The following is a 288,358-nucleotide window of genomic DNA, read 5'->3' on the forward strand; positions in this document are numbered from 1 at the left end:
GGCCAACTAATCATTCAATTTATTAATATTTCGATGCACGGGCTTAGCATAAAAAAGACTAATATTATTATTTCAAATTTATAAAAAATAAAAATAGATAAATAAAGACCCGGTGAAAGATAATAAGAGATAAATTTTGCTAGATAGTGAAAAAGATAAATAAACTTAGGAAAAAATAATAAGAGAAAAAGATATTTTCCGAGACACCGAACAAATTCCCTAGGACTGCTATAACTCGCGGCGAAGGGGGGCTGGGGAAGAAGGCCGACGACTACTCCAGTACCCGGGGATAGTTTTACCCATTATAAACTAAAGCGAAGTTTTTGGAAAGACCGATTCCGAGCCAACTTTTGACCGTGCTGCATCTTTGGCCGACCCATTCCGTGGCGCAAAATCCGTCATTGGCGAAGCCTCCTACGCTTACCACTTACCTACGCTCTTTCAGCATCCCCTCATTTTCCGGGGAAGAACGGTAGGCCCCGGCCTTTAAAAGGGACATCTCTTCTGATGCATAAATGGAAATATTATCCCGTTTAAAAAATAAAATAAAATTACAAATTTTATCAAATCGGTCATATGATAAGTTATGTATTGGGATTAAAAGGTTACACATATTTAACATATTTTCATATAAATTCGTCAAATACTAATATTTTTATTTCAAATTTATATAAAATAAAAATAGATAAATAAAGACCGTTGAAAGATAATAAGAGATGATTTTTTCTATAAGTAAAAAAGATAAATAAAACTCAGTAAAAGATAATAAGAGAAAAAAGATACTTATCCTGTATAAAAAAAAAGAAAAGAATTACAAATGTTATCAAATCGATCATATGATAAGTTATGTATTGTGATTAAAAGATTACACATATTTAATACATTTTCATATAAACTCATCTGAGTATAATCAACCTATTTGCAAAAATTAATATCGTTCGTATATCTTCTTCATGTTAAAACAATTCTCACGTTTTTAGCTTTTTTTCCCTCCTCCTTTCAGTTCCTAAAGTTGTAACTTTTTGAATTTTTAGTGGTTAATCTATTTTAGAATTGTTCTGCTCCTAACATATATTTTGTATATGAAAACATGTTGTGTTCTTGGGTGAGAACTCAAAACATCAAATCTTTAATATATACTCCCTATAGGGATAATCTTTGAACTTTTATACAGCCATTGGCTTAGGTACATAATGAATGGTAGTCATTGTAGACTCGCACTGCGGCACTGTCATCCTCATTGTCATTGATTATAAAAAAAAACAATATAATAATTATTCTATTTATTGCTTAAAGTTGAAAAATAATCTCATAAAAAAATTTGAATTTAATCCGTGCATTGCTTGGGCTTTAAATCTAGTTCTAAAAACGAGGGACATGTAAAATTGATTTTTGGGAGTCAACAACCACTATAACACGAACACCACTTTAAACTCATGATCTCCTAACTTTTATTAGCCCTCTTAATTGATTGATTGACTCTTGTCCTAATTAAAGATCATTATCATTAATTAAAAAAAATGAGAGACGAGGATCTCATAAACAAGATTGAGGAGACAACCATAGATGCCAATCGTTGTCAACAAGAAACGCTAGCCACCATCCTTAATACAAATGGTAAAGTTGGATACCTCCGGCGCTACCTCGGAGATCAGATAGACGCCGACACTTTTCGTCGAGTCGTGCCGTTGTCTACTTATGATGATTACGCCGATCATATTGATCGGATGGCCGATGGAATGCCGGATCACGGCGATGAGGATGGTTGTCATTTTCTCTCAGTTGATCCACTAATATGTTTTTTTCTCAGGTTAATCCAATCTCTTTTAATACCGTGCTTTTTTTATATTTTGTTTCAAGAATAATAGAGTGTACGCTTCTGTTTTACTTCATTTTATTCTACTCTCTCCGTTTTTAAATGATATTCCTATTTGTTGAAAAACATGGGTATTAAGAAATTGTACACGTGTGTAAGAATATATAATACAATAGTTGTTGTGTATTTCTACGAGAAGGTAAAGGATTAATGAAAATGTAGGGGACAAAATACGGAGGGCGTGCAAGAGAAAATTATCATATTTTATGAAAAAATGAGAAAAGTTTATGATTTAAAATAAAAACAGAAAATAATTTTTGAATGCGGATAACAAGAATATCATTTAGAAATGAGAGGAGTATTGCCTTGTTTATATTGTATTTTATACTATACTTGGACATGAGAATTTACTATTTCACCCCTTTTATGTTACGTAGTACGATATTTATCCATTTACATTCAATTTCTTTAATTTTATCCATTTTTATCTTATAATGAGTTACTTCCCCGTTTCTTTTTGTTTGTTACGTATTTCTTTTAGGGTATTTCATAATGTTTGTTACGTGGGATAATCTTTCCTTTTATAAACTTATTATATATAATGTCATTTTTTGTGCCAACTTTTAATTTTAATTGGTCCAATTTTTTCAACTCACTAAATTTCTTTACAATTTCCCAAGTATGTTAAGTTAGCAATCTGTGTGCTTTTCCATTACTGATTCATTTTGATAAATAAAACAATCTTATTGGTTGTTGTAATGATTAGTGGATTGAAGTTTTACTTGGGTTTATTTTTTTAATAAAAAAAAACTTTATTATACGTTAATAAACGTGCAAAAGTCCAAACGTAACAAAAAACCCGGAGGGAGTACCTTTTATTACACTTTGTCTCTTACATTTGCATATTTTATTACATTCACTTATCTTTTCAGTCGTAAAGTCTATCTATTACGATGCATTAAAATGTCAGGACCGGGCATGTGTGTAAATATTAACATAAACATGATTATGAAATGAGTTAGTAGTTGGCTAACGGCCTGACCAAATGGTTTGGCGAATTCAGCTCAGGGACGAGTGGTATAAAGTCAAAGATGATACCATATTATGATTCAGCATCGTCTAAGGCCGCCTCCTTCTTGGCTCATTATGGCAGCTCAGCCATCCAACGCAGGTAAACCGGCCTATTAATATTGCAACTTACATCATTTTCTTTCTTTCTTATTAATTGGTTGTTTATGTCTTTTTCATGGCAGAGTCATATGACACTCATAGTTCTTTATTAAATAAAAATAGTCTTAATTTTATAGTACTGTGATTTAATTTTGAGCATATATATACAGGTTGTTCCCTCAGAAGGCATCAGTGAATAAGAGCCTGTGGTTTATATATGCTAGCAATGTCACTGTTACAAAAAGTGGGTTCAAGGCAATGGCTGCATCAACACTACCTTTATCAGGCAACAAAGAAACCCAGTCTCAGTTCCTTTCTACATGTATCGCTCCTGCACAAGTCGTTAAAGGTTCGAATTTACAGCAGCAGATGTACTGTCATCTTCTATGTGGCCTTAGAAAGTTTGAGATTATAGATTCTATACGAGCGCCGTATGCTATAGCTTTGATCAAGGCATTCTCTGTTCTACAAACCAAGTGGGAGCAGCTTTGTACGGATCTTGAATTCGGGTGTGTGACTTCAGAAATCACAGATACTGCAATGCGAGACTCAGTCAATGAACTTCTCGGTGGGCCTCAGGAAGAAATCGCTCACAGGGTTCGATCAATTTGTCAAGAAAAGGATTGGGGAGGGATTATTGGTAAGCTATGGCCAAATGCTAGATTTGTCAGGTGTATTACTACAGGGAGTATGCAACAGTATTACAAGAAACTGAAGCACTATGCAGGTGATATACAGTTGTTAGGTGGTGAGTATTTTGCTTCAGAATGTTGTGTGGGTATCAACATGGATAGTATACAACCTCCTGAAACGACCCGTTTTGTCATGCTCCCAACTGCGGCTTACTTTGAATTTCTTCCATTCGATTTAAACGATAATGATAATGGTTTTCCATCTGAAGAAACAGTTGATTTTTCTGAGGTGGAAGTGGGGAAGATGTATGAGGTTGTTGTGACTACTTACAGAGGATTGTATCGCTATCGTTTAGGTGATATAGTAAAAGTGGTAGGCTTCTATAACTCATCACTTGAACTGGAGTTTGTCATGAGAGCTCCTAAAAATGCTAATGAAGTTTTGACTGAGAGAGACTTGTTCAGAGCTGTTGAGAACTTGGAGCTTGCAGGGGGAAGTCTGTTACATGGGCAGATAGTAGAGTTTTCCGCTTTTATGGACTTAGATTCAGCAACTAAACGCGTAAAGATCTTTCTTGAGTTTTCTGACGGATGTATGCTTCTAAGTAAAGAGAAGAAAGACGAGTTGATTTTGGTTCTTGAAAGCTGCCAGTCTACTATTGAAGATGGATTGGGAGCCATGTATAATCTGAAGAGAGGGAACGGAGAAATCGGGACTTTAGTGTTATCAGTTGTGCAGTCTGGCACCTTTGATTTGTTACTCCACAAGGCTGTTGAAAATGGTGCTCCTGCTAGTCAGTATAAGCCACCCAAAATCATTAGAAAACAGGAAATGTGTTCTTTTATGGATGCTAATTCAGCTTTGACAATATGTTTCAATTGATCTTGAAGATAACCATACAGTAAATGCGAGTTTATTTATTCCATAACTCATTAACTTAACAGTTTTTGCATGTATTTTGTTAGTCTGTATCTAAATGTAGTCTACATGTTCTTAGTGTTGTTCTGCTTTTAGCACAAGACCTGATAAAGAAACTCCTTGACCAGCACTGGTCTGCATCACCAAATGAATTGAAGAATTTGAACAAAGAACATAAAATTGATAATAAATGAAATATTTTTTTCGAAAAATTTATAATGCGTTTGTTGATTCTCTTGAAATAAATTTTACTTGTGCGTCTGATTCACTGGAAAATGATGTGTGGTTCTACTGTTTCTTTCCTCTGTAGACTATGCGACTAAGCATTAATATCTGCTTGGATCTGTTCTAGAGTTCTTCCTTTTGTTTCGGGTACAACCATAACAATGAAAACAATCGCTGCTGCATTGATTGCCGCATACAGAATGAAGGTACCTGACGAAAAGCAGGATGGCACGTATAAGAAAAAATACAAAAAAACAAGACCTGATAAAGAAACAGAATGGCGCGTATAAGAAGAAAACCAACAAGACCCTTAAAACTAAATATTCAAGTAATATGAACTAGAATCAGGCATAATGATATACCCCAGGAACTCCATTCCATCAGAAAATTGAATGTGTAAGAAATGGACCATGCACCGAACCAGTTAACCAGTGTTGCCAGGCTTCCGGCCACCCCTTTTACATTTATAGGGAAAATCTGCCAGAAAAACAAAATATCAGATATACTGAAACTGAAACTAGCATTTGAGTAGTAGTAGCTTATGTGGTATGCTATCACCTCTGACATTACAACCCACGGAACTGCTCCCATTCCTGCTGAAAACGCCGATATGTATACCTAATTGCAGATTAAGACAATATATACAGCTTTAACTTCCATTCATCCATAATTCCACACTATTTGGAAATTATACAAAAGTTTTCGAAGCCAATAAATACTCTACCAGTATGCCTGTGACTGCAAGAATTGCCGCTGCCTTCTCTGATAGCTCATGAGCCTGGTTCATGGAGAAAACATGTGATTTAACACATTCTGAATATTTGACACTCAAATTTTATACTGTATGAGTTTTCCCATAGTTTACCTTGAGGTAGAACGCAATAGCAGTCAATAAACAACCTACAACTAATCCAGCCGCAGAAACCTGTAACAAGAAGTCTAATATCCTAGTTAATCGAAGAGGGTAGCAGATTATTTGGTACAAGAATGGGAAGTATATTTACCAAGAGCATTGGCTTTCTTCCTACTCTGTCAATTAAAGTTGCTCCAATAAGTGTAATCACAACCTGTGGAGATATGTTCTTTAAAGTTGGAACACAGACACACGATAACTTATCCTTCTAACAACAGGAAGTATGGGTTCCGAACCTGAAGCAAAGCATATATTATAGTACCAATGCTTGGAGAAAATCCTGTAAATATGAATAAAATTTTAGAAGACAGTGGTTTTGCGCATTTAGTAAAATCATACGAGTATTTTCCTTCTTCTACGCAGAGTTTTACAAATAGAGTATTTACCAGCCGTCTCAAAAATATTGCTGACATAGAAGCAGATACCATTAATTCCCCCAAACTGTTGGCAAACCATCAATCCAACTCCTATCTGACATCAGAAAATTTCAATTATTTTGTTTGAAAACTTAAGGATTCACAAATTTAACACAATCAGCTGGTAAACTATAACAAGGATAGCAGTCTTACCGTGACAGAACGTAGATACCTCTTTTGAAACAAGTCAAACATATTAGCTTTGGGCAGCTTTTCGAGTTCTTCTATGTAATCCTGTCAATTCAAAGTCATAATGTGCAAATATGAGTAGGCCACTTCATTAGTATTAATTATAGTCAAATTGAAAGAACAACTAGTACTTGAATCTCAGCAGCCTCATGAGTTATATCTGCGTCCTTGCCACGAAGTTTCTGAAGTGCAGCTTCAAACTCCTTTTGAGATCCTATTTTCGCCTGTATTTACTTCGATTTGATATGATTGTTTCAATTGAATTGTTTACCTAATTTTGAAATGATTCTGTATGCTTACCAGCCATCTTGGAGATTCTGGAATGAAAAATAAACCCAAAAGTAGAACAGCACACGGGATAAGTCCTGCATTATACACCTAGTAAGTCTCTTTCTGCAGTGTCCAAGATATATACAGTAGAGTTTTTCCTTAACTCTTTACCAGTTAATGCTAAAGTCCTCCATGATAATACAATCCCTATTATAAAAGCCACTGAGACGCCAGTACAGATCATGACCTGCAAGGGGAGAATATAGTGTAAGTCGATGCAAAAACTGTATTAAAATTTGATAAGGTACTGACTGTAAGAATTTAAGTAAAACATACAAAACTTAAATGATCAGAAACAAGAAAACTTCAGTGTCTCACTTCCTAAGGTACAAAAATACCTGATTTAATGTTGTAAGTGCTCCTCGGAGATTTACAGGTGCTATTTCCGCAATGTAAACAGGTACCTATTGAATTACCACATCATGTTGGCTAACATTTCAATGTAAAGCTGCAAAAATGTGGCCATTGAACAGATTTTTTTTCTCTAGAAAGATGGCATATAACTCCAAAGCATACATACCACATAGGAGAAGGCACCCATTCCATATCCTCCTGCTAGTCTTCCTATATCCAATGCTAAAGAACCCTGGTTAATTAACGAGAAATTCATAGATAATTTATTTCTCTGAAACAGAAGTTTAGTAAGGATTAAAGAGGTTAATAATTTTGAAGCTGAACCTTGGCAAAATATATGGAAAACCACCCGCCCACACAGAAAGCAGAATACACTCTCATTGCCTGCAAAACATTTAACCATTCAGAAGAATTCAAAAGACTAAGCTAGGTGAAAGTTATTAGTTCATAATGTCAAACTTCACTTTGATTCCATACCCATTTCCTCCCAATAAAATCTGCAATAGGTCCACTAGTGATAGCTCCAATCATTGCACCAAAAGTAAGTATAGAACCGAAAAGTGAAAACTGCAAGAAAATGAAGAGAGAAAATTGGAAATGGAGATTGAATGAAAACATGTAAATAGAATGTTTCAAGAACAGCTAGGTGTCCACTACACACATAGTTGGCCTTTGGTGTGGTTTCTTACTGATGTGCACAGTTGCAGACCAATTATGGTGACCAGTTATAATCCAAATTATTATTGATTCACTGGCTTTTGGAGTCACGTTTTACTCATTTACATGGTTGAAATGTGATTATGGTGTACACTAAGATGCAAAATATCATTCACCTTTGGCTGTGTGGCGTCTTACTCCTGTGCACGGTTTCAGTATTATTATGGTGAGTTGTTGATTCAAATTAAATATAACTTATTAGCACTTATTTAGTTGCAAAATGAACTTGGGAGCCCTTGTTTGAACTGTTTGGAACTTGTTTACAAGAAATGGGTTTGTGGAACGTGAACGAATAAGACCATAATGTCTCAAATCAAATAAATTTACAGTTTTTGTTCTCGCTCAACTCAGAAACAATTGTCAGAATCCTCTTTTTCAACTCAACTCTTTGAATTCCACAACCGAGCAAGAAGGTACTACAACCACTATCATTTTAATTGAGGTGTCAAAAACTGACCTGACCCAAGTTTGCCCCAGAAAATTCGATTATAACTAATGAGCTGATTGATCAAAGATCACTCCATTCAGCATGACCTGAACCAATGTTTACCCAGAAAACATGACATAACTAACGAGCTAATTGATCAAACATGACTCAGAAGTCAGAACTAGCATGACCTTACCTACCCCAATCCACAACTACGGCTGTAGATTCTTGTCAATCATGTAAAAACCCACAATTCAACTCTAACGTGTAATGACTAATACTCACAAAATAGATGAAAATTCCCAAAATTGAAGTTCTAAATATAACATAGAAGAAGCAGAAAGTGATCAGCAAACCTGAGCAGTAGAGAGACCAAGTTCTGCAGTAATTGCAGACTGAGTAGGAGATGAATAGCCTGCCTGAAAACCAACTCATTATATCTGTCACTGTCAGTATAAATTTAAACAACATCAACAACAACAACAACAACAACAACAACAACAACAACATTGTCAAAGCCTTAATCCCAATAAAGCCGGCGCCGACTGCATAAACCAAGATGTTATCTCCGATGATGGTCGTCTAATATAAAACTACACAAATAGAAGATGTATTCAGTTAAAAAAAGGCACATACACAAGCTCCAAATTCATAGGAACCACAGACAACAACAAAGGTGCTAAGGTAAACCATCCATGGATGACCTCTGCCCTTATTTCCGCCATGAGAGGTGGTTCCCTTAGCCTCAATTAATGGCTGCTCGATCTCTTGGTGGATAATCTCCACATCTTCCTCTCCATAACCCATTTATTTTTCTGACAGATTTCTGTGTGTTTGACTCTTACAGTGACTTGTTATGACACACTTGCACATACGTACAAAATTTATTATTAGAGCCGTGCTGTCTTTTAACTTTTAAGTACTAAGATATTTAGTTTAAGATATTTGTACTGTTCAGATTTGTCAAAAACTAATCCGATCTGATCAATTGATCATAATCCCATAATAATTAAAGTGACAAAGTGTTTTTCCCGCATTTTATTCATATGGACACATTTACCCCACATACATCATCTATGTAAAATTTCTTCCTAATACGTCAAGGACATTCGACTCTATTTTTAATTTTTTTTGTTGCAAATGAGCCACAAGGGTGGGGATGAGAATCGATCCCAAGATCATCTGGAACCGGGATGGAAGCTCTAACCAACTGAACTATCCATCACTCGCATTCGACTATGTTTGTTAGCTCTAAACTTAAACCCAATAAATTAAGTTTACCAAACTAGCCCAAACTATACTCAAAAGTCGATTTTCTAATTTAGATCCAATCAAGAATACTGTGAATAAAATTTAGGAAATTTTGTTAGAAATTATATGGTCATTTTTGCGAGAAAAATGGGACCTTAATCTACTTTTGTCCCCATTTCCGAAAGGGAAGGTTCGATGATGAGAACATAAATCTCCACTCGGCAACGCATCTCCTATAAAATAACGAATCTCAATCACCCTTTTCATTTCACCCGAAACCTGCTATTTATAGAAACCTGCTATTTATGGAAACCTGCTAAAAATAGTAACTACCGTAATGGGTAGTTGTTAAAAGTGGCAAGTCATAAAAGATAGAAACCTGTCAGAATTAGGTGTTGCACTCCAACATAAATCCTAAATGAGATAGAAGTTGCGAGAGAATCCTATTCCTAATACGATTCGAAAATAAGAGTTACGTATTAAATTAAAATCCTAACGAGCCTAGAGTTCGTAACGGGCCCAGACGCATCCCGTCATAAAATTAATACGCACTAAAAGACTCGATTAAGTCTCATACACTCCGGATTCTAAGAGTCCGAATCTGACAAAGAACTCGGCCCAAACATCATTTTCAACGCCCAGCCCTGGGCGCTGAAATTGCCTGGATCCTATTTTCACCGCCCAGAGCTGGGCGCCGAAATCTTTGACGCCCAGCCCTGGTCGCTGAAAATACCCGGGACGAGTTCTTTCCTAATTCTTCGTGGATTAGAGTTCTACAATTCTATCATTCCACGAACTCTTTTCTATAAATATAGCCCCAAGTTCGACGTGAAAAAGAACACACACAATTCATATTCTGAGTATTGACTCCAACCCCTAAGCCTAAGCCTCACACTGCGAAATTGATCCACGCGTTCTGTCGCAATCGATCCAAAAATCGAACAGAACGTATCCTGTCCCGTAACTTGAGATTCGTTAAATAAAAGGAGAAATAGCAAAGTCAAAGTGGTTAGTTTTCTGAGAACCGTGACACACCTCTCAAGGGTGCGTCGTAATGTGCCCCTTCGCATGATTTAATTGCTTTCCTCGCCCTTTTATGAACTGTTAAACTAATCAAATCTGATTGTTCTATCACGCCTAATAAAGATAATATGTTGGGAAATTGGATTATCATGCTAGGTCCCTTAAAACAATCTAAATCAGATAATCGCGATCGATCTAGTATTATATGTTGCATATTGTTAAAATCAACTCAGATTAGTTTAATAAGTTAACGCATGTCCCTTCAATTATTTATGCTGAGCTAGTAAGGATATCCTGCCTCTGGAGTTATGGAAGAGCGAGTACTCCTCTCGGTAGTTACAGTCCCCCGAACCCTCAATCTCTACCTTGAGGGTGTATGTTGAGAGATCCCCACACCAGGGATCACAAGGGACCCTACGGCCGTCGTGGTCAAACATGATTGCACTCCCTTTATGTCACGATAACCGGGTTTTGTCAGTTTTTCTCATTGTCGTTAAAAACTGAATGGCGACTCCTATATTACTAGTCAATTGGGTGTAAACTCACAGGAAATCCAATTACACTTGATTTGACAAAAAGAAACGTCACGCCCACGAGGGACGAGGTCACGCATTAGCCTCGTGCTTTTTCGACCCCCTCACAGTGGCGACTCCACTGGGGATAGTGAAGGAAATACTCATGCTTGTAGGTAATTAAAATAGCCGAAGGGTGAAACGATCCTACCCCGCGTTTATTTCCCCATCAAGTTGGGACGACCTGAAAATCAACATATTAATGTGAACGGACAGAACCGCATAACGAATCTTGGCTCCCTTAGGGAGTTAGGACTAAGGATACCCATCGCCAACCGGGGGGTGCATACGCTTCGAATGTTGTCCACTCGGCACTTTCGCTAGTAGTACACCCGTCCCAAACCCAATCACTCGCCCATTAGGTCCCTCTCATTGGTGCATGCCCCCTTGGCTTACATCGTGATTGGCCTCTTGGGCGAAATTCGTCTGTTGAAGGCACTACCTCGACCGGGGCATGTGTTGGATCTGCGATAGAAGCGGTACCAAGCCAGGCGCAAATACTACCCATAGAAGCCTATCATAAACTACATGACATATTATTATTGCCTCATGATGTAATGTTGGTTATGTGTAGCGAAATATGTGATTGTGTGTGACAAACAACGTTAGAAAACCAACGACCTTAAAAATTGCCCAAACATTCATAAACCAATTGGCCAAAGAGTTATACCAAAATACGTGTTCCGCAAACCCGAACGATCGCCACAAAAATAAGCGACGCTCGGGATGGCCCGTAACGAATCCCACGAACGCTGCACAACGCGTAAAGGACGTTATTAGGCAAGCACGCAAAATCAAAGTCGCATAAACAAAAAAGTAGACGCAAACAGAAAACGAGAACCAGCCAGGGACGCATTTTCATCGCCCCTGGCTGGGCGCCGATATTTCTCACGCCCTTCGCTGGGCGCTGAAGTTGTTGCCTGGCCTTTTGGTCAGGCACAGCAGCCTCGGTGCCCACGCATGAAGAAAATACGTAGCAAAAAAAAAAAAAAACTTTTCGTGATTTTTTTTTGCTACGAGGGCGTATGAAAAAGCACTCGATTCTAAAAGCGACTTATAAAAAAATAAATAACTCTTTGTGTCGTTGTTAGGCCTCCTACGACGACGATGTTCGGCACCAAAACCGAGCATGCTAATTAAACCTTGAATGTCACATGGGCAAAGAATTCGAAAAATAATAAAGTTTTCAAGGAAAAATAATGTTCGAATAAAAAATAAATAAATCCGAGTCTAGACTAGGCTATGCCAAAGTACAATCTAAATCCTAAGTCTTAGTTGTCTTATCCATAGAATCGGTCCTAATGCTTGGTGTCGTTCTTCAAGTTAAAAGGTTAAACCATATTGAGTCTCCCTTCCTAACATTTAAATCAATAAGCACCCATATGTAATTGTCATCCCTTGCTAAGAATCTACGGCCCCAATACTCTCTCTCACCAATAAAAATAATATATTATAGTATTTGCAAAATGGAAACAGTCACATTCTGAAAATCATTCTCCCATAGTCGCACAACCCCCAAAGTGAACCTAAGGTGTCAATACCATTAGAAAAAATTAATGGCCTCAAGGCTTATGATCACATTGGGTCACGACTATCATAGTCCTCTCGAGCCACTCGCTCCTTCAAATACTCCTAAGTACGGACTAAAAGATTTTCCATGAATGCATTATGACGAACCATGAAAATACCCAAATCGGCATGCCATAAGGCTACCATCGGGGTAAAGCAATACACACTAAGAGGGAACCGCACTAATGATTCTAGTCTTACAAAAATGAAAATTCGATCTCCCCAACTAACTACCTTGCCAACATTAAGAAAAATGGCGCATGACAAATGAACACCCAAGGGTTAAAATCTAAAGTGTCAACCAACGAAAGTTGTGGTCCAATTACCCTGAGTCTGAAAGTTGCTTGGTCAAGTATTATAAGCTCACGCCACGTCATTATTTTGAGTCTAGGCCACCTCCTTGTATTCATACACGGGTTATAATCAGAAAAATTAATGAAAGTTCGAGTCTAAATCACAACTTCCAGTTTAATCCCGGAAACTGGAATCTGAAAAGAAGCACAAAAAAATTATTTTCGATGTAATTCTTTCGTTAAATTTCAATAAGGTAAAAATAACATTTTGAATCTATGCTATTTGCACATTTTAAGAAACGACTAAATACGCTTGCAAAGTAAGACAATTAAAAGGTCCACCCTAGGCCTATTAAAGCTAAAGGTCCACCCTAGGCCTACTAAAATTAAAGGTCAACTGTAGGCCTACCAAACGAGGCTCACTCAGTCTCACCTCGTGACTCAAAGACCACAACCATCTACCTTTTAGCCCAAATAAAAAAAATTGAAGGATTTATGTTGGGGAGAAACCCCAAGCAAAAAGAAAAAAAAGAGAAAGAGAAAAGGGAGAGCGAAAAGAGCGAGCCATGAAGTACTTAGCCCGTACCTCCCAAAGTGCGAAATTTACCCAAGTAAACGAAGGAAAAGAATTGAGTCAACCAATCCAAATCATGCCACAAAAACTACATAAAGTTCTACGATGTCTACCCTTTCCAATCCTTATGTTCTTAGACGCCTTCGCTCTGGGGCCCCTGTTCAGCTCATTTAACCCATCCATGTTCTCATTGCCATAACCCAAGAAAATGTTACCTCGCCTCTTATTCTTGAACTTGTTGTCAACTGCAAACCACGTACGACCATTGACACATGCGTCATACCCATTATTTCCAAAACCTGCTCTTACATCACCATTAGTATAATGACCATATAACTTGTTTGAATACATCCTGTTGATATACCCTTGAGCCGTCTGTAAGGGGGTCGAAAAAGCGCGAGGCTAATGCGTGACCTGTCCCTCGTGGGTGTGACGATTCTTTTATTCAATCAAGTGTAATTGGATTTCCTGTGAGTATACACCCAATTGACTAGTAATATAGGAGTCGCCATTCAGTTTTTAACGACAATGAGAAAAACTGACAAAACCCGGTTATCGTGACAAAAAGGGAGTGCAATTATGTTTGACCACGACGGCCGTAGGTTCCCTTGTGATCCCTGGTGTGGGGATCTCGCAATATACACCCGTAAGGTAGAGATTGAGGGTTCGGGGGACTGTAACTACCGAGAGGAGTAATTCGCTCGTCGATAACTCCAGATGCAGGATATCCTTACTAGCTCAGCATAAATAATTGAAGGGACATGCGTTAACTATTAAACTAATCTGAATTGATTTTAGCAACATGCAGCATATAATACTAATTCGATCGTGATTATCTGATTTAAATAGCATTAAGGGACCTAGCATGATAATCCGATTTCCCAAAAAGATTATATTTATTAGGCGTGATAGAACAATCATATTAGGTTAGTTTAACAGTTCATAAAAAGGGCGAGGAAAGCAGTTAAATCATCGAAAAGGGACACATTACGACGCACCCTTGAGAGGTGCGTCAGGGTTCTCAGAAAACTAACCACTTTGACTTTGCTATTTCTCCTTTTTATTTAACGAATCTCGATTTATGGGACAGGATACGTTCTGTTCAATTTATGGATCGATTGCGACAGAACGCGTGAACAGTTTCGCAGCGAGAGGCTTGGGCTAAGGGGTTTTGAGTCAATACTCAGAATATATTATGTGTTGTTGTGTGTTCTTTTCACGTCGAACTTAGGGGTCTATTTATAGGAAAAAGTGGCGTAGAAAGATAGTTTTTCAGGATTTTGAATACGAAACGGATTAGGAAAAGAATCCGTCTCAGGTACTTTCGGCGCCCAGCTCTGGGAGCTGGAATTTTCGGCGCCCAGGGCTGGGCGTTGAAAATAGGGTCTGGCAGTTTTGTTTAGTCAGATTCGGATTCCTAAAATCCGTAGAGTTTGAGATTAATTCGAGTCTTTTAGCGCGTATCAATTTTATGACGGAATGCGTCTGGGCCCGTTACGAACTCTAGGCTCGTTAGGATTTTAATTAATACGTAACTCTTATTTCCGAATCCTATTAGGAATAGGATTCTCGCAGTTTTTCTATCTCATTTAGGATTTATGTTGGAATGCAACACCTAATTATGACAGGTTTCTATCTTTTATGATTTGCCACTTTTAGAAGCTACTTTTTACAGCAGTTACTATTTTTAGCAGGTTTCCATAAATAGCAGGTTTCGGGTGAAATGAAATGGGAAATCGAGATTCGTTTATTTTATAGGAGATGCGTTGTCAAGTGGAGTTTTTATGCTTTCATCATCGAACCTTTCCCTTGCGGGAATGGGGACAAAAGTAGGTGTCTACAGTTAGCCCCCACTTTGACTGAGTCTTGGAGTAAGACGATGGTCAAAGTATTAGACGGAGTGCGTCACACAAGCCATGGTGTATGTGACCTGTTTTGCGAGGGTCTCACGAGCCCCCGAGTGATAACATTTGACTTAATGGTCATCACTTGAAGTGTCGACATATCCCTCACGTGTCATTTGGGATTTGTCAACTGATAGTATAGAAACTTCCTCACTTTGTCATTGGAAGGATCTAAAGATGCGTAGAAACTCCCTCACTTTGTCATTGGGAGTAACTACAGATGTTTTCGAAATTAAAGCTGTAAAGTGTAATTGGGCCTGGCCAAGCCCAATCACGAGGTAAAACGTTTTTAAAGATTCTCATTTTCAGGGCTGGCTAAACGAGAAAACCCCCTTGTTTTTATAGGATGTAAAACGAAGGAAAATCCAGTACCCTTGTTTTTATAGGAAGTAAAACGAAGGAAAATCCAGTAAAAGTTATCGCTGCAGCGACTAAGGACCTGCGCTGTTAGTGACGCAGACCCCGCCCGCTGAAGGTGGGTGAGCCTGTCCTCTGAGGGGGACCCCCCGTCCAATAGAAGTGGACGAATCTGTTTGATGTTTTTTTGAAAATAAGGACCTACGCGGTTTGTGACGCAGACCCCGCCCACTGAAGGTGGCGAACCTTGTCCGCTGAGGGTGGACACCCCGTCCGATAGAAGTGGACGAATCTGTTTAAATTTTTTTGAAAATAAGGACCTAAGCGGTTTGTGACGTAGACCCCGCCCGCTGAAGGTGGCGAACCTTGTCCGCTGAGGGTGGACACCCCGTCCGATAGAAGTGGACGAATCTGTTTTGAAATTTTATTTTGTTTTGTTTTTTTTGAAAATAAGGACCTACGTGTTTTGCGCTGTAGACCCCGCCGGCTGAAGATGGCGAGCCTATTTTAAATTTGAAGACTTTATTCTTCGAAAAGCTGAGGACCTGCGCGGCTAGTGACGCAGACCCCGCCCGCTGAGGGTGGGCGAGCCCATTTTGAATTTCTTATTTTGCCTATGTAGAAGAGCTTTTGGTGATTACAACCTGTTGGTGGGTCGTAATATTTCTTGATTAGATGTGTCCTATAAGTGGGTCCACACTGTGTATATTTAACAATATATTTTTTGAGATATCCAAACATGATATGGTGCGTGGCGCAGTCTGGGAATGTGATTTTGATTGCGCGCTTGGAGTCCACTTTTCGCGAGCCCCCAAGTGTTGGGGCTCGTCGGTTGTTTTTCGCGTCTTGTAATCATGTTCGGGGTCACGCTCGTATGTGCGAGCGACCTCCTATAGTAGTGTGCTATTTTTAACAAAGCCGTGAGGTGCGACTTTCAGTGAAGAAATCGGCAATTTTCAAGCCGAATGAATATGGCAGGGCCCAATAGAAGTTAGGGCTTTTTGAGCCTGGATTCATTTTCAGCGCCAAGGCCTGGGCGTTGAAATAATTCACGGCCAGGTGGGGCGTTGAAAGTGTTGTTTGGGCTGGTCTTTTGATGACACAGTTGGCCTCTTGTTCATTCGTTTATTTCACTTGGAAGTTCTATGTATTCTCTTTTTCTTTTGTTTTTTCTTTGTTTTTAGAACGTGATGATTTTCTTTGAGAAGCCGTAGCCGATTGGTGGACTACGGTGCTTGTCGCTTCGGGGCGATTATTTTAAGGAACTGTTGCTCTTAAGGCGTACAGTTATTGCAATAGTCGGGCGAGTCTATATGGCCCGAGGAACATACCTTGAGGTGTAAGACTTTGATCGCTCTTATATTTTTTGAACGTGTTCGTGAATGATGATATGTATGTGCGAACGAGCGTTCATAGAATGGCCGTTGTGTGCGGTCCATTAATCAGTTTGCTTGAATCATTTTTTTGAGCGATGACTGATTTTGAATAGTTTGCTTAGAAGCTTGATAGGGGTCAGGTCCATTCATGAAGTGGGCTCAAACATCGTGCCCTTTCCATTGTTCAAACATTTGCTTCGAGATTTTTTTTATTTTGTTATGGTTGTTTCGTAGCTTGGAGCCCCCAAGTATGCGTGTTGGGACGCTTCCTTTTGGCGTACGATTTTGTAGGTTCTTTCGAGAAAGATGCCTTGGGGTTTCGCTCGTGTAGGTGCGAGCTATCCCTTCCGTGGTAGGTAATGTTTTGCTACCTTTAATCCTTAATGTAGATGTCGTGTGGCTTGCATTTTGAATTTGGGCGATAAGTAATTTTTTTTTTTGCCTCTTTTACACATGCTCTTTGGCCTTGCTCGCATTAGTGCGATATACCTTACTCTTTTTCGACTTGTACCGTGGGACGGTTGAACTTATGGTGCAACGTAGGCTTGTGTGGCCTAACGACGTGTCTTAGAACATTCCTCCAGGCGTTGGGATATCATTATCATTTTTGCATTGGAGTACTTTATCACGCCTTGTTCAGGTCCTCGAACAAGGGTAGCACCTTCTGCGTGGGTTTGCACGGTTTATTACTTCGTTCGATGCGAGGATTCATAGATGTTTCTTTCTCATTTTTATATCTGAGCAAAACATGGCTAGCAGAAAGATTCAGCGCCCAGGCTGGGGCGTTAAAGATATCGGCGCCCAGCTCTGGGCGTTGAAATTGATTTCTGGGTATATTTTGATGATTTTTTTTTTGCTTTTGCTTTGGAACGAGGTAGACTGTGTAACGGGCGCTTGTAGGGCGAGCGTTATGTGCAGTAGCTTGATCGGAGTTTTGGTGACTCGCGATTTTCAGTTACCCTTGTTAGTGGGGTGACTTTATATATTCCAAGTAGTGCTTTAGAATTTGGGAGGGGTTGTAGCCATTCTAAGGTTCGTTTTGCACGATTAAAGCTTAGGATTGAGCCCCTATGACATATGTACAGCATTAGCGTCGAGAATTTGCGATAAAATCGTCATTTCGAGCATTTTTAGAGTGTTTTTCTCAAGCCCCCAATTGTAGCTACGGGATTGGCTTGGTGCTATAATGCTTTGCATACGTTTTTATGCATTCATGGTGACACGGATCATGAATAGTTTGAACCAGACTCGTTTAGTGCGAGGTATGTTCGAGCAGTGATTTGCTACTTCTCTTGTAAATGTCGTATTGTGTGACATTGCCATGGTCAAGGTAATCACATGTTGAAGTGTGCCTTGACCAAAAGCTAGGTGCCTTTCTTTACCCATAATCGTATTTAGAAATCTTTTGACTCATTTGCAAAATTGAGATAAACGCATACTTAGCTTAAACCAACGACACTTTTGAAGAAGTCTTTTAAAAATCATTTGAAAATCATTTAAAATCCGAGTCCTACTGTGTACAATCCGAGGTGTCCTAAGTAGGTTGACTTATAGAAGGGTTCGTACAGGATTACATGAGTGAATCAAAATACTGTTACGATTTTTGGAATGCTGTCTAAGGATTCGCTGGAAGCCAGGGTGCAGGCGTCAAGATATACTTGTGCCCGTTTGGCATATGCTTTAGGCTTTTAGGGCCATCTTTTCCAAAATTGCGGGAATATAAACCGTTTTCAAATTGACTTAGATTTACTTGGTGTATGTCTGTATAAAAGGTCGAGGTATACTTAGTTCCTTCCCTATCTTTTCATTTCAATTTTTAGCCCCCAGTTATTGTTATGTCTTCCCATTAATAATGTTTTCAGATTTCGATTTTAGATGCCCGTGTCATATGCCTGAGTAGGGTGAGCCTTGGTTAAGTGCCAAGTCCTATTGACAATGTCTGATTTTTTCCGAAGGAGATTAGCAAGCATTTGAATTACCATGAACGGGTGCCCTGAGTTCGAAGGAACGATGGGGCAATGCCGTAGAACAATTCTCTTTATTGCAAGCTTACTGCCTTTACTACTTGTTGGCGATTATGACTGTGTCTAGTGGTGAAAGAAGGTCTTGAAGTGAACGATTATGTCTAGTGGTGAAAGAAAGTCTTTAAGTGAGTTAGTTCGCTTTAGGGAGGGTCAAGTCGAGTACTTTAGAGGTCATGGACGCTTGCGCTAGCCCCCATTCAATCGAGGCAAAGCGATCTTTTTGAGTCTTGGCTAAGTGCCTAGGAGTGTGAGTGCTCCTTCTTGCAAGGTACGTGCCTTTATTATTTTTCGATGTGTGCTCATTAATTTTGGCATCTTGGTGACTTGGATTCTTCCTTTGACTTAAGTTTTTCTTTCGACTTGGGTTGCAAGTAATTAAATTTCAATAAGGGACTTCTATTCTTTATTCTTGTTATTCTATAGGATTTTAATATTTTTGCAAATTGGTTGGACCGAATCATGGATTGCCTACGTATCCGCTTTAAATAATTTTAATTTGGAATCAGGTCTTGCGTAGTTCTTAGCCTAGAAAATGGTTTCTTAGAATGCCGATTTTAAACAAGTACGTTCCGAGGTGGAAACATATTATTTGAAATGGTAGAATAAGTGAAGTTTATTATTATTTTAATCTGTTGCCTTGCCGTAAGCCAAAAATTTGTTTTATATATTTTTTGAGGTACATGTGTTTTTTTTGGTGGTACGTATGTCTGGTACATGTGTTTTTTTTGGTGGTACGTATGTCTGAATACGTGTTGTACCCCCCCCAAGTGTTCGTTATTTTTCCGTGTATGTGCGGATAAAATGACGAGCACTTCTGGACAATATTTGGCGAGCAGAGAGAATCAGCGCCCAGGCTGGGGCGTTAAAGATTTCGGCGCCCAGCTGTGGGCGCTGAAAATTATTTCTGGGCGGATCTTTTTGGTGCGCTAAATGCTTCTTTTCTTTTTAGACTAACTTTAGGGGCGCTTTGCAAAGTTTCTTTTTTATTATTCACATTTTTTTATTTTTACGTTGAGCGTAGAATGTATTCTTCATTTGTCTCTTTTTTATTTGTGACTCAAGACGGCTTGAAAGATGGGTTGAATGAGATAGGATAAGTTGTATAGGTATTAGTCGAGCATGAGGATTACATCAACCAAGGCCAATGAGTAGCATGGGGACGGCTCAAGGGTATATCAACAGGACGTATCCAAACAAGTTATATAGTCATTATGCTAATGGTGGTGTAAGAGCAGGTTTGGACTTTGGAAATGATGGGCATGACGCACGTGTCAATGGCCGTGTGTGGTTTGCGGTTGATAACAAGTTCAAAACAAGAGTTGAGGTAATGGTTTCTTGGGTTATGGCAATGAGAGCATGTATGGGTTAAGTGAGCTGAACAGGGACCCCAGAGCGAAGGCGTCTAAGAGCATAAGGATTGGAAAGGGTAGACATTGTAGAATTTTATGATTTGGATTGGTTGACTCAATTCTTTTCCTTCGTTTACTTAGGTAAATGTTGCACTACGGGATAAGTATTTCATGGCTTGCTCTTTTCGCTCTCTCTTTTCTCTTTCTATTTTTTTCTTTTTGCTTGGGATTTCTCCCCAACATAAATCCTTCAAAAAAAATTTATTTGGGCTAAGAGGTAGATGGTTGTGGTCTTTGAGTCACGAGGCGAGACTGAGTGAGCCTCGTTTGGTAGGCCTATAGTGGACCTTTTAATTTTAGTAGGCCTAGGGTGGACCTTTAAATTGTCTTACTTTGCAAGCGTACTTAGTCGTTTCTAAAAATATGCAAATAGCGTAGATTCAAAATGTTGTTTTTACCTTATTGAATTTTAACGAAAGAATTACATCGAAAGTAATTTTTTGTTTTTTTGAGATTCCAGTTTCTGGGATTTAATTGGAAGTTGTGATTTAGACTCAAACTTTCATTAATCTTTCTGATTATAACCCGTGTATGAATACAAGGAGGTGGCCTAGACTCAAAATAATGACGTGGCGTAAGCCTATAATACTTGACCAAGCAACTCTCAGACTTAGGCTAATTGGACCATAACTTTCGTTGGTTGACACTTTAGATTTTAACCCTTGGGTGTTCATTTGTCATGCGCCATTTTGTTTAATGTTGGCAAGGTAGTTAATTGGGGAGATCGAATTTTTATTTTTGCAAGACTAGAATCATTAGTGCGGCTTCTCTCTTAGTGTGTATTGCTTTACCCCAATGGTAGCCCTATTGGTATGCCGATTTGGGTATTTTCATGGTTGGTCATGTTGCATTCATGGAAAATCTTTTAGTCCGTACTTAATAGTATTTCAAGGAGTGAGTGACTCGAGAGGACTATGATAGTCGTGACCCAATGTGATTATAAGCGTTGAGGCCATTAATTTTTTCTTTGCCAATGGTATTGACACCTTAGGTTCACTTTGGGGGTTGTGCGACTATGGGGGAATGATTTCCAGAATGTGACCGTTTCCATTTTGCAAATACTATAATATATTCTTTTTATTGGTGAGAGAGAGTATTGAGGCCGTAGACTCTTAGCAAGGGATGACAATTACATATGGGTGCTTATTGATTTAAATGTTAGGAAGGGAGACTCAATATGTTTTAACCTTTTATTTGCAGAACGACACCAAGCATTAGGACCGATTCTATGGATAAGACAACTAAGACTTAGGATTTAGATTGTACTTCGGCATAGCCTAGTCTAGACTCGGATTTATTTTTTTCGAACATTATTTTTCTTGAAAACTTCGTTTGAACGTTATTTTTTGAATACTTTGCCCATGTGACATTCAAGGTCGTTTAATTAGCATGCTCGGTTTTGGTGCCGAGCATTGTCGTCGTAGGAGGCCTAACAACGACACAAAGAGTTATTTATTTTTATTTTTTAGTCGCTTTTAGAGTCGAGAGCCTTCTCATACGCCTTTGCAGCAATTTTTACGAAAAGTTTTTTTTTTGCTACGTGTTTTTTTTGCGCGGGCACCGAGGCTGCTGTGCTTGACCAAAAGGCCAAGCAGCAACTTCAGCGCCCAGCGTCGGGCGTGAGAAATTTCGGCGCCCAGCCAGGGGCGTTGAAAATGCGTCCCTGGCTGGTTCTCGCTTTCTGTTTGCGTCTACTTTTGTTTATGCGACTTCGATTTTGCGTGCTTGCCTAATAACGTCCTTTACGCGTAACAGCGTTTGTGGGATTCGTTACAGGCCATCCCGAGCGTCGCTTATTTTGTGGCGATCATTCGGGTTTGCGGAACACGTGTTTTGGTATAACTCTTTGGCAAATTAGTCTATGAATGTTTGGGCAATTTTTAAGGTCGTTGGTTTTCTAGGATAGTTTGTCACACATAATCACATATTTCGCTACACATAACTACATTACAAACATGGATTTGAAAATTAAATATGCCACGTAGTTTATGATAAGCTTCTATGGGAAGTTTATTTGCGCCTGGCTTGGTACCGCTTCTATCGTAGATCCAACACATGCCCCGGCCGAGGTAGTTTCTTCAACAGACGAATTTCGCTCAAGAGGCCAACCCGCAAGTGCAAGCCAAGGGGGCATGCAGGCGAGAGGGACCTAATGGGCGAGCGATTGGGTTCGGGATAGGTGTACTACCTGCACAAGTACCGAGTGGGAAACATGCGCGGCGTATGCACCCCCCTATTGGCGAAAAATAGGTATCCTTAGTCCCAACTCCCGAGGGAGCCGAGATTCGTTATGATGTTCTGCCCGTTCACATTAATATGCTGATTTTCAGGTCGTCCCAACTTGATGGGGAAATAAACGCGGGGTAGGATCGTTTCACCCTTCGGCTATTTTGATTACCTACAAGCACGAGTATTTCCTTCACTATCCCCAGTGGAGTCGCCACTGTGAGGGGGTCGAAAAAGCGCGAGGCTAATGCGTGACCTGTCCCTCGTGGGTGTGACGATTCTTTTATTCAATCAAGTGTAATTGGATTTCCTGTGAGTATACACCCAATTGACTAGTAATATAGGAGTCGCCATTCAGTTTTTAACGACAATGAGAAAAACTGACAAAACCCGGTTATCGTGACATAAAGGGAGTGCAATTATGTTTGACCACGACGGCCGTAGGTTCCCTTGTGATCCCTGGTGTGGGGATCTCTCAATATACACCCGCAAGGTAGAGATTGAGGGTTCGGGGGACTGTAACTACCGAGAGGAGTAATTCGCTCGTCGATAACTCCAGAGGCAGGATATCCTTACTAGCTCAGCATAAATAATTGAAGGGACATGCGTTAACTATTAAACTAATCTGAATTGATTTTAGCAACATGCAGCATATAATACTAATTCGATCGTGATTATCTGATTTAAATAGCATTAAGGGACCTAGCATGATAATCCGATTTCCCAAAAAGATTATATTTATTAGGCGTGATAGAACAATCATATTAGGTTAGTTTAACAGTTCATAAAAAGGGCGAGGAAAGCAGTTAAATCATCGAAAAGGGACACATTACGACGCACCCTTGAGAGGTGCGTCAGGGTTCTCAGAAAACTAACCACTTTGACTTTGCTATTTCTCCTTTTTATTTAACGAATCTCGATTTATGGGACAGGATACGTTCTGTTCGATTTATGGATCGATTGCGACAGAACGCGTGAACAGTTTCGCAGCGAGAGGCTTGGGCTAAGGGGTTTTGAGTCAATACTCAGAATATATTATGTGTTGTTGTGTGTTCTTTTCACGTCGAACTTAGGGGTCTATTTATAGGAAAAAGTGGCGTAGAAAGATAGTTTTTCAGGATTTTGAATACGAAACGGATTAGGAAAAGAATCCGTCTCAGGTACTTTCGGCGCCCAGCTCTGGGAGCTGGAATTTTCGGCGCCCAGGGCTGGGCGTTGAAAATAGGGTCTGGCAGTTTTGTTTAGTCAGATTCGGATTCCTAAAATCCGTAGAGTTTGAGATTAATTCGAGTCTTTTAGCGCGTATCAATTTTATGACGGAATGCGTCTGGGCCCGTTACGAACTCTAGGCTCGTTAGGATTTTAATTAATACGTAACTCTTATTTCCGAATCCTTTTAGGAATAGGATTCTCGCAGTTTTTCTATCTCATTTAGGATTTATGTTGGAATGCAACACCTAATTCTGACAGGTTTCTATCTTTTATGATTTGCCACTTTTAGAAGCTACTTTTTACAGCAGTTACTATTTTTAGCAGGTTTCCATAAATAGCAGGTTTCGGGTGAAATGAAATGGGGAATCGAGATTCGTTTATTTTATAGGAGATTCGTTGTCAAGTGGAGTTTTTATGCTTTCATCATCGAACCTTTCCCTTGCGGGAATGGGGACAAAAGTAGGTGTCTACACCGTCCCCATGCTACTCATTGGCCTTGGTTGATGTAAACCCATGACACTAGCTTGAGGCTGCAAATTGTGAGTCCTAGAAGATGTAATCCTTATGCTTGACCAATACCTATACAACTTATCCTATCTCATTCAACCCGTCTTTCAAGCCGTCTTGAGTCACAAATAAAAAAGAGACAAATGAAAATTACAGTCTACGCTCAACGTAAAAAAAAAAAAAAAAAAAATGTGAATAATAAAAAAGAAACTTTGCAAAGCGCCTCTAAAGTTAGTCTAAAAAGAAAAAGAAGCATTTAGCGCGCCAAAAAAGATCCGCCCAAAAGTTATTTTCAGCGCCCACAGCTGGGCGCCGAAATCTTTAACGCCCCAGCCTGGGCGCTGAATCTCTCTGCTTGCCAAATTTTGTCCAGAAGTGCTCGTCATTTTATCCGCACATGCACGGAAAAATAACGAACACTTTGAAGGGTACAACACGTATTCAGATATACGTACCACCAAAAAAATATACATGTACTCAAAAAATAAAACATGAATTTGCCTCAATTGAATGGGGGCTAGCGCAAGCGTCCATGACCTCTAAAGTACTCGACTTGACCCTCCCTAAAGCGAACTAACTCACTTAAAGACCTTCTTTCACCACTAGACATAGTCGTTCGCTTAAAGACCTTCTTTCACCACTAGACATAGTCGTTCGCTTAAAGACCTTCTTTCACCACTAGACACAGTCATAATCGCCAATAAGTAGTAAAGGCAGTAAACTTGCAATAAAGAGGATTGTTCTACGGCATCGCCCCATCGTTCCTGCAAACTCAGGGCACTCGTTCATGGTAATTCAAATGCTTGAGAATCTCCTTTGAAAAAATCAGACATTGTCAATAGGACTTGGCACTTAACCTCACCATACTCAGACATATGACACGGGCATCTAAAATCGAAATCTAAAAGCATCATTAATGGGAAGACATAATAGCAATTGGGGGCTAAAAATTGAAATGAAAGAGCTAGGGAAAGAACTAAGTATACCTTGACCTTTTTTGCAGACATACACCAAGTAAATCTAAGTCAATTTGAAAACGGTTTATATTCCCGCAATTCTGGAAAAGATGGCCCTAAAAGCCTAAAGCATGTGCCACACGGGCACAAGTAATACCTTGACGCCTGCACCCTGGCTTCCAGCAAATCCTTAGACAGCATTCGAAAAATCGTAACAGTATTTTGATTCACTCATGTAATCCTGTACGAACCCTTCTATAAGTCAACTTACTTAGGACACCTCGGATTGTACACAGTAGGACTCGGATTTCAAATAATTTTCAAAGACTTCTTCGAACATAATAAAGTGTCGTTGGTTTAAGCTAAGTATGCGTTTATCTCGATGTTGCAAGTGAGTCAAAAAGATTTCTAAATATGATTATGGGTAAAAAAAGGCACCTAGCTTTTGGCCAAGGCACACTTCAACATGTGACTACCTTGACCATGGCAATGTCGCACAATACGACATTTACAAGAGAAGTAGCAAATCACTACTCGAACGTACCTCGCACTAAACGAGTCTGGTTCACACTATTCATGATCCATGTCACCATGAATGCATAAAAACGTATGCAAAGCATTATAGCACCAAGCCAATCCCGAAGCTACAGTTGGAGGCTTGAGAAAAACACTCTAAAAATGCTCGAAATGACGATTTTATCGCAAATTCTCGACGCTAATGCTATACACACGTCATAGGGGCACAATCCTAAGGTTTAATTGTGTAAAACGAACCTTAGAATGGCTACAAACCCTCCCAAATTCTAAGCACTACTTAGAATATATAAAGTCACCCCACTAACAAGGGTAACTGAAAATCGCGAGTCACCAAAACTCCGATCAACCTACTGCACATAACGCCCGCCCTACAAGCGCCCGTTACACAGTCTACGTCGTTCCAAAGCAAAAGCGAAAGAAAAATCAAGGATAAAAACAAGAAAGAAACATCTATGAATCCTCGCATCGAACGAAGTAATAAGCCGTGCACACCCACGCAGACTTGTTCGAGCACCTGAACAAGGCGTGATGAAGTACTCCAATGCAAAAAATAATAATGATATCCCAACACCTGGAGAAATGTTCTAATACATGTTGTTAGGCCACACAAGCCTACGTCGCACCATAAGTTCAACCATCCCACGGTACAAGTCTAAAAAAAAAGAGAGTAAGGCATATTGCACTAATGCGGGCTCGACCAAAGAGCATGTGTAAAAGAGGCAAAGAATACTTACCCCCCAAATTCAAAATGCAAGCCACACGACTTCTACATTAAGGATTAAAGGTAGCAAAATATTACTTACCACAAAAGGGATAGCTCGCACCTACACGAGCGGAACCCCAAGGCATCTTTCTCGAAAAAACCTACAAAAATCGTACGCCAAAAGGAAGCATCCCAACAGGCGTACTTGGGGGCTCCAAGCTACGAAACGACCATAGCAAAATAAAAAAATCTCAAAGCAAATGTTTGAACAATGGAAAGGGCACGATGTTTGAGCCCACTTCATGAATGGGCCTGAACCCTATCAAGCTTCTAAGCAAACTATTCAAAATCAGTCATTGCTAAAAAAAAATGATTCAAGCAAACTGATTAATGGACCGCACACAACGGCCATTCTATGAACGCTCGTTCGCACATACATATCATCATCGAACATTCACGAACGCGTTCAAAAGGAAAAAAAATATACAACAACAAGAGCGATCAAAGTCTTACGCCTCAAGGTATGTTCCTCGGGCCATATAGACTCGCCCAACTATTGCAATAACTGTACGCCTTAAGAGCCACGGTTCCTTTAAATAATCGCCCCAAAGCAACAAACACCGTAGTCCACCAATCGGCTACGGCTTCTCGAGAAAATCATCACATTCTAAAAATAAAGAAAAACAAAAAGCAAATACGTAGAATTTCCAAGTGAAATAAACGAGCGAACAAGAGGCCAACTATGACATCAAAAGACCAGCCCAAACAACATTTTCAACACCCCACCTGGGCGTGAATGATTTCTGACGCCCAGGCCTGGGCGCCGAAAATGATCCCAGACCCAAAAAAGGGCCCCTGACTTCTATAGGGCCCTGCCGTATCCATTCGACTCAAAAATTGCCGATTTCTTTACTGAAAAACGCACCTCACGGCTTTGTTAAGAGTAGCACACCACTACAAAGATCGCTCGCACTTACGAGCACGATCCCAAACATGGTCAAGGACATTACAGAATGCGTATCCCCAAGGAAACCTCTTTGACAAGAAATGACCGTCAAGCACGAATGCTTGGGGGCTCGAAAGAAAATATATATTTCAAAAGATAGTATGCAAAGTTAAAACAATATTCCCAGACTACACTGTACGAAGTCCCGTGTTTTGATGTCTCAAAAGATAAAACCAGATTACGACCTCAAGACAAAGGTCGCCGTTGATACTTATACATGGTCCCCTGATCAAAGACCCAAGTAGTGGCAAAATTGAGCCGTAAAGACTAGCTCAAAACCATGAAAGAAGATGACCACAAGACAATGGTCCGTCTAAGCACGTTGTCAACCCACATTTAGGTTACAACTAAATCCGAGCATCCCTCGAAAGAATTCGCTCCTACAAGAATGAATAAAAAGAAATTCTCAAAAGAAACCACAAGAACAAATGAAATAGGGACTTCCCCACCTCAATCAGTCAAGAACGCGGCACGCGAGTCCCAAATCGAAAAGACGAATTCAGGTTCGCTCACCTCCAGCGAGCGGGGCGTCCACCCTTAGCGGACAGGGCCCGCCCACCTTCAGCGGGGCGTCCACCCTTAGCGGACAGGGCTCGCCCACCTAACAATATTTAATATTTCCGATTCCGGAATTAATTTCCGTTTCGAACAAATATTTAATATTTCCGTTTCCGGAATTATTTTCCGATTCCGATAATATTTCCGATTCTGACAATATTTCCGTTTCTGGCAATATTTCTGATTCCGGCAATATTTCCATTTCCATCAATATTTTCCGATACGTACCATGTTTCCGTTTCCGGCAACATCTACGACTTGGATAATATTTATATTTCCGATACGATCCATATTTCCGTTTCCGGCAATATCATCGTTTCCGGAGTATTCATTTCTTGCTTGTGATGATCTCAGCTCCCACTGAAACCAAGATCCGTCGATTCCGAATATCCATAGATGGAGTATTTAATGCCATTAAATACTTGATCCGTTTACGTACTATTTGTGTGACCCTACGGGTTCAGTCAAGAGTAAGCTGTGGATTAATGTCATTAATTCCACTTGAACTGAAGCGGCCTCTAGCTAGGCATTCAGCTCACTTGATCTCACTGAATTACTAACTTGTTAATTAATACTGAACCGCATTTATTAGACTTAACATTGAATGCATACTTGGACCAAGGAAATTATTTCCTTCAGTCTCCCACTTGTCCTTAGGGACAAGTGTGCATTTCCTAATTCCTTTGTCGCTCGATGCTTGCTCTTGAACATAAGGTAAGAGTTGTCATCCTTATTATGTCCAGAGGTGTTTCTCGGTTTCAGAGTTCAACTGATCAAATAAACAGATAATCATAGCCTATGATTCATCTGAGCACGGCCATGCATTTTACAGTTTCTAGCTCTCCGAGTGGCCTTGTACAACTTTTAAGCATCTCATCCCGATTTATGGGAGGACAATCCCAATCTTGCGATCTTGAGATTAGACTTCGTTTGATAGGTGATTACCTGAGCGTTGCCTTTATAGCCTCCTTTTACGATGCGACGGTTGGTCAACGTCAAAGCAACCAGTTCTCAAACAAGTATTCTCAAATCACTCAGGTATTGAGGATTTAGTGTCTAATAATTTTAATGAAATTTACTTATGACAGATTTTCATCTCTTACAGTAAAGTTTCATAGGTCTGTCCGACACTAGTCTTCCCAAAGTAAGTATCTATGCAAATGATTATGACATTGCCATGTCCACATAGTTCAAGAAACAGAACTACTAGTCATCTTGCATTCTAGTCGTCTAATGTTTTCTATGCATCCATCTTTATAGAAAACTCCGACCAGGGACCATTTTCAACTTTTGACATTCAAGTTCACTTGATAGACATTTCTTAGTCACAGGACTGGTCCTGACAGTCTATCTTGAATATTTCGTCAAATTGAAGGGACTCATCATTTAATAAACCACAAATTAAATGGAATATGAAAATACATTTCATATATGATAAATGTACAACCGTAATGTTTTACAACCATGGGCCTCGAACCCATCTTTAAAACAATTCATGGAATTCAAAGCTATGCTTGATTTCCAGTGCTACACTGTGAGTGTTGCTTCTCACTTGTTGCATAGGTTTAGTTATCATGCTTTGCCAATCTTGATATCCTTTTCTCGAATGTTCTTCGAGATATGATGATAAGATCTTCTGAGTATGTTTATTTTGTGATCTAGTCTGTCCAGCTACAAGAGTGGTTCTACGCATTTTTCAATGAAGAATCATCAAGTCAGCAGACATGTGATCTACCTAAGTTCAATGAAGAACCCATTAATACAAACAACTCTGTTTTATTGCTTCTTAGGCAATAAGTACTTCTACTTCAACTATTTAGGTTGCTAGTGATGCTTTGGTTGGATTTACTTATCCAAGCAGTTCACAGATATGTGGAAGACTTTCCAACTGTATCTTAGAACATAGAAATTATTATTTTTAATTTCCCATGCAACAACTCATGGTCTCCAATCCATGTTGTCATTTCAAAATACGATGCTCTTTAGCTCGTCCTTGTCAATGGTTAACTCCAAAGGAATCTTTCTTGATCCTTTGCCAGTGTTTATGCGTGTAGCATCAATATTCAGCATATCTTTATTTCCTTGAATCAAGAACTACTCTTATGTACCTTTTCAAGTACCATAAGTTTTTCTTGATCTCAATCTAGTTGATCTTCACTTAGATCAATAGAGATTGGTATATGTTCGTCATGCCTAAAGTCATACGATACGTTTTTGGCGATCCTCATATTATATCATACATGATAAATTCTTTTGCAGAATGATTCCCAATTGAATTCTATTCATGTAACTTTAGCTCATATAGTTTCAGTAGATACTAAATCCAGCTAAATTCTTTGACATATAATATAGGTTTAAGAATCTTACTTAGATCCCTTGATGTTTAACTTAGTAAATGCTTATACATAGTTCAAACATCTTTTACTTAGATTTATTCATATGGGTCGAATATCTCCAATGGAGTCTTTCGTGTTTGATTTAGTAAATGCCATTACTTAATCCAGAACAATATTATAATATCTTTGTGAATGGATCTTAATACCCATTATGCACTAAGTTTCGCCTTGGTCCATCATTGATGAATAATTTCAAATATAATTCATTAGCATTTGAATGTTATTTCATAATAGAGAGATATGTGTGTGATACACATATGACCAATTAAGTTTTTATGTACTCCCACTAAACTTCTTATATATCTATAAGAGTCATGTACATTTTATGAAACTAAAATACTTATTAGCTTCACCAAAATACATTTCTAATTCCCAATTGCTTGCTTAAATCTGTACTTAGATTTCATAAGCTAGCTTTCCTTTTCAAGCATTTATTTGGATCCACAAATCCTATGACATACCATGTACATAGTTTATTCCAACATTTGATTGAGGAATTGTTTTGTCATCCAATTGACATATGTACCAATATGCTGTTAGGTTATGATACATATGACATTACATAGATCATGCGGAAACAACCATTAACCCAGGACAACATATTATTTACACATAATCATATAGCATAATTTAGATGCATACTCTTTGTTGCGTGCCCTCCCTAGCTGCGCCCGAACCGAACAAGAACAAGTCTTTAGGACTCCAAGTGTCGTCCCTCCGTAGATAGTCCACAGCACGTCCGGATCCGCCTTAAGATTGACAACCAATAAATCGCCCTTAAGGTACTAGAAAATTTCGGCACTTTTATGAGCAAGATGTGTGTTTTAATTTTCTCTCAAAAAACTCACTTTTGAATACTTTGAAACTTGTTATAAATTGTGAGCCCTAGCCTCATATTTATAGGGGTATGGAAAGGGAATCGAAATCCTATTCAGATACAAATTAATTAAACCTAGAATCCTACAAGAACTCTAATTTAATTAATTTATCAAATAGAATTAGGAATTTAATCATTAACCGAACTCTGCATATTTTAGGAAACGTGCACGAACACAAACACTTGCACACACACGCACGGCAGCCACGATGGGCCCCCATGCGTGCGCGCGAGCAGCAGCCCACGCAGCGCCCGCGCGCGCTGCGCGCTGCGCGTGCTGCGCGTGCTGTGCGCGCTGTGCGCGCTGCGCAGCCTGCTGGGCCTGGCCTTGCGCTGGGCCTGGCGTGGCTGTTTGTGCGGCGCGCTTGGCTTGCTGGGCGATGGCCTGGCTTCGTGCTGGGCCTCGTCCGGCAGGCCTCGTCCGATGCTTATTCGTACGATGCGCTTCCGATTAAATTTTCCGATTCCGGAATTCATTTCCGATACGAACAATATTTAATATTTCCGATTCCGAAATTAATTTCCGTTTCGAACAAATATTTAATATTTCCGTTTCCGGAATTATTTTCCGATTCCGGCAATATTTCTGATTCTGACAATATTTCCGTTTCCGGCAATATTTCCGATTCTGGCAATATTTCCATTTCCGATAATATTTTCCGATACGTACCATGTTTCCGTTTCCGGCAACATCTACGACTTGGATAATATTTATATTTCCGATACGATCCATATTTCCGTTTCCGGCAATATCATCGTTTCCGGAGTATTAATTTCTTGCCTGTGACGATCTTAGCTCCCACTGAAACCAAGATCCGTCGGTTCCGAATATTCATAGATGGAGTATTTAATGCCATTAAATACTTGATCCGTTTACGTACTATTTGTGTGACCCTACGGGTTCAGTCAAGAGTAAGCTGTGGATTAATATCATTAATTCCACTTGAACTGAAGCGGCCTCTAGCTAGGCATTCAGCTCACTTGATCTCACTGAATTATTAACTTGTTAATTAATACTGAACCGCATTTTTTAGACTTAACATAGAATGCATACTTGGACCAAGGGCATTATTTCCTTCAGTCTCCCACTTGTCCTTAGGGACAAGTGTGCATTTCCTAATTCCTTTGTCGCTCGATGCTTGCTCTTGAACATAAGGTAAGAGTTGTCATCCTTATTACGTCCAGAGGTGTTCCTCGGTTTCAGAGTTCAACTGATCAAATAAACAGATAATCATAGCCTATGATTCATCCGAGCACGGCCATGCATTTCACAGTTTCTAGCTCTCCGAGTGGCCTTGTACAACTTTTAAGCATCTCATCCCGATTTATGGGAGGACAATCCCAATCTTGCGATCTTGAGATTAGACTTCGTTTGATAGGTGATTACCTGAGCGTTGCCTTTATAGCCTCCTTTTACGGTGCGACGGTTGGTCAACGTCAAAGCAACCAGTTCTCAAACAAGTAATCTCAAATCACTCAGGTATTGAGGATTTAGTGTCTAATAATTTAATGAAATTTACTCATGACAGATTTTCATCTCTTACAGTAAAGTTTCATAGGTCTTGTCCGATACTAGTCTTCCCAAAGTAAGTATCTATGCAAATGATTATGACATTGCCATGTCCACATAGTTTAAGAAACAGAACTACTAGTCATCTTGCATTCTAATCGTCTAACGTTTTCAATGCGTCCAATTTTATAGAAAACTCCGATTAGGGACCATTTTCAACCTTTGACATTCAAGTTCACTTGATAGACATTTCTTAGTCACATCGTCAAATTGAAGGGACTCATCATTTAATAAACCACAAATTAAATGGAAAAATGAATTCATTCCATTTATTGTGAATGATTAACCAATAATGTTTTACAAAGATTTAAACTCTAAAACTTTAAAACATTAAACAGAGACATCAAAGCCATTCTCCAATATGCTTGATTCCCATAGCTGCAGTGTGCGAGTTGTGCTTTGCCTGCGGCAGAGGTTTAGTTAATGGATCTGATATGTTGTCATCAGTTCCAATTTTGCTTATCTCGACTTCTTTTCTTTCAACGAACTCTCGTAGAAGGTGAAATCTACGAAGTACATGCTTGACTCTCTGGTGGTGTCTAGGCTCTTTTGCCTGTGCAATAGCTCCGTTATTATCACAATACAGGGCTATTGGTCCTTTAATGGAGGGGACTACACCAAGTTCACCTATGAACTTCCTTAGCCATATAGCTTCCTTTGCTGCTTCATGTGCAGCAATGTACTCCGCTTCAGTTGTAGAATCCGCAATGGTGCTTTGCTTAGCACTTTTCCAGCTTACTGCTCCTCCGTTGAGGCAGAAGACAAACCCAGACTGTGATCTAAAATCATCTTTGTCGGTTTGGAAACTTGCGTCCGTATAGCCTTTAACAATTAATTCATCATCTCCACCATAGACCAGGAAGTCATCTTTGTGCCTTTTCAGGTACTTCAGAATATTCTTGGCAGCAGTCCAATGCGCCTCTCCTGGGTCTGACTGGTATCTGCTCGTAGCACTGAGTGCGTACGCAACATCCGGGCGTGTACATATCATAGCATACATTATTGAACCAATCAATGATGCATATGGAATCCCATTCATTCGTCTACGCTCATCAAGTGTTTTTGGGCACTGAGTCTTGCTTAGAGTCATTCCATGAGACATGGGTAGGTAGCCTCGCTTGGAGTCCGCCATCTTGAACCTATCAAGCACCTTATTGATATAAGTGCTTTGACTAAGTCCAATCATCTTTTTAGATCTATCTCTGTAAATCTTGATGCCCAATATGTACTGTGCTTCTCCTAGATCCTTCATCGAAAAACATTTCCCAAGCCAAATCTTGACAGAGTTCAACATAGGAATGTCATTTCCGATAAGCAATATGTCGTCGACATATAATACTAGGAAAGCAATTTTGCTCCCACTGACCTTCTTGTATACACAAGATTCGTCCGCGTTCTTGATGAAACCAAAGTCACTGACTGCTTCATCAAAACGTATATTCCAGCTCCTGGATGCCTGCTTCAATCCGTAGATTGACTTCTTTAGCTTGCATACCTTTTTAGCATTCTTTGGATCCTCAAAACCTTCAGGCTGTGTCATAAACACAGTTTCTGTTAAAACGCCGTTTAAGAAAGCAGTTTTGACATCCATCTGCCATATTTCATAATCGTAATATGCAGCGATTGCTAACATTATTCGAATAGACTTTAGCATTGCAACTGGTGAAAAGGTTTCATCGTAATCCACACCGTGGACTTGCCTGTAACCTTTTGCGACCAATCTAGCTTTGAAAACTTCAAGTTTCCCATCCTTGTCCTTTTTCAGTTTGAAAACCCATTTGCTTCCAATGGCCTGGTAGCCATCTGGCAAATCGATCAAATCCCATACTTGGTTTTCAGACATGGAGTCTAATTCAGATTGCATGGCTTCTTGCCATTGCTTGGAGCTAGGGCTCGTCATAGCTTGTTTGTAAGTCGCAGGTTCATCACTTTCAAGTAATAGAACGTCATAGCTCTCGTTCGTCAAAATACCTAAGTACCTTTCCGGTTGAGATCTATATCTTTGCGATCTACGCGGGGTAACATTTCTAGATTGACCATGATTCTCACCAGATTCTTCTAAAGATCTCTGAGTTTCATCCTGAATGTCATCTTGAGCATTCTCTAGAGTTTGTTGTTCGACTCGAATTTCTTCGAGGTCTACTTTTCTCCCACTTGTCATTTTGGAAATGTGATCCTTCTCCAAAAAGACACCATCTCGAGCAACAAACACTTTGTTCTCAGATGTATTGTAGAAGTAATACCCCTTTGTTTCCTTTGGATAGCCCACAAGGATACATTTGTCAGATTTTGGATGAAGTTTGTCTGAAATTAATCGTTTGACGTATACTTCACATCCCCAAATCTTAAGAAAAGACACATTTGGAGGCTTTCCAAACCATAATTCGTATGGAGTCTTTTCGACAGCTTTAGACGGAGCTCTATTTATAGTGAGTGCAGCTGTATTTAGTGCATGTCCCCAAAATTCTAATGGAAGTTCGGCCTGACCCATCATTGACCTGACCATGTCTAGCAAGGTTCTGTTCCTCCGTTCTGACACACCGTTCCATTGTGGTGTTCCACGAGGAGTCAATTCTGATAGAATTCCACATTCTTTCAGATGGTCATCAAATTCATAGCTCAGATATTCACCGCCTCTATCAGACCGCAGTGCCTTAATCTTCTTGCCTAATTGATTCTCTACTTCACTCTGAAATTCCTTGAATTTGTCAAAGGATTCAGACTTATGCTTCATTAGGTAGACATAACCATACCTACTGAAGTCATCAGTGAAAGTGATAAAGTAGCTGAAACCACCTCTAGCATTTGTACTCATTGGTCCACATACATCTGTATGGATTAAACCCAATAGTTCATTTGCTCTTTCTCCAACTTTAGAGAAAGGTTGCTTTATCATTTTGCCAAGTAAACATGATTCGCATTTACCATAATCCTCTAAGTCAAATGGTTCTAGAATTCCTTCCTTTTGAAGTCTTTCTAAGCGTTTCAAGTTTATATGGCCTAATCGACAATGCCACAGATAGGTGAGATCTGAATCATTCTTTTTGGCCTTTTTGGTATTTATGTTATATACTTGTTTGTCGTGATCTAATAAATAAAGTCCATTGACTAATCTAGCAGATCCATAAAACATCTCTTTAAAATAAAACGAACAACTATTGTCTTTTATTAAAAAGGAAAATCCCTTAGCATCTAAGCAAGAAACTGAAATGATGTTTTTAGTAAGACTTGGAACATGGAAACATTCTTCCAGTTCCAAAACTAGCCCGGAGGGCAACGACAAATAGTAAGTTCCTACGGCTAATGCAGCAATCCGTGCTCCATTTCCCACTCGTAGGTCGACTTCACCCTTGCTTAAATTTCTACTTCTTCTTAGTCCCTGTGGATTGGAACATAAGTGTGAGCCACAACCTGTATCTAATACCCAAGAAGTTGAATTAGCAAGTATACAGTCTATAACGAAAATACCTGAAGATGGAACGACTGTTCCGTTCTTCTGATCTTCCTTTAGCTTCAAGCAATCTCTCTTCCAATGCCCCTTCTTCTTGCAGTAGAAGCATTCGGATTCAGAAGTGGGTTGACTGACCTTCCTCTTTGCAGATTTGGCGCCAGTTTGCTTAGTTGGGCTGGCCTTGGTTCCACCTTTCTTAGCATTCCTCTTCTTTCCAGATTTCTTGAACTTGCCCCCACGCACCATAAGCACATCCTGCTTATCACTTTTGAGCGTCTTTTCAGCGGTCTTCAGCATACCGTGAAGCTCAGTGAGCGTTTTGTCCAGACTATTCATACTGTAGTTCAGTTTGAACTGATCATACCCGCTATGAAGAGAATGTAGGATGGTGTCTATAGCCATTTCCTGAAAAAATTGCTGATCCAGCCGACTCATATTCTCAATGAGTCCAATCATTTTGAGAACATGTGGACTTACGGGCTCGCCTTTCTTAAGCTTGGTCTCAAGAATTTGCCTATGAGTCTCGAATCTTTCGACTCGAGCCAGATCTTGGAACATGTTCTTCAACTCACTGATGATTGTGAAAGCATCTGAGTTGATGAACGTTTTCTGCAGATCCGCACTCATGGTGGCGAGCATTAGACATTTCATATCCTTGTTGGCATCAATCCAACGATTGAGGGCTGCCTGAGTGACCCCGTCGCCTGCAGCTTCGGGCATCGCCTCATCCAGGACATACTCCTTTTCTTCCTGCATAAGAACTATTTGCAAGTTCCTTTGCCAGTCAAGGAAGTTTTTCCCGTTCAACTTCTCCTTTTCGAGAATTGATCGAATGTTGAATGAATTGTTGTTTGCCATATTAAAAACTACAATTGAAAAGAATAAAAAAATAAATAACCATTCACAGTTTCTCTTAATAAACTTAAATTCTAGCATACATGCATAATTCAATGTTTATTAAGCATTTTATTCAAGTTATGTGTTCCGGCAGGTGTGAATAAAATGATTCCAAGATCCTAAAATCATTGAAGAACTAAGCACAGTTTGTCGACTTAATCCTAGAACATCTTAGGTAAGCAAAAGCCTTTTGCTAATAGTCTAGAAACTATTCTTGGTTGATAGGTACGTCTAAGAACTTATTAGGTAAACCTATCGAATTTGCCACGACATAAAAGGACTCCTTACTTATATCGTTGAGTTTCACCAAAACTAACATGTACTCACAATTATTTGTGTACCTTGCCCCTTTAGGACCAATAAGTAACACCTCGCTGAGCGAAAACTATTACTAGATTGATGTAAAGGATATCCAAGCAAGTGTATATTTTGGCATGGCACCTTTTAACTCAATTTTTAAGTTTGGAACTTAAGGCTCTTACTATGTTGGTTAGATTTTAAGTGAACTAAAATCCTTAATCATGCAACATAATCAAGCTTTTGATCTCATGCATTTTAAGACATATTTAAAACAATAAATAACTTAAAGCATGCATAAGATAAATGTGATCTAGTATGGCCCGACTTCATCTTGAAGCTTCGACTTCAAAGTCCGTCTTGAAAATCTCCGTGGGAGGCACCATTTTCTTCAAATAGGATAAGCTATAACTAATTACAACTATTTGATGGTTCGCAGACCATATTTGAATTGAAAAATAACTTTGGTACTTTAGACCAATTACATTCAAATTAATGGTACGCAGACCATATTTTCTATCCTATTTGGCCATACTAGTCACTTCATAACCTGCAAAACAGTACATATACAATATATATACCATTCACCCATTCATTATCATGAATGGCCCACATAGCTGGTTAGTAAAACACATTATGCATCACGTAAACATTTGCAGCAATTAATCAAGGGCACCAATAATCTACCAATTATTCAGTCCTTATTAATTCTAATCAAGTTGTTTTAACCTTAAGGATTTGTAGACCTAATCAAGAGTTTATGACTAAAAAGCGCTCCCACTTAAACCAATAAATTTATATGCTTTACTAATTTTAAACATAAAAATGTATTTCTAGTCCAACCGGAAACATACAAATTTAATTAAAATTTAAAGCTCATATCAATTTATAATTGAATCCAAAAGTTTAATTTAATTTCAGTCGTATTTAAATTAATTCATGATTTTAATTTTAGTAAAATAATTAGAATAAATAAAATTTATTATAATTACAATATTCAAAATTAAAATCCAAGAAAATAATTTAAATTTTTAATTTTAAAATTAATTAAAATTACGTGAACTGAAATTTTCAAATTAAACATTCAAAACGATCTTTAATCGTAACGCAAACACCCTACGCGTTGCACGCCCATGGGCCGCACGCACACAGCCATTGCTGGCCATGTGCGCGCAGCCCATGCGCTTGTCGCATAGCTGCTGCATCCCCATCGCAAGCCTCCGCACGCATTGGTGCTCGCTGCGCGCGCCAGCGCTCATCGCACGCGAGCTATCGCTCGCAGTGCGCGCGCGACATCGCTCGCTGGGCGCGCGAGCCATCGCTCGCTGGGCGCGCGACATCACTCGCTGGGCGGGCGACATCGCTCGCTGTGCGCGCGAGCAATGCTGGCTGTGCGCGCGAGTCCTCGCTCGTTGTGCGCGCGAGCAATGCTGGGCGCAGCGCTCGTGGCACGCGAGCTTGCGCTCGCTGCGCGCGAGGCTACGCGCTCTTGTGCGAGGCAGCGCACGTTGTGGCGCAGCTCGCTTGCTGCCCACACGCGACTGCCTTGGCTCGCCCTTCGCCCATGCCCATTCGTCCATTGCTCGTGGCACACGACACAAGGCAGGGCTGCTGCCTTGTGCTCGTGCACTACGCCCTTGCTCATTGCATTCGTGCCGCACGGGCGACGAGCTCCCTTGCTCGTCGTCGCATGCCCGCATTATACAACACCCCTTAAGGGTAACACGAAGCGTCCATTGCTTCGTGCGTGCAAGTTTTATGAACGAATCGCATAAAAATTTAAAATTTATATTTAAAATTAATGACAAATTAATAAATAATATTAATTTCATAATTTTACGGCGAAAAAATCGAAAATTTATTATCCAATTGATTTCCGATTGTTATGGATTCAAGTCTAGGTCATAAAAATTTAAAATTTATCATAAATTTACAATTTTTATGGTGGTTTTTAATCATAGGTTTCTAATTAAATTACAATTAATTATGAAAATCAAATTAATTCTAAATTATTCTAATTTTCAACAAATTAATCATAATTACAAATTAGATTGCATAATTAACAAGACTAGGCATTCAAACTTGTTAAACATATGCAGTAGGTCAATCAAAAATTCAAGATTTATCAACAAGAATCGCAAATATTTAATTTAACATCTTAAATTTACGAAATTTTGCATTCGAAAAACTAAAACCTTCGAAAAGTCATAGTTAGGCTTCGAATTTGAGAATTCTGGGTTCGGCAGAAAAATATTATTTTTGTCAAAATTTTAGAATGCCTTTTACATGCGAAATTGACACAAAAATCACTCAATTCGGATGAGTAACGAAGAAACTGCCGAAAAACTGCGTACGTATAATTAAATAAACGCAATTTGCAATTAATTAACAATTACGAAAATTAATCACCCCTTTTAATTCTTGCAAATTTGTAATATTTAACCATGTTCATGCAATTTAGATTATGAAAATAATAAGGGGCTCGTGATACCACTGTTAGGTTATGATACATATGACATTACATAGATCATGCGGAAACAACCATTAACCCAGGACAACATATTATTTACACATAATCATATAGCATAATTTAGATGCATACTCTTTGTTGCGTGCCCTCCCTAGCTGCGCCCGAACCGAACAAGAACAAGTCTTTAGGACTCCAAGTGTCGTCCCTCCGTAGATAGTCCACAGCACGTCCGGATCCGCCTTAAGATTGACCAACTAGAATCGCCCTTAAGGTACTAGAAAATTTCGACACTTTTATGAGCAAGATGTGTGTTTTAATTTTCTCTCAAAAAACTCACTTTTGAATACTTTGAAACTTGTTATAAATTGTGAGCCCTAGCCTCATATTTATAGGGGTATGGAAAGGGAATCGAAATCCTATTCAGATACAAATTAATTAAACCTAGAATCCTACAAGAACTCTAATTTAATTAATTTATCAAATAGAATTAGGAATTTAATCATTAACCGAACTCTGCATGTTTTAGGAAACGTGCACGAACACAAACACTTGCACACACACGCACGGCAGCCACGATGGGCCCCCATGCGTGCGCGCGAGCAGCAGCCCACGCAGCGCCCGCGCGCGCTGCGCGCTGCGCGCTGCGCGTGCTGTGCGCGCTGTGCGCGCTGCGCAGCCTGCTGGGCCTGGCCTTGCGCTGGGCCTGGCGTGGCTGTTTGTGCGGCGCGCTTGGCTTGCTGGGCGATGGCCTGGCTTCGTGCTGGGCCTCGTCCGGCAGGCCTCGTCCGATGCTTATTCGTACGATGCGCTTCCGATTAAATTTTCCGATTCCGGAATTCATTTCCGATACGAACAATATTTAATATTTCCGATTCCGGAATTAATTTCCGTTTCGAACAAATATTTAATATTTCCGTTTCCGGAATTATTTTCCGATTCCGGCAATATTTCCGATTCTGACAATATTTCCGTTTCCGGCAATATTTCCGATTCTGGCAATATTTCCATTTCCGATAATATTTTCCGATACGTACCATGTTTCCGTTTCCGGCATCATCTACGACTTGGATAATATTTATATTTCCGATACGATCCATATTTCCGTTTCCGGCAATATCATCGTTTCCGGAGTATTCATTTCTTGCCTGTGACGATCTTAGCTCCCACTGAAACCAAGATCCGTCGGTTCCGAATATTCATAGATGGAGTATTTAATGCCATTAAATACTTGATCCGTTTACGTACTATTTGTGTGACCCTACGGGTTCAGTCAAGAGTAAGCTGTGGATTAATATCATTAATTCCACTTGAACTGAAGCGGCCTCTAGCTAGGCATTCAGCTCACTTGATCTCACTGAATTATTAACTTGTTAATTAATACTGAACCGCATTTATTAGACTTAACATAGAATGCATACTTGGACCAAGGGCATTATTTCCTTCATATGCAATCATTGCTTGATTTATAGACTTGAGCATTACGATTATGCATGAGGTTTCAACACAATCCACGCCGTGAATTTGCTTGTAACCTTTAGCAACTAATCTAGCTTTGTGTGTGAACACAATTTCATGTTTGATGATTTTTATCCTTAAAACAACCTTGCAACCAATAGGTGTGAAACTATTCTTGCAAATCAACAAAATTTCAATTTTGTCATCAAAAAATTGAGTATGTTTTTATGGCCTTTAACCAATTAAACATTAAGTCTATATATGGCCTCTAACCATTTTAGGGAATCTAGGTTTCGTCATAGCTTTCTTACAAGTCACAAACTCATTATTCTACATGATAATAGTTTGACTGCAAGTTGTAGGTTTCTTCACTATCTAATAGAAGAATCGCATAGTTTCATTGACCTGATCTCTATGTTTCTTCACTATCTAATAGAAGAATCTCATAGTTTCAGTGATTTGAACTCTATGCCTACTTGGGTATAGAACATCAAACAATAGAATATCAATAGCCACTTGAAAGTCCTTTGAATATTCCGTTCTCCTTGAAGCACTTGTAAAGTCTTCTAAGAGATGTCTATTCTTTAAAGCCACTTCTAAAGTCCTTAAAGAATAAGTGTTCGGATTTTCTAAAGAACTTTGAAAAGCCTCCGGAATGTCCGTTTTGTGTTTGTTGTTCGCCTCGAAGACTTTCGAGGTCTATTTTCTCCCACTTGTCATTTTGGAAACGAATCTCCAAAAGGACATTATTTCGAGCAAACAAACATTATGTTCTCAAAAATTCGTGGTAGGAACAATACCCTTGTGTCTCATTTGAATAAATCATAATGAAACGTATATCTATACTTGGGCCTTAGTTTGTTGAATAACAAACACTAAGCTCCCACTGAGTTTAGGAACTCTTTAGATATATGATATAAAGATATTCTGAAATTACTTTTCAATAGCTTTGACGAATTTTGGTTTAGTTTGGTGGTAGTTGAGCATTTTGTTTTAGAAATTATAGGAAAAGTCTTTATGATCCATCATTGATCGAATCAAGTACTAATCGACTTCGATCATTCCAACTTAGATATGCCATATCTTAAGGAGTTAGATTGTGAATTTTACTACACACAATCATTGATGATCATCCTTGACTTATGTAATCATCAACATGATCTAACCTAGATCTTTATGATTTCTTGCCAAGTGGGATTTATACTTCTGAATCTTTGAACTAGCCAAACAGATTCAAACTTATATCACATTGAGTAAATAAACCTATATTCACTCAAATCCATGTGAAGTAATAAAGTCATAAAATATTTCTTTAGCTTTGAACTCTATTGTCTAGGCGTTCTAACAATAGTTCATATCTTTTGTTACTTTCAACAAGTAAGACTAGCTTGTCTTAAATTGATCTAGAAATCAATCAACTTTAAAAAGTCCATGAGAATAGAGATTTTTAATGTTAATTTGTTGATATGGTCCAAGCAACAATGCCAAAGATTAGTGGAACTCAAATCAAGGGGTTGATTTGAACCTAGTAAAGTTTTTATTGTTAAAGATTTGTTTGTTTTAATCAAGCATATTGACTCAACCCGTAAATGACCATTTCATTCAAATAAACAAACAAACATTGTTTTTGTGTTTCTTGAATGCGAGTCTTTCTGTGTTTGAAGCAGAAATTTAGGTATGCTGATTATGGAACAAAATAGTCATTAAGTTCCAGCCTTTGAAAGGACTTAAAACAAACTAGATGACCCTACAACTAATGTAGCATTGCCATGCTTCATTTCCACTTGTAGGCCATTAGTGTAGCCTAGCTTCCATTATTTGAGTTATTACCGAAGTAAGAACCTCAAGTGGTATATGATACCAAGGAAGTTTGATTGCTAGGTTACTTCTCTTTAAACATAAACTTTTAGGTAGAAACGGAATTGTAAATTCCTTTCGCTTGTACCTTGTTTTTCCTTTTTCTTGTACCCTTTCTTATAGACTTAAGAATTGAATTCTCTAGTGTTGACTTTTATACTTTGTTAGACATGTCCAATGTCACTCCAACAAGGTTCTTACCATTTAATTTATGTTGAATATTCTGTTTCAACTAGATGATCTTACCAGAAGCTTCTAAAGTTTTCTAAGCATCGATCTATTCGAATGTCTAGGGACTAGACTCATTCGAGAATTAAATGGACAAAGATATTAGGTTGTTAACCATTGGTAAGGCTGAGCGTTTAAACTCAATGCTTTATGATCTCAAAACTACATTATATTTTGAATCTACAAGCACCAATTGGTTCGCCATTCGACTTTGATACTCGAAAACAACCATAAAAGTTGCTAAAAGAAACGTACATTTTAAATTGCTCATTTTCTCTCATTTCCGTGAATCGTTCTTGGATTCACTACCAATCGAGGAAATTTACTATTACCTTTCTAAAAGGATTTATTGCAGTGCAAGATATTTAATTATAAACAATAATTAAAACATACATTGAAGCATGCAAAGTCTAAACATTTATCATGAGTAATAACTTGAAAATTAAAGCAATCATGCAATTTAAACAAGTTATTGGCATTTTATTCGAATTTATTGTTCCGGCAGGTGTGAATAAAATGATTCCAAGACCCTAAAACCATTGAAGAATTAAGCACATTATGTATTTTGACTCAATTCTAAAACATTTTAGGTAAGCAAAAGCCTTTTGCTAATAGTCTAGAAACTACTCTTGGTTGATAGGTACGTCTAAGAACTTATTAGGTAAACCTGTCGATTTTGCCACGACATAAAAGGACTCCTTACTTATATCGTTGAGTTTCACCAAAACTAACATGTACTCACAATTATTTGTGTACCTTACCCCTTTAGTATCGACAAGTAACACCTCGCTATGGCGGAAAACTATTACTAAGATCGATGTAAAGGATATCCAAGTAAGTGTTATTTTGGCATGGCACCTTTTAACTCAATTTTTAAGTTTGGAACTTAAGGCTCTTACTATGTTGGTTAGATTTTAAGTGAACTAAAATCCTTAATCATGCAACATAATCAAGCCACAATCTCATGCATAATTAAGACATATTTAAAGCAATAAATAACTTAAAGCATGCATAAGATAAATGTGATCTAGTATGGCCCGACTTCATCTTGAAGCTTCAACTTCAAAGTCCGTCTCGAAAATGGAAACTTCGTCTTGAATTTCACCGTGGGAGGCGCCATTTTCTCCAAATAGGATAAGCTATAATTAAAACTAATTACAACTATTTGATGGTACGCAGACCATATTTAAATTGAAAAACAAATTTGGTGCTTTAGACCAATTACATTCAAATTAATGGTACGCAGACCATATTTTCTATCCTATTTGGGCCATACTAGTCACTTCATAACCTGCAAAACAGTACATATACAATATATACCATTCATCCATTCATTATCATGAATGACCCACATAATTGGTTAGTTAAAACACATTGTATGCATCATATAAACATTTGCAGCAATTAATCAAGGGCACCAATAATCTACCAATTATTCAGTCCTTATTAATTCTAATCAAGTTGTTTAACCTTAAAGGATTTGTAAACCTAATCAAGAGTTTATGACTAAAAAGGGCTCCCACTTAAACCAATAAATTCATATGCTTTACTAATTTTAAACATAAAAATGTATTTCTAGTCTAACCGGAAACATACAAATTTAATTAAAATTTAAAGCTCATATAAATTTATAATTGAATCCATTTATTTAATTTATTTTTCAGTCGAATTTTAAATTAATTCAAGGTTTTTAATTTTAGTAAAATAATTAGAATAAATAAAATTTATAATAATTATAATATTCAAAATTAAAATCCAAGAAAACAATTTAAATTATTAATTTTAAAATTAATTAAAATTACATGAACTGAAAATTTCAAATTAAAATTTAGAACTCGACAATCGTAACATGACGAGAACTTGGGCTTGCGCCCAAGCCCCATCGATTGCACGACCATCGCTGGCCCATGGCACATCATCGCAGCAGCCACGCGCAAACGCAGCAAGCCAAGCTACGCTTGCGCGCAGCCTGCCTGCCCATAGCATCGCAGCAACTGCGATGGTGCTCGCTCGCTCGCGCAAGCAAGCGCTCGAGGCCACGCGTGTTGGTGCGCTGAGCTGCGATCGCTGGGCGACCAGCTCTCGCCCTCGTGCGCGCGCTTCTGCTCGTGCCATGCCATCGCTGCTCGCCCATCGCCCACATACGCGCAACACTCGACACAAGGCAGGGTTGCTGCCTTGTGCTCGCGCGCCACTCGCCTTGCTTGCTGCATTCGTACCGCATGGGCGACGAGCTCCCTTGCTCGTCGTCGCATGCCCGCACTATACAACACCCCTTAAGGGTAATACGTAGCGTCCATTGATTTGTGCGTGCAAGTTTTATGAGCGAATTGCATAAAAATTTAAAATTTTTAATTCAAAATTAATGACAAATTAATAAAACATATTAATTTCATAATTTTAGGGCGAAAAATCGAAAATTTATTAATCAATTAATTTCCGATTAACATGGATTCAAATCTAGGTCATAAAAATTTAAAATTTAACATAAATTAACAATTTTTATGGTGGTTTTTAATCATGGGCATCTAATTAAATTATTAATTAATTATGAAAAACAAATCAATTCTAAATTATTCGAATTTCAACAAATTAATCATAATTACAAATTAGATTGTATAATTAACAAGGCTAGGCATTCAAACTTGTTAAACATATACAGTAGGTCAATCAAAAATTCACGATTTATCAACAAGAATCGCAAATATTTAATTTAACATCTTAAATTTACAAACTTTTGCATTCGAAAAACTAAAACCTCCGAAAAGTCATAGTTAGGCTTCGAATTTGGGAATTCTGGGTTCGGCCGAAAATTACTATTTTTGTCAAAATTTTAGAATGCCTTTTACATGCGGGATTGACACAAAAATCACTCGATTTGGATGAGTAACGAAGAAACTACCGAAAAACTGCGTACATATAATTAAATAAATGCAATTTGCAATTAATTAACAATTACGAAAATTAATCACCCCTTTTAATTCCTTGAAAATTTGTAATATTTAACCATGTTTATGCAATTTAGATTATTAAAATAATAAGAGGCTCTGATACCACTGATAGGTTATGATTCATATGACAAAACATAAATCATGCGGAAAAACCATAAAGCCAGGAAAATATATTATTTACACATAATCATTTAGCATAGTTTAGATGCATACACTTTGTTGCGTGCCCTCCCTAGCTGCGCCCGAACCAAACAAGAACAAGTTTTTAGGACTCCAAGTGTCGTCCCTCCGTAGATAGTCCACAGCACGTCCGGATCCGCCTTAAGCTTGACCAACTAGAATCGCCCTTAAGGTAGTATAGATTTTCGGCTGGTTAGGGGCAAGAGAGTGGCTGATTTTTTTCTTCAAAATCTTACCTTTAGAATACTTCAATTGTGTCTATAAATTATGACCCTAGGCACCTATTTATAGAGGTATGGAAAAAGGAACTGGAATCCTATTAGGATATGAATTAATTTAATTAGAATCCTGCTAGGACTCTATTAAATAAACTTTATCTAATAGGTTTAGGATTTAATCTTTTATCGAATCCCGATAGCTTTAGGATTCGCACACGAGCATCGCACGAGCACCGTACACCCGCGCAGGCCTTGCGGCCCACGCTGAGCGCACAGCGCCTCGGCCCCATGCCCGCTGCCTGTGTCCGCGCGCGCGCCCAAGGCCTTGGCTGGGCCTGGCTTGCGCTGGGCCTGGTCGAGGCTTGGCGTGTGTTGGTGATGCGTGTGGCTGGCTGGGCGATGGCCTGGCTTCGTGCTGGGCCTTCCTCTAGCGAGCCTCGTCCGATGCTAATTCGTATGATACGCTTCCGATTAAATTCCCGATTCCGAAATTCATTTCCGATACGAACAATATTTAATATTTCCGATTTCGGAATTAATTTCCGTTTCGAACAAATATTTAATATTTCCGTTTCCGGAATTACTTTCCGATTCCGATAATATTTCCGATTCTGACAATATTTCCGTTTCCGGCAATATTTCCGATTCCGGCAATATTTCCATTTCCGATAATATTTTCCGATACGTACCATGTTTCCGTTTCCGGTAACATCTACGACTTGGATAATATTTATATTTCCGATACGATCCATATTTCCGTTTTCGGTAATATCATCGTTTCCGGAGTATTCATTTCTTGCTTGTGACGATCTCAGCTCCCACTGAAACCAAGATCCGTCTATTCCGGATATCCATAGATGGAGCATTTAATGCCATTAAATACTTGATCCGTTTACGTACTATTTGTGTGACCCTACGGGTTCAGTCAAGAGTAAGCTGTGGATTAATATCATTAATTCCACTTGAACTGAAGCGGCCTCTAGCTAGGCATTCAGCTCACTTGATCTCACTGAATTATTAACTTGTTAATTAATACTGAACCGCATTTATTAGACTTAACATTGAATGCATACTTGGACCAAGGGCACTATTTCCTTCAGTCTGCGCCACTAACCGCACAGGTCCTCAGTTTTCGAAAATGAAAAGAAAATAGAATCTTCAAAACAAAACAAAAAACAGGCTCGCCATCTTCAGCCGGCGGGGTCTACGTCACTAACCGCGTAGATCCTTATTTTCAAAACTTCAAAACATATTCGTCCACTTCTATCGGACGGGGTGTCCACCCTTAGCGGACAGGCTCACCATCTTTCGCCGGCGGGGTCTACGTCACAAACCGCGTAGGTCCTTATTTTCAAAAAAAACAAACAAACTTCAAGTTTCGTCCACTTCTTTCGGACGGGGCGTCCACCCTTAGCGGACAGGCTCGCCATCTTTAGCCGGCGGGGTCTGCGCCACTAACCGCGCAGGTCCTTAGTCGCTGCAGCGATAACTTTTTCTGGTTTTCCCTTTTCCAAAAATTAAAGGATTGGTTTTCCGTTTTTTTCCAAAAAAGAGCGATGTGCTGGATTTTCCTTCGTTTTACGTCCTATAAAAACAAGGGGATTTTCTGTTGTTTCTTCGTGGTCGTAACAATCACTTTAAGCAGTGGAGCCGCCGACGACTTATTTGGAAAAAGGAAGAAAATCTCGTTTAGTTAACCCTGAAAATGAGAATCTTTAAAAACATTTTTACCTCGTGATTGGGCTTGGCCAGGCCCAATTACACTTTATAGCTTTGATTTCGAAAACATCTGTAGCTACTTCCAATGACAAAGTGAGGGAGTTTCTACGCCTCTTTAGATACTTCCAATGACAAAGTGAGGGAGTTTCTATACTATCCGTTGACAAATCCCAATGACACGTGAGGGATATGTCGACACTTCAAGTGATGACCCTTAAGTCAAATGTTATCACTCGGGGGCTCGTGAGACCCTCGCAAAAAACAGGTCATCATGACTTGTGTGACGCACTCCGTCTAATACTTTGACCATCGTCTTACTCCAAGACTCGGTCAAAGTGGAAGCTAACTGTAGACACCTACTTTTGTCCCCATTTCCGAAAGGGAAGGTTCGATGATGAGAACATAAATCTCCACTCGGCAACGCATCTCCTATAAAATAACGAATCTCAATCACCCTTTTCATTTCACCCGAAACCTGCTATTTATAGAAACCTGCTATTTATGGAAACCTGCTAAAAATAGTAACTACCGTAATGGGTAGTTGTTAAAAGTGGCAAGTCATAAAAGATAGAAACCTGTCAGAATTAGGTGTTGCACTCCAACATAAATCCTAAATGAGATAGAAGTTGCGAGAGAATCCTATTCCTAATACGATTCGAAAATAAGAGTTACGTATTAAATTAAAATCCTAACGAGCCTAGAGTTCGTAACGGGCCCAGACGCATCCCGTCATAAAATTAATACGCACTAAAAGACTCGATTAAGTCTCATACACTCCGGATTCTAAGAGTCCGAATCTGACAAAGAACTCGGCCCAAACATCATTTTCAACGCCCAGCCCTGGGCGCTGAAATTGCCTGGATCCTATTTTCAACGCCCAGAGCTGGGCGCCGAAATCTTTGCCGCCCAGCCCTGGGCGCTGAAAATACCTGGGACGAGTTCTTTCCTAATTCTTCGTGGATTAGAGTTCTACAATTCTATCTTTCCCCAAACTCTTTTCTATAAATATAGCCCCAAGTTCGACGTGAAAAAGAACACACACACAATTCATATTCTGAGTATTGACTCCAACCCCTAAGCCTAAGCCTCACGCTGCGAAATTGATCCACGCGATCTGTCGCAATCGATCCAAAAATCGAATAGAACGTATCCTGTCCCGTAACTTGAGATTCGTTAAATAAAAGGAGAAATAGCAAAGACAAAGTGGTTAGTTGTAACACCCCGACAATTCTGTATTTTCTAAAATAACCTTTTAATATAAAACGTAGAGAATTATCAAGGCATTATCGCCCGTGTGAAAACGTAACGGCTTATTCAGAATTTTGCAGCGGAAAACATAAAACTAAATTGTAGGTTCATAAATAATCTTATTACATATTAGGTCCAAAACCAATTAACTGAAATAAGGAAATACGAATAGTACGACAGTTTCAATTTTAAGTTAACAAACCGAACCACTTAATAAAGCAATTATAACTATAAGCTCTCTAATCCCGATCCCAATGATGCATCATCTTCAAACCTGTAGATGGGCAACGCTCATTGATCCTTAGAGACTGCTCACCAAAGTTGGGTCATCACAGGATCAATAGGGCATAGCCATGATCAACACACACAAACAAAGCACGTAATCAGCAAAGCTGAGTACTACATACTAAAACAATAATAATCCTAACATGATACTATTAACGAACAACCCTAACATGATACTAATGAACAAAAACAAGGGCAGACAAAACATGATAGTTTGACGACCATTCTTGACCAGACTAGACTAGGCTAGACTTTTTGCAATAATATTATTTTAGTTGAAATAGACAATGGACCGAGTTGTCCGTCCAGCAGTTTTCACTAAGGAAGACGAGGTACGGGCGCGACTCCGTAACCTCATAGACCTGCGATATCGAGGAACATTTGAATAAAAATAGAACACGGTGATCAATCCGGTCCCAGAAAAGGCCATGGGCTACCACCATGAACCCCAACTCCTGTTTGTCCGTCACTTTAGACGTGCACGGTCTAAAGCTATTGCTACTCAGTTTCACTTTACATGATTTACAAATTGAGATTCCGTTATGACTCAACAATCACATAAGGCATGCAATCCACATTTGTTCACAACTGTTTTTATCTTGGAATTAAGTAAGTGATCACAAAGGCATCAATCAAGACTCATTCCAATTTATCCAACCTTTCCTTTAACCATGATCAACCCCTGTATATGGGTGTAAAGTTTCAACTTACTAAACAAGGTCCACCGCCCTCATAAAGTAGTGAAAAGCTAAAAAGGGAACAACAACCAACATATATAGAATAATCTAGCGTTCCCAACCAACATGTTTGTATCAATCATCCATACTAACATGTTACAATTCTCATAATGCCATATAAGTTCAATATGTTCGTCCAACAGTATTAAACATGTAATTTCAACACAACCAAGTTCGTCAATAATATCAACATAACCAAGTTCAACAACAATCTCAACACAACCAAGTTCACCAACAAATTCAACATGAATTCAACAATTAGCACACATTCCAAGCACACAGGTATGTACGTACCTTGTGTAAACAAACTGATAGGCCACTTTAACACTTTCAAAAGTCGCCTAAAGAAAATTCTCCGCCTAACAACAACCAATAAAAATTCCCAATCAATATCCAACAATTTACAGCAATACTAAAGTACTCTAAATAGACCCTAAACATATTTCGAACCATCCCAAATATCGAAATTTAACTAAATATCCTCCAATCATAATAACTATTAAACTAATGATCCCAAATCGTTCCAAACTCCAATAAAACATCCCTTTTAAAATTCCAGCAATATAAAATAGTTTAAAACTTCGCCAAACCATAATTAATATGCTTAAAATCGTAAAAACAATAACCTTAATAATTCATAAACATCATACTATTATTTTAAAACTATTAAAACCTTAAAAATTCATGCTTTAATAATTAAAAATCATTATTTCAATGCAATCGCATAATCTAAAAATTAAATTTACTATTTAAACATAATATATAATCTGAAATATAATTTAATCATAATAACTTATAATTTAAATTCAATAAACATGAATTAAATCACTAAACTAATTTAAACCCTAACTTATATATTAATCAACCAAAACTGAAAATAATTAATTAATAACATCAACACCAAATCTGAAAATTATAATTTAACTATAAAGATTAATAATTTAATTTCAAGAAACATAAATTCAAATTAATAAACTTAATTAAAAGATTTAAATAACTTAGGGTTTAATAAATAACCAAAAGGAGAAAGAGAGAGGAGTTGGCCGGCGGTGTGAGGCACGGTTGGAGGTGGCGGCGTCGCGCAGTGGGAGCAAGGTGGTGGTGGTTGGTTGCGGGAACCTTGAGCGAGAGAAGAGGGGCAATTAAACCACATGAAAATAAATTAAAAGAAAAGCTTTAACCAACAAAAAAGAAAGAAAGAAGGGGGAGGCTACCGTGCGGTGGCTGGCGGCGGTAGGGCTGGCGGCGAGGACAGACTCGCGGAGTTCTGTGTTGCGCGAAAATCAACAATGGGAGTACGATTAAGGAAGGACGAAAAGAGAACGAAAGAGAAGGAGAATGAAGAAGAAGATCGAAGAAGTTACCGGTGTTAGGGATCGCCGGTGACTGTGGCGGCTGGGACGGCGACGTGGAGAGCAAGGCAGAGGCACCACCGTGAGAGAGAACTGAGGGAAGGAGGCTTGGTGTTTCACGTGAAATAGAAAGGGAGGGTTTTGGTTGCTTTGGGTTTTACGTGAATTAGAGTAAGGGAAGGAATGGATTTTTATTTTGGGCTTTTCCCATGTGGGCTAGGATTAGGATTTGGATTTTAGTGTTTGAGTCAAACCGAATAGGATTGTTTTTCCGAATTCAAGTATTTTCCTAATTCGAATTCTTTTTAACATAAAATTCTAAAATTATTTTTGATTGCACAATCGCTAAAATGTTTAGAATATATTTAAATAAAATTAAATATACATTAAATATATAAATATAATAAAGTTCAAAATCTTTAAATATTTAGAATGTACTTAAAATAAAATAAATATACGTTAATTATATATTTATTACTTAAAATTTATAGATTATATTTAAATATAAATAATATGCGTTAAAATATATTAATAAAATTTATAAATTTACGGGGGATTACAATCTACCCCTCTTAAAAGAAGTTTCGTCCCGAAACTTGACACGAAATTTCCCACATTTTCCGAAAAGCTTTTAACTTATTCTTACTAGAGAAGTACTTGTGCCACCTATATGCACTCTTTTGCCAACTCAAAGCTATTTGTGTTACTCATGAACACCTTTTCTTATGCGGAGAATCTATTTGCTTTGCATCAACTTGTAAAATTTGCTAAAATAAGCAATAAAATGCATAAAAAAATCCATAAAATAGGTAAAAAGCGCGAATTTCTATCGCATTCTACCCCCCTTAAAGAAAACGAGTTACGCCCTCGTAACTCACCTCAGGGAATAGCTAATCAAAATTCTCTTTCGACGAATTCTATCCTCAAAATTCCTATTTCACTAAAACTACCACTTTAGACTTTTCACAACATATGACGAAACAAAAGAACAAGTTACCACGAATTAAATAATGCTTAACTTGCGCGGAGTTAATAGAAAAGTACCAGAATCTATATCGGTAGATCGTTCATCCTCATTCTGATTCATCATGTACAACTTTTTTGGAGCCTTATTCGGGTTGTTGTTATCATTTGCAGGCTTATTATAGTTCTCTTGATTGTTTTGTGCCCCTTCAGGCTTTGAATTTTGACCTCCAGACTGGTTAAACCTCACTTGGTTTCCACCTCCATTACTATTTTGTTCCTTTTTGTGCTTAGTGAAGCACTCATACTCCCTATGCCCCCTTTTCTGACAATAGTTGCAGGTCACTAGTTCTCCTTTGCAGTTCTTACCAGGGTAATTGCTACCGCACATCTTGCAATGATGCACTCTCTTAGATTGGTTCGAGTTGTTGTGGTGCCCCTGATTGCTTCTTCCTTGAAAATTTCCATTTCCACTCTCATTCCTATTCACGTTTCTATTCTTCTTGAAATTCCCTCGTTTTTCCCAGAATCTAACTCTTTTCTTTTCTCCCCAACAACATTTTTCTTGTCCCTTCTAGACTGTAAGCCATGAATATGGGCGGTTCTCTCATACACATTCTCTAAAGGTGTAAAGGTTTCTCCACCTAATCCCAACTTGATCTCATTGGTCAACCCTTGCTCAAACATCTGAGCCTTTATCTCCTCTGTGGCTACAACCTCAAGTGCAAACTTCGACAGCGCTATAAATTTGCTATAATATTCAGCGATGGTCATACTCCCCATCCCAAGGTTTATGAATTCCTGTGCTTTTCGTTCTGTTATAAAAGGAGGATAAAACTTTTCCCTCAATGCAACAACAAATGAGTCCCAATTAAATCCCTCGGCAGTACTTAGCCTAGTTTCATTCTCTCTCCACCACAGATCGGCTTCATCTTTTAGGTAAAGGACAGCTTGACCTACTCTCATACTCCTAGGGCAACTCACAGCCTCAAACAGTTTCTCAAACTCCCTAATCCAATTTTCTAAGAAGGTAGGGTCTGATTGCCCCTTGAAATATGGTGGTTTAACCCTTGCAAGTCTTTTAAACATTTCCCCTGCAGAATTAGGGCGCTCAGTTCTTTCCTGAGTCAGCTTTTCCGCCAAGAGGCGAATAGCAACGGCTAGATCATTGTTGTTGGCCATTCTAGAACGCGACCTGTAATTAGTATACTCTACTTTAGGTTCGAACATCACCTATACGTCATCCCATACAATTTAATACTTGAATTGACCATAAAGATCGCCTCAACCAACAATGTTCACATTAATACACATCATTTATGAAGGCACGAAAATCGTTTACGAAGGTGCAACGATCGTCTACAAGATGCAATAATCATTGAACAATAATCATCCTCAATAATTTACGAAAGACATTCACACACTGCACATAAGGCATAATATTTTGAATCATATTGGTCATGAGGGTCTAGATTGGCCCTCACTTCCTTTATGTACTCAAATCATTTAATATTATTGTGGAAATTAAATTGATCCACAATTCACACTGAGTATGCAACCAATAGGAAAATTAATCCATGACGTGTTACCTAAAGGTTGGGGTATTATGGAATCCTCAAAATAGAATAAAGAACAATTCCTTGAAAACTTTAACTTTTATTGCTAACTCCATGAAGGTTTATTACATCCTTCAAAATAATAAAGAACATTTCAAACTTCAATAAACTTTAACCTTAAACTGTTGTAGCTTTGCTACTTATTCTTTAAAACATAAAAGAGCTAATTAACTATTTATGACTTCAAAATATTTGTGGCCTCTTGCCTATCCATTGCTCCTGAAAGCTTTCGGAGTGAAATTTAGATCTCAAGATCATCGAACTCTTCTTCAGGGTCTTCATCGGGGTCTTCCTCAGGGTTTGCATCTTCTCCCATGTCTTCATCTTGATTAGGCTCACTTGTCATCTCCTGTTCACTTTCGAGCTCTTCATCTGAATCACTAGAAATCTCAATTGTTGGCTCATGGGCCGCTGGGTTAGGATTCTCTGTCTCAACATCTACATTCTCATTCTCCACAGCTACATCATTTTCCTCTAGGTCATTATTTACACTTACTCCCATAGGTTCTTCTGTAACTGCATCTCCAACATGACTTCCTACGATCTAAACCCACTTTTTGCCGCCTCAATAATGGTGGTCAGAATTTCTGAATCATATTTCCATCTACCATCCCAAGTCCCATACTTAGCCAAGTTTGGAGTTCCATTATCAGAATGCATGTCTTTAAACTTTTCCTTGAGTTCTAGGTATGGAAATTTGTTAGGTAAGCAATTAATGATAGTGGCTGCTATGGTATCCTTTCTCATTAAGATAGGTTGCCCTTGAACTTTAGCATGATATTCACATCCAAACACAATTTTCTTCACGTAAATGTCAGGGGTTTCTATATCAAGTTTCTCGAAGGATCCTATGTTGGTATACTTGGAAAGAAACATTTTATTCCTGATATAAACAATTTCATGTCTCACTAACGATTTTCCAACCAAATCATAAACAAAGTTCAATAATGCAATAAGTTTGGTGGAATCAAACAATTCTTTATGCACATTTAAATGTAACATTAAACAATTAGCACACGCACGTACATAACAATCAATTTCTTATGCTAGCATTGACTAGCTACTAATGCACATATAATTCTATCATATATGCCCTTCTTATACTACCCATCTCTCATAAACTAAATCATTGAAATAATTTAAATGACGAAGTAAAAGAACGATAATATAAGAAAATTATAACATAAAATAATAACATTAATATAAATATGAAATAAATAAAGTAAAATAAATTAAGGAAATGCGTAGCGAATAAATTCGAAAATAAAGTTTTTAATTCGAAAAAGATTTATATTTCCTAAATAACGAATTCTAACTCTTGGAACAACTTTTTTTTAAAAAAAAATTGAACTTCTAAAGATTTGTACTCATTTTTTTTTTTTTAATAATAAATAATAAGAAAAAGAATAAAAATTTCGAAAGTCACTTTAATTCGAATAAATAATTTGATTTCTAACTTAAATAAGAAATATTATATACTTTCAAACAAGATAAAAGGAAATCGGCCCCCCCAAAAAAAGTACCAATTTTTGAACACTATAATACGTAGAATCTCGATTTTTAAGAAATTTATTTTAAATAACTAGATAGTTAGGCGCCTAAAAATTTATTAAAGTAAAACCTTAGCTTCTAGATACCACTTTGTAACACCCCGACAATTCTCTATTTTCTAAAATAACCTTTTAATATAAAACGTAGAGAATTATCAAGGCATTATCGCCCGTGTGAAAACGTAACGGCTTATTCAGAATTTTGCAGCGGAAAACATAAAACTAAATTGTAGGTTCATAAATAATCTTATTACATATTAGGTCCAAAACCAATTAACTGAAATAAGGAAATACGAATAGTACGACAGTTTCAATTTTAAGTTAACAAACCGAACCACTTAATAAAGCAATTATAACTACAAGCTCTCTAATCCCGATCCCAATGATGCATCATCTTCAAACCTGTAGATGGGCAACGCTCATTGATCCTTAGAGACTGCTCACCAAAGTTGGGTCATCACAGGATCAATAGGGCATAGCCATGATCAACACACACAAACAAAGCACGTAATCAGCAAAGCTGAGTACTACATACTAAAAAAATAATAATCCTAACATGATACTATTAACGAACAACCCTAACATGATACTAATGAACATAAACAAGGGCAGACAAAACATGATAGTTTGACGACCATACTTGACCAGACTAGACTAGGCTAGACTTTTTGCAATAATATTATTTTAGTTGAAATAGACAATGGACCGAGTGGGCGCGACTCCATAACCTCAGAGACCTGCGATATCGAGGAAAATTTGAATAAAAATAGAACACGGTGATCAATCCGGTCCCAGAAAAGGCCATGGGCTACCACCATGAACCCCAACTCCTATTTGTCCGTCACTTTAGACGTGCACGGTCTAAAGCTATTGCTACTCAGTTTCACTTTACATGATTTACAAATTGAGATTCCGTTATGACTCAACAATCACATAAGGCATGCAATCCACATTTGTTCACAACTGTTTTTATCTTGGAATTAAGTAAGTGATCACAAAGGCATCAATCAAGACTCATTCCAATTTATCCAACCTTTCCTTTAACCATGATCAACCCCTGTATATGGGTGTAAAGTTTCAACTTACTAAACAAGGTCCACCGCCCTCATAAAGTAGTAAAAAGCTAAAAAGGGAACAACAACCAACATATATAGAATAATCTAGCGTTCCCAACCAACATGTTTGTATCAATCATCCATACTAACATGTTACAATTCTCATAATGCCATATAAGTTCAATATGTTCGTCCAACAGTATTAAACATGTAATTTCAACACAACCAAGTTCGTCAATAATATCAACATAACCAAGTTCAACAACAATCTCAACACAACCAAGTTCACCAACAAATTCAACATGAATTCAACAATTAGCACACACTCCAAGCACACAGGTATGTACGTACCTTGTGTAAACAAACTGATAGGCCACTTTAACACTTTCAAAAGTCGCCTAAAGAAAATTCTCCGCCTAACAACAACCAATAAAATTCCCAATCAATATCCAACAATTTACAGCAATACTAAAGTATTCTAAATAGACCCTAAACATATTTTGAACCATCCCAAATATCGAAATTTAACTAAATATCCTCCAAGCATAATAACTATTAAACTAATGATCCCAAATCGTTCCAAACTCCAATAAAACATCCCTTTTAAAATTCCAGCAATATAAAATAGTTTAAAACTTCGCCAAACCATAATTAATATGCTTAAAATCGTAAAAACAATAACCTTAATAATTCATAAACATCATACTATGATTTTAAAACTATTAAAACCTTAAAAATTCATGCTTTAATAATTAAAAATCATTATTTCAATGCAATCGCATAATCTGAAAATTAAATTTACTATTTAAACATAATATATAATCTGAAAATATAATTTAATCATAATAACTTATAATTTAAATTCAATAAACATGAATTAAATCACTAAACTAACTTAAACCCTAACTTATATATTAATCAACCAAAACTGAAAATAATTAATTAATAACATCAACACCAAATCTGAAAATTATAATTTAACTATAAAGATTAATAATTTAATTTCAAGAAACATAAATTCAAATTAATAAACTTAATTAAAAGATTTAAATAACTTAGGGTTTAAGAAATAACCAAAAGGAGAAAGAGAGAGGAGTTGGCCGGCGGTGTGAGGCACGGTTGGAGGTGGCGGCGTCGCGCAGTGGGAGCAAGGTGGTGGTGGTTGGTTGCGGGAACCTTGAGCGAGAGAAGAGGGGCAATTAAACCACATGAAAATAAATTAAAAGAAAAGCTTTAACCAACAAAAAAGAAAGAAAGAAGGGGGAGGCTACCGTGCGGTGGCTGGCGGCGGTAGGGCTGGCGGCGAGGACAGACTCGCGGAGTTCTGTGCTGCGCGAAAATCAACAATGGGAGTACGATTAAGGAAGGACGAAAAGAGAACGAAAGAGAAGGAGAATGAAGAAGAAGATCGAAGAAGTTACCGGTGTTAGGGATCGCCGGTGACTGTGGCGGCTGGGACGACGACGTGGAGAGCAAGGCAGAGGCACCACCGTGAGAGAGAACTGAGGGAAGGAGGCTTGGTGTTTCACGTGAAATAGAAAGGGAGGGTTTTGGTTGCTTTGGGTTTTACGTGAATTAGAGTAAGGGAAGGAATGGATTTTTATTTTGGGCTTTTCCCATGTGGGCTAGGATTAGGATTTGGATTTTAGTGTTTGAGTCAAACCGAATAGGATTATTTTTCCGAATTCAAGTGTTTTCCTAATTCGAATTCTTTTTAACATAAAATTCTAAAATTATTTTTGATTGCACAATCGCTAAAATGTTTAGAATATATTTAAATAAAATTAAATATACATTAAATATATAAATATAATAAAGTTCAAAATCGTTAAATATTTAGAATGTACTTAAAATAAAATAAATATACGTTAATTATATATTTATTACTTAAAATTTATAGATTATATTTAAATATAAATAATATGCGTTAAAATATATTAATAAAATTTATAAATTTACGGGGGATTACATTAGTTTTCTGAGAACCGTGACGCACCTCTCAAGGGTGCGTCGTAATGTGCCCCTTCGCATGATTTAATTGCTTTCCTCGCCCTTTTATGAACTGTTAAACTAATCAAATCTGATTGTTCTATCACGCCTAATAAAGATAATATGTTGGGAAATTGGATTATCATGCTAGGTCCCTTAAAACAATCTAAATCAGATAATCGCGATCGATCTAGTATTATATGTTGCATATTGTTAAAATCAACTCAGATTAGTTTAATAAGTTAACGCATGTCCCTTCAATTATTTATGCTGAGCTAGTAAGGATATCCTGCCTCTGGAGTTATCGAAGAGCGAGTACTCCTCTCGGTAGTTACAGTCCCCCGAACCCTCAATCTCTACCTTGGGGTGTATGTTGAGAGATCCCCACACCAGGGATCACAAGGGAACCTACGGCCGTCGTGGTCAAACATAATTGCACTCCCTTTATGTCACGATAACCGGATTTTGTCAGTTTTTCTCATTGTCGTTAAAAACTGAATGGCGACTCCTATATTACTAGTCAATTGGGTGTAAACTCACAGGAAATCCAATTACACTTGATTTGACAAAAAGAAACGTCACGCCCACGAGGGACGAGGTCACGCATTAGCCTCGTGCTTTTTCAACCCCCTCACACTGGCCCTGTTAGGTTTGAAACATAGTACGGAGTATTTTATACCTCTAATAGGCTAATTCTCCATGTGACCATGTCCTTAATAAGAATCAAACCCTTATTCTGTTTGAAGAAATTACTCCTCCACTTGTCATGTTATCAAATCAATTCAATTACGGCTCCGTCCCATAATTATCTTCCTGTTTGACCAAAAATACGGATTTTAAGAAAAGTGGAATATAATACATGAAAAAGTGGAATAAAGTACAAATGATGATTGAGTTGTATGGAAAAGTGGAATAAAGTACATGTGAAAGAGAATATAGTACATGAGAAAGTGGAACATAGTACATGGGTGGGGTTTTCAATTCAATTTTAATTAATATAGTACATGAGAAAGTGGGGACCTTAGTAGCCAAAATTAGAAACAAGAAGATAATTTTGGGACGCTCGTTTAGAAAAGCAGAAAGATAATTTTGGGACGGATGGAGTATTAGTGGTAAACTAAACAAACAAAAGGAATTATCAAGTAAAAGGAAGAAAGTCAACAAAAGTACAAAAGGAAGACGACAAGATGACAATGTAGTCAACATAACATTAACGGATAGTTTTATTTGGCATTACCAACATCTACACTTAACTTTTTCATCAAGGAAAACACAATAACAAAATTAACTATTTTAAGTAACACAATTAGACAATGAAGAAGTATGAGTATTTTTATTGACTCAAGTCCTTCCACCTCTCAAATTCCAAGACTATTTGTCGACTTTTCATACTTTTCTTGTACGTGTTATTTAAAAATGATATACTACAAGTCTGCAACCCATAAATAATGATAGTGCTCCGTATCTATCTATACTAACTACTCCCTCCGTCTCTTTTTGTTCTTTACGTTTTTTTTTTGGTGTTCCAAAATGTTCTTTACATTTCCTTTTATATTATGCATAAATAATTTAATATTCTATTAAAATTTGTGTACAATTATTATTTTAACCAATTAAATCCATTAGGTCATTTAATGTCTCACACTTTTCCATTAGGACATTAAATTTTTCTCATTTTCCCAATATAAGAATTTTGATAAGAGTAAAAACATTATAAATAAACGTAATTTTTCTCGTTTTCATGAAAACTTAGAAGAATCTCAATGCACATTAATTAATCGTTAAAACGCGTGCAAAATACCAAACGTAAAAAACAAAAAGAGACGGAGAGAGTATATATTAAAGACGTTTACAAGAAAGTACACGTGACATGTGGCGCTCAGTGTATGGGTCGTTCGCTCGATGTAACTTTATATACCATTAAAAAAATGTCAAACATGGTTTGCGTAAAGTTTGAACCCCTGACCTTTAGTTTAAACAATAAAGTTTTACCACGTACTAACCTATTACATGCTTCATGTTACCATTGCAAAAAAAAAAAAATATAAGTAAATGTGAATATTATTAATGTAGTAACCCGAGACATCGCCCGAGCCTAAAAACTAGTTTAACTAAATTAATCGTTAATTGTAGTGATCGATGTAATGAAATATGCTTCCTGTTAAACTCTTATTTTTAGCGCTAAGAGCTGTATATATTAGGATATCACTACCTTAATTTTATATTTCCTCAGGTTCGTTTTTACTCGCGCAACTTTAATTATTTTCACGTATGTCAATGTACACATTAATATATCTTTAAATAATTAATTCTCAGTAAAACAATATTAAATTTTATATTTTGAAAATACGTACACATTGAGATGAATTTAACAAGATCAAACGTGAGTACGTGACTATGTTTTATTTTACATATAAATCACAAATAATAATCAAAATAGAATATGTGAATTGTGTAAAAAGTTCAAACGTTACGAGTATTTTACGGGAAAAAATATTATATTTTGTTGGGGAGTTGGACGTGTTAGTATTTCTTACAAGATCGAAACACTTGAGAGCAATTTGTCTTGAAAAATACACAAATCGAAAATGTAATGATATCCCACACAATTTTAACGTAAGATTTGAGTTTTTCTATAAGATTTACGTGGGTCCCACCTCTATTTCTCCTATTATTGATGTAATCGATTACTTGACACCACATTAACTTAGAAACCCAGTTTCATTTATGCTTCACTAACCGTTACCTTAATCATCATACTATAATAGAGTACAATATACTTGTATAATATACTTCATTATATAAAACCAACCATTCATTTTCCCTTAATTGGAAGGTTATCTATAATCAACCTTGATTTTCCTGCTATGTTGTTTGAATTTCCTTTCATGGTTATTTCATGTTAGTGTCCACTGAATTCGATCCCATGTCATAGGTACTACTCGCCCCTCGGCTTTTAATTTGCTTATAAATAGTTAGTATTTTCTCTTGCTAATTCATTTCTAGCTTGTTTTCTTTCAATTTCTGATTCTTCATTATGGGTTGTTTTTACGTCTGTTTCTTACCTTGCAAAACTCACTAGATTATGCAAAATTACAGATTACGTTATCAGATATTTTTTCATTTTATTTTTGTTATATGCACAAGATTTTTATGTTTAAATGTCAGAAAATTTACTCAACCAATATTCTTGATTTTTCATAAATTTGCAGAACCCCACCACATTGAATATTACATCAGTCTGTTTGATTGTTCTCTTCTCTGCTCTGCTTCAATTTAAGGTAAACCTTTCTGTATTCTTGATAATTTATATTTTTCCCAACTCAATAATACTGAAAAACTTGTACAATAACATTGGTTTCAGTTAAAACAGCAATGCAAAAACCAGGACAGGATTCAAATTCTCCTGTTGGTGTCCTAGAGGACTACTTTCGAACCGTAGAATCCGATACAAACTCATCCAATGATGCAAATGAAGCTCAGAAAAACCCAAGAACAAGTTCTGGTTTTCGCGGTTTTATGGGTTTATTAAGGTCTAAATCAAAGAAGCAGTTCCCTGCATTGGCTTCTATGAATATTCCTAAGCTATCAGGGTTGAGAAGTAGTAGTATGAGGGAGGAATCCCCGTTTTCGTTAACCGGAAAATGTTATTTTGGCAATGCTGGATTGCACAATGCTGATTCACCTAGCAGGAGTTTCACCCTCTATGAACTCCAACTGGCAACCAAAAACTTCAGCCAAGGTTTTAACAACTGACACATGAATTAGTTAATTAGATTGTATGTTTGTTGTTACATGTTTTTGAAGTCTGTTTAGTTGTAAATGTGTAGAGAATTTCATTGGGAAGGGTGGATATGCTGAAGTGTATAGAGGAAGGTTGCAGGATGGGAAAGTTATCGCAGTGAAACGACTTGCTCGTGGCACGCCTGAAGAAAGGATTGCGGATTTCTTAACCGAGCTAGGGATAATGGCTCATGTTAACCATCCCAACACGACCAAATTGATTGGTTATTGTGTTGAAGGAGGAATGCATCTTGTTCTTGAATACTCGCATCTTGGTAGCTTAGCTTCATTGTTACATGGTAATTAGTTTTATTCATCGACATTTCTTTTAAGTTTTAAGTCTATGTATCTTCCTTATGTTTTTCTCAAATAACAACTGATATATGATAGGTTCAAAGGGGAAATTGAGTTGGAGTATTAGGTATAAGATTGCATTAGGGATTGCTGAGGGACTAATGTATCTCCATTACGGTTGTCAAAGGCGAATTATTCATCGAGATATTAAAGCTGCAAACATTTTGCTGACTAAAGACTTTGAACCCCAGGTATATCTATGATCTATTGATCTATCTCATTAGTTTCACAATTTTGTGTTAGGCTAATCTTGCATTTGGGTAATGTTAGTCTGATTGTTGCAGATTTGTGATTTCGGGCTTGCAAAATGGCTACCAGATAAATGGACTCATCACATTGTTGTAAAATTTGAAGGAACATTTGGGTATATAACTATATACTGACACATCTCTTCATGTTTTCTTGATCATATTTTGTTTGTATGTCAAGACTTTTCTAGTTTACTTCATGGGACATGTATTTATGCAGCTATCTTGCACCTGAATTCATGATGCATGGCATAGTAGATGAGAAAACCGATGTTTTTGCGTTCGGTGTGCTTCTGTTGGAGCTGATTACAGGTCGACGTGCTCTTGATTGCTCACAGCAAAGCCTTGTTTTGTGGGTACGCGAATTGCAGTTACAACTAAAGTAATTGAATTATTCAGAGTCTAAATTTGTTGTTGTTGTTGTTGTTGTTGTTGGTTGTAGGCGAAACCATTACTAAGAAAGAACAACATGAGAGAGCTGATTGATCCTGATCTTGAAAACAACTTCAACTCAAAACAGATGAAGCTTATGCTTTTAGCTGCTGCCTTGTGTGTGCAGCGCTCTTCAATTCGACGCCCTCAGATGAATCAGGTACTTTTACTTTCACTAACTTCATTAATTTAAAGTGTGCAACTTTCCTGACATAGTAATGTACTAGAAAACGGAATCAGATCTTTAAAAAGTGGCAAAAGCAAAGTTATACAATTATAGGGAACTTGATGTGTAAGGCAATATTTGGTTTGATCTTGTGTTTTCAGGTTTTACAGCTTCTAAAAGGCAATCTTAGCAGCTTTGATTCCATAAAGAAACATAAGAAGCCATCATTTTGGAAGATGTACTATGACGATATTACTGATGCATAAAATTTACAGCTTCAGATGAAATCCATCCATCAAGGCTTAAACAGCAACCAAAAAGTTTTGCTAAAATGTACATACACTGCCAGAGTTTACGTCAGAAAGTATCTCCAGGGAAGCCTTTTGTTTTTCCGATAAACTCTGATCATCAATGTCGTACAAGTGCCTCAATGTTTACATCTGCTCGCCTGCAGATCGAATTTTGTAACCAATATTTTCCACTACTGTTACTGCTGCAATACTAGTGCAACAATAGGATTTTGTGTACAGTTTCTGTAATATCAAATAAAGGTTACAATTAGTTGTGAGTCGTAGATATTTTCATGTTCCAAAATACTAAATACCACACCTACCAAATAACCAACTAGTACGCAATACCCCTCCTACCCTTCACTAGACGAATCGCTAGACGAATCTAGAGGGGCTTGCTGCTTATTGCAAGGGAAAGAACCACTAAACTGGTTGAACATCTGTTTGAACATCTGTTTGAACATCAGAGCATGGGTGGTCATTGCCTCTCTCATCTCGGCAACATACTCAACAGTCCATCTTCTATCTTCTTCTCTCTCCCTTTGCATTTGACGTTCTTCTCTTTCTATCTGAAGCCTTTGTTTCACCAACTCCAATTGTAAACTTTTAAACTCCAATTGTAAACTTTTAAACTCGAGGGATTGTTGAAACATTTGTAGTTGACATTCTTCTAACTGTGTGGAAATTTGAGAAAGAATACAAGGTGTGATATAAGGGCTAGATGAACTGCCACCCCATCTCGAAGACCTTTTGTAATAGAGATCTCCATCACTTCCCAGACAAGGATTTTTTCTCTTCTTTCTCCCACCTACCGTCTCATAATAGCATTTATCAATGTCTTTCTCATAGCATTCAACATCATTTTTCTCGTACGTATCCTACAATAATTGAAATTATTAGCAAACCTGCATAACAAATCTAGGTAAAATTCGGCAGTCTTTTTGGTATTTTAAACATAAAATTACTAAACATCAACCTGCAAACATAGCTAATTCCACTCAAACACACAAGATCACATCCAAACAAATTTAATGTGAAAGAAACTTGTACATTAAACGATTTCCAACCAAATTATTTCGTTCTTACATTCAACTAATGAATCTAAATAAGTAACTTAAACTCTATTCATGTTTAATAACCTTAGGTTTATGATTTTAAGACTCATTGTCACCTACTTTAGTTTAGTTATGCACATTTAATGCTCATTTGATCAATATAAGTCATATTTTATCAAAAAGGACTTCTTTCGCTTCTAACTTTCACTAATGAACCTAAATAATTAACTTAAACTCTATTCATGTTTAATAACCTTAATTTATGATTCTAAGACTCATTATCACCTACTTTGGTCTAGTTATAAACATCTAAAGCTCATTTGACCAATATAGGTCATATTTTCTAAAATCTTATTTCCCTCGTAACTTTCAACTTATGAACCTAAATAATAAACTATGACCTACTCATGTTTTATTAACCTTAGTTTTATGATTCTAAGACTCATTTTCACCTACTTTGGTTTAGTAATGCATATTTAAGGCTCATTTGATCAATATAGGTCATATTTTGTCTAAAATGGCTTTTTATGCTTCTAACACTATAATTTTATGATTCTAGGACTCATTTTTACCTACTTTGTTTCTAGATGAGCCTTTTTCTGCGCCATTTTCAAAATCTTTAAACTATTTCATTCCAAAACAAAATCAATTACCTTGATCTGTTTCGATTTACCATTACAAGGTACTTTTTCTTTACCCGGTATTCCATTCTTGCGGATCGTCGAATATAAATCACCAGCGGTAGGCAACACACCTCCATTTTCGGGAGCCTTGATGTAAAATGCATTTTTGTTAGCATTAGAAGTAGTTAAAAAAGGAAATAAATTAAGTTGTCTACTTATTATTGAACTTACCATCTCCAACACAGATATCTTGCTCCCTTTATATAATGGAACCCCGCCTGCCTTTAGAAGGTCAAAAAGTTTCTTAGCTTCATCGGTTGGTTCTTCTTTAACTGAATTTGTCTCTTCATACGACAAATGTTCTTGATTATTACCAAGAGCATCAACAACCATATCCTGACATGGATTGGATTGAACAGGCAAGGACTCTCCTAAAATTTCCCCGTGACATATCCAATCAAAGTAATTACGAACAAACCCCTTCTTGTACAAATGTACTTTAACTGTTTCGACATCATGGAAATGTCTGTTGTCACACCCGGAGCATGGGCATCTTATTTCGCCGTGGTCATTGAAAGTTGGATGCTCTTTGCAAAACTCAATGAAGTCTCCAACCCCGTTGACAAACTCGGGCTTAAGGTGGTGCCCATCAAGTCTATCATACATCCAACTACGCTCCCTCCTTTTCATGATACCAAATTCTACACATCTCACAATAATCATGTTGCTATAATCAAATACGAAGTACTACACATTTAAATAAATCCATTCTTCAAAGTACTTTCTACAGAAATTCATTCTTTAAAGTACTCGTTTACAATTCAACAAAATTACCTACTATATACTCCGTAAACAAATTAACACTTAAATTAATTCTTAAACTACTCAAATTAGTTTAACAATTCAATTTTACAAAACATTAAACATACAAGGGTTTTACAATATACATTAATCAATAAAATTAGAAGAGAAGAGATTACTTACCGCAAGAGACAAAAAGTTTGCGGAGCCGGAAAACTCCAGTGAATAAACTACATTTGATATATAACAAAAAAAAAGAGTTAGGGTTTGGAAATTGAAGCATTATCAAGTGAATAAATTAAGAACAAAGGGTTACCTGGGTTGCTTGAGGCAGCGAAGCGTAACTCCGGCGGTGGAGGTGGCGTCAGCGACTGCGACTGCGACTGCGACTGCGACTGCGTTAGTCTAGTTGAAGGTTGTGAAATCGCCTTCGTTGCGGCGTTCTTCTCTCCCCTTTAGGTTTTTTTTTTTTCAATTCTGTCTTTGGATTCGACTAACGAAAGAAAAATAAGTTCTTTAAACAAAATATTAACAACCGCGAAAATGGTCGAATTTATTCACAGGTGGTCGGTAATATTTGTAAAAAAAATTGGGAGCAGAGCCTTTACCGACTGCAAAGGCAGTCTTTCCTTAAAGTTGCTCAACTTGTTCATGAAATTAAGCTCGATTTCAGTGTCTGGTTTGCCCGTCCCTGTTTGATTGTATTGGCGGAACGCCGGAACATGATGGAGTGAACCCCCCAACCAGATCCTTAGTTGAGAGGTTGATTTTCTTAAAAAAAGTTTATCAAGGAGCTGGGCATTGGCAAAATGGCAATAACAAACTTAAAGTTCCTTCGTTCATTTTGATTGATCCATAAAGTCAAACCTGGAAAGTATTTCGTGAAAAAATCGAATTTTATATTCAAGTTTCTTATGTTTTAAAATTACATTGGAAGATTTCAAATGCAATAGGTCCGAGTTTAGGAAAAAAAAGTCTATAGATCGTATTATTTAAAGAGTCTCAAGAAACCATTAAAAAGGTTACACACTCAATTGATTACATACCACAAACTGAAACTAGAGTCAAGCATATTCATTGGTAGTTTTGTTGATCATTCGATCACTTTTGCTCATTTTAAATTTTCAAACACGTATAAGTGTTTAAATATAATAATAACCTATGAATGCACATAAATTTAGATTTAAATATATCTAAGAATAAGATGAAGCGGGCTTGTGTCCAAGGTTATCAAAATTGGAATTATACTTTTAATCGGAAGGACAATTTAAATCGAATCGTAATATCTTATGAATAAGTATAATCAAGATTTTATTCTCAAATTTCATTTAAAATGCTTATATTATAGGTGAAAAACTTAATATTTGAAATATATAGTTGTTTAATAGCTAAATAAGCAATAATTAACAATATACTTCGTATCTATTAATAACTTAATTTTTAGCATGATTCAAACTACGAGGTTAGGTCAGTTCCAACCTTCTCTCTAAAAACACGAGAGCCTAAAATCAAAACCAAAACACCTAAATTTTTTTCCTTTTACCTCTTTGCCACACAAATATCCATGGATGAATACAACAACCAATCCTCTTTATCTAGAATGGGAATGGTAATTCACCGCACTGAACATGACTCTCCTCCTGACTCAGCCAAGTATTATCTCTCGGTGGTCGGAAAAATCATGGACTACCGAGTCTTCTCAGAAACACAAATACAAGGTTGGGTCAACCAAAAATGGAAATCCAATGGCCCAATTCAAGTCCAGAAAATCCACAATGCAAAGAATATGTTCTTCTTCTTTTGTAACAATATCGATGACCGGGATAATCTACTATCAATTGGAACTGCTTCCTTCAAAGGAGCGCTCACCATTTTTAAGGGATGGCACCGTGGAGCATCTACTGATAATCTTGAATTTGGGGAAGCTTACTTTTGGGTGAAAATTGAAGGAATACCGACTCCGGAAAACAACCCTCACGTGGCTTATAGAGCTTTGGAAAAAATTGGTAGGGTACTGAAATTTGATGCAGAGTCATGCAAAGAAGGACCAAAGGCATTTCTAAGAGCTAAGATCATAGCTCCAACTGAAAGAGCTCTTGTTCCGGGGTACTACTATGAGTTCAGTCCTGGCAACATCAAATGGATCCACATCAGATACGAGAGCATCTTCAATTTCTGTCACAACTGTGGGAAAATTGGACATCGTCGGCCACTCTGTAGAGTACCAGTGGAATCGGCGAAGAACGAAATCAACCATAGATTAAGAAGAGCTTGTGGTGCCAATTTTGACTTCATGCAATCAAGGCCAGCGCCACCTCTTTACTCTAAAAGGCTAATGGGCCTTGAGGATATAGAGAGGTTCAGGACCTCAAGAATTGACCTACGCAGAATCCCGAATGCAGGTAATGGTAGTGACTCCCCTCACTCTTCTGACAGTGAATCATCAAACTCGCCAAACCCCCCACCGCCTCCGGAAATTAGAAGTCACCACACACCACCAAATCAACCGAGCAAGCCACCGGAGCATGGAAGTAGAAGCAACAGTGGAAGCAAGAGAAAAGGGCCGGAACATAATCACTGCGACCAGCCCAACTCTAAGAAAGTTTGCCTATTTCAACCAGAACACTCAATTCCGGCGATGGGGACCATCCGGTCCAGAAGAGGGCTATCAGTTCTGAACCACATCAAAATACCTACCAAACCAACCGAATTGTGGCTTTCCCAAAGTGAGGTGAACTCGCCGGCGATTCACCGGAGCTCAGTATATGAGAAACCAGCTAGAAGTCTGTTAGCTCCGTCAACTCCTGGTCAACGATCGACTCCTGGTAAAGTACTTCCACCTCACTGGATCAATTACTCCCAACCCCCTAATTCAAAGTTGAGCAGAAAGCTCCCTCGAGAACCAAAATGTGCCTGCTCTTCCATTAATTGCATCTGTAAGCTAGAGCAGTCTATCCGTTTGACTGTGGATCCCTTTGCTGACTTATCATTTATGCATGCTTCCGAGTATTTTCCCTGTGTTATGCATATTTTTTCTATTAATTGGAAAACAACCCATCCTCTCATAAATGTATTAACTCCAACCACATTTCCCCCCCTAATTTTGGGGACAGACTTGCCTGCACAAGCCCAGTATGTGTACTCCACTTCAACCTCACCCATTTTGGAAGTCCTATGGAAATTAACTCCACTCTCATCAATGACCTCACCTACATGTACTATCTTTGGACCACTCTCATCTCATGGAGACTTCTATTTATATGCAAAATCCTGGTTCCATCACTATCCCACACCCCACCATAACAACATCCACCAATTATTCCCTAATTATCCCAACAAGATAGTTATGAAAACTCCAGTTACCCTTGCCCTACCACAAATGGAAACACTTGACTCTGTGTTAGACACAATGGTCCTCACCTCTTCCAAAACCGTCCATCTCAAGGACACAGATAGAATTTTCAGCCAAAAAAATCCTCTTCTTGATCCCTTCATGCCAAAAATAACAAACACCTGCCACTGGGAACATTTCATGAATCTTCAATTTGGAACTATTCCCAAACACCTAGTGTCTGAGGAATTTCTCAAAAACCCTTACAATTGTGTAGCCCAATCATCCTCAGCAACCACTCTTGGCAATCATGTAACCCCACATCTCGCTATGGAAAACATAGAAATAGACAACCCACCATCTCCAGTCTCGGCCAGTTCTTTTGCCACGGCACCATCTTCCCTAGACTCGGAGGAACTCGACCATATGATGAACTTTGACAGTCTAGCTCTTGACTCTATTTCTTCATCTGTCAACTCTTCGGAAATAGAAACTGAATTTTACTCTCATGAGGTGAAAAAGTCAATTTATAAGAAAAGAGCAGCAATGCGTATGCATGATGAAGGCCCCAGGAGGAAGAAATGGTGCTCTACAGTAGAAAGGGAGCTGCAAGTTGCAAGGGAAGAGGAGCATGGGGCTACCAAGAGGGTAATGCTTGGTCAGGGTATGGTGGACACTCGCCTAATGGGCTCGAACTTAGCTCAATCTCCATGGAAGAAACTAAAATTTCAGCTGAAGTATGAAGGCAAGGGAAAACTCAGATATGGTCTTAGTAAAGAGGATGACTTATGGGAGAAATTTTGGGCTGAAGAAGAGGAAGTGGAAAGCAAGTTATCACCAATCACCATCAACATCATGAAACCTGGTGGCGCGGCTGGCCCAGGACAGCCTCCAGTTGTCAAATGAGTATAATCAGTTGGAACTGCAGGGGAGCTCTCAAAGCAGAAACCCCAATTTTCCCTTTCTTGGGTAACTTAGCGGCTAAGTGTAATGTAGACTTCATATTCCTCTCGGAAACTAAAACTGTAGTAAGTAGTATAGAGCCCTATTTTCAAAAGATGGGCTTTCCTAATTGTACGGGTAGGGATGCAGTTGGTAGCAGCGGGGGTTTATTTCTAGGTTGGTCTAGCAGGGTTAAAATCAGTATTATTAATGTATCCTCGAATGTAATAGTTTGTAATGTTTTATCGGAACAAAGTTTAGCCTACTATATTGTGTTTGTTTATGGTTGCCCTTATCAACAAGGTCGATCGCAAGTATGGGACGAAATAAGCCTAATTACCTCAGCAAGTTGTGATAAAGTGGTAATTATAGGGGACTTTAACCAGCTAGAATATGCTCACCAAAAACTCGGGGGAAGGAGGTACATCCAAGGTGCAAAGGACTTCTTGTTAGGTTATGATTCATATGACAGTTCATAAATCATGCGGAAAAACCATAAAGCCAGGAAACATATTATTTACACATAATCATTTAGCATAGTTTAGATGCATACTCTTTGTTGCGTGCCTTCCCTAGCTGCGCCCGAACCGAACAAGAACAAGTCTTTAGGACTCCAAGTGTCGTCCCTCCGTAGATAGTCCACAGCACGTCCGGATCCGCCTTAAGATTGACCAACTAGAATCGCCCTTAAGGTTCTAATATTTTCGGTTAGGTAGGCAAGAATATTGGCTGATTTTTCTGCTTAAAAATCTTAGTTTTGAATACTTAAAACTTGTTATATAAATAATGACCCCTAGGCCTTTATTTATAGAGTTTATGGAAAAGGAATCGTAATCCTAGTAGGATACGAATTAATTGAAATTAGAATCCTACATGAATTCTATTTAATTAATTTATCCAATTAGGAATAGAAATTTAATCATACACTGACTCTTGTAGATTTAGGAATCACGCATGAGCACAAACTCACACACACACGGCAGCCACAAGGGCTGCCCATGCGCGTGCGAGCAGCAGCCCACGCAGCGCGGCCCACGCATCCGTGGCCTTGGCGCGCGCTGGGCCTGCCTTGCGGTAGGCCTGGGCGCTGCCTTGGCTGGGCTTGTGGCGTGCGTGCTTGCTGGGCGATGGCCCGGCTTCGTGCTGGGCCTTCGTCCGGCAGGCCTCGTCCGATGCTAATTCGTACGATACGCTTCCGATTAAATTTCCAGTTCCGGAATTTATTTCCGATACGAACAATATTTAATATTTCCGATTCCGGAATTAATTTCCGTTTCGAACAAATATTTAATATTTCCGTTTCCGGAATTATTTTCCGATTCCGGTAATATTTCCGATTCTGACAATATTTCCGTTTCCGGCAATATTTCCGATTCTGGTAATATTTCCATTTCCAATAATATTTTCCGATACGTACCATGTTTCCGTTTCCGGCAACATCTACGACTTGGATAATATTCATATTTCCGATACGATCCATATTTCCGTTTCCGGCAATATCATCGTTTCCGGAGTATTCATTTCTTGCCTGTGACGATCTTAGCTCCCACTGAAACCAAGATCCGTCGGTTCCGAATATTCATAGATGGAATATTTAATACCATTAAATACTTGATCCGTTTACGTACTATTTGTGTGACCCTACGGGTTCAGTCAAGAGTAAGCTGTGGATTAATATCATTAATTCCACTTGAACTGAAGCGGCCTCTAGCTAGGCATTCAGCTCACTTGATCTCACTGAATTATTAACTTGTTAATTAATACTGAACCGCATTTATTAGACTTAACATAGAATGCATACTTGGACCAAGGGCATTATTTCCTTCAGTCTCCCACTTGTCCTTAGGGACAAGTGTGCATTTCCTAATTTCTTTGTCGCTCGATGCTTGCTCTTGAACATAAGGTAAGAGTTGTCATCCTTATTATGTCCAGAGGTGTTCCTCGGTTTCAGAGTTCAACTGATCAAATAAACAGATGATCATAGCCTATGATTCATCCGAGCACGGCCATGCATTTCACAGTTTCTAGCTCTCCGAGTGGCCTTGTACAACTTTTAAGCATCTCATCCCGATTTATGGGAGGACAATCCCAATCTTGCGATCTTGAGATTAGACTTCGTTTGATAGGTGATTACCTGAGCGTTGCCTTTATAGCCTCCTTTTACGGTGCGACGGTTGGTCAACGTCAAAGCAACCAGTTCTCAAACAAGTAATCTCAAATCACTCAGGTATTGAGGATTTAGTGTCTAATAATTTAATGAAATTTACTCATGACAGATTTTCATCTCTTACAGTAAAGTTTCATAGGTCTTGTCCGATACTAGTCTTCCCAAAGTAAGTATCTATGCAAATGATTATGACATTGCCATGTCCACATAGTTCAAGAAACAGAACTACTAGTCATCTTGCATTCTAATCGTCTAACGTTTTCTATGCGTCCAACTTTATAGAAAAATCCGATTAGGGACCATTTTCAATCTTTGACATTCAAGTTCACTTGACAGACATTTCTTAGTCACAGGACTGGTCCTGACAGTCTATCTTGAATATATCGTCAAATTGAAGGGACTCATCATTTAATACTAAACCAAGATTAAATGGAATATGAAAATACATTTCATATATGATAAATGTTCAACCCCAATGTTTTATAACCATGGGCCTCAAACCCATTTTCTAAAACAATTCATGGAATTCAAAGCTATGCTTGATTTCCAGTGCTACAATGTAAGTGTTGCTTCTCACTTGTTGCATAGGTTTAGTTATCATGCTTTGCCAATCTTAATATCCTTTTCATCGAATGTTCTTCGAGATAGATGATAAGATCTTTTGAGTATGTTTATTTTGTGATCTAGTCTTTCTCGCTACAATGGTGGTTCTACGCATTTCTCAATGAAGAACCATCAAGTTAGCAGACCTTTTTCTTGCTTCAAGAGTGGTTCTACGCATTTTTCAATGAAGAACCATCAAGCCAGCAGATAGGTGATCTTCCCAAGTTCAGTGAAGAACTCTTTAAACAACCCTGTTTTATTGCTTCTTAGGCAATAATTACTTTTACTTCAACTGTATAGGTTGCTAGTGATGCTTTGTTTGGATTTACCTATCCAAGCAGTTCATAGATATGTGGAAGACTCTCCAACTATATCATAGAAATTATTATTTTAATTTCCCACGCAACAACTCATGGTCTCCAATCCATGTTGCCATTTCAAAACACGATGCTCTATAGCTCGTCCTTATCAATGGTTAACTCCAAAGGGTCTTGCTTGATCCTTTGCCAGTGTTTATGCGTGTAGCATCAATATTTAGCATATCTTTATTTCCTTGAATCAAGAACTATTCCTATGTACCTTTTCAAGTACCATAAGTATTCTTGATCTCAATCTAGTTGATCTTTACTTAGATCAATAGAGATTGGTATATGTTCGTCATGGCTAAAGTCATACGATACGTTTTTGGCGATCCTCATATTATATCATACATGATAAATTCTTTTGCAGAATAGTTCCCAATTGAATTCTATTCATGTAACTTTAGCTCATTCAATTTTAGTAGATACTGAATCCAGCTAAATTCTTTGACATATAATATAGGTTAAGAATCTTATTTAGACTCTTTGATGTTTAACTTAGTAAATGCTTATACATAGTTCAAACATTCTTTACTTAGATTTATTCACATGGGTCGAATATTTCCAATGGAGACTTTCGTGTTTGATTTAGTAAATGCCATTACTTAATCCAAAACAATATCATAAGATCTTTGTAAATAGATCTTAATACCCAGTATGTACTAAGTTTCGCCATGGTCCATCATTGATGAATAATTTCAAATCTAAGTAATTAGCATTTGAATGTTATTTCACAATAGAGAGATATGTGTGTGATACACATAGGACCAAATAAGTTTTTATGTACTCCCACTAAACTTCTTATACATCTATAAGAATCATGTATATTTTATGAAACTAAAATGCTTATTAGCTTCACTTAAAATACAGTTCCAATTCCCAATTGCTTGCTTAAATCTGTACTTAGATTTTATAAGCTAGCTTTCCTTTTCAAGCATTTATTTGGATCCACAAATTCTATGACATGCCATGTACATATTATATTCCAACATTTGATTGAGGAATACGTTTTGTCATCCAATTGCCATATGTACCAATATGCAATTATTGCTTGAATTATAGACTTAAGCATTACGATTTTGCATGAGGTTTCAACACAATCCACGTCATGAATTTGCTTGTAACCTTTAGCAACTAATCTAGCTTTGCGTGTGAACACAATTTCATGTTTGATGGTTTTTATCTTTAAAACAAACCTTGCAACCAATAGGTGTGAAACTATTCTTGCAAATCAACAAAATTTCAATTTTGTCATCAAAACATTGAGTATGTTTTATGGCCTCTAACCATTTAAAACATTTAGTCTATATATGGCCTCTAACCATTTTAGGGAATCTGGGTTTTGTCATAGCTTTCTTACAAGTCACAAACTCATTAATCTACATGATAACAGTTTGACTGCAAGTTGTAGGTTTCTTCACTATTTAATAGAAGAATCTCATAGTTTCAGTGACTTGAATTCTATGCCTACTTGGGTATAGAACATCAAACATTAGAATATCAATAGCCACTTAAAGTCCTTTGAATATTCTGTTCTCCTTGAAGCACTTGTAAAGTCTTCTAAGAGATGTCTATTCTTTAAAGCCACTTCTAAAGTCTTAAAGAATAAGTTCGGATTTTCTGAAGCACTTCGAAAAGCCTCCGGAATGTCCGTTTTATGTTTGTTGTTCGCCTCGAAAACTTTCGAGGTCTATTTTCTCCCACTTGTCATTTTGGAAACGAATCTCCAAAAGGACATTATTTCGAGCAAACAAACATTATGTTCTCAAAAATTTGTGGTAGAAACAATACCCTTGTGTCTCATTTGAATAAATCACAATGAAACATATATCTATACTTGGGCCTTAGTTTGTTGAATAACAAACACTAAGCTCCCACTGAGTTTAGGAACTCTTTAGATATATTATGAAAAGATATTCTGAAATTACTTTTCAATAGCTTTGACGAAATTGGTTTAGTTTGGTGGTAGTTGAGCATTTTGTTTTAGAAATTATAGGAAAAGTCTTTATGATCCGTCATTGATCGAATCAAGTACTAATTGACTTCGATTATTCCAACTAAGATATGCCATATCTTATGGACCTAGATTGTGAAATTACAACACACAATCATTGATGATCATATTTGGTCTCAAGTAATCATCAACATGATCTAACCTAGATCTTTATGATTTCTTGCCAAGTGGATTTTATACTTTTGAATCTTTGAACTAGCCAAACAGATTCAACTTATATCACATTTGAGTAAATAAACCTATATTCACTCAAATCCATGTGAAATAATAAAGTCATAAAACCTTTCTTTAGCTTTGAACTCTATCGTCTAGGCGTTCTAACAATAGTTCATATTCTTTGTTACTTTCAACAAGTAAGACTAGCTTGTCTTAAGTTGATCTAGAAATCAACCAACTTTCAAAAGTCCATCAAAATAGAGCTTATGAATGTTAATTTGTTGATATGGTCTAAGCAACAATGCCAAAGATTTAATGGAACTCAAATCAAGGGTTTGATTTGAACCTAGTAAAGTTCTTTAAAGAGTTGTTTGTTTTAATCAAGCATATTGACTCAACCAGTAATTGACTATTTCATTCAAATAAACAAACAAACAAGCATTGTTTTTGTTCTTCTGAATGTGAGTCTTTCTGTGTTTGAAGCAGAAATTTAGGTATGCTGATTATGGAACAAAATAGCCATTAAGTTCCAGCCTTTGAAAGGACTTAAAACAAACTAGATGACCCTACAACTAATGTAGCATTGCCATGCTTCATTTCCCACTTGTAGGTCATTAGTGTATCCTAGCTTCCATTATTTGAGTTATTACCGAAGTAAGAACCTCAAGCGGTATATGATACCAAGGAAGTTTGATTGCTAGGTCACTTCTCTTTAAATATAAATTTATAGGTAGAAACGGAATCGTAAATTCCTTTCATTTGTTCCTCGTTTTTCCTATTTCTTGTACCCTTTCTTATAGTCTTAAGAATTGAATTCTTTAGTGTTGACTTTTATACTTTGTTAGACATGTCCAATGTCACCAACAAGGTTCTTTACCATTTTAATTTATGTTGAATATTCTGTTTCAACTAGATGATCTTACCAGAAGCTTCTAAAGTTCTCTAAGCATCGATCTATTCGAATGTCTAGGAACTAGACTCATTCGAGAATTAAATGGAAAAAGGATTTTAGGTTGTTAACCATTGGTAAAGCTGAGCGTTTAAACTCAATGCTTTATGATCTCAAAACCACATTGTATTTTGAATTCACAAGTACCAATCGGTTTGCCATTCGACTTTGATACTCGAAAACAACCATAAAAGTCGATATAAGAAACGTACATTTTAAATTGCTCACTTTCTCTCATTTCCGTGAATCGTTCTTGGATTCACTACCAATCGAGGAAATTTACTGTTACCTTTCTAAAAGGATTTATTGCAGTGCAAGATATTTAATTATAAACAATAATTAAAACATACATTGAAGCATGCAAAGTCTAAACATTTATCATGAATAATAACTTGAAATTAAAGCAACCATGCAATTCAAACAAGTTATTAGCATTTTATTCGATTTTATTGTTCCGGCAGGTGTGAATAAAATGATTCCAAGATCCTAAAATCATTGAAGAACTAAGCACAGTTTGTCGACTTAATCCTAAAACATCTTAGGTAAGCAAAAGCCTTTTGCTAATAGTCTAGAAACTATTCTTGGTTGATAGGTACGTCTAAAAACTTATTAGGTAAACCTATCGAATTTGCCACGACATAAAAGGACTCCTTACTTATATCGTTGAGTTTCACCAAAACTAACATGTACTCACAATTATTTGTGTACCTTGCCCCTTTAGGACCAATAAGTAACACCTCGCTGAGCGAAAACTATTACTAGATTGATGTAAAGGATATCCAAGCAAGTGTATATTTTGGCATGGCACCTTTTAACTCAATTTTTTTAAGTTTGGAACTTAAGGCTCTTACTATGTTGGTTAGATTTTAAGTGAACTAAAATCCTTAATCATGCAACATAATCAAGCTTTTGATCTCATGCATTTTAAGACATATTTAAAGCAATAAATAACTTAAAACATGCATAAGATATTTGTGATCTAGTATGGCCCGACTTCATCTTGAAGCTTTGACTTCAAAGTCCGTCTTGAAAATCTCCGTGGGAGGCACCATTTTCTTCAAATAGGATAAGCTATAACTAATTACAACTATTTGATGGTTCGCAGACCATATTTGAATTGAAAAATAACTTTGGTACTTTAGACCAATTACATTCAAATTAATGGTACGCAGACCATATTTTCTATCCTATTTGGGCCATACTAGTCACTTCATAACCTGCAAAACAGTACATATACAATATATACCATTCACCCATTCATTATCATGAATGGCCCACATAGCTGGTTAGTAAAACACATTATGCATCACGTAAACATTTGCAGCAATTAATCAAGGGCACCAATAATCTACCAATTATTCAGTCCTTATTAATTCTAATCAAGTTGTTTTAACCTTAAGGATTTGTAGACCTAATCATGAGTTTATGACTAAAAAGCGCTCCCACTTAAACCAATAAATTCATATGCTTTACCAATTTTAAACATAAAAATGTATTTCTAGTCCAACCGGAAACATACAAATTTAATTAAAATTTAAAGCTTATATCAATTTATAATTGAATCCAAAAATTTAATTTAATTTCAGTCGTATTTAAATTAATTCATGATTTTAATTTTAGTAAAATAATTAGAATAAATAACATTTATTATAATTATAATATTCAAAATTAAAATCCAAGAAAATAATTCAAATTATTAATTTTAAAATTAATTAAAATTACGTGAACTGAAATTTTTTCAAATTAAACATTCAAAACGATCTAATCGTAACGCAAACACCCTACGCGTTGCACGCCCATGGACCGTACGCACACAGCCATTGCTGGCCATGTGCGCGCAGCCCATGCGCTCGTCGCATAGCTGCTGCTTCCCTATCGCAAGCCTCCGCACACATTGTGCTCGCTGCGCGCGCCAGCGCTCATCGCACGCGAGCTATCGCTCGCAGTGCGCGCGCGCGACATCGCTCGCTGCGCGCGCGAGCCATCGCTCGCTGGCGCGAGACATCGCTCGCTGGGGCGCGACATCGCTCGCTGGGCGGGCGACATCGCGGGCTGTGCGCGCGAGTAATGCTGGGCGCAGCGCTCGTGGCACGCGAGCTTGCGCTCGCTGCGCGCGAGGCTGCGCGCTCTTGTGCGAGGCAGCGCGCGCTGTGGCGCAGCTCGCTTGCTGCCCACACGCGACTGCCTTGGCTCGCCCTTCGCCCATGCCCATTCGTTCATTGCTCGTGGCACACGACACAAGGCAGGGCTGCTGCCTTGTGCTCGTGCACTACGCCCTTGCTCATTGCATTCGTGCCGCACGGGCGACGAGCTCCCTTGCTCGTCGTCGCATGCCCGCATTATACAACACCCCTTAAGGGTAACACGAAGCGTCCATTGCTTCGTGCGTGCAAGTTTTATGAACGAATCGCATAAAAATTTAAAATTTATATTTAAAATTAATGACAAATTAATAAATAATATTAATTTCATAATTTTAGGGCGAAAAATCGAAAATTTATTATCCAATTGATTTCCGATTGTTATGGATTCAAGTCTAGGTCATAAAAATTTAAAATTTATCGTAAATTTACAATTTTTATGGTGGTTTTTAATCATAGGTTTCTAATTAAATTACAATTAATTATGAAAATCAAATTAATTCTAAATTATTCTAATTTTCAACAAATTAATCATAATTACAAATTAGATTGCATAATTAACAAGACTAGGCATTCAAACTTGTTAAACATATGCAGTAGGTCAATCAAAAATTCAAGATTTATCAACAAGAATCGCAAATATTTAATTTAACATCTTAAATTTACGAAATTTTGCATTCGAAAAACTAAAACCTTCGAAAAGTCATAGTTAGGCTTCGAATTTGAGAATTCTGGGTTCGGCAGAAAAACACTATTTTTGTCAAAATTTTAGAATGCCTTTTACATGCGGAATTGACACAAAAATCACTCAATTCGGATGAGTAACGAAGAAACTGCCGAAAAACTGCGTACGTATAATTAAATAAACGCAATTTGCAATTATTAATCACCCCTTTTAATTCTTGCAAATTTGTAATTTTTAACCATGTTCATGCAATTTAGATTATGAAAATAATAAGGGGCTCGTGATACCACTGTTAGGTTATGATTCATATGACAGTTCATAAATCATGCGGAAAAACCATAAAGCCAGGAAACATATTATTTACACATAATCATTTAGCATAGTTTAGATGCATACTCTTTGTTGCGTGCCTTCCCTAGCTGCGCCCGAACCGAACAAGAACAAGTCTTTAGGACTCCAAGTGTCGTCCCTCCGTAGATAGTCCACAGCACGTCCGGATCCGCCTTAAGATTGACCAACTAGAATCGCTCTTAAGGTTCTAATATTTTCGGTTAGGTAGGCAAGAATATTGGCTGATTTTTCTGCTTAAAAATCTTAGTTTTGAATACTTAAAACTTGTTATATAAATAATGACCCCTAGGCCTTTATTTATAGAGTTTATGGAAAAGGAATCGTAATCCTAGTAGGATACGAATTAATTGAAATTAGAATTCTACATGAATTCTATTTAATTAATTTATCCAATTAGGAATAGAAATTTAATCATACACTGACTCTTGTAGATTTAGGAATCACGCATGAGCACAAACTCACACACACACGGCAGCCACAAGGGCTGCCCATGCGCGTGCGAGCAGCAGCCCACGCAGCGCGGCCCACGCATCCGTGGCCTTGGCGCGCGCTGGGCCTGCCTTGCGGTAGGCCTGGGCGCTGCCTTGGCTGGGCTTGTGGCGTGCGTGCTTGCTGGGCGATGGCCCGGCTTCGTGCTGGGCCTTCGTCCGGCAGGCCTCGTCCGATGCTAATTCGTACGATACGCTTCCGATTAAATTTCCAGTTCCGGAATTTATTTCCGATACGAACAATATTTAATATTTCCGATTCCGGAATTAATTTCCGTTTCGAACAAATATTTAATATTTCCGTTTCCGGAATTATTTTCCGATTCCGGTAATATTTCCGATTCTGACAATATTTCCGTTTCCGGCAATATTTCCGATTCTGGTAATATTTCCATTTCCAATAATATTTTCCGATACGTACCATGTTTCCGTTTCCGGCAACATCTACGACTTGGATAATATTCATATTTCCGATACGATCCATATTTCCGTTTCCGGCAATATCATCGTTTCCGGAGTATTCATTTCTTGCCTGTGACGATCTTAGCTCCCACTGAAACCAAGATCCGTCGGTTCCGAATATTCATAGATGGAGTATTTAATACCATTAAATACTTGATCCGTTTACGTACTATTTGTGTGACCCTACGGGTTCAGTCAAGAGTAAGCTGTGGATTAATATCATTAATTCCACTTGAACTGAAGCGGCCTCTAGCTAGGCATTCAGCTCACTTGATCTCACTGAATTATTAACTTGTTAATTAATACTGAACCGCATTTATTAGACTTAACATAGAATGCATACTTGGACCAAGGGCATTATTTCCTTCACTTCTCAGAATGGAGAATTGAGAATGACTTTTCGGAATTGCCCTTCCATGGGGTGACTTATACTTGGACCAACAATCGGGAAGGCAAAAAAGCTGTTTATGAGCATCTGGACAGGTCTTATGCCAACTCAAGCTGGAGGGATACTTTCCCAAATGCCTTTGCCTGGAATTTACCGATTATGCTGTCAGACCATAGTCCTGTTATTCTTGATATATCTCCTAATAGCAGCAAAAGGAGGACTCCATACAAGATGGAAGCATGGTGCTTACACAAACCAGAAATTGAAAAAATGATCACTGAAACCTGGAAGGAGTCATCACAAGGCTCAAGGCTCTTCAAAATTCAAAGAAAGCTCCAGAAAATTGTAAATCAAACTCGAATTTGGTGCCTTGATCACAAGAAGAGGACGGGCATTACGTGGGACAAGTTTGAGGAAGAACTCACAGCCTTGCAGTCCAACATCCAGGACGAGAACACAGCATCAGAAGAGTTGGAATCTCGCAAGTCGATTAAAGAAAAGGCAGAACACCAATGGCACTACTGGAAACAAAGGTCAAAATCAAAGTGGGATGCATTTGGAGACCAATCTACTTCTTTCTTCTACAAGAGTGTGAAATCCAGGAGTTGTAGAAATGACATTCGAGCAATCAAGAAGGAAAATGGGACATGGATTACCCAAGGTGATGAGATAAAAACAGAATTTTATAATTTTTATAACCAACTTTTTGCAGGTATGTAATCCCCCGTAAATTTATAAATTTTATTAATATATTTTAACGTACATTATTTATATTTAAATAGAATTTATGAATTTTAAGTAATAAATATATAATTAACGTATATTTATTTTATTTTAAGTACGTTCTAAATATTTAACGATTTTAGAACTTTATTATATATTTAATGTATATTTAATTTTATTTAAGTATATTCTAAATATTTTAACGGTTTGTGCAATAAAGAATAATTTTAGAATTTTAAGTTAAAAAGAATTTAAATTACGAAAATCGATTGAATTTAGAAACCAATCTTAAGCGGTGTTGAATTCAAATACCAAACTTAATTCTAATCCTAGCCCAAGTTAGCAAAGCCCAAAATAAGTAAACCCACATCCCTTACCCATATTCCAAATTCATGTAAAACTCTCAATCCTCTCCTCTCCTTCACGTGAAAAGAAAAGCAGAAAAACCCTTAAACCCTCTTCAAGAATTCACGTGAACTCTTACACCCTTTGCTTCAGCCACCACCACCACACAACTCTGCTTCAGCCACCATCGTCGACCAACCACGCCCCTGGCTGCACCGCTGCCGTCAACCAGTCGGCGCCCTCCCTTACTCTCTTCCTCTTTCAATTCGCGTGGAGTTCCCTCCTCCTCTACGTGCTTCTCTCACCACCACCGACAGCAATCCCAGCAACCACCAAGCTCTCGACTGCCGGCAACCAATCACCAGACCACCGGTCGCCCTTCGCCGTACCCTCTGTATCGCCGCCGCCGAAAGGACCAGCCACCGCCCTCCTTCATCTCTCCACTTGTTGCTTCTCTGTTTCTTGCTCAGCCACGTGCAACCACCACCGCGACCACCTGCAGCCACCTGCTGCGTCGCCTAGCTCCGCGACCGCCCAGCTCCCTCCGCCGCTCAACTCCCTCGCTGCCGCCGCCCCTGCCGCCGGCCAGCTCTCTCTCTCTTCTCTTTTTGGTTATTTCTTAAACCCTAAGTAGCTAATTATTTTAATTTTGTTTATTAAATTAATTTATGTTTCTTGAATTAAATTTATGATTTTTATGATTAAGTTATGAAATTTCAGATTATATGTTGTTGAAACTAATTTAATTATTTTCAGATTTGTTAATTACGTTAAGTTAGGGTTTTAATGGAGTTTTAATAATTTAATTCATGTTTCTTGAATATAAATTATAAGCTTTTATGATTAAGTTAGATTTTCAGATTATATACTATGCTTAATTAATAATTTAATTTTCAGATTACATAATTGAATTGAAATAAGAGTTTTTAATTATTAAAGTGTGAATTTTTAAGGTTTTTAATGATTAAATCATAATAGAATGACTATATATTATTAAAGCTATTATTTTTACGATTTTAAGAACGTTGATTATGTTTTGTGGACGTTTGAAATTATTCTATATTGCTGGAAATTTTAAAAGGGATGTTTTATTGGAGTTTAGAACGTTTTGGGATCATTAGTTTAATAGTTATTATGCTTGGAGATTATTTAATTAAGTTTCGATATTGGGGAATGTCCTAAATAGGTTTAGGATGTATTTAGAATACGTTAGTGTTGCTGTAAATTATTAGGAATTGATTTGGGTACGTTTCTTGATTATTTTAGGCGGAGAATTCTTTGTGGGCGACTTTTGAATTCGTTAAAGTGGCCTATCAGTTTGTTTACACAAGGTACGTACATACCTGTGTGCTTGGAATGTGTGTGATTTGTGGAAACCATGTTGAAATGATTCATGAACTTCGTTATGTTGAAATGATTAAGGAACTTGGTTATGTTGAAATTGTTGATGAACTAGATTATGTTGAAAGTGCATGTTTAATATTGTTGGATGGACATGTTAAGCATATATATTTCGTTATGAGAATTATAGCATGTTGGTATGGATGATTGATGCGAACATGCTGGTTGGGAACATTAAATTATTATATATGTTGATTCAGATCGATTGTTCATTGTTCCCTTTTAGCTTTTCACTACTTTATAAGGGCCGAGGACCTTGTTTAGTAAGTTGAAACCTTATACCCATATAGAGGGGTTTATCAGTATCAAAGGAAAGGTTGAATTAATTGGAATAAGTCTTGTGTGACGTCTCTGTGATCACTGGTTTAATTCAAAGATAAAAGAAGTTGTGTTTACTTGCTGAATATAATATTTATGTTTGATGAGTCATAACCAAGTATTAAAAGTTAAGTCATGTAAAGTGAAAATGAGTAGCAATAGCTTTAGACTGTGCACGTCTAAAGTGTCGGACAATCAGGAGTTGGGGTCATGGGTCGCCTATGGCTTTTTCTGGGGCCGGATTGATCACCGGTTCTATTTTATTCAAAAGTCCCTCGATATCGCAGGTCATTGGGGTTTACGGAGTCGCGCCCGTACCTCGTCTTCCTTAGTGAAGAAGAAGAAGTTTTTAGTAGACAACTCAGTCCATTGACTATTTCAATTAAAATAATGTTAATGATACAAAGGTCTAGTTCAGTCAAGTATAGTCTTCAAGTCAATATATCTTGATTATCCTTGCTTATGTTTTATTTAGTACCATGTTAGGATTGTTCGTTTAATAGAATCATGTTAGGATTATTATTGATTTAGTATGTAGTACTCAGCTTTGCTGATTACGTGCTTTTGCTTGTGCATGTTGATCATGGCTATGCCTTATTGATCCTGTGATGACCCAATCTTTGGTGAGCAGTCTCTAAGGATCAATAAGCATTGTCCATCTGCAGGTTTGAAGATGTTGCATCATTGGGATCGGGAATAGAGAGCTTGTATTTAGTTTTGATTTGCTAAGTTAACTTGAGTTTGTTTAATTGGACTTTAAACTTGTTAGTTGATCTTATTTTCGTTGATTGGTTTTGGGATTAACTATGTAATCGATTATTTATAAACCTAGAGTTAGTTTTATGTTTTCCGCTGCAAAATTCTGAATAAGCCGTTACGTTTTCACACGGGCGATAATGCCTTGATAATTCTCTACGTTTTATATTAAAATGTTGTTTTAGAAAAGAGAGATTTGTCGGGGTGTTACAAGGTACACCAAGCTCGTGTGAGCAAGAGGATATGACCTCTTATCTGGAGGGCATGCCCACCCTTTCGCCAGACCACATTGCACTCCTATCACGACCATTCACAGACGAAGACATCAAAACAGCAGCGTTTGGGTCTAAGCCACTTAAGTCTCCCGGGCCGGACGGAGTACCTCCTGCTTTCTTTCAAAAGTACTGGTCTAAGGTGGGCAAGGAAACTTGTGAGGCGGTGCACTCTTTCTTCAACAATGGTAGAATGCTCCGGGAGACAAACAAGACTTTCATCACCCTCATACCCAAAGAACCGAGACCATCATCAGTAGGGGGGTACAGACCAATTAGCCTATGCAACTCAACCTATAAGATTATCTCGAAATGTATGGTAAACCGCATCAAACTCATCCTCCCGGATATGGTAGGAGAGACGCAAAATGCTTTTGTACCTGGTCGAATGATGATAGACAACTGTTATATAGCTCATGAAACTATCAATAGTGTGAAAAAACGAAAGAAAGGGGGCAGATTTGAGGCGGTGTTAAAGGTGGATCTTAGCAAAGCGTATGATCGAGTAAGATGGGATTTTATTATTGGTATTCTGACCAAAATGGAGTTCCCGCAACTATGGATACAATGGATTACAGAGTGTATTTCTACGGTTTCGTATGCAATCCTCGTAAATGGTGAACCAACCGCTCAAATCAAGCCGGGAACAGGCCTTCGACAGGGCGACCCCCTCTCCCCTTATCTTTTCATTCTCTTAATGGAGGTTCTCTCGAAGAAAATTATGAAACTGGAAAGTCAGGGTATTTTACAGGGAATTAAGGTTTCAAGGAATGCTCCCACGATAAGCCACCTCTTTTTTGCGGACGACGCAATTTTTTGCTTCAAAGCCACACCTCCTTCGTGCCGCGCAATAAGAGGTTGTATTGAGGATTTTTGCTCTATTTCGGGGGAGATGATAAATTTTGACAAGTCCACAGTACTTTTTAGTCCTAACACCCCAAGGAGATTTATCCGTATTCTTCGCAGCCCCCTTGGAGTAAGAGTGAAAGATGAGGTTGGAAACTACCTTGGTTGCCCAATGGACGTCGACGACCGATCCTCTGCTAAATTCCAGAGTATTGTGGACAGGATAAATGAGAAAATTGGATCCTGGAAATTTGCAAGAACCAGCCAACCAGGAAAACTACTTCTCATTAATAGTATACTGGTGGCAATGGCCTCCCACATATTATCCATCTACTCTTGTCCGAGTCTAATAGCGAAGAAGATCAACTCTAACCTTCTTAAATTTTGGTGGGCTACTTCCAGTTCAAGGAAACCGATTTACTGGCGAAAGAAGGAGCTTCTGTACCACCACAAAGGGGAAGGAGGAGTGGAAATAAAGGAAATTGGCACCCTCAACTTGGCCCTCCTAGCCCGTCAAAGCTGGCGAATGTATTCCAACCCACGACTGCTAGCAAGCAAGCTCTTCAAAGGCAAATATGGAGGGGACCCAATCTCTCTGGGATACAGAGACACTACTCCAAGATCATGTTCGTGGGCTGCAAGAAGCTTAATCAAGGCATCCAACTCGCTGAAGGACGGTGTTCGAACTCGAATTGGAAACGGGGAGACAACCAGAATCACTCAAGATACATGGGTTGGCAACTCTAAGCTGAAAATGAAGAATACAAGTTCAAATGATGTCAGACAATTAACCACAGTTGCACACTTGATGACAACAGAGAGAAGGTGGAATGCACCGCTTATATGGAGATGCTTCCAGGAGCAAGAAGCAAAGTTAATCATGGCTACGCATATACCAAGTGACTGTGTCCAGGATACCTACCAGTGGGAGTACACAAAGAATGGTAAATATACTTTTAAATCAGGTTACTGGCACATCCAGAGCAAGACCAACGCCCCCCCTTTAGGCACTGATAAATTCTGGGCGAACATGTGGCGTTCGAGCCTTCTCCCTAGATGGAAGCACTTTATTTGGAAGCTCATCCACAGAGCCCTCCCTACAAAAACAAATTTATGCAAAAGGGGGATCGATATCGAAGTGACATGCCCCTTCTGTAAGGGTCAAACGGAAACGGACTTACATATTTTTCGACTTTGCCCAACTGCGCAAATGGTTTGGCGAGCAAGCCCATTGGGCATTGTTTCCGAGTCTCAGGCTATGGTCCCTATGCAAACTTGGTTGAGAAACTTCCTCAATCTTTTCTTCAACCAAGACGGGAAAGACGATTCAAGAGCAGTTCAGTTAACAGCCACCCTTTGGGCCATCTGGCTACACCGAAACGACATCATTTTTTGTGGCGTGAGTGTAATCCCAAACAGAATTTTGGAGGTAGCACAGTCACACGTCCATTCTTGGAAGGAAGCACAGAAAGCAAAACTGATGCAGCAACAACATTTAAATTGGAAACAACCTGGAGAAATCAACTTGACTAAGATTTCAATGTGGAAAGTAGGGAAGTGCAGCAACCTGGGTTTCTTCTCTATTTTAGTGGATGCAGCGTGGAACAGAAAGAAGAACTCAAAACAGAAACAATGGGAAGCAGCTGTAGCATGGGCAGAAGATGACAACCAGACCATTAGCTGTTCAGGCGCCAAGAGGATCTTTGCACAAGATGCCTTACAAGCGGAATGCTACGCAATCTTGGAGGGAATCAGAGTTGCTAGTGGGCTTGCGCGCAACGTAATTCTCAAAACAGATTGCAAGGTAGCTGTGGAGGCAATACGGAATGAAAATCAAGCCCACTCACACATAGCAACTATCATCAGTGACATTCGCAAGGAAGCAACCATGCTAGACTTCTTTGTATGTTTAAAAGTTAGTAGGAATGCTGTAGTTAAGGCCCATAATCTTGCCCAGCAAGAGAGAAAAGGTCTTGGGTTATAGTTTGTGATTGTTTAGCTGTCAAAAAAAAAAAAAAAAACTACGAGGTTTTCGCTAGCCAAGAAAAAAGTGTAAAATTGTAAATCGAATCCTAATACCATATTTGAATAGCAAAATCGTAAGATTCTGCAATTTAAATCGCGATTTTAAAAACCATGATTGTGTCTAACTTTTATCTTTTCACTCTATTTCTTTAGAAGGCGGAAAGGTAAAAGTAAAGAAAATATTTTATAAGTCAGTAATCAACCAAACTTGATCCCAAAATCTTAGGCCATGTTCGAAATCGTTTTTGTTTTCGATTTTCTATTTTTTTACTCCCTCCGAGGAGTCACAATTACTACGCCCAACCATAATTTTTAGAAGTCATAATTCCATTTTTTGAAAATTTTGCACCCACTCCCCAATTGTTTATTAGTTTTTACTTTCCTACGAGCCAACTTAAATAAAAAACAAATCTATTTTTGGTAACTTTTACACCCCATTTGTTTTTTTTATATATTTCTTTATTGTCAACTACTTGCATCATTATTATATCAAATACAACTATGCTTCCTTAATCTTTTTGCCGGTCAACATGTTACTCCTAAAAATACACACGAGACTCGCTAGTACTATATACTTTATATTCTCCTTATGTAATTAATAATACTCCCTCCGTTCCTAAATAAGTGTCACTTTTTCATTTTTGACATTCCTATATTATGGGATGAAGGGAGTAACTTAAAGGTAATTGGCAAGACCAAGATTGGAGGCTGAATCAGCTCACATATCTTGAGCACCCTTCTTCTTTATCGTTCCATTTTCGTTTTTTCCCCCTATCAAATCTCATATACAAGCAACTTTTAGAACCAGAAGAAATGATAGTAGTATTTTTATTGTAGTGAGTGGAAGTTATGGGACCTAATGACCTATACACCCTACTAATGAGAGATGTGCATACTTAAGGGCCTAGTTTGTGTTTCTACAAACGTTTATATGCCACTTGACGCTCTCCCTCAATCCATAAATTCATGCTATATATCCACTTTTATTTAAAAAAGAAATATATAATGTTTGCATAAGATTCGAACCCACAATCTCCACTTAGACCATTAACTAATTGAGCTATAACCTTTTACATATTATTTGTGTAAAATTAATATTAATATAATATAGAAAAAGTAACTTTTGAAAAAACTCAAAAATAAAAATCATTTAAAAAATATGATGCTTATTGTTATTCACAAAATAATCCCGGGACATCGCCAAGCCCAAATACTAGTTGACTATAATTAGCCGTCTAATCATTGTCAAGAAGTCTTGAGGATTCCAAATCTTTATTTTAATGGCATATTATTAAACATGGAGAAATCTTGTAGGGGAATAATTTAAACTCCCTCCGTCCTTAAAATATTATCATATAGTTAAAATTTAATTTATTAATAAATAATAATTGGGGATAAAATATGTATATGAGTAGTTAAAATGTGCTCGTAAGGAGAGAGATGAGAGAAAACGGGTTGAAAAATTAACCATTTAAGAAACGGAGTAAACTTATAGCCTTATACAGTTATAGGACATCCAAAATAAGGATATGGTGCAATACCTCGTGAATCTTGATTTGGGTCTCTGTTAATAGAAGAGAAAACTAAAGAGATGAGAGTAATTGGGGAAGGGGAAGCAGAGAGAGCGACATCAACAACAATGAACGATAACGGCAACAACCAACAACAACAGTTTCAGCTCCTCAAAATGTCGACGGCAGCCGTTGCCGGATTACGACATGAACCGGAGGCAGAAGGATAACGGGCTGATGGGGCGGCGGCGAGCAGACACGGGCTCCGGCGAGATCAGTGGTTTCAACTCAAGCCACTACCGTGCAACAACAACATCAATTTCAATGGACGGACAAAATGGGTAGTCATGATTTGGAATGTCAAGTAATGTCATCGTCGATATTCGATACCCATATTTGGGGAAATGGGTAGTCATGATTTGGAATGTCTACTATGTTTAATATGGATATATATATTATTCTTATCTGAAGCAGGAATTTATTCCAATCTGCGTAAGAAAACATCATATATATTCCCGTCAAAAAAATAAAAAATTCACGTTCAGACATATTCTATTAATTTCTCAATCGATCAACAATTAAACAGTTGCTGCTGTGTTGACTGTCGAGTAAGAGAGAAAACCATGGATGTTGTGCAGATGTTGCAGAGGCAATTCATCGACTATATGAAGTCTTTGTACATGGAGGTATATCCCAAATCTAATTCTGGGTTTTAATCAATTTTTTTCTATTCATTGGGATTTTAATCTGAGAATTTGTAGCTCTAATTTACTTTTATTTTTTTTGATGATTTTGGCAGCGTTATTTGGATGATCAGTTCAACCAATTGCAGAAATTAGCGGACGAGAGTAGCCCAGATTTTGTTATTGAAGTTGTAACCCTTTTCTTTCAAGATTCTGAAAAGCTCCTTGACAATTTGAGCAAAGCTCTGTGAGTTCAATTTTTCTGGGTAGTTTTTTGTTTTTAAAATTTATTTTTGCTTAATTTCTGTAATTTTAAGATGGATATTTTCTTTGCTTTACAGTGAGCAGCCAGTAGTAGATTTCAATCAAGTGGCAAATCATGCTCATCAGTTTAAGGGGAGTAGTTCTAGGTATTTCCTGATCAATCTTGAATTTTGTACATTCCTAGGGTTCCATATCTTTTTTTAAGCTTTGAATCCGTATTTTGAATCAAAGTTGACTTGACTTTGTTTGTTGTTCAATTAAAATTGAAACAACTTGATTTTGTGTTTGATCTGCACATATGGAGTAACTACTTATTTTTAATGTCAGAATTGGGGGGGGGGGGGGATTTTCAATATTAGCAGACTCTGATCTTTTTGCTGTAAAGTTGAATTGTTTAAATTCCCACATTTGAGGGTGATTATTTTTGATGTATTTGGCAGCATCGGTGCACATAGGGTCAAAAACCAATGCGTCAAGTTTCAAGCTTATTGCGAGGACAAAAATCGTGATGGGTAAGATGTCTACTAATTACTTTGACTCATTTCCCTCTCCCTCTTTTGGGTGTTTAGAACATTGTTTCTATTTCTTATTTTTTTTTTATCTAGGGTAGTGATTATATGTATGTTCATGGTGTTGGATGTTTAAGAAAATGTTACACTGTTATGCTGATGTATAGAAAGTGTTCTAAGGACTCTTTGCATCTGTTCTCTCCTTTGTGACCTAGCGTTGGTAGTTGGCTGACTAGATTAGGCGGAATAGAGTGATCATTGCTTCCTTCAGCTGACATTTTCTTTTTCTTTTTCAATAAGTGATTGCGATGCCTTGAAATGTTCAGTAAGGATAATTGTAGATTTTCTCGGGTTTGACAGTGTACCTCATCTCATATTGTCATCTCATCTTAAAACTTGTGTTGGTTCAGTAACTTTTACTTCAAGAGACATGATCTAGAGTTGATTAAGATTAAAAAGAAAACAAATTAGACTATCCCTGCTGTTGTTTTCGTCAACTGAGATGCTGGAATGGAGTATTGAGAAATGAGAATGATTTGTAGTTAACTTCACTCTAAGAAATGTTTAGGGTCTTAAGCAACGGCGTAGCTAGGGGGCGGGCAGGGGAAGCCGCCCTACAAGATCAGGAAAAAGAAGTATACGAGTATATTTCTTTCAACTTGTATATACAGTGTAAATATGGCTCAGTGGTTACGGATTGTTGAAATTAGTGCTTTGGAAGATGTACCCAACCTCCCAAGTTTGAATCCTACTTGCCCGAACATTAATGATTTTTGTAGTATTTTCTTTTTTTCTGTTAGACACTCATTTCGTTTTTATTCTTTCTTCTTTTATCCTAAAATCTTTAGCCAAAACATGTGTATAACATACTTTTGAGCACATAACATATTATTATTACTCCCTTTATAAATTGCGTAAAATGTTATATTTAGCCTTTGTTTATTGATACTAATTTCCGACTTTGATTTTTTAGCCCCCCAGCGATGATTTTCTGGTTCCGCCATTTCTTTTAATTTTCGAGAAGTCATTACATGTTCATATTTTAAGAATACAATTATAGAAAAAATAAGTTTGGGACTTGGATATGTTTTGAAGACATTTTAAGGCAACTTAAAGTCATTTGCTCAAAACTGATAGAAAGCAGGAAAAAGTATTAAGTCAACAAGTCCTTAATTTCAGCTACAACTAGTGAACATGTTAATACTCAATTATTCATACATTTTTAAAACAAATTACGCTGCATTTCATTAATGAAACGGAGATCATTTTGTTAGCAGTGTACTTCTAGTCAAACAAAAGATGCATTTTTCAGCCATCGCTCAGGAGACTCAGCCCTTCTAGCTATTTTTTTGTACTAACAGGTATCAACACCTGTGGTTTTGAGATCTAACACGCAATACCATCTGGCCTGGAAATGGAAAAATCTTAATTGTAAAAATACAGCAGAAGTGCATGTCTCTTTTATTCAGTTGGTGAGAGTAGTATTGGATTTTAGACTTTCAAGAAGAGTTACCTGGGTGCCTAGGCTAGGAAATGTGAAAGGTTGAAAGTATAAGGAAACAAAAAATTCCTATATCTTATGCGCAACGTGTGAGACGAAGATGTGCGTAGTGCACCTAATTGAAGCAGGATATGTGGAAACATGTTATACAATTGTCAAACTTCTTTTTTGTGTCACTGTGGTGCCATTGCCCACAATTAAACAAGTGATCAGGGCTCTTTTGATGAAGGTCTCTCGCTTCCTACCTAAAGGAAATTGAAAGCAGCAATAGTTGAATTAATGCTAGAGGCATTTCCATCTGTGCCTTGGACTTCAATATGGCCTAGCCTCTGTCTCTTTGACTGACCTGTGGGATGTAAATTTTTCGAGCAAGAGGTGTCCGTGAACGAGTGGAATCAGGCTGCCTGCCTGGTAATATTTGGAGGAGAGAGAATGGAGAAGCTTGTTGCTTATGGACTTATGGTGGCAGCGTGGCTGGGTGGTCGGAGATGACTAGGAATCGGTGCTTGTTAGGAAGATGAAGAAGGAGAAAGAAAATGGAAATTGAAGTATAAAACTTTTGCGTAAAACATAGGATAAGTTAACAATAATCCCAACTATTTGTGGTTTTCTTAGTCTCAAGTATTGATTACCTACAACAATCCTACTGTTAGCTTACCCTTCCCAAAATAGTAGTGTTTAATTGACCTCTTCATCCGGCAAATTTGATTATGTTTAATAATATTGTTGGCCCGACATTTTTCTTATTCTAATTTCCTCCCATCTCCTTCCATTTCACTTTCCCCTTCTTGTAACGAGGCCCTTTCACCGTCAGTTAACAACCGCTTCTCCGGCATGTCAGCAGCCCAGCCCGATGGCCCACCCTCCCGACCTTAATCTCGGCAGTGAAACCAAGACTTTGCTTCTGGTTTTGCTTCTCTTTTCTTCCCTTCCCAATTCTTACTAGTTAAGCACCTTAGGCCTTGTAACCAACTAACCATCCGTCGTCACCATCAATTACGCTCACTTCATTATCATCGTCAAAATTTCAAAAGATCCTTCCTTGATGTTAACATTGATCGAATTAGAAAAGCCCTTAATTTTGTTCTTGTTTGTATTGTTATTCATCGGGGTTTAAATATGGATCTTCATTTTTATCATATGATAATTCTGCGTTTCTTCTTTTCAATAATAATAAAAAGGGAATACTGCAATAAGGAAGGAAGAGAGAGAAAATTTGAGGAGAGTGGATTTGGTATTCATAGTACCCGCCTTGATCTGATACAAATTATATGACCTTATACACAACAAAAATACATTCCCTCTGTTTTTTGTGTCTTGCGCTTTGAAATAACTAGTTGTTGGACCGCGCGCGGTCCCCCAAGTTATCAAAACTATGTATATAAATTAAAAGGTAAATTAGTTATTAATTAGATTTATCTAATTACGTCAGTGGTACCGTTTTATAGAAAGTAGTATGCATGCTTAATTATTTTTGTCAATCTGCAAAATTTACTTGAACACTATGTGATCATTGAAATCATTAGAAGAAAACAATGATTTACGAAGTATTACTTGGATTACTGAAAATGAATTAATATAACCAAACTTTGGCAACATATTATATGGTTCAACATAATTGCAATTTCCCGTAAAAGAAACATAAATACAATGCATATGAATTAGTGTTGTCTTTATAAAAGATAGTTAGAGAGCGTCAATTTTGACATCCCCTTAAAATTGGCACATAATGCACAAAGGAACCAAATACGAGTCATAAATTATTTATTTTATTATTTTCAGAGGCTCCAATTCAGATAGAATAAGAGGGAAGAAAGAAGAAAGAAGAAAGAAAAAGAAAAGTAAGGAAAAAAGAGAAGGAAAAAGTTGTTAGGAATGGGATTTGAACCCAAGACCTCTGGAAACTCAATATAGAGCTTCTAAAGGGACCTTCCCAAATTTTTCATTCCTTATGAATAGTGAATTTCAACCTTTTATCACCCAAAACACTATTAATAAGCATAGTGTTGTGAAGTTGATGCATTTTAAAGGTTAGAGATAAGAGGTGGTGATTATGGTGCAAACTGTAAAGTGGGTTTTGGTGGGGAATTTGGTAGGGCGGTCATGGCCGTTGGTGGTCAATGTGGGTGGTACTGGCAGGAAAATTGTAGGCTAAGGTGGAGGGAGGAGCCAAATATGAAAGGGAAAGGAGGAAGAACACAGACACACACAAAAAAAAGTATATTTAACCTGCTCACTCACCACTCACAAGTATCTGGTAAGGTTAGATTGTTTTGGGAAGGGCAGGCTAATACGGAGTAGTTGAGATAAATGTGAGTTAATCAATAGTTGGGATTATTTTGAGAAAACCACCAATAGTTGGGATTATTGTTGTTAATGTTTCCTAAACAATAAAAGATTCAAATTAATTTTTTCTAAAGAAAAAGATTAAAGTTAAAGGGAAAAAAAAACCACTTAGAAAGCGACACATAGGTTGGTAATCTATTTAACAGGTTAACTAATGATTGAGACCAATATGAGAAAGGTCACTTAGTAGTTAGGATTATTACTTTATTAGCCCTTTAGTTGGGATTAAAATGAGAAGAAGGCTCATAGTTGGACTTGGGATGAATTTTGTTAATTTTTCCTTTAAAGTATTCAGTTTGAAGTTTAAATCTTGTTCTTTAGGACTCAGGAGTCACCTTCTCAATTTAGGGTTGTTCAGCATGAGTCTATCCCCATGTATCGAGTCATTTCGGAGTTCTTCATTGTTGTGGTATTTCTATTAAATTTTCTGAATTTTTTTTAGATAGATGTATATGTTAGTTACTACTGATTGAGCTATAAGACTAATGAATTCATTTAAGCAAAAATCATTGTGATTAGAACTTATTGATTATGTATGTGCTCTGTACTCGTGAATAGTTTACCCAATATGGATTATCATCTTAGATGATTATCTAGCAATTTTATATTTTTTTGAATGTTTAGTGCAAGATCCTCTTCTTGATTATTTTCATGTTTAGGTTACAATGTTTTTCCAAATTTTATTTACTGATTTCATCCAGATTTAGCCGCCACGTTGTTAAAATTACATCATATGTTGTCATTGGATACAACATTGTGTATGAATGTTCATAGGGACTTTAATGTAAAAGCGTTTGTGATATGTAAAGGATATCGTTAGTCAAGTAATATGAGGTTGTAATTCCTACTCTGTGCTATGAGTATTTGTTGTTATCTTCTAGTCACTCTCGCATGCAAACCATTGAGCAAATTTTTAGCTGAACTGACATCATAAACTTCCATTTCTTCTGTTTTCATTGGACAACCATAATTTACTAATTGACGAACCAAATATTATCTTTCGGCATTCAGGTCATCATTATTGTCATCATTCATGTACCTATCTATGTGCAACTTGAAAACATAAAGAAATTTATTGATGCAAACTCAAGTGCAAGTCACCCGACTATGATTTAAAGTCACCTTATATTTCTTGAAAAGCTAACCTTTATGTAATTATCCCAGTAAAAACCCTGTTTTACCATACACCCGTCTTACTTAAAACTAGTGTCCGTTTAATGATGGATTATAGCATTTGAGATCATTAGATGAAGATTATTCCCTCCTTTCGTTTGACTATTTGAAACCTTCCAAGAGTAAATTTCCATATTTACATAATTTGTCCATGGTTTATGCAGGGTTATGCTTGAATAATATTTTGTTAGGAAACTATGAACTCTATAATCTGTACTATGATTATGAATTAAGGGTATAATTCGTACTATTTATGCAGTTCATGTTATGATTACAGTTTAACAGCTTTTACTTCTAAGTCCATTAAACTATTGTGGGCTTACTATACAGGCTGGTTTCATTTGATAAAGACGTTGTTACAAATTTATTCAACTTATCATTGGTGGATGTCATTTACGTCCTTAAGATGATCATTTGTCCATTTGATGCAGGTGTCTCGCTTGTCTGCAAGAGCTGCAGCAGGAATATATTGTTTTGAAAAAGAAATTCGAAATTCTCTTCCAGGTACTAACCTGCAGTAGAACTTCACTCTGTCATCTTGTGTATTATTGTGCATAATATCGATTGTTCTTTCCCTTGTTCATCCAGTGGTACCCATCATCTTTAATCTTTTCTGCTGTATTAATATTTTTATTCTATTTCACTTGTTTTGCCTATCAAATTTTAATCGATTATCATTTTATCCTCCTCAAGTCCTTACATCTCTCAATTTTCGGTGATTGTTCATTGCAGCTGGAGCAAGACATTGTGCAAAATGGCGGGATAGTTCCGACCATGGATTAAGTATTTTAGCAAAACCGAACAAAAAGGAAGTTAGTAGATTGCGGTGGATGTGTAGATCCTTTTGTAGGTCTCCGTACACTTAGTTTCGAGAACCGAGAACCACTGTGTATAACCATGCCTAAATCTAAAACTTTAGATACCGTTTTGTTGTGACTTGTGAGATATTTTTCAGCTTTCAGGACAAATGGGTGAGATATTATTGCAGGACATTCTTGATGCATCATGGAAGTTGTGTACGGAGTACTTGTGTTCAGTGTTGATAGGAGTACTTCTTTGTGGTTGACTTGCAGGCTATTTTTAACTAGTACTCTGATTTTATGGAATTGTTTCAACGGTTGGTTGGTTGTCTGTTTGAATGGGTTGTCAGAATGTATACAAAGAGTGAGCAACCACCTTTTGACTTGACTGTTCAGGTTCTTTAACTAGAGTAGATTGGATTGGATTGGATATTAACTACTCTGTTTAACTACTCCAAGACTTGGGTTACCAAATTGTACGGGGAGTACTTGCATTCTTCATGCAACTGTCTCGAATGTGAATTAGTCGGATTCTTAATTACCAGGTGAATTAAGATCCCTTGAAGAATCAATTCGTGGTCCAAAATCAAAGGCATTGATAACATTCACTAGCATCTTTTTTTATGAGTACGAAAGTCAAAATTGATTTGATGAGTTGAGTACAAGTATAAAGATAATACACTACCAATGAGGTCTTGACATACTGGTTAAAATTTAAAACTGAGGGTCTGTGTACAATAGATCTGATGTCCTAATCCCCAGTTCTATTTGTAATTTATATTGTCCTTGTTACTTATTCGCACCAACAAAAAAAAAATAAAGCTAACACACTATGGTAGATAATGAATTATCTTTTGTAACTCCATATCTATGGATGGGCATGGGTCTAGGACTCGGCCCAGACCCAGTTAGACCCGATCCATATTTAAGGGTCTGGGACTAATTATTTGAGACCCAATGGAACTGGGGTGGATCTGGATCCATGTGTTTAAAAGGCGGGTCTGGGTCCAATATTCTCAGACCATACCCTGTCAATTATTAGAAATTAAAAATAGTCTAATTAGATACATGCATGAATTAGTATTTTGGTACTAATTTGTAAATTGTGATATTTTATGTATCAAATGTGAATATGTGATGGTAAATCGGTTAAATTAATGGCGCTGGAAAATTTTCTAAGACAAAAATGTTAAAAATAAACAAATAACACTAGACCCATTTTTGACCCGAGACCCATTGAATCTGGGTATAGACCTGAATTTTTCAGACCAAATGGATCTGGAGCGGGACTGAGTCCGCCTAAAAAATATGGTTTGGATCTCACCAGACCCGGTCCAGATCCGGCCCATGCCCATCCCTATCCATATCGTCTCCAACCCCGAACAGTCTGATTGGCTCGCCGGCGTTACTAGTATCCACGACCCACCTCTACAGTTTGAGTTTGGTCCCTCTGCTTGATTTATGCCAGATTGAGTTTGGTCCTTGTGCGAGACATATGCTAGATTAAAGTCCATCCAAAGGACGAGAATAGATACCAAGTACTCCTTCGTACGGACTACGGAGTATATAGAATTTCTTTTCCATTCATTATGGTAGATACCAAAGTGTTACGAGTATAATAAGTATTTTTATGAGTAGGCCGTCTCCTATTATATTGTTTGGTTAGCATTAAAAAGATAACTATTTAATTAGAGAATATGATTAATAATAATATAAGTGTCCTAAGGGTAAACCGAGTGCTAACACCTGAAAAATTAATATAAGTAACTATTTAATCACAACGCGTAACTATTTGGTTAAAAAGTACAATTATTTTTTAATGAAATTAATCTTACACATATGATATGACCCAATTATTCTAATTCACACTGTGTTCTGAGCTTTCTTCATTGCCGTGTAAAATCGATTCACCTCTATAGTCATTTACTCATTACTCATCACCAAATTAGAAATAAATTTTGATAATCATACTTGTTGTATTAATAACCATTACTGTCTCCATCATGTTTGTCTTCCCATTTGTAAATGACATTTTAAGAAGTACTCACAAAATTTAAGAAGTGATGTTGATTAATAATAAAGGGAAAAAAAATGTTGCAATTGGGAGAGAAAAAACATTTTATGAGATTGAGATAGAAAGTGATACTTCTTATATTTTTGTTTTTTTTTGGTGAGAATTACAAGATAAGCCACGAGGAGAAAGTGATGTGATTACAATACTTCATTAAGAAAACTAAATGATTTTTGGGATATTGGAAACTTTAAAGATAAATATTCAATGGAGGGAGCACAACAAGTTAAGATGAAGTGTGAAATTACTGCTGAACCATTTGTTTCTTTCAACAAAATTTAGTTGTAAGTATATAATAAGGAATAAGTTAAATGTCAAGCTAATAGCTAATTATTGAAATATTAACCAACTAAGAAAGAAAATAATTTAAAATATGATGTGATATGACAAAATAATTTAGTAATTAACTTAACGTTAGAAACGCTCTAAACAATTACGGAATAAATATTAAAATTATATTTATCGGATATGACAAATTTTTTTTACCTAACAAAGCAAAAATGTTTATTCACAAAAGTAAATTAGTACTTCCTCCGTCTTTTAATACTCGCAACATTTGTTAGTTTCACGCATGTCAATGCACAACTTTGATCATTTATATCTTAAATTCTCTTTATGCAAAAATTATAAAAAAGTTGATATTTTGAAAATACACATTGAGATGAATCTAACGAGATTTCACATGACTACGTTTTATCTTATATAAAAAGCGCTAAGAATCGTCAAAGTAGATTATATGAATAGTGGCAAAAGTCCAAACGTTGCGAGTATTAAAAGACGGAGGAAGTATAAAAAACGAAAAGGAAAAAAAGTTCCTAAAATTGTCTAAAAATCAGAAAAGGACTTCACGAGAAAAAAAGAAAGAAAGAAAAAAAAAACTAGTCCGTATGTGAATGGCTTTTTAGAGAAGATGAGCTGTTTCCTCCTCAGTCCTCTACATTAGTAGCGGCTAACCGCTAAGTCACGTGGTCCTCGTTTACTGCAACAAGCAAGCTTTAGCTAATAGCTACCCCCATCTCCAAACTAAGCTGACATGTCATCCGAACCTAACCAAAACCATTGCCACATAGGATCGGACAACCGTTTGGTCCCCTCTCCCAAATCCCCATAACAAAACCCCGAACCTATTAAAATAATATCAAAAACAATAAAATAAAGCCAAAACCCCAAAAAGTGAACCTTTTTTTGGTAAGTAGACCAGTTGTTACTTGTTAGATGAAGAAGAAGAAGCAGTCATTTCTCCTTCTCTTGCAAGCCTCCCCAATTAACAAATTTCCTCTCTCTATACAAAAGTTGCAGCAAACAGCAGTTGGAGAAGAAACACTTACATCTTTGCTTCTCTGTGAAGCTAGCTTAGCTAATCATCTCTTTAATTCTCTCTCCTCTCTCTTGACTGTCATACACCTCCCTCCATTAAAAGCCTACACGAGAAGTTTGGTAAGTTTCTCACGGAAAAGCAGAAACCTCCTCCCACCTCTGTCTCCTCCAACCTGTATTTACCCCCTCGCTCTTCTTATATATATATATATAAGCATTGTTAATATAATCATCGACTCGATCATAACTCCCAATCTATCTGTATATCATTATCAATTACTGGTGTTTTTTTCGTTTAAGGCGGCAATGATGGTGGGAGGGAAGAAAGCGGTCATCTACATTTTGGTTTGTTTGCAATGTTGTCTTTATTCAATAGCAATGCTGGACCCGCTTGATTTTCTAGCATTGCAATCGATTCGTAAGTCGTTAAAAGATGTTCCCGGGTCGAATTTCTTTCAGTCGTGGGACTTCACTTCCGACCCGTGTAGCTTCCCCGGAGTTTACTGTGATTCGGATAAAGTGATCGCTCTCAATCTCGGCGACCCGCGGGCTGGTTCGCCTGGTTTAGCTGGCCGGATTGATCCAGCTATTGGTAAGCTTTCGTCGTTGGCTGAATTCACTATTGTTCCTGGTCGGGTCATGGGGAGAATACCCGAAACCGTTTCGCAGTTGTCGAATCTTCGGTTCTTCGCCGTTAGTCGGAATTTCTTAACCGGAGAGATTCCGGCTGGTTTTGGAGAGTTGCGAACCTTACACACTCTTGACTTGAGCTACAATCAACTCACCGGTTCAATCCCTCACCCGCTTGGTTCACTTCCGGTTCTCTCTAATCTCCTCCTCTGTCACAACCATCTCACCGGTTCACTCCCTCCTTTTATATCCAATTCCCTCACCCGGGTTGATCTGATGCACAACAATCTAACCGGTTCTATTGAACCGGATTCTCTCCCTCCTTCTGTTCAGTACCTCTCACTTGGGTGGAACAAATTCTCAGGGCCGGTTTTCAATCTTTTACCGAAATTAAACCGGTTGAATTACCTCGATTTAAGCATGAACCGGCTCACTGGTTTAATCCCGTGCGAAGTATTCACATTCCCAATCTCCAACCTTCAGCTACAAAGAAACCAGTTCTTCGGCCCGGTTCAACTAGTTGAGCAAGTAACAATCGCCACCGTTGATTTAAGCTACAACAGATTATCAGGGCAAGTATCACCAATGCTATCAACGGTTCAGAATCTATATCTAAACAACAACCGGTTCATGGGTTCGGTTCCGGCGAGCTTCAGAGACCGGATAATGGATGCAACAATACAGACGTTATATTTGCAGCATAATTATCTGACAGGTTTTGAGATAAATCCAACGGCTGAGATTCCAAGTGTGTTATGTTTACAGTACAATTGCATGGTCCCACCAACCCAGTCAGCTTGCCCGTTGAAAGCTGGAGACGAGAAGACACGCCCTACTGCGCAGTGTAACGAATGGCGAGGGTAAATCTGGAATTTCACACCAGACATGAGAAGAGAGAAGGACATATAATTATTGTCTAAAAATAGGTTTTGTTCTTTCCTTAAATTTTTTGTTGTGCCTAATTATGCTTATGTGGCAAAGATTTTTGCTTTCATTTATTTAATTTTTTGGTTATTATTAGAGGTAATCTCAGAAGAAATAATATGAAAAATCAACAATGTGGATACTTATTTTTATTTCTTTTACATACTCCGTATTAATTTGTAGTTCTATAGGAAAAAGAAGCTACCTCCTATTAATTTGTAGTTTATTGTTTGTATTACATTACCATTAAGTGCTAATCTACTACGGAGTACTCGGTACCATTAAGATGGTGTGAATTACACAATGTACCAAATGGGTTGCCAAAAAAACAAAAAAATGTACCAAATCAAATCTGTTCGTGGGGCAACAATACTCCTTATGTCCTAATTTTATTGATTGATTTGACTTATAACTAACTCTGTAGCTCGCTATATCAAGACATGACAGTTATGTTACGAAGATGTGGAAAAAAATGTAATATAAGTAGAATAATTTTGACTATAAAAATTTAATGGAGCAATTAAATTGAAGCGGATGATAAATTTCACTCGTAATTTAGAAGGTGGAGTGTTCGCTCGTGTTTAATGATGATTACAAGTTAGCTAGAAAATAAAAAATAAAAAAAAAATTAAAAAAAAAAAAAAAAAGCAACAAGCGAAGCCATCGAAGGGATTTGGCTTCTTTTTAAGTAACTTTAGCCCGCACGAGTTGGTTGAGAACATATCATAATCATTCTAGAAGATATGATTAATACAAGCTAGATCCATCAACTTAATAATTAAATTAAAATATAACATAATTAAAAATGATGACCAAATAAACAAAACAAAAGCGCAAAAGGATCCATGCATTATTGAGAGACATGCACTTTAACAATGAAAGAGTTCTCGTAAGAGACAAACTAATCTTTCTAATCTTTTTGTGTTAACTATGAAGACTACAACATCTTTGGGTTGAATTGTATACTTTTTACGTTTGATTAGTAAATTAACTGAAATTTAAGTGCCACGTGGTCCCTATTATGGACCATAAAGGATGATAGTGACACAAATTTATATTTTAGCCTGGAACTGGATGAATTAAATTGATCCATTAAACGTTGTTGTCGAATGATTTGGATGAAACTGGATGATGTATACGGAGTAACAACTCATCTCTCGATTCGTATGAAATGTGGCTTGGATTCAAGTAGTGTTTGTCTTCTAATACGAAGCCTTTTTTTCCTCTATATATATACTCCGTATAATATAAGTAGGTGACGTGACATCTCACGTAATCCTTCTGTCTCTAGTTGATTTGTAATCTAATTTATCAAACTAGCTTGCTATTTAATGGATTTCACTTTTACCATTAACTAGTTGTTGGATCGTGTGCTAGCGCGCACGATCCCCCAAAGTATACAAAATTATTTTTGTAAAAATGTTACTTAAAAGCTAGGAACTTACAATTTATGGTAAATGCTAGAAATGATATGTTAAAGTTAGATGTTGGATTTACATGTAACAGGAAATAGAAACCATATGCGTTTTAATTGATAGTTCGAAGGTACAATATAAAGGAAATTATACCCAAAGAAAACAATACATTTTGTATAGCAATGGAAGGGTGAAACCGTAAATGCTCTATTGTTAAGAATAAGACAAAATAAAACAAAGAAGGAAATGAAGGGCAAGCACGTAAATGCACTATTGGGTGAATAGTAATCAAAGTATGAAGCTTTATAAGTGTTAGGATTATAACTAGCTTCTGAGCCCATTCAATGAACGGGTAATTATATAGTGGTTGTTATGCAGTATTTTAATAAAATGTTAATTTTGTTGAGGGATTGTGATTTCGGTGGGTTGAAAGTTGAAAAAATATACAACTTAGATGGGGAATTAATATGGAGTGTTAAGGAGGGAGATTTGGTGAAAGAAGTTATATGAATTAAATGGTGAATTGATTTTGAAGGAGGAAGGTAAATTGGGATGTTAAAGCTGTAAAATAATTTGTGAAACAAACCACAAAGAAAAAATTGAAAAAAAAAACAAAATAATAGAGGAAAGAGAGCGCGATTTCCTTCAATATTGCTTAAAGATCCAATAATTCCCTAAATACGTTACTTTTTAAGTTATTTCCCACCATACCGTCCACGTAAGCAAGGGAGAAAAAGAAATATTTTTTTTTTCCGGTTCAGCATTGAACCGCCATATGAGATAGCGGTTTCGTTTTAAAGCAAACCGCCATCTCAGATGGCGGTTCAATGTTATAAACCGCTATCTCAGATAGCGGTTTGCATTAAAACATAACCGCTATCTCAGATGGCGGTTTACTTACTTGTAAATTATTTTTAACATGAATTACAGTTTAAATAGAAATATAATATAGAAGTAACCTCTTGTGACATCAATTGTGTCTGTAGCTCAGTGGTTAGAGTGGGTTATTTCCATGTAGGAGGTCGTGGGTTCAAATCCTAACTAATGTGTTTATTTCTTTTTAACCATTTATTAATATTAATTATAAACATTTCCAATTTTACCTTATCAAACATTAGTGTCTGTAGCTCAGTGGATAGAGCATTTGTTTCCTAAGAAGAAGGTCGTGGGTTCGACCCCTAGCTAATGCGGTTTTTTTTTTTTTTTTACCATTTATAAATAGTACGTGATTATAAACCGCTATCTCAGATAGCGGTTTACTTAAGTCAACCGCTACTTGAGATAGCGGTTTAGTGTCGCTTAGTTAAAAAAAAAAAAGACCGGTTTTAATGCTGACGTGGACGGTATGGTGGGAATTAAGTTAAAAAGTGGCGCATTTTGGGAATTTGACGTTCTTTAAACAATATTGAAGGAAATCGCTCGAGGAAAGATGGGATGACACATGTCATCTAATAATTCATGGTCTCTCTTTCTAAATACTACTAGGTGTTGATTTTAATTTTCTTTAATTACAACTCACCTGCCAATTAGATAGTTTTTTTTTCCAAGCAAATTAGGTTGTCAAGGCTAATTTGCTGGCAAGGATAATTTATCAATAATACTCCTAGGGTTAAGCTAGTAGCTTGAGACTTTTGCAAACTGCCAATTACTGAACTACACACCCTAGAGTACCGTCCAATTGGTACTCCCGGGGCAAAACGCAGCGAAAGCAACACAAAACGCGCGCGACCAAGTAACCCTGGGTAACATATGAAACGACATAAATAACATAGAAAGTAAAGTAACATATGAAATGAAAAAAAATAACAAACGAAAAAAAAAAAAATAACATAACTGTCAAAATTATAACTTATAAATAGACTGAAAAATAAAGAAAAATAAGAAAAAAAACGCTTCATTTCCCTGTCGACACTTTCTCACTCCATAACTGTCACAAATCGCAATTTTGGGCGATTTGTGAGCTTTCTCTCTCCTCTCCATTTACATTTTTTCAATCTCCATCAAAAGGTGAAGCAATTTGAAGATTTTTTGAAGTAACAATGGAAGCAAAGTGTTATACTCCGTATACTTTTAGGTCCGTAATATAAACTTATGATGTCATATTAATACCTTCGCTAATATCGATCATTGCGTTATTTGTTTATTTAACATGTTATTAATTTTCATAAGCATGTTACTTCTTGTCATTAGCATATTTCTTTTAAAAATGTTATACTATGTTACTCATCGTATATTTAACAAACACGTTAATAATAGATTTACGGTCATTAACATTTAATATGTTAAATCAATTAAAAATACATTTTTTTATATACGAGTACTGAAATTGGTTAACAAGTTATTATTTTCATTCAAATAATGTTAGTTTATATTATATTCATGTTTTTTTATTAGTACACGTGTTATTTTTTTAATTTACTTATGCACAGTTATTTTATTTAGCTCCTAAGTTATTTTATTAAAAAAATTTAATAAACATAAGAACATATAACAAAAAAAAGTAGAAAAAATAGTAGTATATAATCACAATTGAAATTATTATTCTCAAAATCACATTTTATTCCATTAAGTTAGATTTGCTATAAATTTTGTGAAATATATTTATATAAGTTTATTAAATTTATAGATAAACACTTTTAAACCTATGTTACTTTCCTATAGACTTATGTTATTTTTCTATAAATATATGTTATTTTCTCTTCTATGTTATTTTTTTACAAAATTAATTTTTTTTTTTCACAAAATGCGCAAAGGACATTGTTTTGACGCACGGGAGTACCAGAAGGAAGGTACTCTCGAATGTATATAAAAATTTGCGGTAAACTGCAAACAAATTCCTAACTACAATAATTGAAGTTGGCTCTAATTTACATGAACAAGCAAGGAAATAATAAAATAAAAATGGAAGATCCATGGATGATAGATAGAGAGAGGTAGGTGAAGCATGTGTATTAAATAAATTAAATAGAAAACGGTTGTAATTAAGGGCCCAACCCCAATAAGTAATCTACGATCGAGTTAGTTTTCACAAGAAGTGCTTATCAAGCCATCAAGACATCAAGTACTCTTGTTGTCATGTGAATTCATCATAATGGGAACTTATAATTTCAAGAGGTCCCCTTTTTAAGTTTCACTCTATCTGATTTTTTGTTTCATTGGATCGATGTCACTATCTTCAATTAAATATATTTTGTAATTTTGCCTCAATCTTCCATACACAAAGAATGTCTTTCACTTCATTCTATATATAGTTAACCTTAACAGTAAATAGTAATAACCTTGGCGCATGCTGGTGGACTTGGTGGCCTAAGAAGTAGAACTTACTCGCATCCTATCAATTGCGTTATGCTTGAGAGCAGCTCAAGTCAAATGACATACGTAGTTGAAGCTGTTGAACTGACTAATCTGAGATAGTTTGATTGGTAGATGTTGGTTTAGTAACGTATAGTAGTGTCTTTTTACTTACTCCCTCCGTCCCGGAATACTCGACCCGGTTTGACCGGCACAGAGTTTAAGGGACTTGAATTGACTTATTTAATTTAATAGGTAGTAGTTGATAGTGGGGTATTATTTTAATGTAGTTAGTGGGAAATGTGTAAAGGGGTGGGGTTGGGGGAGAGTAGGGGTTGGATTTTTAATTATTTTTTATATGGAGTAGGGGGTAGGTGGGTTAATAGGGGTGGAGTGAGAAATAATATAATATTGTTAGAATATTTCCATTTTTAGAAACAGGTCAAGTATTAAGGGACGGCCCGATAAGGAAAACAGGTCAAGTATTCCGGGACGGAGGGAGTACCTACTAACAAAAAGGTAATAATGTCTTGTGAATTGTCCTGTTCGATCACCTTATTATATGTATATGGACTTATCAAACAAGATATGTTAAGAACACATTGCACGTGATTAACATGGATGATAAACTTTGTTAGAGACATTAGTAATTTAGTATGCTCATGGATCGAGACCTCGACTATGGTTTTCTTATCTATTTTTGAGAACTTTTTTGGCAAATTTATCAATAATGACCTTTTATAACCCAATTTTTGCGAGAAAGAACGTTATATAATTTTTTTTGTGAAATCACACCTTAATGTAAATTTTTCTTGCGAAATCACACCTTAATGTAATTTTTTTTGTGAAAGACAACCAAAGGAAAGTTTCCGGCCATTGACTTGCACGTGAGCAGTACGTGTGACTTTTTTTGGTTATTAAATCAACTTTTATAACCCAAAATTTGCGAGAAATGACCTTATATAATTGATTTATTTTGTAAAATCGCACTGTAATATAACTTTTTTTTCCGAAATACAACCAAAAGTAAGTTTTCGGCATTGACCAAGCTTTTCCGGCCATTGACTTGCACGTGAATTAAGGAAAAGGATAGCATAGATAATTAGCAATAATTGTTTGTACTTTCAAGATAAAATAACAAAACAACAATTAAAATATTTGGATTACAATGCTGATTGTGTAAACCAATAAAAAATGATTACATAACATTCCAATTCACTAATTCATACAAATAAAAATAGGCCAATAAGATTTTATTTTTATTTTTCAACAACTTCCAATAAGATTACAACTTTAAAAGTACACAAATTACTCCCTTAATCAACATTTTTGAATGTGTGAAAACTTAATAAGTGGGCCTCAAAATCCGAACACATGGTTGAATAAAAATCAAAAAGTACAGTTTTCAAAGTAAATATTCTGTCTCTTTTAGAACAATATTGGCATTACAAATTTGTGTATGAGGGTAATATGGACAAAAATTAATGATTTATTAGAAATAGGAACATCATTTATGGACACCAGATTAGGAAAATAAGACTTTTTATTTTGAGAGGGGGGAGTATTTTTTAGTGTTAAATTTTTTATTTTAAAATATTTCTTCAAAATCACACTTCCTCCGTTCATTTTTACTTGCAACGTTTGTCATTTTCACGCATGCCAATGCACAATTTTAATCATTAATATCTTTAATTTTGTTTAGGAAAAATTATAAAAGATATTATTTTAAAAATACACATTAAGACGAATCTAACACGATCTCACATGACTATCTTTTATCTTACGTATAAATCACCAACAATAGTGTAGAAATCACAACCGTTGCGAGTATTAAAAATCGGAGGAAGTATAAAAGTAACTATTTAACATTTTAAAATATTTGTCCATCAATTTTTTTCACAATTTAAAAGTTACTCCCTCCGTATTTATTTAAAAGATATACTTTCCTTATTCAGCCGTATTGTATTAAAAGATACACTTTCTATTTTTGGCATATCATGGTCTCCACTCTCCACTTCCAGTTATATTAATCTTTCTCTCCCTCTTGTGGTCCTCACACTTACTCACATACTCTTTTTACTACAATAAATAATTCACTCCACTATCAATTTCTTGCAATAAATAATAACTCAATACCCCACTTTCATCTTATTTTAATAAATTAAACTAACCCTCATAAAACTACGTGTCAATTAAAGTGTATCTCTATTATATAAGGTGATGTTTGGTTGACTTGGGAAGTAACTTCCCATGGGAAGTTTCATTTTATGGGAAGTTAATTCCTTAGTTAATTCCTTATTATTTATTATTTATTATTTATTATTTATTATTTATTATTTATTATTTATTATTTATTATTTATTATTTATTATTTATTATTTATTATTATTATTTATTATTTATTATTTATTATTTATTATTTATTATTTATTATTTATTATTTATTATTTATTATTTATTATTTATTATTTATTATTTATTATTTATTATTTATTATTTATTATTTATTATTTATTATTTATTATTTATTATTTATTATTTATTATTTATTATTTATTATTTATTATTTATTATTTATTATTTATTATTTATTATTTATTATTATTATTATTTATTATTTATTATTTATTATTTATTATTTATTATTTATTATTTATTATTTATTATTTATTATTTATTATTTATTATTTATTATTTATTATTTATTATTTATTATTTATTATTTATTATTTATTATTTATTATTTATTATTTATTATTTATTATTATTATTATTTATTATTTATTATTTATTATTATTATTTATTATTTATTATTTATTATTTATTATTTATTATTTATTATTTATTATTTATTATTTATTATTTATTATTTATTATTTATTATTATTATTTATTATTTATTATTTATTATTTATTATTTATTATTATTATTTATTATTTATTATTTATTATTATTATTTATTATTTATTATTTATTATTTATTATTTATTATTTATTATTTATTATTTATTATTTATTATTTATTATTTATTATTTATTATTTATTATTTATTATTTATTATTATTATTTATTATTTATTATTTATTATTTATTATTTATTATTATTATTTATTATTTATTATTTATTATTTATTATTTATTATTTATTATTTATTATTTATTATTTATTATTATTATTTATTATTTATTATTTATTATTTATTATTTATTATTTATTATTTATTATTTATTATTTATTATTTATTATTTATTATTTATTATTTATTATTTATTATTTATTATTATTATTTATTATTTATTATTTATTATTTATTATTTATTATTTATTATTTATTATTTATTATTTATTATTTATTATTTATTATTTATTATTTATTATTTATTATTTATTATTTATTATTTATTATTATTATTTATTATTTATTATTTATTATTTATTATTTATTATTTATTATTATTATTATTATTTATTATTTATTATTTATTATTTATTATTTATTATTTATTATTTATTATTTATTATTATTATTTATTATTTATTATTTATTATTTATTATTTATTATTTATTATTTATTATTTATTATTTATTATTTATTATTATTATTTATTATTTATTATTTATTATTTATTATTTATTATTTATTATTTATTATTTATTATTTATTATTTATTATTTATTATTTATTATTTATTATTTATTATTTATTATTTATTATTTATTATTTATTATTTATTATTTATTATTTATTATTTATTATTTATTATTTATTATTTATTATTTATTATTTATTATTTATTATTTATTATTTATTATTTATTATTTATTATTATTATTTATTATTTATTATTTATTATTTATTATTTATTATTTATTATTTATTATTTATTATTTATTATTTATTATTTATTATTATTATTTATTATTTATTATTATTATTTATTATTATTATTATTATTTATTATTTATTATTTATTATTTATTATTTATTATTTATTATTTATTATTATTATTTATTATTTATTATTTATTATTTATTATTTATTATTTATTATTATTATTTATTATTTATTATTTATTATTTATTATTTATTATTTATTATTTATTATTTATTATTTATTATTTATTATTTATTATTTATTATTTATTATTTATTATTTATTATTTATTATTTATTATTTATTATTATTATTTATTATTTATTATTTATTATTTATTATTATTATTATTTATTATTTATTATTTATTATTTATTATTTATTATTTATTATTTATTATTTATTATTTATTATTTATTATTTATTATTTATTATTTATTATTATTATTTATTATTTATTATTTATTATTTATTATTTATTATTATTATTTATTATTTAATTTATTATTTATTATTTATTATTTATTATTTAGTATTATTATTATTATTTATTATTTATTATTTATTATTTATTATTTATTATTATTATTTATTATTTATTATTTATTATTTATTATTTATTATTTATTATTTATTATTATTATTTTTATTATTATTATATTATTATTTATTATTTATTATTTATTATTTATCATTTATTATTTATCATTTATTATTTATTATTTATTTCGGTAATATATTATGTTAAGTTCAGTTCAGTTCAGTTCAGTTCAGGAGCATTCAGTTCAGTGCAGTTCAGTTCAGTTCAGCTCTAAAGAACAGGGCCTTAGCATTAAATGTAAATTTGGACTAAGAACATATTTTCCTTCAAATTGAAGCTTCACTTAAGCATTTGACTAAATTTTATACTTTCCAATAAAATTTTAAGTACAAATGTATAATAATAATTTCAAATATTGCAATATTTCAAATTTCTTAATTAACGTTAAAAACTCCAAATGGAAAAACGTTATGGGAAAGAGGGAGTATTAATTAAGCACCGATTATTCGGAGGAAGGCGAGACACTGCTTTAATCACTAATTCATGCAAAAGCATAGAAACCATAATTTCACGAATTAACTTCAAGCTCAATTAAATGTTTAGAATTACAAAATTTTGATCGTTAGTTAAATTTGTTTCAAATGAAAAAGATGTTGTATTATATGACAAATAAGTAAGAATAATTTAAGAATAATAAGTTTAAATTCTCTAATTAAAATTCTAGGATTCATAAATCATAATCTCAAATTAATTTCAAAAGAGATTTAAGAAAGAACTTAAGCTAATCATATACTTAATAGTGAACTAAAGCCGCATAAAACCAGGATTGTTACGATCGATTTTTGAACCCTTTCCTCATCAACAAACCATTCGTCATACAACTAAGTTACATTCCTGAAAAAACAAATACAACTACACATGCGGGAATACATGAAAAAGTGATAAAAATTGTAAAACTAATGTGATAGAAAAAAAGATAATAGAGAACAGGGCCGGTCCTGAGAATTTAAGGGCCCTAGGCGAAGTTGGAAAAAAGGGCCCCCTTAATAAAAAAAAAGACCAATTTTTTTTTCCGCAATCAACATAATACTACATTATTATAAACTTAGTTTTGCAAACAATTTATTCCAAAAAATGACGATTATCTATTTTCCCCATCATTCAACTCTTATCAAAGCATAAAAACCGATATCTTCGAGCATTTTGAGATGCAAAATCATTTATGATCACGTCCACATCAATGTTTTCCAACATATTCTTCTCAATTGATAAAGTTGCCAAACCATTTAGCCTGTCTTGTGACATTGTTGACCGCAAGTAGGTCTTTATTAACTTCAGTTTTGAAAAACTTCTTTCGGCTGATGCAACGGTCACAGGCACTGTCAATAATATCCGGTAAGCAATCGCCGCGTTTGGATAACAATCTGCACAATTAATAAATTTCATAATTTCAATGGCAGACATTGTTTCATTTGGCAAAGTTAACTGCAACACTTTTAATTCAGAGAAAAGATCATCAACATCAATATCCGATAAATTGTTAAAAGAAAAGGTAGAGTGAAATTTAACACAACATGATCTCAACTCATTGTCATCACATGAATTTAACTGTTTCGAATCATATAAAAATCCAAAAATACCTTCAAATACCTTAAGTTCCTCAAACCTGTTTTTCAAAGAAGTAATTGCCATATCAACAACAACAAGAAAATAATTGACCCTAAATAATTCTTCTGGTGACTGATTTTCTTCTTCATCCTCATTGTTCTCTCCAAAATGTCTTTTTTTAATAACACGACGTTTTGTTGGAAAGTCAGGCTCAACATTCATTTCAATTGCAACACTTTTAGCAAGATCCAAACTTTTTGTAAAGCCTTCCTCTCGATACTTTTCAAAATATGAAGACACATTTTTCAATTGTTTTATGGTAGCATCAAGGCACATAGACTTAGATTGCAACTTTTTGCTAACAACATTAATAGCAAATAATATATCATACCAAATGACCATACCAAGCAAAAATTCAAAACTTTTTAGGGCCTTGATCAAGCTCTCCGCTTCACTTTTTCCCAGTGCATCCTTACCACTAGAGTCAAATAATTCTTTCAAAGCCAACATTATTTTGGGACATTGAAATCTAATAGCTTTAACACTCTCAATTCGACTCTCCCAACGAGTATTAGACAAATATTTTACAGTTAAACCAGGAACATTATCAACCAAAATTTGCCATCTCTTGGTAGATCCCGCAAACAATGAATACAAACGTTGAATGATTCCAAAAAATGAAATAGCCTTAGTACAAGAAAGTGCCATATCACCAAGAGTAAGATTAAGACTATGACAAGCACATGGCATGTATAATGCTTTAGGATTAATTTCAAGAAATTTCTTTTGAACACCTTGGTGTTTTCCTTTCATATTGGAATCATTATCATAGCCTTGGCCTCTCACATCATCAACATTAAGATCAAGAGTCTTTAAAACAGCTAGCAATTCATTAAAAAGTCCTAATCCAGATGTATCATCAACTTTCAAAAACTCCACAAAGAACTCCTCAATTTTTATTTTATTATTTGACATATTCACACAACGAATTATAAGAGTCATTTGTTCTTGATGGCTCACATCAGGAGTGCAATCAAGAATAATAGAAAAATATTTTGCCTCTTTAACAATATGAATGATAGACTTCCTAACACTTTGAGACAAAAGAGAAATAAATTCATTTTGAATTTTATGTCCAAGATAATGATGATGAATTTCATTGTTTTGAATTCGTCTCAAATGATCTTGCATTACCAAATCAAAATCCGCAATCATTTCAACTGATCCAAGATAAATTCCATTGCTATCTTGATATAATTTTTCATTGGATCCTCGAAAGGGAAGATTATGCTTAGCAAGAAATTTCACAATGGAAAATAATATATATAAAACCTGTCTCCAACGCTCTTTTTCTTTCACAATTTCTTCTTGCACGTGTTTATCAATTGTTTGATTTTTGTCTAATCTCATTCTCAATTCATTCCAAGTATTCATATTAGTCATATGCTCGGCGCTATTTTCATGTTGTTTGAGCCTTTGGCTAAGATGCTTCCAATCACTTAAGCCATCATTAGCTAGCAAGCTTAAATTAGTAGAAGATTTAAACAACTTGCAACAAAACAAAATACTTTATCAATAGGTTTGCAATAAACTAACCATTTTCGATCACTAACCTCACCATTGCTCAACTTTCTGGAATAATAAGAATATGAAAAATGCCTAAAAGATTTGTCCAATGGAAAATCAAGATTCTTCTCTCTTTGAGGCCCTTTTTCAACTAAAATATCATTCGATTTATTATCAAGATTTTCCCAATATCTTGGATCATAAATATTCAAATGCGAAATGTCTGATTCATCATCAAGAGTTACATTCGGTACATCATTAGGAACATGACCATCATTTTCATTAACCTCAACATTATCATCATTTTCATTAACTTCGACATTATCATCATTTTCATTTGAATGATCTAAATTTTCATTTGTGTTATCCAAATTCTCATTTGTATCTACCCTTTTCACCACAAATTTATCCATGGCTCCAAACTGTGATTTCATCATCTCTTCCTCTCTTTTTCTCTTTTTTTGTTTTGCACTTCCAGACAACATCTTAAATAAAATAAATAAAACAACAAGTAATATATCAATTAATCAAAGATTCAAAGAACAATAGCACCTATAAAATTCAAAGTTGGATAGAACATCCAAAAATTAAATCTCCAAAATCCAATTGCTCATCGTTTCCAATCTGTAACAAAAAGAATTGAAAACAAATTAACAAATAGAATTTTCGTAATAACAAAAATTCCAAAATCCAAATTGAAAAAAATTAACGAATAACAATTAGAAAAGGTTAGAAACAACTCAACAACCATGATTTAATTTTAAAGATTGTTAAAACTTATTAATAGTTACAATAATTAATAACTAAAATTAAAAGAATAATAATAACTAAAATTCATTGTCAATTAACAGTTAGAATTGAAAAACAATTAACAGTTAGAATAATAATAAGTTAATAACTAAAACGAATTAAAAACCAATTAACAGTGAGAATAAAATTTTCAAATTGAAATAAAAGAATTAAAACTGAAATTAAAATAATATAATTTCAATTAAAAGAATAAAACAATCAAGAACTTCAATCAGTGATTTGGAAATCACTCAATCAGAATTAGTGAATTACCTCCAGAAGCTTGACAAACTGACTGTCGCACAGTCGCACACTCGGCCACTCGCACAGTCGCACCTCCCTCTGCCCGTCTGCCGCACCACTTCGCGTTGCGCCGCCGACTGTCTCCACCTCTGCCGCCTCGCGTTCCGCCGCCGGCCGCCGCGAGTTTAGACAAAAAAAGAAAAAAATCGATTGAAACAAACACAATCAGAATTGCTAACAGAAATAAGGGATGGGAGAAGTATTGAGGATTGATGAATAATTCCCTTTGCCCCTCTATATATCTTGATAAAAATATTTCCGTTGCCATTGTTTTAATTAGAAAGCTTGAAAATTGAAAGTTTGAAATTAGGGAATTGGAGAAGAAAATGTGAATCAATTATTCAATTAATTGATTTGATATAAGAACTACTGAATAACTGAATTATTTGAACGAATTCAAAGAATTTGATGAATAAAGGAAGGAAGGAAGTTCAAAAAATAGAAAAGAGGAAGGTGAAGATTTCGCGGAAATCAGAGAGTTCCGAGGAGGTTATTTTTTGGAAATAGTTCCGTGATTTTAGCATTGAAAATTATAACTGACATTTTTGTGATATTTTGGTGGTATTCTGTGATTTTTTTCTTTTACATTGCACTAAATATAGCACGCTAATAACTAATTTTTTTTTTTGGGCCCCCTTTTTGCTTGGGCCCTAGGCGGTCGCACTCCCGGCCTACCCCCTAGGGCCGGGCCTGATAGAGAAGCTTCAATTTTGAAAAACCCATACAAGGAAAAACATCCAATAAGAAAACACAAAAATAGCAACAAGAAAGTTAGGGCGACTATCTGAAATTGGATAAATTGATAGAACAACATTCTTTCAGCGACTTCTGAAATAGATAAAATGGCAGAGCGAGGCATGGTAAATATAATCTTCTATGTACTCTCATGGACCTGAGTTTATTAGTGCCACTTTCAGATGCATCTGCATTTTGCCAAATGAACATTATTTGTAAGAAATATGAACCCGATTTTAAACAAAAAGTAATTTGTGTATCCTCTAGCTTGCTTTGTTGCAACTTAATTCCTTTTGTTCAAATCAAAACCCACCAATAAATTGTACAAGCATTTGATGGTTAACAAATAAATTAGGATTGCCACAACTTAAAAAATTCTTGTTGGGTATAAATTTTGTAAACCTAATGCCAAATTTCTAAGAAAATTCTAAAATTTTGCTTCACGTTTTCCAATCTTTATCTATGATTTTCCCTGTTTCTTTTTACTGACAAAATTTGATAATTTAGATACAATAATACTAAGAATTGATTGCTTTCTCTCTTTATTTTATATATATGCCAAAAAACAACCAATAAAATATAAATCTTACCAAAATAAATTCAGTACAAATATTGCAAATATATTGTAATGATTATTGAACACAATGCTACATTTGCCTTGGGTTTTTTTTACATTAGAGTGACAATAATTAATATTTTTACTTTTAGTAATTGTATAAATTTGTTTGCCTGAATGGATTTCTCTAATGAATCCACATCCCTATTTATAGGGCTCATAAAGAATAGGTTTCATCTAGCCTAGAACTTTTCCATCTTAGAGTGTTCTACTAATATCTACAAAATTCTGTACACTCCTTCCCTATATTGTTTCTCAACTTTTCTAAACAATTCCTAACAACTAAGTATATGCAAGAGTTCACTAGAGAACTCTCCTTAGAGGTTAATTTCATCAAACATGCTCCTTCTTACTCAAGAGAAGTTTCCTCAAAGTTCCAGGCCCATCAGAGCCGGAGCCCATTTAGGTCCTAAAACGACCCATTAATATGTTTTTACAACTTAGGTGTTCGATCACCTGAAATCTGCAACCTTTTCAAAACAAATGTTTGTCACATTATGGGGGGGAGGTTTACAAAATAATTTAACGCTATTTTTCTTATGAAATTTAGTGAAATACTAGATTTAAAGCCCGTGCGATGCACGGGTTAAATATATTTATTTTTGTTTGTGAGATTTATTTTTTAACTTTACCTTGATGAATTCATATGAGAATCAATTACGTGTGTCTTTTTATCACAATACATAACTACTTAACATATGATTGATTTGATAACATTTGTAATTCTATTTTATTATTTTAAACGGGATAAATTATCTTTTTCTCTTATTATTATCTTTTATCGGGTCTTTTTTTTATTATTATTATTATACAAATAATTTTAATAATGCATATTGAATTGTTTGTTCATATATGTCTATTATATTTGAATATATTATTTTATTTTATGTAAATTTTGGTTTTATTGTTAACAATTATCCAATCGTATAGCTTAGTTACCTATTGCATGTGTGTTTATACACCCGTAATACGCTTAAGGAAATGCAAATCATCATTGTGATGCACTGATAATTTTTTTGGAATCTCTAAAATCATCATTGTGGTGATGCACTGATTTTTTTTTGGAATCTCTAAAATCACCGCAAATGACTTGCTCGGTGTTGTCATCCTTCTCATCAATCGAAAAATACGTTATCCTTCAATACCAACTTCCTATATACTCTTGATCGAATTACATGAGAAGTTAAGTTTATATATAAACCAATAAAAAAATTCCAGTGCATCAAAATGATGATTCCACTAATTGCAGGTGTTAAATAATCCAAAGTAAAAGAATGATTTTGACCACAAAAAAAAGACAATAATACATCGTGAAAATTTTGAGATCACACCTAAATAAATTAGGATAAAAAAGCAAATAGCACATGCATATATGATTGTAACCGGTAATTCAAAAAATTGTAATTCCAAAACAAAAACTCAATAAGTCGATATACAATTATATTTTAAGTGAATATCCAAACATACCAAATATTTACCAGATTATGTACAATTATCTCAATTTCACGCTCATCTTCTGTAGTTTTCTATGAAGTTCTCGCATAATCCTCGATCGTCCGAATCTAATCTAATATATATACTTTGTATTTTGTATGTGATACGGAGTGTACTGTATTGAACAACCTGGAACGAAAAGAAGAATATCAATCAACAAAAGTTTTGCCATATCATTGTACATATAATAAGCAAGCAAGTTACATAATGTGATGGTGGTTTTATAGCGTGGTGTGGTTCCACAATTGAGATAATCACAGATCATCTTCTTTCCCAAGGCATGTTTGATTAATCTTTATTGGTTTAGATATATATAGATCATCAACAAAAAAATACCGTATATTGAAAGCTGATAATTATAGTTATCTTTTTTTAATTTGCAAATTTTTATCTTTTGTTTATTTTTTAAATATTATCTTTTTACAAAATTTATCTTTTTGTTTGTTGGACTCAGATTTGTAAACGGATAATAAACTATTTCAAAAGTTATTTTTTCATTTTTATTTGTATCTAATATTTATTTTAAATTACACTTAATGACATGGCAATCCTATGTGGCACTCCAAAATCTCTCCAAAAAACTCCCCTTTATATATATATATTAGATTACTTTTAAGTTTGGTGATTTTGTGAATTGTTACCTTTAAAAAAAAATACGAAGCTCTTACCCGATCCTACGTGGACGGTACCATGAAAACTAGTTTTTAAACCAATTCAAATTGGGAATTAGTTTTCGATTTAGCTATTTGTAGGAAAATCGTTTATAAATTTAGTGTGCACCAAGTCCATTTAAGAAGTAACCTATGTGGAAGTAACCTATGTTAAATACTTCGGAAAGGTTTGAGCAAAAAGAAGAAAAAAAGTAAGCCAAAATGAAACAGATTCTTTGTTTTTGTGAAGAATGAAATTAGGTGCGCACGAATAACTGTTTTTTTACATAACCCTTGTCTTGAAAGTATGGCCACAAACATCCTCCACTCGAAAAAGAATAATTGTACAAATTACAAGAATTCTATTACAAGGAAATGGGAATCATTACATAATCATTTCTTATTTGGTGAGGTCTGAGGTATGTCCTATTTCAAAGATTACAAGTATAATTAATTACACTTAATCTACACCTTAAGTACATTATTAGTGCACCAAGGATAAATGCTGTATGTCGAACACGAAATCGTGTAGGCATCATTCCCAATTTGTTGAGTGGTGAGCACTGGAGGTGGACCTGTAAATCACATATGCCGTCTCCATAATTCTCTTTCTTCGCTTGGAGGTGCAGGCGTTTCATCACTCCCGGGAAATTCCCACTTTAAAATACTACCGTCCCAAGACGAGCTAACAAGCATCGGGTAACTAGGGTGCCAATTGCAGTCTCTCACTGCCGACATATGATGATCAAGCTTTGCTACAATTGACCCGCTTACCTGGTCAAAGACCAAAAAACAAGTACACAATCTAGTTAAGGGATATTCATTTACTACATTCAAACAGAGATACTTATTAGTTAACCTCAAATTTGACTGAATTTTCTTTAAACTATTTCACCACCAAGTGCATTTCGAATCATTGTAGTATTATCATTCGCGGTTCAATGCCAGAATAAAGTGTTCTTGATGTGTATCTTAAAAGCTGCATTTTAATTCTTTACATACTCTACTAAACAGCTAGACTGCTACATAAGAGATACTCCGTACTGTACAACCAAAATTAACAAGTTTCCTACAAGGTAATAATCCTAAAATTCCTAATAAATAACCCCACTGCATCCAATGAGACTCCGCCTACACGAGGTAAGTGAGGGACGGGGTAAGTGCGGGTCAAATGTGCACAGCTTACCCCTAGTCCTATACACAAATAGAGCTGCTATTATTATTAGACCCTTGATTTCAGATGGTTGACAGCTTATAGCTTCAGAGAAAACAACTAGCAATGTCACATGAAATTCATTCAGCAATTTTAATGTAGGTAATTGTTTGGCCAACTTCCTAACATTTATATTTTAGAAACATAGCCAAACAGACCCTAAGCTCAGATTGTCAGTTACGGAGTACATTTTCCTGTATGTCGATTTAACTAATTAGAATTCTGTATGCCGGGGGGGGGGGGGGGGGGGGTAGATATATGACATATCTTGGAAAGCATAAAAACAACCAGGGAACAACACAAAAATTAGGGCCCAAAATCATAGATAGATGCATACCAAGTCATATATATACACACTCCCATCGCTTGAACCTGTGTAGATGTACTTCTGTCCACTGAAAAGAGAATGCCAATTGTTAGATCAGAAATACGAAGTATCTTTTAGTAACAATAAAACAGTGCTTAGAATATTTAAATGTAAAAATAATGCAAGTCAAAAGAATATAAAATACTACGAACAAGTTCCCCACATTTAACCTGAAGCTTTTTGGCTCCGTGTGAAGCAATTTTACTGAATATGATGTTAAAACTATTTAAACACAGGCGATCAAGTATATTCCTTAACTTGCTATGCAAACCCCTTTAATGGTTTCGTCATGATTTCACTTTTATTTGGTAGCTAAACATAGCCAATTCAAGTTAAATTCTCCATTCTTGATGAGTTCTAGAAAAGAATGATATCTTATGTTAATGTGTTTGGTTCAATACCACCCCCCTGGTTTTTTAGAAAATTCAATAACAGGTTTATTATTACCACACAGTCTTTGTTGAAGTTCTCTAAACAAGCCTTAGTTCTCTAAAACTTTCCAAAGAAAAACTCCTTTGAGTTGTTTTTCAATTACTGAGAAACCTATCACATGGTTTCTTAGAAGATCAAGAAAATCCTTCAGTTCATCACATAACAAATTCGAAGTGTTCAAGGAAACATCAAAGAACTTGTGTTGCCAGTAGATTTATGTGTTGATTTAAAATTATGAAGATGATGATATACTTCGTATTAACCTCTGCAATACTTCGTATTAATCTCTGCAAATGTTTTTTTCACCTTGTTGAGTCTGATTACTCTGATCTATATTCCTATGACAATACTACAATAGATGAAAGTAGGATTGCTTGCGGCAATTCACTCAGTTAAAGAGAATTTGGTGTAGCCGACTAGGAACTATCACACCAGTAGAAAAGAGGCTGATTAAAGTCAACTGAGCAAGTCGATGACAAGGCAAGGTTGGCGGTTCAACCTTCCAAAGCTGTAAGCAAAAGTGGGGGATTGGCAATGTCAAGGGATTTGCTTCAAGTGTAGAACAGAACAACATTCACTTCATTTTCATCAAAAGTAACCCAGAACAGTTGTCATATTCTTACTTCTACAAATAATTTTTGCCATTTATACTATAAGGAAAAAACTCTAAGCCATGAGCTCCAGTTATTGCAGTCTTGTGCACAAACATCTCAGGATGTCATTCCATAAGAAATCCTGTAGGGTAACTGGGTGATGAAGGGAGACGAAGAAGAGGGACTACATCTCCTTTTTTCTGGGTGATTAAGAAAAAAGGACACAAATAAGATCTGCACATCCCTCATTTTCATCCCAGCAAAGGAGGAAATTAACTAGATATCCTATGTCTAGCATACCTGTCAAGTTTACACCTACAGTACTCCACAGGTTATATACAACAATGACCGTTGTCAAGAGCTGAACTCTTTAAGACTTTGGAGCAGTGACCGCTTATCCCACACAATTTTGTGACAATGTGGTTGATAGAAACTTGTTCTCCTAATGGACACAAATGTTTTAAGAGTAGACAACACAAATCTTCTGAGGTTATGCAGACTGAATAAGAATTTGTCAGTTGTTGCATTGATATTTAAAGCTGACAAATTGTAATGCATATATATGACATAATATCAAATAAAAAGGTTCAGAAAATATGGGAATGGTGGGAATAACAGAAAATGTAATCTGATGCAGGTCAATTACCATGGTTGGATAGAAAGTAACAATCTTGTTTTCTTCTAAGGAGAGCAGAGAGGTGAGGGAATCTAGAAACACCATTAATCTCCTATCTAAGACTGCTGTCTGGAGCAGCAAGAAGTGCCTTACTGTTAAACTCTCCTTAGATACTAGAAAAATACTACTATTTCTAGAATGCTAGCTGTATGTTGATGACAAAGAAAAAAGTTCATGAAATTACTTGGTCATAACAGGGAGCACATAGATAGATAGTTCGGCTCATAGCTTAGAAGTTAGACATCAGCATTGAACTCACCAAAATTCTGGAGAAAAATAGCAACGGATTAGCGTACGCAAGACTGAATGTCCTTCATATGTGGCTACTGATTGATCATTTGGATGTCTTAAATTTCTTGCCTGCTCTGGATAGTCCATCCATCTGTAATCCCATTCATAATTCCTAGGAGCAAGGTCACTGGCAGATAGAAGGTGCGTGTCAAAATGACATCATAAACAGGTTACAGTGCAAATAACCATAATGATATATGATATCCAGCTATCCACAAGAACAAAAACAGGGAAACTAGTTCTTTAAGAGAAAAAAAGGAACATGGTGAAAGAGACATGAAAGGAAAGGAAGGAAACCTTTCAGTGTTAGCACATTGTATGATAATCAGTCATTTTCATATTAATGTACAGTCATACTAGATTGTAGTGTAAGCAAGCTATCATTTTTAACTAGCCAAATAATTTTGCTTCCTGTTAGTCAAATTACTAGGATGGAAACATCCATTACAGTAGGCCGAATTTAAACAAAAAAAATAGTATTTTCCAACCCGAAGTTGATAAGAATCCATTACTTCCCCGGTTTCACTAAGACCGCAAGATTTGCTTTTGGCTTATCTTTTAAGGGATGTGTAATTAGAATGGATCCATGTCCCCGAACCCCGTATTATTACGCTTTCTTTCTCTCTCCACTAGTAGCCCCCAAGTCCTAATATAAGATTACAAGATACAAAATACTTCACCACCCCAATTTTGAGAAGAATCCTTCCAAAATATTAAAAAACGACTCAAATCAATTTCAAACAATAAATTAATCAAATCTTTCAACTGTAGATCAGCCAAATAGCTTCAATAGAGGCCATCATGAATGCATTTTGTATTGTGATTAAGATCACATGGGTGTCACTCCAATCTTTACGTCGGGGGAAAAAGATGTATCCAATCTCTCACCAACCACAACCACAACCACACTCACACGATAATGATCTATCAAAACTCGACTCTCGTCTATATAAAAAGGTCATCCAATGTCGCTCAACCTACATTTGCGTTTTCTCATATGGGAAGCTTGTCTATAAACTTACCTATGGTCTTGATTTTCCATTTCAAAGAGGTGAAATATGTACAACGTATCATAAGGACTTTGAACTTATGCTAGGGTAATAAGGTAGAAACAATGAAATTTAGGGAACATGGTTCCTACGATCATAATAGTTGGAGAAAGCCCAACCAACACTCGAATGACAAAAACCAAATACATGAGTAAATTGCCACTTATCAACTCAAATAATGTCATTTGTATTTCCTATTTCTTTTTTTTTCCTATGAGAAAGATCTCTGGTTTAGTTATGACGATTTATGACTTTCTCCTTGATGTCAACTTTCATTTCTTTTCACAATATTTCAACTGTTCATTTTCCAAAAAATCACACCATATTTCAAATGTTTTTAACTATATCATAATTTGTTCGAGTAGCATAACGTTACAAATCAAAATACTTGGCAATAGGACTCCACTTATCAAAACACAGACTCACGACTATGCCATTGGCTTGTAATGTAAGGTTTTTAGGGAAGTTATATACATTAGAGAGACTAGAAAACTCGAATGTACTTCTTGAAGAATGACGTGAAACTCTAACTTCCATCATGCCTTGAAGCAATTTATGTACATCTATATTGTAGAGTTGATACTACTACAACACTTTTACTATAACTTCAAAATGGTCAGAGAATCCAAAACAGTCACAACATACATAACATGATGAATATAGCGTATCACTTATTTGACATTTTTTTCAACTATAATTTCTTGATAAAAAAAGAGAGGAACAAAGTTTACATACCATGTGACATTAGAGGACATCTTTCTAACATCCCAGAGCTTTATGCTCTGATCTTTACTATTTGAGATGAAATAGCGACCATCTCCTCGGCTATCAATAAATGTTATTCCTTCTAAATGTCCTGTCATGATACCAGCAGCCTTCCCACTTGCAATGAGGCATCGTCTGTCCCACACCTACGATTCCTCACATCTCATAGTTTGTTGGGTAGTAAACAAGGTGATAAATATACATAACTATTCACATAATAAGTCAATACAAGTATTAGACACATTTAATTCCATACTATTTTAGATTCATGCATCCAGCATTATAATGTATACTTCGTATATGTGAGACTGTGACCATAAAATATAATGGGATAACTATTTTACCTTCAAGAACAAACATATTAGAAAAATTTAATTGTTAGGCATAACATGTTTCTGCTGGTAATATAAAGGGATTTTATCAGATGCTTAATTTTGGATTAAATTAAACTTATAGAACTATAATTCTAATAATAGAAGATTAAAAGCGGTAAGACTCTACCATTGATGTCTAACATAATTAGAACAAGCCTATTTCATACAGCATCTATTTCTTGGATAACAATGTAATTGACATACTAAATACTTGCATATGTGCAACAAATGCAACAAGCATATTCTATTGCCTATGTTCATTAATCAACCTTTCTCAACTTTACATCTTCAATTAAATCAGCTAAGAGGGATTTAACCACATATCCTTTGTTAGAAGGTTCTTAAAAGATAGTCAAGCCTTGGGAAATTTCAACTTCCTTCTAAAGACCCAGACAACTTGTGAAAAGCATTCCTGACATTGGTAGCACTTTTAGTAGAATACGAAGGTTTTTTGGGGAAATTTATTCCTACTTTTCTATATAATAAGCCAAGTTTGAAGGGGGGGTTATTCCATAAGAATTCAGGAGCATCACAGAAGAAGAATTAAGAGAAGAAGAATAAGACGCTATGAATGATGGGAGAAATCAAATTTAATCAGTCAAGCATTCGAGAGGATCGACTCTCCCAAAACTAGCTAAAGCATACGTTTCAATTCTCTAATTCCCTTTCCAAATCATAACATAATTCACAACAGAACTCCCTTTGCGTTCTCTGCCGTCTCCCTCAAGCAATATGCTCCTAACCAGTGGCGGACCTTGAACGGTTTTATAAGGGGGGCCGGTAGAGAAAAATTAAGCATTATACTATGTAATTATATGATTATACACAAATTTTAGGGGGGCCATAACTAAAAATACACTACAAAATTTTTCGGCCGGGGGGGCCAGGCCCACCCCAGCCATCACAAAGATCCGCCACTGCTCCTAACATAATTTTACTGTAGTCTCCCCAATACTCTTCCCCTTCGAGTCGATGCTTAGAAATCTAGAACTAGTCTGGTTTGAAGGTAAGAAGATGAGCTATTCAACATCTGGAAAGTGCATAATTGCAGGCCATGATATTCGCAAAGTTCAGTTACAGTTTCAACAAAGCTGGAAGCGTATCGCGCAGCTCTGGGCTTGATTTATCTTTGAGGGAGGAGAGGGGGGGGGGGGTGTGATCATTTGTGATTGGGAATAGATGAAGAGCAAAAAGAATGCAGAATAATGCAGCAATAATTCACACAAAAATGAGAGAAAAAACAGTCAGACTCATTCCTATATATTTTGCTATTTAGATAATTAAGCAATGAGTTGTTTGTAGCTGTTGCTATTTTGTTTATGTTGATCTGTCTTATGTATGCTATCATTTTAAATGATGCCACTAATAATTAACTGTAAGAATAATGGTATGTGAGGATGGGATTGACGGTAGGTCAATAGTACAATGAAGGTATTGTGTATATACTATAATATATAGCACCTTCGTTGAGTTTTACCCAAAAGATTGAATTTTACAGCCCGTGCCTTCATTGTATTTTTGACATACAGTCAGTCCCATCCACATATTCCATTCTGACAGCTAATGGTTAGTGACTCCATTTACAATGATGTCATACATAAGACAAATCAACAGAAACAAAATAGAAACAGCTAGCCTACAAACAGTCATTGGTTAATTATCTAAATCACAAAATATCTAGGAAGGAAAGTGGGTTGATTATGATCATGGTCTTCTTTCTCAACAATAGAGTTACTAAAGGATTATTTACTAACACAGTAGGCCAAGACCGAACTTTAGGTCTAAAGGTTTCGAATACTCTTAAGGGCCCTGGGAGATTCAGCGCATAGAAGGTAAGGGACCATATCCTAGCCACCTAGGAGGTTTACAACATAGCATTAAAGGAACTGAATGTTTTCTATTCTAAGGAATCTTGTCCTCTTGCCATTCTCATAATATATAAAAATGCATTTTGCGTACCAGAAAATAAGTACACCCTCTGTTCCAGAATACTCGCAACACTTGCCTTTTTCGGCCTTTTCTGAATACTTGCAACACTTCTATTTTTGGTAAGGGACCACGCTTATTTTATTATTTATTCCTCCCCTATGGTCCCCTCTGATAATTAGTAGGTTGTGCAACAATAAATAAAACATGATACCCCCTAAACACCCCCCTCACACCAACAAAAGTAAAGGACCCATGTCCTTGTGAAACAATAAAAAAAATACCCCACTAACCCACTTGCAACTTAGTTTATTCACTTCCTTGTATATTCAACTCTCCTCCTAAAACTACGTGCCCAATCAAGTCAACTGTTGCGAGTATTCCTGAAAGGAGGGAGTATACCTCACTATCTAAGTTTCATGTGTCTGCAGATTTTTCTCATACCATGAGGTGGTCTTTCATTGTAATTAAGGTAGGGTAGTTTAAACTCTAACACACTAAACTAAAAACTGGCATATTATTCTATAACGGGTAATATAAACTCATAACAAAATTTTGGCCTATTATTTGGAGATGAAGAGTGTATACTATATGCAACTCTTTTATAGAGAAACTCTCTAAATTATAATCCTCGCATTTCCAATGTAAAGCATAGACGTATAAAACTCAATTTCAGAAATCCTTCCATCATCAATTCTGCTCATACCATGAGGTGGTCTTTCGTTGTAATTTAGGTAGGGATAATTTAAACTCTAACACACTAAACTAAAAAGTGGCATATTATTCTAAAACGGGTCATATAAACTCATAACAGAATTTTGGCCTGTTATTTGGAGATGAAGAGAGTATAAATATATGCAACTTTTTTTAGAGAAAATCTCTAAGTTATAATCCTCGCATTTCCAATGCAAAACACAGAAGTATAGAACTCAATTTCAGAAATCCTTCCATCATCAAATAGTTTAGCAAATTGCTTCGGCAACCGAGCCCAACCCATATCTTTTCAGTGACACATTAAGAAAACCAAGGTTAACCTAAGTAAGAGGCTAAGAACATTCTGTCACAGAGAAGGGATCCAGTAAGATAATATCCCCTTATGGTGTGATTATAAGAAGTATACAAAAATAAAACCCACCCCTGTGAGACCTTTGGTAGATTTAGAACAGTCTTTCGGAGCTGGACAACTAGCTTTTATGTGTTCTCATTATTACCCCAGTTCTGTTGCAATTGAAGCCTTTGAAAAGGGTTTCAAAAGACAAACATTTTCTGAAGCAGAGGTCACTGGTTTGTAAATCACAATGAAAGTGGCCACTTCTATGAGCTCAGGACAGTTCAGCACTCTATAACTATACTAAAACACAAGTACCAAGAATGTAGGCTGACACATGCCGCTCTCTCATTAAAAAAATCCCGCCCATCTGCCCACTTCTAAATAAAACAGTTTAATCATTGAATAGCTAAGATTGATTACAATATTACAATTGGCTACTATATTCAATATGATTTAGAATCAAATGTTATGTCTACGAACTATAACTTATTGTTCTACTGTATTATTCAAATAAGACAATAGAATTGTTTCTTCAATGAGATCTTACATATATATAAGTCTCACAAGTCAAAATACTAGTTGAATGATAAAACAACATTAACTTGGTAGAATAATATGATATCTGATTCCAAAATCATACTCCGTGTTTTATTTTATTTATTTATGTAACCCCTTTCCAGAAGGGGGTAGTTTTCTTGGTTCTACCGACTTCTAAGATATTCTGTTTTGGCAAACATATTTTACCATCTCCATTTTTCCCACAATAAGTATACTTTTCCACTACTTCTCCCTTACTTTACCCACCTTTTTCTTACACCCACCCACCATTTTACTACCTCTCTTTTACTTTTTCCACATTTTTCTTACACCCACTCACCGATCCTAGAAACAAGAGTGCAATAATTGGACAAAAAAAAAACAGGAGTAATAAATATAGTAGTCAACCTTAGATATTTCATGACAAAATTTCTTAATTTAGGAGTGGGCAACTAGAGGGGATTTTTTTAATGAGAGGGCTGCATGTGTCCGCTAAGCTTTTAGGTAGTTGTGTTTTAGTATAGTTATAAGATTTAAATAAAGATGTACAAACTAGTGCAATTGCACGGGCACCATACTAGTGTGTAAGAAAACTTGAGGTGCACCGAGGCGATAGGGGTCCTGCTAGCTGCTACGGAAGGGCGTGCCTCACTTCATCACTGGTGTGAAAAAGAAAGTTTTGGACCTCAGCCTCGGGTACACTTAAGGTGCACCTCTTTGGGAGCTCTCCGCCTAGCAATTGAGACTTTAGAAACATTTCAATAGCAGATTTAGGGTTGTTTATTTGGTGGATTTGGGTGCTCTAGCCTCTAGGTTGGTTGGATTGGGCTCGATACATTTTAGATATTAACTTACCTCCATTAAATCAGAGTGTAACTATTCTAGTTACACCCACCTGTTGGGTTAACCGCAGTCAACTTTTGAAGTTCGTTTTTTGCTTTAATTATCCTTTTGTTTCTCTTTTTTAAGTTTGAGCTTTAGTGCATTATTACTAGGTTCTTCACTGAGATAGAGAGGCAAATTATTTGCATCTTACCGTTTATAAAAATATTTAAAGGGCACATTGTTTACCTTGCAATAACTGTCATCACTTCCAGAAAATATGAGATGCCCACCTTCATCAGCAAAACAAACAGTGTTCACGTCTGACTGCACAAACAATAAAAAAATTATTGTTTCCTTAGATTTCATTAAAACTGTACTAGAAACATGGGTAAATAGATATTTTGTCCAAAATGATTCAAAACTGCAACTTGCCACATAAAAAGTTACTGATCAAGTGACATACAGATCTTAATTATACAGGTGGAGCATATAATTATTTGATCTTGTATAACTGTAACCAATCTCTTCGTGATAAAAATAAGTTGGTCTCAATTTGTCTAGATTCAGCTATATACCAAAATAAAAGGGAATCTGTTAAATAATACTTCGTATTGATCTACTTGAAATAGCTTCCATTTAGATTCTAAGCAAGATTGGTCACAAGTCCTTTTTAAGCAAATCAGTATAATTGCACCCTAACTTTCAGAAGACAAAGAGTCTGCTTAACTTCCAGTTAGTGTTTTCCAAAGTACATACTAAAATGGATACAAAGGCTCTATACACTAACGGCCTGTTTGGTAGCCGGTAATAAATGGTGGGAATGAGAAGTAATCTAAATGTTATTTGAGAAAGATAACATTATAATGTCCATGGTAATGAAACTTTATTTCACACTTAGTGTTTTTCTTCATAAATTTGCGTTCTCATCCAATACCACTCCCTAAATGGTAATGGATGGTAATGAAAATTTATGAAGAAAAAATGGATAATTTTGAGTGAACTAGCATTACCATTGGAATGGATATTGATTTCATTACAAATTTACATACAAATCCATTCCCATTGACACCATTTATGACCAGCTACCATATAGGTCAAAATTGGTTTGTTATTGGTAAAGTTGCTATTTTTTCTTTTTGCTTTTAGCTAGTCGACTTATCTAGCTAGTTCTCTAGGGAAGGGTGTTGGGGTGGGATGATTACTAGTAATAACACATTCATACCAAAAATGAGTACATATCATCCATATAAGTACAATTAAGTTTGGACAACAAGTTGGAAAAGAACCCCGAACATAAAACCCTGTTCACTTCCCTCTATGTAGTTCACTGAACCAACCTCATATCTTCACAGTTTTGCTACCTTTTTTGATATTTTTCCTTTTTATATATATAAAAATAAACACATATTGCCTCATATCTTTCATGCATTTGCTTTTTTTTTCATAAGAAGAAATTAACTCATATGCAATGAGCATAGGGTGGATTGTTTGGGTGTTTTGATCATAGACAGTACTCTGCGTTAGCCCACTGCCTCACGTAGTAGGGACATGTAATCCATTTCATCACCATGCCATCAACAAATAAAAAGAAGATAACATTGAAACACCCAAATCATACACCCATAACAAGTTAATAACTCCAATCCTTTTGGCCAATATAGATAACATAGTTTGTCACGTCTAATCATTTTAACAGCTGTGTCAGTCTGGTTGAAATCTATAAGCAATCTTCAATGCGAAACCAGGTACGAAACTGCCATTTTGATTAGAAATAAATGTTAATAGTTTGTCTATTGTCAAAATGATCAGGAATCAATGTGCATTTGGTCCAGAATCTTTAATTCTTGAAAACCATGGCTGCAGTTAACGGTGTTCACTTACGTCATTAAAACAAATTAACACCAAAATCATGAAACCTGTCATTGCCAAATAAAGAAACAAATGGATGCTTAACGAACTGAGTAAATTATACAGAGCAACCTTGAAAAAGAAAAAAGAAAAAAGAAAAACAGAGAAGTGCATACAGTGTGAGCTGATATTCCGAGGGAAAGCTTATTAGCCTCAAGATCATAAACATATATTGCACCGTCACTACTTCCAGCCACAAGTTCTCGACCATCTGTTGAGAATTTCACAGAGAAGATACCAAATCCGTAGCGAGCGTCCCCATACCCCGAGAAATCCAAACCATCGTGGATGTCCTGCACAACATAAGTTTACATGCCAAATGATTATTTTGTCTTAAAATACCATATACAACTATACAAGTATGTCAAGGAAACAGTTCAAGATATGACAAGAGTAACCATACTTCATATTTCAGGTAGAATTTTTTGTTAACTAAAATATGGCTTATAAGACCACTGCATTATAATAAGACTGAGGGTCTGTTCTACTCAAACTTCGACTAATGTGATCTGAACTTATCTTAACTGAAATTCTTTGAACTTCTTTCGTCTGAAAACTTACTTTGCATATGAAATTATCTTTTTCCTAACCTAATCTGACTCATTGTTATTTGAACTTGTTTTGTCAGAAATAAGTCAAATAGAACAAGACCTTTGGAATATACGAGGGGAAAGAATGAAAGTATTCTTTGATTTCTCCTCCATTATCTCCAAATCTTAATTACAGAAGTTACCTTTTTCTATCAAATTCAAAATAACCACTTGGACCAATAATCTATCAAATTCAAAATAACCACTTGGACCTATAATTTGACATCCTAAAATAGAGAATATGTGGGCATTTGATAAGTCAATTTTATTACAATTTTGGGCTTTCTCATAAAATTCCTCTCCCCAATCTCCTTTTATTCCTTTTGTATCCTTCTTTTGGAATCATACCCAACTTACGGAAATTATTTTGGCACACCAAATGTTGATTTTGGCACACCTACTGTGAGAGAACAGTTTTTTGTGCTCAATTCACATGTTGTGCCAGAATCAATAATATGGTGTGCCAAAATCAATTTCCCCCAACTTAGGGTTAGAAACATAGACTTATAAGATTAAAATATCTAAATGATATTTAGCTATCAAATGTTTGTATTAGTAGAACATACAGTAGCCTAACCAATAACTAAAACGGTACCTATGATTTTCTACCATAAGTAGCTCCATAGCAAACTAAATTTTCTAGGCTCCGTCATATTCCAAATTTCCAATCATCCTTATTATACCATTTGTGCACTAAGACACCCCCTACTAATATTTTTGAAAGCGTGTAGTGATTTGATAAAGTCAATAGTATACAAACTCACAACGTTGTAACAGTTGGTGTAACTAATATTGTTTCTCTCTTTAACTATCTTAAAACTTACGAACTAGATTTCATACAATCCTTATTCGATTGTTGACACCTTACTTTGAAAAGCCTAAAATGGTAAGTAATATGTGCAACGCATAGGGTAAAGGCCTACGTTACCCTTAGCTCTTTTATTGACCTCCATACTTCTAATAACCATTACCGCATGTTTGGTAGGTAGTAATAAATTGTGATACGAATGAGTTTGTATGTAAGTGTTAAAGGAAAGTCGTATGATTTTCCATGGTAATGCTAAGAAAAACATTAGTCTGGGGATGGGGCCGCATTGTACACATTTTGATGATACTTTCTTTGCAAAGTTACACTCAAATTCATCTCATAACCACCACTTATTACAACCTATCGAACACGTTAAGCTATGGTATACAAGCAAAGGAAAGGCTTTCCCATCCTCTCCCTAACTCCACTACCAATGATAAACCACTCTAAATAGATCCCTTGAAGATCCAAGATTCCATTTCCTTCACCCTCTTCCCATTGAGTTAACTCGACATCCTCCTTAACTAGACCAAGAGCCTAAGCCCCAACTTAACCTCTAAACACGCTTCTTCAAACTCAAACCCTAACTTGACATGTAAACCCCTTCCCAATAATCTCCCTGGGTTTCACCAGCCAACGATTCAAGCCAGAACACGATGATCTAATTTAATTTTTCTTTAGATTTGTACTTTTTATATTTCCTCAAGGAAGAAAAAGGCATAATGGTAGGAGCAGCTTTGTTGATTTATTTATCATATATTCATATGCATCACTTAAAACTTAAAGTAACAGTTAAGGTGGACTAAACATCAAAACTAAGAGGCTTATCAATTAAATTTGGATAAAAAAAAACCATTACATTTTCATTTTGGTGCAGACATATTAGCATAATAGAGTCCCCTTCCCCCTCCTTGAGTTAGCCACTATCATATCACTGGCTGTTTACCTCTTGGACCAGCTAGCTAACCTCGCCACTTCAAGGATACTCTTTCATCTCCCACATACTATCTACTATTTATCTCTCTTTTCTTATGGAAGGTCTTTCCTTTCTATGATCTCACTTTTAGGGCCTCATAGTACACTGCTTCATCATCCTTTCCTCCAATGAAAGTTTGGTATCCATTTGATTTCATTTCTACTCACATTTAAAAAAACATAACTTTTCTACACCTCTCTTCCATTGTATTTCAGTCACATTGAATTTAAGCATGGGTGTTTTTTGCTTCTGTATTTAGCATCCCTTTAGACCCATACTAATGGGGCTTCCCACGGGATCTCACTCTCTAATATTCAGAAACATCAGGGATTTGACAGGTGTTCTAGTGTCTTCTTAAGTTCTTAGTCTTTGAAGGATTGCTGATGTTCTCTGTTTGTATTATCCTCTTTTTAGGTGTTGAACATACATATTCTTTATCTAATAAGTCATCTTCTGTTGATACTCGTACCAATGTTTTCCTTTGCAAAACTGCTCAAGCAATAGAAGAAGGGTGCTACTTTATTGCCAAATTAAAGGCTTATATGCCTAAATAGGACATACTACCAGACTGAAAACAGTAACAATGCTGACATACTGCACATTCCATTAACTCACAACCTTCTACCTTAAATACTTGTACATTTCTATTTTGGTGTGAGAAAATCTGAAGCATAAGTCTATGAATTGGTCTTTAATTCAGCACAATATCGACATACTGCACATTCAGTCAACCTCATAAAGTCATAACTTTAATCTGGAATTGAGAGTTATACAAACAGGTTTCAACAAGAGAAATCTCCTCAGGTGTACCCTTATCAATCCCCCAAGCCTCTGAAAAACAATTTCAGCCATAGGATCCAAAAGCTAACTACACAGGTTTAGGAAAGCAATGCACTATGGCTGTGTCAAAAACCCACAAAACCTATGAAATAAGGTTCATATTGTTAAAACTGGTTTCTAAATATACGCTTCTCCCCTGTAAATTTGAGTTCCAACTCCCAAGAGTAGCACCGCCAGAAACAAAAATGAGCACGTTCTAGAACTGCCCATGCGCCATTGTACTGCCTTAGTGCCTTACACAAAACTATCTTTCTTTCTTCCATAATCCATATTTCAAACAAACTGCTATTCATTTAAAAGTTCAATCACCCAAATATGGTGATCTTGAGGCATCTAATTAAGGCATTCGTATGCATACTCTTGCAAATAGATGCTACATGTCCTGAAATAAGAGTCAGCCTCCAAAAGTACACAGTGAGGACACTGCATAATATCCTTGACAAATAAAAACTGTTAAGGTTGCTCATGTTTTTCTCGGTTTTACTTGAAAGGGTACTTCCTTGTACCACTTTAAGTGATATGATTTCTACTTTTTGGTCTCCTAATGTATACAATATAGAGCAAGGAAACTAGAAACTTAGGCAACATTGACAACACAGAACATTTGCTTTTATTTCCCTCGCTTCTATAGCTTTGATTCCCCTGTTACTCTACAAGAATATTTTAAGTATACAAACATTATCTTAGGTGTATAATGCGCTTCTCTAAAGAATTTATCACAGCCATGTTACACACTCTTTCCCCCAATGATCTACACGGTTTTACAAATCACACATATTAAGAATTTTATCAACTCAAAATATTTGACATCTTTTCTCCGGTTAATGCAAGTTAAGAACATAAAATGAACTACGACACTTCATTTTGAAAGCTTCTTCTCATTGTTTCTTATTAACCAATTATTGATACGCACTATAACAAGGCGTATATATAACGTCAGTAGGGGGGATGTGGGAATTATTACTTTCAGTATTGGAAATATATTTCCCCACCACCGCCAATCCTCCTCAGAAAATACATTAACCCCCAAATAATGGTAATAATACCGTCATCCCTCCCTCGTTACACCATCACTAACTCATTCCATCTACCACCGACATGACCATTTTCATTCTCTTTATTTTGTCTTATTAGTACCCCATTAATTCATTTTCTCCAGTCCAAGCATCCCCTCATAAGGATTCCCTTGAAGGGCCATGGATTTTTACAGCAAATAAATCTCTCATTTTGTAATAGATACTTCTGAACGAACAACTGGCTATGGTGGCAAGCATCCTCATTAGAAATGACATGCACAAAAGATTCTTGTGGAAGCTTACATGAGATGAGCTGGTTAAGAGCTAAATGTGGTAGAAGCAGATTACAAATGACATTCACAAAAAGCTCCTGTGTTACCTATTTTCCGCAAAAACGATATTTTGGAACGCACTTCTTTCAGCTTTTATACCACAAATTGTTAAAATCCAAACACTAGTACACGCATTTCACCATACGTTAAAAAGAAAATGTATATATAGGTCTCCTAAGAGCAGAAAATTTGAGGAATAAGATCCATACAGTTACATTCGCAAGAGACTCAGTAGCCGCAGATCCAATACCAACAATATGTACAAGAGGTGACATGCTGGAATATACCTGCAATAGCATTATATTGTCATGTCATGTCATCTCAACCGAAACAAAATCTCGTAAAAGAATCTCCCCCCCCCCCCCCCCCCCCTTCCCCGAAAATAAAAGATTGATCATTCTAGTATACTACCAACAAACAAATGACAATCACTCACAAGGTGTTGTTGATCCGGCGAAAGGGATGTGTCAGTAATTGTCCAACGCAAGCTTTTAGCCAGGATGTTCTTTTGAACTTTCCATCCCTTGTCAACATTGTATATTCTAATGTGACTTCCCTGTACAACCAAAGTGCAACCAAATTACTACAAAAGCAAATTATAACTTGGAAGTAGCCACTAAGAGTAGCGGGAAGCCAATAACTTGAAAAATCAACCGCATATCTAAGCATTCTAAGATTAACCTGAAATCCAGTAACAAAAAGAGACCCATCTGTTGAAAACTGTGATACATATGCTCGACTGCTCATCTGATCCACAAGCCAGGGTCCTTTAACAGGCACATATCGGCTAGCCACATGGCAACAGTCCGCAGAAGTGAACCTCCCTCTCCCAGAATAATTAGCCTCTCTACCAGCCAACATTGCAACCGTAGGCACACATCTCTTTCTCTTTCCCGGGTTAATCTTACTCAAATGCCCATTCGGTTTTGATTTAATTCTCGTCAGGTCAGATATCTCGTTGTCTAAACAAACCGAACTATCATCATGGGCATGGCCATAGCTACTAGGATTTGCAGTATTGCTAGCATCATAGTATTCTTCTTCGGCACCTAATTCTAATCGACTTACATATTGGCCCATTTCCCTCAAACTCGCCTCGTCCAGTCTAAAATACATACCAAATCAGCAATAACTAACTACAAATTCTGAAGCCGATAATTGACCAAACAGTATAGCCATCAGAACTACCCCCAAATTCGACAGCGGCAACACTGCTGAAAAATTTGATTGCAACCCCACATCAGAAATGATCATTATATAAATAAAACGGGTTCATTTTTTAGATAAAATTTTCTTCCATAAACATACTAATACCCCCATTATACTGCAGAAAAGGGATCTTTGTTAAATTTTAATTGCAATAATTTTGGCAACTTCACTACCCAGAAATTAAAACTCAAACAATCAGCCATACATGGTACCATTACAGTATTACCTATTGATTATAATCTGTAAAGCAACTGCAAGTTCAATTTCATGGAATTGAAGGCAATAAAAGTAACCCAACCAGAAAAGGTAGATAATTTACCATTTTAATTGATATAAACTTAGATAAAATGGAAAATGCTCGTTAATTGCGAAGCAACTTAAGTACAGAAAAGCAGTAAAATACAAGTGAAGAACTTACAGGGGAAATTTGATCCGTTGTTCTTGAATGTGAAGATTATTATCTCTACTCAGTCTGGAATAGGATAATCAGATAATGGATATGGAAGTCAAAGCACACATAATTTGATTATAAAAGTCAAAGTCGTGCTCAAACTCATGTTAATTGAACTCGATAGGTTACGTATGCGATTGTTTTTCCCTCTTTTTACACGGATTTTTACCGAAAGAAAATAAACTTGGGTTAAATGGACTTTTATCAATTTCAAAAATTAATTTGACGACTTTTATCCCTGAAAAAATAGAAAATGTAGTTGACTGCCTGCAACACATGTTAACGGCAAGTTGGATGGAAAGTCAAATTCAATTACAAATTACCTACTCAAATCAAACAAATTTCGTACCTTAAAGCAGTTGGATTTCTCTTTGCAAACCTGGAAAATAACATAAATTTGAGAAATTTTACCAAATTAAATGAATTAATGAGAAGCATGGGATAATTGTAGCTTATACACATGGAAATTGTGGGAACCGGAAGGAAATCCAAAATATAGTTGTTGAAATTGCCCCACTTAACTTTCGATCTAACTTGCCGCTATCACGTGGTAAAACATCATTTTTTAGGTGGTAAAATACATTTTTTTTTCTAGGTGGTGAAAACGCAATTTGCCAATTTTTTAGGTGGTAAAGTCAAACAACCCTTGCAACAACATAAAAGATGTAATTATACAATTATCGAACTAGAAAAGGCCGATTCTACGAACAAAAGTGATCCTATTTCTTTTTTTTTTTTTGAGGGAAGGAAATCTTATTTCTATTTTTTTTTCTCTTTCTTTTTTTGAGGGGAGGACGGGAGGTGATCATATTTCTTATATACCTAGTATTTAGTCTTCTTTGTTGCAAGTGATTGTTAAATTTTTTCAAAATTGCTTCTAATAATTCAACCTTCCGAAGATTTTCCTTTAATAATCCAACATTTAGGTTATTATTTAATAATTCAACATTTGGGTTATTATTTAAATATTTAATAACTCAATATTTGAGTTATTATCTACTAATCCAACCTGTTAAGAATGTCAAAAAATATTTGAGTTAATTTTTGCCTCCTTCATCCATTAATTTATACCTATTAATCTCCTCCTCCCTCCATTAATTCTCTTTTTCCTTCTTTAACTAAACCAAAATAATTTTAGCAAATTAGCCATTTGGAATTTGAGCAGCCACCAAAACAACCTTGCAAGAGCCTTCATGCCCTTATCCACAACTTCTCCATTGTCCATTATTGGAATTGCATCTAGTGTCGTTGTCTCTCATGTATCGCCAAACAAACCAGGCCTCTCACCGCCACACTTGGACAAGTGTGCACCATTGGCCACACACAAAAAGAAGGAAAAACGGAATGAAGGAGGAAAGTGGAGAAAGAGGGGGAAGGAAGAAAGAATAAAGAAAACCAAAAGGAAGAAGGAAAAAAATAAGAAAAAGAAATTATTCTTTAAAAACCTCAGTGCGATTGATTACATGAGCCTGGCACGTGTACATTTTACCTGTTGTATCTGGTTGATGAAAGACTAGACCAATAAAAGTTAATGGAATGTAAATGTTACCTAGATTTTTAGATGATAATCCAAATGTTGGATTATTAATAGGAAATCGTCGAAATGTTGTACTTCAATAAACATTTTCCTAATATTTACGTAGAAGCAACATTCAAATTATAGGTATTAAACTTGTCACACTAAAAGGATATACTGAAAATTCTAGTTACCATTATTAGTCACATGTAAACTAAAACAATGTAACCATGCTTGAAAAATCAGACCACAAAATTTGGTGTATCTAAAACAATGGCTACTCCCGCCCTACCGCAAAACAAAAATATCATTACAAGGTGATTACAAGGTGAAACATTTCATAAAAAATGTTAAGCATTTCACATCTAACCTGTTATTCAGAGAAATTAAAGAGAGAATGAAAAGGCAGAAGGTTGAGTTCTCAAATGTTGACAACCAACAAATAACTGTTGTTTTTCCAAAATCTCCTAGAGCATCTATGTTCTTCAACTCCAAAGTCACATATCTACAACAGAAAGCGGCAAATGATCCTGGCCATCCGGCCATCTAGTTTCTGGCAAAGAATACAAAATTTTCATCTGGTAATGTATATTTCAACTGATTGGGAGTAACGACTAAGCCAATTTGTATGTACGAACTTTCTAAACTCTAATGCCGGTATTCTGTTTTTTTTTTCTGTAACGAAACTCTGGCAAATCATATTGACATACAGGAAACAATCTTGCCAACGTATCTCTTCACTGAGTATGGTACACACCGGGATTTCATACATACATCACACCGGATGATGCCTGGCATTGCATGCTCCTGCAACAAATCATATACTGGAAATCATTAGTCCAACTCTCACAACTCAAGTTCTCATTTCATACAAAAATGATTAACTATGGTTTCCACTGCGTTACTTCAAAAGGATGCTGACAGTTGAAGACTTGAAGTAATCTGACACTCGGTGGTCATGTGATAGGTGTTTGCACTGAATATAGCCAACAGGTTGAAGGAGACTTCACTACAAGACATCCATATTGAATTATTGATAGAAAGAGCGTTCATACTGAACATCAAAATTGTTCAGTCTCTTTATGCTTTGGAAAATTTGTCAATTATATAGGCTTATCCGTCCCTTACTACCTTACAAACCACATTACAATTACTATTGCTACCTATTCCCATTTTCCGGCCAAATTCACCAAAAAAATGGCTGTCATATACCTCTATTACTTCATATACTGTAAAACAAAACGAAGGTTGAAAAAGAAATAAAACTTACATTAGATTATAAGAAAAAACAAAGTTCATTTCCCAATCACCGAGTACTCCTTTCTTCCCCAATACTCCAAAGGTTACCAATCAAGTAATTGACAAATTTAGTGGCAAAAATCACTAAATTAATTGGGTACAAGCTACAAGCTAAGCCTACATCAACACAATTATAGCCTCATTTTTACCCGTCGGATATTTTCTCTTTCTTGTAATTTCGTTTTTATAACGGTTTGAAATTTGGTGACTCTTGGTTTGTAATAATGAGTTTGAGCTTGCTGAGAAATAAGGATGGGGTTAATAAGTCATTTGCTTAAGTGTTCCAATTATTGAGTTGGGTTGATTTGTTTATTTTTATTTGGTTGGAGCTTTTGTTGTTGGGTAAATTTAAAGCTAACTTGATGAATTAGTGAATTAATTGGTTTAATTGGATAGGTTGATGGTTCCCAATTTCATGGTAATTCTGAAATGTTGTTGTGCTACCGTGGATTGCTTCTTGTAAAAGATTTGGATTTTAATTTCTTTCGTCTCAAGTTGTCCCTTTTTATCTTCCCATCTAGCAACAAATTTGGGTAAACCCCAAAAGATTCTTAAGGTAGCGACATAAAGTGAGCAATTTGATAATTGATGAGAGAAAGAGAGACACTGGCTAGAGGTGGTTAGTGGTGAGAAAGAGAGATTAGAGGTGAGGGGAAAGAAGACAAAGGACACAGATGAGATGCGAGAATATATATCTATATGCATGATCTTTAATGACTTTGCAAATTACTATTGGTATATTGACTTTGCAGATATGCGTATTGGTATATTGCCCAATTACTGCATAACTGAAATCGACTGCTTAACTGGTTATGTAGTAATTTGCAAAGTCATTAAAGACCCCAGTTATTCTATATATCGATCCCAGTTGATTTCATGCGTATTGGTATATTGCCCAATTCATGTGAGAAAGTCATGGAAGACAAAGGTATCAACAACTCCAAAACTAACCCCAGTTGATAGCAGCAAAAGGTTAAACGACAAACCACAATCTAGAGGGTCCTTAGTAGATAACTAGGAACACAAGTCTGCGTAAGCCAAACCTCCGACTAAGTTCAACCTAATCACAATTTCAAGCAAGATACTAAATTTGCAATGCTAGCATCAAAATCAAACATCAAAATCTTCCCAAGGAAGAAACATGCAAAAATTATTGGTTTTGACTTGTTTTTAACTTTAGAAAAGAGAAGAATAGACCAAATTTGTTTATAGCATCTTGGGGATTGGTAACAACCTAAAGAGACTTAATGACCCACTAACAACCTCTTCCATTAAAAAGGGGGTAACAGCTCTTTCAAAGAAAAAGGGACGGTCTAGTGTCAGTGCATTTGTTGTTGAATGCTCAACTCTACCTTTCTAAGTATGAATGTATGATAAAGTTTCCTTGAGAGCCACCCCAATTTCTCTCACTTTTACTGTCAATTGAGTAAATGATGATGAGATAGGAATAAAAGCTGATCTGTGACATTGGTCTACAGAAAGCTCACCTAGGAAATTTACCTCCAGGAAGATAATTGGTCCATACTTGCTAGCTCTCCAAGATAATTAGGATTCCTTATCAAAGTGAATCAATGCATTGGCTTCTTTGCAGAAAAAAATATTGTAGCAAGTGAGTTACCTAATCGATTCAGAAAAGCCATCCAAACTCCTGCATCCATAGAGTTAGAGATGCATCAAAGGCTTTCTAGTTTCTAGGCTCCTTTTCAATTTGATAGATGGAAATATAATCACAAGGGACTTTATTCATAGGTCTTTCAACCGCTTCCATATTCCATTTTTGACCAAAACACACATGCATAAATTGTTCCCATTTTACTTTGGGAAGTTCTCATTGGTGGCCTAATGAATTTGCACATAACATTTGGTAGTCCAAAATTTTGGAACTCTAGTAGATAGCTCGGCATTTCAGATTTTTATACAGGCTGGCATTAATGACTGATTTTGGTTAATATATCAGTTAAATGGATTACCATAGTTACTTTTTTATTGCTTGAGCAAAAACAATTGAACACCGCCACTCGATACCATAAACCCCAGCCATCACACACCCAACATTGATCTTCACCACCACAGCCTAAAAAGTAACAACTATCACACAAGCCAATCCCACCAGGCCACCACCACCATAGTGCTGTCACCCAACCCTAGCACCCAATAGTTCAACACCACCACCACATCTTCGCATCCCCACCCACAGCAACCACTACAACCTAACCCCCACCAACCTCCATTTGCCTCAAAATGAAACCACTAGCTCCAACTTTCCCTCAACAAGAAGCCACCATACAAGTGTACAAGCTGAAGCACAAACACAATCAACTAAGGATCTTTCACTCCACCACTAAGCAAAACACCCCCACCAAGATTGCGTAACCAATATCAACTAGTGATCTCCCATCACCTAATGCTGAAGAATGAAGAAGGAGTTGGCGATTGGCGACATATACGTTAGATCACAATTAATCACCATGGTTCATGATCTAGGACCTTCACATCCTAATTCGAGCATCTAATGGATGGAGGCTGAAGATGAAACTACGAGCTGGGAGCCTGGGATTGGGAGCCTGAGATTGTATGGAGGTTGATAAGTTGAAGAAGGGAAAAGAGGATGGGAAAGAGGTGGTAAGCTAAGTTGGAGAGAGAGAGAGAGATGACATGGTCGATGTCAGTAGTGTATAGCGAATAAAAGGGAGGAGACTACAGGTTTTGATTTAACAAGTTTCACTATTTTAATTTAAGGAATTAAATTTTAGTAAACCATAAAGGCATAACCACCCAAAACCCTTTCCTGATCAATGTATAATAAAGATCAAGGCGCACTAAGGCGATAGACATCTTGCTGCGCCTTGGCACACTTCGGTGCGCCTCATTTGTAGGGATGACAATCTAATCCGAATTTGAACTAATTCGTAGGAAAAAGTTCGATTCGAGTCCCATTAAAAAAATCCAAGTCTGAATCCGATAAATAAAGTCCGAGTCCGAATAGGAGTCGGATCGGACTAGGATCCTATGTAGCATCCGACCCGACTCACCCGAGTCCGACCAACTCCGACCCGCTTTTTTATGATATATAAACTAAAACCTAACTAATGTCAATATTGTTTCCTTCGCCGCACACTTCAACCCCACTCTCCTCTTTCTCTCCCCTCTTCTTTTCCTTCCACTCTGCCTAAAGACTCAAATTCAATTGTTTGGAGTTACAAATTGTTTAACCATTTTATTCTTGTTTCTCTCTGCAAGTTTTTTATCTTACTCTATTGAATTAAAATAGTGTCCTACCATCGTGGAATCCCAAGAGTTGAATTTGACAGTGGACATACAAGCATCAAACATGAAATTCCTTGTCAAATGAGAACATCTAAATGTCGGGGACGCACTAATTTGTTCCAACTCTCACGGTCTCACTATTGTCGTCCCTCGTAGTATTATTATTCGGCTGGTTAGGTTTATTGTAACTAGATCTGAAACTTCATATTTTCATAATACGTTTGGTTTAAGTTTGTGGATATTTTTCATAATTTGAAATATGTAATTAGTAATTTTCTGGAGCATATAATTTACGAGATTTACTTGCTTAAATTTCTTGTTTATATGCTTAAATTAGAGAAGTCGGAATTTTTAATTGTTGCATTTATTTTTATTGGGAATTTTCTGAACTTTGGATAAACGAGTCGGAGTCGGATGTGGCTCAGTCCGATTAGAACAATGTCAAATTGGGGGTTTTCGGAGTCGGACTCAGAGGCGGATTTTGGGTCCGGTTACTAATCGGATCGGATTCGGATCTGGCATAGTCCAACACGAGTCCGACCCGTTGACATCCCTACTCACTTGTATAAAATCAAAAAAAGAAAAAAGAAAAAAAAAACTGACTGGTGATCACGGGGCACCTCATATGCGCCTTTGATGCACCTTTAATGCGCCTCTTGAATGTGCCTTGCCTAGAACAAAAAAGTGCTATACCCCAATTGCCTAGCACCTCAGCACCTAGGCATTCCATTTCATACACTGATTCTTTTATGTTTCATTTCACTGAACCAAATGCCCCTTATTGTTAGCCATATGTAACTAAAATCAATGTTTTTTTTAACACAAAAACCTAATTATCATCACTTCTTATAATAAGCAAAGGGTTGTTTATTAGATTTCCAAATAATTTTGGCAACCAAATGTCAAGTACTCCCTCCGTTTTTATTTAATTGCATCACTTGCATGGGCACACTGTTTTAGGTGGCAAATGCAAGAATAATATTAAATGATGCAAGTGGGAATTGGTTCTTGTAAAAACTACAAGTGGGATGAATAAACACCCATGTTACGTAAGTGATGCAAAATATATTTTGAGAAAATATAAAGAATTAACAAGTAGGGACCAAAGATTGAGAGAAAAATTATAAAATAATGCAAAAGCCTTCCAAAAGAGGAAGTGATGCAAGTAAATAAAAACATTCCTTTAGGTAAGTGATGCAAGTAAATAAAAATGGAGGGAGTACACACAGGGCCACCAATGAGAACTTCTCTTTTACATTTGTATGTGCGGGGAGATAATTCTAAGCAAATCAAATCTAAAAATCTCCAAAGGACCATCCCCCAACAAAATCCTATCATCCAAGGCACATGATTGAAGCCATGCTAACTTTATTTCCCTCCAAACAAGGTACCAAGAAAAGTAAGGACTCAAAGTGCAAGATCGCGTTAAAATTTCCCAAGGAAGAAACTTAGTTTATTGGCTTTAACTTCTTTTTCTCAGATCGCAAATGAAAATACAACAATTACCTTTATACCCATATATATATTGCTAGAATTTAAGAGATTCAGAAAAACATATTGAGACGTAATGAATTGTCCTCACATAGGCTGGGAACGCTATGCTAATGAACCACTAACCCCCGCCCCCTCCCCCATGACAAAAAGTAAAAGCTCCACTAAAATAAGAAAAGGAGGGAGCAACAATAAATTATAAACTTAACTCGAAAAGGGAACATTTAACAACTTGTTGCACTTGATTCAACGAGATTTTTACTTCCTTTTCAGAATCCATGATAGATTTGGGCCATTCAGCTCATTATTTGGTTGAATTGTTTAGTGGGCCAACTAGGTCAATTTGGTTGTGGAATGCCTTCTTCAGAAATTAAAACACAGTTCACGTACCAAAAGGTTGGATTAAGTCCTGGTCTAGCTAGCCAGCAATAGCATACAAACCAAAAATATTAAAAAACTCCCCAAAATAATCTCGGGGAAATATAAATTATCCTAGTAGAATGAATATCGGGAACTAACTTTCTAATTAGGAAGTCAAAAACATAAAAGAGATCCTACATGAAAATAATATACTCTTTAAGAAATTGCTTATAGATATTAAACTTTAAAAGTAAAGGGTAGAAGTATTAATTAAAAAAGAAAGGACATACCGAAATGAAAAGCGCATATGTGACAGTATACTGCATACCACATGTCAAATGATATCTGACATCCACTGGTATACGAAGTATATGATGAACTGTTGCGAACAATGGCACGGTGATGCTCAAACTTCAGAATGTCATGTTAATCCCAATTAAATGTCTCTCGTGAAGGGCTATCATTTTAAGAAATTCCATATCCATACTTGCACATCAAACCTTTTACTTGATCAAGCTTACATCTAGGACCCCACGTCCTGTAAGCTTGGATCATAATACTCCATGTTTTCACTGTTGGGTCAATTTTACTTTTCTCCATTTCGGCAAGAACATTTTCCATTTCCTCCATGAGGTTTTGTGATCCGTACATAACCATTTTACAGTGATAAAGGGACCTACAAACTCTCCATCCTGCACACTCTGAACGCTTGACAAAATGAGTGAGTTTATCAACAGCATTAGAATGGTAATAGGCTGTGATAATTTTACGCATCACACGCACAGAATTGACTGCAATGTTTTTCTCAAAAGCAACATTGATAAACTTGTCCATCCTCTCAAGCAGTTGTTCTTCTGCATAAACTTTAATAAGCAAAACATTCAGCCATGGTCTGTATTCTTGCTCCGGAACCAGCCTGATCAATTCATCAATCCTTTCAACTCTATTCTTACCAGAACCCTTACAATATGCAGAAATCATGGCTCTTATTAAGTTCACATTGTCCAAATCCAAATGCTGTTTTACGAGCTCATACATCTCTTCCATCATCTTCAAATTGCCAGAATGTGAATAGCCTCTTAGCATTAACATGTAAGTGTTATTATCGGGATCAATGCCCCTATCCTTCATTACCAAATAGGTGTTCTCCATCCGATCCCACATCCAAGCTGTTACATATCCAGCAATCAAATTATTATATGTAACCACATTAGGGCAGAGGCCTGAGTCATATATCTCTTGAAGTGTTGCTTCCATATGATATATCAACATCAAGCGACCAAACACAGAAATAAGGATGTTGTATGTTACAATTGTAGCACTACAACATTCTTCCATCTTGAACTCCCGAAAAAGTGATTGACATTTATCTGGCAAACCATTGGTCATATAAACACTCATTAATGCATTATACGTAGACGATGTTTTGGCATTGTTGTTCACAGCTTCGGTAAATAATTCCACAGCAAGTTCGACATCCCTAGCTCTACCAGCAACCATAATACCCTTTGCATACTCTTCAGAAGTGATAGGACATCTTAAGCCATCGTTTCTTCTTCGCCAGTTAAAAACCTAAATTCAAATATTAAAACCTCCACTAAGCAAGGCCATTATAATTGATACAAAAAAACGAAATTCGTCACAATTATGCATTGGACGTGTTTTAGATCTAAAATTTATAGAAAATACAATTAGAATCCAAGTAAAGTGGAACTTTTCTTGATACTTATAGATCCTGAAACCACAACATTGACAAATGAATCAAAACTCCAACCATCGAATACATGCCATTTCTTTTCATGGTACTTTACATTCTCATGATTGAGCTGCAAAACTAGACATAAACATGGACATTCATAACCTAGGTCCTGAAGAAAATATGTTTGAAACATACAAGTACATACACCACCGTCTGAAACATACTAGCTTACACCATCTAAAGTAAGATATAAATCAACATGCAAATAAATAAAACTTGTCTAAATATTGTAAATCCTAAAACCAATATGGATTTGTAGGTGCCCCGAGTACGCCTAGAACTAAGTACACTGAAGGCTATATTCTTGTTCATTTAGATAGCTCCATTCTAATCACATCATTGACGGAGATTCAATCAACCAACCAGTCAAATCGGCAACAAAACTTCCTAGAACAAATCATTTCTTTTCATGGTAAGCAGCACAATCACATATAAAGATGAAGTTTTGTAAGATGTGCCATAAAAAATATACTGTCTCAAACATAAACTAATTCAATAAACAGTGTTCTATATATTTCATATAACAAATACAAATCAGCAGTAGATAAGCAAACAAACACCTGCAAATTAAGATGAATTTGCAAATTAAGAAGACCCACCTCAACAGCTAAAGAGGGAAAATCATAAAGTTGACTCAAAAGCTCAATCAAAGCAGACCCATCATCGTAAGAGTCAAAAAGAGGCGAACCCATTTCTTCAAGCAATTCATAAGCACTTGCAGCACCGTCATACGTTTCAACCAACTTATCTCTCAACACTTTAACTTTACGGATTAAATGATCTTTCTTTTTCGGTATACGGTGATCGGGAGAGGTGAATATCCAAGCGAGATTTCCAACTGTGTTGGGAAAACTAGATGCATTCGTAGAAGGAGAAGAGTCTGAAGTAGATGAATAGAAACAACAATGGTGAAATGAGGTGGGTTTTGCGGCGGATTCAGGGAGAGAAAGGAAGGGAGAAGAGGGTGGCGGTGGGAGGATGTTGGGGCGGTGGCGATGCCGGTAGTGGCGGAGGAGCCGCCATTGAAGCCTCATTGAAAAACACGAAAAGAGGGGATAAATTGGTGGAATTGAAGAAAGGTTGGATTTTGGAATGGTACTAAATTAAATTAAATTAAATTACAATTGTTGTGGTGCCATTGCAAATGGTTGTTAAAGAGGTATTTGCGGAAATTAATTTGATTTTGTGAAGAAAGAGGGAAGAACAAAGGAGATATGGCCATTATGGTGAATAGGGTTTTAGGAAGTAGGGCTAGAGACTAGAGAGTAGAGATTTTGAAAGAGGGCCTTTTAGGCCATTTGGGTGACAGTGTTCGCAAACGAGTTTTTATTTAGGATGAAAATAACCTGTATTGGTAATTTGGTACTCGTATAAATAAAGATTTGATATAAATTATAATCGGTAATAACTATTAATAATATACTACTCAATATCAATAAGTTTGTTAATGTTCAAAATGGAACTCATTATTCTTGTTCAAGACTTCCTCTTTGGGTGACTAGTTTAGTGTTTCAGACGTAGAGAGTTTTGGAAATGTAATTTGAGACGAATTAGCGGGGGTTTACAAGTTAATGCCCTTGGTAAACAATCAAAACATACCAAGATTTGTTACTGTTATTTAGCAAATATAATTGTGATTTAACAACTACCTCATATTATTGCAAACTGATTTTCAGTAAATTTTGAGAAAAATATAAAGCCAAACAACACTCTGTATACGGTACATTCAATCGCTTCGATTGTGTATATTTTTGGATCTTATTACGAAATCGCAACTTTATAAACGTTTTAAACTTTTAATGTTAGGGTGAGTTTAATAAACTAGGAATTTCTCGAAACGGAATTCGAACCCCAATCAAATTTCAAAAATTTAAATCGAATTAGAGTTTGTCAAATCCAAACCGGCTAACCATTTTCAAAAAGTATGAAACCAAAACTAAAAACGGTGGAACAACCGTTTTTGATATTATCCCCTAGTAAAACTAGGTTGTTTCCCTCCATGTTACTTATGAAATGGTCGAACTTCTTGTAAGATATCAAGATCTTCGGTCAACAACTCAACATATGTTGGGTTTACTCTGATTGGGCTTCTCAAGTTTAACTTTGGGCTATTTTTAGTGGATTGGGTTGGGTCCGATACCTTCCCCTATTAAAAAAGCATTTTTTGGGTTGGGTTATCCGTTCGGGATCGGGCACATACAAAACCGAGAAGCAAAGAGCAAGAAAAACATTGCATACTTGGTTTTTATTCGCTGTTACAAAAGATAGAACTGTGTACAAGGAACTAACTAAATTGAATACAATGTACATGATTAAAATCACAAGTCAACAGGAGAGGCATGATGAACACACATAAGCCAATGACCATCAACTCTTTCGAAAACATTAGTGGCAAATTGTCTTCCCCAGCTGCTGCCTTTAGTTTTAACCAATTCAACACAAGTTACATATCCAACATCTCCTTTCACATGCACCTGTACATCTCTCAGCTCGATTTCCAAAGGAAATTCATAGTCTACCCACACATATTCCCAGCTTCGCATAACAAGATCGTAACCAGATATCCCACTTGCACCAGGATGAACGCAGCACACGGCATCCCCTTTTGCCCAAAGGGTTTGCATCGAGGCTAGATCTCCTATCCTGAACGCATTGTAAAACCGAGCATTTACAGCAAGTACAGATGCCTCACTGTCCTTGTGAAGAAGTTGTATCCTGTCTCGTACCCTAGCAGCTTCAGCGTAGTTTTCTTGCTCAATAGCAATTTCTAACTCTCGTTCCAAGCTCTGCTCGTTCAATAATATGCTTTCACCACTTACAGCTCTCCCCGAATCATCACTTGTCGCCTTACATGTTTGCAATAAAGAGAGAGAACCTCTTCCACTGGAGGATGCTGCACTGGATGAAAATAAATATTACTCTCTTTATACAGCATCTGGTGATCGCAATGACAAAAAGCAGTAAGACTTAATTCTACTCATAGTTGACAACAACTAAACATCAGCATATGGAAAAAGTTTATCCTAGTAATTGAGTCTAAGGCACTTACCTGATATATGAATGCTAAGGTTTAGAAGAGATAACAGAAAAAATAAAAGGTTCAGTTGTACACTAGGGCTGCAAGTAGGCAATAGCGCCAGAAATAGATAAATAGGCAGATCAGATTCAGACATATTCGTTTAGGGTTTCCTCAGTGTTAGGGTGCGTTCTATTCACCTGATTTTCACTGAACTTACCTAAACTTATTAAAACTTACCAGAACTGATTTTAGTTATAAATTGTACTTGAGTAACCCTTATTTTTCTTGAACTTATATCATCTTTACTTAAGTGGAAATAAGGTGAACAGACCTAAGGTTGTAACAGAAAATTATGACATTACTACAGTTCATGTTATAACGCAATCAAACTGAGCCAGTTAGTCCACCGTGCTGTTACGAATTAACATAACTGGACAGATTCAAAGAAAATTACATGGCAAGAACAATAATCCAGGAAAATAGAACATTGGTTGATACAAACAAGTTTTCAAGTGGCTTATTTCACTCCCAAAATGCTAACAGAACTAAGATAACAACTTATTTTTCTGGATACCTTTCTCTTTGCCTACTCTTCCTTATTTATAGCATTTTCTGGTTCCCATTTCTTTATACTAACCGATTAAATTATGCAATAACTAAAGTACCCCTTCCTATTAGGCTAGTTCATTAAACACGCACCGGCTATAATTAGACACTTGCATTCCATTATTAATTCCTGAACAAAAACAAACCATCAGTGACTCAATTATTAACTATCTAACAACAAAAGGAGCCAAAATAAGTACCTGCCAGCAGAAAAGACCATTGAGATTTTAGGCAGAGTCTGGCATGAAACTCACAATAACAAGTGTGGAACAAGTATGCCCTTCTTCAATTTATAACCTTTCTTTAAGGGTAACTTCATACATCTAACACTAAGTTGGTGTGAGATAGTATCACTTCAGACTTGCTCTGATGCTCAAATGCAGTTTGGATAAATTGTAGATCTATTCATTAAAGAAGCAAGTCATGACACCGAAATTGCCTTAGGGCACTAATTCTCCATGGACATCCAACCATACAAGCGCCGTCTGTGGCTTTGTCTGGCTGCCATTACGCTGCCACCGGGTGAATGACAAGAGAAAGCAAAGTCTTTGTTGCTGCATTAGTTTTTGACCTATGGGTTCTTCTCTCACATGTATTCGTTTGTGCTGAGACATAAATTATTATTTCTTTGGGTATCCACAGTTAATCGTTATTACGGAGTTAGTAAAATAAAAGCAGGCAGTTGGGATGTAATGCTAGTTTTATCTAATCATGCTACCTTATATTCACAATTCCCTGTCCATAATTTTTTTTCTACTTTGCCAAAAGAACAACAAGCAAAAGATATAAAAAGATTTTTTTTAAAAGGGGTGTAATTCATGGTACATCATGACAGAAATAAATCCACCTATTCAATCTATCTAATATGAAGAGTAAACAAGAAATACATCTTATGATTTGTGTCATCCCATTTATTAACTCAACATGAAATTGATGACATTTGACTTTATTTATTTGTCATCAACCAAATCCCTGTATCCAGCAAAAAGAGTCATCATGCCCTGAGTCTAAAGATCAGTTACTCGAATCTGTATCACCAAAGTCCAAGCAACATTGATTACAACCGAACGAGCACGGCCAAAAGAAGGAGCTTCGCTCCGTTGGCCTTGAGATACTAAATTAGAACACAACAATCCCCCTTATCTTTTCCGCCCACTAATGCACTTCCACAGTTCCAAAAGTCCAATGTTACCAATTGGCAGACTAGAAACTGAACTGGTGCCCAGAAAAACTAGGCAAAGAAACCTAAGTACCTAGGTTGTACAGGGCCATCAAACAAAGCAACCTACATTATTCAGGACCATTAGGGATTTACACAATCATTCTTTTAATTTCCTCATCAGTATTGCATTCAGCACTAACTCGTCGATTGATCACACACAAACAACGTTTCAAACACGAAAAGGAAATATCTTAGAAGAGTTAGAACTAGTCACTCACACAAAAGACATGGTTCAGAAAGCAACATACTATATCTTAGCTTGGCTGAAATGATTTTTTGCGGCTTCCAAGATGACGAACATCTACTCGTCCTCAAATATTTGATGCATGAAGAGGGTAAGTTGTTGAGCTCCGTAATACTCAAAACATTCCCCTGCAAGATGAACTCTGATTAAAATGAATACTTCTTGAAAACGCAAGCACACTCTTAAAAAATCATATGCACGGAGAATAAGGTGCACCCTCTCACTGAAGCTCGCATGCTTTGCAAAGCAGGAAAATGTGAGGGGGTGCACGCCGTGCATCTAGAGATAGGTGTACCCGGGTGCACAATAGATGATCCCGGGAAACAACAATAACTGACTGAAGGTGCAATTTTGATTGAGTTCTACAAATTGGGGTAGAAACAAGCTTATTAGCTTAACTATAAATAAAAATCTGCAATTAGAATCAGGTATGGGACTTACATTATAGCAGGAAATCAATGAAGCATGCTGCAAATTAGTTGAAAGCCAAGGTTTCATCCTAACTGCGACAAATTTCATTTGAAAATCACCAAAACGCATAATAAAAGGAGAATTTGGAAACCCTAACTCAGGAATTTAATTCGAAAATTACCAAACAAAATCAAAATCAACAATTTAGAAATAATGGAATTATGAAAGTGACAGATCAAAGAAACAGGCAAAATTGAACAAAATTACAACAAATAATCGATTGAGAACATTGAAATAAAACCTTGGGATAAGTGAATATGGCAGTTTCAGAGTTGAGACTTGAGAGTTGAGAGGATGAGCTTTGGGTTAGCTATGTCCGGCTCCAAAACGACACGTCTTGACTTGTATTTGGGTGAGGGTTCTAATTTAAACAATGTTTACCAAATACAAATGCAAATATTTGATAATAATTAGGGGTGGGCAAAAAGTTAGGATACCCTGAATTGGAATGGAACTTGAATAATACTCCCTCCGTTTCTAAATAAGTGTCCATTTTGTATATTTACGCGGGATTTAATAAAATTGAATTGTGTAAGAGGCAATGATTGTGAATGTTTTTTTTTTTGGGAAAGAAAAAGTAGATAATTGTTTATTGATAAAGTACAAATAAAAGTGGATGTGGTGATTGAAAAGTGGGAAAAGTGTAGAATGTGTAAGAAAAAGTAATAATGATTTATGGAAAAGTGGGAAAAGTATGTGGAAAAGTAGGAAAAGTGTATGTTCAAAAATGAAAAGTGGACACTTATAAGGGAACGCTATTTTTGGAAAGTGGACACTTATTTAGGAACGGAGGGAGTACTATAATAGGTCTCAATTAAGGACAATAAAATTGAGAATCGGATACAATAGATTTTGGTTTCGGTTCACAGCTTTTAGAACGGATACTCTGTTGGGTACGTATTCCGTACGCACCAACCATAATATGGAGTACCCAAAATCATGCACAGGTACCAAATAAAAAATGCTTCTTATGCCCAACAAATAAAACAATTCAAGCTCATTTTTTTTGTAAATATAAATACAGACTTTCAATTTAAGCCTAATCTATAAACAATTGAAGCCCAAACCATAAATTAGATTTGTTTTTAATAAATTAGCAATAACTTATTTAAACTTTTAAAATAATAGGGTACCATGAACCGAAACCTGATGCAATAGGTTCGGTTTGTTATTCTCATTTTTAGGAACATATTGCAACTTGCAGGTTCGACACCGATTTTTAAGGACATGTTGCAACATGTTCTGGTTCTGATTCTGGTTCTTGATTTTTTTACAGAATACCCTGTTGTTTTCGCCCCTACTTAATACTTCGAACTTCGTATGTAAAGGTGGTGCATAATTGTATATGCTCGGTATTTTGGAGGAGTCACACAAACAAAGGGGTAGTTTAGTAATTTTATTTTTAAGTTGTTGACGAGTTTCCGAGGATAAAAAAATGGTGTTGTTGTACATGTAAAAGCAAAGTTTATTTTTTAAGAAAGACATTGCTTAGGAATTTCTCAAATACAACAACAAATCAAAACAAATAAAACCAAGTTGTACTATGACTACTAGGCTACTAGCCCTTACAAAGTACATACTAACTTGAAAATAAACCCTTAAAAATTGTTAAGGTGTGAGGGGGGTCGAAAAAAACACAACGGGACGCCTATAAAAGAGTATACGGCCCGCACAACTTTTCCCCTCTGGATGTGGCAAGCATATTAAGTAAATATGAACTAACTGTGGGCGTTAGTCTTTTTTTACTAGTCTTTAGGAGTCGCCATTCAGTTTTACAACGACATTGAAGAAAACAGACAAAACCTGGTTATCGTGATATGCCTGGAATGCAAACATATTTGACTCACAATGGCCATAGGTTCCCTTGTGATCCCTGTTGTGGAGATCGCTCAACATACATCCAGCATAGTAGAGATTGAGAGTTCGGGGTACGTTTACTAATACAGGGAGTGCCCAGCATTAGCCCACGCGGCGGTCCTTACTAATTTAATGCGACGACGAAAGGGACATGCGTTATGCTACATTACTAATTTGGGTTGATTTTAATGCATAGATATTTACTAAACAGTCGTCAAAACAGTGATTTAGATTGATTCAAGGAGCTTAACAATAATCAGATTTGTCCAAAGATTATCTTATTAGGCGTGGTTAAATAAGCAGATTAAGTAAGAAGATTTATATGGTGATGAAAGCTGTAAAAATGTAGATTTCGGGTTACAGTATAGTGTAGGATATATTGCGGTTCTCAAGAACACTAACCACTTGACTTTGTTAGCTTTCCTTTTAACTTTCGAACCTTCTGGTAACTGACTGACTGTGGGGGTGAGATTCTTCCAGAGTTTTGTGTGTTTAGGTTTGGACTGAACTGCGCAATCGTGCAGGCATCGTCTACTTAACAGTGTGTTAATACGGCAGACGGATGAGAATGCGGGACAGAGAGAGAAGCTTCGGTCAATACTCAGACTTAGGACTTTAGGTAGGATTTTGTGTGTTATTTTCCGGATTTCAGGGGCCCTATTTATAGTGTAACATGCCAGAATAAGATAAGTTCGAAGAAATGAGAGTTTTCTAAAACGCATGCTGCAGCGCTAGAAATTTGTAGCGCTCTGATCAAGAGCGTTACTATTTTCTATGTAGCGCTCTAATAAGGAACGCTGTTATTTTCTAGCGCTCAGCAAGGCAGCGCCAAATCTGTATTATTACAGCTGGATTAAAACTTTATCTTTGTGTGATTGGGTGAGAGCTAAATGGTAACGCCGGAATATTCTGGCGCTGTGTTTGGTACGCTGGAAATATTGTAGCTTATGTATGCCTAGCGCTAGATATTTCTAGGGCTGGTGTTTTACTTCCACTTTTCCACACTTAACCGATTTGATCCGAATCTCACTCACGGTTTTATCTCTTAAGAATACTGATTGAGATGCAACTCCTATTCTTTATCCAAGGATCAATTGTGGTGCAACTTAATCACTTGAATATTTATCTTATGCGGTTACCATTCTGGGCAGCAGTTAAGCATAGCAGTTACTATAAATAGCAGTTTCTTAAAATGGAAATATGGTTTTGGGATTGTCAGTCAGTTACTGGTTGTTCGTCGCATGTATTAGGTTATGACAAATATAAAACATATATTTCACGCGGAAAAACCATAAAGCCAGGAATCCAAATTAATTGCCACATAGTCAATTAGCATAATCTAGGATACATACATGTGACGCGTGCCTTCCCTAGCTGCTCCCGAACCGAACAAGAACAAGTTTAGGACTCGTTCGGATCCGCCTTAGATTCAATTAACTAGAATTTAGCCTAAGGTTTTATGTTATTCGTACTTAATTATTTGGCAAATTATTAAGCTTAGTTTAATATTAAAACTATATGAATACTTGAGAATATGATGTATATAAATTGTGATTTTCATCACCTATTTATAGGGTAGGATTATCGGAACTAGAAACCTACTAGGATTCAATTTATCTAAATCAATTAGAATTAGACTTAAATTAACCTTTAATTTTAGTATTTAGTTAAACAACTAACTCTGGTAGTTTTAGGAAAATAATCTAACCGGACAAATCCTAAGCAACCGAGGATTCGAGGTTTGCACTAACCACACACACTAGCAGCCCACGAGGGGCGCTGCAATGCGCGCGCGGGGCTCGGCCCAACAAGCAGTCACGCGGCCCACAGCGTGGGCGCTGCTGCTGCTGGCCTTGCCTTGCTCGGCTGGGCCTGGCCTTGCCTTGCGCTTGGCTGGGCCTGCCTTGCTAGGCGGGCTGCTGCTGTTGCTGCTTGCCTTGCGCGGGCTTCGCTAGGCGCGGGCTTAGCTTCGTGCTGGGCCTTGCGTCTAGCAAGCTCGTCCGATGTTTATTTCGTACGTTGCGTTCCGATTTATTTTCCGATTCCGGAATTCATTTCCGATTCGAACAATATTTAATATTTCCGATTCCGGAATTAATTTCCGTTTCGAACAAATATCTAATATTTCCGATTTCGGAATTTATTTTCGATTCCGATAATATTTCCGATTCCGGCAATATTTTCGTTTCCGGCAATATTTTCGATTCCGGCATTATTTCCATTTCCGATAATATTTTCCGATACGTACCATGTTTTCGTTTCCGGCAACATCTACGACTTGGATAATATTTATATTTCCGATACGATCCATATTTCCGTTTCCGGCAATATCATCGTTTCCGGAGTATTCATAATTGCCTTTTGACGATTTCAGCTCCCACTGGAACCGAGATCCGTCTATTCCAAATATCCATAAATGGAGTATTTGATTCACTTAAATACTTGATCCGTTCACGTACTATTTGTGTGACCCTACGGGTTCAGTCAAGAGTAAGTTGTGGATTAATATTATTAATTCCACTTGAACTGAAGCGGCCTCTAGCTAGGCATACAGTTCACTTGATCTCACTGAATTATTAAATTGTATAATTAATTAATATTGAATCGCATTTATTAGACTTAGCATTGAATGCATACTTGGACCAAGGGCATTATTTCCTTCAGTCTCCCACTTGTCCTTAGGGACAAGTGTGCATTGCCTAATTCCTTTGTCGCTTGATGCTTGCTCATGAACATAAGGTAAGATTTGTCATCCTTATTATGTCCAGAGGTATTTCTCGGTTTCAGAGTTCAACTGATCAAATAAACAGATAATCATAGCCTATGATTCATCTGAGCACGACCATGCATTTGACAGTTTAGCTCTCCGAGTGGCCTTGTACAACTTTCAGCATCTCATCCCGATTTATGGGAGGACAATCCCAATCTTACGATCTTGAGATTAGACTTCGTTTGATAGGTGATTACCCGAGCGTTGCCGTTATAGCCTCCTTTTACGGTGCGACGGTGGACAACGTCAAAGTAACCAGTTCTCAAACAAGTAATCTCAAATCACTCAGGTATTGAGGATTAGTGTCTAATAATTTTAATGAAATTTACTTATGAAAGATTTTCATCTCTTACAGTAAAGTTTCATAGGTCTGTCCGATACTAGTCTTATCAAAGTAAGTATCTATGTAAATGATTGCGATATTGCCATGTCCACGTAGTTCAAGAAACATAACTACTAGTCATCTTGCATTCTAGTCGTCTAACGTTTTCTATGCGTCCATCTTTATAGAAAACTCCGACCAGGGACCATTTTCAACTTTTGACATTCAAGTTCACTTGATAGACATTTCTTAGTCATAGGACTGGTCCTGACAGTCTATCTTGAATATATCGTCAAATTGAAGGGACTCATCATTTAATAAACCACAAATTAAATGGAAAATGAACTTTATTCATTTATATGAATGGTTAATCAATAACGTTTTACAAAGTATTAAACTCTAAAACTTTAAAACATTAAATAAGGACATCAAAGCCATTCTCCAACATGCTTGATTCCTATAGCTGCAGTGTGCGAGTTGTGCTTCGCTTGCGACATAGGTTTAGTTAATGGATTTGAGATGTTTTCGTCAGTTCCAATCTTGCTTATCTCGACTTATTTTCTTTCAACGAACTCTCGTAGAAGGTGAAATCTACGAAGTATATGCTTGACTCTCTGGTGGTGTCTAGGCTCCTTTGCATGTGCAATAGCTTTGTTATTATCACAATATAGAGCTGTTGGTCCTTTAATGGAGGGGACTACACCAAGTTCACCTATGAACTTCCTTAGCCAAATAGCTTCCTTTGCTGCTTCATGTGCAGCAATGTACTCCGCTTCAGTTGTAGAATCCGCAATGGTGCTTTGCTTAGCACTTAGCCAGCTTACTGCACCTCCGTTGAGGCAGAAGACAAACCCAGACTATGATCTGAAATCATCCTTGTCGGTTTGGAAACTTCCGTCCGTATAGCCTTTAACAATTAATTCATCATCTCCACCATAGACCAGGAAATCATCTTTGTGCCTTTTCAGGTACTTCAGAATATTCTTGGCAGCAGTCCAATGTGCCTCTCCTGGGTCTGACTGGTATTTGCTCGTAGCACTGAGTGCATACGCAACATCCGGGCGAGTACATATCATAGCATACATTATTGAACCAATCAATGATGCATATGAAATCACATATAAGTGCTTTGACTAAGTCCAATCATCCTTTTAGATCTATCTCTGTAAATATTGATGCCCAGTATGTACTGTGCTTCTCCTAGATCCTTCATCAAAAAAAAAATTCCCAAGCCAAATCTTGACAGAGTTCAACATAGGAATGCCATTTCCGATAAGTAATATGTCGTCGACATATAATACTAAAAAAGCAATTTTGCTCCCACTAACCTTCTTGTATACACAAGATTCGTCTGCGTTCTTGACGAAGCCAAAGTCACTGACTGCTTCATCAAAACGTATATTCCAGCTCCTTGATGCTTGCTTCAATCCGTAAATGGATTTCTTGAGCTTACATACCTTTTTAGCATTGTTTGGATCCTCAAAACCTTCAGGCTGTGTCATAAACACAGTTTCTGTTAAAACGCCGTTTAAGAAAGCGGTTTTGAGATCCATCTGCCATATTTCGTAATCGTAATATGCAGCGATTGCTAACATTATCCGAGTAGACTTTAGCATTGCAACTGGTGAAAAGGTTTCATCATAATCCACACCGTGGACTTGCCTGTAATCTTTCGCAACCAATCTAGCTTTGAAAACTTCTAGTTTCCCATCCTTGTCCTTTTTCAGTTTGAAAACCCATTTGCTTCCTATGGCTTGATAGCCATCTGGCAAATCGACCAAATCCCAAACTTGGTTTTCAGACATGGATTCTAATTCAGATTGCATGGCTTCTTGCCATTGCTTGGAGCTAGGGCTCGTCATAGCTTATTTATAAGTCGCAGGTTCATTACTTTCAAGTAATAGAACTTCATGGCTCTCGTTCGTCAAAATACCTAAGTACCTTTCCGGTTGAGACCTATATCTTTGCGATCTACGCAGGGTTATATTTCTAGATGGTTCCTAATTCTCACCAGATACTTCTAAAGATCTCTGAGTTTCAACCTGAATGTCATCTTGAGCATTATCTAAAGTTTGTTGTTCGACTCGAATTTCTTCGAGGTCTACTTTTCTCCCACTTGTCATTTTGGAAATGTGATCTCTTTCCAAAAAGATACCATCTCGAGAAACAAACACCTTGTTCTCAGATGTATTGTAGAAGTAATACCCCTTTGTTTCCTTTGGATAGCCTACAAGGATACATTTGTCATATTTTGGTTGAAGTTTGTCTGAAATTAATCGTTTAACGTATACTTCACAACCCCAAATCTTAAGAAAAGACACGTTTGGAGGCTTTCCAAACCATAACTCATATGGAGTCTTTTCGACAGCTTTAGACGAAGCTCTATTTATAGTGAGTGCAGCTGTGTTTAGTGCATGTCCCCAAAATTTTATTGGAAGTTCGGCCTGACCCATCATTGATCTAACCATGTCTAGCAAGGTTGTGTTCCTCCGTTCTGACACACCGTTCCATTGAGGTGTTCATGGAGGAGTCAATTCTGATAGAATTCCACACTCTTTCAGATGGTCATAGCTCAGATATTCACCGCCTCTATCAGACCGCAGTGCCTTAATCTTCTTTCCTAACTGATTCTCTACTTCACTCTGAAATTCCTTGAATTTGTCAAAGGATTCAGACTTATGCTTCATTAGGTAGACATAACCATATCTACTGAAGTCATCAGTGAAAGTGATAAAGTAGTTGAAACCACCTCTAGCATTTGTACTCATTGGTCCACATACATCTGTATGGATTAAACCCAATAGTTCAGTTGCTCTTTCTCCAACTTTAGAGAAAGGTTGCTTTGTCATTTTGCCAAGTAAACATGATTCACACATACCATAATCCTCTAAGTCAAATGGTTCTAGATCGAATTCCTTCCTTTTGAAGTCTTTCTATGCGCTTCATGTTAATATTGCCTAATCGATAATGCCACAGATAGGTGAGATCTGAATCATTCTTTTTGGCCTTTTGGGTATTTATGTTATAAACTTGTTTGTCGTGATCTAATAAATAAAGTCCATTGACTAATCTAGCAGATCCATAAAACATCTCTTTAAAATAAAACGAGCAACTATTGTCTTTTATTAAAAAGGAAAATCCCTTAGCATCTAATTAAGCAAGAAATAGAAATGATGTTTTTAGTAAGACTTGGAACATGGAAACATTCTTCTAGTTCCAAAACTAGCCCAGAGGGCAACGACAAATAATAAGTTCCTACAGCTAATGCAGCAATCCGTGCTCCATTTCCCACTCGTAGGTCGACTTCACCCTTGCTTAACCTTCTACTTCTTCTTAGTCCCTGCGAATAGGAACATAAGTGTGAGCCACAACCTGTACCTAATACCCAAGAAGTTGAATTAGCAAGTATACAGTCTATAACAAAAAATACATGAAGATGGAACGACCGTTCCGTTCTTCTGATCTTCCTTAAGCTTCAAGCAATCTCTCTTCCAATGCCCCTACTTCTTGCAGTAGAAGCATTCAGATTCAGAAGTGGGTTGGCTCACCATGGTGCCGCCAACTTGCTTAGTTGGGCTGGCCTTCTTTCCACTTTTCTTAGCATTCCTCTTCTTATCAGATTTCTTGAACTTTCCCCCACGCACCATAAGCACATCTTGCTTATCACTTTTGAGCGTCTTTTCAGCGGTCTTCAGCATACCGTGAAGCTTAGTGAGCGTTTTGTCCACACTATTCATACTGTAGTTCAGCTTGAACTGGTCATACCCGCTATGAAGAGAATGGAGGATGGTGTCTACATCCATTTCCTGAGAGAACTGCTGATCCAGCCGACTCACATTCTCAATGAGTGCAATCATTTTGAGAATATGTGGTGTAACACCCCGACTTCTAAACACCATTAATTAGGTTAATTATCTTTAATTAGCAGCGGAAACCCTAATTTAGTCGGAGCGTCACTTGCCGTATCTCCCTCGTGGGAAATACAAGGCGACATAACATTTTTACGTTTACTGACTACTATTGAGTAACAGTAATTATGCTTCACTTCCATTAATTCTTTAAAATTTACATTGAAATCTAAGTAAACCTTAATAAATATTTCTAACAAGTTTAGACATTAATTTATTAATCTAACTCAAATCGTGAAATCAAACTTAGAGTTTAATTAATACATCCCTTTATTACTAATGACATAGTTATCTTTATTAAACATCGATCGTGAATTTGATGGTTGCATCCTCACTCTAAGGCATCCCATGATCTTCTTCGTACCAAAAACAAAAGCAACATCGTGAGCCGAGGCCCAGTAACATACTACCCTAACAGCGTAAACTCATTTCAATTCATTTTATTTACTTTGCAATCAGGGAGAATAGAACATAGTAAAACATTTTCATAAATGCAATAAAACATCATTTATAACTTGAAACTTTGATAGTTCCCATTATCTTTCATAAAACCTTCTTTTTACTTGGTAACTGACAAGTTAGCCTTGCGGGACGTCTCCCACCTTGCGATAGTCCTCAAGGAGCACTCTCCCTTGTTGGACATACGCCCGTACCTAAATAGTTTCTCTTTTAGCTTGCGGTAACCCTCAAGGAGCACTCTCCCTTGTTGGGTGTCCCGCGGTACGGCGGTACGTGCACGACCTAGAAATAGTAACCCCACTAACTGCCAGAACCGGTTACACTTGTATTTATCATGTTTTGTATCTTATTAGTAACTCATAGACATCGTTCTTATAAAATCATACATAAACATGCTTGAATATAATCATCATAAAACATACTTTGTAAACACATTTCATATCCCACAATCCAATAAAACACATCATTATAAACATATTTCATAAACTCATAAAACACATTTCATAAGGGGATTGTGGGTGTTAGCAATAGATGTTACCTCAACCGTAGTTAATATTTCCTGTTCGATGGACCGTTCTTCCTGAGCTCCGAGTTCGATTTCTTTCAGAATATTAAACCATCCAATTAGTTATTAACGATTAATATTAATACTTTATAGTAAGTTTATAAATAATTATAAATAACGAATTGTAATAATAAAAATTATAATTTCATAGTTTTATCGTTAATATTATTATTAATCAAAATTTCAATTAAAAACTAAATTTTTATTTTATAAATCGATTTACATGAAACATATTTATTTTTGTTAATATTAGCTAGTAACTTAATTTTAGTAAAATCGGTAATTTAAATATGTTTTCCTACCTGAAAAATAATGAGTAATTTATTAGTAATTTATTATATAAACATATATTGAAACATTTTATCAAATTTATTTAGATAAAAAAAAAAAACATGAAGGATAAGTTTATAAATCTGAAAATAGTAATGGAGAATGAGCTTACCAAAACCCATTAGAATTTGGGCCCATCCCTTTTTATTTTGGGTTAAAGGGAACAATTCACAAGTCAGGAAATTGGTTTCATGACTTTGTGAATGTCGAGCAGAGGGGAGGGGCAAGCAACAGGCACGAAAGAGAGGAAGGGAAGAGAAGGTGGCGGCTGAAGCCTGGGCGGTACGGCGGCGCTAAAGCGCTCCGGCGATGGTGGTTGAGGGCAGTGCGACGGTGAGAGAAAGGAAGGGGGAGCACGAGCAGGGCGGGACAGGGGAGAGAAACAGGGGAATTGGTGGGGGTGACTTGGAGCGGTTCTGGGCGGCGACTATATAGCTCGCCGGAGTATGTGGGGGCGGGAGTTGGTTTACAAGGTGGTGGGGGAGGTTGGGAGTGGTGGCGCGACGTTGGTGGTGCCGCAAGGAACAAAGAAAGAGTGAGGCAAGGGAAGGGAGTTGTGGAGCTGCGAGGAGAGGAGGGAAATAAGGGGTGGCTGTGACGGTGGTGGGTGATCGAGGTGGTGCTAGGCAGCAGGGGTAGTGGTGATTGAAGGTGGTTTTGGTGGCGGCAGCCACCGATGGTGGTGGTGGTTCGAAGCAGAGAAGGGAATGAAAACTTGAATTTGGTTTTGGTTTTGATTTTCTGATGTTGAATTCCAATTGGAATTAAGACTGATTTGTATAGTCAAGAAGAGTGAAAGATAAGCTGAAATCCTTGAGGAGCAAGGCATGAATCAAGACTGAATTGAGGGAAGGAGAGGAATGAAGAATTTTCTTCATTCTTGCAATGTACGTGGAAAGCAAAGAGAAGAGGAAAAATGGAATTTTTGATTTTCTAAGGGCATTTTTGTAATTTTACACAGTTGGAATAAATTCAGAAATTGGGTTGCCATTTTTGGAAACTACTAAAAATAGAAATGTTAAGCTAAAATAATTCTTTATAAAAATATCGTTAACGAAAAATAAATAAATTTCCGTTTATAAATTTATCGTTTAAAATAAATCGTAAAAACGTTTAAAATAACGAAATTTTTAAATTATTTCTAATAATTAAAACGAAATTACGTTAATAAAATATTATTAATTTTAATAAATCGAGTTTAAAAATTTCGGGGTATTACATTCTTACCCCCTTAGAAAAAGTTTCGTCCTCGAAACTTGAATTGATTGTTGAAAGTCGAAAATATTTGAATAAAAGTACGATATTTTATTTTAAAACCAAGATCTCACAATTTCATTCCAATTCCGACAATGTCTAGCCTTCATTCCGCCATCTTCTTTAATGACTCCGCTTCAACTCGAGACCTAGAATCGAAGAGTAAAGAATACAAAAGGGGCAAAATTATATGTTGATCTTAATCGTCATTAAGGTCAATTATATTCCGCCGTCGTCTTTTGTATCTCTACTTTACTTCATAAAATAGGATCAAGGAGCAAAGAACATAAAAAGGGGCAAAATTGTTAGCATAGACTAGACTCCCATTTTTTTCTTTGTGAGATCCCGTTTGAAAATATCTTCCACTAAAAATTGTAATTTTTAATGCAAAATTATAATTTTGAAGATATATAATGAAAATAAATATTTATCTAACAATTTTAATAGCCAAAATTTATTATAACAATCTCGTACTCTGAGCTCAGGAGAACTTCCATCGAAGGCGGCTTCCATGTAAAAAGATTAGTTATTACCAATGCAATCATGACATCATAAACATAATCCATAAAGTATATCATAATTCAAAAATTGAAATTTCACTATAAGCATAACATTCATATTATAATCATTTGATCTAACACACAAGCATGGTTGATTCATAACACGTTTACATAAAACATCGCGATTCGTACATTATATCATTCTTAGGCGACTATTTGGAGATATTGCGTTTTCGTTTGTTCTTGAGCTTCCTTGCTGCAGGAATCTTTTCGTTGACTTTCTTTATTCGATTCGTTTTGATTTCGATCTCCGCTCTTTTCTTCTACGTTGAATAACTTTGTTGACTACGTTCGTTGCAGGGGTTCGAGTCAATCACGTGATAGAAAATACATCGTTGGACATATGACTTCGGTCGTTACTTATTCTTAGTATTTCAGGTAGACAACCCTCGTATTTCGCGGATAATGCTAAGTCATCAAATGTGCCTTTATCAGAAACAATATATCTTCAAGAAAACTTAGTTCAGACTACCTGGTTTTATAGACATGTCATTTTGTCGATTTTCTATTCTCAATTTCATTGCATTCCTCAATCATTCATAACTCATTTCGAATTTCATAACATTCATTGATATCATCAACCTGATACACAGACTAATTCTTGATAACTCATTTTGGTAGAATCCTCAAAGCTTTATATGCAAACTCAATTTCGTCTTTTCGATCACCACCAAAACATGTTTTCCCATAACATTTTGCAAACCTTAAATTATCTCACTTAGCTTTCTTTATGGAGATTATCAAGCATCCTTTCAGATAAATACATAAAAACAATCCTTATAAATTATGCGGAATGGTAATCTAAGAATTGATTTCAATCATAACTTCAATGCTTTAAACCTCGATTTAATTGTTGATTTGCCACTTACGAAATACAAACTCATGCTCTTTCGATACTCTATCATTCAATCTTTTGATATACTAATTCCTGATAACTCCTTTTCATAACATCCTCAAAATCTTATTCATATGTCAACTAAAACGGGTCTTCTACCCTAACTCATGTGGTTCATAACGTTTATGTATAACTTCTTAGCTTCCTTAATAGAGGCATATCAATCATCTTTTAGATACTAGACTTTTGTACTTATACCCAAAATATTTATCATGGATAACACACTAGTGGAAAAAATACCTGTTGAGGGGGGCATTTTGGGTTTATTGAGGCGAACAAGGCCCGCTGCGACAGACGTAGCTTCAACAGCTCAGTGATCTGTTGAGGCGGGCTTTGTTCGCCTCAACAGGTGATCTGTTGTGGGGGGCTTTAAAAAGCCCGCCTCAAAAACCTCTACAGAAAGCGCGAAAATAAGGACCTGTTGAGGGGGGCATTTAAGAAGCCCGCCTCAACAGCCTCCTCTGTTGAGGCTCACTTCTTAAATGCCCCCCTCAACAGGTCCTTATTTTTGCGCCAAAAGTTCATATGTTGTTGAGGCGTACATTAAAAGCCCCCTTCAACAACATTAATTTTTTTTTTTCTAAATTCTTTTAAAATATAAAATAGGCGGCAATAACCACAACTAGATATATACTCCATTGAGTATTGAAACCTGTACCCAATCAACACCAAAATAGCAAAGGTATGAATCTGCTTATCTTTGATAAATAAATCATTACATTAACTTCATTTATATTAACCCAACAGAGCAAAGCGTATATATAGTACGTATGTTTACAATTTTTAAACACCTAGCTAGTCTAACAAATTACAACTAATATTAACAACTAAAGACAAAAGGCTAGAGAGCTAATCTAACAAATGTCGCTAATCCAGCCACTTAGGTCCCTTTAGATCATGCATTACAAACCTTAAGTAAGGTCGTGTTGACTTTCTTCCAATCGACTCGATCCCTAGCCTGCAAGTTGCATGGAAGGAAAATATATATGAGTACCAAAGTTTACACTCACGATATTGTCTTTACATTCCATTGAAGCATAAAATTAAAAGATATAGTTGCAGACTATAGAGATAATTAAGTACGTTGTTGACCTATAACGACCCAATGAGCCTTAAATGTGCATACGTAGATTAGAATGAGTTTTAGAAAGTTAAAGCTATGTATATTAGTAATGTAATAAGAATCAAATGAGTCCTTAGGTTCTTTAGTTCAAAGTTGGGAGCGGAAATGTCATTTTAGCTCTAAACATGACCTATAATGACCTAATGAGCCTTAAATGTGCATAAATAGATTCGAATGAGTTTTAGAAAGTTAAAACTATGTATATTAGTCATGTAATAAGAATCAAATGAGTCCTTAGGTTTTTTAGTTCAAAGTTGGGAGCGGAAATGTCATTTTAGCTCTAAACATGACCTATAACGACCTAATGAGCCTTAAATGTGCATAAATAGATTCGAATGAGTTTTAGAAAGTTAAAACTATGTATATTAGTCATGTAATAAGAATCAAATGAGTCCTTAGGTTCTTTAGTTCAAAGTTGGGAGCGGAAATGTCATTTTAGCTCTAAACATGACCTATAACGACCTAATGAGCCTTAAATGTGCATAAATAGATTCGAATGAGTTTTAGAAAGTTAAAACTATGTATATTAGTCATGTAATAAGAATCAAATGAGTCCTTAGGTTTTTTAGTTCAAAGTTGGGAGCGGAAATGTCATTTTAGCTCTAAACATGACCTATAACGACCTAATGAGCCTTAAATGTGCATAAATAGATTCGAATGAGTTTTAGAAAGTTTTAACTATGCATATTAGACATGTAATAAGAATCAAATGAGTCCTTAGGTTTTTTAGTTCAAAGTTGGGAGCGGAAATGTCATTTTAGCTCTAAACATGACCTATAACGACCTAATGAGCCTTAAATGTGCATAAATAGATTCGAATGAGTTTTAGAAAGTTAAAACTATGTATATTAGTCATGTAATAAGAATCAAATGAGTCCTTAGGTTCTTTAGTTCAAAGTTGGGAGCGGAAATGTCATTTTAGCTCTAAACATGACCTATAACGACCTAATGAGCCTTAAATGTGCATAAATAGATTCGAATGAGTTTTAGAAAGTTAAAACTATGCATATTAATCATGTAATAAGAATCAAATGAGTCCTTAGGTTTTTTAGTTCAAAGTTGGGAGCGGAAATGTCATTTTAACTCTAAACATGACCTATAACGACCTAATGAGCCTTAAATGTGCATAAATAGATTCGAATGAGTTTTAGAAAGTTAAAACTATGTATATTAGTCATGTAATAAGAATCAAATGAGTCCTTAGGTTCTTTAGTTCAAAGTTGGGAGCGGAAATGTCATTTTAGCTCTAAACATGACCTATAACGACCTAATGAGCCTTAAATGTGCATAAATAGATTCGAATGAGTTTTAGAAAGTTTTAACTATGCATATTAGACATGTAATAAGAATCAAATGAGTCCTTAGGTTCTTTAGTTCAAAGTTGGGAGCGGAAATGTCATTTTAGCTCTAAACATGACCTATAACGACCCAATGAGCCTTAAATGTGCATACGTAGATTAGAATGAGTTTTAGAAAGTTAAAGCTATGTATATTAGTAATGTAATAAGAATCAAATGAGTCCTTAGGTTCTTTAGTTCAAAGTTGGGAGCGGAAATGTCATTTTAGCTCTAAACATGACCTATAACGACCTAATGAGCCTTAAATGTGCATAAATAGATTCGAATGAGTTTTAGAAAGTTAAAACTATGCATATTAATCATGTAATAAGAATCAAATGAGTCCTTAGGTTTTTTAGTTCAAAGTTGGGAGCGGAAATGTCATTTTAGCTCTAAACATGACCTATAACGACCTAATGAGCCTTAAATGTGCATAAATAGATTCGAATGAGTTTTAGAAAGTTAAAACTATGCATATTAATCATGTAATAAGAATCAAATGAGTCCTTAGGTTTTTTAGTTCAAAGTTGGGAGCGGAAATGTCATTTTAACTCTAAACATGACCTATAACGACCTAATGAGCCTTAAATGTGCATAAATAGATTCGAATGAGTTTTAGAAAGTTAAAACTATGTATATTAGTCATGTAATAAGAATCAAATGAGTCCTTAGGTTCTTTAGTTCAAAGTTGGGAGCGGAAATGTCATTTTAGCTCTAAACATGACCTATAACGACCTAATGAGCCTTAAATGTGCATAAATAGATTCGAATGAGTTTTAGAAAGTTAAAACTATGTATATTAGTCATGTAATAAGAATCAAATGAGTCCTTAGGTTCTTTAGTTCAAAGTTGGGAGCGGAAATGTCATTTTAGCTCTAAACATGACCTATAACGACCTAATGAGCCTTAAATGTGCATAAATAGATTCGAATGAGTTTTAGAAAGTTTTAACTATGCATATTAGACATGTAATAAGAATCAAATGAGTCCTTAGGTTTTTTAGTTCAAAGTTGGGAGCGGAAATGTCATTTTAGCTCTAAACAGAAGCAAACAGAGGAGAAACACACAGATGGAAGTGAAATTCTAAAGACCACCAGATCAGAATTCACATGCAACAGCAGCAAGACCAGCAGATTAGTATTCAAAGCAATAAATTAGCAAATCCAGCAGACTTATAATTATGGAAAAATTAAAGAACTTTACCAAATCCATGAAGATATAAACGCTTCCATCTTTGTGTCTAAACAACCTAAGTAAATAAATACTCGGTTGTAAAAAACTTAGCCCATTGCTCACGAACCACATCTATTTCCTCATCGGTATAAGGCGCATTTCTTGGAGTGTAAGCCTGAAATAAGTAACATGATAAGTAATGCTACTTGTAAATTAAGAATTCTACTACGTAAAAGTACTAGTATTAGTAGTTCAACTAACATATGGTAAAAGAACGAACATTGTCTAACCGCTCATCAGTGTTATGGTGTAACGTGACTATTTCATGCATGAACTTCATAACGTAATAGCCACACTCGCGGGCGCCGACTTGTTGAGCACACTGATTTGGAGATAAATCATAAATTATATATCCAAGTAGTTACCCAAAAAAAAAAGTAAAGCTAATTAGTAAGCATGATATACCTTTACATGGAAGCCTTTCAACCCCTGCATAGTCGCTCTATTCGGACAAATCCCATCATTAAACTTGTACACTTGGTATGCCCTGGAAGTTGAGTAAAACTTCATGAATCTGATTCGGCACGAAAAGAAATAACTTAAAAAGAATTGAAAGTAACTTACAAACACAAGATTCCCCATGCACTATTTTCTCGGTTGGAACCTATCGCAGAGTCGAAAATATACGCACAACCTCTACGTAGGTCTAACACGTACAAAATCCAATGATTTCTGCATTATATATAAATGTTATTGCAACCTTATGCATGAAATAACAATAACATAGCTATTTACCAAATATCGATCAATCTCTAACACTTACTCTTGATGGTATGGGATCAAAAACCACTTGGTAATGTTAGGATCACCCTTCTTCTCCTTTTCAATTTCAGCATTGAAAACTACTTTCAAATACATTGATGCAGCCTGAGGGTTGGCCTTGATTCTAGAGCTTGACATTGCCTCGGGACAAACACACCCAATCTGAGAGTTGTCAAATGCAAAGGTGTGTTCGTGGAATAAACACCTACAAAGTAAATGTATAATGCAAAAATTTCAAAAACTATTATAGTTGACAAAACCAAAAACAAAAATATCGATGGAAAAGTTTACATCATATAGACTTGGATCACTGAAATGTTGAGGCACGCCCCTCTAAGGAACTCTTCAACGTCAACCTCATTTACATAAGTTTGTCGATCTTCGTCATAATGCCAAACCGAAGCGGGCAATGGGATTGAAGTATTTTTATATACATCACCGGGCGCCGTATTGATGATAAACTTCAAATAATTGCATGATGGGCCAAGACCTTGAATTGTGTCGTCTGCCAAATTTTGCTTCTTACTTTTGGCGGCTGATTCTTCAGTTTTACGATCACAACTACCTACCATCTCTTTGGCCGTCTTAGAGTTCTTCGACTTCGATTTCGACTCCAACTTATTTGAGCATGAATTTCCCTGTAACAATAATGTTAAGCTAGCATGAAAAGTTCAGTTTTGATTTCAGTGTTGAAGCACAGGGGAGTGGGAAGCATATGGTTTACCTTGGCCGTTAACTTCAGTGTTGTCTTCTCTTTGGACCCTAAATCAAGTGTTGCCTTCTCTTTGACAATTAATTCTGTTGTCTTATCTTTGACAACTAATTCTGTTGTCTTCTCTTTGACAATTAATTCGTTTTTCTTCTCTTTGGAGCTACCAACCACCTCTTCAAAAATCTGACTCCTGGACTTCTTTGTTGGGCGTGGAGTAGAGTACTCCTAAACAGAGGTAGAAACCAAAGGAGTTCAAGGCTCTGAATCTAATTCTAAACAGATGCATAACGCAATGAATGACAATTAATAATAAAAAAGTTATACCTCGTCTTCTTCGAAAATCACCAAGTGAATTGGCCATTGCACAAAACTAGCAAGAGCCCTGCCTAAGTTATTGAATCCATCTCCAGTAGGTACCGGAAGAGTGTCATCATCATGTCCGTCGTAAATACAATCAACTTGGACCTTATAATGACTAGGCTTCATCGATCTAAAGTGTTGGTGCAACGAACCATCCAATGGGTACGCCATACCATCTGCCACTATCACTTTGTTACCCAAAACTTTATCCTCAAGGGCAAGACGACATGGAGTTATGGCCTTCACAAATAAATTTACAAAATTTCAGAAATCACTACAAAGTACAATATTAAAAACCTAGCTAGGGGTGTTTTGAGTGTATGCACTATAGAGAATATATACCTTCAGCTCGCGTGGTTGCTGCGATGAACTCGGACAACAGGTTACGAGTGCACGGTTAACATCAAACTCATCACTTACAAGAGCAGAATCAAGTGCGGGGGTAGAGAGGGTGTGTAGTTGACCGGTTGCTTTCAATGTGGCTAGTTGGTTTTGGAGGGCCTCCGCCACCTTTCTCTCTAATTGATCTTCAAACTCCCTTCTCACCGAAGCTCTGATTGATTCGATAGCCTCCGGTGATGGTTCAATATGGCCACATCTACTACTTCGGTCTATTGGACCGAAAGCAACTTTGTAACCGACATTAACTCCACCTGTTGCCTTGACACGCCCACGGTGATCCTTTTTTCCCATAGCCTTGGTGAGGGCATCTTCTCCCTGGGTGAATGAAATATTTCCTTTTCCCTCTTCTTCTATGTACTCCAACTATAAGAATTAGGAAAGTAAAAATTAGATGGTATACATGATGGAAAGGAGAAGCAATCTTAGCAATAGAACTAGGAATTAGGAAAGAAAAGGATATAGAACGTAAAATTTCATATGCACTTACAGCCATCTTAGCAATATTTACGGCTTCTTTATCATTCGGGTCAACTTCCCACTTTCCCTCTTTGTTTTTAACTTGATGAGCCAAGATCCACTCTACTGATCTAAACTTCTTAAATATATCTGGCGCTGTGGTGAGTGATGAGGTCACTGAGGAGGAGCCACTTGAGAGGGTTAAAGCTGCCTCTGGCGGTAGTCGCCCATCATTTATCCACTCTGGTCTCTTTCTAACATAACCCTTTTGGCCTGTGCGATGTGGGTGCTTGTTTTGTAATGCACTTTTACTTGCTTTTTCTCTACGAACCTGTCAAAAAACACATAAAGAACATGTCGAACATTTAAAGATGGCAACAACAAACTAATCATATAATTATATAAAAAAATATCTAGCAAAGTAAATTCATTATTACCAACATCTCCGGCTTGTTTCGTTCTATCACAAATGTTTTCCAATCATCCTCTGTGATTTGATGGTAGATGTCCCAAGGCATGTCATTTGTCTGATGTTTCGGCATTTTTTCTTTCTTAGTTATCCAACGCCGCGTTAACCTGGACTTGAAAGCTCCAAAGCGTTTCGCCACACACATATGAAAATATTTTTCTCTCCTTTTAGCCGGATCATCAATAATGTGGAACAGAAGCTGTTAATTTTATGGATAAGAGATTGTTAGAAATGTATGCTACACAAATAGATAATCTAGGAGAATACAAATCAAGTTTTTATTCAATGTTTACCTTGGTCTCCTCCCAAAACCCCTTCTTTGTGTGTTCATCTAACGTTGAATATTCTTTCACATTAATGTTAATTCTAGCAGCACAAGACCCAACTTGCTTCCCGTATTCTCCTGACCATTCTCCATCGGGGATTCCATATTGATTATACTGAAGATGCATAGGCTTTTTGGCTTGAACTCCTTTTGACGGACCACGGAATTTGGTCTTTTTACTAGTGTTGGTACCTTGTGATTCCCCCGTAGGATGACTAGCTCCATCAATTCCCTGTATTTCATTATCACGATGATCATCCATGGTAGCTACGGTCCTGCAACAAAGAAAAGAGAGCAATACTTAGTAAAGGGAGCAATACTTAGAAAAGAGAGCAAAATGCTACAATTGGCCATTTACAAAGCTATACCTAAAATAATGGCCTTATGGTATTACACCTAACATGCAAAACAATCCCAAATCAAACCTCACCTAAAAAAACAACCCAAAAAAAAATCATAACTCACCAGTTCTACGCACTGATCTGCACAGCTCAGATCAGAACTGTGCAGATCAATGCACAGAACTGATCAGAACTGACCAGTTCTGTGCACTGATCTGCACAGTTCTGATCTGAGCTGTGCAGATCAGTGCACAGAACTGATCAGAACCTGACCAGTTTTGTGCACTGATCTGCACAGTTCTGATCTGAGCTGTGCAGATCAATGCACAGAACTGATCAGAACTGACCAGTTCTGTGCACTGATCTGCACAGTTCTGATCTGAGCTGTGCAGATCAGTGCACAGAACTGATCAGAACTGACCAGTTCTGTGCACTGATCTGCACAGTTCTGATCTGAGCTGTGCAGATCAGTGCACATAACTGCACAGTTCTGGGCAAAATGCTACAATTGGCCATTTACAAAGCTATACCTAAAATAATGGCCTTATGGTATTACACCTAACATGCAAAACAATCCCAAATCAAACCTCACCTAAAAAAACAACCCAAAAAAAAATCATAACTCACCAGTTCTACGCACTGATCTGCACAGCTCAGATCAGAACTGTGCAGATCAATGCATAGAACTGATCAGAACTGACCAGTTCTGTGCACTGATCTGCACAGTTCTGATCTGAACTGTGCAGATCAATGCACAGAACTGATCAGAACTGACCAGTTCTGTGCACTGATCTGCACAGTTCTGATCTGAGCTGTGCAGATCAGTGCACAGAACTGATCAGAACTGACCAGTTCTGTGCACTGATCTGCACAGTTCTGATCTGAGCTGTGCAGATCAGTGCACATAACTGCACAGTTCTGATCAGTGCATATTCCTTGTGCTACTTGCAGTTCTCGTGGATTGATAAAATGCAATATATGTCAAATTTGATTCCTGGTCTAATTTGATGATTCTGGAGTTCAAATCTTCACCTTCAAACATGTAAATTACACCATACTGTAAGCAAAGTATCAAATTGTAAACAAAGTCATCTTCAAAACGGTTTTTATGTACTTATCCATCATCAACCACCAGAAAGCAAACATCAGAAACTAAGTTACCAATCACAAAGCCATGCAAACAAGAACAGGTAATTGATATTATTAGACAAAATGTACTGAAAACTAACCTAGGAAAATTCAACTGCAATTTCTGCAACCTGTGCTTGGAACCTGGCTCACATAAGAGGATACGACATTCACCAAGTTTACACCTGTGTGAAAAAACCAGATAAAGTTAGTCAAGTTATTAGAAGTATCAGACTCTCAGTAACTTAAATAGGAGGGATAAAGTAGGAGACTATCACTGCAATTCCTCTTCACAATACAAGTGGCAATTGATTGGGGTTGAATTTTTAGAAAAAAAAATATGAATTAATATCCACAAGTATCCTTCACTATTCAAATTTAAGTAGTCAAGATAACAAAAATTCCAAGGCGCACAGGCTTTCAGATATGAATAGAAAGAACAAAGTCAAAAACTTCAACAATGCATCAGAAGTGAAGCCCGAACTTACACATGTATGTTTCAATTACGATTCGTAACCCATATTCCTTCCGTATGATCTGTACGCATATGATTAGTATTATTTGCATCCTCCTCTTCTGGCAATGGTTGAACAACCATTGGTAACGGAGGTGTGTCATCATACTCATCATACTCATCTTCATCTACAACATCATCAATACCCAAAATATGTCTTTTTCCTTGGGCAACAACACGCCATCTAGGATCAATATTGTCAACCACATAAAAAACTTGCTTAGCTAGTGATGCTAGAATGAATGGCTCGTCACTGTCACTTAGTCGATCAAAATTCACCAAGGTTAAACCCGGGAAAATTTCATCTCGCTTCACACCATTTTGGTTGTTAGCCCACTGACACCGAAAAACAGGGATCACAAAATAGGTATAATCAAGCTCCCATATTTCTTCGATAACACCATAATATGATTGTGTTGAATCAACCGGCCTTTTATCCTTAGCGCTTGCATAGACCCTAGATGATGCAACAACCTTTACTCCACTATTTTGCACTACACTCTTTTCATCTTGCCTTCTAGTGTAGAATGTGAACCCATTGATATCATATCCTTCAAAAGATCGAACACATAGTCGAGGACCTCGAGATAACCACTTGATCGTATCAGAAACATCATGGTCTTGTTTCTTTCCAACTTCCTTCTTAAACCATTCAATAAATGTGCGATTATGTTCCCGCATCAACGCTCTTTCCTTCAACTTAGGATTACAATGTTGCAATTCAAGCAGATGCTTTTCTAAATAAGGATGAACCTCTGTAAGATGCTGCAACACACAAAGATGTGCCTTCTTCTTCCTCTCCGATGGAGGAGATATCACATTTTTACCAATTACTCCCTCCCCTGCGAGCCTACCAACATGTCGAGATTTTGGAAGTCCTATTGGTTCAAGGCTTGACAAAAACTCAGCTAGATATCCAGAAATCTCTTCTTTAAGGACTCCCCGAATGATACTACCCTCTGGATTAGCCGGATTCCTTGCTTTGTCCTTTAAAGTCTTAAAAAATCTCTCAAAAGGATACATCCATCTTAAGAACACCGGACCACATAACTTGACTTCGCGAACTAAATGGACAATCAAATGCACCATTATATCAAAGAAAGAAGGCGGAAAATACATTTCAAATCGACATAGAGTTTCAACAACATCATTGTGCAAAGCATCCAAAGTCTCCGGATCAATCACCTTAGCACATATGGAATTGAAAAACAAACAAAGTTTTGTTATAACATGTCTCACGTGTTTCGGCAATATCCCACGAAGTGCAATTGGCAAAAATACATTAATCAGTGCATGACAATCATGAGACTTCATACCAATCAACCTAAGGTCCGAGAGAGACACTAGGCGCTTAACATTCGACGAATATCCCGAGGGAACCTTAATGCCATGTAAGCACTCACAAAACTTCTTCTTCTCCTTTCTCGACATTGTGTAACACGCTGGAGGCAGAAAGGTCTTTGTACCATCCTTTTTTTTAACAGGCCACAAATCTGGTCGAATATTCTTCTTTTTCATATCTTTCCGCACATTCTCATTGTCCTTGGTCTTTCCTGGTATGTTTAGCAAAGTCCCGATGATAGCATCGCACACATTTTTCTCAATGTGCATTACATCGAGACAATGCCTAACCGACAAATCTTTCCAGTAGGGAAGATCCCATAATGGAGACACTTTCTTCCATAAAACACCCTTTTTAGACTTGGACTTGAAGCACTTACCGTATTTGGTTTCAACATTTTTGATACGTTCATAAACTTGTGATCCTGTCAAAGGTGTACGAGCTACTCCTTCCTCGGTGAACCCATTGAATTCCTTCTTCTTCTTACGATAAGGATGATATCGACTAAGGTGCTTCCTGAAATCTGGGTAGATATTTTTCTTGAAATGATCCAACCGTGTGGGCTTCATGTCCTCTTCACATATAGGGCATGCTTGTTCTCCTTTGGTTTTGTACCCAGACAAGTTTCCATAGGCCGGAAAATCATTTATGGTACAGAAAACCATTGCCCGCAATGTAAAGTTTGAGTTGGTGTGAGCATCGAACATTGGAACACCTTCATTCCACAACAATTTCAAATCATCTATGAGTGGAGCGAGATACACATCTATATCATGTCCTGGCTGCTTAGGCCCTGAGATGAGGAGTGACAACATGATATACTTGCGTTTCATACACAACCATGGAGGAAGATTGTAAATTGCAAGAAGAACCGGCCAAGTGCTATGCTGACTACTCAGAGAGCCGTATGGATTCATCCCATCTGTACATAGAGCAAGTCTCAGATTTCTAACCTCCTTGCCAAATTCAGGATACTTCTTATCAATAGTTCTCCATTGAGGAGAATCAGCCGGATGTCTAAGGAATTCATCTTTCTTCCTCCCTTCCGCATGCCACCTCAGATACTTAGCATTCTTCTTTACGGAGAACAAGCGCTCAAACCTAGGTATGATCGGAAGATACCACAATACCTTGGCGGGCGGTCCCCTCTTAGCTGAATTGGCCCCTTTACGCTTGTAACGCGACATAGAACACGTTGGACACTTATCCAAATTTTCATACTCTTTTCTGTAAAGAATACAATCATTTGGGCAAGCATCTATCTTGACGGCCTCTAAGCCTAAGGGATTCGTCAATTTGTTGGCATAATAGGCAGAGGTGGGAATGTCATTGCCATCGGGAAACCAAAGACCTAGTCGTTTCAATAATTTCGTGAAACTTTCTTCGGTCCAACCACTCTCCGCTTTCAAGTTGGAAAGTGATGCCACACATTCTAACAATTTGAATTTTGTACACCCAGGGTACAAAGGCGTCTCAGCAGCCTTTAATACCTGCTCGAGTATGTGAGGTCGTTCATTCAAGTGATCTTTCACCGCATCCATCATTTCATTTATTTCATTATCTTCTTGCTCATCATCATCCATCTCATTATTCTCAGAAATATCAGAATCACTCTCATCACTCTCATCACTCTCTGCCAGAACATCAAATTCATTCACACTAGAACTTGGACGATCAAGTATTTTCTCACCATGCCAAAACCAGACATGGTAATCTTGCTTAAACCCACGACGAAATAAATGATCCTCAATTTCATCAATATCAGCTAACCGCCTTACATTGTTACAATCACGGCAAGGACAATAGATCTTTGCGGCTTTCGTATTCCGTTGGTGTGCTAAAGCACATCTAAGGAACTCCTCAACCCCACTCAAGTATTCCACCGTAGTATGGTCACCGTACATCCAACGACGACTCATTTCTAATAACACAAGGTTTTACACAGAATTAGATAAATCAAGCCACAAATTCTTAATTTTGACACAAGAACTATACTAGCTTGGCATAAGATCTTTGTTCTCTAATGATGCAATCTTAATTTTGACACAAGAACTATACTAGCTTAGTTTCTGATGTTTGCTTTCTGGTGGTTGATGATGGATAAGTACATAAAAACCGTTTTGAAGATGACTTTGTTTACAATTTGATACTTTGCTTACAGTATGGTGTAATTTACATGTTTGAAGGTGTAATTTACATGCATGAAGTACTGTTTTAGCTTCTCAGTGCACTGATCAGTTCTGTTCTGTGCACTGATCTGCACTGCCCAGATCAGAACTGTGCAGATCAGTGGACAAAACTGATCAGAACTGTGCAGTTATGTGCACTGATCTGCACAGCTCAGATCAGAACTGTGCAGATCAGTGCACAGAACTGGTCAGTTCTGATCAGTTCTGTGCACTGATCTGCACAGCTCAGATCAGAACTGTGCAGATCAGTGCACAGAACTGGTCAGTTCTGATCAGTTCTGTGCACTGATCTGCACAGCTCAGATCAGAACTGTGCAGATCAGTGCACAAAACTGGTCAGTTCTGATCAGTTCTGTGCATTGATCTGCACAGCTCAGATCAGAACTGTGCAGATCAGTGCACAGAACTGGTCAGTTCTGATCAGTTCTGTGCATTGATCTGCACAGTTCTGATCTGAGCTGTGCAGATCAGTGCGTAGAACTGGTGAGTTAAAAAAAACTAAGATTTGGTTTTAAGTCCAAACCTTGGTCTGATGGCTGATTCTTCTATTGCAAAATGAGGAATAGATGGATATAAGGAAGACAGGGTTGAATAGCTTGGTCTGAAGTTCCTCGAGAACTGGCACCAAGAAGCATAAAACAGAACATCTACACAGTCCTGATTGAGGTTGTACACCAAATGCAGCGCTTTTTGCAATGATGCTTCATCTCCCTTGAAAATTAGAAGTAAGCAAATGCTATTAGATTTAGTTGAAAAGTAACAGAAAGGAAAAAGCTCCACATAAAATAACATAGCTATAGAATCTCCTAATTTGGTTATTAAAGTCCTTTCTTAAGTTAAATATCAAACCACAGTTTGTTTCCATGCAACAGGATGGATAACTGAATGAGCCCCTATGCATGCAACTATGCAAGAGTTAAGCTACAAGCACCTGGCACTACTCATACTCAGCCATAGTCAAAAGCCTTGTAAGTAGAACTAGTTAATATGAGACTGGTCCTCGGCAAAGGAAGAGGCACGGAGGTTTGCTGCGGACTGTGCATACATTTTCAAATTTTGACAGGTGCTCGACGACCTGGCTTGATTAAATTTTTAACCAAGAAACAAAAAAAGACTAAAAAAATCTCTAGGGGGGCAGACTAGTTTTTTTCACACCGTTAACATAATACTTGCAATAAAGAAGTGTTTACAATCTGCGTTATTATCAGATACTGTAGCAGGCTATATCAGGTACACCAGCTGGTTGCATCAGGTACACCAGCTGGTTGAGCTGCTGCGAGCCCAAACCACAGACCGATAAATCCAACCTTGACCGAAAATGCCATAACAACTAGTACAGGCAATGCAACCAAGTAGAAGGTGACAAAGTTTATTGTTGCACCTATTTTAGTCCTTGTTGAACCTGTCAAAGCCCCACAGGCAGCTGTCTATGGACAGTTTCCGATCTCACAAAACCCCAGAATAGGAACTCAACAATAGCAAGAGCAATATTGTAGCATAATAAAAATGGAACTAAAAGAACTTGAAAATCAAAGCAGCAGCAACAACAGTCTCCACTGTCATACATCAGAATATTGTAGATAAGCGTGTACAAAAAACATCACAATATACTATAGTGAATACATCAAGCTATGGTAATTTTAGAGCCTATAAAGCTACAATCCAATATCAACGATTAGTTTACATCATTAATAAACTATCAATATTACAATGAACACATGAGTATATTTTATGCAGACATATTTTCAACAGATTCATATCGATTCGCTCCACTTAAAAGTTCAAACACTTCATTTCATCTGCATACTTTGGATCGAGCTACTCACACAGCTTACATAAACCATCACCATAAAAGAGACCTTCATCATTTAGACACAAAACCCATATCACTAACTTCTATTTTGTAACTGAACTAGAAAAATTTAACCTAACATCTATTTTGTAACTGAACTAGAAAAACCACAAATATCAAACCCTAATTTGTAAATTCATCCAATATTGAAACATTAGCCTAAATTCTCTGCATAATCAACTCATTATGCTCAACTAATTGAAGAGAAACTGAATTTTAAGACCAAGCAAAACAAGAATCAATTATAACCTAACCTTGATATATTGCGGCACTGTGTGAAACAGAGTCAACCGAGATAGGGAAGACGACGGTGGGGAAACTCTCCTTCAGATGGTGGTGGTGGAGCCGCGCGGTGAGGAAGGTGGTGGTGGTGGTTATGGTGGTGGTGGAGTCGCGCGGTGAGGATAGGTATGCGTTGGAAGAGCTAGATGTGAAGTACGACGACGAGATGTGAAGAGAAGAGAAGCTTATCGATCTGTTTGGCGGTGGTTTTATTTTTTTAAAATTTAATGTAGCCTATTGAGGCGGGCAATTAAAAGCCCCCTTCAACAGAGAGACCCTATTGAGGCGGGCAATTAAAAGCCCCCTTCAACAGCTTCTATCTATTGAGGCGGGCAAGGAAAGCCCCCTTCAACAGCTTCTGTAGAAGCGAACACCAAAAAAGCCCGCCTCAACAGAATAGTAAAATATTTGACCCGCGTTGACTAAGTAGCTATTGAGGCGCGCTTATGTATGCCCCCCTCAACAAGGGGGCTACAACAGGGGTTTTTTCCACTAGTGACACGGGAAGGTAACCCTAGAATCAATTTCATTCATAATTTAAACACTAAAAACCTATAATAACCTTAACTTAATTAGTGATCCACCACTCGTGAAATACAACCTTATGCTCGTTTGATACTTAAACATTTATACTATCCTTAAAGATTCCATAACCATAAAAATTCCTCAAAACAATTCACATCCACAAAATCTTTGTGTTCGCACCGTGCTTTAACTTAACTTCTTTCAAGAAAACAGTAATGCTTAAACTTTGCCTAGTCTGTCTAGGGTAGGAAACTCATAACATGATAAACATGAAAACATGGGAAGTTCGGATCCAAAGCGAGAGAGATAAAATAAAATAATACCAATGTTGGCGCCATCGTGAATGTTGCGCTTGTTGTGAGCTTCGTTCATGGCATCGTTAGTAACCTCGATAGTCGATATTTCGCATAAAATATTCAATCAAGAAAACATAAATAACAGAAGAATAAATCCCTTTAAACCCGTTCCTACACTCACACTCATTCCATTTTAGCTTGACTTGAATTTAACATATTCTTTTTAACTTATTCCTTAAAACTCTTTGCTTAAAGCCTATTGAATTCTATTACGTGCAAAACCTGTAAGGTTTAGCACTTATGATCCAGAACCTTGGCTCTGAATACCAAACTGTAACACCCCGACTTCTAAACACCATTAATTAGGTTAATTATCTTTAATTAGCAGCGGAAACCCTAATTTAGTCGGAGCGTCACTTGCCGTATCTCCCTCGTGGGAAATACAAGGCGACATAACCTTTTTACGTTTACTGACTACTATTGAGTAACAGTAATTATGCTTCACTTCCATTAATTCTTTAAAATTTACATTGAAATCTAAGTAAACCTTAATAAATATTTCTAACAAGTTTAGACATTAATTTATTAATCTAACTCAAATTGTGAAATCAAACTTAGAGTTTAATTAATACATCCCTTTATTACTAATGACATAGTTATCTTTATTAAACATCGATCGTGAATTTGATGGTTGCATCCTCACTCTAAGGCATCCCATGATCTTCTTCGTACCTAAAACAAAAGCAACATCGTGAGCCGAGACCCAGTAACATACTACCCTAACAGCGTAAACTCATTTCAATTCATTTTATTTACTTTGCAATCAGGGAGAATAGAACATAGTAAAACATTTTCATAAATGCAATAAAACATCATTTATAACTTGAAACTTTGATAGTTCCCATTATCTTTCATAAAACCTTCTTTTTACTTGGTAACTGACAAGTTAGCCTTGCGGGACGTCTCCCACCTTGCGATAGTCCTCAAGGAGCACTCTCCCTTGTTGGACATACGCCCGTACCTAAATAGTTTCTCTTTTAGCTTGCGGTAACCCTCAAGGAGCACTCTCCCTTGTTGGGTGTCCCGCGGTACGGCAGTACGTGCACGACCTAGAAATAGTAACCCCACTAACTGCCAGAACCGGTTACACTTGTATTTATCATGTTTTGTATCTTATTAGTAACTCATAGACATCGTTCTTATAAAATCATACATAAACATGCTTGAATATAATCATCATAAAACATACTTTGTAAACACATTTCATATCCCACAATCCAATAAAACACATCATTATAAACATATTTCATAAACTCATAAAACACATTTCATAAGGGGATTGTGGGTGTTAGCAATAGATGTTACCTCAACCGTAGTTAATATTTCCTGTTCTATGGACCGTTCTTCCTGAGCTCCGAGTTCGATTTCTTTCAGAATATTAAACCATCCAATTAGTTATTAACGATTAATATTAATACTTTATAGTAAGTTTATAAATAATTATAAATAACGAATTGTAATAATAAAAATTATAATTTCATAGTTTTATCGTTAATATTATTATTAATCAAAATTTCAATTAAAAACTAAATTTTTATTTTATAAATCGATTTACATGAAACATATTTATTTTTGTTAATATTAGCTAGTAACTTAATTTTAGTAAAATCGGTAATTTAAATATGTTTTCCTACCTGAAAAATAATGAGTAATTTATTAGTAATTTATTATATAAACATATATTGAAACATTTTATCAAATTTATTTAGATAAAAAAAAAAAACATGAAGGATAAGTTTATAAATCTGAAAATAGTAATGGAGAATGAGCTTACCAAAACCCATTAGAATTTGGGCCCATCCCTTTTTATTTTGGGTTAAAGGGAACAATTCACAAGTCAGGAAATTGGTTTCATGACTTTGTGAATGTCGAGCAGAGGGGAGGGGCAAGCAACAGGCACGAAAGAGAGGAAGGGAAGAGAAGGTGGCGGCTGAAGCCTGGGCGGTACGGCGGCGCTAAAGCGCTCCGGCGATGGTGGTTGAGGGCAGTGCGACGGTGAGAGAAAGGAAGGGGGAGCACGAGCAGGGCGGGACAGGGGAGAGAAACAGGGGAATTGGTGGGGGTGACTTGGAGCGGTTCTGGGCGGCGACTATATAGCTCGCCGGAGTATGTGGGGGCGGGAGTTGGTTTACAAGGTGGTGGGGGAGGTTGGGAGTGGTGGCGCGACGTTGGTGGTGCCGCAAGGAACAAAGAAAGAGTGAGGCAAGGGAAGGGAGTTGTGGAGCTGCGAGGAGAGGAGGGAAATAAGGGGTGGCTGTGACGGTGGTGGGTGATCGAGGTGGTGCTAGGCAGCAGGGGTAGTGGTGATTGAAGGTGGTTTTGGTGGCGGCAGCCACCGATGGTGGTGGTGGTTCGAAGTAGAGAAGGGAATGAAAACTTGAATTTGGTTTTGGTTTTGATTTTCTGATGTTGAATTCCAATTGGAATTAAGACTGATTTGTATAGTCAAGAAGAGTGAAAGAGAAGCTGAAATCCTTGAGGAGCAAGGCATGAATCAAGACTGAATTGAGGGAAGGAGAGGAATGAAGAATTTTCTTCATTCTTGCAATGTACGTGGAAAGCAAAGAGAAGAGGAAAAATGGAATTTTTGATTTTCTAAGGGCATTTTTGTAATTTTACACAGTTGGAATAAATTCAGAAATTGGGTTGCCATTTTTGGAAACTACTAAAAATAGAAATGTTAAGCTAAAATAATTCTTTATAAAAATATCGTTAACGAAAAATAAATAAATTTTCGTTTATAAATTTATCGTTTAAAATAAATCGTAAAAACGTTTAAAATAACGAAATTTTTAAATTATTTCTAATAATTAAAACGAAATTACGTTAATAAAATATTATTAATTTTAATAAATCGAGTTTAAAAATTTCGGGGTATTACATGTGGACTTACGGGCTCGCCTTTCTTAAGCTTAGTCTCAAGAATTTGCCTATGAGTCTCGAATCTTTCGACTCGAGCCAGATATTAGAACATGTTCTTTAACTCACTGATGATCGTGAAAGCATCTGAGTTGATGAACGCTTTCTGTAGATCTGCACTCATGGTTGCAAGCATTAGACATTTTACATCCTTGTTGGCATCAATCCAACAATTGAGGGCTGCCTGAGTGACCCCGTCGCCAGCGGCTTCGGGCATCGCCTCTTCCAGGACATACTCCTTTTATTCCTGCATAAGAACTATTTGCAAGTTCCTTTGCCAGTCAAGGAAGTTTTTCACGCTCAACTTCTCCTTTTCGAGAATTGATCGGATGTTGAAACAATTGTTGTTTGCCATAGTTAAAACTACAATTGAAAAAGAATAAACAAATAAATAACCATTCACAGTTTCTCTTAATAAACTTAAATTCTAGCATGCATGCATAATTCAATATTTATTAAGCATTTTATTAAAGTTAAATGTTCCAGCAGGTGTGAAAAAAATGATTCCAAGATCCTTAAATCATTGAAGAATTAAGCACATTATGTATTTAGACTCAATTCTAGAATATTTTAGGTAATGAAATCCTTTGCTAATAGTCTAGAAACTACTCTTGGTTAATAGGTACGTCTAAGGTCTTATTAGGTAAACCTATCTGTTTTGCCATGACATAAAAGGACTCCTTACTTATATCGTCGAGTTTCACCAAAACTAACATGTACTCACAATTATTTGTGTACCTTACCCCTTTAGGATCAATAAGTAACACCTCACTATGGCGGAAAACTATTACTAAGATTGATGTAAAGGTTATCCAAGTAAGTGTTATTTTGGCATGGCACCTTTTAACTCCATTTTTAAAGTTTGGAACTTAAGGCTCTTACTATGTTGGTTAGATTTTAATCCTTAATCATGTAACATAATCAAGCCACAATCTCATGCATAATTAAGACATATTTAAAGCAATAAATAACTTAAAGCATGCATAAGATATAAACGTGATCTAGTATGGCCCGACTTCATCTTGAAGCTTCAACTTCAAACTCCGTCTTGAAAATGGATTGGAAACTCCGTCTTGAATTTCACCATGAGAGGCGCCATTTTCTTCAAATAGGATAAGCTATAATTTAAACTAATTACAACTATTTGATGGTACGCAGACCATATTTAAATTAAAAACTTTGGTGCATTAGACCAATTTTACATTCAAATTAATGGTACGCATTCCATATTTTCTATCCTATTTGGGTCATACTAGTCACTTTCCATAACCTGCAAAACAGTACATTTATACAATATACCATTCACCCATTCATTTATCAATAAATGGCCCACTTAGCTGGTTAGTAGAACATATTATGCATCACATAAATATTTGCATCAATTAATCAAGGCTTCCAATAATCTACAAATTATTCAATCCTTATTAATTCTAATCGAGTTGTTTTAACCTTAAAGGAATGTAGACCTATTCAAGAGTTTATGACTAAAAGCGCTCCCACTAAAACCAATAATTTTACATGCTTTACGAATTTTAAACATAAAATTGTATTTCCTAGTCCAACCGGAAACTTCCAAATTTAATTAGAATTCAAAGCTCATGCAAATTATTATTTAAATCCTTTAATTTATTTTCAGTTGATTAAATTAATTAATTTAAATTTAATCAAGGTTTTAATTTTAGTAAAATAATTAGTATAAATAAATTTATAATAATTAAATAATTCAAAATTAAATTTCGAGAAAAATTTAAATTACGAATTTTAAATTTAATTAAAATCGTTTTTCAAACGAAAAATCAAAATTAAAACGAACCAATCGGGCCAAGACAAGGCCATGGGCTCGCACCCATGCCTCGTCGAGGCCTCGTAGCATTGCCTTGCCACTCTACTGATCGTACCGCAAGCCACGAGCAAGCCACGCGCAAACGCAGCAAGCCGAGCAAGCCACGCTTGCGCGCAACCCACTCGTCGTGGTGTCGAGGCATCCCTCGATGGGTTGGGCGACGTTGTTGGACGAGCCAGCCAACGCTACCCCTGCGCGCAGCACACGAGTGCTCACAGCCTTGCTTGCCTCGCCCCTCCCGCCCACATGCACGCGGCACATAGCGCATGGCAGGGCTTCTGCCTTGCGCGCATGTGCCACGCCCCTTGCTTGTTGCATCGTACCGCATGAGGACGAGCTCCCTTGCTCGTCGTCGCATGCCCGCACTATACAACACCCCTTAAGGGTAACACTTAGCGTCCATTGCTTCGTGCGTGCAAGATTCGTGAACGGCTTTCATAAAAATTAAAAAATTGATTATTAAATTTATCGACGAATTAATAAATCATATTAATTTCATAAATTTTGGGCGAAAAAATTCGAAAATTTATTATTCAAATTAATTTCTGATTATATTTATTTTCATGGATTCAAATCTAGGTCCTAAAATTTTAAATTTTTTCAATTTTAACAAATTTCATGGTGGTTTCTAATAAAAAATTTTCAATTTTAACAAATTGCTAATTAATTATGAAAATCAAATCAAATTTTAAATTATTCGAATTTCAACAAATTAATTATAATCACAAATTAGGTTGTATAATTAACAAGCTTAGGCATTAAAATTGTTAAACATATATACAGTAGGTCAATCATAGATTCAAGATTTACAAACAAGAATCGCAAATATATAATTTAACATCCAAAAAATTATAAATTTTGCCTTCGAAAAGCTAAAACCTCCGAAAAGTCATAGTTAGGCTTCGAATTTTGGAATTCTGGGTTCGGCATCAAATCTCTAATTTTAGTCAAAATTTTAAAACGTCGTTTACATGCGAAATTCACTATAAAATTATACGATTCCGACCATTATTGACTAAACTACCGAAAATCCTGCTAACATATAATTAAATAATCGCACGAATTTGCAATTAATTACAAAAATCGAAATTAATCACCCCTTTAATTCATTGCAAATTTATAAAATTTAACCATGTTAACTATAATTGATTATGGAATTAATTAGAGGCTCGTGATACCACTGTTAGGTTATGACAAATATAAAACATATATTTCATGCGGAAAAACCATAAAGCCAGTAATCCAAATTAATTGCCACATAGTCAATTAGCATAATCTAGGATACATACATATGACGCGTGCCTTCCCTAGCTGCTCCCGAACCAAACAAGAACAAGTTTAGGACTCCAAGTGTCGTCCCTCCGTAGTTAGTCCACAGCACGTTCGGATCCGCCTTAGATTCAATTAACTAGAATTTAGCCTAAGGTTTTATGTTATTCGTACTTAATTATTTGGCAAATTATTAAGCTTAGTTTAATCTTAAAACTCACTACTACAAAAATAGTCAAAGAGACCCTTAATAAAAGATCCGTTGAACGACATAACGGGTCTCTTTAATATAAGAGATCTAATTTAAGTGATAACGGCTCTGTTATGTGTACTGGACCCCACATACCTCACTAAATCTAAAAGGAGAAAGACCCCTTAAGTAAAGCAACGGGTCTCTAATTTGCGCTGGGCCCACTGAATATGGCGCATGGAAAAACAAAAGAGAAGATAAAGACCTAATAAGATAAAACACGGGTCTCTTTTTCTAATCCTAAATTAAAAAATAAATAAATGTGAACGCTTTTTAGGTACTTTTGTGCTCTATCCCCTCCTCCCCTCCTCACAACTCACGTCGTTTTCCCTAATTCCTAACTTCACATCTCCCTCTCCCTCTCCTCCTTCATCTCTATCAAACCATGTTGTCGACCAGTCTACTACGCCTCCTATTCTGTTTTCGCAGCTCAGACTTCCCCCAATTCCAGAAGAGCTGGAGCCTTCAAACCACCGACGAATTCGTGGTCAATCGTTTAGAACATTGAATCTCTTATTACTGTAAGATCTAATTATTTTTACTGTTTTCGATTTCTGAAGAAAATAAATATGATTTGATTTGATTTTGGTTAAGAAGTTATGGGGATATTTTTAGGGTTTTGTTGATATGCATTTCGGATTTAGATCTGCTTTTGTAGATCTTTGGTTCTGGATTTGTTGTGCTTTCGATTTCTTGTCGATTTCGCGATTGTCAAATTAGAGATTGTTCATTTCATTACTGTGAAAAGTTGTGCCCCGTCTTTTATCAGTGAACATTTGTGTTGTGAACACCATATGTTTTATTGTCTGTGATGCAAAGAAAATATCGGCATGATTCGTACCATGATTGCAATTACATAGTACATACAATATTCTTTGATACTGTAACATGATTTTTCAGAGGCAGTGTAGTGTATAGACCTGAATTTGTGATTTCATATTTCACTTACAATGTTTGTGCTAATTTCAAGGATCAGTTAGGAATGGTCTTTTGAAAGGGCTTTGGCTTCAGTGTTTCATGTGGAAATGAATTTGATAATTGTTAGATTTTTATTGAATATATCTGGCAGATATGATTTGCATAACTATTGCAGATTGAAAGTGTCATTTCTCTTGCATAGGGATCAATTAATTTGCTTCATTCATTAAATATATCAATGCACCAAGGGTAGGATAAGTTTTATGAACTCTAATACTACTGAATATTTAACCTGTTATAATAAAGTTGAATCAGTGTAGTCGTGTGCTTATGCCATTGAATGAGAACTAGTCTCTAATGCCTTGAAGAGCTTTGAGTTATCCTTAAGAATTTTCTCCTGGATTGCCATATTTTATTTCTTGGAAGTGATTTGAGATATGAACAATGAGGGATCCAAAAGGCCGTCTTTTCCTTCCTGAAACTCAGTTCCAGAAAATATGAATTAGATCAGTTTGTGGAAAAATTCAGTATTGTTCTGCTTATGGTATTTCTCTAGTGTTCTGCATTTTTTTGTTCTGAAATTCACAAGGGAAACGGGTATACCGAAATATTTCCACCATACCCTTGATTACTAGCGCTGGATAAAAGATATATTTTCCTGTAAAAGATTTTACTCCCTCCACCCTGAATCACGATACAGTTTTTATTTTTTCATTTGAGCAAATTTGGTAATTTTGGCTACAAATTTCTTAAGAAATATGTTGTATCTTTATGAAGAAATTTAGAATATACTATCACTAGCTATCATAAAAGATTCTTTACTAAAAGTACTTTTTCCGTGATTACTTTGATGTATGCTCAACTTTTTTTTTTTGCTTTTAGCAGAAAATTTTGCCAATTTAGTTCTATTAAAAAAATTCACCCGGTAACATTTGTAATTTTATTTGGTACTACGGGAGTATGTCACTTCTTAAGCCAATGTATAAAAAAAACTAAGGCGCATCAAGGAAATTCCAAGATCTCTAATGAACCGTAAAAGTTGTTAAAAACTTATGTGCGCCTCTCCCTCAGAGAGTCAGGGCGTCTTAAGCTAGAGGCTGTTTTGGACTTAAAAATATGCAAATATAAAAGCATATTTACAAGTTTCTCCATTCCTTATTATATGTTCAGTTGACCAAACTTTTCTTATACCATGCTCCAACAAAAATTTATATATTTAAAAGAAACACAAACTCCTCTCTCTCAAATTTGAAAACATAAAATATGTTTTTTGTTTATTGGTATTAGGTTACGGATGCAGGAGAAAAGAATGGTGCTCAAGGTAGGGAATCAGGGATATGGCTTGGTGGTGAGCTTGATCCCCGAACGGCAAGGAGATGGTGACTACTGATGGATACATATGTGTTAATATTTTTTTGAAATGGGAAGTTGACACTTATAGAACATGTTTTCTTGAATGTCAACAATGATCATCGTGTTTTAACAATGTGTCAAAAATTGAATTGATTTTCTGGCCTGGGACAGTTTTTAGTCCTTTATACTCTATCTAGTTTCTAATTTATGCAGTTGTTGTGTTTATGATAGGGTGATAACTTTTTCTTAGGGTCTCTCCTAAAGGTATTGGTTTGTTTGAGATTCTAGGATCATTAAATACATATGAGTGTTAATTACTGCTATGTGTTGTGTCAACAGTGTGTGCTACTATTGAAGAATCAGGTGTGTTTGTGATGATTTTCTGAGGAACACTTAACGGGGAGATATTTATAGTATAAAGAATTGGCTGCAGATGGTTTATGTTGTATGAAAAAGAGTTTATATTGGTAATTAGCTTAAATACTTTCTTTTGTTATTTGGTATTGTGTTTGAGCATTACATTTGGGTCGTTTGTTGTTTTTTAGTTGCCTTGTATTGATTTCAATGGAGATAGATATGGGTGGTAATGCCTTGATTTATGTTGGATTTCTTTTTAAATTTTTTATTGACAATAATTTGGCATTTATTTTGAGAAAGAGGAGTATTTTGTAGTTGCCAAGTTTTAATGGTTAGATAAGCCTAATTCAGGTTGTTTTTAGGTAGGCGAGGCCCTTCAGGAGTTATTCAACAGTGGAATAGTGAAAGGTGAGGAACTCTGGATCACGTTGAAGCTCTGGTAAGTGTTTTAATCAACCCTAAGAATGTTGAATATCCCTACTCTTTCTGGATATTGAATTATTTTTTGATGCGGAGATGTGAAATGATCAGGTGTTCAAGTCTGACCAACCCCAACTCCAACCCCTCCCATTCCCGTAGAGATAGTTGTTGAGCTAAGCTTCACATAAATTGATAATGATATTGTTTAATTAATAAAGAAAATAAAAGAATATTCTTCTCAGCGGTCTTTAAATGCCCGAGTTCTAGATGTGCTGGACATATGTCTGGTTGTTTGAACATTATCGAAAATCTAACTGCACATGGAACCAGGCCAATTTACTCTAGTCTCTTAAATTTTGGGCCTCATTTTGTGTAGCACCCAGTAGATGTGATACCATAACAATTGATAAAATTATTCATTTCAATGAGGTAGTCCATTGCAAGTGGGAGGCTTAACTGCAACCTTTTTTCTGGCAGATATTGCAATTTTTGTAAACATGATCCATCTTTATAAGTGGTTTGCATTTTGAGGGAGCAGCCAAGTATGTTTTGAAAGTAATACATAATCAGGACATGAATTTCTAACTTAACTAATCAACCAAAAGGGACTAGGCATAAATTCCTTCTCTCTTTGTTTATGTTTTGTTTCTAAGATGTGGCAAAGAGGCCTCTCTGACTATGCTAATGATAAATTTTCAATAATTCTAATTATCAGAGGTTGATAAACAGTTCGTTGTTGTGGCTTTACCTATTTTGTTAATGATTATGGAACTTTGCATTTGCTTAATTATTACAGTTTTATTCATCGGAAAATGTTGATGAGGAGAGACATGTGGATTGAGTATTGCTCAAGCAAGAAACAAATGAAGAAAACAAAGATGATGGTATGGGAATAGGTTAGTGAGCTTTGGTTTTGGTTCCAGATATTGGTAATCGGTGTGAATGATTAGACTTTGGAACATTGTTTTGTTATTTTTACCTTTTTGGAAATTACGATGTATCTTTTACGTTTTTGGAAATTACAATTGATGTAAGATTTTTGCCTTTTAAGAGATTACAATTGAAGCATTACTTGTGAGAAATATATGTTTTTGGTAATAATATGTGTTATTGTGGAATTATTGTTGAATTGTTACATAATTACTTCGTATTATTTAGTATGTGTAGTTCGCATAGCAGCGGTGCTCGTTTTTGCTGATTTTTTTTTAAAACAAAAATTAAAAAGAGACCCGTTAGGTATGAAAAAGGGTCTCTTGTATAATAAAAAAATAATTCAAAGAGACCCCATATCTAACATATGGGGTCTGAAGTTGTTGAATATAAAAATATTAAAAAGAGCAAAGAGACCCCATATCTTACATATGGGGTCTGAATTGTTTAAAAGAAAGACCTCATATCTCTCTTAACGGGTCTCTTTGGCTTCTAAAATATTTTTCCCATGACTTGCCTAACAGACCTCATTTCTTACGTAAGGGGTCTCTAGCTTTTAACAAACAGACCCCCTCCAGATGGGGGGTCTCTTTTCAAAAGAGACCCCCCCATCTAGAGACCCCCTTAAAGGAGGTCTCTTTGGCCATTTTGGGTGGGTCTCTTTGCCCATTTTTGTAGTAGTGACTATATGAATACTTGATAATATGATGTATATAAATTGTGATTTTCATCACCTATTTATAGGGTAGGATTATCGGAACTAGAAACCTACTAGGATTCAATTTATCTAAATCAATTAGAATTAGACTTAAATTAAACCTTTGTTTTTAGTGTTTAGTTAAACAACTAACTCTAGTAGTTTTAGGAAAATAATCTAACCGGACAAATCCTAAGCAACCGAGGATTCGAGGCTTGCACGAACCACACACACTAACAGCCCACGAGGGGCGCTGCTGTGCGCGCGTGGGGCTCGGCCCAGCAAGCAGTCACGCGGCCCACAGCGTGGGCGCTGCTGCTGTTGGCCTTGCCTTGCTCGGCTGGGCCTTGCCTTGCTCGACTGGGCCTAGCCTTGCCTTGCGCTTGGCTGGGCCTGCCTTGCTAGGCGGGCTGCTGTTGTTAGGGGTGTGCACAGGTCCAAAACCAGACCGGACCGGGCCGGTGGACCAGAATTTTCTGAATTCGCGGACCGAGGACCGGTCCGGAAAAAATCCGGTCTGGACCGGAGCCGGACCGGAAAATTCAGGTCCGGTCCGATTTTGGACCGACTTTGATCGTTTTTGTTTTAATTTTTGCGATTTACAATCTTAAACTCAATTTGTTTTTACAATTTTATCTTTTAACAATCTATGATTCTCTTTAAGTATGGCATACATCACATCATAAACTTAATTTAAAGGGGATAAAGGCCGATGACATACAAAAAATCTCCAAATTCTTTTTATTACGTGGGGAGATTAATGTATTTGGGTGTAGACACCTACTTTTGTCCCCATTCCCGAAAGGGAAAGGTTCGATGATGAAAACATAAATCTCCACTTGACAACGCATCTCCTATAAAATAACGAATCTCAATTCCCCTTTTCATTTCACCCGAAACCTGCTATTTATAGAAACCTGCTATTTATAGAAACCTGTTAAAAATAGTAACTACCGTAATGGGTAGCTGTTAAAAGTGGCAAGTCATAAAAGATAGAAACCTGTTAGAATTAGGTGTTGCACTCCAACATAAATCCTAAATGAGATAGAAAACTGCGAGAATCCTATTCCTAATATGATTCGGAAATAAGAGTTACGTATTAATTAAAATCCTAACGAGCCTAGAGTTCGTAACGGGCCCAGACGCATTCCGTCATGAAATTGATACGCACTAAAAGAATCGATTAAGTCTCAAACACTACGGATTTCAGGAATCCGAATCTGACCAAGAAAACAGCCCAGACCCTATTTTCAACGCCTGGCTCTGGGCGCTGGAATTACCTGGGTACGTGTTTTTTCCTAATTCTTTGTGGATTAGAACTCTGCAATTCTATCTTTCCACGAACTCTTCCCTATAAATACAGCCCCAAATTCGACGTGAAAAGAACACACACAATTCATATTCTGAGTATTGACTCCAACCCTTAGCCTAAGCCTCACGCTGCGAAATTGTTCACGCGTTCTGTCGCAATCGATCCATAAATTGAACAGAACGTATCCTGTCCCATAATTTGAGATTCGTTAAATAAAAAGGAGAAATAGCAAAGTCAAAGTGGTTAGTTTTCTGAGAACCGTGACGCACCTCTCAAGGGTGCGTCGTAATGTGTCCCTTTTCGATGATTTAATCGCTTTCCTCGCCCTTTTTATGAACTGTTAAACTAACTAAATCTGATTGTTCTACCACGCCTAACAAATATAATATTTTTGGGAAATTAGATTATCATGCTAGGTCCCTTAATTCTATTTAAATCAGATAATCGCGATCGATCTAGTATTATATGTTGCATATTGCTAAAATCAACTCAGATTAGTTTAATAGTTAACGCATGTCCCTTCAATTATTTATGCTGAGCTAGTAAGGATATCCTGCCTCTGGAGTTATCGACGAGCGAGTACTCCTCTCGGTAGTTACAGTCCCCCGAACCCTCAATCTCTACCTTGCGGGTGTATGTTGAGAGATCCCCACACCAGGGATCATAAGGGAACCTAAGGCCGTCGTGGTCAAACATAATTGCACTCCCTTTATGTCACGATAATCGGGTTTTGTCAGTTTTTCTCATTGTCGTTAAAAACTGAATGGTGACTCCTATATTACTAGTCAATTGGGTGTAAACTCACAGGAAATCCAATTACACTTGATTGAATAAAAAGAATCGTCACACCCACGAGGGACGAGGTCGCGCATTAGCCTCGTTCTTTTTCGACCCCCTCACAGTGGGGACTCCACTGGGGATAGTGAAGGAAATACTCGTGCTTGTAGGTAATCAAAATAGCCGAAGGGTGAAACGATCCTACCCCGCGTTTATTTCCCCATCAAGTTGGGACGACCTGAAAATCAGCATATTAATGTGAACGGGCAGAACCGCATAACGAATCTCGGCTCCCTCGGGAGTTGGGACTAATGATATCTTTTTTCGCCAATAGGGGGGTGCATACGCCGCGCATGTTGCCCACTCGGTACTTGTGTAGGTAGTACACCTATCCCGAACCCAATCGCTCGCTCATTAGGTCCCTCTCGCCTGCATGCCCCCTTGGCTTGCACTTGCAGGTTGGCCTCTTGGGCGAAATTCGTCTGTTGAAGACACTACCTCGACTGAGGCATGTGTTGGATCTACGATAGAAGCGGTACCAAGCCAGGCGCAAATAACTACCCATAGAAGCCTATCATAAACTACATGACATGTTATTATCGCCTCATGATGAATGTTAGTTATGTGTAGCGAAATATGTGATTGTGTGTAACAAACTATCCTAGAAAACCAACGACCTTAAAAACTACGCAAACATTCATGGACTAATTTGCCAAAGAGTTATACCGAAATATGTGTTCCGCAAACCCGAATGATCGCCACAAAAATAAGCGACGCTCGGGATGGCCTGTAACGAATCCCACAAAACGTTGCACAACGCGTAAAGGACGTTATTAGGCAAGCACGCAAAATCAAAGTCGCATAAACAAAAAAGTAGACGCAAATAGAAAACGAGAACCAGCCAGGGACGCATTTTCAACGCCCCTGGCTGGGCGCCAGAATTTCTCACGCCCCTCGCTGGGCGCTGAAGTTGCTGCTTGGCCTTCTGGTCAGGCGCAGCAGCCTCGGTGCCCGCGCAAAAGGAAAATACGTAGCACAAAAAATGTTCGTAAAAAGAATTGCTACGAGGGCGTAAGAAAAGCACTCGATTTCAAAAGCGACTCGTAAAAAATTAATAACTCTTTGCGTCGTTGTTAGGCCTCCTACGACGACAATGCTCGGCACTAAAAACCGAACATGCCAACAATTATGAATGTCACACGGGCAAGTGTTTCGAAAATCCAAAGAATGACCAAAAGAAAAAAAAACTAAAAAGTGTACCAACAAAAGAAAGAGTGAAAAACCAATAGAGAGAGTCGAAGTCTAGACTAAGTAATGCTTGAAACTTTGGGAACCTAAACTTTAGCTTATCTTATGCCTAGGACTGGTCCTGCCACCTGGCGCTGATCAGGGAATCAACGGTTAGTGCGTCTCGAAGATACATCGCCAACATCAGGTTTAGTGACTCCAAGCTCCGTCCGTCGTCCCTCATTTCAAGGATCTCTGCTTCCCCAACCTCGATTCGCACCTTCAAACATGTCCATAGAAGATTTGCGAGACCAGATGGTCCAAATGACCCAACTTATGGGCCAATTGAAAATGGAAAATGAAGCTTTAGCGGCTGCGCAAGCCAAAAATGACCTCGATAACGAGAAGAGGATTGAAAAAATGGTCCTACAGCAAACCATGGGGAGCAAATACTTCTCCCTCGATCCTGAACCTTTTCCTGGCAAACTACCAGAAAAGTTCAGTTCATCTGACTTACCAAAGTTCAAGGCCACGGACAATCCCCATGATCATCTACTGAGCTTTGTGAATGCCATGAACTTGAAAGGCGTGGACAAGTCCATGTATTTACCTGCCTTTCCTTTGTCCTTGGAACCTGTGCCGCTCAAATGGTACTATCACCAGGACCCTAAGCTCTTCCCCACTTGGGAAGACTTTGTCAATGTCTTCATCAAACAATACTCGTCGAACATGGATTTTCAAGTCACCATGCGCGAGCTGGAAGTCCTCTTCCAAAAGAAAAATGAGGGTTTCACAACCTACTTTGCTAGATGGAGGGATCAGGCGGCCCAGCTAATCAATAGGCCTCCTAAAACAGAATTGGTCCAAAAATTCATTGACAACCTGGACCCGGCTTACAGACAACACCTTAGGTACCTGGGACTTGACCTTTTCAAAAGAGTTTATGATGTGGGAATAAAGATCGAGGACGACCTCGCCAAAACCATACAAAGCAAACCCACATATAAAAACAACACCTATAATCGGGGTAACACATCCCAAGCCCAAGAAGTCCATGCTGTAGAAGAGACTCCCGCCCGAAGAAGCCCTGGAAGGTGGGTCCGAGACCGAAAGTTTGCCCCACTCGGGTCAACTTTGGTACAAGCCTTTGAAAGACTAACCAATCAAGGAAAGTGAGACCTATAGGCCCCACCCGTGACCCTCCTGTCAAGGGCAAATATTGGGTCGAAGGTACTTACTGCAAATTCCATCAAGGAAATGGGCATGACACTGAAAACTGCTGGAATCTAAAACATACGATCCAGGACATGATAGAGGATGAAGTGATACCTCTCCCTAACGTTGGCAAACCCAACAACAACAAGAGCCCACTCGGCTCTTGTCACATCTCTCTCGACCAACCAGAAAATGAGAACTTCGACCCTACGGTGTACATTACACCTCAAGGTGCACCACTCGCTGTGGTCCCTATGGATCGAATCGAGAGAGGAGTGTGCGGTGTGTGGGATGATGATGCTGAAGATATCTACCTATCTCAAGTGTCGGGCCAAGACCTCTTTACTGAAACTTGGCCCGGGTATGCTCTCATCGACACCACCACTCAAGAACCTGAAGTCGACAACCTCACCAGAACAGGAAGAATATACCAGCCTGACATTCGCCCACCTCCTATGGACGATATCCCAGTCAGACAAGCTCCTGAGAATGGACGGTACACCACCGTCGCAGAAGTCATTGAAAATCCTCTTTTGAAACAATTGAAAAGAACCAAGGCCGAAATTACCATCTGGGATCTCAGGTGTACCTCAAAAGAACATCGCGAAAAGCTTATTCGCTCACTTGACCTCATCTCAAGGCCTACAGATATCACCCCTGACTCATTGGTTAACCACGTCACGAGAGATGCTGGAGAAAAGGCCATAGTTTTCACTGATAAAGATTTACCCAGGGAGGGGGGTGCCCATAACAAAGCCCTCTATCTAGTAGTCGGATGCAAAGGGCAAAACATCCCCCTAGCGCTCGTAGATAACGGTTCGGCGGTTAACGTTTGCCCGTTGCGAACCGCCCATTGTTTGGGACTAGGAAGCGATGACTTCCAAACCTCCACACAAGGGGTACGAGCCTATGATAACTCTCGAAGGCCTGTGTTGGGAAAAATCAACCTTACCATACAAACCGGGCCTGTGGCACGCACCACGGAGTTTCAAATAATCGACATCAAGCCCACTTTCAACCTCTTATTGGGGCGACCTTGGCTCCATGACTTAGGAGGTTTGGCTTCTACCCTGCACCAAATGGTTAAACTTAACCATAACGGGGTAATACTAGAAATCCGCGCCCCTCCTCTCGACATCAGCTGTCCTATGGTTGGAACGGCCGAAACTGCGGACGACCTTTACGGTTTTCAAATGAAAGAAACAATCCAGTTCATTGAAGATTATGATCTAGCATTCCTAGACCCGCATGCATCCCGGGTCATCCCTAGAATGCTGCTAGCTCAAGGTTATTTCCCAGGAACCCCATTGGGCATAAGGAAGAAGGAATGCACATTCCATCCTTTACCCAACAAATCTACTCCCTTTGGCTTAGGCTATGAACCAACGGAGGAAGATATTGATGACCGCCTGTCTGGGCTACGCCTTAACAAAGCCAAACAAACCACCCTCCTTCCCCCGTATCAAAGAACCCTTAACGGGATGTTCGTTCGGGAAGGAGAAGAACACCCATGCTGCGATTTCCCTGAACCCTTCGTTAGGATGGCTTGCTAAAACCCGGATTTGAAATTTTCCATGACTGCCACACCTTGGATGAGGCACCCCACCTCACCAAGACTAAAACAGCTGAAATATTGGACAACCAGGCTCTATGGACATTGTTTAACGAATCGAGGCCTATGGAGAACGAGACTGTGATGACTACCCTAGCTTTACAAGATGAAGGTTTCGATCCAACCCGGTTAATCTCTCCTGCATCAACACTAGAAGAGGTCGAGAACGGATGGGTGAAGATATATCAGTGGGTCAATGCAAAAGGAATGGAATTCAAGATGAGTACCGGTGAAGGACCGGAGTTTTATGAGACTAAACCCCAGGCTTGAGCCACATAGAGCACCATTAGTAAAATGCGCCTAGTAGTTCTTTAGATTGGTAGAAAAAATAATAGAGACTTTAGATGGTCCTAAGGCCCCTTAGAATATAGGTCAGTTTTATTTCAGTGTGTTTTCCTTACTTTCCGAATCAATAAAGGCGTAATATTTCTCCTAAATTTTTTTTATTCTAACACTAAATAAAGCACCAAATGTACTTGCAAAATACAAAAATAAAGAGGCGGCCCACTCTAGGCCCGACAAACAAAGCCCACTCGGTTTTGAAATAGTGCCATGGGAGCCAATTCCCAAAACCCACAAAATAAACCGCACCATCCCATTCATATCCCCAAAACATAAAAGTCAACCAGTGTAACCATAAAAATCAACCCATACAACCCAAAGAAGTCAAAGGAAATCAAAATCCAAAACGAAACCAAATGTTGCTTAAAAGGGGAATTAATAAAATATAACCCCCACCACTCCTTCAAAAACAACACGCACCTCAACCCACCTCAAAAGCCTACACAAGGATCTTCATAACTTCCGCACCCTAACTCCATTTTCAAAACTGTCTCGAGTCACGAATAGAAAAAATTAATCCGGACAAAAATGCATTTCACGCTAACAGCCAAAAAAGCCTCCAAAATAGCCTCAAAATTGACTTTAAATACGAGCAAAAAATCAAGGCACAAAAAAAGAAATAAATGCAAGAACATGTGAAGCAAAGCGTCAAAAATTGACCGCCCAAGTCATTTTCAGCGCCCAGGGCTGGGCGCCGAAATCTTTGACGCCCCAACCTGGGCGTTGAAACTCTCTGTCTGCCAAAAATTTTCTTTTCAGAAGTGCTCGTCATTTTATCCGCACACAACGGAAAAATAATGAACACTTGGGGGGTACAGTACGTATCCAAATAGGCTTACCAAAAATATAGCCAGACAAATTAGTCGAATTTCATATTTTACGCGACTTATGGCAAAAAAAAACGGCAGATGAAAATAATGATAATACTTCACTCATTTGACCGATTAAATAATATGCTTCCACCTCAGGGCATATCTACCGAAATCCGGCATACTAGAACTTATCCTAAAGCTAGAACTACGCGCGACCTGATTCTGACAAGATACGTAGGCAATCCTTACCAAGGATTCGGTCCAATAAAAAAAAACATATTCTTTGTGCAAAAAGTGTTAGACATATGAAAACATAAAAAAGAGGAGAGACAAAAATAAATGAAAATGAAAAACAAAAATACGCCTTTATTGAAAAAATAATAAGAAGGAAAACAAAGTGCTAAGAATAAAAACAAACACAACTGAAATAAATAGAGGGCACCTACACCCTAGCAAGAACTACACTATTCTAGTTCTTCCGGATCATCAAATAAAGTCTTGTAGAGGGCAATGTTCGCAGGATCCACCCCCACAGTCTTCTGCGCTGCCCCAATATCAATCTCCATAAGAACCGACTCTTGGACACTAACTTCCAAAGATGCCAAGGCTTCAGAAACATTCTCATTTATAGCCCGCTCAGCCTCAAGGGCACAGACAATGGTGGGAGAAGGATTATTATCATCAACTAGACTAGCCACTGTTTCTACAGGCGGCTGAGCCTTCCTAACCCATACATTATTCCGGCGACGATCTCCGCGAGAGCTTGCATTTCTTTTAACAACAGCAGGCCCCTTCATGTTAGGCATCTTTTTAGGCCTGAAACTGGAACGGGGAGGAACTTCCTTTCGCTTTCGATTAGGACGAGCTTTCACAGTCTTAATACTATAGGTACGAGGTTTGGCAGAATCAGGACCCTCATACTTAACATGAATACGAGGTATCAAAAGCTCAGCCGGCTCCCCATTACGAGCCTCGGTCCTTACATCTTTATCATCGGAGCTCATCCACAACTTGTAGTTTTCAGAAAGACCCACAAAGCCATTTGTAGCTACGGCCCAACGCGGGAGACCATCATAATACTTATCCCACGCTAGAACCCGTGCTTGTGAAAAGGCCGCTACCTTAGGTGGTACCGTATCAGAAAAGGGGATAGTCTGCCTTAAACCATATTGACGCATGACTCGGTAAGGGAAAATATAAATGGGACGAGATAGCCCCAACAAAGAAACATAAACCGATACATCAGAACCCCCTGTCATAGTAGTCAAACCCCACCATGGTACCACCCACTTAATAGAACAAATGCCATAAGTAAAAATGGAGGTCCATTCGGCCTCGTCCTGGCCTTGGTGCAAGTATTTTCGGTTACCCAAGGCTATAGGGCGATAATGTTTAGGATCGGCAGGAGCTTCCAAAAATCTAACCCGTTCCACGAGCCAAATCTGCAAAAAACAGGCACGATCAAAAAATAATAATAAATGAAAGAAAACGGTTCCTGGGGCGCAGTTTCAACGCCCAGGACCAGGCGCCGAAAATTCCAGCGTCCAGCCCTGGGCGCTGAAACTCATTGTGTACGCAAAAAAAACGTGTATACGTGCGCAAGGAAAAATCGATTACCTGCAGTAATAGGGGGCTTCCCTTAAAATGTTCAGATTTGGCATCCTTCTTCAGCTCATCCGCACTCAGCAAAGTCTCGGCAACAACCAACGGCATAATAGAATAGCAACTTTCCATCTGGCTAATCAAGGGGATCAACCTTATGTCACCGAACGCGCCATTGTTATTCGACAGCAAATAGTGATTCAACAAGCAAAATACAAGGGCTCGAATATTCAATTTCTGTTCAGTCATATTCTTACTAGGCCTAAAGTGATGTTTTACAAGTTTTGCCAAGTTGACCTCGTCACCTACAACAATTTCAGCAAACATGTTATCATCTAGTCCTAGGAAAGCCCCTATGGTTGTTTTACCCTCTTCAATAGTGCCAGGGGTAACAGGAGTAGCATTAGTAGGATAACCAAGGATCGCAGCAAATTCATCTGGCAAAGGACACATTTCGTTGCCCCGAAAGGCAAAAACATGATGTTCAGAGTCCCAAAAGCTTAGGACAGCATGCAGAAAGTTATAATCAATATTAATTTGTTGTAAGCCTAAAAGTGCCTCTAAGTGGTATTCTTTTAACAAAGCCTTTTCTGTGGGAGTAAAGACCCGTAGCCAACGCCTAACAGTCCGTTGGAGTGAGAAAGTAGGGATCGACATGGAAAAAGCAATGAGTAATTAAAACACAGCAAAAAAGAGAGAAAGAAATTAAGAGTGGTGGAAAATAGGGACGTATCTTGCCCCTATATATAGCTGAACGCACCCGATGACATCCTGATCCCATTCGGAAACGCGTTAAGAAATCCGAAAGTCAAATATCACCAGGAAAAGACTTCCAGCGCCCATGACTGGGCGCCGAAATGTTTAACGCCTAGCCTTGGGCGCCGGAAATGCAGCCCAAGGCCCAGATTTCACAAAACGCGGAACAGGAAAGGACTTAAGACCGTGTTGCTAAACACGAGGCCCTATTGCAAGTAGGATCAAGCCCAAAAGCACCTTTAGCTCCCAAATAAGCAAAAATAAACATTAAAACTTGGTCGAAACTTAGACTTGTCTCAGGAAATGCTTATGTACACTTTTCAAATCAAAATAAATATCATGGTCATTCTTCGAAACACCAAAAATGTGTGTCGTTAAATCGTTGGTCTCCCAAATAAAAAATGTTTGTCTGTCAAAGGATTAATCCGGGCCAAGCTAAAACCGGATGTCGCCTGAAAACTGAAGTCGCACTCCACGGCTTCGCTAAAGTAGCACACTACTATAAAAGGTCACTCGCACATACGAGCATGACCCCAAACATGGTCACAAGATGCGAAAAACGACCGACGAGCCCCAGTGCTTGGGGGCTCGCGAAAAAATATACTCCAACAAGGAGCGCACAATCAAAATCACATTCCCGGACTACGCCATACACCATCTCATGTTTGGATATCTAAAAAAAAGGCGCAGGTTCGACTTCAGAGAAGGGTCGTCATTGACACTTATGCATGGTCCTCTGATCAAAGACCAAGTAGTGGAAAAAATCGAGCCATAAAGACTAGCTCAAAACCACGAAAGCAGACGGTCGCAAGACAAAGGTCCGTCTGAACACGTTGTCAGCCCACGTTCAGGTTACAACTAAATTCGAGCATCCCTCGAAAGAATTCGTTCTTGCAAGAATGAATAAAAAGAAATTCTCAAAAGAAATCACAAAGAACCAAAGAAATAGGAACTTGCCCATCTTTAGTTGGCAAGATCGCGTCACGAACCACGCGAGTTCCCAAATCGAAAAAACGAATTCAGGGATGTCCACTCTTAGCGGACAGGGCTCGCCCACCTTCAGCGGGTGGGGTCTGCGTCACTAGCCGCGCAGGTCCTCAGTTTTCGAAAAATAGAATCTTCAAAAACAAAAGGAAACAGGCTCGCCATCTTCAGCCGGCGGGGTCTACGGCGCAAACCACGTAGGTCCTTATTTTCAAAAAATAAACACAAAACAAATTTCAAAATAGATTCGTCCACTTCTATCGGACGGGGTGTCCACCCTTAGCGGACAGGTTCGCCATCTTTAGCCGGCGGGGTCTACGTCACAACCGCGTAGGTCCTTATTTTCAAATATTCAAAAACAAGATTCGTCCACTTTTTCGGACGGGGCGTCCACCCTTAGCGGACAGGCTCGCCATCTTTAGCCGGCGGGGTCTACGTCACAAGTCGCGTAGGTCCTTAGTCGCTGCAGCGATAACCTTTTCTGGTTTTCCCTTTTCCAAAAATTAAAAGGATTGGTTTTCCGTTTTTTCCAAAAAGAGCGATGTGCTGGATTTTCCTTCGTTTTACGTCCCATAAAAACAAGGGGGTTTTTTCTCGTTTAACTAGCCCTGAAAATGAGAATCTTTAAAAACATTTTTACCTCGTGATTGGGCTTGGCCAGGCCCAATTACACTTTATAGCTTTGATTTCGAAAACATCTGTAGCTACTCCCAATGACAAAGTGAGGGAGTTTCTACGCACCTTTAGATCCTTCCAATGACAAAGTGAGGAAGTTTCTATACTATCAGTTGACAAATCCCAATGACACGTGAGGGATATGTCGACACTTCAAAGTGATGACCCTTAAGTCAAATGTTATCACTCGGGGGCTCGTGAGACCCTCGCAAAAAACAGGTCACCATGGCTTGTGTGACGCACTCTGTCTAATACTTTGACCATCGTCTTACTCCAAGACTCAGTCAAAGTGGGGGCTAACTGTAGACACCTACTTTTGTCCCCATTCCCGAAAGGGAAAGGTTCGATGATGAAAACATAAATCTCCACTTGACAACGCATCTCCTATAAAATAACGAATCTCAATTCCCCTTTTCATTTCACCCGAAACCTGCTATTTATAGAAACCTTCTATTTATAGAAACCTGCTAAAAATAGTAACTGCCGTAATGGGTAGCTGTTAAAAGTGGCAAGTCATAAAAGATAGAAACCTGTTAGAATTAGGTGTTGCACTCCAACATAAATCCTAAATGAGATAGAAAACTGCGAGAATCCTATTCCTAATATGATTCAGAAATAAGAGTTACGTATTAATTAAAATCCTAACGAGCCTAGAGTTCGTAACGGGCCCAGACGCATTCCGTCATGAAATTTATACGCACTAAAAGACTCGATTAAGTCTCAAACACTACGGATTTCAGGAATCCGAATCTGACCAAGAAAACAGCCCAGACCCTATTTTCAACGCCTGGCTCTGGGCGCCGAAATCTTCGGCGCCCAGGCCTGGGCGCTGGAATTACCTGGGTACGTGTTCGATCTAGTACTATATGTTGCATATTGTTAAAACCAACTCAGATTAGTTTAATAGTTAACGCATGTCCCTTCAATTATTTATGCTGAGCTAGTAAGGATATCCTGCCTCTGGAGTTATCGACGAGCGAATACTCCTCTCGGTAGTTACAGTCCCCCGAACCCTCAATCTCTACCTTGCGGGTGTATGTTGAGAGATCCCCACACCAGGGATCATAAGGGAACCTAAGGCCGTCGTGGTCAAACATAATTGCACTCCCTTTATGTCACGATAACCGGGTTTTGTCAGTTTTTCTCATTGTCGTTAAAAACTGATTGCGACTCCTATATTACTAGTCAATTGGGTGTAAACTCACAGGAAATCCAATTACACTTGATTGAATAAAAAGAATCGTCACACCCACGAGGGACGAGGTCGCGCATTAGCCTCGTGCTTTTTCGACCCCCTCACAGTGGGCTACAAATTAATTGGGCTCTTCTATCTAAAATTTATATTTTTTAAATTATATTCCGGGTCACCGGTCCGGACAGGAAAATTCGGGGTTTTGATCGGACTGGAAAACCGGAATCGTGTATTTTAAAGGACCAAGGACCGGACCGGAATCTATTAGTCTGGTCCGGTCCAATTCCGATCCGCTTTCGGTCCAATTTTCGGTCCTGACCGAACCGTGCACACCCCTAGCTATTGTTGATGCTTGCCTTGAGCGGGCTTCGCTAGGCGCGGGCCTAGCTTTGTGTTGGGCCTTGCTTCTAGCAAGCTCGTCCGATGTTTATTTTGTACGTCGCGCTTCCGATTTATTTTCCGATTCCGGAATTCATTTCCGATTCGAACAGTATTTAATATTTCCAATTCCGGAATTAATTTCCGTTTCGAACAAATATTTAATATTTCTGATTTCGGAATTTATTTCCGATTCCGATAATATTTCCGATTCCGGCAATATTTCCGTTTTAGGCAATATTTCCGATTTCGACAATATTTCCATTTCCGATAATATTTTCCGATACGTACCATGTTTTCGTTTCCGGCAACATCTACGACTTGGATAATATTTATATTTCCGATACGATCCATATATCTGTTTCCGACAATATCATCGTTTCCGGAGTATTCATAATTTGCCTTTTGACGATTTCAGCTCCCACTGGAACCGAGATCCGTCGATTCCGAATATCCATAAATGGAGTATTTAGTTCACTTAAATACTTGATCTGTTCACGTACTATTTGTGTGACCCTACGGGTTCAGTCAAGAGTAAGTTGTGGATTAATATTAATAATTCCACTTGAACTGAAGCGGCCTCTAGCTAGGCATACAGTTCACTTGATCTCACTGAATTATTAACTTGTATAATTAATTAATACTGAACCGCATTTATTAGACTTAGCATTGAATGCATATTTGGACCAAGGGCATTATTTCCTTCAGCATGCTTAGGAAAGCTTTGTCAAGCAGTGTTTGGTTTCATCATCGAACACACCGCTTCGGACTAGGGACAAATGCACGCGTCTACAGTTAGCCCTCACTTTGATTGAGTCTGGGCAAGACGATAATCAAAGTATTGGTAGACGCAGTGCGTCTAAAACCTAGTCGGGTTAGGACCAAATTCAAACGAGGGTGTCGCGAGCCCCCGAGTGATAAAATTTGACTTAAGGGTCATCACTGGGAATGCCAATAGTCCCCTCACGAGTCATTTGGAATCTACTGACTTGAACTGACTTCTCACAGAGTTTTTTGAAGACGATCAAACGGTGCAGAGAGTTTTTTCGAAAAAGGAATACTTAACTTTGACTTGGGATGACGGAATACGGGTGAAAAGATCAGAAACGAGGACGGGTAACGGCTAAACTTTTTAAACTGGGAACGAGGATCGGGACCTCTAATGGGAAGAAGATTGTGACTTCTAATTTTGGGGGAAATCAGGATTTTTGAGGATCGGGACCTCTATTGGGGAGAAGATAGGGACATCTAATTTTGTGGGAAATCGAGATTTCTGAGGGTCGGGACCTCTAAATGGGAGAAAATCGAGACTTCTAATTTTGGGGGAAATCGAGATTTCTGAGGATCGGGACCTCTAATTGGGAAGAATATCTGGACTTCTAATTCGGGACGAGGATCCAGACCTCTAAATGGGAAGGAAATCTGGATTTCTATCTTGGGACGAGGATCTAGACCTCAAATGGGAAGAAAATATGAATTCCTAACTTGGGACGAGGATTTGGACCTCAAATGGGAAGAAAATATGGATTTTCTAACTTGGGACGAGGATCTGGACCTCAAATGGGAAGAAAATCTGGATTTCTAACTTGGGACGAGGATTTGGACCTCAAATGGGAAGAAAATATGGATTTCTAACTTGGGACGAGGATATGGACCCCAAATGGGAAGAAATATGGATTTCTAACTTAAACTTAAAGAATCAAGAGTATATTTTTTTTGAAACCGTTACCTAAAGTGGGGCACGGTTATTTCCCAAAATGTCGTTGCTTGTTGGTGGGGCAACATAATTAATTTAATATTATTTTCTTGAAAATAATAATAATAAATATTTTTTGAAATGTCGTTATTTTTTTCGCGGGAAGGAAAAGGAAATATATTTGAACGGTTATTTCGCGTGAAATGGGGTGAAATGGCCCGGTATTTTGTCTGAATGAGAATAAAGATGCGCCGGAAAATTCCAGTGCGTGCACCGTTGCGCCAAAAAAATTTCAGTGCGTGGATCCGAGTGCTGGAAATTTCCAACGTATATCTTCCTTAAATACGAACATCGCAGCGGCAGTTCATCATTTTTGTTGTTGCTGCTTCGCATTTTCGAGAGTTTTCTCTCAATTCCTTTCGCCAAATTTTCTCAAATTTGCTTGCTTTCTTCACCAAAATCGTTCCCAAGTCACTCTAGATCACATATACGTAAGTAATTTAGAGTTTAACTTGAGTTTTGGCTTAATTTCGAGTAGAAATTCGTGTGAAATTACATGCTCAAATTGAATTGGGGTTTCTTGATTTTGCCTCAATTTCTTGCAATTGTTTGCTTGTATGTGACGCTTATAACATGTATAAGTGCCGAGGCATGTTAATTTTTGCAAGTGTATTGATTTTCGTTAATTTTGAGCTTGCTTAAAATTAGCCCCCAAGTGTGCCAACGAATTAGTATTGGGGCACAATGTAGGTGTTCTTGGTGTTTGCTTGCGGTTTACATAGTCTATGGACGATAAAAATGCATGAATTTGATATTCGAAGTGGTTTGTGGTCAATTTTGCTTGTATGAATTTTACTACTAATTTCGAACTTAGTAACATGTTCATACTAAACTGTTTGATGCCACTAGTCTTACCGTGCTCGGAATTTTTCGGAATGTAATTGCTTGCATTGTTGGGCTTAAGGTATGATGCCTTATAGTTTTTTGTGCTTTTCTTGCGAATTTTAGCATGTTAGGTAATTCTACGTCCTCTTCTGAGGGAGGGGATGCTTCAGACTACGTGGTGCAGCCACGGGTAGTTCCTTCTCGCCCGATGAGGCGCGAGCCTACTCGTCCGGCTACTCGGGCCTCTCGGGGAACTAGGGGCGGTTCTTCGACTCCTCCATTGGAGCCTAAAAAGGGAGAGGAGTCTAACACTGAGGAGGAGCTAGCTTGGTTAGGCCATACTGAGTTCGATGGGGTCGATCTGCACTATGATATGGGGCATCACGGGGTGTCCCGGTTTTAGGCTGGTAGAGATGTGTCGGACACTGCTTGCCGGCCTTATGGTGGGTCTGTGTTTGTTGAGAGCTTGGATCAGCTGGATGAACGAACTTGTAGGGTAGTGGAAGAATGCCCTATGTTTCAGACCCTGCACTTTTTTAGGGAAGTGGTGCGCCCTAACGCGTCTAGGCGATTCTTACGTTTGATTTTAGAGTGTTGGTGGGATACCACCAACACTTTTCAGTTTCCCTGGGGGGAGATGACGGTTACTCCTGAGGACTATACTTCCCTTACAGGTCTGTCCTGAGGACTAAATGCTCGTATTTTCTACTTGTTGTTCTTAAGTTCGACGATTTTATCGAACCGTTCTGGGAGAGTTGATCCTTGGTTAATCATGTTGGTGCGAGATCTTTCTGAGCTGGGTTCGTTCTGCTCGGGTGAGCCCGCTTATACAAACCTGATTAGCCACATGAGCGTGGCTGTGCAAATCCTTGATGGCCCAGATAGGCCTATGAGGCCTATTTCTCTGTGCGCCGTGTCGCGACTCATTGAGGTATGTGCCTTATTATTATCATTTAGAAACTCTAAATGAGTTAGATATTTATTTGACCTGTGTTTTACTGTTATTGTTTTATGCAGTTGTGGGCTTTTTAGCGCTACCGTTCTTTGCCCCTCGGTCTGGTAGGGTGGACGGGGGTTACCCCGTGGCCAAATGTTGGGATGGTGCCGGAAAGCTGAAGAGGGGGCCCACTATGGCGAAATTGAGGGATATGATCGCGACTGCCCACTTTGACTTGGTAAGCATAGTTAGTTTTCTTTTCACTTTGTCTTGTTTTATGCGAGTTACTTGACCCGTTTGTTTTTCGTTGATTTTGCAAATAGGTGGGCTGGTCTTGCTGGGCTCAGTTAGGCGAGACGGAGGCGTTAACGGTGGCTCGACGCCAGTCTCGGTGCCGGATTTTGTATCAGGATCCTAGGGGTCCTGCTTAGTTTTTAGGGGAGCGAGTCCTCCGACAGACGACTGAGCTTGTGCGGGTGCCTCGGTCGCCGCCTACTAGCATGATGCACCCTACGGGTATCCTTGCTAGTCGTTGGGCAATGCTGCGACAGAGTGTCCCCGCGGGACAGTTGGTGATGGTTGATGCCAGCTATTCTGATTTTGTGCGCGACTGGATCTTGCTTCCTCCGGTTGTCGAGGTACATGTAATCTTGGACTTTGTTGATATGCACGTGTTTTCTCTTTCTTGCTGTGTTTGACTAATAGTTTGTCTGTGTTGCAGCCTGAGCCTACTGATCATGACTGTTAGGTGTCACCTGACCGTGTGATCCGCTATACTACGGCGAGTGGTTCTAGGATGACGGAGGAGGTGCCTGCCATCCCTGACGAGGAGGACTTCACCCGTTAGTTCCTGATATGTGCGTTTTATATAGTGTTTCAAACCCCGTCCCTTAGTACTTTTTATGTGTCAAACGTGCTCTTAGGAGCCGTTTCTAGTACTAATGTGTGTTATTGAGTGTGCCTTGAGTTTCAGGTTTGATTATGAGAAATTGGTCTTTTTAGACCTGTTTCATGTTGATCTAGGCCACTATATGAGCCCGAGGAAGTTCGGGACCTCCATCGTCGACTTTCGGGAGCCTTGGATGCTTATGGTTGAGCCCCGAGAGTTAGACTCAGTGATATGGGCGAGCTATATTGAAGATTGCAAATCGCCCTGGAAGCTGAGGGCGAAATGCAACCTGTTAGGTTATGATACATATGACAATTCATAAATCATGCGGAAAAACCATAAACCCAGGAAAACATATTATTTACACATAATCATTTAGCATAGATTAGATGCATACTCTTTGTTGCGTGCCTTCCCTAGCTGCGCCCGAACCGAACAAGAACAAGTCTTTAGGACTCCAAGTGTCGTCCCTCCGTAGATAGTCCACAGCACGTCCGGATCCGCCTTAAGATTGACCAACTAGAATCGCCCTTAAGGTACTATTATTTTCGGCACTTTATAGGCAAATGTGTGACTGAATTTTTCTCTCAAAACTCACTTTGAATACTTTGAAACTTGTGTTATAAATTGTGAGCCCTAGCCTCATATTTATAGCGGTATGGAAAGGGAATCGAAATCCTATTCAGATACAAATTAATCAAACCTAGAATCCTACAAGAACTCTAATTTAATTAATTTATCAAATAGAATTAGGAATTTAATCATTAACCGAACTCTGTATGTTTTAGGAAACGTGCACGAACACAAACACTTGCACACACACGCACGGCAGCCACGATGGGCCCCATGCGTGCGCGCGAGCAGCAGCCCACTCAGCGCCCGCGCGCGCTGCGCGCTGCGCGTGCTGTGCGCGCTGTGCGCTGCGCGCAGCCTGCTGGGCCTGGCCTTGCGCTGGGCCTGGCGTGGCTGTTTGTGCGGCGCGCTCGGCTTGCTGGGCGATGGCCTGGCTTCGTGCTGGGCCTCGTCCGGCAGGCCTCGTCCGATGCTTATTCGTACGATGCGCTTCCGATTAAATTTTCCGATTCCGGAATTCATTTCCGATACGAACAATATTTAATATTTCCGATTCCGGAATTAATTTCCGTTTCGAACAAATATTTAATATTTCCGTTTCCGGAATTATTTTCCGATTCCGGTAATATTTCCGATTCTGACAATATTTCCGTTTCCGGCAATATTTCCGATTCTGGCAATATTTCCATTTCCGATAATATTTTCCGATACGTACCATGTTTCCGTTTCCGGCAACATCTACGACTTGGATAATATTTATATTTCCGATACGATCCATATTTCCGTTTCCGGCAATATCATCGTTTCCGGAGTATTCATTTCTTGCCTGTGACGATCTCAGCTCCCACTGAAACCAAGATCCGTTGGTTCCGAATATTCATAGATGGAGTATTTAATGCCATTAAATACTTGATCCGTTTACGTACTATTTGTGTGACCCTACGGGTTCAGTCAAGAGTAAGCTGTGGATTAATATCATTAATTCCACTTGAACTGAAGCGGCCTCTAGCTAGGCATTCAGCTCACTTGATCTCACTGAATTATTAACTTGTTAATTAATACTGAACCGCATTTATTAGACTTAACATAGAATGCATACTTGGACCAAGGGCATTATTTCCTTCAGTCTCCCACTTGTCCTTAGGGACAAGTGTGCATTTCCTAATTCCTTTGTCGCTCGATGCTTGCTCTTGAACATAAGGTAAGAGTTGTCATCCTTATTACGTCCAGAGGTGTTCCTCGGTTTCAGAGTTCAACTGATCAAATAAACAGATAATCATAGCCTATGATTCATCCGAGCACGGCCATGCATTTCACAGTTTCTAGCTCTCCGAGTGGCCTTGTACAACTTTTAAGCATCTCATCCCGATTTATGGGAGGACAATCCCAATCTTGCGATCTTGAGATTAGACTTCGTTTGATAGGTGATTACCTGAGCGTTGCCTTTATAGCCTCCTTTTACGGTGCGACGGTTGGTCAACGTCAAAGCAACCAGTTCTCAAACAAGTAATCTCAAATCACTCAGGTATTGAGGATTTAGTGTCTAATAATTTAATGAAATTTACTTATGACAGATTTTCATCTCTTACAGTAAAGTTTCATAGGTCTTGTCCGATACTAGTCTTCCCAAAGTAAGTATCTATGCAAATGATTATGACATTGCCATGTCCACATAGTTCAAGAAACAGAACTACTAGTCATCTTGCATTCTAATCGTCTAACGTTTTCTATGCGTCCAATTTTATAGAAAACTCCGATTAGGGACCATTTTCAACCTTTGACATTCAAGTTCACTTGATAGACATTTCTTAGTCACAGGACTGGTCCTGACAGTCTATCTTGAATATATCGTCAAATTTGAAGGGACTCATCATTTAATACTAAACCAAGATTAAATGGAATATGAAAATACATTTCATATATGATAAATGTTCAACCCCAATGTTTTATAACCATGGGCCTCAAACCCATCTTCTAAAACAATTCATGGAATTCAAAGCTATGCTTGATTTCCAGTGCTACAACGTGAGTGTTGCTTCTCACTTGTTGCATAGGTTTAGTTATCATGCTTTGCCAATCTTAATATCCCTTTCATCGAATGTTCTTCGAGATATGATGATAAGATCTTTTCGAGTTTGTTTATTATGTGATCTAGTCTTTCTTACTTCGATGGTGGTTTTACTCATTTTTCAATGAAGAACCATCAAGTTAGCAGACGTTTTTCTTGCTTCAAGAGTGGTTCTACGCATTTTTCAATGAAGAACCATCAAGCCAGCAGATAGGTGATCTACCCAAGTTCAGTGAAGAACTTTAAACAACCCTGTTTTATTGCTTCTTAGGCAATAATTACTTTTACTTCAACTGTATAGGTTGCTAGTGATGCTTTGTTTGGATTTACCTATCCAGGCAGTTCATAGATATGTGGAAGATTCTCCAACTATATCTTAGAACATAGAAATTATTATTTTAATTTCCCACGCAACAACTCATGGTCTCCAATCCATGTTGCCATTTCAAAACACGATGCTCTATAGCTCGTCCTTATCAATGATTAACTCCAGAGGGTCTTGCTTGATCCTTTGCCAGTGTTTATGCGTGTAGCATCAATATTTAGCATATCTTTATTTCCTTGAATCAAGAACTATTTCTATGTACCTTTTCAAGTACCATAAGTATTCTTGATCTCAATCTAGTTGATCTTCACTTAGATCAATAGAGATTGGTATATGTTTGTCATGCCTAAAGTCATACGATACATTTTTGGCGATCCTCATATTATATCATACATGATAAATTCTTTTGCAGAATAATTCCCAATTGAATTCTATTCATGTAACTTTAGCTTATCTAGTTTCAGTAGATACTAAATTCAGCTAAATTCTTTGACATATAATATAGGTTAAGAATCTTATTTAGATCCTTTGATGTTTAACTTAGTAAATGATTATACATAGTTCAAACATCATTTACTTAGATTTATTCACATGGGTCGAATATCTCCAATGGAGACTTTCGTGTTTGATTTAGTAAATGCCATTACTTAATCCAAAACAATATCATAAGATCTTTGTAAATAGATCTTAATACCCAGTATGTACTAAGTTTCGCCATGGTCCATCATTGATGAATAATTTCAAATCTAAGTCATTAGCATTTGAATGTTATTTCACAATAGAGAGATATGTGTGTGATACACATAGGACCAATTAAGTTTTATGTACTCCCACTAAACCTCTTACACATCTATAAGAATCATGTATATTTTATGAAACTAAAATGCTTATTAGCTTCACTTAAAATACAGTTCCAATTCCCAATTGCTTGCTTAAATCTGTACTTAGATTTTATAAGCTAGCTTTCCTTTTCAAGCATCTATTTGGATCCACAAATCCTATGACATGCCATGTACATAGTTTATTCCAACATTTGATTGAGGAATACTTTTGTCATCCAATTGCCATATTTACCAATATGCAATCATTGCTTGAATTATAGACTTGAAGCATTACGATTTTGCATGAGGTTTCAACACAATCCACATTGTGAATTTGCTTGTAACTTTTAGCAACTAATCTAGCTTTGTGTGTGAACACAATTCCATGTTTGATGGTTTTTATCCTTAAAACAAACTTGCAACCAATAGGTGTGAAACTATTCTTGCAAATCAACAAAATTTCAATTTTGTCATCAAAACATTGAGTATGTTTTATGGCCTCTAACCATTTAAAAACATTTGAGTCTATATATGGCCTCTAACCATTTTAGGGAATCTGGGTTTCGTCATAGCTTTCTTACAAGTCACAAACTCATTAATCTACATGATAATAGTTTGACTGCAAGTTGTAGGTTTCTTCACTATTTAATAGAAGAATCTCATAGTTTCATTGACCTGATCTCTATGTTTCTTCACTATCTAATAGAAGAATCTCATAGTTTCAGTGACTTGAATTCTATGCCTACTTGGGTATAGAACATCAAACAATAGAATATCAATAGCCACTTGAAAGTCCTTTGAATATTCTGTTCTCCTTGAAGCACTTGTAAAGTCTTCTAAGAGATGTCTATTCTTTAAAGCCACTTCTAACGTCCTTAAAGAATAAGTTCGGATTTTCTGAAGCACTTCGAAAAGCCTCCGGAATGTCCGTTTATGTTTGTTGTTCGCCTCGAAAACTTTCGAGGTCTATTTTCTCCCACTTGTCATTTTGGAAACGAATCTCCAAAAGGACATTATTTCGAGCAAACAAACATTATGTTCTCAAAAATTCGTGGTAGAAACAATACCCTTGTGTCTCATTTGAATAAATCACAATGAAACATATATCTATGCTTGGGCCTTAGTTTGTTGAATAACAAACACTAAGCTCCCACTGAGTTTAGGAACTCTTTAGATATATTATGAAAAGATATTCTGAAATTACTTTTCAATAGCTTTGACGAATTTGGTTTAGTTTGGTGGTAGTTGAGCATTTTGTTTTAGAAATTATAGGAAAAGTCTTTATGATTCATCATTGATCGAATCAAGTACTAATTGACTTCGATCATTCCAACGTAGATATGCCATATCTTATGGACCTAGATTGTGAACACACAATCATTGATGATCATATTTGGTCTCAAGTAATCATGAACATGATCTAACCTAGATCTTTATGATTTCTTGCCAAGTGGATTTTATACTTCTGAATCTTTGAACTAGCCAAACAGATTCAAACTTATATCACATTGAGTAAATAAACCTATATTCACTCAAATCCATGTGAAATAATAAAGTCATAAAATCTTTCTTTAGCTTTGAACTCTATTGTCTAGGCGTTCTAACAATAGTTCATATCTTTTGTTACTTTCAACAAGTAAGACTAGTTGTCTTAAAATGATCTAGAAATCAATCAACTTTCAAAAGTTTATCAAAATAGAGCTTTTTGAATGTTAACTTGTTGATATGGTCTAAGCAACAATGCCAAAGATTAGTGGAACTCAAATCAAGGGGTTGATTTGAACCTAGTAAAGTTCTTTAAAGAGTTGTTTGTTTTAATCAAGCATATTGACTCAACCTGTAATTGACCATTTCATTCAAATAAACAAACAAACATTGTCTTTGTTTTTTCTTGAATGTGAGTCTTTCTGTGTTTGAAAACAGAAATTTAGGTATGTTGATTATGGAACAAAATAGCCATTAAGTTCCAGCCTTTGAAAGGACTTAAAACAAACTAGATGACCCTACAACTAATGTAGCATTGCCATGCTTCATTTCCCACTTGTAGGTCATTAGTGTATCCTAGCTTCCATTGTTTGAGTTATTACCGAAGTAAGAACCTCAAGCGGTATATGATACCAAGGAAGTTTGATTGCTAGGTCACTTCTCTTTAAACATAAACTTATAGGTAGAAACGGAATCGTAAATTCCTTTCATTTGTTCCTCGTTTTCCTATTTCTTGTACCCTTTCTTATAGTCTTAAGAATTGAATTCTTTAGTGTTGACTTTTATACTTTGTTAGACATGTCCAATGTCACCAACAAGGTTCTTTACCTTTTTAATTTATGTTGAATATTTTGTTTCAACTAGATGATCTTACCAGAAGCTTCTAAAGTTCTCTAAGCATCGATCTATTCGAATGTCTAGGGACTAGACTCATTCGAGAATTAAATGGACAAAGATATTAGGTTGTTAACCATTGGTAAAGCTGAGCGTATTAAACTCAATGCTTTATGATCTCAAAACTACATTGTATTTTGAATTCACAAGCACCAATTGGTTTGCCATTCGATTTTGATATTCGAAAACAACCATAAAAGTCGCTAAAAGAAACGTACATTTTAAATTGCTCACTTTCTCTCATTTCCGTGAATCGTTCTTGGATTCACTACCAATCGAGGAAATTTACTGTTACCTTTCTAAAAGGATTTATTGCAGTGCAAGATATTTAATTATAAACAATAATTAAAACATACATTGAAGCATGCAAAGTCTAAACATTTATCATGAATAATAACTTGAAATTAAAGCAACCATGCAATTCAAACAAGTTATTAGCATTTTATTCGATTTTATTGTTCCGGCAGGTGTGAATAAAATGATTCCAAGACCCTAAAACCATTGAAGAATTAAGCACAGTTTGTCGACTCAATTCTAAAACATCTTAGGTAAGCAAAAGCCTTTTGCTAATAGTCTAGAAACTATTCTTGGTTGATAGGTACGTCTAAGAACTTATTAGGAAAACCTATCGATTTTGCCACGACATAAAAGGACTCCTTACTTATATCGTTGAGTTTCACCAAAACTAACATGTACTCACAATTATTTGTGTACCTTGCCCCTTTAGGACCAATAAGTAACACCTCGCTGAGCGAAAACTATTACTAGATTGATGTAAATGATATCCAAGCAAGTGTATATTTTGGCATGGCACCTTTTAACTCAATTTTTAAGTTTGGAACTTAAGGCTCTTACTATGTTGGTTAGATTTTAAGTGAACTAAAATCCTTAATCATGCAACATAATCAAGCTTTTGATCTCATGCATTTTAAGACATATTTAAAGCAATAAATAACTTAAAACATGCATAAGATATTTGTGATCTAGTATGGCCCGACTTCATCTTGAAGCTTTGACTTCAAAGTCCGTCTTGAAAATCTCCGTGGGAGGCACCATTTTCTTCAAATAGGATAAGCTATAACTAATTACAACTATTTGATGGTTCGCAGACCATATTTGAATTGAAAAATAACTTTGGTACTTTAGACCAATTACATTCAAATTAATGGTACGCATACCATATTTTCTATCCTATTTGGGCCATACTAGTCACTTCATAACCTGCAAAACAGTACATATACAATATATACCATTCACCCATTCATTATCATGAATGGCCCACATAGCTGGTTAGTAAAACACATTATGCATCACGTAAACATTTGCAGCAATTAATCAAGGGCACCAATAATCTACCAATTATTCAGTCCTTATTAATTCTAATCAAGTTGTTTTAACCTTAAGGATTTGTAGACCTAATCAAGAGTTTATGACTAAAAAACGCTCCCACTTAAACCAATAAATTCATATGCTTTACCAATTTTAAACATAAAAATGTATTTCTAGTCTAACCGGAAACATACAAATTTAATTAAAATTTAAAGCTCATATAAATTTATAATTGAATCCAAAAAGTTTAATTTAATTTCAGTCGCATTTAAATTAATTCATGATTTTAATTTTAGTAAAATAATTAGAATAAATAACATTTATTATAATTATAATATTCAAAATTAAAATCCAAGAAAATAATTTAAATTATTAATTTTAAAATTAATTAAAATTACGTGAACTGGAATTTTCAAATTAAACATTCAAAACGATCTTTAATCGTAACGCAAACACCCTACGCGTTGCACGCCCATGGGCCGCACGCACACATCCATTGCTGGCCATGTGCGCGCAGCCCATGCGCTCGTCGCATAGCTGCTGCATCCCCACCGCAAGCCTCCGCACGCATTGGTGCTCGCTGCGCGCGCCAGCGCTCATCGCACGCATTGCTATCGCTCGCAGTGCGCGCGCGACATCGCTCGCTGGGCGCGCGACATCGCTCGCTGGGCGCGCGAGCCATCGCTCGCTGGGCGCGCGACATCGCTCGTTGGGCGCGCGAGCCATCGCTCGCTGGGCGCGCGACATCGCTCGCTGGGCGCGCGACATCGCTCGCTGTGCGCGCGAGCAATGCTGGGCGCAGCGCTCGTGGCACGCGAGCTTGCGCTCGCTGCGCGCGAGGCTGCGCGCTCTTGTGCGAGGCAGCGCGCGTTGTGGCGCAGCTCGCTTGCTGCCCACACGCGACTGCCTTGGCTCGCCCTTCGCCCATGCCCATTCGTCCATTGCTCGTGGCACACGACACAAGGCAGGGCTGCTGCCTTGTGCTCGTGCACTACGCCTTGCTCATTGCATTCGTGCCGCACGGGCGACGAGCTCCCTTGCTCGTCGTCGCATGCCCGCATTATACAACACCCCTTAAGGGTAACACGAAGCGTCCATTGCTTCGTGCGTGCAAGTTATATGAACGAATCGCATAAAAATTTAAAATTTATATTTAAAATTAATGACAAATTAATAAATAATATTAATTTCATAATTTTAGGGCGAAAAATCGAAAATTTATTATCCAATTGATTTCCGATTGTTATGGATTCAAGTCTAGGTCATAAAAATTTAAAATTTATCGTAAATTTACAATTTTTATGGTGGTTTTTAATCATAGGTTTCTAATTAAATTACAATTAATTATGAAAATCAAATTAATTCTAAATTATTCTAATTTTCAACAAATTAATCATAATTACAAATTAGATTGCATAATTAACAAGACTAGGCATTCAAACTTGTTAAACATATGCAGTAGGTCAATCAAAAATTCAAGATTTATCAACAAGAATCGCAAATATTTAATTTAACATCTTAAATTTACGAAATTTTGCATTCGAAAAACTAAAACCTTCGAAAAGTCATAGTTAGGCTTCGAATTTGAGAATTCTGGGTTTGGCAGAAAAATATTTTTTTTGTCAAAATTTTAGAATGCCTTTTACATGCGGAATCGACACAAAAATCACTCAATTCGGATGAGTAACGAAGAAACTGCCGAAAAACTGCGTACGTATAATTAAATAAACGCAATTTGCAATTAATTAACAATTACGAAAATTAATCACCCCTTTTAATTCTTGCAAATTTGTAATATTTAACCATGTTCATGCAATTTAGATTATGAAAATAATAAGGGGCTCGTGATACCACTGTTAGGTTATGATACATATGACAATTCATAAATCATGCGGAAAAACCATAAACCCAGGAAAACATATTATTTACACATAATCATTTAGCATAGATTAGATGCATACTCTTTGTTGCGTGCCTTCCCTAGCTGCGCCCGAACCGAACAAGAACAAGTCTTTAGGACTCCAAGTGTCGTCCCTCCGTAGATAGTCCACAGCACGTCCGGATCCGCCTTAAGATTGACCAACTAGAATCGCCCTTAAGGTACTATTATTTTCGGCACTTTATAGGCAAATGTGTGACTGAATTTTTCTCTCAAAACTCACTTTGAATACTTTGAAACTTGTGTTATAAATTGTGAGCCCTAGCCTCATATTTATAGCGGTATGGAAAGGGAATCGAAATCCTATTCAGATACAAATTAATCAAACCTAGAATCCTACAAGAACTCTAATTTAATTAATTTATCAAATAGAATTAGGAATTTAATCATTAACCGAACTCTGTATGTTTTAGGAAATGTGCACGAACACAAACACTTGCACACACACGCACGGCAGCCACGATGGGCCCCATGCGTGCGCGCGAGCAGCAGCCCACTCAGCGCCCGCGCGCGCTGCGCGCTGCGCGTGCTGTGCGCGCTGTGCGCGCTGTGCGCTGCGCGCAGCCTGCTGGGCCTGGCCTTGCGCTGGGCCTGGCGTGGCTGTTTGTGCGGCGCGCTCGGCTTGCTGGGCGATGGCCTGGCTTCGTGTTGGGCCTCGTCCGGCAGGCCTCGTCCGATGCTTATTCGTACGATGCGCTTCCGATTAAATTTTCCGATTCCGGAATTCATTTCCGATACGAACAATATTTAATATTTCCGATTCCGGAATTAATTTCCGTTTCGAACAAATATTTAATATTTCCGTTTCCGGAATTATTTTCCGATTCCGGTAATATTTCCGATTCTGACAATATTTCCGTTTCCGGCAATATTTCCGATTCTGGCAATATTTCCATTTCCGATAATATTTTCCGATACGTACCATGTTTCCGTTTCCGGCAACATCTACGACTTGGATAATATTTATATTTCCGATACGATCCATATTTCCGTTTCCGGCAATATCATCGTTTCCGGAGTATTCATTTCTTGCCTGTGACGATCTCAGCTCCCACTGAAACCAAGATCCGTTGGTTCCGAATATTCATAGATGGAGTATTTAATGCCATTAAATACTTGATCCGTTTACGTACTATTTGTGTGACCCTACGGGTTCAGTCAAGAGTAAGCTGTGGATTAATATCATTAATTCCACTTGAACTGAAGCGGCCTCTAGCTAGGCATTCAGCTCACTTGATCTCACTGAATTATTAACTTGTTAATTAATACTGAACCGCATTTATTAGACTTAACATAGAATGCATACTTGGACCAAGGGCATTATTTCCTTCACAACCATCGGGCGGAATTGAAGCAATTTGGACTCATCAACGCGCGCCCGATTAGGCGCAGCTCGCCCGATCCGGATCGGGCGGTCATCCGGAAGCTTATGTGGAGAGTTCGCAAACCGCCCGATCGGGCGGATTTTGGCCCGATCGGGCCGACTATCGAGTGCATCGCCCAATCGGGCAAAGCGACGCCCGATCGGGCGACGCCAACCTCCTGCACTTATGCGCGAGTTTTCTTTCCGTTTTTTGGCTTGTATTTTGGGCAAACTATAAATACTAGCCCCCTATATTTTTAGAGACATCTTATTTTCTAGTTTCAAACACTTAGTTTATTTTCCTAAGCTTAGTTTTCTCTCCAATTGTTCCAACACTTAGTTTTATTTCCAATTAAAAGTTCAAACTTTAGTATTCCATTGTTCTTCAATTAGGTATTATTTTCTTACTTTGATTTATTACTTTGTTTCAATTATGCTTTCAATTAATATGCTTTCTTTCTTTATTGATAATATGTGTGAGTAGTTTAATTTCTAGGGTTTGGGGATCCATGAATTAATATGATGGGATTTTGAATAATTGTGATTATTGACATTGTGATTAATTCCTATTGATTGGTTTATTCCACTATTCAATTAGATTTGCGCAGGTTTAATTATGTAGTTATGCAATATCAAGTTAAAATTCGAGAGATGCAATTTGATGTTTAGGCTTGTGTCAATAGGTAGAATTGGGATTAATAAGTAGCGGGAGCCCGTTAATTCTAAGTCTATGACTAGTATCGATTCGAGAGAGCATGCTAGTCTAATTAATTACTTTGTTGATCATCGTGATTGTTCATTGTCCTGGATTGTTAATTGCTGGTGAACCTATGCCCTAGATTCCCTTAATATCTTGATTCATACTTATTTAATTATCGTTCGTAGTATTAGTTTACAAACAATCAACCAAATCTTGTTCCCAATAGTTTAGTTTAATTAATTAATAGTAGAAAGAACGCCTGTCTCCCTGTGGATTTGATCCTGACTTCCCTTGCTACCTAGCTAGTGGACCTTAGGTTATTTTTGATTAGGTGATACGACTTTAGCCTGTCAGTTCCTGCGGATGCTCGCGAGGTATGATATCTTGTTTGTCTGGCAATTATACAAATTATGTATTTCCTTTATGTATGATTGCTGACCTTTTTGCTCCTGTCAGGTATTTGTTAGGATGGTCAACCAGGTAGTCAGGGTGGTCAGCCGGTTGAAGGTTGCGTTGTCCTCGGCTCGAGTGGCTCTTTCCTGAAGCAACCCGGGTTCGACTCAGGTAGTGTGCCCGATCATTTTATTTTAGTTGTCAGTTGTTTAGATGTATGCTGACTTGTCATCTGTGTTTTTCAGACTGGAGGTCCGCAGGCTCGTGCAGACTGCTTGGCGGAATCGACATTCTTTTGAGGGTGATTTTGGTGTCTCCGGGTCACATGCTAGGCTCCGCTTTTCGGATGTCGGGTTAGGGCGGAGGCCTGTGCGGCCACAGACTTAGCCTAGGAGGAGTTATACGGGTCCATTTGGGGTGCCGCCGCCTCAGATGAGTTGGCAAGCTCCCCCATTTTAGCCATTCTAGGTCGGTTGGCAGCCTCAGCCATTTCAGCAGCCTTTCAGCACCGGGCCTGCGCCGCAGACACAAAGTTGGGACTCAAAAAGAGAGAGCAAGGGACAGAGTGTGCACGGCAGCCACACTGTAAGTGTTGCTGCTGTTGTGCTTGCGGCTTGGCACACGCAGGGTCGGGACGACAAGGCAGCAGGCGGGGCAACGAGAATGAGGGGAAACGAGGGACCGGGTGCGCGGGACGAGCAACGAGGGCAGCGACGATGCGTCGACTGTAGCTCGGCTGAGACACGACGCACGAGAGGAGGGAGGAAGGAGTGTGGCGTAAGGGGAAAGAAAAGAGATAGAAAGTTTGAGGGTTTGTAAAATTAATGAAATGTGAGGGAGTATTTATAGGTTTTGTATCCTAGGTGGCCTAGGATTAGGAGTAGTAGAGTTGGGCTTGAATATAAGGATTGAGATTCAATTTAAAAGGGTTGTTGAATTATTCCTTTGGGCTCATAATAAGAATTGGGTTAGACTTAGAATAATTCATTCAAACTGCTTTTGATTTTCAAAACCCAATTAAATTCTCAACTAAAAAATTAAATTCATTTTATCCCTAGTCAAAAAAATAAAATAAAAAATTGAATTAACAAAATACATTTAAATAAAATTTTGAATGGGACTTAAAATAATAAAATGACTTATAAATATAATTAAATATATTTATAATTACTTAAGTAATACATGTACCTTGTTAGAACCAAACACCTTTAACTTTTGTTCAACTCGATCTTCAATATCAGAATGTTATTTCTGTAAAAATGATTATGTAAAAATAAAGTAGAATCAATAAAAATTGAGTAAAGATATATGATTAGTCGAATCGTAAAGAAATCAAGGGTTAATCGGTAAAACGGTAATTAATTTAAATTATGTTGGAACTATCCATAAACACCTCTTTTGGACTCATGTATGAATCCTTTAATTTATTTTATTACGGAGTAGTCTCTTCGTTCCTAAAAGTTTGCCTCAATTTCCTTTTTAATCCATCGCTTTGAGTTTGATGCATACCATTTATAGTATGTGATCTTCACATGTCTTCTCTCACATTCGACTAGTCTTATATGCACGCGATGCATGCGAATATAAGAAACATATTTGTGGTATATTGTTATTACATTTAACATGAAATAACACGTAAAAGATATAATATAAATACGAAGAGTACGAATATAAGAAACATATAAGTTAGATAGAGCCGAGCTCATATAAACAAATTGATTAAAATGATAAATTTTTATTGAAGGGGCTAGATTAATTAAAATGTTTCTTTGGGCTTTTCTTATTGGGTATGTTGTCATTATATTCTCTATTTTATAAGTGTGGAGGGTATTTTAGTAATCCAAGGGGGACACCAAAAGTGAATTTACTAAAATAACATCAACTCTTCACTTATATAATAGAGATTATTTAAATTAGCAAAAAGACGAAACTATCAACTTACTTGTTTTTCTTTTGCTTTATACTCCATCCGTTCCAAAATATTCATACCGTCTTGACTGAACACGCTTGCCAATGCACAATTTTGACCACTAATATTTTTAACTACATATTATAAAAACTTATAACATATTAATATTTTGAAAATATATATTAATATGAAGCAAACAATATATTACTCCCTCCGTCTCTTTTTGTTCTTTACGTTTTCCTTTTTGTTATTTCAAAATGTTTTTTACATTTCCTTTTATATTATCACATACATGACTTAGTATTCTATCAAAATTTGTGTCCAATTATTATTTTAACCAATTAAATTCATTGGGTCATTTAATCTCTCACATTTTCCCATTGGAACATTAAATTTTTTCTCATTTCCCAATATCAGAATTTTGATAAAAGTGAAAACATTATAAATAAACGTAATTTATCTTGTTTAACTAAAAAAATTGAGGAATCTCGATGCAAATTAATTAATCGTTAAAACACGTGAAAAATACCAAACGTAAAGAACAAAAAGAGACAGAGGAAATATATATTAACATTTTTTTCATATACTAAAAATAAAACATGGGCAAAGTAATTATATGAATAGCGCAAAAACTTAAAATGGTGCGAGTGCTTCGAGACAAATGAAGTATATTAATAACATGAAAATTGTTGTATGAGGTAATCTTTTGGGACGAAAGGAGTAATATTTTCGGTTAAAATTTTTAAGTATTTGCAAATCCATGAAGCCATTAAATAGATTAAATAAAAAAAAAGAATATATACGATTGACAAATGTAAATGGTGTACATTAAAACCTTGATAAAAGAGCCAAAATAAAAGAAAAAAAACCGCAAATTCGGATCCAGTGTATCCCATTCCTCCAAGTGACACATTTCTGTACTCCATTGGTAAAACAAATACGTTCAAAATAAATAAATAAAGTAACATCAATTTAATATTAAAATAATAAAAAAGGGACCCACAAAAAACAGTTTATATCGGCCGCCCCGCTTTGTCGTCTCTCTCGTCTCCGTCCACCACCGTCGCTCCCCCCCTTTTGCGTTTCTCTCCACGCCTCTCTCACTTTCTCTCTCCTCCCCCTTTTAAAATCCACGCTGCTCTTTTTTTTTCTCCATTTCTTCCTTTCTTCCTTCTCTAACTAACTACTAATTTCTCTCTCCTCTCACTATATAATTCTCTCTCTATAAACTATAAAAATATAAACTATAAACATAGTTTTTTTGCTGCCATGCTTGAAAGATCAAGGCTATTTTCGGAAGAACAACAACAAGATCAGTGATTTTAATTTCCCCCATTTTTTACTTGGGATTTGGTTGATTTTTCACCCAAAAAAGAAAAATTAAAGTTAATTGCAAGTCATATGGCAGGCAGTAATGAAATCAACGTCAATGAATGCAAGGTATTATTATTCATCTTTTGTAATTAAATTTTTTGAATTATTTGTTTGTGGGGATTATTATTTCTCCTAATTAATTTTATGGGATTTATTTTCTTCTTTTTTCTTCTTCACTTTGCAACAATATTTTTTTTGGAAGGGGTTTAATTTTTTCCTTAATTTGGGTCCAAAATAAAAAGGATGTCGGTTTTTGAGGGAGAAAGCGTAAAATTTTAGGAGTGAAATTTTTTGTTGTATTTGATTCTTTTTCCTTGTTTTAAATTTTCCATTTATAGGTTTTTTACTCTGTTTAGAAAGTCAAAATTATGAGAAATTATATACCTTCATCTTCAATTTTATTTTATTTGAATTACTCTTTTATTTTCTTGTTTGATTTACATGAATATGATGAATTCCCCTTCATTAGATCAATTTTTTTTTTTGAAGTTTACTTTTTATGATCCTCTGTTTGTTTTTCATATTATTTCTTAGATTTATTTGGTTATTAACTGAAACAATTTTGGTTGCAGAAAGTAGTACCATTAAACACATGGATTTTGATATCAAATTTCAAGCTTGCATACAATCTACTTCGACGGCCAGATGGAACATTCAACAGAGAATTAAGCGAGTTTCTAGACCGGAAAGTGCCACCTAATACAATCCCGGTTGATGGGGTGTTCTCTTTCGACATTTTCGATAAGTCGACGAATCTTCTAAACCGGGTTTACATGCCGGCTACATCGGAAAACGGACCTCAATGGGGTATTGTAGAGCTCGAAAACCCGTTAAGTACTGAGGAAATAGTACCAGTAATAGTCTACTTCCATGGTGGTAGTTTTACTCACTCTTCAGCCAACAGTGCTATCTACGACACCCTCTGTCGCCGCCTTGTCGGTCTCTGTAAGGCGGTTGTAGTATCGGTAAACTATCGTAGGTCGCCGGAGCATAGATACCCGGCCGCGTATGATGATGGGTGGTCCGCAGTGAAATGGGTGAGTACAAGGCCGTGGCTTCAAAGCGGTAAAGAAGGTAACAGAAAAGTTCATTTGTACATGGCTGGGGATAGCTCCGGTGGCAACATTGCACATCATGTAGCGGTTAAGGCGGCGGAGGAAGGTGTGGATGTGATTGGAAACATATTATTACATCCTATGTTTGGTGGGGAAAAGAGGATGGAATCAGAAACAAATTTAGACGGGAAATACTTCGTTACAGTACAAGATCGAGATTGGTATTGGAGGGCGTATCTACCAGAAGGGGAGAATAGAGATCATCCGGCGTGTAATATATTCGGGCCGAGAAGGAAAGAGGTAAAAGGGATAAACTTCCCAAAGAGTTTAGTGGTTGTAGCAGGGTTCGATTTGGTACAAGATTGGCAATTGGCTTATGTTGAAGGGCTTAAAAATGCAGGACATGAGGTGAAACTTCTATACTTAAAACAAGCAACAATTGGGTTCTACTTCTTGCCAAATAATGACAATTTCTATACTCTTATGGAAGAGGTTAAGAATTTTGTGAATCCTAACTGTTAATACTAAGCTAGTTTCCCTTTGTCCTAATCTTAGAGAATAGAGATCAAATCAGATCATCCCTTATTCCCTTCCGTTATACAAATGACAAAAACAGCTTTTGACATTTTCACTTTTGATTTGGGTCTTTTTTTCTCCCCCTTTTGAAGTTGTTGGTGTGTAGTTAACCAAGTAAGATAGGTGGTTCATTTGCTTAGTACTAGTATAAAAGATGTATTAGTGTTACTAGCTACTCCGTACTCAATCTCATTATTGGTGCTGATTCGATCGAGATCGCTCAAATGTTGGTTTCATCAGCAAAATTCGACAGAAACTAGTCCTTCACCTCTCAGAAAAGGAGGGTTTGAACTTTGACACCAGTCAATTCGGCAAAGGTTGGTGTTTGTTTAGGGGGAGGTACGTTTAATGGGTTTCTGTAATTGGGTATTGTTAAACTCTCCATAATGTGCTAATTTTAGAGGAAAAAAACATGGATTTTGTGGGCATAAAAATCCATGCCTTTAATGTAATCCTATACAGTTGTTGTTTCTAGATTATTAAGTGAACAAGTATTATAAAAGGAGATTTTTGTTTAATTTTCTACATTACAAGTTCAAACAATTAACACTATTGAGTATGGAGTATGGACGTGACTAACAAATTGAGTATGTCTCCAGTAATCCATCTAGTCTCCTCCTCTCACCTTAAGATGCAAAAATTGAAGTTGATAGAGAAAGTACAATGAAACTAGTTGGTACTTGTCGTACACATAATCGTCTGTAGAAGAAACAGTTTGTTGTTTCAAACTACAGATTTGTTTCTTACTACCACAATTTCAACTCTTCCTTCAAAAAATATATTATTAGAAAATAAAACAAAATACTATTATTAGAAGGGAAAAAGTAAAATAGAAATGGGTGTTATATCATGTTTTTGGTTGGTGAGTTTGATCGATGTAGGATATGCTCTGCTCTCAAGTCAAGCTTCAACTCTAAGAGAATATATTTCATAAAAAAGAACAAAAAACAAAAACAATCTAAGAAAAAGATTAACAAGTTACTTCATGATTCATGTTCTCACTTTGTATATATCTTTCCAAAAATTCTATTGACCTCCCTATTGATTTATTGACTATTTCTGTCTTTTATTTTATGTTAGAAAGTAGACTTTTCTCAAAAATCATGAGGGTGTGATTTAATGGATCCATGAAATAAATTTGGCATGTTTTGATTCATAAATGGATATTTGGAAGTTATTTTATTTAAGTCCATAAGTTTAATCACATAATACAACTACGTCTTATTTAGTAATTTCGGAAAAACATAATCATTCTTTTAATTTTGTAAGTTTTGTGAGTGGATGTCAACTAGCTTAGTTGGTAAAAGTGTTGAAAATGTGGTATACAAGACCTGAATTGAATCTCGTCTATATCATTGGTCATATGTGACACTTTCTACACAAAAAAGGAAAAAAGTTGTGACCTCGTGACACATCACCCACCACTTACCTAGATAAGACATCTAAGTATGATCTGATAGTGCCACGTGGTATGATAGGAGTTATATGAATTCTTTGTTGGGGTAATTGAATAGCAAACGAAATCAAAAGCCATCAAAAGCAAGTACAAAAAACACGTCTATCTACCGACTAGCTAGAAAACAAAAATAGTGTAAAGAGAGAAGATTCAGAAGAAGACTAAAAAAAATCATAAAAATGAAAAGTGATGATACCAAAGAAATTAGAAATTAGAAATAGCATACCATATTCATGTAACGTGCATTTGGTCATTTAACCTTGAACTGTGAAAATAAAAAGGAGGACTAACCCTATCCACAGCACCACTAAAGAGAAGAGCAGCCCCAGCAAATTGGCCATAAAAATGATTGGGGTTGGGTTGTGGTGGGGTGGGGTTTTTTTGCAAAGATAGAAACAACAACACAAGAACCATCAATTTCGCCATCAGATCTATCCACATCAATTTTGATTAATCCTTGTCATTACCCTTCATTTCCCATTTTTGGTGTTTTGCTTGGAATTTGGAATGGTATTATGTAACATTGTAAGCATATCATTCTCAGGAATGTTAGGCGTGCCATTTTTCATTTTCGGATTCGAAATCATCTACACTTGTAGCCATTCATGCACGTTGTAGGGCTCGTCTAATTATTTCACATGATTCTCTTTTCGTCTCTTAACTTGTAATTACATTTTCATACTTTCCTTTTCGACTATTTTCTGGTATTTTATGATCTGCTGATAGATATGCTACACTATGGATACTGTTCATATTGATCAGATCCAAGTGCGAGCAAAAGAGTCTCTTAACGTAAGTACGGAGTACTTTCATTCTCTTCTTTTATGTTTTTTCCCTGATCTTTTATTATACAACATGGTGATTGATATACTAAGACACTATGGTTAATCAATCTCCCATCAAATCCAAGTGTGAACAAAAAGAATAAAAATCATACAACAATCTTGTTCATTCAATGATTCAACAACGTAACTATACTAGCTCATCGTCAATCTTTAATTCTTTATTAATAGTGTAAATAAATAAATAATAAACATTTCATCATTTTTAAGGTCTAATATAGTCATATTATATTACGGAGTATGAATTAACATTAACATTATGAAAGATATTTGTTTGTAGGTGAAAAAAAAACTCATCCTTGAGTGGTTGGAATGTTTTGGAAGTATTATGAGGGACCACCCATCTCTTTTGGGGAGGCTAGGAAAGTACCCTTATTATTATAGCTATGAATCAAACAAAAGTTCTTCAAAGAGGAGAGAGAAAGTGAATGGGGGGTTGGTCTAAAATCATTAGTGGCCACTAATCTTGTTGCTTTAATTGACTTTCTTGTCCTAAACTTTGCTTAAACTACATGGTAATGTGCTTTTAGGTTTGTTTTTATTAATATTTTTAATTTTATTTTTAATTTTTAATTAATTTTACTTAATTATATTCTCCCTCCTCCTTGTGTGTGGGGGCTTTTAATTTTTGGATTTTTGAATAATATAATAATATAATTTCCTTTTTATTTATTTTTCTTGTTTGGGTTGCCCATGTCTTGTCCCCTAGTGAAGAATTTGTCGGTTAGTGAATTAGCTGGGTTCATTTGTTTGAATATGTTGTCAAATAAAGACATTGGCATGTCATTGTCAACCTTGATTATTTCTTTCTTAATTTTTCCAACTTAATTAGAGGACATTTTTTTTTTCTTCTTTTCTTGTTTTTTTAATGGGTATTTTAGCATTCCAAGTCTTTGAACAAGGGGTGATGCACACAAACACAACATATAAATTACAATCACCAATTTTTCAAACAAAATTATTGTATTTAGTCTAGAATTTAGACCCGGTGGATATTTTTGTCGTGTAAGTACGTAATGTAATCACCATTTTGTTCACCTTATTTCCATATTTTTTAAGAAAATTAAATTTAAATAAAATAAATTCATAAATAATAAGAGTTGTCCAAATACAATTTTAATTAAAATAATTTATAATAAGTTCAAATAAATTCATCTAAATTCAAATAAGATAAGTGCAGAAAAAATAAATGAAAAAAATCAGGTGAATATAACACACTTCAAATTTATGTTGACATTTTACGTTTGGATGTAATATAGGCATTGTATATTTGTATTCTTAGCTTTAGAATATAATATTATTATACGAAAGGAGCTAAATTATTCATATTTTCTGCCAAAAAATGAAATCATTACATATTCCCTCCCTCCCTAAAATAATGCTCTCATTTGACTTTTCAAAAAATATGATATTCTAATACGAAGTACATTGAAAGAAATATAACAATATACGAAGTATTGTAATACCTCATTTGACAATATTGTTTCTTATAGAGTGGAAATTCACGATAAATATTTGTAAAAATTTAACCAAAAAATACAACGGGACAATCTTTTTCAGAGACAATTAAGGAAATATCTACTCCAATTGCAGGTCATTTATACCCTAACAAGTTAGATCCCCGTAGTATATTTTATATAAAAAAAATGAAAAACTAATAAAAGTCTCTCCAAAATAAAGATGGAAAACAAATAATTTGTATCGGTCCGATTTGAATTTTTTGGATAGAATAAGGTCAAAGTCAAGTTGTGTCATCTTATGGTCAGTCGTTCATTAATCAATTGTGTATAAAATCAATTTAAGTTTAGTTGATATTTTTTTTTTTTTGGCAAATAAAATCAAAGGAAGTGAAACCAGGCAACAGCCATTCAAGCACAAAGCCTAAACAACCAACAGATTACAAAGCTAACAACTTAAATCCAATAGCTTAGAACTAAGACCGGGGAGGCATCTAGCAGCTACTTTAAACAATTCAGCAGGCGTTTTACAATGCTGGTTGTACAATTTATCATTTCTATTGAGCCAGATAGAGTACACTGCTTCAGCAAAGAGCATCACCAATAATTTGTGTCTGCTTCCACTCTTCTTACTGCACTTTATAACCCACACCAGCTCCTCGTGAAAAGAAGCAGGGGACTTAGTAAACTGGAGGAGAGTAAGCACCTTTTTCCAGACTTGAGATGTGAAACCACGCTAAAAAAATAGATGCTCAACAGATTCTGAGCCAGAGTTGCAGAGTAGACAGTTATCAGAAGTAACAATGGACCATTTCAGCAATCTGTCAAGGGTAGGAACTCTTTTCCAAATCACCAACCAAAGGGTGAATATATAAACTCTTAGGAGTAGCATAGTTGTTGCATATCACCCTTCTCCATGGAACCTTAGGAAAGTCACCACATAGTTTCTTATACATCAGATTGATAGAGAAAAGGCCATTTTTCATAACTCCATCCCATACACCAACACTCTCCACTAGGGGGAGACAACCAAAAATCTTTTTCAGTGCCCAAGACATGGTACTAGAGCACTGAAAACTACCAAGAGGTCTCCTTTTCATATAATAACTATCAACCCATCTCACCCAAAGTTTGTCTTTTTTGTGGGATAAAGCCCAGAGAAGCTTACACACAACTGCCTTGTTCCAAAGTTCTATGTTCTTGATGTTCAGCCCACCAGCAGTTTTGGGAAGACAAAGGTTAGCCCATGAAACTAGAGCTTTTTTTGAACTAGTAGTGTCACCAGTCCACAAGAAAAGCCTGCAATACCCCTGAATTTCTTTGATAACTTTCTTAGGTAGTACAAAGATCTGACACCAGAAGTTTTGTAAACTGAGAAGGATTGTTTTGATCAACTGCAGCCTGCCTGCATAGGATAGAAACCCTGTTGTCCAAGACTTGACTGGCTAGTACCTTTTCAATTAAAGGTTTACACTGAATATAAGAAAGCTTTGTAGTAGAGAGAGGTACACCCAGATATCTGAATGGGAATTCACCCATTGGAATATTGAGACCAGTAAGAATCTGACTCTGAACTGCATTTGTAACACCACATAGGTAGACATTGCTCTTATCCAGATTAGCTTCCAAACCAGAAGCAATGGAGAAGTTCTGAAATTTCTGGAACAACATGGAGGCAGAAATAGGATCCCCCCTACAGAACATAAGTAGATCATCAGCAAACATCATGTGAGTGATCTGTTCATTCTCCCACACTTTGGATGAAAATTGAAGTTAGGATCAGACTTGAGCAGGGTCATGTTTCTTGAGAGATATTCCATACCCATAGCAACCAGGAAAGGGGAGATAGGGTCACCCTGTCTAAGAACTTTTTTAGTAGCAAATGGAGGGCTTGGTTTACCATTCAGCTGGACACTATAAGAAACAAAAGTAATGCAAGAAAAAATCCAATCTAAGAACACAGTGGGAAATCCCAACTCAGTCATAACACACCTAAGGAAACTCCATTCAATAGAGTCATAGGATTTTTTAAGATCCACTTTGATCATACATCTAGGGGAGAGGTTCTTCCTGTTGTAGCCTTTAACAAGTTCAGTAGCTAACAAAGTATTCTCAGCAATATGTCTTCCAGGAATGAAACCAGCTTGGTATTCACTGACAACAGAACTCACCACCCTCTGAAGCCTAGCAGTAAGAATTTTGGAAATGATCTTGTACAGAACTGTGCAACAGGCAATTGGTCTATACTCTTTGATCTTGGTGGGATTAGGAACTTTAGGAACCAGAGTAATAGAGGTGCAGTTAATTTGTTTCAGCAAAACTTTTTTATCAAAAAATTCTCTCACTGCTACATAGATATCATATTTAATAATTCGCCAAGCTTTCTTGAAGAATACAGCATTCAACCCATCAATACCAGGAGCTTTGCAATCTCCAATACCTTTTAGTGCAATGTCAATTTCTGCATTAGTGACTGGGCAACATAGATAGGACCTTTCCTCATAACTCAACTGAGGTCCACTCCTTGTAGTGGGGATGTCAATCATAGGAAGATTTTGGGCACAAGATCCCAACAGGGATGCATAGAACTGAACTATCTCATTCTGAATGTCTGAAGGTTTCACCAGTTTGTTATTGGCATCATCAGTAAGTTCAGCAATCCTATTAACCCTATGTCTCTCTTTGACTGCAGCAAAGAAAAACCTACTGTTTGAATCACCATCTTTCAACCATTGGAGTCTAGATTTCTGTCTCAAAGCACTTTATTCAGTTTTTAACCATTTCCACAACTGAGTAACACAAGCTTGTTCCTAAATCAAAAGGGAGGCATCAGAGTGAGAGTTATGAAGTTGAGTTTGAACAAAATCCAACTGAGCCCTGGCTTGATCAATCTTTTACCTGGATCCCTTTAAATTCTTGTTGATGTAGATATTTGAGCTCTGCCTTAACCAATTTGAGTCTTTCCCACACTGTGAACATAACATAACCATGAACACCCTTTTTCCAGCCAAGATCCACCATAGTGAGGAAGCTAGGGTGGTCAACAAGATAGTTAAAGAATTTGAATGGTCTTCCACCTCCACTAAATTATGGAATGCACTTGATGAGGAGAGGACAGTAGTCAGAAAGAGAAGAATTGAGATAATCAGAACAAATAGCACTCTTGTTATGCATCCACTCAGTATTACCCAAGCACCTGTCTATTCTGCTAGCAGTTTTAGTAAAGTCCCCACCTTTATGCCATGAGTAGAAGTGGCCCCTACTCCTTAGTTCAAAAAGCTTGCAATTATCAATGAAACCAGCAAAATCCCTAATATCAGCCCATGAAACTGGAGCTCCATTTATTCTATCTTGAACATCAAGAATAGCATTAAAGTCTCCAGCAAGAAGCCATGGTACATTCCCAATTCCACTCCCAATTCTACCAAGATCACTCCATAACTTCTTCCTATCATCAATAGTGTCCAAGCCATACACAACAGTGAAATAGAAAACAAAGTCACCCTGTGAGTCAAGGATCTCACAGTGAATAAATTGTTCATGAACTTACTGTTACTAAGCTAGGTTGCCAACCCAACCGAATTCTTCCCCTACTACAAAAGAGGTAGTTGTGTTCCCAAGTCCACTGAGTGCCAAACTTCCTTACAATATTCTGGAATTTACTATTCTTTACTCTAGTTTCTAGTAAAGCTATAATAGTAATATTATACTTACTTATAAGTTTTTTTTACCTCAGTAACCTTAGAGGGATCATTCATCCCCCTTATATTCCAAGTGCATTAGCTTAACATAAAGGATCAGGGGGAAGCACAATCCCATCCTCTTGCTGGCCCACATCAGCATCCTCATCAAAATCATCATCAGTATCATTTGTATCAGAATCATCTTCAACCAAAGTGCAAAAGGTGTTGCTAGTAGGAACAGGCACACCCCTGTTTCTAGTACTTTTAGTAGCAACCTTTCAGCCTGCATCAGCACCAGTGTGGGTAGCTGCAACTGGCTGATTCAAAGGAGTAGAGATAGGTGTATGTGCAACAGTAGCTGATGGTTGTTGTTTCTTGGGAACCCAAACCTTCCTCACTCTCTATGGTTCTCTCCTGGTGGGTTGGGGGTGAGAGTAGTTCACCTCCTCACAATTATGTCCTGGCATTTTACATTTATGACAATAAAGTGGGCTTCCAATCACACTGAACCTTCTGTTTGAACACATTATCACTAATGTCTTCAACCCAAATGTGTTCAGGTAGTTCAGCAGTGACATCCATTTCAACCAAAATCCTAGCAAATGATACCCTTTGTTGTCTAGTGGTACAATCATCAGCACACACAGGCACTCCAAGTAAGCTAGCAATCCTGCTCAATGAGTCACAACTCCAGCAGTTAAGTGGCAGATTAGGCAACCTAATCCACAGAGGAATGACCCTAAGAACCTCCTCATAGAAGTTAAAATCAGAGGACCAGGGTTTGACGATTATTGGTCTATTGAAGAAGGTATAAGGCCCACCACACAGTACTTCATTTCTCTCTTCAATAGAATTAAAATGCACCACAAAATACCCATCATCATGCAAGTAAAATTAGGAGCACTGACATGACTCCAATTTGCAGCAATGTATCTTTTAATAGATGCAATAGTAGGAACTTCACCCACTATGTACATCACCAGAGACCTAATCCACTTCTCAGTCATGGCATCAACCTCAGCTTTTTGTAGTTGTGCCATTTTCTTCCCTTCCTTCAAAATTGGGGCAACAAATTGAAGAGATGCACCCTTACTAGTTAGTGGTGAACGTTGGAACAAACTGGACCAGGTAGGAGCAGTTGTAGTATGAGTAGCCACAGGAGGATCCTGCATATTCAATCTTCTTTGGACCTACTGGCTACCAACAACACCTTGAATGGGTTCACAGATCTGGTTACTTTGTACCAAAGTTTCCTCAAGTTGCACAGCCAAACTTCTTATCCTCTCATTGAACTCTTCCCCCTCCTGTGACACTCCCCTATTTCGACTAGCATGAACTGACAACCCACCCCCCTCCAGATTTGAACGTAACGACTCATTTTGGGTCATAGTGGGAATAGGGAGACCAAGAGAATGGTGATATTGCAAGATAGTATTATGGAGTTCAATAGGTATTAAACCAGCAATAACATGAACCAGAGGAGAAGAAATCAACTCACCAGACGTCTCCATGGAAGCAGAACTGCCACTTGCTTGAGGTTGAGGTGGAGCTGAATTATGGCCTAAAGTTGCATTTTTTTGGGTTGCATTGTGTTCCAGAGAAGTACCACTAGCTTGAGGTGAAGAACGGGTCGCAGATTTCTTCTTCTTACCCATTAATGGTGATGGGTGCACGATAGTAGTTTCGCCCTAACGTGCGCCACCAGAGAGAGGAAGAAGAAACCCTTCACTAGTTCAGTTGATTTTAGTTTGCATCGAATTATACATTATAAATTTTTCCCGTACGGTTCAAGTCTAAAATTAATCATCATTTCAAGATAGAGTTTTGCGTTGCATGTTCACTCCAAAATTGTTTTAACATAGGCCATATTTTACCTCAAAGAGTTTCATGATGCAATCTCTATTCCCTAAAAGATTGTCGCATTTAACTTTTTACGATTTTAAGACACAACTTCAAATGTATCTCTAATTCTACATGCATAAAAATGATAAAAAAAAAAAGTGGATATTTCAAAAATATACATCAAGGCTCCATTTTGTAGGGCGTAAAACGTTTTCATGGAAAACAATTTTCCCTTCTTCAATCATTTTACGTTGTTTGGTTGGGTAAGGGATGGAAAACAATTATCCATGACTCCCTCAAAGGTGGAAAACCCTTTTCCATTTGAAATGAAAGGAAACCACTTTTCCTACTTTCCTCCTTACCTACCTCTCCTTTCTTCCCCTCAATCTTCACGATCTTCTCCCATTTTCTTTTAAGGTACCAAACAAAGGAAAACTAGTTTGGAATTGTGTTTTTCCTTGAAAAATGTTTTCCATGTAAAATCATTTTCCAATGAAAACGTTTTACGCGTTACCAAACAGAGCCTAAAACGAATCTAACAAGATCCTGCGATGACTATATTATTTCTTATTAGCTAATCATAATTCATAGTCGACGTTTCAAAGTTTGAACAAGAAAATTGCAATGGGGCAATCTTTTAGGGACGGATGATTACTCTGTAGTTTCTAGTTACTTGTATTTTACACGATTTTCAATACAATTCTTTAGTGGTTAATATCTCTAGATGAAAAAATGATTTTGCCACACCTATATGTGGCGGAGTATGATAAATTGTGGTTTTATGGTGGGTGTAACATAAGCAACTTTTGGTGTGTCAAACCATCTTCCCTTTAGCTATACCACTACTCAATCTTTTTTTTTAACACAATGAACATTATAAAAGTTGATATTTTGAAAATAGTCATTATAAAAAATATAACATATAAGGTCTCATTTGATTTTTTTTTCTTGTACACAATTTACAAAGTACGTTAATTTAATACTTGGTCCATGAATTGCGGTAAGTAATTTTGGTACACCAACCGGGCAACCGTGAAAACAGAGGTGTGTCAAAAAAAACGAAAATAGTTTATGATTTTACATGTAGTTGGAGTACATGTAGTCGGATCCTCACACAAAAGTGTGTCTTGTACAATAGGAGTACATGTAGTCGGATTCCCACACAGAGGTGTGTCAAAAAAAACGAAGATAGTTTATAATTTATAAAAGGAATGCAAAAGGTATATTCTACATTGTACGTTATGAATATATTAAGAGAAAAATGATAGTGGCAAATAAATTAAAACAAGATGAGTATCCATTTCCAATTGCTTTATACAAGTATATATATAGATGCTTTTACACGTACATTAGATGGATTCTATTTCCCACTCCTTTTCCTTATATCCGAGTTATTTTGTATCACGGCCGAGTTTTGATCCGAGTTGGGGAGAATCTTCCTTTTATTGCCTTTTTGTTTTGTGATAGTTTGAGCAATTTGCTTCTATGTGGATGTTTCTTTTGCAAATATGCATTATAGGAGGGAAGATTCTTCGCCGTATAACCATTTATACATTAAAATCAAGTCTAACTTTAAGCAAATATATTCAAGAATTATAAACACGTGGTCAAATAAATAGTTTGCGTTGCATGGTCGTCATGATTTTAGATCGGGGAGGGGTAAGATCAAATCGGTAAAATTGGGGAGGGGGTAAATTCTCCGATCTTGAGTCGATCATGTATAATCTCAACCAATTATGCAACGATCTAAGTAAAAAGAAGTATTGTCTAATCTTGATTGATCTTTAAGCAATTATGTACGATCTGATAATCTATATTATTTTGCAAAATTTGTTTCGTAAAATCATACGATTCTAAGATTCATAGTGCGTAGTAATAACATTGTTTGGATGTACTATACATACGGCACAACCTGCTACATAAATAATTTCTTATGTGTGATACCCTTGTGACAAAGTTAGATAGGCTAATGGAAGTTTAGATTATAGTAATAATTAAAAAAATATTTAATTAAGTAGTGTAATGATGGTGCTAATTGTAAATTAGGTGTACAAGGAGACAAAAATAGCTAAAGACATGGGAATGGGTCGCCCATCCATTTTAGACTAAATTCAAAAGTTGGCGAGGATTCCACAGCATATTTACAAGTATTATTCCTTTTCTTTTTATAATAAATGTATTTTTTAAAGGTAAAGAAAAAATGTTAATTCAGAAAAAACAAAAGAAGAAAAAGGTAAAAGCAAAAAATTATGAGATGCATATTTGGCGTTATGCTATTTGTCAAAGATGATAGAGTCATCAAGCATATCTTTGGCTCCCAAATGGAGTACCTTTTTTGGATTACGACTCAGACAAACTATGATTTCCTGTAACTTCTCACTTAAAATAAATCATCCAATTAGTGCTCATAATAGGGAACAATTGTTGACGTCATTATTCGTTCATTAACCAAATACTCCGTAGTAATTACATAAGTATTCCTTCTATTACTGAATACTATCTCCGCTTTAAAAAAATCTTTACACTTACTATTTGTATGGACTCCGCTATAATATTTGACCGTTAATATATTCAATTTTGTATGACAAAATATTATAAAAATTTGATATTTTTATAAAATAAATTTGAGACTAATCTAACAGGATATCTCATGATAATTTTTTATAGATATAATAGCGAGAATTAATGGTCAAAAAATTTTAATTGTTGGACACATTTTTAAACAATTAAAGAATTTAATGAAACGGAGGTAGTAAATACAACGCTTGCAAAAACAAAAAGTTTTAGCCAATTGAATTAAGTTCGGTAATCTAATGTGCAAGTGGTTTAATTTGACCCGAAAGGTTTATAGTAAAAGTTTAATTGTGTCATATGATCAAAAATCCTAAAAGATACTCTGTTTAAAAGGGATATTTGGTTTGAGTGTTGGTATTTTGGATTATGCGTTCCGTTTTATTGTCGAGTCTTTGAGTCGGCCTTTAAAATTAAATATTAATACGTAAAGTGAAAGAGTATAAACTTCAAAACTCTTGAAACGTATGCACTTTGAGTATGAATATATGAGGGAATATATGGTGGGAGTCTATGACTTTTACTGTAATACGAGACGTAATATTATTATTTGTGCGTTGGAATTCCGTCACGATTTAGTGACACGTGTTAACTTTTCGTTTAATATTTGGTTGGCTCCCAAATGCTACGCCGTTCTATACATTAGTAGGTAAGAAACTCGTTCGATGTTTACTCTAATCTTATAAAGTAAAATGAAGTTTATAGTTAGGTGTGGTGTCAAGAGTCAGTATTGTTATTTATATATTTAGTTATTCATGTTAAGATGATTTTAGGAAGTGGCTTTTGCATGTGAGCAAATTTATTTTATTTTAGAGTGAAGCATGTTAGTTGTTAGATACTCTTATTAGTGTGTATGTAATCAACTTTGTTGATTACGTGCTTTTTTTGTTCATTGGTCATGGCCTATTCCTTAATGATCATATGAACGACCCATCTTTACACTTGTAATTGTGGTGAGTAGTCACACGTGGTTATTAGAGAAAGGTTCTTAAAGGTAAAGTAACGTCAGCATTCGGATTGGGATGTTGAGAGCTTTTATTGCAGTAATCTTAAAATCTAAGTTTAATAATGTGGTTTGAAGTTGTTTAGATTATTTAGTTTGGTTTTTAAAGTATGTTGGATTTCCCCCCTTTTATTTAGGGTCATCAATGGTTTTGAATCGTAAGGAGGCTTTTATTTAATTATATTGGATTTTAAAAATTAGTTAGTAGTCTCGCTGCGTAATTTTGGCACAAGGCTTAACCATTATCACGGTAGCGGTATATTCTAGTAATTATCCTTAATAAGAAAATAATTTTAAAAGGAAGAAAATTATCAGGGTGTTACATCTACAAACTTAGCCTAATTCCACTCAATTTAACGTGTCCTATCGTGTCGTATCCTGCCTTGTCTTCCTTTTCAAAAAAAGAAGTGGCCCGAGCACTTCCCACTGCCCACGACCTTATTATCTTGTCGGGTCGTAACCTTTTATGTGCATGTGTCATGCCGTGCTTTTTTCTTGCCACGTTGTGTTGCCCTGGAGGCAGCCCAACCTAATGTCAAATTTAGTCGTATATTTTGTTTGTTAAATGACTTGTCATTTACTTTTTTTTACGAGTAATTGGCTTTTTCGTTGTTCAAACCCAAAACAAATATATTTGAGATTTTTTTTTTCCAAGGGAAAAACCGACTTTTAAACCAGAAAAGGAAAAAATATGTTTGGAGTAGCTTTTGGTTTTTGAGTATAAAATTGTTAATAACACCCAAAAGCCTATTTTACGAAATATGTTTCTAAATACATAAAAAGTCAAACAACCAACAATACATACATGCAGTCAATCATCCAAATGAATCAGCCGACAACTATTAGCCAATTGTGAAACAAGACATTTGTTTGAGCCCTGTGAGTAACTTTGGACATCAAAATTACCAAAAAGGTCTCAATAACCTGGTAATGACTTATTCAGTGTCAGTAGAGTCCATCGACATGCCTTCTAAGGCCCACCATTTTTCATAACAATTACCACGTAACTGTGCATGGACAATGCATCACAAATCACTATACGTACGGAATCGTTACATCACTTTTTATTTGTCAATCAGATACATCATTAACTTGATAGCCAAAGAATGTTTTCTAGAGAACACCATGAGACAACTCACTTAAATTTACTCATTGTGTATAACGCAAATCATTTAAGATAGGACATAGATCACCCACCAATCGACCTACTCCCTCAAACTCACTACTAGAGAATTCTTCACAGAAAACACTTGATTTTATGTTTTGAATACTATTACATTTTCACATTCTTGAATGTGAACTATTACATTTCTTTACTTCTTACTATCTTAGGATATTTTAAAGCATATTTAAAGGTTGTTTTGATTTTGTTTTCGGACAACAATAGGGTCCAAAATAGAGGATTACATCTCCTATAGTGGAATTGGTTCAATTGATGTTGATTATGATGATAAACAGAAGTAATTAGTTATCATTTATTGGATAAACAAATGATTAAAAAGTGAATGTCAACGGATCTGGAAAAATAGTAATAGCAAAATTACCAATAATAGAGAATAAGTTATGGATAATTTGTCGACAATGTTGACAGTGATTAACATGAGACTACAATCATACATACTCACATTACCATTTATTTGGAGGCACCGTGTTGGGACTTTACGCAAATAACCAGACAAGCTGTTTTCAAAATACTCGCGACAGCGGGTTGATTGTTTTATTAATTTTTTTTAAGTTATCCGTAAACTCATCGAGCCTATTGAACATGATGAACTCCATCTTAAAGTTAATTGGTGAAAGATGGAGTAACACACCAATCTTATATATTAGTCAATTTTTTTTTTCTTTCTCCAATACGGGATAACTAGTCAAATACCCACATGTATATTATACCCTTAACCAGTCCAATACTTCCTTTGTTTCTGAGTAAATTCATCATTTTGATTGGCATACTTGTTAATACATAATGTTGACCACTAATATATCTAATCGTCTAGTTATTGATAAATATTATAAAAGTTTGATATAATGAAAATATAAATTGTAATTGATCCAACAACATATTCCACAATAACATTTAGTTTTGTATTTCCCCTGTTCCTTTTGCCTCGCAACATTTGTCACTTTCATGCATTTAGTTTTGTATTTTCTTCGTTCCTTTTTACACGCAACGTTTGTCACTTTCACGCATACCAATGCACAACTTTGACTATCAACATCTTTAATAAAAAAAGTTATAAGAAGTTAATATTTTGAAAATACACATTAAGACGAATCTATTAAAATCGCACATGATTATGTTTTAGTCAAAGTAGAATATGATGATATTGTAAAAAGTACAAATATTGTGAGTATTAAAACCGGAGGAAGTGAAGTACATATTAGTAAAAAATCATGTCAAATTTAATAGAAGTATATGACTAGGGCAAAAGTTCAAGTAAAACATTTATTCAGAAATAGAGTAGTATATGAAGTATAATGTTCTTCGAATTAGAAACCCTTAGTAAGAAAGTTTTGGGTAATTTTTGGATTTAATTTTGGCATTTTTTTTTGGGATTTTAATTTTATTAATTAATTAAAATTATTAAATTATAATTAAATGTTAATTATGATGTCATTAATAGATTAATTGGTCGAAATATGGATTAAGGTAGCAATAAACATTAATTGTTAGAAATGTGTAATAATTGACAACTTTTAAAAATCTAGGTATTGGTTGACAAACTTCATAACAACCTAGGTAGTAATTGACAATTTTCCACTAAAAAAGTTAGTAATATGGTGCATACAAATTTTATTTGTTGTTTTCAAGTTTCAACATGATATTATGGGAGTTTTTGGAGAGAATTTTTTTTTTGTTCAGAGGTAAATTAGAGGTTCTCAAAAAGCTAATTGGACTGTTTGATTAGTGGAGATTTGGAATAGAGTTTTCAATATATGACTTTTTTACATTAGGGGTTGAGAAAATAGGTGTAAAATGACAATTTTTATCATAACATTGTCAATGTATTTATCGGTCACTTTATACATTATACAACTAATATTCCTAGTCATAGAGTCTTAACTAACAATACACGTTACATAAACAACTAGTCAAACCAATTAAAACAAACAACCACAGAGTAACAAATATTCCTAGTCATAGAGTCCTAACTAACAATACACCCAATGTCATACTAAAACAATCTAGATATTCCAAGCTACGGACACCAGTGTGAAAATTAAATTATGGATAAAGATTAAAAAAAAGCAATATTGTAGCGAGTTGGACACATGGACGTGCCAACTGCCAAGTATACAAGTCAGTCAATTGCCAAATGAGATTTAGCAGTCCAAGATACAATCACATTATTAATAATGAATACAATTTCTTAGTTGATCCAACACTTGGGAGTTTTAAAAAGAAATGAATTAATTTGGTTAACCGGCTGCTTTCACATGTACGGGTGTACCATGCTTACTTTTCTGGGGTGAATTGAATCAGAAACAAATTAACAGTTCTTCATCTTATGCCTCATATAATTTGTTCCAATATCTATCTATAACATACTCCCCCCGTCCCTTAATACTCGCACCGCTTTCCTTTTCGGACAGTCCCTTAATACTTACACCGCTTCTATAAATGAAAATTTATACCTCAAAAATTTACGGCAATAAAATTCGAACATGTGATCTATCAAATAAATAAGTAAATATCTTACCATCTTAGCCAACCATTAGATGTGAACTTTATTGCACATAAATATATAACTTGGAACATCCAAACGTATAATATACACCAAACGTTTTATATAATGCATACCACATATATGATATTCAAAGTAGTAATCCGGGACATCGCCCACCAAACACTAGTTGACTATTACAAAAAGGACGGTAATTAGTTGTTAGTTATTAACTAAGTTGACTAATTGTTAGTATTATCTGATTGAATCAACTGTTTGTGTAAAATATTTGGTAAATTAGCGGTTAGCTGTTAACTATGTGTAAAATGACCAGGCCATGAATAACATTGACATAAAGTGATTTAGGTTGTTAAAAGGTTGTAATTTTAGCCTGGTCGTGCTAATTCCATACGAATCAGTACTGGAAAGCCATGGCAGGACTCAAGTGATTCACCGAAGTGACGAGACCTTGAAATTCAAGTGTCACTTTTTAAGTATGGCAAAACAAAGGGTTTGCTGATAGAGTTGGGTGAGGCAATGATACTAGTTGCCAGGCCAGAGAAAGGAGTGGCCCTTGAGTTCCGGGTGAGGAGAGATGCCCACATACCTTCCGTGAAGAAGGATCAAGTCGAGTGTAGGTCGATCCACATTAAAGCGAAGCTTTTGAGTTAAGCAAAAAGCTTTAGGTTTTCACCTTATTTATTTGTTTTGTGCATGGAGTATTTGAACATATGCCTTCTCTCCTGATAAGAATAGGACAAAGTTGTCATTTTACACCAACTTCTTCAACGCTCTACTGCAAAATGCTCATATATTGAGTTTTTCAAAATTAGCCTTTTCATCCTGAATCTCTCTTCCAAAGCTCTCTTAATCAAGCACTCCTATTAGCCTTTTATAATGGTCGAACTTCTAATTCACCACAAAAACCTCCTTTTTTCTCCAAATAACAAGCATCCCCTATAAGTTGAACCATCCGTTTACCTTATTGTTTAAAACCTACTCGTAATAGCTAGATTTCGTCTAATTTGTATTAAAAAATCTCATAAAAAGTATAACTTGATGTTCTTTTCCTTTGTTTCATTTTCTTTTTGCCATTTATAAAAGAAGTCGATTTATAATTGTGTCGAGAAAATTTCTATTTTACCTTCTCTCTCCCCCTCCTCCTCCTATCTCAGACTTTAGTCCTCCATCGACGAACTTAATTTGATAGGGCTTCCAACAGTTTATACCTTGAAAGCCCCAAATTTAAAATTTGTGTTCATTTTTCTCGTTTTGTTTTGCTTCTAGGTTTGCAATAATGCTAGGTTCATGCTCATGTGAATAACATTTCTCTCTCGAAAGACATGGATTATTTTTCACATATAGAAAACATGATTCATTAATAAAAGAAGTCAGACGACATCTACAATATAAATCGAATTTAATAACAAATTGAATCAAAAAGAGATATTCCTTCATCAAAACTACGATCGTTGAGAAGAACTTGCACTGTGTGACATCTCTCGCATATAATGCTGGAATATACAACCTTTTTCGGAGAGATGATCTAACGATTCATTGTAGCCGTGAGGACGATTTCTTTCCGATTCATCTAAGTCAATTTTAAAAATTGATAACCGTTGCGATCTCAAATGATTCTTTATCAACAAACCAAATTCACGATGATACTCCACCAAAACTATCAATCCACAAACGATGTATTTTTAATGAATCTAAGGACAATAACATGCATAAATCTAAACAAAAGGGTCGAAAATAGCCAATTTTTTGAAGAAGTTAGACTATTACTGGCCTAAAAAACTTTTGAGGTTTGTAAACCCTAAAGAGAAAATGAGGGAGGAAAGCGACAAAGACAGAGATTATTCCCCTCTCTTTGAGAGAGACTTTTCTTTCGGTTTTCTAATGTCCAAGATAGCAGGCCTGAAAAATTACCGTAAAATTGGTTTGATGGTAAAAATTAATATGAGATCACAATGGGTATCAGATAAATTAAAAGAAAATCATCCTCGTAGCTACAACAATAAGTTGTTGATTGTCTCTAAAAGGTTTTGTATTCCAACGATATGTGCGAGAGATGCGCCACATTGCAAAACATCCTCGATTATCATAGTAAATTAGTAATGATAAAGGAAACATTTATTTGATTAAATTTGCTATAAATTTGTGAAGGTCAGATTTCCTTTGTAGATGTTGTATGATTTTTTATTTATAAATTAATTTTACTATAAATTTTTTTTAAGTATACATTTCGAGTAAATTTGTATGATACGCAACTCTTTTTTTTTTTTTTTACAACAATAGCAAATAAAACTAGGAACTAAGGCCCCTTCTCTCTTGCTGATCAAGATTATGGGCCTTACTTACAACCTCTCTACTAAGTTTTATGCATATGAAATAATCTAGCTTGTTCGCTTCCCTTCTTATGTCTGTGATGATCGGGGTAATCGTTGTATTTGCATGTTGAGGTTGTTGTATAGCTTCCACTGCAGTCTTACAGTCTGTCTTTACAATTACATTCATTGAAATGCAACCTTCCATTTTTATGCCTTCCAAGATTGCATAACATTCAACTTGGAGTGCATCTTGTGCGAAAATCCTCTTAGCCCCACTACATATATCAGGTTGGTTGATATCCTCTGCCCATGCTATTGCTGCTTCCCACTCCCTCTGCTTGGTTTTCTTCTTCCTTTTCCAGGCTGCATCAACAACTATTGAGAAGAAATTTCCAGAGCAGTAGTGCCCTCTTTTCCAAAGGGTGATGTTGTGAATGGGCGAATGAGGCTTAGGTTGCTGTTGGAGCAAGTGTTGTTGCTCCTTCATTTCCTGTGCTTGTAGCCACCTTTGGACGTGTGTCTGTGCAAGCCCAATAATTCGATTTGGGTCCACACTCGCGCCTCAAAAAATGATTTCATTGCAGTGCAGCCAAATAGCCCAAAGAGTTGAGACCAACTCTTGACCACCTCTACTTCATATGATTTATTACAAAAAAATGGAGTAATTGACTGGCTTTCTTTTTATCTTGTTGTCATTAATACGGATTAAACAACAGTGATAAGTGTAGGGTGATTTGATAGACAATTGTTGATAGAAACACGACCCAAAATCCATCTCGCAAATAATTTTGAATTTTGGATATAAAAGTTTGCTATATCAAATCGTTCAAATTTTAAACGTGTGAAATAATAGGTCAAATCCGACTAATTTTATATTCTCTTAATTAGCTCCATTTGGTCTTAATTCGTGGTATAGGTTGTATGATCTAGTATGATTCTTTAAAAGTATGATTTGGCCTGAAATATCTGATATCATATTGTTCCGGTATGGATTAGGAACGGTTGGATAAATCATGTCGTTTGCCTTGCTGTCTGTGCAAAACGGTAGTATTAAGTACTCCCTCCGTCCCAGATTAGTTGTTACACTTTCCTTTTCCGTCCGTCCCAGATTAGTTGTTATACTTCTAAATTAGGAATGACCCCACTATTATTATATTGTCTCTCTCTTCCCACTAATTTTTTTTGTCCCCACACCCTCTCTCAATCAATTAAAAAAATACCCCACTAACTCCTATCACATCTACCTTTTCAATAAAATAACAATTGATAACCACACTACTACTTATCGCATTAAACTGTGTGCCCAGGAGAGTGTAACAACTATTCTGGGATGGAGGGAGTACGATAACTTACCCTCGGGGGTGTTTCAGGATCTCCCTCCGATGCTTAAGCCAGAGAGTATAGAGAATCTGATATTATGGTTGGGTGAAATGATTGGGATTATGTATCTTTCCCAATAAATGAGGTTTATATATATATATATATATATATATATATATATATATATATATATATATATATATATATATATATATATATATATATATATGCAAGGGTCGGATATACCGATAAGCACTTGATAAGTGAAAATGAGATGAACTAAGTTTTGATGCTACATGCATAGCCTAAGAAAAATTTAGATCTTGTTGTTAGGTAAACCACAAACATGCACGGGCCATTAGGCGTCGTGATTAAAAGATGGAAACATAGGTTCAAAACCATACATGATGCATGGGAAACTGAATCATTGATTAGTTTCCAAATTCTCAGTTGAAAGATGAATCTCCCACATCTTTGTGAACTAGTTGGAGTAAATCCAAAATGAAGCATCATTTGCAATTCTACATTATTGAAATGAATTCATTATTGCCTAAGAAACAATAAGAGGGAATTGTTTGTATTGGAGAGTTCGTCAATGAACTCAGGTAGATCACATTTCTTATGTCTGGATGGTTCTCTGTTAAATATGATAATCATTCTAAAAGCAATTAAAGACTAGATCATTATATAAACATGTTCAAAGATATTTTCATCTTATATCGAAAGGCTTTAGATGGAAAAGATGCTAAGAGTATGATTACTAAACCTCTGTAACAAATGAAACACAACACTCATATGCAGAAATGCAATCAAATTTGAGTGCCATGAATGTTTAAATTATTGGGTGAAAGCCCATATCTGTAAAACTTTGAATGTTTTAATTTTGGGTTAGAGGCCCATAAATGGTAAAGAATTTGGTTTAAACATAATTCATTTAATCATGGTTTAGTATTAAATGATGAAGTCCAAGTGATTCAAAATCATCCAAATGGGATATCAAGATTGGAGTCTTTGATACCCATAAGTGAACTTGAATATTGAATCACAAAAGGATCCCTAATCCAGGTCATTAAACAGTTGGACGAAAAATGACTAATGAAGACTAGATTGCAAGTTGATTTATAGTTCAGTTTCTTGAACTAGATGGACTCGGGTGTCATAAATCATTTGCATATTGTAGACACCTAATTTGTGTCTCCCCTAATGGGATGACGACGAGACCATTATCCTTGATAGGTGGTTGGTGCAACTCTGTGCGGAAGTCCCAATTGATAAGGTATATGCCAAAATCCAAAATCCAAAGTCCAATTCCCGAGCCCGTTCCCATTTCGGAACTCGGTACAAAATTCAATTTCCAAAAATCAAATTCAAAATCCAAACACAATCTCGCCTAATGGACCTCTCCATTGATTTTACAAGGTCGTTTCCAATCGAAATGACATCAAGCAACCCAAAATCGGGCGCCGACCCATAAATCCGAGCATGCCGGGCCCCGTCCCGTAAAACCGAGTCCAAATTCGAAACCCGAGTACAAGAAAATGAGTGTTTTTATACGCAAACCCAAGCCTTAACCTCCAAGAAAAAATGCGTGACAAAATCGTACAAACTCGTACAAGGTACAAGACTACAAGACAAACCAAAGGACGATGTCATCGTCCTTTTTTTGCGAAACCTGGGACACGTCACCCGCGCCAGGCGCTGGCCCTGCGCTGGGCGTTGACGTGTCTTGGCGTTTAGCCGCCTAATCTCATATATAACCCTTATTTCCACACCAAATGGGGAGGCAAAATTTCAATACAACGTCGTAATTTCAAATTTTCCTCTCAAATTCCAATACAAAATTCAAGTTTCCAAATCTACAATTTCTAAAATATCTAAGCAATTGGGAGCACTAATCGGAAAACTAACCTAATCCTAAATAGGTAATTTCGAATCCCTAATCAAATCATTATGATGTTTTCTACTCTTCTACATTTCTAAATTCAATATACAATTCCAATGATGTTGTCATTTGAGTTCATGCTCATGACTAACCAGGAAACATATCCAAAAGTGCCATCTTTGGGGAGGCTTTCATTCTTGAAACTCTTCCCAAATGATTTTCTAATCACATTTTCAATATCAATATGCAAGATTCAAGCTTTATTTTAGAAAATAATTAGTAAAGTTTTGAACTTTCATACTTGAAAGGTTTCTCCTTTACAACAATCATCATACAATTTTACAAAATAAAAATCTTTTCAAAGTTCAAGGATGTTTGGAAAAGTGCAAACCATTTTGCAAACTAGAACACATGAACATTCAATTTTCTATGTTCAAATACAAGTTCTATTTTCAATATTCAATGATGTTTAAGTGAGATCAACTCCTCCTTAAACTAGAATCAATTTCAAGTTATGGAGCATATTAAAGGTGAGGCCTTTTTCACATTAAAAGGTCTAATATTTAAGAACCAAGTCTCCTAATTTCAATATTCAAGTTCAATATTCAAGTTATATTTCAATAATCAAAGTCAAGGATACTTTGTGATGAGAAATTCATCTAAAGTTGAGATTTTTAGAGAATTGAATCCGTGTCGGACACACTTATTATTAAGTAGTTGTTTGGCGTTCGGATCTCAAGTACAATAATGCAATTTCAATATCGTTATTTAAATATTGTCATTTAAATATCGTCATTTCAATACCGCACTTTCAATGCTGCATTTCAATACCGCAATTTCAATAACGCACTTTCAATATCGCACTTTTAATAACACATTTTCAATATCGCACCTTTATTTTCGCAATTTCAATTGCGCACTCTTTACTCACCATTTTTAAGGTGATGTGGTTTTGTATGCATTTCAATAATTCTTTTCATATTTTGTGATGATGCTTTACATGTTATTGCTTTCATCACCCCACATGCTAAATACAATAATATACGAAAGGTTACATCACGCCTAACAAAGATTATTTTTGGACAAACCGGCCTTAGATTCCCTTAATTAACTTTAAAGCAAAGTGACCACGTACAAGTAGCAAATACAATGTTCTAAATGCATGATTCAACCGACTTAGTGTCATGATTAGGATTTCATGAAAATGATCCTTGTCTTGTATTCGAATGTACTTGAAAAGCTTGCCAAATAGGCGGTTCGTTCCCGTTCCCGAATCTCACCCGTTCGGTTTCTAAGATTAAATGCCTTATCCGCAAGAGTCAATTTTGGTCCTTCTAAACCGCACTCTTAAAATGTTTGGTGGCGACTCCTTCGAAATTCAAAATCTCAAAACCCGTAGGGATTAAAAATACAAAAAAACCATCCCCTACACATATATATACTTATTGGAATTCATATCAGATTGACCATGAGAACACTTTAAGTGATTAAAGTTATGTCATAATTCATTCTCATTAACGGTGATTAGAACCTAATCCTCAAAACACGAGTAATTATAATTACTTTTGATGAATCGTGATGTGCATTCTCATTTTCGTTTGATGAATCGTGATGTGCATTTGAGCATCCGTGACTTTGGTAGGATTTTTGGTTTGTCAACTGACCCCAGTAGGAATGCTGGGAGTGCTCATAATAATAATGAAATGTGGGGAAAATTGACCTGAAATAGTGATCCCGGTAGTATGCAACACTTGCATGCTTCTCGGATTCAAAACCCTGTCCCCATTGTGTTTTACAGATTTTTGGGGTTCACCATCTTTGGGAGAGAGGAGAACCAAAATATTAGGAGCACCGAGTTGGAGATTTTAGGTGGTTATGTGCTGGAGGGGGAGGATAGGTATATGATGAATTTGGCCCACCATATGGCTTCCCACCTTTACTCGGTGGCCACTAGCACACACCTCCCGCATCAACATTGGTGGGTTGATCACCCACATTGCTATGGCCACGGTGGGTTTTGTTGTGGCCAACCAGACACCGGTACTGGGTAATAATTTGCTGGATTTGGCCTATTATGCTGGGCTTCGCCGCTTGCAGGGCGAGCATGGGTTATTTCGCCCGGGAGACATGTATTGGATGTTTAATGGGGGTAGGCTTTTCACTTTGCCTGACTCTCAGGGCCGCACCCGTTTTAGACCCGGTCAGGCTCACTACCTGTTTGTGGGGGAGCACATAGAGCAGCAGTAGGAGCCCGGACCCCAACCCGACCCGTAGCCAGAGCCCCACCAGTTTGAGCCCGAGCCCCGCACCTACTTTCGGAGGGGGCGTCGTGAGAGTGAGGGGAGGCCCCAGGGTGGCCCGACTCCAGATGAGGGGCAACGCTCTATTCAGGAGCGTTTATGAAGGAAATAATGCTCTTGGTCCAAGTATGCATTCAATGCTAAGTCTAATAAATAAGGTTCAGTATTAATTAATTATACAAGTTAATAATTCAGTGAGATCAAGTGAACTGTATGCCTAGCTAGAGGCCGCTTCAGTTCAAGTGGAATTAATAATATTAATCCCCAGCTTACTCTTGACTGAACCCGTAGGTCACACAAATAGTACGTGAACGGATCAAGTATTTAAGTGAATTAAATACTCCATTTATGGATATTCGGAATCGACGGATCTCGGTTCCAGTGGGAGCTGAAATCGTCAAAAGGCAAATTATGAATACTCCGGAAACGATGATATTGCCGGAAACGGAAATATGGATCGTATCGGAAATATAAATATTATCCAAGTCGTAGATGTTGCCGGAAACGGAAACATGGTACGTATCGGAAAATATTATCGGAAATGGAAATATTGCCGGAAACGGAAATATTGTCGGAATCGGAAATATTATCGGAATCGGAAATAAATTCCGGAATCGGAAATATTAAATATTTGTTCGAAACGGAAATTAATCCCGGAATCGGAAAATTAATTGGAAGTGCGTCGTACGAAATAAACATCGGATGAGCTTGCTAGACGCAAGGCCCAGAACGAAGCTAGGCCCGCGCCTAGCGCAGCCCGCGCAAGCGCAGCAGGCGAGCAAGCATCCCGCCAAGCATGCAAGGCCCAGCCAAGCAACGAAGCAAGGCCAGGCCCAGCAAGCGGCAAGGCCAGCAGGCTGGCGCGCCCTTCGTGGGCCGCTTACCAGCTGCTGGGCCGAGCCAACCCACTGCGCGCGCGGGCAGGCCCCTTGCGGGCTGTTCGTGCGTGTCGTTGTGTTCGTGCGTGTTTCGAATCCTTATGTGTTTAGGATTTATCCGATTAGAATATTTCCCTGAAACTACTAGAATTAGTTGTTATGCAAAACACTAAAACTAATAGATTTAATAATTCTAATAGAATTAGAAAAGTTGAATCCTAGTAGGTTTCTAGTTCCGATAATCCTACCCTATAAATAGGTGATGGCAATCACAATTTATAATACATCAATTCAAGTATTCATATAGTTTTAAGTTAAAAACTAAAGGTTAATAATTTGCCAAATAATTATAAACGAATAACATAATACCTTAGGCTAAATTCTAGTTAATTGAATCTAAGGCGGATCCGAACGTGCTGTGGACTATCTACAGAGGGACTACACTTGGAGTCCTAAACTTGTTCTTGCTCGGTTCGGGAGTAGCTAGGGAAGGCACGCTTCGAATGTATGCATCCTAAATTATGCTAATTGTTATGTGGCAATTAATTTGGATTTCTGGCTTTATGGTTTTTCCGCATGAAATATATGTTTTATATTTTTCATAACCTAACAGCGGTATCAAGAGCCTCTAATTAATTCCATAGTTAATTATAGTTAACATGGTTAAATTTTATAAATTTGCAATGAATTAAAGGGGTGATTAATTTCGATTTTTGTAATTAATTGCAAATTCGTGCGATTATTTAATTATATGTTTGCAGGATTTTCGGGAGTTTATTCAATAATGTTCGGAATCGTATAATTTTACAGTGAATTTCGCATGTAAACGGCTTTTTAAAATTTTGACTAAAATCAAAGACTTGATGCCGGATCCAGAATTCCCAAATTCGAAGCCTAACTATGACTTTTCGGAGGTTTTAGGTTTTTGAACGCAAAATTTATAATTTTTTGGATGTTAAATTAAATATTTGCGATTCTTGTTTGTAAATCTTGAATCTATGATTGACCTACTGTATATGTTTAACAATTTTAATGCCTAAGCTTGTTAATTATACAACCTAATTTTTGTAATGAATTTGTTGAAATTCGAATAATTTGAATTTGATTTGATTTTCATAATTAATTAACAATTTAATTAGGAACATATGATTAAAAACCACCATGAAATTTGTTAAAATTGAAAAGTTTTAAAATTTTATGACCTGGATTTGAATCCATGTAAATATAATCGGAAATTCATTTGAATAATAAATTTTCGATTTTTCGCCAAAACTTTATGAAATTAATATGATTTATTAATTCGTCGATAAATTTAATAATAAAAGTTTTAATTTTTATGAAATCCTTTCACGAATCTTGCGCGCACGATGCGATGGACGCTAAGTATTACCCTTAGGGTTGTTGTATAGTGCGGGCATGCGACGACGAGCAAGGGAGCTCGTTGCCCATGCGGTACGATGCAGCGAGCAAAGGGCGTGGCACGTGCGCGCAAGGCAGCAACCTTGCCTAGCGCTGTGTGCTGCGAGCAGTGGGCGGGATGGGTGAGTGGGCAAGGCAACGAGCACAATGCATCGTGCGCGCGGGTAGCTATGGCTAGCTCGTCCAGCTGCGTTGCCCAGCAGCGTGCCTCGGCAGTAGGCGAGTGGGCTGCGCGCAAGCGTGGCTTGCCGGGCTTGCTGCGTTTGCGCGTGGTCGCTCGGCCTTTGCGGTACGATCAGTCGAGTGGCATCCCATTGGGCGTGGCCACTAGTTGGACTCGACAAGGCATGGGCGCGAGCCCATGGCCTTGTCTTGGCCCGATTGGTTCGTTTTAATTTTAATTTTGATTTTCGATTGGAAAACGCTTTTAATTAAATTTAAAATTCGTAATTTAATTTTTTCTCGGAATTTAATTTTGAATGATTTAATTATTATAAATTTTATTTATACTAATTATTTTACTAAAATTAAAACCTTGATTAAATTTAAATAATTAATTTAATTCAACGAAAATAAATTAAAGGATTTAAATAATAATTTATATGAGCTTTAAATTTTAATTAATTTTGTAAGTTTCCTGTTAGACGAGGAAATACAATTTTATGTTTAAAATTAGTAAAGCATGTAAATTTCTTGGTTTTAGTGGGAGTGTTTTAGTCATAAACTCTTGATTAGGTCTACATTCCTTTAAGGTTAAAACAACTCGATTAGAATTAATAAGGATTGAATAATTTGTAGATTATTGGAAGCCTTGATTAATTGATGCAAATATTTATGTGATGCATGATATGTTCTACTAACCAGCTATGTGGGCCATTCATTGATAAATGAATGGGTGAATGGTATATTTTATAAATGTACTGTTTTGCAGGTTATGGAAAGTGACTAGTATGGCCCAAATAGGATAGAAAATATGGTATGCGTACCATTAATTTGAATGTAAAATTGGTCTAATGCACCAAAGTTTTTAATTTAAATATGGTCTGCGTACCATCAAATAGTTGTAATTAGTTTCAATTATAGCGTATCCTATTTGAAGAAAATGGCGCCTCCCATGGTGAAATTCAAGACGGAGTTTCTAATCCATTTTCAAGACGGAGTTTGAAGTTGAAGCTTCAAGATGAAGTCGGGCCATACTAGATCACATTTATATCTTATGCATGCTTTAAGTTATTTATTGCTTTAAATATGTCTTAATTATGCATGAGATTGTGGCTTGATTATGTTGCATGATTAAGGATTTTAGTTCACTTAAAATCTAATCAACATAGTAAGAGCCTTAAGTTTCAAACTTTAAAAATTGAGTTAAAAGGTGCCATGCCAAAATAACACTTACTTGGATAACATTTACATCAATCTTAGTAATAGTTTTCCGCCATAGCGAGGTGTTACTTATTGATCCTAAAGGGGTAAGGTACACAAATAATTGTGAGTACATGTTAGTTTTGGTGAAACTCAACCATATAAGTAAGGAGTCCTTTTATGTCGTGGCAAACGGGATAGGTTTACCTAATAAGTTCTTAGACGTATCTATCAACCAAGAGTAGTTTCTAGACTATTAGCAAAGGTTTTGCTTACCTAAAATATTTTAGAATTGAGTCTAAATACATAATGTGCTTAATTCTTCAATGATTTAAGGGTCTTGGAATCATTTTATTCACACCTTCCGGAACAATAAACTCGAATAAAATGCCAATAACTTGTTTAAATTATATTGTATGATTGCTTTAATTTTCAAGTTATTACTCATGATAAATGTTTAGACTTGCATGCTTCAATGTATGTTTTAATTATTGTTTATAATTAAATATCTTGCACTGTAGTAAATCCTTTTAGAAAGGTAACAGTAAATTTCCTCGATTGGTAGTGAATCCAAGAACGATTCACGGAAATGAGAGAAAATGAGCAATTTAAAATGTACGTTTCTTTTAGCGACTTTTATGGTTGTTTTCGAGTATCAAAGTCGAATGGCGAACCGATTGGTGCTTGTGAATTCAAAATACAATGTAGTTTTGAGATCATAAAGCATTGAGTTTAAACGCTCAGCTTTACCAATGGTTAACAACCTAATATCTTTGTCCTTTTAATTCTCGAATGAGCCTAGTCCCTAGACATTCGAATCGATCAATGCTTAGAGAACTTTAGAAGCTTATGGTAAGATCATCTAGTTGAAGAAAAATATTCAACATAATTAAAATGGTAAGAACTTTATTGGAGTGACATTGGACATGTCTAAGAAAGTATAAAAGTCAACACTAGAGAATTCAATTCTTAAGGCTATAAGAAAGGGTACAAGAAATAGGAAACAAGGAACAAATGAAAGGAATTTACGATTCCGTTTCTACCTATAAGTTTATGTTTAAAGATAAGTAACCTAGCACTCAAACTTCCTTGGTATCATATACCGCTTGAGGTTCTTATTTCGGTAATAACTCAAACAATGGAAGCTAGGATACACTAATGACCTACAAGTGGGAAATGAAGCATGTCTTTGCTTCATTAGTTGTAGGGTCATCTAGTTTGTTTTAAGTCCTTTCAAGGCTGAAACTTAATGGCTATTTTGTTCCATAATCAACATACCTAAATTTCTGCTTCAAACACTGAAAGACTAACATTAAAGAAAGACAAAAACAATGTTTGTTTGTTATTTGAATGAAATGGTCATTTACGGGTTGAGTCAATATGCTTGATTAAAACAAACAACTCTTTAACAATAAGAACTTTACTAGGTTCAAATCAATCTCTTGATTTTAATTCCACTAACCCTTTATCATTGTTGCTTAGACCATATCAAGTTAACGTTCTAAAACTCTATTTTGATGGACTTTTGAAAGTTGATTGATTTCTAGATCAATTCAAGACAAGCAAGCCTTACTTGTTGAAAGTAACAAAAGATATGAACTATTGTTAGAACGCCTAGACAATAGAGTTCAAAGCTAAAGAAATATTTTATGGCTTCATTATATCATATGGATTTGAGTGAATATTGGTTTATTTACTCAATGTGATATAAGTTTGAATCCGTTTGGCTAGTTCAAAGATTCAGAAGTATAAAATCCACTTGGAAAGAAATAATAAAGATCTAGGTTAGATCATGTTGATGATTACTTAAGTCAAGAATGATCATCAATGATTGTGTGTTGTAATTTCACGATCTAGCTCCATAAGATATGGCATATCTACGTTGGAATGATCGAAGTCAATTAGTACTTGATTCGATCAATGATGAATCATAAAGACTTTTCCTATAATTTCTAAACAAAATGCTCAACTACCACCAAACTAAACCAAATTCGTCAAAGCTATTGAAAAGTAATTTCAGAATATCTTTTCAATAATATATATCTAAAGAGTTGCTAAACTCAGTGGGAGCTTAGTGTTTGTCATTCAACAAACTAAGGCCCAAGTATAGATAAATGTTTCATTGTGATTTATTCAAATGAGACACAAGGGTATCGTTTCTACCACGAATTTTTGAAAACATAATGTTTGTTTGCTCGAAATAATGTCCTTTTGGAGATTCGTTTCCAAAATGACAAGTGGGAGAAAATAGACCTCGAAAGTATTCGAGTCGAATAACAAACATAAGCGGACCTTCCGGAGGCTTTTCGAAGTTCTTTAGAAAATCCGAACACGTATTCTTTAAGGAATTTAGAAGTGGATTTAAAGAATAGACATCTCTTAGAAGACTTTACAAGTGCTTCAAGGAGAACAGAATATTCAAAGGACTCTCAAAGTGCCTGTTGATATTCTAGTGTTTGATGTTCTATACCCAAGTAGACATAGAGTTCAAGTCACTAAAACTATGAGATTCTTCTATTAGATAGTTAAGAAACATAGAGTTCAGGTCACTGAAACTATGAGATTCTTTTATTAGATAGTGAAGAAACCTACAACTTGCAGTCAAACTATTATCAAGATAATAATGAGTATGTGACTTGTAAGAAAGCTATGACGAAATATAGATTCCCTAAAATGGTTAGAGGCCATATATAGACTTAATGTTTAATTGGTTAAAGGCCATAAAAACATACTCAATGTTCTAATGACAAATTGAAATATTGTTGATTTGCAAGAATGGTTTACACCTATTGGTTGCAAATTGGTTTTAAGGATAAGACATCAAACATGGAATTGTGTTCACACACAAATCTATATTAGTTGCTAAAAGGTTACAAGCAAATTCATGGCGTGGATTGTGTTGAAACCTCATGCATAATCGTAATGCTCAAGTCTATAAATCAAGCAATGATTGCATATTGGTACATATGGCAATTGGATGACAAAACATATTCCTCAATCAAATGTTGGAATAAACTATGTAAATGGTATGTCATAGGATTTGTGGATCCAAATAAATGCTTGAAAAGGAAAGCTAGCTTATGAAATCTAGGTACAGATTTAAGTAAGCAATTGGGAATTGGAACCGTATTTTAGTGAAACTAATAAGTATATTAGTTTCATAAAATGTACATGATTCTTATGGATATATAAGAAGTTTAGTGGGAGTACGTAAAAACTTAATTGGTCCTATGTGTATCACACACATATCTCTCTATTGTGAAATAACATTCAAATACTAATGACTTAGATTTGAAATTAATCATCAATGATGGACCAAGGCAAAACTTAGTACATACTGGGTATTAGGATCTATTTATAAAGATCTTAGAATATTATTTTGGATTAAGTAATGACATTTACTAAATCAAATACGAAAGACTCCTTAGGAGATATTCGACCCATGTGAATAAATCTAAGTAATAGATGTTTGAACTATGTATAAGCATCTACTAAGTTAAACATCAAAGAGTCAAAATGAGATTCTTAAACCTATATTATATGTCAAAGAATTTAGCTGGATTTAGTATCTACTGAAACTAGATAAGCTAAAGTTACATGAATAGAATTCAACTGGGAATTATTCTGCAAAAGAATTTATCATGTATGATATAATATGAGCTGAGGATCACCAAAAATGTATCTTATGGCTTTAGGCATGACGAACATATACCAATCTCTATTGATCTATGTGAAGATAAACTAGATTCAGATCAAGGAAAACTTATGATACTTGAAAAGGTACATAAGATTAGTTCTTGATTCAAGGAAGAGAAGATATGCTAAATAATTGATGCTACACGCATAAACACTAGCAAAGGATCAAGCAAGATCCCTTTGGAGTTAACCATTGGCAAGGACGAGCTATAGAGCATCGTGTTTTGAAATGGCAACATGGATTAATTAAAGACCATGAGTTGTTGCGTGGGAAATTAAATATTAATTTCTATGTTCTAAGATATAGTTGGAAATTCTTCTGCATATCTGTGAACTGCTTGGATAAGTAAATCCAAACAAAGCATCATTAGCAAGCTATACAGTTGAAGTAAAAGTACTTAATGCCTAAGAAGCAATAAAACAGGGTTGTTTATGTTAAAGAGTTCTTCACTGAACTTGGGTCGATCACATGTTTGCTGACTCGATGGTTCTTCATTGCAAAATGCGTAGAACCACTATTGTAGCAAGAAAGACTAGATCACAAGATAAACATACTCAAAAGATCTTATCATCCTATCTCGAAGAACATTCGATGAAAAGGATATTAAGATTGGCAAAGCATGACAACTATACCTATGCAACAAGTGAGATACAACACTCACATTGTGGCACTGGAAATCAAGCATAGTTTTGAAATCCATTAGTTGTTTTAAAGATGGGTTAGTGGCCCATGGTTGTAAAACATTGGGGTTGAACATTTATCATATATGAAATGTATTTTCATATTCCATTTAATCTTGGTTTAGTATTAAATGACGAACCCTTTCAATTTGACGATATATTCAAGATAGACTGTCAGGACCAATCCTGTGACTAAGAAATGTCTATCAAGTGAACTTGAATGTCAAAAGTTGAAAATGGTCCCTAGTCGGAGTTTTCTATAAAGATGGACGCATAGAAAACGCCAGACGACTAGAATGCAAGATGACTAGTAGTTCTGTTTCTTGAACTATGTGGACATGGCAGTGTCGCAATCATTTGCATAGATACTTACTTTGGGAAGACTAGTATCGGACAGACCTATGAAACTTTACTGTAAGAGATGAAAATCTGTCATAAGTAAATTTCATTAAAATTATTAGACACTAATCCTCAATACCTGAGTGATTTGAGATTACTTGTTTGAGAACTGGTTACTTTGACGTTGTCAACCGTCGCACCGTAAAAGGAGGCCATAACGGCAACGCTCGGGTAATCACCTATCAAACGAAGTCTAACCTCAAGATCACAAGATTGGGATTGTCCTCCCATAAATTGGGATGAGATGCTGAAAGTTGTACAAGGCCACTCGAAGAGCTAGAAATTGTAAAATGCATGGCCGTGCTCAGATGAATCATAGGCCATGATTATCTGTTTATTTTATCAGTTGAACTTTGAAAACGAGAAACACCTCTGGACATAATAAGGATGACAACTCTTACCTTATGCTCATGAGCAAGCATCAAACGACAAAGGAATTAGGCAATGCACACTTGTCCCTAAGGAACTGAAGGAAATAATGCCCTTGGTCCAAGTATGAATTCAATGCTAAGTCTAATAAATACGGTTCAGTATTAATTAATTATACAAGTTAATAATTCAGTGAGATCAAGTGAACTGTATGCCTAGCTATAGGCCGCTTTAGTTCAAGTGGAATTAATAATATTAATCCACAACTTACTCTTGACTGAACCCGTAGGGTCACACAAATAGTACGTGAACGGACCAAGTATTTAAGTGAATTAAATACTCCATTTATGGATATTCGGAATCGACGGATCTCGGTTCCAGTGGGAGCAGAAAATCGTCAAAAGGCAAATTATGAATACTACGGAAACGATGATATTGCCGGAAACGGAAATATGGATCGTATCGGAAATATAAATATTATCCAAGTCGTAGATGTTGCCGGAAACGGAAACATGGTACGTATCGGAAAATATTATCGGAAATGGAAATATTGCCGGAATCGGAAATATTGCCGGAAACTGAAATATTGTGGGAATCGGAAATATTATCGGAATCAAAAATAAATTCCGGAATCGGAAATATTAAATATTTGTTCGAAACGGAAATTAATTACGGAACCGAAAATATTAAATATTGTTCGAATCGGAAATAAATTCCGGAATCGGAAAATTAATCGGAAGCGCGCCGTACGAAATAAACATCGGACGAGCTTGCTAGACGCAAGGCCCAGAACGAAGCTAGGCTCGTGCCTAGCGAAGCCCGCGCAAGCGCAGCAGGCGAGCAAGCATCCCGTCAAGCATGCAAGGCCTAGCCAAGCAACGAAGAAAGGCCAGGCCCAGCAAGCGGCAAGGCCAGCAGGCTGGCGCGCCCTTCGTGGGCCACGTACAAGCTGCTGGGTCGAACCAACCAACCGCGCGCGCGGGCATGACCCTTGCGGGCTTTTCGTGCGTGTCGTTGTGTTCGTGCGTGTTTCGAATCCTTAAGTATTTAGGATTTATCCGATTAGAATATTTTCCTGAAACTACTAGAATTAGTTGTTATGCAAAACACTAAAACTAATAGATTTAATTTGAATCTAATTCTAATAGAATTAGAGAAGTTGAGTCCTAGTAAGTTTCTAGTTCCGATAGTCGTACCCTATAAATAGGTGATGGCAATCACAATTTATAATACATCAATTCAAGTATTCATATAGTTTTAAGTTAAAAACTAAAGGTTAATAATTTGCCAAATAATTATAAACTAATAACATAATACCTTAGGCTAAATTCTAGTTAATTGAATCTAAGGCGGATCCGAACGTGCTGTGGACTATCTACGGAGGGACTACACTTGGAGTCCTAAACTTGTTCTTGCTCGGTTCGGGAGCAGCTAGGGAAGGCATGCTTCGAATGTATGCATCCTAAATTATGCTAATTGTTATGTGGCAATTAATTTGGATTTCTGGCTTTATGGTTTTTCCGCATGAAATATATGTTTATATTTGTCATAACCTAACAGTTTAGACAGGCTCGAGATCAGATTTAATCACTTTGAGAGTGATCACCAGCGAGCCATGTTCCCCATTTATGATCAGTACGCCAGGCAGGGCTATATTCCTCAGGATGCCCAACACCCTTCTTGGTTTACCTATCCCGCGGAGGGATATGGAGTTCCCGGTGCCATGAACACTTTCACACCCACCCACTACTACGGTGGGTATGGAGAGGGCCCCAGAGGTCGTGGTGGTGATATGGATGGTGATGATGGTCAAGGCCATCAATGATGGTGAGGTTGATGGAGATGGTTCGGTACCCCTTGAGCCAATGAGGACATTGTCTGATTTAGCTTGGGGGGGTGTTTCACTTTCCTGTACATATTAGGTATGTTTTATTTTCATTTTGTATTTTCTTATTTTGGTGTGTTTATTTTGGTGTGTTATTGCTTTCTAAATTAGTTTATCGCTTTGAAATAAATAAATAAAATTACAAAAATACATTCCGATGAATGCAAAATCATGCTTCCCTGTGCCCCTTTGATTGAAAATTGTTTTGATTCTTGGTATTTGATGACGAGCAATGTGGATATGTTAGCCCACGATTTGATATTCGATTATTTTGATGACTTGACATGAGTCAACTCTGACTAACTATTTGGTGCTTGGCTAGTTGACTTGGTTAGGAATGTGTGATAGTTTCCTGGTGTGTCGTTGATTTTGAGTATTGGTTTGTAACTATTAGTAATGTTTTATGACTCATATACATGCACATTGAGGAGGACAAAGGCATTTTTCTATTTAGGTAGCCTTCAGATGAAATTAGATACATTTGTTCCCTCCTTTTCTACCCATGTTGTTGCTTGTGCCCTTTATTCGGTGACTAACCATATTACAAACCCGTGAAAGCCCCATTGGTTACTAGTCCCAAGCCTAGCTTGGGGGAGCTAATAGTAGTGAGGTGAGGGAGTTGTAGTGTGGTACATTTCAAGCAAAGTGAGTATTGGAAAAAGGGAGTTCTTCTTATCGTGTTTGTTGTTTGGAAAAGAAAAAAAAATTATGGAAAAATGGAAGAGATGAGAAGATTAGAAAATGTGAAGGTTTCTAAAAGAAAGAAAAGAAAAAAAAAGAGAGATTGAAAAAAGTGAAAAAGAAAGAAGAAAAAAAATTCGTTACTCTTAGAAAAACATCAAAGTATTGGTTCACTCAAGTATTGTAATTTCATATCTTTATGAGTGGTTGGTTATAATTGTGAAAAAAGGCAAGAAAGTATAGTGTGGTTTGTTTGTTGTTTCATCATGTGTTGAGTGGGAGAGTTGTGGTCATCATTTTTAGTTGATCATGGTTTTGCTAGGATTTATGCTCCCCAAAGCCAAGGCTTTAAGCTCACATTTTACCCAAGTTTATCGCACCCTTACCTAAGCCTATCATTACAAGATTTGAAGACCTTCCGACCTTTGTGCATAAAGTCGTATTAATATGAAAGTAGTTGTTTATCAATGCAAGTTATGACATGACACATTTCGAGTCGACTACTAGGTTGAGTGTATGTTTTTTCTAGACACACGAGTGTTGTGAGTTTGGGGGGGCATTGTTCACTTATATGTTGGGAGGAGAGCGAACGGGTACATTATTTACCCGCCACATAAATTAGTGACGAGTGTGTGAGCACTAGTCTTGAATTCCATTGTGCACTTGTGGTTCGCTTTGCGTGACGATTGTTAGGGAGGATTTGTGGTTGGGTGGATTTGATTGGTTGACATTGATGCATGCTCGTTGAATTTTTCCTTGAATTGTATCTTTCGTTTTGAAATACGTTTGGGGTGAAGTTGATCTTGTATTCATCGATGATTTCCTTGCTTAGGGACAAGCAAGGATCTAGCTTGGGGGAGTTTGATATGTGTGTTTTATATAGAGTTTTACCCCCGTCCCTTCGTACATTTATGCATCAAATGAGCTCTTAATTAGGAGTCGTTTTTAGTACTAATCTGTGTGCCTTGAGTTTCAGGATTACTTAGTGAGAAATTGATCTTTTTAGCCCCGTTTCATGGTGATTTAGGCCACCACACTATCCCGAGGAAGTTCGGGACAACTATCGTCGACTTTCGGGAGCCTTAGATGCTTACGGTTGAACCCCGGGAGTTAGACTCGGTTATATGGGCGAAGGATGATGACTTTTGCAAATCGCCCTTCGAGCTGAGGGAGAAATGAGAAGACCGGGCGAATAAAAAGAGTTTTGAAGTCTTCAACGCGCGCCCGATCGGGCGGGCTTCGCCCGGTCCGGATCGGGCGGTCATCCTGGGCATTGATCTTGGCGTTTCACAACCGCCCGATCGGGTGGAATTTGGCCCGTTCGGGCCGACTATCGAGCAGTTCGCCCAATCGGGCGAAGCTCTGCCCGATCGGGGGACGCCAACCTCCTGCCCTTATGCGCGTCTTTATTTCCGGTTTTTGGCTTGTATTTTGGGCAAACTATAAATACTAGCCCCTTATATTTTTAGTGGTACCTTAATTTCTAGTATTAAACACCTAGCTTATTTTTCCTAGCTTAGTTTTACTCTCTAAATTTGTTCCAAGACTTAGTTTTTATTTGCAATCAAAATTCAAGCTTTCATTTTCTATTGTTCTTCATTTAGGTATTGCCTCTTACCTTGAATTATTATTTTTCTTTGATCATGTTTTCCATAATATTAATTGCTTTGTTATTTGTTAATATGAGTGAGTAGTTTAATTTCTAGGGTTTAGGGGATCCATGAATGCATGATTTGGATTAAATGTGGACTTGATTATGGATTAATTGATTGTGATTTCTATAGCTTATTATTATTGCTCGTCAATCCTGTTCGGCCGGACTATTTTTATTTGAGTGTGATTAACCTTAGATTATGCGCCGAGAGGTATAAATCTGAAGTTTTTGTTCTGTGGCTATTAGATAGGAATTGTTTCTAGTACATAGCGAGAGCCTGCTAGTTATATTATCCTAAGGAATTCATAAGATTCGAGAGATGCATGTTTTCCTAGTAATGATTGTTAATTGATTGTTGTTGTCCGTTGTCCAATCCCGGTCTGCATTTGTGGTGAACCGTTTCCCTAGATTCCCTTAAAATTAATATTTTCTAATTTGATTATTGTCTTAGTTTAGTCTACAAACCAATCCAAACCTCTTGTTACCAATAGTCTAGACTTGTCGATTAATAGTAGAAAGAACATTGTTTCCCTGTGGATACGATCCCTGCTTCCCTTTCTATATTCTTAGTTGGTGAACGTTAGGTTTATCTTTGATAGGAGTGCGATTTAGCCTGTCAGTTGGGTTGCCTGTTTTTGTTGCTTGTTGGGTTTCTTGTTGGCTTGCCTCTTGTTGTGTTTCTTGTTGGGTTGATGTTGTTGCTGTTAGGTTATGATACATATGACAATACATAAATCATGCGGAAACAACCATTAAGCCAGGAATACATATTATTTACACATAATCATTTAGCATAGTTTAGATGCATACTCTTTGTTGCGTGCCTTCCCTAGCTGCGCCCGAACCGAACAAGAACAAGTCTTTAGGACTCCAAGTGTCGTCCCTCCGTAGATAGTCCACAGCACGTCCGGATCCGCCTTAAGATTGACCAACTAGAATCGCCCTTAAGGTACTATTATTTTCGGCACTTTTAGGCAAATGTGTGACTGAATTTTTCTCTCAAAAACTACTTTGAATACTTGAAAACTCGTTGTAAATATGTGACCCTAGGCACCTATTTATAGAGTTATGGAAAAGGATTTGGAATCCTATTAGGATACTAATTTATTTAATTATAATCCTACTAGGACTCTAATTAAATAATCATTATCTAATAGTTTTAGGATTTAATCATATTTCGAATCCCGATTGCTTTAGGATTCCCGCACAAGCATTGCACGAGCACCGTACACCCGCGCAAGCCTTGCGGCCCACGCTAGGCGCACAGCGCTCGGCCCACCGATACGATCCATATTTCCGTTTCCGGCAATATCATCGTTTCCGGAGTATTCATTTCTTGCCTGTGACGATCTCAGCTCCCACTGAAACCAAGATCTGTCGATTCCGAATATCCATAGATGGAGTATTTAATGCCATTAAATACTTGATCCGTTTACGTACTATTTGTGTGACCCTACGGGTTCAGTCAAGAGTAAGCTGTGGATTAATATCATTAATTCCACTTGAACTGAAGCGGCCTCTAGCTAGGCATTCAGCTCACTTGATCTCACTGAATTATTAACTTGTTAATTAATACTGAACCGCATTTATTAGACTTTAACATTGAATGCATACTTGGACCAAGGGCATTATTTCCTTCAGTCTCCCACTTGTCCTTAGGGACAAGTGTGCATTTCCTAATTCCTTTGTCGCTCGATGCTTGCTCTTGAACATAAGGTAGGAGTTGTCATCCTTATTATGTCCAGAGGTGTTTCTCGGTTTAAGAGTTCAACTGATCAAATAAACAGATAATCATAGCCTATGATTTATCCGAGCACGGCCATGCATTTCACAGTTTCTAGCTCTCCGAGTGGCCTTGTACAAATTTTAAGCATCTCATCCCGATTTATGGGAGGACAATCTCAATCTTGCGATCTTGAGATTAGACTTCGTTTGATAGGTGATTACCTGAGCGTTGCCTTTATAGCCTCCTTTTACGGTGCGACGGTTGGTCAACGTCAAAGTAACCAGTTCTCAAACAAGTAATCTCAAATCACTCAGGTATTGAGGATTTAGTGTCTAATAATTTTAATGAAATTTACTTATGACAGATTTTCATCTCTTACAGTAAAGTTTCATAGGTCTTGTCCGATACTAGTCTTCCCAAAGTAAGTATCTATGCAAATGATTATGACATTGCCATGTCCACATAGTTCAAGAAACAGAACTACTAGTCATCTTGCATTCTAGTCGTCTAACGTTTTCTATGCGTCCAATTTTATAAAAAACTCCGACTAGGGACCATTTTCAACCTTTGACATTCAAGTTCACTTGATAGACATTTCTTAGTCACAGGACTGGTCCTGACAGTCTATCTTGAATATATCGTCAAATTGAAGGGACTCATCATTTAATAAACGACAAATTAAATGGAAAAATGAATTCTTTTCATTTATTGTGAATGATTAACCAATAATGTTTTACAAAGATTTAAACTCTAAAACTTTAAAACATTAAACAGGGTCATCAAAGCCATTCTCCAATATGCTTGATTCCCATAGCTGCAGTGTGCGAGTTGTGCTTCGCCTGCGGCAGAGGTTTAGTCAATGGATCTGATATGTTATCATCAGTTCCAATTTTGCTTATCTCGACTTCTTTCCTTTCAACGAACTCTCGTAGAAGGTGAAATCTACGAAGTACATGCTTGACTCTCTGGTGGTGTCTAGGCTCCTTCGCCTGTGCAATAGCTCCGTTATTATCACAATACAGGGCTATTGGTCCTTTAATGGAGGGGACTACACCAAGTTCACCTATGAACTTCCTTAGCCATATAGCTTCCTTTGCTGCTTCATGTGCAGCAATGTACTCCGCTTCAGTTGTAGAATCTGCAATGGTGCTTTGCTTAGCACTTTTCAGCTTACTGCTCCTCCGTTGAGGCAGAAGACAAACCCAGACTGTGATCTGAAATCATCTTTGTCGGTTTGGAAACTTGCGTCCGTATAGCCTTTAACAATTAATTCATCATCTCCACCATAGACCAGGAAGTCATCTTTGTGCCTTTTCAGGTACTTCAGAATATTCTTGGCAGCAGTCCAATGCGCCTCTCCTGGGTCTGACTGGTATCTGCTCGTAGCACTGAGTGCGTACGCAACATCCGGGCGTGTACATATCATAGCATACATTATTGAACCAATCAATGATGCATATGGAATCCCATTCATTCGTCTACGCTCATCAAGTGTTTTTGGGCACTGATTCTTGCTTAGAGTCATTCCATGAGACATGGGTAGGTAGCCTCGCTTGGAGTCCGCCATCTTGAACCTATCAAGCACCTTATTGATATAAGTGCTTTGACTAAGTCCAATCATCATTTTAGATCTATCTCTGTAAATCTTGATGCCCAATATGTACTGTGCTTCTCCTAGATCTTTCATCGAAAAACATTTCCCAAGCCAAATCTTGACAGAGTTCAACATAGGAATGTCATTTCCGATAAGTAATATGTCATCGACATATAATACTAGGAAAGCAATTTTGCTCCCACTGACCTTCTTGTATACACAAGATTCGTCTGCGTTTTTGATGAAACCAAAGTCACTGACTGCTTCATCAAAATGTATGTTCCAGCTCCTGGATGCCTGCTTCAATCCGTAGATTGACTTCTTTAGCTTGCATACCTTTTTAGCATTCTTTGGATCCTCAAAACCTTCAGGCTGTGTCATAAACACAGTTTCTGTTAAAACGCCGTTTAAGAAAGCAGTTTTGACATCCATCTGCCATATTTCGTAATCGTAATATGCAGCGATTGCTAACATTATCCGAATAGACTTTAGCATTGCAACTGGTGAAAAGGTTTCATCGTAATCCACACCGTGGACTTGCCTGTAACCTTTTGCAACCAATCTAGCTTTGAAAACTTCAAGTTTCCCATCCTTGTCATTTTTCAGTTTGAAAACCCATTTGCTTCCAATGGCTTGGTAGCCATCTGGCAAATCGACCAAATCCCATACTTGGTTTTCAGACATGGAGTCTAATTCAGATTGCATGGCTTCTTGCCATTGCTTGGAGCTAGGGCTCGTCATAGCTTGTTTGTAAGTCGCAGGTTCATCACTTTCAAGTAATAGAACGTCATAGCTCTCGTTCGTCAAAATACCTAAGTACCTTTCCGGTTGAGATCTATATCTTTGCGATCTACGCGGGGTAACATTTCTAGATTGACCATGATTCTCACCAGATTCTTCTAAAGATCTCTGAGTTTCATCCTGAATGTCATCTTGAGCATTCTCTAGAGTTTGTTGTTCGACTCGAATTTCTTCGAGGTCTACTTTTCTCCCACTTGTCATTTTGGAAATGTGATCTTTCTCCAAAAAGACACCATCTCGAGCAACAAACACCTTGTTCTCAGATGTATTGTAGAAGTAATACCCCTTTGTTTCCTTTGGATAGCCCACAAGGATACATTTGTCAGATTTTGGATGAAGTTTGTCTGAAATTAATCGTTTGATGTATACTTCACATCCCCAAATCTTAAGAAAAGACACATTTGGAGGCTTTCCAAACCATAATTCATATGGAGTCTTTTCGACAGCTTTAGACGGAGCTCTATTTATAGTGAGTGCAGCTGTATTTAGTGCATGTCCACAAAATTCTAATGGAAGTTTAGCCTGACCCATCATTGACCTGACCATGTCTAGCAAGGTTCTGTTCCTCCGTTCTGACACACCGTTCCATTGTGGTGTTCCTGGAGGAGTCAATTCTGATAGAATTCCATATTCTTTCAGATGGTCACCAAATTCATAGCTCAGATATTCACCGCCTCTATCAGACCGCAGTGCCTTAATCTTCTTTCCTAATTGATTCTCTACTTCACTCTGAAATTCCTTGAATTTGTCAAAGGATTCAGACTTATGCTTCATTAGGTAGACATAACTATATCTACTGAAGTCATCAGTGAAAGTGATAAAGTAGCTGAAACCACCTCTAGCATTTGTACTCATTGGTCCACATACATCTGTATGGATTAAACCCAATAGTTCATTTGCTCTTTCTCCAACTTTAGAGAAAGGTTGCTTTGTCATTTTGCCAAGTAAACATGATTCGCATTTACCATAATCCTCTAAGTCAAATGGTTCTAGAATTCCTTCCTTTTGAAGTCTTTCTAAGCGTTTCAAGTTTATATGGCCTAATCGACAATGCCACAGATAGGTGAGATCTGAATCATCCTTTTTGGCCTTTTTGGTATTTATGTTATATACTTGTTTGTCGTGATCTAATAAATAAAGTCCATTGACTAATCTAGCAGATCCATAAAACATCTCTTTAAAATAAAACGAACAACTATTGTCTTTTATTAAAAAGGAAAATCCCTTAGCATTAAGCAAGAAACTGAAATGATGTTTTTAGTAAGACTTGGAACATGGAAACATTCTTCCAGTTCCAAAACTTGCCTGGAGGGCAACGACAAATAGTAAGTTCCTACAGCTAATGCAGCAATCCGTGCTCCATTTCCCACTCGTAGGTCGACTTCACCCTTGCTTAACTTTCTACTTCTTCTTAGTCCCTTTGGATTGGAACATAAGTGTGAGCCACAACCTGTATCTAATACCCAAGAAGTTGAATTAGCAAGTATAACGAAAATACCTGAAGATGGAACGACTGTTCCGTTCTTCTGATCTTCCTTTAGCTTCAAGCCATCTCTCTTCCAATGCCCCTTCTTCTTGCAGTAGAAGCATTCGGATTCAGAAGTGGGTTGACTGACCTTCCTCTTTACAGATTTGGCGCCAGTTTGCTTAGTTGGGCTGGCCTTGTTGCCACCTTTCTTAGCATTCCTCTTCTTTCCAGATTTCTTAAACTTGCCCCTACGCACCATAAGCACATCCTGCTTATCACTTTTGAGCGTCTTTTCAGCGGTTTTCAGCATACCGTGAAGCTCGGTGAGCGTTTTGTCCAGACTATTCATACTGTAGTTCAGTTTGAACTTATCATACCCGCTATGAAGAGAATGGAGGATGGTGTCTATAGCCATTTCCTGAGAAAATTGCTGATCCAGCCGACTCATATTCTCAATGAGTCCAATCATTTTGAGAACATGTGGACTTACGGGCTCGCCTTTCTTAAGCTTGGTCTCAAGAATTTTCCTATGAGTCTCGAATCTTTCGACTCGAGCCAGATCTTGGAACATGTTCTTCAACTCACTGATGATTGTGAAAGCATCTGAGTTGATGAACGTTTTCTGCAGATCCGCACTCATGGTGGCGAGCATTAGACATTTCACATCCTTGTTGGCATCAATCCAACGATTGAGGGCTGCCTGAGTGACCCCGTCACCTGCGGCTTCGGGCATCGCCTCTTCTAGGACATACTCCTTTTCTTCCTGCATAAGAACTATTTGCAAGTTCCTTTGCCAGTCAAGGAAGTTTTTCCCGTTCAACTTCTCCTTTTCGAGAATTGATCGAATGTTGAATGAATTGTTGTTCGCCATATTAAAAACTACAATTGAAAAGAATAAACAAATAAATAACCATTCACAGTTTCTCTTAATAAACTTAAATTCTAGCATACATGCATAATTCAATGTTTATTAAGCATTTTATTCAAGTTATGTGTTCCGGCGGGTGTGAATAAAATGATTCCAAGATCCTAAAATCATTGAAGAACTAAGCACAGTTTGTCGACTTAATCCTGAAACATCTTAGGTAAGCAAAAGCCTTTTGCTAATAGTCTAGAAACTATTCTTGGTTGATAGGTACGCCTAAGAACTTATTAGGTAAACCTATCGATTTTGCCACGACATAAAAGGACTCCTTACTTATATCGTTGAGTTTCACCAAAACTAACATGTACTCACAATTATTTGTGTACCTTGCCCCTTTAGGACCAATAAGTAACACCTCGCTGAGCGAAAACTATTACTAGATTGATGTAAAGGATATCCAAGCAAGTGTATATTTTGGCATGGCACCTTTTAACTCAATTTTTAAGTTTGGAACTTAAGGCTCTTACTATGTTGGTTAGATTTTAAGTGAACTAAAATCCTTAATCATGCAACATAATCAAGCTTTTGATCTCATGCATTTTAAGACATATTTAAAAGCAATAAATAACTTAAAACATGCATAAGATAAATGTGATCTAGTATGGCCCGACTTCATTTTGAAGCTTTAACTTCAAAGTCCGTCTTGAAAATCTCCGTGGGAGGCACCATTTTCTTCAAATAGGATAAGCTATAATTAAAACTAATTACAACTATTTGATGGTACGCAGACCATATTTGAATTGAAAAACAACTTTGGTACTTTAGACCAATTACATTCAAATTAATGGTACGCATACCATATTTTCTATCCTATTTGGGCCATACTAGTCACTTCATAACCTGCAAAACAGTACATATACAATATATACCATTCACCCATTCATTATCATGAATGGCCCACATAGCTGGTTAGTAAAATACATTATGCATCACGTAAACATTTGCAGCAATTAATCAAGGGCACCAATAATCTACCAATTATTCAGTCCTTATTAATTCTAATCAAGTTGTTTTAACCTTAAGGATTTGTAGACCTAATCAAGAGTTTATGACTAAAAGGGGCTCCCACTCAAACCAATAAATTCATATGCTTTACTAATTTTAAACATAAAAATGTATTTCTAGTCTAACCGGAAACATACAAATTTAATTAAAATTTAAAGCTCATATAAATTTATAATTGAATCCAAAAAGTTTAATTTAATTTCAGTCGTATTTAAATTAATTCATGATTTTAATTTTAGTAAAATAATTAGAATAAATAAAATTTATTATAATTACAATATTCAAAATTAAAATCCAAGAAAATAATTTAAATTATTAACTTTAAAATTAATTAAAATTACGTAAACTGAAAATTTCAAATTAAAATTTCAAAACGATCTAATCGCAACGCAAACACCCTACGCAACGTACGCCCATGGGCCACACGCACACAGCAATCGCTGGCCATGTGCGTGCAGCCCATGCGCTACGTCGCATCGCTGCTGCTGCTATCCTTCGCAAGCCATCACGCGAGCTGGTGCTCGCTGCGCGCGCGCCAGCGCTCGATGCACGCGAGCCAGCGCTCGCTGCGCGCGCTCGCCAGCGATCGCTGCATGCGAGCAAACGCTCGCTGTGCGCGCTCGCCAGCGCTCGCTGCGCGCGCTTGCCAGCGCTCGATGCTGCGAGCCATCGCTCGCTATGCGAGGCATTGACGCTGGGCGGAGCACTCGTGGCACGCGAGCTTGCGCTCGCTGCGCGCAAAGCTCCGCACGCTTTGCGCGAGGCAGTGCGCGCTGTGGCGCAGCTCGCTTGCTGCCCACACGCGACTGTCGTGCCTTGCCTTCGCCCATGCCCATTCGTCCATTGCTCATAGCCCACGACACAAGGCAGGGCTGCTGCCTTGTGCTCGTGCACCATGGCCTTGCTCATTGCATTCGTGCCGCATGGGCGACGAGCTCCCTTGCTCGTCGTCACATGCCCGCACTATACAACACCCCTTAAGGGTAACACGTAGCGTCCATTGCTTTGTGCGTGCAAGTTATATGAACGAATCGCATAAAATTTTAAAAATTTATATTTAAAATTAATGACAATTAATAAACAATATTAATTTCATAATTTTAGGGCGAAAAATCGAAAATTTATTATTCAATTGATTTCCGATTAACATGGATTCAAGTCTAGGTCATAAAAATTTAAAATTTATCATAAATTTACAATTTTTATGGTGGTTTTTAATCATAGGTATCTAATTAAATTATAATTAATTATGAAAATCAAATTAATTCTAAATTATTCTAATTTTCAACAAATTAATCATAATTACAAATTAGATTGCATAATTAACAAGGCTAGGCATTCAAACTTGTTAAACATATACAGTAGGTCAATCAAAAATTCAAGATTTATCAACAAGAATCGCAAATATTTAATTTAACATCTTAAATTTACGAAATTTTGCATTCGAAAAACTAAAACCTCCGAAAGGTCATAGTTAGGCTTCGAATTTGAGAATTCTGGGTTCGGCAGAAAAATACTACTTTTGTCAAAATTTTAGAATGCCTTTTACATGCGGAATTGACACAAAAAACACTCGATTTGGTTGAGTAACGAAGAAACTGCCGAAAAACTGCGTACGTATAATTAAATAAACGCAATTCGCAATTAATTAACAATTACGAAAATTAATCACCCCTTTTAATTCTTGCAAATTTGTAATATTTAACCATGTTCATGCAATTTAGATTATGAAAATAATAAGAGGCTCTGATACCACTGTTAGGTTATGATACATATGACAATACATAAATCATGCGGAAACAACCATTAAGCCAGGAATACATATTATTTACACATAATCATTTAGCATAGTTTAGATGCATACTCTTTGTTGCGTGCCTTCCCTAGCTGCGCCCGAACCGAACAAGAACAAGTCTTTAGGACTCCAAGTGTCGTCCCTCCGTAGATAGTCCACAGCACGTCCGGATCCGCCTTAAGATTGACCAACTAGAATCGCCCTTAAGGTACTATTATTTTCGGCACTTTTAGGCAAATGTGTGACTGAATTTTTCTCTCAAAAACTACTTTGAATACTTGAAAACTCGTTGTAAATATGTGACCCTAGGCACCTATTTATAGAGTTATGGAAAAGGATTTGGAATCCTATTAGGATACTAATTTATTTAATTATAATCCTACTAGGACTCTAATTAAATAATCATTATCTAATAGTTTTAGGATTTAATCATATTTCGAATCCCGATTGCTTTAGGATTCCCGCACAAGCATTGCACGAGCACCGTACACCCGCGCAAGCCTTGCGGCCCACGCTAGGCGCACAGCGCTCGGCCCACTGCTGCTGTGCTCTCGCGCGCGCGCCCCAGGCCTTGGCTGGGCCTGGCCTTGCGCTGGGCCTGGTCGAGGCTTGGCATGCGATGGTGCGTGTTGGCTCGCTGGGCGATGGCCTGGCTTCGTGCTGGGCCTTCGTCTAGCGGGCCTCGTCCGATGCTAATTCGTACGATACGCTTCCGATTAAATTCCCGATTCCGGAATTCATTTCCGATACGAACAATATTTAATATTTCCGATTCCGGAATCAATTTCCGTTTCGAACAAATATTTAATATTTCCGTTTCCGGAATTATTTTCCGATTCCGATAATATTTCCGATTCTGACAATATTTCCGTTTCCGGCAATATTTCCGATTCCGGCAATATTTCCATTTCCAATAATATTTTCCGATACGTACCATGTTTCCGTTTCCGGCAACATCTACGACTTGGATAATATTTATATTTCCGATACGATCCATATTTCCGTTTCCGGCAATATCATCGTTTCCGGAGTATTCATTTCTTGCCTGTGACGATCTCAGCTCCCACTGAAACCAAGATCCGTCGATTCCGAATATCCATAGATGGAGTATTTAATGCCATTAAATACTTGATCCGTTTACGTACTATTTGTGTGACCCTACGGGTTCAGTCAAGAGTAAGCTGTGGATTAATATCATTAATTCCACTTGAACTGAAGCGGCCTCTAGCTAGGCATTCAGCTCACTTGATCTCACTGAATTATTAACTTGTTAATTAATACTGAACCGCATTTATTAGACTTTTACATTGAATGCATACTTGGACCAAGGGCATTATTTCCTTCAGTTGCTGCCTGTTGTTAGCTTCCATGTTGTTGTTGCATGTTGTTATGTTAGCTGCCCGAGTCACAGGGAGGTTAAATGATGAAAGAAAATAAAAATATTGAATGGGTGTTTGAGGGATCAAGGTGCTTGCTACCAAATTGGTGCACCTATTTTTAAATTGTGTGATCATCACATGAGTTAGATTGTCGTTCCCAATTTACGTGAGACAACACTTCTGTTATGCTCACATCCATTATGTAATGCTCAACGATGGAATCCTGAGAGCTTCGTTATTAAACAGAAGTGTCGATCATAAGTAGGAATAACATGCAATCAACAATGGCTAATAAGGTGTTTCATTCCATTCATTTACCAACTAGTTTTTTTTTTACAAAAGTTGTTGGATTTACATTCATTAACCAACTGGTTTACCTCTAATTTCATCACAAAAATTAGAATTTTTTTACATCTTCACAAAATGTTAATGTCTTCAAATTAATTACAAATATTCTTTGATCTTCACAAAATGTGTTTGTATAAACTTTGAATCTTCACAAAAAGTTTTTTTCTTCACTCCGGGTTTGTCCAAAAAAGTTGCTTTCTTCTTTAATTGGTATGCCCCCTTTCTAAAATCTTCCTACTTTCTTCTATCAGCTCTTCTGGAACCTCCACTTGAGTTAGCAGAATACCCAACCTGTCCATTGCTTGCTATTTGTTATGAGGGTTTTTGTATTTATTTTCCCCTTCAACTTTCAGTATCTCCAACATGCAATATTGAAGATGTAACCAATTGTAGATCACAAGTCTTGGTTCATAAGCTTGAAAAGTATCTTCCACTGATTTTAAAAGTTCCTTTATATCCTTAGGAAAGGCCTTGTATTGAAGTGATTGAATAGCTCTGAAAAACCCCAAGTCTAACGCATTCAAATCTGGGCTCTGTTTTGGTTGGCATTTTAATCTGATATTAAAACCGTTTTTAGTAGCTTTGCTCTAAATTCTGCATCATCGACACTTATGTGGATTAACATTATGTTGCTGAACCCATAAATCCTTGCATGCATTAGCAGGACATTTGGCCATGATTGTTGACATTACTTCTTCAATGAGTTTTGCTCTGATAACCTCCCCAGTGATACTTACAATCGCCTATATTTCTGGTGTGCCCCTGTCTCTGGTTTTTGAGTTTCGTTGTGCTTCGACAGTGTAAGTGAAAGAAAATATACCAATCTTCCCATCCCACCATATTTCTCCATTTGTTCCTAGGATAGGTCTTGCTACACAACCCATGAACATAATCTTTGGTATGTAGTTTTTGTTTTGGCATGCTCTATAAGGTTCATCTTCCCATGGAAACGAATAAAACTTATGATTTTTTTTTACTCATGTAAAACCATTTCTCGTCAATGTGAATGACATTGAACATTGCTGAAAATTTAGGTGGTGTGTTCGCATTTCTAGGAATAATTTGCCTCAAAACATGTGCAATTCTATTTATCTTGTGAGTAGGTGTGACAGAAGGTTTAAGGTTGCTGCTATATGCTTGTATTTTCCCTGATTTAATTAGTTTATAAACTGTTAATGGATTCGATTCAAGTGCATATGCTATTGCTCTGATTATGGTTCTTTTTTCTACTGGTATAACATGTAGTCGATCTAAGTCTCAATCATTACACTTTCTTCCCACCTTACCAGGGTTCTGTGTAACACCCTAATAATTCATTTCTTTTATAAAACCATTTTCCCATTTAAAATGAAGGAATTACTAAAGTATTACCTCCACCGTGATAACGACTAAGGCTAGTACCAGAATTACGCAGCGGAATTTAATGTCAACTAACTTTCAAACGACATAAATAATAGTTATTGAGGCCTCCTACAAGTTGGAACCATAACGGCCTAAAAACAAAAGTATTAAAATTCAAAAAATTCAAAAACATGATTAAAGTATTTAAAATAGTTTTAAAGTACGAAAGAATGCAACTCTCTCCATCATCCCAAGCCACATGATTTCGATCGTACTTCGATCTACCAACCTGCTATATTATTGTACTCCCCAACAATGCAAGTGCAAATGATGGAACATCATAGGGTCATTATGGCAAAGGCCATGACCAAAAGACACAAAGCACGTAGTCAGCAAAAGCTGAGTACTTACAAAGCTAGAGTGAAATAAAACTATAAACATACATCACTCACTAAGTACTAATCAACATGCAAAAGCCATTTAATAATTAACACGTAAATCATGAATACAAGACTCGACTCTTGACTCGACTCTTGACTGACAATTTAATTAGAATAAGCTTCGAACGGGCCAAAAGAATATTCCATAAAGTAAGGGTGTTGGGAGCCCACCAAACACCATAATAAATAATAAATAACGGACCATACCGAGTGTCGGGCCATACCGACGGAATTCCAGCGCATAAATTGAATGAAACAACGTCTTGTATCATTAGTAGGAGATTCAAGGTTTCCGGCAAGTCTCCCCCCATTGTTCATACTCAAGGTATATACGTTCCAAGAGTTTTGAAGCTTGTTCTGATTGCACTTTACGTTTATTAATATTTTATTAAAGGCGAACTCGAGACTCAACGAACATATATACATACATACATTAATAAACGACAACCAAAACAATGTCATTTTAATCCTTTAGGACTTGTGATCAATCAATCAAGACGTAGTGAAATTACTACCAAGTTCCTTCTCACAAAAGGTGATATTCCACATCATGCCTATTAACATGAGGGTTGTGCCCTTGCACGATAAATCATAATTCATTTCATATAAAATATTCCCAATTAAACCCTACATGTGCGGTGGCTTACGTGAGCTAACCCTTCACATGTGGTAAAATAAATAGTACAACGTGGTACGAATAATTGGCTCAAAAGTATGCTAGACATCCCATACAATAGCATAACAATAATTAATTCATCCCTTGCATGTGAAACAAACCATACATGCATAAATATTGAACAACATGATTGATAATGAAATCCATACTCATAATAATCCCAACATGCTTGTTCAACCAATAATTCGATAATTCCAACATAATATTCCACATGATCGTTCACCAAAGCAAATATGAATCCACATAATATAATTCACATCAACACAATCATGTAATGTCCTTGACAAATAGTGTGGTCGCCCTAGACTTGTACGTACCTTGAATACCTAAGCGTAGGGGCCACTTTGCAAAACGATCACTTACTTAGAAATCACCTCCTATCATCAAAATAATGAAACTTTAATTATTTCCATGTTCATTAAATTTCCAGCAACTTTATAAAATATTAAACCTTGTTAAAAATTAGAATTCAATCGTTCTTTAATAAAATAATCGTCTCAATTTATAAAACTAATACCTAGTATGAAAACATACTTTTTCCACCCTTAAAATCAATAAAAATCAACACTTTAGACCTTTTTATAAATCTGAAAATATAATTGATTATCATAATTAAATTAATCACCTAATTATGATAATCAATTTACCCATTAGGTCTAGGTTAAAACCCTAACTTGAATTTCCCAATAAAACCAATTTAACATCTCAAAAATCAATTCTTTATTCACTAAACAAATCTGAAAATTCATACTTTAATAATTAAAATACGCCTCATGAATCAAAACATATAAATCCTCAAAGCATGGTGTTGACAACCGATTCCCAGCATTTTAATTATTCAAAACAATAATAATAATTTAATTTAAAATACGGAATTGAAATAGAATAGGTAAGGAAGAAAAGAATATACCAATCCGGCCTATAGCACAGAACAACCACAAAAATTGTGATCGGGCGAAAGAATTGAACGAACGGAACAAAGAAACACACACACACACACAACGTGTCTGCGCGCGACATAGGGGCGACGAGCAAGGCACTGCAGCACGCTGGGCGCGCGGGACGAATGGGCGAGGGCGCGAGGGCGCTGGGCGCTGTGCGCGAGAGAGTGTGAGGGTGAGGGAGTGCTAGGAGCTAGGCGCAAGTGAGAGTGAGGGAGTGTTGGGCTCAGAGCACACGAGGGCGAGGGCGAGGGCACGAAGGCACGCAGCTCACGAAGGCACGAGGGAACGCAGCACACGAGGGCACGAGTGCTCGTGCTGGGGCTTGCGGCGAGCTGGACAAGAGGAGAGAGGAGACGAGGAGTGTGGGGCAAGCAAGAGTGGAAAGGCTTAGTAAAAAATAAGGGGTTCATTAATGAGGAGAGTCCTATTTATAGGCTCTCATATTCCTAGTGGGCTAGGCTTGGCAATTTGACATTGGGCTTAGCATTTAAATGATTGGGCTAGCCTTAAGCTTAGAATTAAACTCTTTTGATTGGGCTCGATTAATAAAACGAGTTGGACTTTTCATTTAAAACCCAAACCTTTAAAATTACTTGCGACCCATTCAATTTCCCGACTCGAAAATTAAATTCGTTTCGTAATTAATTAAAATAATAAATATTCTAATTAATTAAAATACATTTAAATAATATTAAAATGCGAAATAAATTCTAAAAATCGTAAAAGGCTTTATAAATATAATAAAATATATTTATAATTATTATAAAAATACGAGGTATTACATTCTGTCCCTTTACATCTATCATCCCCCGCTTCTAATTTGTTCTTTTTTTTTTCCACCAATACCTCCAAACAGTGGTTATGTACACATAAAAACTCTTGAGAAAATTCAAGTTGTGCACGTGGAGGTATTTTTAATTCATCATTTGCAAGCAAAAGAAGTTTGTCAATCATGTGTTTTCTCTGGACATTGTTTAATTCACGTGATTGTGTTCTTCTACGCCCCAAGTTAAGAATAGGTCTATGATTACCATTATGTAAAACTGCTAAATTTTCTACCTCTTCGTCATTTTCAGATTCATCATAATACCATACCTCCATGTCCGGATCAAACTCGAGTAGTTCCTCAAGTTCAAGAAGTTCCTCACCCGAATAATCGTCCATTTGTTGATGTCGATGTTGTTGTTGCTGCTTCGTGCCTGCCTTTTGATGTTCTGCGCTTCCTCTTGTCCGGAATTTTGAAATGCGTACAACACCGTTTAGGTGAAAAACCACATCGCCTGAAAAGACGAGTAAACGGTGCGCTATTGAAATTGCGCTATTGAAATTGCGTTATTGAAAGTACGGTATTGAAATTGCGGTACTGAAATTGCGGTTATTGCGTTATTGCTATTGCGACATTGAAATAGTACTATTGTATTTGAAATCCGAACGCCAAGCAACTTCTTAATAATAAGTGTGCTCGACACGGATTCAATTCTTAGAAAATCTTAACTTTAGATGAGTTGCTCATCTTGAAGCATCATTGATTTTGGATATCGAAATAGAACTTGAACTTGAATATTGAAATCAGGAGGCATGGTTCTTAAAGATTAGACCTTTCCTAAAAGGCCTCATCTTTAATGCGCTCCATGACTTGAAATAGATTCCAGTTTAAAGAGAAGTTGAGCTCATTAAAACATCATTGAATGTTGAATGTAGAACTTGAATATTGAACATAGAAATTTGAGTGTTCATATGTTCTAGTTTGGAAAAGGGTTTTCACTTTTCCAAACACCCTTGAACTTGCATAAAGTTAAATATTTTTGAAGATTTGAATGATGATTGTTGTAAGGAACACTTTCAAGAATGAAGGCCTCAACTTACTAATCATATTTTTTGAAATCAAAGCATAAAGATTTAAACTTGAAACTTGTAAAGGGAGTTTGGAAGATCATTTGGGGGGGGGGGGGTTTCAATTATGAAATCCCCTCAAAGATTACTCATTTTGAGACATTTCCTAGTTCAAGTGAGTATGATCATCACAAGAACGCCATAGGAATAGTAAACTTGAAATAAGAAAGGTAGAAAGTTGGATTAAATCATGGTGATTTGTATTAGGTATTCGGTTTTACCTTGTTAGGTTTAGGTTAGATTTTCGATTTGTACTCCCAATTGCTTTGATGTTTGGAAAAATTGTAGGTTTTTGAAGATTGAATTTGTATTTGAATTTGAGAGGGAAAATGCGTTTTACGACGTTGTTTTAAAATTCTCCTCCTCCAAATCTGGTGGAAATGAAGAGTTTAAATAGCGACGTTGTTTTAAAATTCCTTTCAATTTCAATAGCGCACCGTTTACTCTTCTTTTCAAGGCGATGTGGTTTTGCACCTAAACGGTGTTGTATGCATTTCAATAAATCCAAAGTCCAATCCCCAAGCCCCTTCCCATTCGGAACTCGGTACAAAATTCAATTTCCAAAATTCAAATTCAAATTCAAAATCCAAACACAATCTCACCCAATGGACCTCTCCATTGGTTTTACAAGGCCATTTCCAATCAAACTGCCATGAAGCAAATGCAAATTCGGGCGCCGACCCACAAAACCGAGCATGCAGGTCCCCGCCCCGTAAAACCGAGTCCAAATACAAATCCCGAATTCAAAAGGTGGCTTTTTAGTCGCAAATTCTTTCCTTAACCACAAAAAAACATTACGCTCCAAGATCGTACAAAGGTACAACCCCCTCCGATACAAGGAGGACGACATCATCGTCCTTCTTTTGGCGGTACCTACGCCACGTCAGCAGCGCCTAGCGCAGCTCCTGCGCCTAGCGCTGGCGTGGTTTATTTTCTAGACGATTAATCCCCTATTTAAACCCTTCATTTCCACCAGATTTGGAGGAGGAGAATTTAATACAACGTCGTAATACGCATTTTCCCTCTCAAATTCAAATAAAAATTCAACCTTCAAAAACCTACAATTTTTCCTATGATTTTTCCAAACATCAAAGCAATTGAGAGTACAAATCGGAAATCTAACCTAAACCTTACAAGGTAAAGCCAAATCCCTAATACAAATCACCATGATTTAATCCAACTTTCTACCTTTCTTATTTCAAGTTTGCTATTCCTATGATGTTCTTGTGATGTTCATACTCACTTGAACTAGGAAATGTCTCAAAAGGAGTAATCTTTGAGAGGATTTCATACTTGAAACCCCCCTCAAATTGTAATACCTCGCATTTTTCTGAATTTATAAATATATTTTAATGTATTTATAAAGTATTTTCATGAATTTTAGAATTTAAATCGCATTTAATATGGATTTAAATGTATGTTTAATTAAATAAAATATTTATTATTTCTATTTAATTCAGAAATAAAATTAAATGAATTTATTATTTTATTTTTTAAGTCGGAAAATTTATTGGGTCGTATTTTAAAACAATTTAAATTCAATTCGTAGCCCAATCCAATTCAGTTGGTGAACCCAACAAAGTTTTAAAGCCTTCAATTCTAATTTAAACCCGATTGCAAAGTCCATTGCAAAACCATAAGCCTAAGCCCACTAGGGATTAGGAACCTATAATATAACATCTCTCCCCACTTAAATTTCAAAAAATGTCTCTCTCCTTTCCTCTGCTCTCCTGTCTCTTTTGTCCGGCTCTTTGCTCGCCCTCACCCGCACGCACGCAACCGAGCACACTGCTCGTTGCTGCCTTAAGCCGTACCTCGAGCACTCGCCTCGCCCCTCTTCGTTCACGCTGCTCGTGCCTCTCGCAAACAGCCCGCACACCTCTGACTCCCTTTGGGTCCCTCTCGCCCAACACGCACGGTGTTGTTGTGTGTTGTTGTCGTTGTTGTTGGTCCCTCGCCCAGCCACACGCTCGCACACACACTCGCCCTCACTCATCTTTCTTTCCCCTCGCTCGTGCATTGCGCCGAGCCCTGCCCTGCTGCTTGCTGCCTTCGCTGCCCGCACGCACCCGCAATGCACACACGTCCCTTGTGTATATATGTTGCGTGTATTTCTTTGTTCCTTATACTCCGTATATTTTAACCCTTTTTTTCCCAATCACATTCAATTCGTGATTGTACCGTGCTATAGGCCGGATTGGTATAATTCTCTTCTTCCTTGCCTATTCTATTTTAATTCCGTATTTAAAATTATATTATTATTATTGATTTTGATTAACTAAACTGATGAGAACGGTTATGAACACCATATTGTGATGTTGTACGTGTTTGAATTCATGAGGATGATTTTAATTAAAAGAGTTATTATTTTCAGATTTGATTATTTATTAAAGCTTGGATTTTTTAATGATTAAACGTGATTTTTATTGTTATTTAAGATTAGGGTTTTAATCTTGGTATAATGGATGATTGATTTACATAATTTAAAGTCTTTTCAATTATGGAAATCAAATCTAATTTTCAGATTTAATTCAAAACTTTGAAGTGTTGATTTTGATGATTTTAAAGGCGAAATATTAATATTTTCGTACTAGGACTTTAATCGTTCAATTGAGACTATTATTTTAATTATGAGCAACTAATTTCTAATAAAATAAAAGGTTTTAGAATTATTAAAAGTGCTGGAAATTTAGTAAGCATGGATAATAACTAAGTTTTATTATTTTAATTATAGGAGGTGATTTCTAGCCTTGATTGTGATTCGCAAAGTGGCCCCCGTACTTAGATACTCGAGGTACATACATGCCTAGGATGACCACCGTTTACATGAGGATTATGTGACGATTATTATTTGTGAATCATATGATTTGAAGTATTATGGAATTCATGTTTGATGTGGTGAACAAGCATGTTATGTTTTATTGTTGAATTATGAAGCCTAAGTGGACAATCATGTTGTGATCTATTATAATCGTTGAATTATGTCAAGCATGTTGTTCAAGTTTATACGCATGTATGAGTGTTTCACATGCAAGGATTATGTTTATGCTATTGTACGGGATGTCTACCATACTTTAAGCCAAGTAGTTGTGCCTTAGTGCACTATTTATTCTACCGCCGTGTAGAATACGTTTGGGAAGTCTATGTGTATTGAACTAAGGACTATTCGTGCCTTGTGCACACCCTGCTTGTTAACTGGCAATGTCGGGTTATCTCAATAGTATATTGAGAAGGAACAATGGGAGTAATATCACTTGAGTCCTATGCTTGATCACATGTCCTAAAGGATTAAAATGAAGTGTCATTGTTTGGTTGCTTGTATTTTATGACTTGTTGTTGTGTCTTGAGTTCACCTTGTGCATAAAATGCTAATTAACGTAAAGTGAAACCAGAACGAGCTTCAAAACTCTTGGAACGTATATACCTTGAGTATGAACAATGGGGGGAGTCTTGCCGGAAAACTTATACTCCTTAAATGATACAAGACGTTGTTTCATTCTTTATTTTAAGCGTGGGAATTCCGTCAGTATGGTCCGACAATCGGTATGGTCCGATATTTATTATTTTGGTGTGTGGTTGGCTTCCAACACCTTTTTTTTTCCTTTAATGGATATTTTCTTTTACCCGTTCGAACCTAATTCTTAATTAATCTGTGAGTCAAGAGTCGTGTCGAGTCTTGTCTCAATGATTACTTGTTTATTTAATGGCTTTGCATGTGGATTATTATATTATTGAGTGAAGCATGTTAGAATAGGATTTCATTCTAGCTTGTTCGTACTCAGCTTCCGCTGAATTCGTGCTTCATGTTTCCTTCAGTCATGGCCTTTGCCTTAATGACCCTATGATGATCTGTCATTGCACTTGCGTGGTTGGGGAGTAGATTTTGAATAACAGGTTTGTAGAGATAACTTGCAGGAGAAGTTATTATGGGATTGAGTTTGAGAGATTATTTTCTCTTCCGTATTTATAAACTCTATATTTATTTTCTAGTCATGACTTCAGTATTTACTTAAACTTTAGTTAATGGATTTTTAAAACTATTAAATGTTTTGGTTTGGGCCTTAATGGTTCTGAGTTGTACGATGGCCATTAACTATTTATTATGTTTGAAAGATAGTTATATTCCGCTGCGTAATTCTGGTAAATATCCTTAGCCGTTATCACGGTGGCGGTAATATCTTGGTAATTCCTTTTTTTAAGTTGGAAAATGGTTTTATAAAAATAAGGAATTATTAGGGTGTTATACAAATGATCTTCCAAACTCCCTTTACCAGTTTCAAGTTTAAATATTTATGCTTTGATTTCAAAAAATATGATTAGTAAGTTGAGGCTTTCATTCTTGAAAGTGTTCCTTACAACAATCATCATTCAATCTTCAAAAAGCTTTAACTTTATGCAAGTTCAAGGATGTTTGGAAAAGTGAAAACCCATTTCCAAACTAGAACACATGAATACTCAAATTTCTATGTTCAATTCAAGTAAGAGTTCAATATTCAATGATGTTTAAATGAGATCAACTTCTCTTTAAACTAGAATCAATTTCAAGTCATGGAGCGCAATAAAGATGAGGCCTTTTAACATGGAAAGGTCTAATCTTTAAGAACCAGGCCTCCTAATTTCAATATTCAAGATCTATATTCAAGTCCAAGTTTTATTTCAAGTTCTATTTTGATATCCAAAATCAATGATGCTTGAAGATGAGCAACTCATCTAAAGTTAAGATTTTCTAAAGAATTGAATCTGTGTCGGGCACACTTATTATTAAGAAGTTGCTTGGCGTTCGGATTTCAAATACAATAGTACTATTTCAATATCGCAATTTCAATACCGCATTTTCATTACCGCACTTTCAATACAGCACCTTCAATATGGAAATTTCAAATTTTGGTTACTTCAATATCGCAATTTCAATAACGCACCCTTTACTCGCCTTCTCAAGGCGATGTGGTTTTGCACCTAAACGGTGTTGTACGCATTTCGAAAATTCCTTTCTATTTTGTGATGATGCTTTACGTGTTTATTGCTTTCATCACCCTACATGCTAAATACAACAACATACAAACGGTTACAGCACGCTTAACAAATATAATTTTTGGACGAACCGGCCTAAGGTTCCTTGAATTAACTTTAAAGCAAAGTGACCACGTACAAGTAGCAATTTCAATGTTTCTAAATGCATGATTCAACCAACCTAGTGCCATGATTAGGATTTCAAAACAATCCTTGTCTTGCGTTTGAATGTGTTTCTAAAGCCTACCAAAATAAGCACACATTCGGTTTCAAGATTCAATGCCTTGTCCAAAAAGAGTCAACTTATAGAAATTTTTGAAAATTGAACTTGAACAGGACACCTAGGCAACCTCATCCCGAGGCCCGGCCACCTTAATATTCAAAAAATTCAAGTTTCGTCACTTAAGGGCATCCTAAAAATCATATCAAATTCAAAAATCAAAAGTTCAATTGTTGTTGTTGTTCTCATTCCAAATGTGCAAATAAAAAACATGTTCAACGGGAATTTGGCACAATTTTCAAATGACTCTTATTCAAATGGCTCTAAGGCCTTAATTCAAGCTAATTCGATTACAAGGTCAGAATCAAGTGAAGCAAAGTCGTTTGAATATTTTCTTCCACCAAACACACTCCTAAACACATTTCCTACAAATACAATTTCAAACACTTCAAGCCTACCAAGTTCTGGGATTGGGCGACTATGCTCTTGAGCCTTAACGCCTTGAGTACTATCCCCTTGTCCTTCTTGCAATCTTTCACCCATATTCCCCTTGCCCAAAGCGGCGTGAGAAGGAACTAGCAAACTTTCCAAGGCGAGATGATGATGAACCTCCTCTGGATCTAGAATGGTCAAGCACCGAACGGGCCAAGCTCTCATCACTCTCCTCATAAGAAATTGATGCAGGATGTCTAGCCTTAGAACCTCTGACTCTTGTAAACTCGGAGAAAGAAGCGTCTTTCTGGCTTAGAACTTTCATCCATACAACATACCCTGCAAACAAAGTAGCAGGCTCAGGTAGCAATTGAATATTCAAACAAGGTTTGGCAATCCAATACCTCCCCCACCGTGTAAGACGGTCAGTATTCAGTACAACAGGCTTCGTATGCTCCATAGCACAATCCGGAATCACTTGCCTCGAGCCATATTGTCTCATCACTCGAGAAGGAGAGTAGAAGACTAGTGAAGAAAGGCTAGGCACCCTCAAAACCGAAGAACCAGGTGCATGCCTCATGGAAGCAATCCCCCACCACGGAATTACCCACCTGAAGGAGGATCCAATCTCCGAGAGTGCGCAGTGCCACTCATCCAAACAAAGTCGGCCATACAGCATGGGCCACATAGTGAATACTTTTCTATTGTAGCTTTCCATGTTTTCTGGTGGTGCCACCAATATGAGCCTCTCCATAAGCCAGACCTTGGAGAAAATACCAAAAGCAGTTCAATATCCAATTTTCTAAATGCAAATATAAATTTCAATATACAAGAAACTTCAGATACTTACTTGACGTAGCACCGGGCTTCCTGAACGCATGGAAGACGGGTCCGATTTTATCATATCAAGGTCTAGCAGTGTCTCGCCAATCACAAGCGGCATTGGGTCTTCGCCAATCTCTATTATGGCGGCATTGCCATTGCCAAGCCCATGTTTCGAAAAGAGAAAACGAGCAAAGATACAAAAGTTCAAGGCCCTCAAGCGGCAGACCTTGGGGATGTCAATTCTAGCAAAATGAGAAACAAAGAGGGACAAATACACCCCTCGCCCATATACAATGGCACTCAAGAATGGGGCTCAAGACCCAAATATCTTTCAAAAGTCGAAAAGAAGTGTTCTTCAACACTGGGCAAGCAAGGCTCTACCACAAGGGGCCAACCAAGTATAACACTAAACTCTTCAGGGAGGGGACATACCTCATTGGTTCCAAAGCGGAAAACATGTTTCGCTGGATCCCAAGCCTCCAAAGCAGCATGAAGAAAGTGCAAATCATGTTTTACAAACCGGAAAGAGACAAGAACTCCAAGATGCATAGCATCAAGCTCCTTTTTCTCCAACTTGCCTAACGAACCAAGCCATGAGTTCAAGGTGTTTTCAAAAGAAAGAGCCATTTGTTTTTCAAAGAATAAGTAGAGAGAAAATCGGAACAAGAGGTAGAGGTGCAAAGAGCTGATTGCAAAGCCCTGTATTTATACAAGAGCCAACATTTATGGTGGTACTTGGAAGTACCACCAGCGCATAACGCAGGACCAGAGCCTGGCGCAAGGCCTACCGGAAGTAAAAACTCAACCTCCAACTTTATGGCATCAAGCACGCTTCCCTTTAATACGTTGTACAAAGGAATCAGCTCAATGATTTGGGCTGGATTTTCCGAAAAGCCCCAAGCCGCGCAAATTCAAGCAGTTTAAATTAAGCACTCGGGTCAATTTCGGGTTATTTGTCCAAAATTCAAGCATTCTAGTCCTAGATCATCGTCCTAAGTTGAGTCATCATATGCATAAGCAAAAGTTGAATATACTTTGACTTGCGCTTTTTCTATTCAAAAAACCTCAGTCAAAGTGGGGGCTTATAGTGGGTATATACACCCGAAAATTTGGGCATTTTTTTTTCATTTTTGCATGCACACATGTAGCCATAAATTTCAAAAATGCACACACAATGCATACCAGTTCATTTCAAACCATGCCAAAACACGCAGCAACATATCCAAAACCTGTAAAATTTCAAAAACCACACAAAATTCAACCATACAAATACAAAATTCGAATCTCAAAACTATGCAAATGCAAAATTCAAGTGCAAACCTACAAAAATCCATACAAGTACAAGAATACAAAAATCCATACAAAAATCCCACATACA

At 36.7% G+C, this 288,358-nt stretch overlaps 13 protein-coding genes and 1 pseudogene across 23 annotated transcripts; 6 read left to right on the top strand and 8 right to left on the bottom strand.

Annotated features, from left to right (window-relative positions):
• Positions 1–1,413: 1,413 nt before the first annotated feature.
• Positions 1,414–4,539, top strand: LOC110797645 (probable indole-3-acetic acid-amido synthetase GH3.6). The gene is made up of 3 exons (XM_022002751.2): positions 1,414–1,810; positions 2,880–2,987; positions 3,157–4,539. The coding sequence occupies exons 1-3, from the start codon at positions 1,521–1,523 to the stop codon at positions 4,499–4,501; spliced, it is 1,743 nt and encodes a 580-aa protein (XP_021858443.1). The 5' UTR covers positions 1,414–1,520; the 3' UTR covers positions 4,502–4,539.
• Positions 4,540–4,645: 106 nt separating this feature from the next.
• LOC110797646 (sugar transporter ERD6-like 7) lies at positions 4,646–8,975 on the bottom strand. Of its 2 annotated transcripts, XM_056830725.1 has the most exons (19): positions 8,745–8,809; positions 8,465–8,527; positions 8,139–8,215; positions 7,442–7,531; positions 7,289–7,348; positions 7,131–7,196; positions 6,949–7,014; positions 6,722–6,797; positions 6,581–6,645; positions 6,412–6,504; positions 6,245–6,325; positions 6,062–6,146; positions 5,912–5,955; positions 5,767–5,829; positions 5,628–5,687; positions 5,487–5,540; positions 5,321–5,380; positions 5,125–5,239; positions 4,646–4,972 (listed from the first exon to the last, which is right to left on the bottom strand). In XM_056830725.1, the coding sequence occupies exons 4-19, from the start codon at positions 7,493–7,495 to the stop codon at positions 4,857–4,859; spliced, it is 1,158 nt and encodes a 385-aa protein (XP_056686703.1). In that variant the 5' UTR covers positions 7,496–7,531; positions 8,139–8,215; positions 8,465–8,527; positions 8,745–8,809; the 3' UTR covers positions 4,646–4,856. The 2 variants fall into 2 exon arrangements, with proteins under 2 accessions (XP_056686703.1, XP_021858444.1); XM_022002752.2 differs by lacking the exon at positions 8,139–8,215 and having other exon boundaries at positions 8,745–8,975.
• A 53,341-nt stretch (positions 8,976–62,316) lies between these two features.
• LOC110797647 (receptor-like cytosolic serine/threonine-protein kinase RBK2) lies at positions 62,317–65,077 on the top strand. Of its 2 annotated transcripts, XM_022002754.2 has the most exons (9): positions 62,317–62,461; positions 62,739–62,807; positions 62,891–63,268; positions 63,357–63,608; positions 63,700–63,854; positions 63,948–64,027; positions 64,132–64,267; positions 64,354–64,503; positions 64,671–65,077. In XM_022002754.2, the coding sequence occupies exons 3-9, from the start codon at positions 62,902–62,904 to the stop codon at positions 64,773–64,775; spliced, it is 1,245 nt and encodes a 414-aa protein (XP_021858446.2). In that variant the 5' UTR covers positions 62,317–62,461; positions 62,739–62,807; positions 62,891–62,901; the 3' UTR covers positions 64,776–65,077. The 2 variants fall into 2 exon arrangements, with proteins under 2 accessions (XP_021858446.2, XP_056687538.1); XM_056831560.1 differs by lacking the exon at positions 62,317–62,461 and having other exon boundaries at positions 62,632–62,807.
• LOC110797648 (uncharacterized) lies at positions 64,879–68,152 on the bottom strand. 2 transcript variants are annotated; one of them, XM_022002757.2, is made up of 6 exons: positions 67,595–68,152; positions 67,462–67,508; positions 66,709–67,178; positions 66,508–66,624; positions 65,123–65,677; positions 64,879–65,042 (listed from the first exon to the last, which is right to left on the bottom strand). In XM_022002757.2, exons 3-5 carry the CDS (start codon positions 67,165–67,167, stop codon positions 65,153–65,155), a joined length of 1,101 nt encoding a protein of 366 aa, XP_021858449.2. In that variant the 5' UTR covers positions 67,168–67,178; positions 67,462–67,508; positions 67,595–68,152; the 3' UTR covers positions 64,879–65,042; positions 65,123–65,152. The 2 variants fall into 2 exon arrangements, with proteins under 2 accessions (XP_021858449.2, XP_021858448.2); XM_022002756.2 differs by having other exon boundaries at positions 65,028–65,677; positions 67,595–68,151.
• A 17,948-nt stretch (positions 68,153–86,100) lies between these two features.
• On the top strand, positions 86,101–88,959 carry LOC130463543 (uncharacterized). The gene has a single exon (XM_056832704.1). The coding sequence runs from the start codon at positions 86,101–86,103 to the stop codon at positions 88,957–88,959; it is 2,859 nt and encodes a 952-aa protein (XP_056688682.1).
• Positions 88,960–90,447: 1,488 nt separating this feature from the next.
• LOC110799911 (histidine-containing phosphotransfer protein 1) lies at positions 90,448–98,102 on the top strand. Its single transcript, XM_022005182.2, has 6 exons — positions 90,448–91,197; positions 91,311–91,441; positions 91,536–91,604; positions 91,899–91,970; positions 97,419–97,491; positions 97,720–98,102. The coding sequence occupies exons 1-6, from the start codon at positions 91,135–91,137 to the stop codon at positions 97,768–97,770; spliced, it is 459 nt and encodes a 152-aa protein (XP_021860874.1). The 5' UTR covers positions 90,448–91,134; the 3' UTR covers positions 97,771–98,102.
• Positions 98,103–101,053: 2,951 nt separating this feature from the next.
• On the top strand, positions 101,054–102,967 carry LOC110799915 (receptor-like protein 56). The gene has a single exon (XM_022005185.2). The coding sequence runs from the start codon at positions 101,074–101,076 to the stop codon at positions 102,667–102,669; it is 1,596 nt and encodes a 531-aa protein (XP_021860877.2). The 5' UTR covers positions 101,054–101,073; the 3' UTR covers positions 102,670–102,967.
• Positions 102,968–112,805: 9,838 nt separating this feature from the next.
• Positions 112,806–117,575, bottom strand: LOC110779790 (uncharacterized; annotated as a pseudogene).
• Positions 117,576–119,875: 2,300 nt separating this feature from the next.
• Positions 119,876–137,973, bottom strand: LOC110799917 (LEC14B protein). Of its 2 annotated transcripts, none has more exons than XM_022005188.2 (10): positions 137,815–137,973; positions 136,869–137,401; positions 136,624–136,743; positions 136,397–136,474; positions 131,742–131,918; positions 129,964–130,041; positions 124,975–125,150; positions 123,159–123,317; positions 121,169–121,226; positions 119,876–120,392 (listed from the first exon to the last, which is right to left on the bottom strand). In XM_022005188.2, exons 2-10 carry the CDS (start codon positions 137,301–137,303, stop codon positions 120,201–120,203), a joined length of 1,473 nt encoding a protein of 490 aa, XP_021860880.1. In that variant the 5' UTR covers positions 137,304–137,401; positions 137,815–137,973; the 3' UTR covers positions 119,876–120,200. The 2 variants fall into 2 exon arrangements, with proteins under 2 accessions (XP_021860880.1, XP_021860882.1); XM_022005190.2 differs by having other exon boundaries at positions 136,869–137,398; positions 137,815–137,948.
• Positions 137,974–139,571: 1,598 nt separating this feature from the next.
• On the bottom strand, positions 139,572–148,854 carry LOC110799910 (pentatricopeptide repeat-containing protein At2g30780). Of its 3 annotated transcripts, none has more exons than XM_056831370.1 (4): positions 148,139–148,854; positions 146,071–147,352; positions 142,163–142,310; positions 139,572–140,170 (listed from the first exon to the last, which is right to left on the bottom strand). In XM_056831370.1, the coding sequence occupies exons 1-2, from the start codon at positions 148,571–148,573 to the stop codon at positions 146,246–146,248; spliced, it is 1,542 nt and encodes a 513-aa protein (XP_056687348.1). In that variant the 5' UTR covers positions 148,574–148,854; the 3' UTR covers positions 139,572–140,170; positions 142,163–142,310; positions 146,071–146,245. The 3 variants fall into 3 exon arrangements, with proteins under 3 accessions (XP_056687348.1, XP_056687347.1, XP_056687346.1); XM_056831369.1 differs by having other exon boundaries at positions 142,150–142,310; XM_056831368.1 differs by lacking the exon at positions 142,163–142,310.
• A 902-nt stretch (positions 148,855–149,756) lies between these two features.
• LOC110779359 (uncharacterized) lies at positions 149,757–153,496 on the bottom strand. 3 transcript variants are annotated; one of them, XM_056831686.1, is made up of 5 exons: positions 153,343–153,496; positions 153,072–153,133; positions 152,635–152,758; positions 151,258–151,294; positions 149,757–150,437 (listed from the first exon to the last, which is right to left on the bottom strand). In XM_056831686.1, exons 2-5 carry the CDS (start codon positions 153,126–153,128, stop codon positions 149,858–149,860), a joined length of 798 nt encoding a protein of 265 aa, XP_056687664.1. In that variant the 5' UTR covers positions 153,129–153,133; positions 153,343–153,496; the 3' UTR covers positions 149,757–149,857. The 3 variants fall into 3 exon arrangements, with proteins under 3 accessions (XP_056687664.1, XP_056687665.1, XP_056687666.1); XM_056831687.1 differs by lacking the exon at positions 151,258–151,294 and having other exon boundaries at positions 149,757–150,432; positions 152,605–152,758; positions 153,343–153,495; XM_056831688.1 differs by lacking the exon at positions 151,258–151,294 and having other exon boundaries at positions 149,757–150,432; positions 153,343–153,494.
• A 16,174-nt stretch (positions 153,497–169,670) lies between these two features.
• LOC130464294 (uncharacterized) lies at positions 169,671–172,546 on the bottom strand. Of its 3 annotated transcripts, none has more exons than XM_056833780.1 (10): positions 172,438–172,546; positions 171,891–172,313; positions 171,513–171,788; positions 171,201–171,413; positions 170,768–171,114; positions 170,478–170,681; positions 170,279–170,386; positions 170,120–170,201; positions 169,945–170,036; positions 169,671–169,829 (listed from the first exon to the last, which is right to left on the bottom strand). In XM_056833780.1, exons 1-10 carry the CDS (start codon positions 172,441–172,443, stop codon positions 169,787–169,789), a joined length of 1,794 nt encoding a protein of 597 aa, XP_056689758.1. In that variant the 5' UTR covers positions 172,444–172,546; the 3' UTR covers positions 169,671–169,786. The 3 variants fall into 3 exon arrangements, with proteins under 3 accessions (XP_056689758.1, XP_056689757.1, XP_056689759.1); XM_056833779.1 differs by having other exon boundaries at positions 169,935–170,036; XM_056833781.1 differs by lacking the exon at positions 170,279–170,386 and having other exon boundaries at positions 169,935–170,036.
• On the bottom strand, positions 172,478–180,518 carry LOC130463545 (uncharacterized). The gene is made up of 6 exons (XM_056832705.1): positions 179,238–180,518; positions 174,771–174,854; positions 173,169–173,475; positions 172,844–173,074; positions 172,544–172,737; positions 172,478–172,496 (listed from the first exon to the last, which is right to left on the bottom strand). Exons 1-6 carry the CDS (start codon positions 179,504–179,506, stop codon positions 172,478–172,480), a joined length of 1,104 nt encoding a protein of 367 aa, XP_056688683.1. The 5' UTR covers positions 179,507–180,518.
• Positions 180,519–224,819: 44,301 nt separating this feature from the next.
• LOC110799916 (gibberellin receptor GID1B) lies at positions 224,820–227,305 on the top strand. Its single transcript, XM_022005187.2, has 2 exons — positions 224,820–225,215; positions 225,722–227,305. The coding sequence occupies exons 1-2, from the start codon at positions 225,177–225,179 to the stop codon at positions 226,724–226,726; spliced, it is 1,044 nt and encodes a 347-aa protein (XP_021860879.1). The 5' UTR covers positions 224,820–225,176; the 3' UTR covers positions 226,727–227,305.
• The last annotated feature ends 61,053 nt before the right edge of the window (positions 227,306–288,358 follow it).

Source organism: Spinacia oleracea, chromosome 6 (genome assembly GCF_020520425.1).
Source record: "Spinacia oleracea cultivar Varoflay chromosome 6, BTI_SOV_V1, whole genome shotgun sequence".
NCBI classification, from domain to species: domain Eukaryota; kingdom Viridiplantae; phylum Streptophyta; class Magnoliopsida; order Caryophyllales; family Amaranthaceae; genus Spinacia; species Spinacia oleracea.

Coding starts and splice junctions, on each gene's coding strand:
- LOC110799910 (XM_056831368.1), bottom strand. CDS start 148,573: ATGAGGCTTCAATGGCGGCTCCTCCGCCACTACCGGCATCGCCACCGC. Junction 147,353..148,138: donor TTCCCTCTTTAGCTGTTGAG/GTGGGTCTTCTT, acceptor ATTTGAATTTAG/GTTTTTAACTGGCGAAGAAG.
- LOC110799915 (XM_022005185.2), top strand. CDS start 101,074: ATGAAGAAGAAGAAGCAGTCATTTCTCCTTCTCTTGCAAGCCTCCCCA.
- LOC130463545 (XM_056832705.1), bottom strand. CDS start 179,506: ATGTTATTTTATGTGGAGCTTTTTCCTTTCTGTTACTTTTCAACTAAA. Junction 174,855..179,237: donor GAATCAGCCATCAGACCAAG/GTTTGGACTTAA, acceptor TTTTTCACACAG/GTGTAAACTTGGTGAATGTC. Junction 173,075..173,168: donor GGTTTTGGGAGGAGACCAAG/GTAAACATTGAA, acceptor TAAAATTAACAG/CTTCTGTTCCACATTATTGA.
- LOC130464294 (XM_056833779.1), bottom strand. Junction 171,414..171,512: donor TGATTTTCGAAGAAGACGAG/GTATAACTTTTT, acceptor ACCTCTGTTTAG/GAGTACTCTACTCCACGCCC. Junction 170,037..170,119: donor TGAAAGGCTTCCATGTAAAG/GTATATCATGCT, acceptor TCTCCAAATCAG/TGTGCTCAACAAGTCGGCGC.
- LOC110797646 (XM_022002752.2), bottom strand. CDS start 8,915: ATGGGTTATGGAGAGGAAGATGTGGAGATTATCCACCAAGAGATCGAG. Junction 6,646..6,721: donor GAGGACTTTAGCATTAACTG/GTAAAGAGTTAA, acceptor TGTATAATGCAG/GACTTATCCCGTGTGCTGTT. Junction 6,147..6,244: donor GGTATCTACGTTCTGTCACG/GTAAGACTGCTA, acceptor TTCTGATGTCAG/ATAGGAGTTGGATTGATGGT.
- LOC110799917 (XM_022005188.2), bottom strand. CDS start 137,303: ATGTATTTTAGACTGGACGAGGCGAGTTTGAGGGAAATGGGCCAATAT. Junction 130,042..131,741: donor TCGGAATATCAGCTCACACT/GTATGCACTTCT, acceptor TTGTTTGTGCAG/TCAGACGTGAACACTGTTTG. Junction 120,393..121,168: donor GTGTGTATATATATGACTTG/GTATGCATCTAT, acceptor GTCTTTGACCAG/GTAAGCGGGTCAATTGTAGC.
- LOC130463543 (XM_056832704.1), top strand. CDS start 86,101: ATGACCTCTTATCTGGAGGGCATGCCCACCCTTTCGCCAGACCACATT.
- LOC110799911 (XM_022005182.2), top strand. CDS start 91,135: ATGGATGTTGTGCAGATGTTGCAGAGGCAATTCATCGACTATATGAAG. Junction 91,198..91,310: donor TGAAGTCTTTGTACATGGAG/GTATATCCCAAA, acceptor TGATTTTGGCAG/CGTTATTTGGATGATCAGTT. Junction 91,605..91,898: donor TTTAAGGGGAGTAGTTCTAG/GTATTTCCTGAT, acceptor TGTATTTGGCAG/CATCGGTGCACATAGGGTCA.
- LOC110779359 (XM_056831686.1), bottom strand. CDS start 153,128: ATGAAACCTTGGCTTTCAACTAATTTGCAGCATGCTTCATTGATTTCC. Junction 151,295..152,634: donor TTCAGCCAAGCTAAGATATA/GTATGTTGCTTT, acceptor GTTTTTGTTCAG/GAATTAATAATGGAATGCAA. Junction 150,438..151,257: donor CAAGTGTCTAATTATAGCCG/GTGCGTGTTTAA, acceptor ATTTTCATCCAG/TGCAGCATCCTCCAGTGGAA.
- LOC110797645 (XM_022002751.2), top strand. CDS start 1,521: ATGAGAGACGAGGATCTCATAAACAAGATTGAGGAGACAACCATAGAT. Junction 1,811..2,879: donor CTAATATGTTTTTTTCTCAG/GTTAATCCAATC, acceptor TGGCGAATTCAG/CTCAGGGACGAGTGGTATAA. Junction 2,988..3,156: donor AGCTCAGCCATCCAACGCAG/GTAAACCGGCCT, acceptor ATATATATACAG/GTTGTTCCCTCAGAAGGCAT.
- LOC110797648 (XM_022002757.2), bottom strand. CDS start 67,167: ATGAAAAGGAGGGAGCGTAGTTGGATGTATGATAGACTTGATGGGCAC. Junction 66,625..66,708: donor AGATATCTGTGTTGGAGATG/GTAAGTTCAATA, acceptor TTTTACATCAAG/GCTCCCGAAAATGGAGGTGT. Junction 65,678..66,507: donor GTAAATCGAAACAGATCAAG/GTAATTGATTTT, acceptor CAATTATTGTAG/GATACGTACGAGAAAAATGA.
- LOC110799916 (XM_022005187.2), top strand. CDS start 225,177: ATGGCAGGCAGTAATGAAATCAACGTCAATGAATGCAAG. Junction 225,216..225,721: donor TCAACGTCAATGAATGCAAG/GTATTATTATTC, acceptor TTTTGGTTGCAG/AAAGTAGTACCATTAAACAC.
- LOC110797647 (XM_022002754.2), top strand. CDS start 62,902: ATGCAAAAACCAGGACAGGATTCAAATTCTCCTGTTGGTGTCCTAGAG. Junction 63,609..63,699: donor CTTAGCTTCATTGTTACATG/GTAATTAGTTTT, acceptor GATATATGATAG/GTTCAAAGGGGAAATTGAGT. Junction 64,504..64,670: donor GACGCCCTCAGATGAATCAG/GTACTTTTACTT, acceptor TTGTGTTTTCAG/GTTTTACAGCTTCTAAAAGG.